We start from the raw sequence: 288,358 nt of genomic DNA, 5'->3' as shown, positions 1-288,358 counted from the left end.
CCCTACCACCCCCAACGTTAGGGCTTTGCAGGCTCTGGCTTCTGATTCTGCCTGTGCTGATGGCTCCAACAGTCAGCTCAAAGCTAGGGTGTGGTGTGTTAGAAAACGATTTCAAATTTAGTGACATTTCAGGGCTGGGCAAAGGCTGCATACACTGCAGAAACGGAAGGAAGGTGTTTGCTTTTGGACGATCTGCAGCATGCTTTCTTACACCACCGCCTGAGGAGAAAGAGAGGGTCCCTGCTCTGCCCCCAGTAGAACCCTATTTCTGATCTTGAAGTAAACATAAGTGGTACGTTATGTGCTGAAAATGAAGTTATCTATTTTTTGAAAACCAATTCTGATTCAAAACAGCAACTTGCTATAGTGATTATGATAGTGGTTTAGGGTCAAGTTCTCCAAAAGATAAATAAGATCATCCCAAATGTAATTATGTTGAAATATTAAACATTAAAAGCTCCATTTACCAACAGTTCATAGTCTGGGCGATTATGAAAGCAATTGAGTCAACTAGAGAGCAGCTTCCAGCAGGATCTAGAAAGATGCTTAGAAAATAAAGATTATTGATTTTTTTTTAGTTAAAGAGCAGGAATAAAACTTAGTGATTCAGCATCTTAAAGATGAGAGGGCAAAGGACGTTTGTAGATAAGTTTGAAGAAATTTATCAGGCCCAGAAGGGAGGCTTTTTAGCCCTGTGAAGTGTTCGCATCTGGCCTCCGAGCCGCCGGGGCTGTAAGCAGAGCCGCGGGTTATTTCTCGTGGCTGACCTGAACTGGACGCCACAATGAAACAGACAAGGGCCTCTTCGTCATTGGTAACACCTCCCTTGTGCTTAGCTCCTGTCTGGCTCACTTAAGGTGGGGGATATTTCACATCTTTTGCAAGTTATTGCTTTTTTTTTTTTTTTAAATATCAGGGCTGGCTGGTGGCATTAAGCATGGTGACCACACTCCAGCTCAGTCTGGCCAGGGGTGGGGAAAGTCTGGTGTTCATAGCAGCAGCTCTTGTCTGTGTGCTTTCTCTCTCTTTTTTGTTTTTGTTTATTTTATTGCTAATTACATTCCTCCTAACCTTCTGACTGGCTGTGTCTTGGCCTCTCCATGAAACTAAGACCCAGGAGGCCTGGATGGGAAGCTTAATCCTGCTATTACATAGTGTTCTGGACTTAGACATGTCCTTTAATATCCTCTGTACCTCACATCCTCATTTGTAACGTGGAATTGATGAACCAAAGAATCTTTAATTTGATGAGATCTTAGATGTCTTTTAGTAGAGCAAAACTATTTTCTCTCCCTTCTTTTCAGATGAAGAAATTGAAGATTAGGGGGCGCCTGGGTGGCTCAGTCGTTAAGCATCTGCCTTCGGCTCAGGGCGTGATCCCGGCGTTATGGGATCGAGCCCCACATCAGGCTCCTCCGCTATGAGCCTGCTTCTTCCTCTCCCACTCCCCCTGCTTGTGTTCCCTCTCTCGCTGGCTGTCTCTCTCTCTGTCAAATAAATAAATAAAATCTAAAAAAAAAAAAATGAAGATTAGGGAAGCTAAATGAATTGCCTAAAACTATCACCTCACAGGATTGAGAATAAATCTGGGGTCATAAGCAAATGATATTTTAATAACTTATTTAATACTCCCAATTCATAGTTGTCTTTGGCAAAATGTTGAGGTAGATAAAGCCCGTTTTCTTGCCTTTCAGCTCCCTACTTCTCTCGGAGTCCCAATATTTGGAGTCATTGCTCGCCAAGAGGGGCTGGTAATGCAATCATAGCCTGTCTGATGCGGCTTTTGATATTACACTTAAGGACAGCTGTGTTTGTGTACCTCAGAAAAGAGACTACAAAAAGCATTGGTAATTAAGTAAGTTTTAGAAATATGAAGGTAGCAGGCTTCTCGGTGTTAGCCTCTCGCTGCTACTACAGATCTCGAACGTAAGAAGATGAGGGCACGACGAGACGGCGCCTGGAGGAAAACGGGCCACATGTCGGCAGCTTAGAAGATGATACCACCTCTGGGTTGAGCATCATTCTCTGTTCTGCCTTCCTAAAAACCTGATTATGTGGAAGGCAACCCGATAGGAAACAAAGTGAGCTTAGAAAGTGAATAAAACGTGATTACTTTTCAGCTATCTTCATTTCAATATATTTTGATTATTTTAGTTAAAAAATGTTGACCTCGGGGCGCCTGGGTGGCACAGCGGTTAAGCGCCTGCCTTCAGCTCAGGGCGTGATCCCGGCGTTATGGGATCGAGCCCCACATCAGGCTCTTCCGCTATGAGCCTGCTTCTTCCTCTCCCACTCCCCCTGCTTGTGTTCCCTCTCTCGCTGGCTGTCTCTATCTCTGTCAAATAAATAAAATAAAATCTTTAAAAAAAAAAAATGTTGACCTCAATTCTTTTTTAAAAATTTTTCTTCTAATAGGTAATATCTTTACTTATTTATTTATTTTAAGTAAGCTCTGTGTCCAATGTGGGGCTCGAACTCCCGACCTAAAGATCAAGCATCGTGTGCTCTAATGACTGAGCCAGCCAGGCACCCCCCAAAAAGTTGGCCTAAATTCTTAAAGCAGATCTAGAACTATATCTCGGTTCATTGCTACAAACAAGAGCCCACGGCAAGGGGGTCGTGCGAGAGTTGGACCAACAGCATTAGAGTCATGGGGAGATTTTTTTCAGATGAAGATTTTCTAGGTCCCAGCACTAGATACTTTGAATCAATTGAAGTGGAATGGGGCCTGGGCATGTGTATTATTTTGTTTTGGGATGCATCGGCCATACGCCCAGGTTCTCTATGAGAGGTACCCTGTTGTTTCAGGCCTATAGAGGAGACAGTTTACAGCAAAAGTTCAGCGTGAGTCAGAATCCTGGCAGGGAACAGATGACACACTCAAATCAGGTCATTTGAAGAAAGATTAATAAAGAGGAGAATTAGAAAGGCATGGATAAGGTGTAGGGAAATCCACAAGGGATGGCATAGTACCCCAAGACTAGCAACGTAGGGAGTCACTACCACCCGAAGCCTAAAGAGCCAAGGAAAGGGAGTGGTTATTGGGACAAACAGACGCTCACCGTATGGAGAGGACCACCCGACAGAATTTGTGGTCTCGTAAAAGGACGCAGCCAATGTACGTCAATGTTCGTAGCAGCGTTATTTACAACAGCCAAAAAGTGGAAATAATCCAAATGTCCATCAACAGGCGAATGGATAACAAAATTGGTGTATGCAGTGAAATATTATTCAGCCTTAAGAAAAGAAAACTCTGACACGTGCTGCACCGTGGGGGAACCGTGAACACATTTTGCTAAGTGACACAAGCCAGACACAAAAGCTCCAATACTGTATGATTCCCCCTCTAAGAGGTGCCTGGAATAGGCAAATTCTTTGACACAGAAAGTAGAATAGAGGTTTCTAAGGGCTAAGGGGAAGGAGTAATAGTTATTGTTTAATGGGTATGGAATTTCTGTTTGGGATGATGAAATGGTTCTTGAAATGGATTAGTAGTGATGGTTGTATAACATAGTAAGTGTGCTTAACAAGACTAAATTGTACACTTAAAAATGGTTAAAATGGTAAATGTTATGTGTATTTTATCACAAATTTTTTAAGTGTAGATAGGAAAAAAGAAAAACAAAAAACAACCAGGATGCAGCCAACCCACATTAATTCCTTAGGGAGCAGGTCCAGCTCCTTTATTCTTCCACACCCTGCCCCCCAGTCCTTACTGGTTGGACCCAACTGGAATGCATGGAGCAGGGGAACCCATTGATGTAGTTCACGAAGGTCAGGCGTGCAAGGCACAAAGCAGGGTGGAGAAGAGGAGATCTGAAGAGAAAGAAGGCAGCTGGATAGCGTGGGTCCCGTCACTCAATCATCTGCTCTCTAGAGGAAGCATCAAACCTACCACCAGAGCAACATCAAAAAAGCGTTGGAATGAGAAAAGCTCGTGGCAGGTGTTTTCCCCTTCCCCAGAAACAGCCGTGCGCAACCAGGAAACACAGCGATAGGCTTTCAAATTAACCCAGAAAATCTTTATGTAAATGCCATGCCATTCATTCACATCTTCTGATCTAGAAATCCCACTTCCAGGAAACTACCCTAAGGAAACAATCAGACAGGTAGACGACAAAATGACAGACAGGGCGAATCACAGAAACAGTATTTATAATCACAAAAGAGAAGCAACGAAATGTCTGGCGTGCACAAGATAGTAAGTGGGAGAGCAGGGGCAGAGAGAATGTACGTGTAACGCCAATTGCATATGAGGCTGCAAACTATGTTAACACGTTAGAGAGCTTATCTTTGAATGATTGGATTAAGAATGATCTTTTTTTCTTTCAAGCTTTCTTATTTTTCAACATTTCTGTGTTGAACATGATTTACTTTGATAACCAAGAGAAAACAACACATGTTATTTTTCAAAGCCTCGTATCTGCCTCGCAGAGAAATATTCCCAAAGCGGTGACCTACAGGGTCTTCTCTGCCGTCGGTCTGTAAAAGGCATTGATTACCTGCTGGCCGCCTATTAATTTGAAGGGAAGCAGCCGGGGGAGGGCAGCCACCTCCTCCAAAATAGCGTGTGTGGCTGAGGGCGCAGCTTGCTTTGATGCAATATTGCTAAACGATGAAATTCTATCTCCTGCAAGAAATGATTTCTGCTGGCTGTGCAAACGTCAGGCTGGAGCGTGCCCTTGGAGAGGCGGTTGCATTACTATGTATTTGTAAAATCAGCAGAGCCTATGCACGAACGGTCACAGTGGTTGATTTTACAAGCTACTCACGACGGGCATCTGCACATAGAAAACCATAGCTCGGAGAAGATTTAACCTATTGTGATTCCTTCTTATTTCACGCTTTGCCGTTTTGAAAGGGTGTCGCTTTGCCCAAGAGAAAATGCTCTTTGGTAAAATGACGACAGAGATGTATGAAACTACAATATATTAACCTAAACTTGGTACAATCTGGCCTTTGATGCGTGGTTTAACCACTTCTCAGCCTTGCCCTGCTCACACAGGGGCAATGACCCGCTCGTCAGCAACGCCAGCTGTGTGCAAGCATGTGTGCTTCCAGAAGGAACTGAGTGCTGCTTAGGAATAACAGCCTTGGGAGGCCTGCTCCGTGGGTGTTCAGCACAGTTCTCCTTAAGACTTCAGGGGTCCTCCCCAGGAAAGGGGACGCGGACATAGGCCAGAGACCCTGCTGGGTCTGCTCAGTGCTGGGTCTCTATGCTTCAGACTACCTATTGCCGATAACGGCCAAGCCAGGGTTTGGTGGCACCGGGGCACTTGTCTGCTGCTGGCTTAACAGCAAAGTCACAGCATCCAGTCAGCAGATGGTAAGAGCTTTTAACCTACACAGACCGTGCTTCCTTCAGGCCGCGACTTGGTGAAGTCCCCGAACTTTTTATCCTGTCTGCCTTTGCCCAGGGATCATTTGCTGTGAACCTTACCTTTCAAATCACCTTCTGGCACTGTAGTGTTTTAACCAGGGAAATTAATTGTGCCATCAGGAAAGCCAATAATAAAACATTACAAAAACTTACAAGAGTGGTTCCAATTTTTAAAATTGGAATACAAACACAAACCATTGAGAGAAATCATTCTTAGTTAATTAGGGTAGACACAACAAAAAACTTGGAAAGCCTTTTTAACATGCTGTTTGGGTCACATCCCCAGGGACTTTAACCTTGAAAATGCTTCACTTAAGAGAGATTGCATTCGAAGAATTACTGGAAGACATGAGGCAATTCTAGTAGCATTTATTGTTAGACTATTTTCTGAAGGACGTTATATGATTTTCCTTTATACCTGTTTGCATCAGGACAAGAAGATGCTTATCCACTGCTTATTCTTGCCCCAGACTACTGACTTCAGAAGGGCATGAGACCCGAGGAGATAGCCATCCTAACCGAAAGCAGAAATATTCTCCTCCTCTGTAAATAACGTCTTTCCTAACTGGGCAGCTCATTTTCCCCACAATTGTCCAAGTTATGGCTAAGAGTTCGGATCTGAAGCCAGAGCAAGAGGGAATTCATATTTGTTAACGACTCTCGTGGCATTATTTCTAGAGAGAAATTAAGTGTGACTTGGCCAAGGGTACAACGGAGGAAGGCAGACAAATCTGAAGATGCCCAGAGCCGCAGAACATAATAACGTGGATGCATTTGGCTCTAAGTCTGCATCTGTTCACAGAGAGGAAGACGGAATGGTTTTTTCTTTTTAATCGGTATTAGATGAGAACACAATTCTTTCTTTTCCCCCCTTCTATCCTACATAAATGTAACAGTATTGAAGTTATCAAAACAGTCTCAGACAAGGCCAGAAAGGGAGGCAAGACTGCCTCAGGTTTTCATACATGTGACCAGAGTTCTGAAAAAGTTGTCAAACTACCATGTCAGGTAGTAAACGTTCAGTTAACACAAAGGAAAGTGTTGCAATCAAGAGATCATGTCTTTATTAGCTTAGACATACAGAGTGGTAATTGTATGTTACTATTACTTCATGGCCAATTATTCCATCTATCTGGGTTGAGCCCTCAGAGAAGGTCTTGATAGCACCTGCTGGAAAGGAAAGGACACGGATTCATTTTTAAGTGACAATGCTTTCAAAATGATGATGCTTTGTGGGCTCTCTGCAGATATAAAGTGATCCATACAGATGACATTGGTGACGTATACCCCCAGAACGATATATTACCAACTTCATTGAATGCTTTGAAATTTCTCAGGTGGTTTAGGATTTCTGTCCCCTATCTTATTAGGGATAGGTTAGAAGGACAGACTTCCAAACAATATCTGGGGTGAGATAATAGTAATAGCTGGACAAGAAACTCCCTTGAAGATAAGACTAATGGAGACGGATTCACAAATGGAGCTACCCTGAGGCTCTGATTCTCAGGACTTCCCTCTGAGCATGCCACTGTTATCTGGGAGTTTATGTTCAAAGCTTTGCAGCATCTGTCCTAGATCTTTCCAGAAAAAGGATCGCTAGCAGGAGCAGAATGATCACATCATTCACACTTGAACTCAATGCGATGAGCACATTTGTTTGTCCTCCTTAAGTGCCGCGTAGCAGGCACTAACCGACATGCAGAGGCAACGTGCTGGGGCAGCGCCAGGGAGCCGGGAGCTGGGCAGGAGAGCTGGGCTCTCTCTGCCTGCAGCCTGGGGGAGCTGACTGCTTCTCTGAGCTCACCAGTAACTTGTCAAGAAGAAGGGGCATTTAGGCAGAGGTTTTCCAGAAGCTCCTGGGGTCCCGGGAAATGCCCAGGACCATCTCACGGGTCTGGAGGAAAGCCAAACAGGGTCAATACCTATGGGCCCTTGCCCCCATTTCAAACTTGGAAGCTTTGTATAAATCAAGTTCTAAGGAAGATTGATTTTAAAGATGTAAAAACCACAAGATGAGCTACCCTTCACGTTCTTTACTTACGAAAAGGCAAAGTGAAGAGACCGATGATCTTTTTTTCATGGTCAAACACGATGGTGGCTGGAGCGCGGATTCTGGAGTCAGTTCAACCCTCCTCTCTTCTGTCTAGAGCTGTGTGACCTTGGGCAAGTTTGCTACCTTCTCTTTGACTCAGTTGCCTCATCTGTAGCATGAGTGTAATAGTACGTGCTGCGGAGGATTCTTGCGAGGATTAGACGAGGTCATCGATATGAAGCCCTCGGAACAGCGCCTGGCACCCAGCAAGTGTTTCCTATTATTATTGGCCCCAGCTAGCAGCGAGCTTCTGGCCAGCATGGTTAATAAAGCCACCAAAGGCAATGCAGAAGAGCTCCCTCATTCCACAAAAAGGTGCTTGGGAGCATAATTGGATTTTGAAAGTGCCTTTTTAAACGGTACCGTTGGTTTCTGATTCACATTTGGGAAGAAAAGCAGAACAGAAGGTGATAAATTCCTTTATGGGAGAGCTTGGCAGGAAAGGCAGATGCGACTGTAAAGTTAATTGGTGAATGGGAGGTGGGACCCCTGGGCAGAGGCAGACTGACGGCAGGAACACATTCTCCCTCTCCCGCTCCGGTTGGTGGCGATTAATTCATTAGGGATTCGGAAAGGCCATTCTTGGGTGGCTGCTGGTCCTGTCTTTGCCCAGACAGGGATGATGTCAGCATATAGTTTATGGAGTTCTGCAATCCTCCGGAGGATTCCGGGAGCTTATGGAGCGTGTCCAGGCTGCTGGCCAGCACTCTGAACACTGAATTCCACTTGAACCTTGTGTATTGTGTGTTACTTGTCTCCATCATGATTTCTGCTGTTGTCGTTCTCTGTACAAGCGCTGGGGCATGAGAAGTAACCTCAAAAGTTACTTACGTAAGACTCAGTGTTCTAGCCCTGCTGGCTTGAATCTTTCTGAGAATTCAGCTCCATTTGTCAGCCCCTCCTCTAATTCACGAGGAGCACAGAATGAGATAACACACCAGGGATACACCAAGTTTAAGAAGCAGAATTTAAGATTGTAAAATGTACCATTAAGAAAGAAATACCTGCTAATTCAACTCTAACACAAGCTTTTAAAAAAATGTTTGAAAATACTCTTTTGGACTTACTTAGACCGATTTTCTAAAGTCACACATCACTCGCACATAAATACATACATACAGAAAAAGGAAACTATCAGGTTAGGGTTTTCCTAACACTTTTCTTGCATGCAGAGTCTGAGTCTTCTGAATCACTTTTTAAAAACCCTCTGTCAAAAAATCTGTGATCCTTCATATAATGTCATTCTCTGTGCTGTCAGGGGCAATGGGTATATAGAATGTCAATGTCGAATCATAGTGTAAATTTCAGAAGACGTTGTAGATGGCCTGGGAGCTCGGCACAGGTGGTGACAACCATGCCACATCTCAATTGAAGTGCCCCATGACCAGCTATGACAGGTTTGTGGTTGTGCCAGAAATGACAACTCTTTCGTGACTGCCACCAGGCCAGCGACAACTATAAGATGCATCCCAAAAGAAGGAACATTTAAATGTGGGGAAGAAAATACCTGTATCTTAGAATCCATGAATTGGTAATAAAGGTTTCTACTTGTTTTTTCAGAGGATGGGTTTAATTCTCAGGCAACTTTTCAAAGATTGTCGAAAAACTGTACCTCCTCCCGTTAGAAGATACACAGCAAAGTTCTGGCCTTTTCCAAGAACTTGACAGTTCCTCCCATCAGGGTATGCCAGAGGATCGGAAGATTCCAGAGGCAAGAGCCAGCTCCGGGAGAGGACAGCTGCTCCTGCGACACGTTGCACATTCGCCCCAAGTGTCGTCCCCTTCAATGAGTCATTTATTTGTGTGGTGGCATTGTTATTCTCTGTTAAAATACAAATAACCTTGGAAAGGTCATTCAGTGTCTCTGTCTGATTAATGATTTCTCCCTTCCAGCGTGGATTTTGCCAGACGTATATTTAAAGGAGCCAAACTTTTAAACTACAACATTTTTTAAAAAGTAATCTCTACCCCAAAGTGGGGCTCAAACTCATGACCCCAAGATCAAGAGTCACGTGCTCTACCTACCGAACCAGCCAGGTGCCCCTCTAAAGGAGCCAACCTTTTAAAAAGAAAAATCTCTGAGCAGCACCTGGGTGGCTCAGTCGGTTAAGTGTCTGTCTTCGGCTCAGGTCATGATCTTGGGGTCCTGGGATTGAGCCCCAAATGGGGCTTCTTGCTCAGCGGGGAGTCTGCTTCTCTCTCTGCCTCCTGCTCTCCCTGCTTGTTCTCTCTCTCTGTCAAATAAATAAAGTCTTTTTTTTTAAAGAAAACTCTCTGAATGTTTCAATAGCGTAAAGCTTAGATCAGAAAAGACCACATATTGTATGATTCCATTTACATAAAATGTCCAGAATGGGTAAATATCTAGAGACAGAAAGCAGGTTAATAGTTGCCAGGGGCCGAGGGGAGGAGGATGGGGGTGACTGGTATTGGGGCCAGGGTTTCTTTTTAAAGAGGCAGAACTGTTCTAAAAGTAGATTGTGGTGATGGTCGCACAAGCCTGTGAACATACTAGAAACACTGAGCTGTACACTGTTAAGTGGGTGAATTATGGAATATGTGAATCACGTCTCCACAAGGGAGTTAAAAAAAAAAGTTTGTCAAATTGTGTTTTGTGTGTATGAAATCATCCAACCAGTTCTTTTACACTTATCCCTGGCGATATTTATTTAATAAAAACCTAGAAGTATTTTGTTCCAAGCAACCCAACAGACTCGACAAAGCAAATGCTCGGGGCTGGAGCCAAGAAGAGCTGATCTCTTCTTGGAGGAACCCACAGTCAGGAGGAGCAGAAAGGAGATAGACACACAAATAACTCTGGGAGGCAGGGGAAATATTCTGAGAGGACTTGAGGATAATTGTTGGTGAACTCAGGATCTGACCTGGCCGCGAAGGCATTGGACTTTGATAGATAGGTGTGTGGGGGGAGGGGGCACAGGTGGAGTAGAGAAATCTTAGATCCTCTGCAAGCAGAGAGAGGCTCTTGGCAAGAGGCCCCGGTCCAGGTGAGCTTACGGGTCCAGACCGCTGAGAGCTTCTCTGGGAAGAGTTGAGGAATCTCACAGAGTGTGAGAGTAAGTGGAGTCAAGCCAGAGAAGGTTCTGGGACTAGAGGGGAGAATGTTGTCCACAATGAGAAAGGAGCAGGAGCATTGAGCAGGGTCACTCAGCCAGCTGCTGGTATAGCCTCTGTTCTCGAATCTGGTTTTCCTAACTCTCAGCTCAGTCATCCCTCCCCTGGAATGATTGTCATAACCCATTCGCTGCCACCCGTGGCACCGGCCTCCAGTGGTCTTGGGAGACTGTGGTCTAGTGGACAAACACCAGCTTTGTTCAACCTCTCATCACAGGATCGGAAGCACTCATATTCCACTAGCATCCGTTCCGGCCCCTCGCACCCCGTTCTCTGAGGGGTCTGCCCACTCTGGAACCTTGACTGCAACTAGCAGGTGGATTTGTGAAGGACAGCTTGCTTTCTTTAACCAACCCCTAGACTGGTGTTTGTTTTTTTTTTTTAATTTGGGAATTTATAAAAATAAATAAATAAATAAGTTGAGGTTGATGGAATCCATACTTTGGCAACTCACAATATAGACTCAACCAAAGAGTTGACCCGATCAAAATTTATATATAAAAATACACGGAACAGTTCTGGTGTTACCTTTTACTCCTCCTCACTGAGCATTTCATGTGATTCTTAACAATTTCACTGGGGTCACTGTATCTGTGTTAGCCTGTCACAATCTTTTCCTTTTCTTTCCCTGGGTATTTTCATGAAGTAACGCCCTACGAGGCTTCGTGCTCTTCCTCATCCATGATTGCTGTCATCCAAATGGTTATTCCTCGCACGAAGGCTTTTCATTTTCCTTCCCCCTCTGCAGTGGCCCGAAGTGCCCCTTTGAGAAAGAGAATCGCCATCCACTGTGTTTCTGTCATAGGCCAGATAGGAACGCACGTGGAGCAGAAGGCAAGTGTTTCCTCCCTCAGCAAGCACGGGCCTGCAGGGGCCACCTGTTATCCGGGAAATTCTCCCTTCACCCCCGCCCCCCTTCTCAATTGATTCTTCGGTCTGTGTCTGAGCTGTGCCTGTAAGCTCTCAGAGAAGTAAAGAGGATGTTTATAACTTCTTGTTTGAGTATTAACTTAAAACAAATCTCTATCCGGCTCAGAAGTCATTGCTGATATAAACACCCTGGGTTTGCTGTTCCCCCTTCTCTGTGTACTCTCCGCTCGGCCTTCGTTCTTAGTGCGGGCCACTTAGCTCCCTGCGGCGGTCACCTTGCGTGCAGGCACACACACGGGCACACGTGCCAGCTCTGCTGTGGGGGGCACACCATTTAAAGGAAAGGTGGAGAGGTTCTGGGGAGCCTCACTTGGCCTCGCATTCCGGCTCTCCTTAGTCCTGGTTTTGCATCGGAGCTATTTCCTTCCTTGATCAATGGAGGCGGGCTCGTATAACACTAAAACCATAGATGCCTAATTAATTCAAGCAATAAATATTCCTATCCATCTGTACCATTATGGTGGATAATCAAAAATTTGCACACTTACTTTTATTAAATCATAGTATAAAATTAGCTCACTTTCTAATTCCATAATATCACTCACTGCAGATTCCTTTTCCTCAAAATATTTGAATAGATTGGCTAACTCACACTATGGGATAGTTTCAACTGTTTACCAAACTGGAAGAAGTCCAGCCCAGATGTTTCTAAAAAATGCACTCTTCATAAACCAGGAAAAGATCCTAAACTCTGAGAGAATCCCAGATGTTTGGCCGTTTTATCTGAACCAGGATGACAAAACCCTCTTGTCACTCATTTGTCAGATCAAATGATTCTTTATTGTGACTGATAATTGCACAACAGCAGCCTTGGCTAATGCCATTATTGACATTATCTCTTCCCATAAACACCCGTAGAAGAAAATTCTGAATCACTAAGAATGGTCCCGCTCTACGACTCTTCTGTGATAATTTCCATCAACTTCTTCAGTCTTGAGTGTCACATTCGCAAAAAATACACAAACATTGCCTTTCTTTGCTTGTGAGCCAGTTCACGGAGAGCATCGTTACTTAAAATTATTTTATTGGCTTATAGTTCAAATGATTATAAACCTGAAGACTTCAAAGCAAAGGAAACACAATTTTTTTTAAGTTTCAATAGTTTACCCCGCCCTTTTTAAAGACCAGTTATTTTGTGTCCACATGTCATAAATTATTCATTCAACAGATACTCATATACTATTAACTAGTGAAAAGATAAGTGGCAGAAGCAGGCAATGGTCAATAAACAAAGTAAAAACGCATGATTAAATGCGTGGTAAATGTTACAAATGGAAAGAAGCAGTGGGATATTAATATGTGTGCTGTGTGTATGTGTGTAGTTAGGTAGAGAGAGGCCTCTTGGAGGAGGTCACACTGAAGCCAAGGCCTGAAAATGGAGGTAGACAAACAAAAAGAAGGGGGAGCAAGGTCCCAACTAGAAGGAACAGTAAGTACAAGGCCTTGAAGGAGAAAGGATGATGGTATATTCAGTTGGAGAAAGGATTTCAGTGTGGCTGAGATGCGCGGAGCAAGGCAACAGGTGGGACAAGACAGAAAAAAGGGAAGAGGCCAAATCATGTGGGCCAGGAAAGACGTTTAGATTTTATTGGAAGCACAGTCCGTTTAAGGCTGTCAAACAATGCTGTATTGTGATTCAATTCATATTTTAAAAAGAAAACACCCTGGCTATCTTTTGGTGGGAACAGGGAAGTCAGGCCACTACTGCTGTGATCTGGGAAAGAGTGGAGAATGGCTTACAGCTGGAGGGAAACTGTTGGAGGATGAAAAATATTCAAGGAAGTAGAAAAGGCAAGATTTATTGGAAGTGAGAGAAAAGAGGGAGGAAGGAACCCACTATGACAGGGCCTTTTGGATTTAGCAACCAGACGAAAGATGGTACCACTCGGTAAGATGGAAGAAAACTAGGGGAGGGAATGTTCTGGGGTGGGGATTGGGTTGGATCAAGAGTTTTGTTTGGGGAATATTGACTTTGAGGTGCCTGTTAGGAAAGTTCTGTATTCTTAAAGATGGTCATGCTCTAAGATGCTTTTGTGATTATTTCCATCAGCATCTTCAAACATCAGTGAAACTGGGGAAATGGCAGAGGCCAGTTTGATAAGTAGATTGACGATATGGTGTATGTGAGCCTAGAGGGGAGGCTTGGTTGGGGAAGTATTTAAAACCATGGGTGTAGATGAACTGCCCTAGGGAGAGGATATTCGAGAGAAGAAATTAGGCCTCCCGATTGAACCCCCAAAACTCCAGCATTTAAAGATGGTGTCGAGGAAGACAAGTCAGCGAAGAAGCCTGAGGAGTGGAGGGATACCAGGAGAGTGTTTTCAAAAGGGGGAGGTGGTCCCTCATTTCAGGAGGAAAAATTTCAATAGCATGGCAGGAGCCGAAGCCATATGGAAACTTGGGAGTACCCAAAGGTCATGGTGGTTTTAAATGCCTGTTTAATCCAACTGTGTACAAAGTTTAGTTTACAAACTAAAATCCCACTGACAACGCAAGTCCAAAAGTCAAGCAAAATGTCAGATGTCCCGCAGGATCCTTCATTCCTGGAAAGAAGGAAAAATAACAAAACATATGCAGAACTTGTCACATAAAAGATTTGGCAATGCGTATAGTATATTGCAGTAAACAAATCAAAGGACAGGGTGTTTTTTTTGTTCAAGTGGGTGGATTTATTTACTGTTAAATATTCCTGCATAAAATGTATGTACACTATGAGTGCAACTATATTTGAACCATGCATGTGGGAGGTAATATGCAAAAATGAAGTTTTGTTAGAGTTATGATATTTACATGATTTAAGAAAATGATGTTTTTATTGCTACTATATTATCTTTTTTGAAAAGAAAGAAGACGATTTATTTCCCAGGAGGTGAAAAGTAAGGAACTGGGATTCCTATAGTTTCTGCTCAACAGGTGTATGTGTTTTGGCTGCTGAGAACTTTCCAGACCAGGCAGGTAAGAAACGACCCCAGACCCCACACTGAGCCAGTGTGGAGGAACTCTAATAGGTCTTCCTCATCGGTGTGCATATTTCTTTTTCCACTGCTCCTTTAGTATCACAAAATGCCCAACCCCTGAAAACTCTAAAATCTGCTTTTCATCTTATTCCCTAACTTCTTCTTTGGGACGAGATGAGAGATGGCTATCACAGCAGCATCGTTTATCTGCGTGATTTCCCTCTTCGATGTGTACGCAGAAACATGATTCCGCGGGGTTGTTTCTTGGATGTCGGAGGGGCTGGACCACCGTGGCTTCCCTGGCTGCTGTCCAGCCCCCAGCTGGACTGACCGCAGGCGGAAATCAAGGATGGAGGGGAGGGTGGGGAAGGGGGGAAGCAGTCGCCTTAATGTTATCAGCCGATACTTTAACTTAATTATTGGCACCTTCCCACCGTGAACCAGCAGAAAGAATCTCGATTTAGTTCCCGAGGTCAAAGGTGAGGTTGGGCAAGAGAAGCAAGGAGCAAAAGCAATGTGGATTGCTCCTCAACAACCTCTCAGCCTGGGGCTTGCTGAGGTCAATCTTAACATAAGTTTTTACTCACTAAGCATTTACTGAGTGCTTTGGGTGGTCGCCTTGTTTGCTGCCGACCAGATTCCTAAAGCACCTCACTGTCATGATCAATTATGAGAGACAAAACAATACCGGGATGTGTGTCCTTTTGAAATGCAAATAACTCTGAGAAAAGTAATAAAAATTGCCACCGCTTTTGTAAAAATCAGGAGACTCAGCCCCTGCCCCCTGAGCCCCATTTAACACCTTTTGCACACTCTAACCACTCAATTAGAGGGAACTGGCGAGATGAAAGGCATAGAGCTTGCAGATTAAAATATATCTCAAGAACCCTTTCATGCTCCAAGGTAGAAATTATTCATAGAATTATAGATGAACAAATCTCTCTCTTTTAAATTAAAAAAAAAAAAACTGTTTAGAATACTGCTTTTTAACTACAAATTATTATTTCTTCTTCTTCATTTTAAATGTTTTATTTTGGTACCAGCTATTTCTCCTCTCAGTTACTGTGACTTCCATTTATATATGAAAGAACATAACCCACGATCAGGCAGTAGTGATGCTATTTGAAAGATTGATCATTTACTTGCACTGAAAAAAGACACATTTTTTAAATGGCACATTCAAAACATGTGTAAACATCTTTAAGGAACCTCTCCATGAGGATATTACACATTCTCTTTCAGAATAACCTGATTTTGAAGCTCATTCCTTTTCCATGATTTTCTTTTTTTAATAGTAGGAGAAAGCGAGTGGGGAGGGAGGGGCAGAGGGACAGGGAGAGAGAGAATCTTAAGCAGGCTCCATGCCTAGTGGAGCCCAACATGGGGCTCGATCTCAAGACCCTGAGATCATGACCTGAGCCAAAATCAAAAGTCAGACTCTTAACCTATTAAGCCACCCTGGCGCTCCCTTTCGTGACATTTCTTAATGTTCTCTTTGCAGAAAAGATTTTCAGAAGGATGGAGAGAAAAAAAACCACCACTTTTTTAAAAAGATGACAAAATGCTTCATAAAAAGGTAGAATAAAGGCAAAATGGCATGGAATCCAGAGACCTAGATTAAGCCTTTCTGAGCCTCAATTTCCTCTTCTGTATAATGGGGGATAATAATAGCACCCACCTCGTGGAGTTACGGTGAACTATGCACGGACGGCAGCTGTTATTATGAGAAAGTACATTTGGGGTTGGATGCTCATGTGTTTATCTTGCAGGAGGAGTATAACCCAGTGGGACCCTAAAAATAACTCAAACCTATAGGGCTGTACATCTATTTTTTGATTCAGTGACAAGTTCACACTCAGTATTCTAGTTTATAAGACAAGAGAGAGAGTTCAAAGCCTTTGTGGAAAACGAGATCCTGCTGAAGCCTTCTTAAAGGCCACATTCATTTATTCACTCAGAAAGTAGTTACTGAAACCAACTGTATCCCGATCATTTGTGCTAGATGTTGGGGGGTGATCAAAGGAGTTTCTGATCTCACAGAACTTGGATCTAATGGAGAGGAGATCACGATTGACCAAATAACCACAGATAAATACTATAATCTGTAAGAAAAGATATGAAGAAAAATTCTGACTTTTTAAAAGTCTTGGAGAATAGAGCAGACATTGAAAAAAATACTTGAGAAATATAATTTTGCCATTTCTCAATCTCAGTGTCTTTGATAATCGATAGCTATGATGTTAGTACTTAGGTTACTTGTTTGTGGGTGGGGCTCTTCGTGAAGATAAACTGTATCAGATACATCTCGAATTTTCAAGATTGGATGAAAACATGGAACCACTAACGTGGCAAACTGATGAATCCCTGAAGCTAGAACTTCATATCATGGTCATGCACACATTTTGAAGGGGCAAGAAACTCTGGACAGGCAGCCTGGGGTGGACCTAGGGAGTGGAGGCCTAAGGAAGGCAAGGACAAGATTCCCAAAGCAGTTGTCGAGTCCCCTCGATGAGGAAACTCTGAGCCAGAGTGACAAAAGGATTGAAGCAGAACTGGAAGGACTAGTCATGGTACCCAGAAAGCAAGTCTCCGGGGTAGGAGACCCATTTGTTAGTTTTTACTTATATTCAAAGAATTTATTCAGAAGGCCTCTGAGAAATATTTTTCAAACAGTAGGTGATGACCCATTTGGGGGTCACAAAATAAATTTAGTGGGTACCCACTGGCATTTTTTAATGGAATAACAGAAAATGTCCATGTGCATTGTCCGTAGCAAGGATGAGGTAGTCTGCGTTTGGGGGTGTATGTGTGGTGCCTGGGGCCCAGAACCTGTTCAGTGATGGGAATTCCCTGAGGAATACCCTGTCCCCGACTTTTCTCAGGATATGGTCCTTTAAATTTAAAGCCTTCTCCCAAGCAAGTTGGGCAGGGACATTGGTCGCAGAGCAGAGCTCCTACCCAAGCTGGAGTCCAGGGATCGATCCATCTGCACTAAAGATGGTGTCTAGATGGGGGGCTGGCCTACAAAGTTTCAATCTAGAAGAGCTGTCCCTTGAAAATGAAAGAAACAGAGACCAAGTACAAGGCAGGAGCGTTACCTTCCTTTGATGGGAAGGAAATATATAGGTCGGAATCGGTGATGTTTGGCCATTATTTAACCAGCAAAATGGTGATCTCCTATATCGAAATTAAGAGGTGGGTTGGCCTGGCCATGGAGAGGTCCCCTGATGACACAGCCTCATCTAGGACTCGACCTGTGAGTGGGAAAGGTGCTAATAACAGAGAAAATTGGGAGCTGGATTAAACCAAGGGCTTACATCCATATTTTCTTCTCTGGGCTCTTTGCCCTTGAACAGTTGTTCTGGGCACCTGTCAGCTGTCTGTAACTGAGGCCATTGTGTCTTAAACTATACTTAGAGGGAGCTTCCTTCTCTCCTGAGCACCTTTATGACTAAGACTGCTTTCCAAATACTGCCAACGTTCTGAGTTTTATTTCCTCCACTTGATAAGATACTTCTTTTACTGTGGTTAAGAAAATTACTTTATATAAAAACTTATTTTTGGAAGGATCAAGAGGTTGGTCATTTTATGTGCAGATATAATTTCTAACTTCAGATCTTCCCGCATTGATTTTGAATGACAGAATTCTCAAGGAAAGGGGAATGAATAACTGGTCTTCCTTAGAGCATTCCAGAGAGAACTCCTTGACAATAAAGGGGGAGGAAAGGTTGGGTGGGGGGAGGGGGTTTGCACAGGTTTGGCAAACCATAGGGTCCCTTTTTGCTGAGTTAAAGTGGTGGAGAGGAAGTGAGAGAATAGGCTGGGGATCCGGACAGATAAGCTGCGGCAGAAGAAAGACTAGTAAAGCAGTAATGGAAGATGTCAACTTTCACCCTGGTGTGGGGTGGGGGTGGGGGGTTCTCTGCGGAGGAAGAGTCGCAATCCAGGGACCCCAGAATGAGGCATAAGCTGTCAAGGGAAATAGCAGATCTCCAGGATAACCACTGATTTCTCTCGAATGACCCACCCTGTCATTGCAACTTCAGAAGAGGGGTCCAATCTAGGGAATTTGAGTTCTTCCAAAAGCTTTTCTTAGTCAAGGCCAAAGGGCTCTTTATTTCACACGTAGAGAAAAAGAACTGTTTTTTTTAAAACTCACACTGGGTGTTATATGCAACTAATGAATCATCGAGCTTTACATCAAAAACCAGGGATGTACTGTACGGTGACTAACATAATATAATAAAAAACATACTAAAAAAATTAAATAAAACTCTTACCTAAAACTTCCATGTGGTGGAAAAGCATGTGCTTAGAAAGGGGACAGACCTGAATGGCATTTTTTTAAATGCTCACCACAGACTTGCTGTGACCCCTTGGGTAAGATAGTTAACAAATAAGGAATCTCAAAGAACTACAGTCTCTTACCCTGAAAACAGGGAAAATAATGCCTCTTTCGTAGGGTTGTTGTGAGGATTACATAAGACAAAGTTTATAAAGTGCAAGGCCATCACTGGGCACTCAATAAATGAAGTTAGTATGTATGTTATGATCTTTCTGGTGCAACAAGCAGTTAAAAGACAACCAAAACAGAATTTGCAACTGTTTAGAACACCAGTGTTGATCACAATATAAACATTTCGGGCGGATTTACAGAATTGATCATTCGAGATGGGGGTCTTTTTTTTTTTTTTAAAGATTTTATTTATTTATTTGACAGAGAGAGACAGCCAGCGAGAGAGGGAACACAAGCAGGAGGAGTGGGAGAGGAAGAAGCAGGCTCATAGCAGAGGAGCCTGATGTGGGGCTCGATCCCATAACGCCGGGATCACGCCCTGAGCCGAAGGCAGAAGCTTAACCGCTGTGCCACCCAGGCGCCCTGAGATGGGGGTCTTTTTAAAGGCTTTTATGAAAGTGTTGCTGAGGCAGCTCAGACAGATAAGTGCAAATTCTATGGCAAGATCAAAGGAAATGTATCCAGTTTTAATTCTTGAGTGAGGTTCAAGCCTAAGAATTATTCAGGCACTTCGGTTTTCTTCCTTTCCACTTTTGCTGTTTAACCTTCTCTGTTTTACTTAATGTTGGCTTCTCTATTATGGTTAATGTGAGTAAGATTTGGAATAAGGCTTAAAAATTATAGACAGTTTAGACTTAGAGTTAAACATACCTCAGGGATTATATCCAGTCTAGTATATTCTAGATGAGACCCATGCAAAAATAACATGTCACTATTTTTGTCATATTCCTATACCACTTACTTACTATTTTCCTTTAGGTCAACTGTCTTAAAAAAACACAATACTTACTTTACTTTCAAGAAGTAATATTCATAAACATCGCAGGTTTGATAGACTAGTAAAATAAGTACATAACTTAAAGCATTTGTCATCTGAAATCACCTCATTACTACGAGTGGCATGGGGGGGGGGTCGCACACTTAGGTAAACACTGATCACATACGCCCCTGTCTTTTATAGATGAAGACACTGAGACCCAAAGAACTGAAGTGATTTGCCCAGAGTCTGTGATTGCAACTCCAATAAAGGGCTTAATATAAGAATTTGGTAATTAAAAACCCTCTAGGGGAGGTGCCTGGGTGGCTCAGTCAGTTAAGCCGACTCTTGGTTTTGGCTCAGGTCATGATCTCAGGGTCATGAGATGGAGCCCTGTGTCGGGCTCCAAGCTCTCTCTCTCTCTCTCTCAAATGAATGAATAAATCTTTGGAGGGAAAAAACCCATCTAGGTATTTCAATAGTACCAATTCTTTCTTTTCACGTTTCCCATATACTCCCCAGAATCCAAGAGTAGGCAAAAGAAGGATTGACCTTAGTAAATGAGAGAACACTAAATATTATATATAACCCCTTCAAAAAAAAAAAAAAAAACGGAGATGAGTCAAAGGACAAAGAGCTAGATTTTGTAATTTGTTTCTCTCCTAATACAATTTTAATAATTATCTGAACACAGCCCAAAGTTGAATCATTCACCTCGGCTCATACCCATTTATGGAGTTTATTTTTACTGACCAGATTAAGGTCAGCAATATTGGCCTTCTCCTGACCCTGAATGCCTTATTCGTTGAAACTCAAGTGTTAGTTCCTGTTTGCACCATTGTACCTTGTTAGAGAAGGTATTTCTATTCTCCAGAGAGTGAACAATAAGCTACTGTATGTTTGGTCTCTAGAGTTCATTTCTCCATGTTTTCATTAGTTTTATTCATAAGATTCTATTAGAGTCAATTGTTAAATTGCTGGAAACGTCCCCAACAAAGGACAAAAAGGTTCTTCTATAAAACAAGAACAGCCCATCCCCTGCCCAGACTTGAAGGACCATAAATTGGTGTAATAAATTGCGGAATATAAGCAAGTAACTTTTCTTCCTACTCTCCTAAGGGGCCTGGGATTTGTGAGTCCACGTCTGAAAGTAGGTCAGCAGCATAGTAAAAAAAATCCTACTAAATACGAGTTGAAGTTCACTGCTTTGAAAAACTGGTCCAATCTAGTTAAATCAGAGTCCATAATGTTCATTTGGATGGATTCAGTTATCATACATAACCTGGAGTAGTTGAAATAATTGTTGTAATTAATAATATCTCATTTGAGATATTCCTTTTTTAAAAAAAATTCTCCTTTTACTTCCAGAATTAATAGTTAGAAAAACATTCCTCAGGTTATCCTAGCGGTTTCATTTGACTCAATTCCATTGTGGAGTCACATTTCCCTAGTGTCTTAAAGATCCTAGAATCCCTTTCTCTCTATTTTGAACTCTTGGAAGCATTTGAATACAAATCTGTTTTGATTCATTACTACAAAAGCACATTATCCAAAAAGGTGCACAATTTAAGAGTATGCACGGTCATGTAATTTCTAGCCAAGAACATAAAAGCAAATACATCACCTAATATTTATTAAGAATTAAGTACCCAAAAGGGGTTAGCTACTAACAAAGACAGAAGCACATGTAATTCTATGTCAAATGAGAAATTTGAGCATATTCATTGGAGCAAGCATTAATCTTTTATGAATTGTACAATTTTAAATAAGGCAACATAGGGGAAATTACAATAGAGTGAAGAAAAGAGGCAATTTGGGGGAATTATAATGTATTGAAAACACATGCCAAATATTTCCCTCAGTACTGATGAATGGGATCAAGCCATATTCTATCTGAGTTTCACATTGTTTTTCCATCCCACATTCTAGCAAAGTCTGAAAACAGCAGCGTAAGGAGGCAGAGATGGAAATGTTGCAAAAATATTTGTTTTACAGTACAATGGATGCTTATCTTATTTTAAATTAAATATTCCCTAACAGACAGCTGCTTAATGGTGCTCATGCATTCCCCCTCCCCCTCTCTTGTGTAATGTGCCCACAGCATTCCCTCAAACACTACTAGAGAGAAGCTTTTGCTATTCTTCAAAAAAAGAAAAAGAAAAAGAAAAAAACAATAGCCAACCATCTCTCTAACACACTGGTAGAATGTTCCCAGAACAGTTAAAAGCTCCTCTATTACACATTAGTGCCTTGTTCACTCCATGGACTCCAAGACAATTTCCCAACTATTTATTTGCTTTTAGCACTTTTCCCTGCAAACTCAGAAACCGGCTGCCGTTCCCTTTATACCCTTAAAATTAGGTGGGAGTGTGTCAAACAATGAATGATATAGGAAAGGGCTCCTAACCTTCCCCTTGTACCTACAGAAGAACTCCTTTAGGAACAGAGGGATCCCCCAGGGGACACTGCCCCCTACCTGGGCTGCAGTCCAGCCAGCGGCATCTGCTGAGTGCCGTCTTACTGTGGACCAGAACACACCTGCCAGGCTATGCTGACCTTTGTCACCTGCACTTAAAAATAAGACAGAAGATGAGACTTCTGACTTAGAACCGAGAGCCGTGTTCTGACAGTGCCATTGTGAATGGCACAATTTCAAATAAGCCACATGGGAACATTGCAATAGAATGAAGAAAAAAGGCAATTTGGGGGAATTAGAATGTATTGAAAACACATGGCAAATCCTTCTCTCAATGCTGATGTATGGAGCCAAAACTCTCTGGTTATCCTTCTGGCCCCTGGAGCTGGCCATATTTTTCATCCATGCCTTGGACCCTCCATTTGGACACTTGGGCTTCAAGTTTATCTTTCCATCTGGCAAACTCAGGACCCTTAGTTTCCATAGCTATCTTGCCCTGCTCAGAGGCCACACTTTGTCATTTTCTCTAGGTCAGGGAGCTGCCTCCCATCTTACTGGCTGATACCTCATTCTCTTCCCTCCTCCTGGGTGTGGCTTTTGCCGATCAGCCAGGATAGTGTTGACCTGGGACATCCTCTGTCCTGGTTCTCCCTGGCCTATCCACCTCCCTGCCCCCGACTTCCTGCTGTCTTGTACTGACTTCTATCCAGTTCCCAAATTCATGAATTAAGGAATCCACAGATACATTAAAATTCTGGCCTCAACCAAAAAAGAACAATGTGGTTTTGTTTAAAATGTGAGAAATGCAAAGTCCTCAGGTAGTCAATAGCCTTGAATGTGATAACTTACCCCGAGCAGTTAATAGCTTAATTTGTTGGGTATTTCTCAGTTCTGTATGTTGGAGGGACATGGCTCAGATCTTCAGTCTGAGGGGAGAAAGGAGACAGAGAGTGGGAAGGGCCAGAAAAATGAGAAAAGGATTGGAAGAGGGGACCAACAGGAAAGATGAAAGAATGTGGGGTATTTATTTGTGAGAAGAAATTAATTTGCAAGTTCATAACTCCCTTTAAGAATGCGATGCGACTCTAGGAGCATTGGATTTTATTGTCGTCTCATAGCTTCTGTTCAAAAAATACTACCGAAGGGACAAAAGATAAAAAGCAGAAGGAATGTGAAGAGAGTGTGCTCATTCTAGTGCTTTCTGAGGGTGGAACAGGCAATGACTTAAAAGGCATATCACAGAGATAAGGAAGAGCCTCTTGAGAGTTGCCAGACCAGTATTTCCTAACACCCTTATTTCCTCTCTTGTTGTCAGCGTGGCCCAGTTCACATTGTCTAAGGATAAGTCATGAACTGTTCCTACTCTGAGACCCACTAATTCCCCTTTGAAGAGCATATTCCAAGGACAAAGAACAAAAGTAACTCCCACAAACGTGTTCATAGCAGCGTTATTCAAATTGTAGTGACGTCTTTTAGGGGTCAGCCCAGCCTGCGAGCTAGCCCCTCTTCTGTAGGAACTCCTCCCCCCTCCACCTTTCCCAGAGATGGGGCCCTGGCATCCACGTTTGTAGTGGGCAATCCCCCTCATGATCTCCAACTCAACCAGGGTTGGATCTAATGCAAACCAGGATGTGAAACTGGGACTGAAAATTGCAGGTTAATCTCTGTATGTGGTCAGAGTGATACAATAAACTATGAGGTAACTCTATTCCCTGCAAGGACAGACAGTCAGGGTAAAGGAAAGAAGAATGAAACGGATTCACCAAGAAAAACAGAGATAAACAAAGAATGGACTGTCAACCTTCTGGCTCCTTCCAGACGCCCAAACTGCATTTCTACCCTTTGACTCCATGACACACCCTTCTATCTTTGTAATAAATTACTCTTTCAACTTAAAGTAACTTGAATCTCTTTTTGTTGCTCATAACCGAAGTCTTAACTGACAATAATAAAAAAATCAGAAGCAACGTACCCAAAATAAGAAAATAAGTCAATTAGTGTATGTTAGAATGATTAAATATCTTTTAAAGTGATTGTCTACATGGAAAGATGCAAGCCAGAAAACAGAATGAACATATTGCTTGCGACTTTTAACTTGTAGACTCAGCCAACAAGGACTGGAAGAGTATACAAAGTAATGTAAACAGTTACTAAGGGCATGAGAGTTTCGGAAACATTGTTTATACTATATCTTTGAAATTTAGACCTCTGGCTTTCTGAAGCAGTGATTTAATATCCCACTTCAAATCTTCGCAGAAGGTTCATTATTCTGATATTGATATCCCCCCAGCAGTCTTCTCCCAAAACTTGGAAGTTGTTCTTTGAGTCTGTCTTTTCCCTAAAGGGCTGTTTTTTTGGGAAATGGTATTTAGGAGTTACAATTCTGGGTGTGATTTTAAAACCATCCATACTTTTATGTGGAGAACAGAATAAAAGCAAGATAAACGTGATTTGAGAAATGGACTAGAAGATGCTGTGATGGTCCATCTGGACTACCAATAAGAGGAGTCAGGGCTCCGTGAAGAATAAATTGATTACAGGTGTGGGGCAAGAAATGTGAAAGATTAACCTGAAACGTCTTGCCATACCAGAAAGCAGTGAAGAAATCCAAGACTACTAAGGGCATGTCAGGAGGTTGATACAGGAATCAACCTGCAGAGACTTCCACTGGCCCCATATGAGATAGGTATGTATCGATAATAAATAATATATAATATATTATATATAATATAAAATGATAATCACAAGAGATTGACACAGATTAAGTCATTCAGATCAATGAATTCATAATAACATGAATTCATATCATTATACACACATATGTAAAACCTTTGAAGGATGCTAACTCATCACCTACGTTGAAAATCCCGAAGAATCATTTTAAAAATCCTAGAACTAATTAGTGATTATAGCAAGATTGCAGGACACAAGTTAATATACAAAAGCCAATTGCTTTCTTATAAATCAGCAGTGAATGTGAAATCAAAACACAATTCCATTTATATTAACACCAAAAGAAAGATTTAGGAATAGATCGAACAAAATATGTTCAGGTTCTATATACGTAAAACTATAAAACTCCGCTGAAAAAAAGTTAAGACCTAAATAAATGGAGAGATACCTCACATTCATGGACAGGTAGCCTTATATTGTCAAGATGCCAGTTCTCCCCAGCCTACCTATAGATTTCAACACAATCCCAATCAAAATCTCAGCCACTTATTTTATGAATATCAATGTCAATTGTAAAGTTTTTATCGTCTTGATACTGAGAAACTCACTCATTATTTTGAAAACTGATAAATAAATGGGAAGATTGAAGCAAGAATAAAAGTAAATTGGATATGTCGCTTCTCAGATTAAAACCTTTCAACTGTTTTAAATTGCATTTTAAATAAAAGCCCCCCAGTAAGGACGTGCTTGATCTGGCATCTTCTAAACACGCCCATCTTATTTCACGCCACTTAGTCCCTTGGCTATGATGCCCCAACCAACTTCACCTTTAAATAAACTTGCTTTTTTTCTGCCCCAGGGGGACTCCTCCTCACGCTCAGATCTCAACTTACCTTTCCAGGGGGCCTTTCCTGACCATCTTAGGAGTAAATCCTATTTATTTCCTCCCTAAAACCTAACCAATTTTGTATTTGTTTGTTTGTTTTGTTCACTTGTTTTTCCCAGTACACTGTAAACTTTAAGAGGGAAAGAATGCCTTGTTTCTGCCCAGGAGCTACCACAGAGAGGCACTCCGTAACTATTCGTGCGAACACTGGGTGAACTTATCCATCAGGTTGAGACCGGATGGTTGAAAAACAGGTGAGACTCTCAAATAAACCAGCGTGGGTGATTGTGGGATCTCTAGAAGGGCAGAAGCACTGCCCAAGAGCCAGAAGAGCGCTGAGAATAAGAAGAAATGTGATTTCAAGGAGAAGGTCATTGTGGAGATTGAGAAACAGTTGTGATCACCTTAGGCTTTGGGGATACTTTTGGGGAGGGCTACAGTTTTAAAAGCTGTAAACACCACTTTAAAAGTAAAAATCGTAGAGTTCCTAGGCCTTAGCCTATTTATTCTCAATTAGCTACTCCCTGTTACAGATAATAAATAAAGGACCCTTTTCATTATGTACTTGGCTATGGCATGGAGACGAGTAATTCTAACAACTCTTAGTATTATATCTGATCTTGGATATGTCTTGATGTGAGCTTACGTGTATGTATAGAAAACCCATCATGGTTCTATTTTGTGCTTTGGCAGCTTTCACAATGACTCAATGCAAATGTATCTATTATGATTAGGAGCACTGTCATGCCCAGTGCTCCTTTGAATTTCTTTCTCTTTTTAACCGAGAGATTTTCTGAGGCTAGCTGTTAGCAAAACCTGTCATTAGAGTTTCTGAAAATTAAGACTGGGGTAGCTGAAATTCTTCATAAAAATGCTAGGAAGCTGGTAGGTTCTGAAGAGCATATGGCTTTTTTCTACCTGTGTCTTAATTAATCAAACAATATAAATACATTTCAGAATATTTGGGAAATAAAAAAAAAAAAAATGAAAGAAGTCAGACATAATCAGTCCCCATGACCCTCATGTTACCAATCTGATCTATTTTCTCATATGCTTATTGTTTCCTAGTTGCAGTCTCAGTGTGCGCATAAGGTTTTATCCTAAATTTTTCTTTCATTCCTATTTTTCCAGAGGTTCAAAAAATATTTAATTCTCTTTTATTGGAGCTCATCTAAAGCTTGATTTTTTTCTTTTTCGTTTCTCTACATATTGCAAATTTTGTTTTTTATTTATAATGTGAGATGAAGATATGAGCTGGTTTTTCTCTCAATTGCTAGCTATTCAACCCATTACAATTTATGAACTGAACTTTCCTTCCCAGTTGGTCTGTCATACAACATTTAGTATGTATTTTATGCATGCTAGAACCCATTGACAGGCTATAATGTTCCATTGAGAGATTTGTCAATTCAATCCTTATACCAGCAGCACAAAGTTTTAATTCTTATTGCTTTATGTTTTAGTAGCTGGTAGGACTAGCTCTCCACTTCATTTCTCTTTAGAATATCCATATTATTTTCGTTTGGTCATTCTTTCAGATGAAGGTTAGGATAACTTCCAAAGGAAAAAAAAAAAGATCCTATTGAGCTGTTCATTGGAACTGCATAAAATTTAAGAGAGAAACTTCTGGAAAGTATCCAAATGCTAGGATCAGGGTTTTCTCTCATCAAATAGATCAAGATTCTGATACCTTGTTCTCCTCTGTCCAGTTTGCTCTTTCTTTTCGGGAGCAAAATTCATTTGGTCGAGGAAGAAATTTCCGATTCTTGTGGAGTTTTTATTTAAAATTTGTAATTTAGAAAATACTTCATTCTGGCTGACCTCAGAATTGAAGGTAGGACTTAAATACCACCGGTGGGTTTTGGACTAAAATTCCTATACTTTTTGTTGTCTCTTTTTAGTTTTAGTATTTGTATAAATCTTTTAGCACCTAAAAAGAACACCTAGAGTTTCAGGATGGGAATCCTGATGTGGGGCTGGATTCCATGACCCTGAGACCATGACCAGAGTGGAAACCAAGAGTTGACCACCCAACTGACTGAGCCATGCTGGCGCCCTGGTGGTCCAACCCTTTAAGATGCTTGTCCAGTGTCTGGAATCTTGGGGGATTTTGTGTGTGTGTGTGTGTGTGTGTGTGTGTGTGTATCTATGTTGAATAGGCTATAGTTCCCAAATGCTATGTTCAAGTTGGGGCTCCACTATGTGGGGTAGGATTTAGGGTAACCCATATTGCTTTCCTTTTATCACCCTTCTTTACCACTTGATGCATTGCAATTGGTGTACAGGTAAAGCCAGCTTAAAATCACCAGATTTGAAGAATGAAGAAAGTCACAAAGGGAGGATTGGGTATGGAAGCAGGAAGGAGCAGTACTACCTCTCTGTCTTTCTGGTGATGAGAAAGATGTCCTAATTGTAGAAGCCTGTGTTTTGCATTCCTTTGTGGAAGCATCAAACAAGATACTTCCTTCTCCCCTATCTCCCATAGCTGCGTTCGACTGTCTAGAGCTTGGAGATCCTTGGAGAGTACAGCTGGTGTGTGTCTTTGTGACTATAGCGTATCTCCAGTGACTTACAAACCCATACATAAGCTTTCTGATCATTTCAGGGGATCGCAATTCTTGCATCCATTTATTGGCAACATGGATTGTTTCACCTTCACTTTTACTGGGATGCTTTCCCTGTCTTCACACATTTCCCTAGGCTTTGAAACTTTGTTTTTGTCCCAGTCAACTTTATTTAAATTCCTACTTAACTGTCACACTCCCTAAAGTTTTAATTTTTTCTCCTTTGGCAGGCAGACATCTTCTCTCCTGAAGACTCTTGTGGTCAAGAGAATAAAAAGCTCTTCTTTGTAGTTCTCAGAATAAGGAGCGGTTTCTATTCTTTCTTTACTGTACCCTGCCTAGTGGTGCTTTGGTTGGCACTCAATAGGTATTTATTTACTCAAAATAGATTCTAAAGAATATCAAATTCATTCAATATCCAATACTACGTTCATTCAAATACCACATTCATTCATTCATCTAGTTTCTGGCAGCTTCTTTTATATTGTCCTGGAGTGGAAGCAAACGGCACAATAAAGCTTCAAAGATTTTTTTTTTAATTAATAGATTTTATCTTTTACAGCAGTTTTAGATTGACAGAAAATGAGCAGAAAGTACAAAAAGTTCCCATATACTCCCTTCCCTTTCCCCAGTTTCCCCTGTTATTAACATCTTACATTAGTGTGATGCATTTGATACAACTGATGAACCGATATGGATACACTATTATTAACGAAGGTCCGTTGCATTACCTTAGGGTTCGACTTTGTATTGTACATTCCATGGGTTTTGGCAAATATATAATGACATATACCCACTATTACAATGCCATGCAGAATAGTTTCACTGCCCTAAAAATTCTCCGTGTTCCACCTATTCATCTCTCCCTCCTTCCCGGAACCTCTGGCAACAATTGATCTTTCACTGTCTCTGTGGTTTTCCCTTTTCCAGAATGTTGTATAGTTGGAATGATGCAATATGTACCCTTTTCAAACTGGCCCGTTTCACTTAGAAATACACATTTAAGCGTCCCTTGTGTATTTTCAAGCCTATTGACTTTAAAAGATTCATCAACAATATGTATTAAACACCCCCTATGTGCTAGGCACAGTGATAGTTGCTGAGTATACTGCAGTAGACAAGACAAGCAAGATTGTTGCCCTTGACCTAAGCTTGAGAACTGTCAGATATTCAGTCCCCAACAACAGATTTTCCAAGGCAACAAGAACTCTACCTGTTGTGTTGAAGGTCTTCTTGTTCTCCCCTGAAGAAATCGCTTGCTTACGATTTGAGGAGACCAATGGTATGCACAAGTGATTTACCAGGTTCCTGACCCGCCAGTTCCCTCTCCTTACTGTGACGGGATGAGCTCTCCTGGCTCACAAGGTAGATCCTGATCTAATTTTAACTCTGAAGTTTGATGAAGCAAGAGAAAAGCAACTGCTCCAAAAGGTGATCTCTGCCTGTTTTCTTAGCTTGGAGCATATCTGGATCTTCCTTCCTACCTAATGACTAATGTACAGAAATGCATTTCTGCCTATCATCAGTAATAAAATCTAAAGTAATTGAAATTTCAAAAGATAATTTATGGATTACCAGTAATATAGTTGCAAATGAAAATATAAGGTATCATTCAACTCTTTCATTGGTTTCTTCCTCCCAATTGGCAAGATGCAGCTTGTATGTGCTAGATTTTGTTAGGTGAACAAGATGAGGAATCTAGTCCCAGCCTCGAATCAAGTCTATTTCATTTAAAAATACTTCACATTTTAAGGGGATTTTTTTTTAGCTTGTTTGTTTATTATTATTCACTCTAAAGATGGAACAAAATGATGAATCTCCATTATAATTAATAGTAGTTTTAAGTTTTCCATGAATGAAGGGTATTATTTACCCTAATTTAAGGTATTTATATTCTGATAAGACCAATGTTAGAAATAGGATATATTACCAAACAAAGCAGTATTACGTATATAATTAGAAACAATACTGTTAAGAACATGAAAATGTACAACAGAGCAGTAAGTTACATTAGGGTTCCCCCCCCCTTTAAGCCTTGAGGTTTTCTGTACTATACGGTGTATTTACAGTCATGAGAACCAAACTGGTTTTAACCAGATTAGAAAAGAGACTACATATGATGATATCATAATGCCTGAAGAAATGAATAATTAAATCTGTGATTAATACACGAACACAATAGGAATACTGAGATACCCTACTTGTCAGCAAATACTTTCACAGATTTTATTTTGAAGTCTTAGGCCCACAAAAGAGGACTGTCAAAATGGTTATTAAAGCACAAAGAATGTGGACACCCACAAACAGACAATTCTTTCCAACCCTACTGCAAGCAAGAAATCTACAACTGAAAGATAAAGAAAATCTGGAAAGAGGCTTTATTTATTATTTTTATATTAAGAATATGCATCTGTGTATGACAAAAAAATTCTATACGGAGGATAAGAAGGGGGCATGATGATTTCAATTATTCAGGTGATTGTTTATGGGCGTAAAAAAAGAGCCTTTGAAAATGAGAAATTTAAGGTAATAGCTTGTTTTTTCCCTTGCGGTCTGTCTTCACATGCAGGGTGCAGCTGAAGTTCTTTGCCTTGGAGACAATCTGTATTCTCTTAAATTACAAACCTGTTATCATCTCTTTTTCCTTCATTGGTTTTCTATCCTTAGACATCTAATCACAGCTGCTGTTTTCTTCCCTTCCTTTATGGGGGAAGTTTTATATGGAAGAAGCAGAAAACTGTAGGCAGGTGAATGGGTAGGCACAACCTGCCAGGCCTTAGGTTGGGGGCTGCAGGGGACACAGGATGAGTCAGGCCTTCCTTCAGGCCGTATGGGAAAGAGCCAGTGCCACTTGGAGCCATATTGGAGCCTGAGGCTGAGGGAAAATTAGTCATCCTGATCCTGTCTTCATTTAAAATCTCTGTATCATCAAATATATTATCATCTACATTTTGCATTAATTTAAAATTTTTTGAAGAAGTTTATATAAACTATAATTTAAATATGATAAAAATGTTATAATATCACATGAATATATAATACAAGTATTGTAAAATGTACCAGATATGGTACATTCTGTAAGATACATTTTTTAACAGGAGGTGAAAACTTTCTAGATTAAAAAAAGACTAAAGAAATGACAACCAAATGCAAAGAGTGAAACGTGATGAGGTGCTGATTTGAAGAATACTTGATTACTGAGTTTTTTTGCTGCTCCCTTAAAATTTGCATCTCCGGTGGGTGGCTCCCTGGCCTCACCCTGGTCCCAGGGCTGGAAAGGACAATGGGGCCAGGGTAAACAGCAGTGCTCCAAGGCCAAGGAAGACGCATCTGGTTAGGGTGAGAATCAGCAGTTTCCAGAAGAAGCCTTAAAGGATGAGGAGGATTTCTGCCTGTCAGACAGTTGAAGGAGGAGCAGAGCGCCCGGGAAATGCAGGCACCTCAAGCAGAAAGAACAATGCGGCCAAGGGCATCAGCAGGGCAGACATGAGGTCTGCGAGCAGCAGGCAAGCCCGTCAATCTGGGGATGGAATATGTATAGAGCGTAATGGGAGCAGAAGCTGAAAAGAGAGATTTAGATCCTTATGTGACCTGCCTCTGTTTGATTCAGGAGGAAATGCGGGGGCTACTGAAAATTTGTTCTTTTGTTCTTCTTTTTTTTTTTTTTTTTAAGATTTTATTTGTTTATTTGAGAGAAAGAGAGAGAGAGAGAGCATGATTGGGGTGAGGGGCAGAGGGAGAAGCAGACTCCCCACAGAGCAGGGATCCCAATGTGGGGCTCGATCCCGAGACTCCAGGATCATGACCTGAGCTGAAGGCAGATGCTTAACCAAATGAGCCACCCAGGCACCCCTTGTTTTTTTTTCAATTAAAATGTGTTTTCCATGTTTTCTTAATTTACTTTCAAGCACTTATATAGAAATAATTTAAAACTTAAGATGTATTTCTGCTATATACCTCTTCTAAATCCACTGGAAAGTGATAGGAGTAAAATTAGGATATTGGTGAGAAATCGAGGAGCAAGTAAGATGGAGACTTGGTGATTGATAATAAGCACAATTCCTGTACAGCAGATTTTCCAGGATAGTCTCAACTTAAAATTTTCTGTCCTATTATTTTCACTTATACATTTCTGCCCCTCCCCAACTTTTTACAGCTTTGTTAAGGTGTCATTGTTGCACAATAAATGGCACATTTAAAATGTACACTTTTTTTTTTAAAGATTTTATTTATTTATTCAACAGAGATAGAGACAGCCAGCGAGAGAGGGAACACAGCAGGGGAAGTGGGAGAGGAAGAAGCAGGCTCATAGCAGAGGAGCCCGATGTGGGGCTCGATCCCATAACGCCGGGATCACGCCCTGAGCCGAAGGCAGACGCTCTAACCGCTGTGCCACCCAGGCGCCCCTAAAATGTACACTTTTATCAGTTTTGACTTATGTTGTCAACTGTGAAACCATCACCACAATCAAATAATGCACATATCATCACCCCAAGGGTTTGCTCAGGTCCTTTGCAATTCATCCCTCCTTCTCAATTTGTGTCCCCATCCCCAGGTGACCATCAACTGCTTTCTGTCACCATAGATTAGTTTTTATTTTTCAGAATTTTATATAAATGGAATTACACAGCATGTAATGAATATAGTACATTCTACAAGACATGTTTTAAAACAAGGGAGGAAAGTTCTAGATTTAGAAAGACTAAAGAGACATAACAACCAAATGCAGTAGATGAAACTTGGTTGGATGCTGGTTTGAAAAAACCAGAGACCACACTAGGGAAAATTTGACTAGGACTGGATACTACATGACAATAGGGAATAATATTAATTCTCTTGGATGTGAAAATGGTAATATTTTATGTAAAAGAACATTCTAACATTGTGTGTTGAAGCATTAGGTGTAAAGTGTCTTGGTTTTAGCAATTTACATTCAAATGGTTCAGAAAGATAATTAAACCAATTAGGAAACACTTTAACAACTACTGAATCTACATTGTGGGCATAAGGGTGTTTGTAAAAGTTCTTCTCAACTTCTCTGTGTGTTTAAACTTTTTTTTACAGTAAAAGCTGGGGAGAGGCGAAAGGACAGAAAATGAAAAATCAAGACTCTCCTGAAAAATCTAGGATATAGTCAATTAACAAGTCTTTTTTCTACTTCTAAATCTCTCACTGCTATCCTCTCTATATTCCATCACCCCACTCCTGATTTAGAATAAGCACACATCTTAACTGAGAGCAACAATGAATTTCAACCTTCATCTCAGATTATACACAAAAGTTAACTTAAATTTGATCATAGACCTAAATGTAAGAGCTAAAACTATAAACTTTCTATTAAAAAACAGAGGAGAAAATTGTAGTGACCTTGGGTTTGGCACAGATCTCTTAAACACACGCAAAACACATGAACTATAAAAGAAAAAAGTCAATAAATTGGATTTCATAAAAATTTAAATTTAAAACCATGAGCTACCACTATACAGGTGAAAGAATGGATATGATTAAAAAGACTAGTGATCCCAAGTTGGGAGAATGCGGAGTGACTGGAATTCTCATGTACTACTAGTGGGAATGCAAAATGATATAACCACTTTTGGACAGCAGCTAACTAGTTCTTAAAAGTTCAATGTATACCAGTCAAATGACCTACCATTTAACTCTTAGATATTGACTTAAGAGAAATGGTAAATAAATAAACAGGTAATAAATGGAAAATGGTAAATAAATCAACATCAACAAATAAATGGTAAATAAATCAACAGGTAAATAAATAAATTGTGATATGCCCACACGATGGAACTCAACAATGAAAAAGAGCAAATGATTGATATAGGAGGCGGAAAAGTCCTCAGAATAATAATACTGGAGAAAATCTACATAACCTTGGCGATGGTGATGACTGTTGAGATACACCACCAAAGGCACAATCGATGAAAAAAATAATTCACAAGCTGGACTTCATCAAAATGAAAAACTGCTTTGTGAAAGACAATGTCAAAAGAATGAGAAGACAAGCCACAAATTGGGAGAAAATACTTGCAAAAGAGCTCATCCTTCATGGCCCTGCTCGATAAGCCCATCTTCTGAAACGCCACCTCCTTCTTCCTGACTTCCTAACCACAGAGGCTGAGTGTTTTCAAGCCATATTGCAAATAGTACCTTTTTTCATTCATTTATTCGAAAATATTTATTGTGTGCATGCCATGTTTTAGGCACTGTTCTAGGCATGGAGCATACAGCAGTGAATAAATCAGATGAAGTCTCTGACTTATATCCTAGTAGATGTGTATGTGGTGGAGGGAGACTCTAAATAAATATAATAGAAACAATGGAAGAGTAAAGGGTGATGATGTGGTGTGTGTTATTTTATTTTATTTTATTTTATTTATTCACTTATTTTGAAGGGTAGTTGATAATAATGTATTAGTTTCAGGTATCAAAATAGTGTTTTGACATTTATATATATTATGAAATCATTACCATGATAAACCTATCATCTGTCACCATACAAAGTCATTACAATATTATTAACTATATTCTCTATGCTGTACATTCTATCCCCATGACTTTACTTTAAAACGGGAAGTTTGCGCTTTTTAATCCCCGCCCCTGTATTGCTCATTCTCCCATCTCCCTCCCCTCTGGCAACCTCCAGATTGTTCTTTGGATCTATGACTCCATTTCTGTTTTGTTTTGTTTGCTCATTTGTTTTGTTTTTCGGATTCCACATATAAGTGAAATCACATTGTATTTGTCTTTCTCTGTCTGACTTATTTCACTCCAGATAATACCTTCTAAGTCCATCCATGTTGTCGCAAACGGCAAGATTTCATTCTTTTTTTTTTTTTTAAGATTTTATTTATTTATGTGACAGAGAGACAGCCAGAGAGAGAGGGAACACAGCAGGGGAGTGGAAGCAGGCTCCCAGCGGAGGAGCCCGATGTGGGACTCGATCCCGGAATGCCGGGATCATGCCCTGAGCTGAAGGCAGACGCTTAACGACTGAGCTACCCAGGCACCCCACATTCTTTTTTTATGGCTGAGTAATATTCCATTGTAGGGGTGTGTGTGTTATTTTAGAAAGGAAGTCAGAGAAAGTATAGCTGACAGCCATTGGTGCCCTACCCGCATCCCCTAGGTACTCTAGAATGATCCAGTACAAGCCAAGCTCACTGGATCATCCTACCCGCATCCCCTACCCGCATCCCCTAGGTACTCTAGAATGATCCAGTACAAGCCAAGCTCACTGGATCATCCTACCCGCATCCCCTACCCACATCCCCTAGGTACTCTAGAATGATCCAGTACAAGCCAAGCTCACTGGAAGCACTTGTGATTCTCTGTCTGTGGCTTCTCTGTATCTGAATGTGGGGCAGGCCCATGCTCAGGGAACAGACCTCAGCCAATGGCTATGGGAGGTGAAGGACAAACATCCTAGCTTCCTGCCTTCTTGGGTGGGACCCCTTTGATGTATATTCCACATGTTTCCTAGAGATCCCCTATGGGATTGAGCTCCAGTTGTCCTCAGCAGTACCTGCTCCATAAAGTGCTCTGTACTGTTTCATTCCCTTTCTGTCTTGCTTCTCCATCCCTCTGCCAGTACTTCCTACTGTCACATTTTACCTTTCAAACATGCCACCTGTACTCAGACCTTTTGGAGGAAACCAGCCTAGGTCGGTGGGTTCCTAGAGGTGATGCAAGGAAGGAGACGACCAGAATAAGGTTCTAGAATTGGACTACTTGCTGGTCAGTTGGCAATGAAGACCCAGTTGCTGTTGATAAACTCTGGCATGCGCTCGCATCATTATTACTAAGAGTCTTACTTGTGATGAATTGGGATAGTGTACAAGAGTAAGAAAATTCACTGGCCTATAGAATAGCTCTTGAACTGCAATATATGGGGGGGGCAATGTAATTATTAGAATTTTGAAGTTGGTATGTTGTTAGCTGTCGGAGGAACCATGAAGGAAGAAAATAACAGGCTCAGATCAGGTAACCATTAATTTAGAACATAGTTTGAAAGAAGGCCAGAAATCTTCCCTGGCATTTTTAAAAGCGACTCTCACCTCCTGTGGACAGACTAGACTAAGCTGAAAAACAAGACCTCACATTTGATCTTTGGTACAGCAAAAGGAGGTTGAATTCACTGCCCAGAATGTTTCTTATGCTCAAGTCAGGACCTCGAAAGGGAAGAAGAGGAGCCTTGCAACCTCTGATGGGAATGGTTGGGTGGCTGGGATTCAAGACTTAACTCCCTAGATTCCTTTGGATACTCTGGGCCAGAATTCTCTGGAGCCCTTCTTCTTGCTAGAGGAAACCAGTGTCTGATTGCCTGGAGATTGTGCAAAGGCTTTACCTAGGGCAGATGCCTTGCAAGATGATGCTTGTCTGCAAGATCTTTCCTTGTCTCTCTTTATTGCTTCTAGACCAATAATTAGAAGTCTCATTATGAGCCAAGCAGAGAAATACTGCTATGTGAAGAAAGGGATTATTCACCAAAAGTGCTGCAGCACCTGGCAAATATGTACCAGCAGGAAATGGGAGAATTTGCCTGGAAATGGGACTTAAAGGTGCTGGATCAGGGAGGACAGACTATAAGGTTGGATAGGGAGAGTTTATTAATAAGTGTGTCTTATGCAGTGACTCAAGACTTTATGTCCTGGTAGAATGCCTAGAAATGTAGCCAGTATGTTGCAAAAGTGGCTCTTTGAAACTTGAAAACAATGATGAGATGGAGATACTGGAATTTCTTAGAAGAAAGATGAGGAAGGGGTAAAAATATTCAGATAGGTTAGAATTAAGAATGCATTTATTATGTAATGCTAGAGAACCTACCAGCTAGCAACATTCCCTGGGAGGGCTCAGAGGACACTCCCTTCACTCAGATGATAAGTACTGTACGAGTACATTCTGAGAAGCTCACAATTGCTTATCCTCTAGACCAAGATTGGTGATAAGAGATGCCTCAGAGTCAATGGACATAACAGGATTCTAGAAGCCAGGTGGGCAACACTAGGCCATCAGAGGCGATGGGGATGTAATTATGGTCATATACATCAATATGAATTAATTTTGGGGACCTAATGTTGATAGGGTGGGGTAGGTGAATTCCAGAAGAACACATGAATTGTTTGGATTTTGAAAACATGCAAAATGAAAATGTAAACGTGTGTGTGTGTGTGTGTGTGTAACAGGTTAGAAAACACAAAACTAGAATATGGGCACTTGGGTGATTCATCAGTTAAGTGTCTGACTCTTGATTTTGGCTCGGGTCATGGTCTCAGGGACATGGGATTGACCCCGAGTTGGGCTCCTCATTCAGTGGGGAGTCTGCTCCAGATTCTCTCTCTCCTTCTACCTCTGTCCCTCCCCACCACCTAAAAATAATAGATTAAAAAAACTTTAAAAAGAAACCAGAATAGTGGTTCTGGAAGGAAGAGAGAAGAGAATAGGGATGGTGGGAGATGTATAACAGGACTTCTATGGTATTGGTAATATTTTCTATCTCAAGTCAGGTTGTAAGTACACAGGGGTTCATTCTATTGTTATACTCTATATACACATAAATTAATATTTTGAGTGTATTCAATATTTAACAGAAATAATTTAAGGGAATAAAGCCCAACCACAATTCCTTTCTGTTGTGACTTACAGTACAGAGCAGAGGCATCAGATAGATCCAAATTCAAGTCAGGTTGGCTGTACAACCTTAGGGAAGTTACTGAGTCCCTGAGTGATAGGTTTCTCACCAGGAAATGATTTTGATAATGTCTTTCAAGCAGGGTAGAGGTAAGGATTAAGTGGGATAATTTATATAAATCTTATAATCAGTGCCTGGCACATACCAGGTGCAATTTAATAAATTTGTCCACACTTCCCATTTTCTTCCATTTTAGAAATTTTCCATCTTCTTCATTTGATTTAATTCCAATCTAATTACTTCCTGTAAGCAAAGAATTATGTCAGATGGGCTGTGCCTTAATTTAAAAAAATATTTTCCTTTCAAAGGACCATTATCTCATTTGATCCTCTCATGCAGTCCTCATTGCCTAGCACAGGATGGAACACGTAGGAGCCCCAGTAAATCCCAGCAAATGAATCAATGTAGAAGGTAGGTATAATGGGCTGAATTGTGTTTCCCAAAAATTCACATGTAGAAATCCCAATCTCCAGAACCTCAGATGGAACTGTATTTGGAGATAAGGTCTTTAAGGAGGTGATCAAATTAAAATGAGGCCATTAGGGTAGGGCCCTAATCCACTATGACTAGTATCCTCATAGAGAGGAAGGGACCCTAGGGTTGAACTCCCACAGAGGAAAGGCCATTTGAGGATACAGCGAGGAGGTGGCTATCTGCAAGACAAGGAGAGAGGCTTCAAGAGAAACCAACCCTGCCAACCCTTTGATCATGGACTTTCAGCCTCCAGAGCTGTGAGAAAATAAAATTGTTGTTGAGGCCACTTGGTCTGTGGTATTTTGTTATGGCAGCCTTTATAAACTGACATAGGAGGGGCGCCTGGGTGGCACAGCAGTTAAGCGTCTGCCTTTGGCTCAGGGCGTGATCCCGGCGTTCTGGGATCGAGCCCCACATCAGGCTCCTCCGCTAGGAGCCTGCTTCTTCCTCTCCCACTCCCCCTGCTTGTGTTCCCTCTCTCGCTGGCTGTCTCTATCTCTGTCAAATAAATAAATAAAATCTTAAAAAAAAAACAACTGACATAGTAGAGCAAGTATTACTATCCCCAAGTTATTAATGTATAACTGAGTCTCAAGGCTTAAGACTTTCACAGATTTACATAAGCAATGAAAGGGCAGAATTGTCCTTGAATCTAGGCATCAGATTCTGGTTCTTTCCACTATAGCCTGCTCCTTTTCAAATTGGGCTATATTGAGATATTTCAATCTGTACAAACTTAATTTTTAAATTAAATTCTTATTTTTATCAAAGTAATATATGGGCTTGTAAAACACAATAACAAAAATAAACAATGGGGCGCCTGGGTGGCTCTGTTGGTTAAGCATCTGCCTTCGGCTCAGGTCATGATCCCAGGGTCCTGGAATTGAGCCCTGCGATGGGCCCCCTGCTCAGTGGGGAGCCTGTTTCTCCCCCTGCCTCTGCCCCTCTTCCTGTTGGTGCTCTCTCTCTCAAATAAATAAATAAAATTTTAAAAAATTAAACAAACAGAAATCAAGCGTCACCTGCCTTTTCCCTCATCTAATGTGGCTTCTTTAGAAGCAACTGCTGTCAACTCTTCAGGTGCTTTTTCCTCTTAATATTGGCATCCAAATAACATGCTGATACAGATAGGTCATGATTTTCGAAACCAAGATGTCATCTATTAAGTTCCTGTTATTAAAGATGAGCCTTTAATTATCTCAACGCACACAGACACACAGACACACAGCATTATCCCATGCCCTTCGTCTTTAAAAACTTTTACCACAGTCTTTGATACTTTTCTTCTTCTGTATTATCTCAGTTTCCTCCGGGTTAATTTTCTTTCTTTAATTTTCTTTACTTTCATATTAGACTTTCCTCAAATGTTTGGGTGATCCTTGGCTTTCTATTCATACTTAAGAAAAGGCCTGTTTTCTGCTTTGCCCTGCGTTTGTGCCATCAGAGACAACTAGTGACTTCAATTTTGCCATTTTCTAGGTTCCATATCAGGAATTGGCTGGTTATTGCAGGACACTCTGCTGTAGAAACTTAGGTTTTAGCTTCCTTTTCTCGAAGTGAGTTGCTCCTGCCTACCTACTATCTTCTAGAATTTCCTAACATCTCTTTTCTCCTATTATCGTATCTCCTGTTCTCTTTGTACTTTTTATACCTTTTTATTCCTTTACTATTATTTTAGAGAGTTTTGAGAGGAAATAGAGAACAAACATATGTTTTTAAACAATAGTCTACATTTCTTACGTTGACTTTTCTTGGATTTTTACTATTAGTCAATAACTAATGGTTGGTATCAGCTCAATGCAAGTGACTACAAATATCTGTAACTATTTTTCCAGGTGCGTCTGTCAGAACCTCTTTTATATTGAAAAGCTCAGCTTGTGTTATGAGTAGTAAGAGTAACATGGTACTTTAAGTATCACTTATTTTTGAAGATGTTCGTGCATAAAGCCAGGGAGAAGGACCAATGTGGAAGCAAATTCTGAGCAGGCTGAGGAGGCCTTCCACATGGTATGTGGTGGCAAAGCCTGGGCAGGGGTAGAGAAGATCCATGCAGAGGAGTGGCATGCCATGAGAAGGGGGGGGGGGTCAGATCCCAAGCACGTGAAGAGGGCATCCATACTGTGGGGTAGCCTGTGGTGAGGTGTCAGAGCCCAGGTTTGTTGAAGACGGTGTCTGACTGTGGGGATAGCCTGGCACAGAGGTCCTAGCACAAGCAGCTGAGAAGGGCATCCTCATAGGCAAGGGGGCAGTGGCAGTGGTGTGAGTTTGGTTATAAACCAAGGGATTGATCAAATAAGTAAGTATATTAAGGATAATGCAAGTCAGGTTTCTCACCCTAGGAGAATGAAGTCGTAAATATGGAAAAGGAAAAAACTAGAATAAATTCCCGGGTATTGGATTGGAATTAGATATTATCAGTGTAAACTCATGGATTACACTGTATCCATTTTTATATGGCATCAATATTAATATATAAATACAGATGTAAATGTGTGTACATGTGTATGTGTATACGTGTTCCCTAGCTCCGTCCATCCAGAGAGTCTGAGAGCCGTGAACTCAAATTGCAACCAGCAGACCCACCCAGACTGTGGCTTCTAAATACCATTCACCTCTTAAAGGAACAAAGGCTCCTTGGTAGGGTGCCAGATTTACCACATAAAAATATAGCAGGTATTTAGCAAATAAGAAATGATTGCGTGGGACATACTTTATGCCAAATATTTATTCATTATTTATCTGAAATTCAAATTTAACTGATTAATCTTTATTTTATTTGGTAGCCCCTATTCCTTGGAAAAAGGGCCACACCCAACACTGGGGAAGAAAAAGTACAGCATGAGTCTGGAACATTTTGTTGGGCTAGAAAAAAAATCCTACAAAAATGATGGGACAAATGACATAGAAGCCAACTTGGAGGGGTTCCCCCTGGCCAAATATAGGACAACTTAAGTAGCAAAATAAATAAAAATAGCAACAGATTATAACTCGTTAAATAAGAGCGAGAACCATGATATAATTAAAAAAAAGTAAAATGGAAGTTTGATGAGGAATAAGATACTTATTTAGAGCTGAAGTATCTCCACAAAAGTATCCACACAAAATTAAAAGTGATTAATTCCAAATGGAAAAAATAGTAACTTATTTTGGAGTTACCTAATTGTGGAGAAGCCTGGCAGACATCATTTTAATCAAGTGATTAAACTAATTGAGCAGTGCCTAATGAAATGCAGTAAGAACAGCACTACTTTGGCCATATTCCTGCTAAACACAAGCACACCCAGACTGAGGGGTAGTCTACGAAAGAACTGTCATCTTCACAAGTATCGAAGTCGTGAAAGCCAAAGGAAGATCGAGGAAACCTTTCATACTAAAGGGGATTAAAGAGATGTGACAATTGGGGCACCTGGGTGGCTCAGTCGTTATGCGTCTGCCTTCGGCTCAGGGCGTGATCCCCGCGTTCTGGGATCGAGCCCCACATCAGGCTTCTCTGCTGGGAGCCTGCTTCTCCCTCTCCCACCCCCCTGCTTGTGTTCTCTCTCTCACTGGCTGTCTCTCTCTCTGTCAAATAAATAAATAAAATCTTAAAAAAAAAAGAGAGAGAGAGATGTTGACAATTGAACACAACACATTCTGAAGTGTATTCTTTATTTTGCTATCTGGGACAACTGATGAAATGTAGTGGGGGGAGGGGTCACAGGAGTAGGTGGTAGGAATCATCAGTGTTAACATCCTGATTTTGATGGCTGCACTGTGATTATGTAGGAGAATGTCCTGTGTATCCCCGCTTAAGTATTTGGGGGTGATGGGACATCAAGTTGGCAATTTATTCCCAAATGGCTCAAGACAAAAATGTTCTCTAGACTGTACTTACCACTTTCCTATAAGTTTCAGGTTGTTTGAAAATAAATTAAAATGGTTATTTTTGGTTTTAATAGGGAAATGACAATTTAATCATTCTTAGACATAGGTCTAAAAAAAGAGCTTAAAATGCCACTAATATGATGTCTTTTGCAATGATGATGTAAGAGACTAAAAGCCAACCATCTGGAGATCACAAATTCACTTATTTAAAAATGCTCTTGAAATTAAATTGCTAGAATTTTTAAGCTACAAGAAGCAAAAAACAAGATTCTACATATTACTGATATTTGTATGTAAAACATTAAGGAAAATTGTTATTTCAAGTAAAAACAAATGGTAGCTATTTCTGGGGTTTAGAGAATGGCATTTCATCTCTGGAGTACATGGTCCTTCTAAGAAAAACATCACTAAGGGTGTTATGGACTGAATGTTCTCATGTTGATATCTTCACCCCCCACTGCCCTCACCCCCCATTCTTGTGCAGCCATGTGATGGTAATACGAGGTGAGGCCTTTGGGAGGTAATTAGGAGTAGACGAAGTCATGAGGGTGTAGGCCTCATGAATGACATTCGTACCCTTATGTAGGAGTTAGGAGAGTGGCTGATGTTCTCTGTTCTACCTATGTGAGGCTACAAAAAGTTGACTGTGACCCGTAAGAGGGCTCTCACCTGACCACACTGGCACCCTGGTCTCAGACTTCCAGCCTCCAGAATTGTAAATTCCGGTAGGTTATGAGCCACCCAGTCGATGGTGTCTTGTTATAGCCATCAGAACAGACTGAGACAAAGCCTGGCAGACACTGCTAATTTCCTACTCCTTATCTGTTCTTCCCTCTTTCCTTATTAATGGAATTCTGATCTCACTTTGGGCCACAATGCCCAGCAAAAAGACTTCTCAGCCTTCTTGAGATCTAGGCATGGACCCAAGATACCCTTCTATTAGTCGGACCCAAATCAGTTGGAGACATTGGGGAAAGAATCAGCGATTCCTCATATAGGCACCACCCTTTCCTCTTCCTTCCAGTCTGCATTTTAAATGCGACTCCTGAGGAACGGCCGCCTGCCCATTTGTGACTCATTAGGCCGCGGGCTTGATGATAACAGTGTGGCATGGGGGCGCCTGGGTGGCTCAGTCGTTAAGCGTCTGCCTTCGGCTCAGGGCGTGATCCCGGCGTTCTGGGATCAAGCCCCACATCAGGCTCTTCCGCTGGGAGCCTGCTTCTTCCTCTCCCACTCCCCCTGCTTGTGTTCCCTCTCTCACTGGCCGTTTCTCTGTCAAATAAATAAGTAAAATATTAAAAAAAAAAAAACAAAAACAGTGTGGCATGGATGGCAATCAGGATGGCAAAGACAGAAAAGCAGCTTGGGTACCTGATGGTATTATGAGCTGCTATGCCAATCTTGGACTCTCGACTAGAGGATTTTTCATGAAGGGAAACAATGAATCCTCTCAGTGTTTATGCCAGTTGGGTTTTCTGTTCTTTGCATCTGTGTACATCATTAACAATGAATTTGATGGGCTTTTTCGTGAGAGGTGGAGACCCAAGAGAGTTGAATGGCTTGCTCAATGAAATAAAAGGAATCTTGTATTTAAGGAGACTGTTCTGGAACGATGTGAGGAGATTGTGGGGGTTAGAGTAGCAAATATAAGGTGATGGGAAGAGACCTAAGTAAAGACATAATCAGCGAAAGAAGTCCTTCAGGTTGCAGTTGGCCAACAGTTTCAGGAAGAGTTACATTGACATGGATTTTAAAGTTGTCTCCTGTAGTATAAGTTGGTTCTAACACTATGATAACCACTTGTTACCCCTCAACTTAAAAGTCCACTACATAGAACAGTCTCAAGTTGATGAATTTAAATAGTAGCGTCCAGTGTGGGGCACAGCATTGAAATAATTTGAACAAGCCAGCTACAGTGGAGAGAGCTGGCTCTGAACTTTTCATAGCATATAAGATGGTAGGTCATGACATTTTATTTGGTTAGTAAAAGAAATGTCAACCCTGGAATAAAAGGCTGGAGAACCTGAGGATTTCTCCATCTTTGAAATGGCAGCCCATTTGTTGAAAAGGCAGCCTAAAACAAGCATCTGAAGGGTACTAGTGTTCTAATATGTGATACTTCTTTCATGGAAGAATCAATCCCTAGAGTTTTTGTTTTCTCTTCTTTAAAAGTTCTTTTGTAGTTTGGATTGGAACTCAGAACTTGCATTTCTATAAAAACAGCTTAACAAAGGGGGGTTGCGTTCTTATGTCAGGTCGCAAAAGCTTATATAACCCAACCTTGCTAGTCTAGAATATTAACCCAATGACTTGCTATTCTTTATGTTTCTAAATGCAAACTTGGTATTAGACTCAGAAACTTAATACAACTTTATATCCTGCTCAGTTTGCTGTCTGATTGAGGTCACATAGAACTCCTCTATGCAGCAACTAAAGAATCTGAACTCCTGTGATACATGTGATCCAGTGTCTTAACATCCTTCGCTTTTAAGCATTGTAGACAAGGGAGAAGTACAAGCTGATTGTTTCACAGGAGACTTTAGAATCAAGCCTGGGAATGACCCACTTTATTTTTGCCCACATCTCCTGGCCAGACCAATTACATGGTCCCAGCTTAATAGCAAGGGAAACTGGGAAGCAGAGTCTTCCTATGTGGTCAAGGAAAGGAATAAAGAATTTGGGCATCTTGTACCTACTTTGCAGGGTTTTGTGCAGATTGAAGAACTGCACATTCTAAGTTCTTGACAAATGTTATGCCCCTTCCTTCCTTTGGAATCAGCTGGGTACATACTCGTGGTGATGGGTTCTGATGTAAAGGATTCCTAGTGAAAGGGTTTTGGTAAAGGAAATCAGGTGCAGATTCTGGGAAAGCTGAGAAGAGGTTTTGGTAGTCTGAATGGGTAGAGAATAAAAGAAAGCAAGAACTGTGCAGCTAGATGCTCTGGAAAGGGTTTCTAGAAAGTTAAGACAAATTCAAGGAGAGGGAAAAGAGGTAATAACGGTTTTGGGTGGGAGAAAAATCAGAGCTCTCCAGGAAAAGCATGGTGGGGCAAAGGTGGAAGGAAGCAGTGTCTAAGAAAATGTATAGGTTATTTTCAAAAAATAGGGGACTGCTCAGTATCTCAGTGAGTGAGTTCCCCACTTATTAAAGCTGCATGTACTAAGTGATGTCAAAGGTGAGTGAAAAGCTATTGAGTAAAGGGAGACCATCCTCAACTAAAAATACATAATGCTCTTAGGCTTAAATATAACATTGTTTAAGAGAGAAATGACATAACGTAAAATAGTTATTTCCAAATATTACTGGAGAGTCCAGTTTCTAGTTTCTTTAAAAATATTTACATTTAAATATGACTGAAGAATGCAATGTGTGAAACTCGACTGGATCCAGGTTGGGGGAGGGCACAAGCTATGAAAAATATTACACTTGAAATTTGCTGAGAGATCTGAAATGTTTAAATGTCATCGTACACACAAAAAGGTAACTCTATGAGGTGATGGATGTGTTAACTAACCTTAATGTGGTAATCACTGCACTATAAGTATGTCCATTAAATCATCATGTTGTACACCTTAACCTTATACAGAGTTATTGTCAATTATGGCCCAATAAAACTGGAAAAACTATTTGGGACAATTAGGGAAATCTATGAATTGTATATTTAGGTACAGATTTTTGTTAATTTTCTTAGGTCAGATTAAAGATTGAGGTTTGGTATATCCTTTTGCTTAGGTGATCCCTGCTGAAGTACTTGGAGTAAAGTCACATGATGCCTGCAACGTAGTTTCAAATGGTTCAGGAAAAAGTGCTTAAAGCAAATATAGCAAAATGTTAACAATGACCGAATCTAGGTAAATAAACATGCATTATACTACTTTTCAGTGTTTCTGTATTTAAAAAAAATTGTCATAATGAAACTCTGAAAAATGACAATAAGATTGATTTCTAGCATATGGTCATTTATTTGCTTACCAAGAGAATAAAAGCAGTCACTCATTTACTTATAGATCATCAGATGGTAATACAGATCAAATAGTTTTAGATGGTAGTGACTGGAGTCAAGCATCAAACCCAGCACATATTAGGGAGTAGACTGTAAGCTCTGTGAAGCTAGGGATTAGGTCTGTTTCACCATTATATGTTCGGCACTTAGTTAAGTGCTAGGAAATAGTAGGTGATAAATAAATTTTCGTTCACTGAATTGTGAAGTAAATGTGAAAAGGCTATGCTTATGATAGATAATCTGATACGTTCTATATATCACTGCATTTTGGAAGTTATGGTAAAAATAGACAATATTCATGTATCTGGTACCTTTGGCAACTCCTTACTGTTAATTCAGGAACTCAACTTTGAATTTCAAGCCAGAGCATTTTAAAGCCTTTGCTCTCCTGGGTTAAGTTACAACCAATCCTACCTTGGTAGGACTTTATTAGATTAAAAAGACTTTGTGACTATTAATGACAAAACCAAAGGAAGGATTTTTCTGAAACTCTGAGGTTAAACTAGCAAAGATAACAAGTGATTTATTTTATTTATTTTCTATTAAAACTAGTCATCTGTAATTCATTTTTACAGTCAATCTTTTTCCAAGTCCAGTTGATGGTAAAGGCAAACACAGGGGCGATCTCATCAAGCAGTTAACAGGTTTTCTAGGTTGATTTGTTCTCGGATTTACAAATGTCATTATGTTCTGATATTCAACATTTTTAACAGCATTATGAAATTATTAGGGAGCTGATCACCAAATCCAAGGGCCTTTCCTGAATTATTTGACACTACTAACCATTGCTTTCCTTTGCGTAATACTTTTCTCAGATATTAAGGAAGCATGGTGGTTCTCTGAGGAGGTGATGCAGGTTTAGCGGAGGAAAGAGTGGAGAAACCTTATTTTTTTAAACCAGGTATCCAGGGGCCCCTGGGTGGCTCAGTCAGTTAAGCGTCTGCCTTGGCTCAGGTCGAGATCTCTGGGTCCTGGGATCAAGTCCCACATCAGGCTTTGTGATCTCTGGGTCCTGGGTTCAAGTCCACTATCAGGCTTTCTGCTCAGCAGGACGTCTGCTTCTCTCTCTCTCTCTCTCTCCCCCTCTGCCCTTCCCCACTCCTTGTTCTGTCTCTCAAATAAATAAATAAAATCTTAAAAAAAGGTATTAGAACAAGTATCCATGTAATCCCTGTTTAGAAGTCATTTATAATAATCTTTAAAGATTGTATTTATTTCTTTTTATTTATATCCTCCTTAATCTGATCTCAAAGCTGTTAGGCTTAAAATGAAACAACCTTACTTAATGATAAAATAAGAGGTTTGACATGTGGAAAAGAACAATATTCTATACACCACTGGAATTAATTTATTTATTGCTCCAGAAAATGAGTCAGTGTGATATAACGGCAAGCATACTTCTTGGAACACTTGGGGTGGAATCCAGGCATCCTATTTACTTGCTTTTTTGACCCTATTTAAAATAATTTCTCTGGGACTCATCTTAAGATGAGAAATCAGAAAATATCACTGATTCTACACAAAGAACTGACAGATATGAAAATGATAAAGACGACCAAAGAGAATATGTTGGGGAAATTTGCCAGGTAGAGACGTGTATGGTATGTATTTGATGTTACTGAGTGAAATTAAAAAACAAACAAATAAACCCCAACAAACCAATACTTTAGCAGGGACTTCAGAAACAAAGAAAAAGTCACTGTGGCTTTTAGAAAATGAATGAAACTGGGAAATGAAAAAAAAAAACCAAAAACCTGTGCTGGGGAAATTTGTTACATAGTTGCCTATACCATACAAAGTAACAAAGAACAGAAATCAGTTACATAGATTCAAGAGAATAAAAAAATCTCTTTTACAAACTCGAGGGAAACTGAATCACAACAAAACCCAAAACTACCATGAGAAATTCCAGCAATGAAAGTTGAAAGCATGGGAATATTTTGGAAGGTAAAATATAGTCTATTTTTTAAAAAGATTTTATTTATTTATTTGAGAGAGAGAGAGAGAGAGGACAAGCAGGGGGAGTGGCAGAAGGAGAGGGAGAAGCAGGCTCCCTGCCTGATGTGGGACTCAATCCCAGGACCCCGGGATCATGACCTGAGCAGAATGCAGATGCTTAATCAACTGAGCCACCCAGGTTCACCGAGTCTTGTCCTATTTTTAAGACATTTATAATCAAATTCATAGAAGACAATAAAGTAAGTTATATATTGGAAAGAATCTGTCCCAAATATAACTCATTTGGTAGCGTTACTTTACCTGAAATAAACTGTTCAAATGTGGACTATAAAAGGATATCGGGGGGGGGGGGCGCCTGGGTGGCACAGCGGTTAAGCGTCTGCCTTCGGCTCAGGGCGTGATCCCGGCGTTATGGGATCGAGCCCCATATCGGGCTCTTCTGCTATGAGCCTGCTTCTTTCTCTCCCACTCCCCCTGCTTGTGTTCCCTCTCTCACTGGTTGTCTCTATCTCTGTCGAATAAATAAATAAAATCTTTAAAAAAAAAAAAGGATATCGGGAAAACAGGCATCTCAGATACTGGGCATGAAAAGGGTAATAACCACTTCACAAGAGGAAATCTGAATGGCTAGTTGATGCGTGAAGAGGAACTCAATAACATCAGCAATCAGAGAAATGCAAGTTAAAACCATAATGACATACAACTATACATCCTCCAGACTGGCAAAAGGATTGACAGTACTGAGTGGGGTTGGGGGTGTGGAGCAATGGGACTCACATACATGGCTGGTGTGAGTGTAACACTCTAGAAACAGCTCCCAGGTATATACCATACAGAAACTGATATAAATGTGATGGAATATACATATGAAGAATATTCACAGCAGCATTTTTAACAGTCCCAAACTGGAAACAAGCCAGATGTCTATCAACAATAAAATGGCTAAATAAATTATGGCATATTGCTACAATGGACCACTGCAATTAAAAAGAACAAATTACAACTATATGAACAACCTGAACAACATATGGATTAAGAACAACGTTGTGCAAAAGCAGCAAGCAAATAGATTACACGTTATGTTGTTCCATTTAATAAAGTTCAACAGAAAGGGCAAAACTAAACAACATATTGTTTAGGGATGCATGCTTATGAAAAAATAGAGAAAAGCAAGGAAACGATTATCACAAAAGTTAGAATAATGGCTACCTCCAAAAAAGAGGCAAAGAATTGTGCTCAGGAAGGTCACTAGGGGAGCTTCTGGGATGCTGGCAATGTTCCATTTCTTGACGCGGTTGGTCACAGGCAGGTTTCTTTTACGACTACTTATTATACCGAATAACTGCTGTATGCATTTTAATGTAAGTTTCACAATAAAAATGCTAAAAGTAATTGAAGACTTTTTAGATGGCCTTTCTAGAAATTTTACCAGATAATTTAGCTTATGAAATCTTTGACAGTAAAAACCACTGATGTGGGATGATAAAACACTGATTAAATAGTTTCTCATAAGAGCTCACTTTCAAGAGCAGGAGAAAAGAACCCTCTACAAATATCCCTTTGTTATATTTTAACATAGTATGCAGATCTTTATCACAAACAAACTGATGAAGCAGGGAAAGAACTGTTACTTGAAATTTCAGATTTTTTGCAATTTTGAACAAACTAGCTGTTTTCCCCTCTGGATTAATAAGTAAAAGAACTAAAGAGATGCAGACCAAGTTGGAAATGTATGAACTTCCTCCTCTCTAGTTCCCAGTTCCAGCTGTTTCCTCGTTTTCGTACTGGGTGGTGAGGTGGGTGGATTTTGCCCAGTAAGTTTAGTGCCGCTATTACTTCATAAGTAGGTGGATGAGGGCTCTCCTGAGCGCTTTTCTGTCTCTTGGTAGTAAGGTTCTAAGGTGGAATCACTGACAATGAAAACAGATCAGGCTGCTGAAAAACCCCATGTGGTACAGTACACACTTTTCTGGAGGTGTCCTCTGCTGGGCTGCAGAGATCTGATGTTTACATTCCTTTTATCCAAAGCCCACAGAACTGAAAATCTGAGGTGCTCAGCTTCACAAAATCTCCTAAGTCCGGGCATTTTACTCATTCAATTTCCACCAGGAAATTAGGGAAGGGGCAAAACCAAATAGAGATTTATTTTGTAGCCATGTGGAGCTGGGAGCCAGATTCCCTGTGAGTCTTATTTGGAAGGCCATGGTAGGGCACTGATCATGACAAGGCAGTCAAATACACAGCAGCTTAAGCAGGATAGTTAACCTGGCTCTTAGAACTTCGCATCAAGGACACTTGGGCAAGTGCTGCTTTGTGAGTCTCTTCTTGCTTCTGCAACATCCACTTCCATCAATTTTTCTGCAGCATTTTAATAAAAATGAGCTCTTGGATTCAGCCACTTAGAAGTTTCCTTGGCCTACTGTTTGCATATGGTGGTGGTAGGAACCCTAAGCTTCCAAAGTCTGCCTATAAAACTTGCTCCTTATTCCCTGAATTGGAAAGACTTGTAATATCCATTAATGCCGTTTCAAGAGCAGGTAGGGTGTGCCAGGGTCCAGCAACAGAACTCTGGAATATGCTTCCTTTCATCATTGCTGCTGCTTTCATCTCAGTCTCACGCTATTCACCAGGACAGGCTCAAGACAGAGTCTGAGCATTCTGATCCTTTCATCTTAAAATTTCTTTTCCTAGAGAACTACACTTTCAACCTCATGAGTTTTTATTTGAATTTACTTTCCAGGATAATATCTGTAGGAAAAGCTGCATAATAGTAATAATATTTATTTTAGAAAGGAAAGAGCCTTTGAGTCAGACCTGAAACACAAGCCAACATTTCTTGATGATCGTTATGGACACTTACTACCAAGACCAGCTCTCCAAGGCTTCATACAAGCAAGAATGATTCCTAAAATTGAGACACTACTAACATCTTCTCCTGAAAAAGTCAAAAATCTTTCCACAATCTCCGGGAGGATGGCTCCCTTCCCTAGTCTCGGCAATTCGCCCCCACTTTACACTAAAGACTCAGGTTGTGACTCCGTACTCAAACCGCACTATTTCCTTTCGTGGGGGTGGGGGGGAGGGAAGAAGGGATGTAGTACCGCTCTCATCTTTACGATACTACGTAGCTTACGCTTCCATCAAGTCGTCTGAACTCCGCGAGTGCCTCAGAGGGAGGCATTCATTCATTCATCAAACGTTTGCTCGGCGCGACCACACGTTATCGGGTGCTAGGTCTCGCCCCACACCACGGGAAGGGTGGGGCGCTCACTCCCTGGAGCAGGTGCAGCGGATCAGGCTGTAGGACAAGTTCTCGCTCAGTCTGGCTTTTCGAAGGCCCATTTGGGGCTAAATGCCTCACCTTCGGGTGGTGCGCGCCCGAGCATGGCCGCGCGGCCTGGGCCTTCCTCCTTGCTCCCAAAGGAGCAGTCACCACCTGCCCTGAAGGAAACCGCTACAAAGCAAGCTCTCCCCGCCGCCGTCGGGTCAGGGGTAAGATCAGGCGGCAGCTTAGGCTCCACTCGGCTCCTCCCCTTCCTCTCTTCAATTCTGACGCGGCCGTAGAGGCGGCGGCAGCGGTGGCTAGTCCCGCGGCCCGAGGCGCACCCACCCGCTCGCGGAGCCCCGACTTCCTCTTCCCTTCTAGCGTCATCAGAGCGCGCCAGAGTCACCCAGGGCGGGGTGGTTAGAAAGGGGAAAAAAAGGCCAGCGGAGGAAACGTCCCGGCGGAAAGAAAAGGGAGGGGGTGAGGGGAGCGGTTGCTAGGTGACTTGCGTCATCCGGCTGCGCCGCTTTCCTCCCGCCCCTCTCTGGAGTGAGGCGAGAGCCCCGCACAGAGCGAGCGAGACAGCGAGCTGAGCTCCGGGCGCTACCGCCACCGCAGCGGAGAGCGTGAGAGCGAGGAAGCATCCGAGAGACCCAGCCCCCGTGCACTGGCCACCGCCGAGACCTTCGTCCTGACCTGGACCAGCGGGAGCCGCGGCCACCCCTCTTCTCCCCCCCTCACCTTCCCGGCCGGCAGCGGCGGCTGCACACGCCGGAGCCCGAGCCGGAGCCGGCGGCTGGGGGGCAGGGAGGCGGCTACCTCGGGCCGGGACTAGTCAGCTGCTCCGCGGTGAGAAGACGCTGAGGAGGGGCCGGAGCTTCAGTCTCGTCCCGGGGCGCGGGGCGAGGGACCCCCAACGTGTAGGGAGGGGGTCCCAGCCGCAGCGACACATGCGGGAGCCGGGAGCGGGGGCGGCGCCGAGCGGAGCCGGCCGGGTCCCCCACCACGCCGCTGCCTCGGTCACCCGCCCGGGGCCGTAGCATCTTGCCCCAGAGTGTATGAGCGGGGGACCCAAGCTCAGCAACCACCCCCCGGCCGGGGGGGCGGGGACCCCGATGTGAAGCGGCGGCCCGGGCGGCGGAGAGAGCAGGACCGGCGCCGCCGTCCTTTCCTTACCTTCCCCCTCTCCTCAGCCCCCTCGCGGGGAGGGGGGTCTTCTCCCTTGGCCAGTCGCCGGCCCCCCGGCTCCTCGGCAGGACTCCGGGAGGAGTTCTTAGAGCCCCCTCCCCCGCCCCAGCCCCGAGGGCGGCGGGGCCGGGGGGGACCCGGGGGGCCGGCTGCAGCCTCAGCCCAGAGGAAAACTTTGTAAGAGCAAAATCTGGAGCCTCCCAGACGTGACTGTCCCGGGAGAAGTGGCCCAGGGCGGGCAGAAGACACAGCCCGAAGAGACCCAGGAAGAGGAAAAGAGGAGGTAAGCGGGGCCGCTGCCGCCTCCTGTGCTCCGGCAGCGCGGAAGAGACCCGGGTGACCGCCTGGCTTAGAGACACAAGCACCGCTTCTTCCTCAGTAACGCGCCGGAGCCTTCCGCAGCTGCCGCCTCAGAGCGAACGAGGAAGGGAACCAACCCACTTTCTCAGCGCCACGGCTCTTCCCTAAAGTGTGAGTGGCCCGGGGAAAGGGAATCGAGGGGTAGAAAGTGGGAGGATACCGGTTCGTCCTCTTGGAGTTCTGCTGATGTTTTGCAGGAGTGTTGGGAGTGTATAGAGGAGAGGGTGCATCTTTATTTTTACAGCGGGGAAAAGGTATTGGGTAGTCCTGTGTTTTATAATATTTTAGCTCCTTGTACGTGTAATATGCAAACTTACAGGTTTCTTGTAGAGGACTTCTGTCTTTATCCAGAGTGGACACTTGCACCTTTCTGGCCAACAATTGGCAAAAGGAAATTGAGGAAGCCAAAGCATATGTGCACACAAAGGACATCTCTGTAATACACCTTTTCCTGGTACACCGGGTGTGAAACAGTGCTGTGGTTTTTGTTTTGGAGCAACTCTCATTAGGGTTCTCAAGAGGGAACCTTTTACCCCGTGACCCCCTGAAAGTAAAATTCCTTTCCTCTTTTGCAGTCTTCCTTGAGAGATTTTCATTTCAGTACCTATTGGTACAGGAGTTTTTTACCTTCTCATTTCCTGGGTCCAATTCCTATGTGTCAGGACGCTATAACAGATTTCAGCTACCCAGGAAAGAGTTCTTCTGAATCACGACTTACTTGGGAGAGAGCATCTAGTACTTTAACCAGTTTATAGAAGTTGTTATATTTTTTTTCCTACCCAAATGCTTTTTTTTTTTTTTTTAAGTTTTTGAGTAGCATATGTCCTAATTGCTAGCACCTTTTTTTTTGGCAGAATGACTTGAGACTTTGCTTCTTTGAGTTATCTTTACTTTGCTATCAAACGAGGAGAAACTTTTTGATATTTAATTCTTTGAAGAATGATTTTTTCCCTTCCCTTCCATTATTTTAAGGTGAAGTTTATAAAATCTTTGATACGCATTTTAGGCATCCTCTCAAGCGTACCAAGCTGAGGTGCAAGAAAGTAATTACCATTTCATATATTTATACAGACCTTAAGGTTAAGCATAGGGTGGGATTTTGTTTAACAGAACATAGGCAGTACTACAGTACTGAGAACTGTGGCTCCTCCAGGCAACAGTGTGGGCTCACTCCTTCTGAAGCCACTGCTGAGAGAAGCTTTGTGGTAATGAATGTAAGCCTGGGGTTGTCTGTGCTGACTTCTCCATTCAGGATCTTGATTAAATTTAAGTAAAACTTTCGGGGCGCCCGAGTGGCTCAGTCGTTAAGCGTCTGCGTTCGGCTCAGGGCGTGATCCCGGCGTTCTGGGATCGAGCCCCACGTCAGGCTCGAGCCCCACGTCAGGCTCTTCCGCTAGGAGCCTGCTTCTTCCTCTCCCACTCCCCCTGCTTGTGTTCCCTCTCTCGCTGGCTGTCTCTATCTCTGTCGAATAAATAAATAAAATCTTAAAAAAAAAAATTTAAGTAAAACTTTCTCAAATAGTGTTTTCATCTGTACTTTTTCTCTTTTGAGGTAGTGAGTTCTACAAGTTTATTAGCCCCTGAATTATTTAACATTTTATTAACTTGTCCCAAACCTGTCTGTTTAAAGTTCCAAGACACATCCAGGGTTTTTGTTTTGAGAAATGCTAGGACAAGCTGGAATTCATCTTTTTCTGGTTTTATGGATTTTGATTATTCCTCTTTACCGTCATCTTTCCTGACTCACTCTGTCGGTCTTAGAATGATTACTTTGATCTCTTGATCATTTTGCCTCCTCTGGAACTTCTTCAGCTATTTTGTTTCTCTTCATGTATTTGTGCTTGTTATGCTTTTGTAAGGAACCGTAAGTTCTATTTTAAATGGGTAATGACATGAAAATACTGATTAGTAGTAATGTTAGATGTCAGTCAAAAGCAAATGTCTCTGGATCTGTTGTCTTCTTTTGAGACCTTGAGGAAGTCATGTATCCCATGTTTTACATAGATGGGAGAGAGAAATCTAATCTTGGCATGGGCTGTTTTTCAGGGAGGAAGGGAAGACAAACCAGCAAACTATAATTTGAGTGTAGATTTGTACTCTATCAAAGTTGCTTACTAACTTTAAGACTTATTTTTATTGCTTTGACTATAGATTGGTTAAAAAGCATAGTAATGTTTTATTGCATGTTTGGGTAGCAAAGAAACAGCAAAGTGTTTGCTGCCGTGCCTTTGAGATGCTTTTACTTATGGCATAGGCAATGAAACATAAATTGCACAAAATTGTAGGAAAGGGGTATGTATGTTATACTGCTGTGTTTGGTACCTTGTAGATATAAATGTATTTGTATATTTGTCATTAGAGAAGTGTTGGTGTTGGATTAGACAAAACTAATTCGAGTGTCTGAACCAAATCTGGGAAATAAGGTCTCTTTTGGGAAGAAGGGTACAGGTGGAGGTAAAGTGTTTAAAACTTTTGGAATTGGAGGGTGTGAGGGACAAATGTAATTAGAAGTTAGCTTGATGGGAATATGGATGAAAGTTGTTGAGTAGGCTTGGAGTCAGTTTGTCTTTGTGCAGTTATATGTGTACAGCCCAAAGAAGCAATTGAGAACAATGTTACTACTGAGAGGGTAGTTTTAAATGACTGAGGAGAGATTGTATCCTAGGTCAGGAGGCATTATACCTGGACTAGGATTTTGTTTTTCTAGGGAACCAACGTTTTTACACCATGGTCTTCGAAGAGCGATACAACTGGAGTGAAAAAGATGCTCCCAATATTTTAGATTGGTGCTAGTGGTTTCTTATAGAAAACAGTTCAGAAATGGGGCAGTGGACTTTGTTTTTGACATTAAATTTTAGGGTAAAAAGTTGGTGCTGATGCAATCTAAAGATGGAAAACTAGTTTAATGAGTGATAATGCTGAAAATGTAGAGTTCAGAGTCATTTTCACAGTATTAAGGTTTCCCGAGAGAGCTGACAGAGCGTAAAGAGCTGAAAAATGTGTCTTAGTTTTACTTTGGGCGAAGGGAATCTGTTCAAGTTAGCAAAGATATGGTAAGAACAAAAAATGGATGAGATTCTCCCTAAAAAATGTTTTAAAAGTGGATAAGATTTGAAGTTCAAAAGGGAGGAACAGTCTTTAAACATGGCTACCAGTTCAGTCTTAGGACATGTGAGTCTATATTTTTGAAGGGGTAACAAGCTTTTTGTAGAGTATCTAGGTCCCTTGAGATTAAGGTCAGAAGAATATACAGGGTTTCACTGTTAAGGAACTTATACATAAAAGGACAGATTTGTTTTCATAAAAATTAATGTTTTTAAAGCTTGTCCAACATTATTATCCTAAGTTTGGTCTTTAACGTGACGAAGTCGGGCTAAAAATAGCTGGCAGAGAAGGCTGCTTCCCCTGCTTGCAGTTGATGTGTGTCTTTGTGTCCCATACAATGGAGGGGATATCCCTGTGTTGGCACAGCAGTGCTGAAAATGCTTTTTTTTTTTAAACCTTTTTATTAAAAAACAAACAAACAAAAAACAACTTGGCATTTAAAAAAATTCAGCTGTCTTTGAAGCATGAGGCACTGGAAGACCTTTTTTTTGTGGTGAAACCTGCAGCTAATGGGGCTTGCTTTTAGTGTTGACTTTAACAAGGATTAAGGATTGTAAGATAGGAAATATATATATATTCACTTGTTGTGTTCCTTATTTCATTCAGTTCACCACCTTCCTAGTATCTTCTTTGGTCTCTTCTTAAGAATTTAATTCAGATGGCAGAACTCTGGGGAAGAGATGTTTAGATCGGGAACTAGATCTCAGGTGATTCTAGGATGAGGGTATGGGACTGGAATATATGCCATATGGGTGCCTTCTCCACCCTCTACTTTCCACAACATATTTTTTTTTTTTTAAAGATTTTATTTATTTATTTGACAGAGAGAGAGAGAGACAGCCAGTGAGAGAGGGAACACAAGCAGGGGGAGTGGGAGAGGAAGAAGCAGGCTCATAGCAGAGGAGCCTGATATGGGGCTCGATCCCATAACGCCGGGATCACACCCTGAGCCGAAGGCAGACGCTTAACTGCTGTGCCACCCAGGCGCCCCTCCACAACATATTTTATGCAAGTGAAACCATGTTTAGATGAACTTAAAGGGCAGCCTTTTCGGGTAGACATGATTTACTAGTAAAGATAGTGGGAAAGGTGTGACTCTGGTAGGAGGGGGTGGTAACCTCATGTGCTTTGCCCTGGCAACTTTGGGATTGATAGGGATGATTAAAGGGCCTTGGGTGTGCATTTCTGTTTTAGCACCAGATGGCCCAAAAGCCTACACCTAGGCTGACAGCAGCTCGATTTGTGTACTTTAGAGATGGTTCTTGGACATGTCATGTGTTGCCTCTGACAGCTCATTGTGTGGAGGAGGGGTTGGTAAACTACATATATATATATATTTGTAAAGGGCCAGTTAGTAAATATTTTAGATTTTGTGGGCTGTATCTGGTGCAACAAACTGATGTTGTGTTGGTGTGAAATAGCCATAGACAGTATGTAAGCAAATGAATATGGCTGTGTTCCAGTAAAGCCTTATACAGTTGACCCTCAAACAATGCAGGGGTTACGGCTACCAACCCCCTGTGCAGTTGAAAATCCGTGTATGACTTTTGACTCATCCAAAACTGGACTGTTGATAGCCTACTGTTGACTGGAAGCTTTACCAATAACATAGGCTAATACATATTTTGTGAGTTATATGTATTCCATACCACATTCTTACCATAAAGTAAGTTAGAGAAAAGAAAATCTTATTAAGAAAATTGTAAGGAAGAGAAAATACATTGACAATACTGTATTGTATTTATTGAAAAAAATTCATGTGTAAGTGCAATTCAAACTCTTTGTTATTCAAGGGTCACTATACATCAACTATGTAGTTTATGGAATCTTAGTGTAGAAAACTGCCGAGTTGACCAAGATACAGTATGAGCTTCATTCCATTACAAAACTTGGACTGGCTATTTTAGGTGTTCTCTGTTTTCTAACTGAGATACGTTCCTTGGGTGCTGTCTTAATCTGTGTAAAGTCTGCGGTTCAAAATACTTTTGCCTCCAGAGTGATGAATACTATGGGAACTTGAGGAATAAGGGGCGTTGCTGTCTATAGCAGCTAAAAAGTAGGGACTACTTGCATTTTTTATTCAAAGATAAATAATTTGCATAAAGTGATACGCTGGCTACGTATCATACCTGAAAGTATCTTTGAAGAAACTTAGGGGTGTAATTTTGAATGTTTCTGAAAACAAATTGTAAATAATTGTAAAGCATTAACTTTAGATGTAAAATTATAAGTGTTTATGATTGATTTGAATCAGATGAAAATATTATCCAAATTATAAGAACATTAAGATTTGGTACTTCTGTTTCTTACAGTCTTACTCTGTTACAATGACCAATTCAGTGTGTGGAATTATTGGGTGCAAAATTTTTGTTTTGTTAAGTATTCTATCTTAACATCCTCTAGGTAACTTAAATGTGTGTTTTAAAAATTTTTTGGTGTATTCTTAAGGGTAAATGTAGCATGGATTAATTTATTTCTTAGGAGAATCTATCTTTAAATGTATTGTTTAGAAAGAATAATTCACTGTGCAATTTTACATTGTAGCTAATATCAAAACATTTGTTTCATATGTCAACAGGTACCTGCATTGGATGGTGGTGTATTTTTCTTTTTTCTTTTTTTTAAAGATTTTATTTATTTATTTGAGAAAAAGAGTGCGTGTGCACACCAACTGGGGGCAGGGGCAGCGGGACAAGCAGAGAGCCCAACACAGGGAGCAGTCCCAGGACCCCGAGATCATGACCTGAGCCAAAGTCAGACGCTTAACCAACTGTGCCACCCAGGTGGTTGCTGATGGTGTATTTTTACCCTGGCATCATAGATTTTTTTATTTCATGGTTTCCCTGTTTATGGCAAGGGAGGAGGTGACCCTTGCAATAATGCTAACTTTTTATTTAGTTTTAAACTTGTTTTTATTTTTCATAGTATTTGTATGCATGTAATTGGTACTTTATTTCCTTTCTCTTTAAAAAAGTCTATACAATCTGACAACTTTAGTGTACTTTTTAGAAGGTCATTATAAATTTGCTTTGGTGTTCATTAGGGGAGGATTCTGTTCTTCTAAAAATCTTGAAGTTTTTGTCTTTTCAAGTAATTTTACCATTGTCTTAAGCTTAAGGATAGGTGGTGATTTAAAAGACACAAGGTGTTCATCTCATATCTGAAACTATTCTGAATAGAAATATTCTATATTGGTGACATTTTCAGTGGATCAGGGAAAAGAGTGGTGTATTAGTCGCCCCCCCCCCCTTTTTTTAAAGCTTAGCTGAGGTGTCATTACAAACAGATGAGTAAAGTTGCTTTTAAATAATAAACTTTTTTTTTAAAGAATTTTTTTTATTGAAAAATAATTGACATACAATATTGTATTAGTTTCAGGTGTATCCCATAGTAATTAGATATTTATATATATTACAAAATCGTCACCATAGTAAGTGTTGTAGTTACCATCTTGTCACCATGTACAAAGTTGTTACAATATTATCGACTGTATTCCCTGTGCTGTACATTATACCCTATGTTGTATTTATTTTGTGATTTGAAGATTACACCTCCTTATTCCCATCACCACCTATTTTATCCATCTCCTCCACCTCCTGCCCCCTACCCCCTTTCTGGCAACCATCAGTTTATTTTTTGTATCTGTGAGTCTATTTTGGTTTTGTTTTGTTTGTTCATTTGTTTTGTTTTTCAGTTTCCACATATAAGTGAAATCATATGGTATTTGTCTTTCTCTGTCTGACTTATTTTACTCAGCATAATACCTTCTGGGTCCATCCATGTTGCAAATGGCAAGATTTCATTCATTTTTATGGCTAAGTAATATTCCATTGTGTATATACACCACATTTTCTTTATTCATCTATTGGTGGACATTTAGGTTGTTTCCATATCTTGGCTATTGTAAGTAAGGCTGTGGTGAACATAGGGGTGGTATATGTGTTTTTGAATTAGTATTTTCATTTTCTTCAGATATATACCTAGAAGTGGAATTGCTGCTGGTTCATATGATAGTTCTGTTTTTAATTTTTTGAGGAACCTCCATACTGTTTTCCACACTGGTTGCACCAGTTTACATTCCCGTTAACAGTGCATAGGTGTTCCCTTCATTCCTCGCCAGCACTTGTTATTTCTTATTTTTTTGATAATAGCTATACAATTATTTCTTTTACACAGAAGTGGTTTTTACACAGCTGTCTCTGAGATAAATTATATGATCTTTTTCTAAGGGCAAGTTTTTTTTTTTTTTTTTTTTTAAGATTTATTTATTTGAGAGAGAGGGAGAGAGTGTTAGCTCATGCTCAGGGGAAGGGGCAGAGGAAGAGAAGCAGACTCCCTCCTGAGTGCAGAGCCTGATGCTGGGCTCCATCTCACAACCCTAAGATCATGACCTGAGCCAAAATGAAGAGTTGGACAGTTAACTGACTGAGCCATCCAGGTGCCCCTCTAAGAGCAGGTTTTGATCAGGCAGTAGGTGGGCTGACTGCAGAGACTCTGAATTCCTGAAAGATGCCCTTGAGGAAGAAGTGAGTTAAGGAAGAAGTTAGAAGTGATAAACCAAATTTCTTCTACCGTACCATTTGGCTGAAAGCTGCCTTTGTCCAACTTGGTAGCATATTTTGGGTAAATAATGAACTTTTGGTGTTTTCAACCTTTCTACTTAGAGACTTTTTCCACCAAGTGTAAAACCAGTCTGTCTTATGTCTTAATGTACTTTTAAATTTTTGCTCCTTTCTCTTTAGACCTCATTGTCACTTTCTCATGATACCTTTCATAGTATGTTCAGAGTTTATTTTCTAAATGTATATGACATTTTCTGGACACTATGGTATATATATTTCCTAATAATTGTACTGCTACACAAAGTATATTTAAACTTTCCTCCTATTCCACCTTCGGAATTGTGAAATATTTGAGGGAACATCTGTACTTGATCTGGATTTTGAATGACTAATATGTAACAATTTCTCTAAAATAATCCTTTAAAAATTTTGAGTAACAATTGATTTCTCTAAAACAGTTAGCTAATACAAGAAAATTGGAGAGCCTGTATATGTGGTATTATCCTGCAATGCAGGTAGTTGAAAAATAACAAAAATGCACAAGAGACCTCATTGCTTGAGTATCTTTTGCTTTTTCTCTATCACCTAAGGGATAGCTAGTGGATCAGTCAGATATTATGCAGTTTCTGTTGCTATGCTATGTTGCCTCTGCCCTTCCTTTACAGCTGGGGGATAGCTACTAGAAATCTGGGTGGTTTTAGGAAGGAATTAGGTAGCATGTACTGTGTGTGTGTGTCTTTGTGTACATGTATCTAGTGTATTGTGTTAGGTGCTCTTTTCTGCATGACTGCTCTTGGATTTAGGAAATATTGAAAGATATAGTGTAAAATATTTTTAGTGGAGAGGATCACTATTGGATAAGATACTATGTTTTCTTCTGGCTTTTTCATCCTACAGCATCTTGAGTGAACCCATTAACATATGTTAGTACCAGTTGTGAAGTCTGAAGGCAAATTGCTGGTTTGTTTTTGGAAGAATGTATATATCTCCTCAGACTTTTTAGGGTGGCTGACATATAGTAACGTGACACATTCTGTTAGCTTATTAAGTTAAAGATCTTTTAAGGTGTGAGGCAGACAGAGGGCTAAAGTCAGGCCTTATATTGTCTAGCATTTAAATTCAGCCCTTGAGTTTGACGAACAATACTGAAGTAATTCTGCAGTGTTTTCAAAAGTATTTGAACTAGTGTATGATTCATTAACGTTTTATTAGAAAAATCTTAAAAACTAGAGAAATGACGGACTGCTGTGCTTATTGTTCATAGGAAAGAAGGACCGATTTGAACATAACTAGAATTTGAAATCATCTCTAAAGAACTCAGAAGTACTTAGGTCAGAAAGGACTCTTTTTTGAATAATTCATTGATTATCTCTGAAAGTGACGGTGGCTTAAATTGTTTATTTAGAAATACCAGGTTGTAATTCAGTTACCAAGTCTCTTAAGTATCCATCTCTTTAGTGCTTAGGAACAAAAAGCTTTAAACAATTACAAAGAACTTTAACAAGTTTTATCTGTAGCATTACGTCTCCTTTTTTATTTATTTTTTATTTTTAAAGATTTTATTTATTTATTTGTCAGAGAGAGAATGAGTGCAAGCAGGGGGAGCAACAGAAGGAGAGGGAGAATCAGGCTCCCCACTGAGCAGGGAGCCCAATGTGGAGTTCAATCCCAGAACCCTGTGATCATGACCTGAGCCACCCAGGTGTCCCTGTATCATTACATATCAGATTGATTGAAGGAATTTTATTTATGTGATTCAGTTTTAGCTCAATTTTAGTTTTCTCCCTTTCTTTTTTTTTTTTTTTTTTTTAAAGATTTTATTTATTTATTTATTCGACAGAGATAGAGACAGCCAGCGAGAGAGGGAACACAAGCAGGAGGAGTGGGAGAGGAAGAAGCAGGCCCATAGCGGAGGAGCCTGATGTGGGGCTCGATCCCAGAACGCCGGGATCACGCCCTGAGCCGAAGGCAGACGCTCAACCGCTGTGCCACCCAGGCGCCCCAGTTTTCTCCCTTTCTTAAAATGATTAGTATGTGTGCATTTGATACTCTCTTTTCATGCTTTATGTTTATTAAGTACAAATCAATTTTCAGAAATAACTTTCCCTCCAAGCTTGGCATAATCAGTGTTCTATTGGCCAGTATAAGAAACAAATGCTTCTTGATTGTTTTTATATTTGGAAAGTATTTCTATTTTGAGAGCAGTTTGGCTATGTCTTCATAGTCTGTTTATTTAATAGAATTGTATATTTAAGATAAGTATATGAAAAAAATCCAAAGGCAGAAAGAACATATGGAGATATATTTCTTAGTAATGATTATCTTTCCTCTTGTCCTCATTCTCTAAATTCTTTTAAGGCAAGTTTGCTTTAGATTTTGATGTAAATGCAGGAGTTAGATTGGTTCATATGTTAATAGATCTGTAAGTTATGTGGTTAATTTAATGACTATTCTCATTTAAAAAAATCAGTTATTTAAAATATTTTTCTTTGTTGGTAGCACTTGGAGTTATGCTTCTTTCCATTTCAGAGATCTTTCAAAGAAGGATTTTATGATAATGACTAGGCTACTGGGTAGATGGGAGAACAACATAGTCTGTCTATGACTTTAATTTATTCCTGTCCATTTATTTTGCTTGTAATACCGGAAGGTTATATTGATAAATGTGTGGATTATCAGTTTCCTTTTGCATGATTGGTGGTCCCTTAATTGACAACCGTGTGAATTTGAGTATATAAACTTTGGAATGCTGCTGTAATGAGTGGTGAGGAGCCTTTTTCTATTGAGTATTACATAGGCAGATTTCATTAGAGAAATATAAAAATTTTAATTTGTTAGATATTTAGAGCAGGGAACAAAACTTCAGATTTTTAGTAAAGGCCAGGCATTTAGTAGGAGAGGTGGGATGTACAGAGGGTGGGAGAGACAGCAAAGGAGGGAGGGAAGGGCAGATACCAGGGAGAATGGCACCGGAAATTTTGAGGTCAGTCTTAGTCAGAGGTCACACCCTGTTATTTCTTTGGGTTGTGGATGTGGGGTGTTACCACATGTTATCTACCATCCTTTGAAATGTTGATTAGATTAGTCCCTAGGTTTTCAACATCTGGATTCTTTAAACTATTGAAGTTTTAATCTGTCTTGGATAATCCAACGTATGCTAGGGTGGGAAAATTTCTCTAGTACCTGCTTGGAGAAGGGACAAACAAAGGGTTTTCAACTGCCCTGGGGTTTCTTTTTTGTTTCGTTTTTTTTTTCTTTCTCTTCTTTGGCCACATTTCCCTAGCTTTGCCTAAGAGGGATGCTTGTAATTCTGTATATGTGACATAGTAGTTGAGAGGCAAGCTTTGGAGATGATAGACCCAGGTTCCAACTGTATTGCTTTGTGACCTTGGGCAAGTAAGTTATCTGGTCCATGTGTGTTCCTTGTAAAACTGGGAATATTAATAGTACCTACCTCTCTCATAGAGTAGTCAAGAGGATTATGTAAATTAATGCATCACAAGGTCTGGGTCAGAGTTAGTGCCCAGTAATGTTAGTTGTTGCAATAATAAGTATCAATATTATGATATTAAGCTGTTGTTTCTGTGAGGTTGCTGGTTTTTAGAATGCCAGAGGCATTTTGTGATCTTCTGGATAGGTCACTATTTTGAATACTGCTTTTTTTTTAGCAGCAGGTATTTACTGAACACCTGCTATGTCAGGCATTGATCTGAGTGAACAAAACATGAAAACCTTACCCTCTTGAAACTTAGATTCTGTTTGAGGAAACAAAATATATAAAGCAAAATAGATGACCCGTCACTCACCTTACAAAATTTGGTGTTTGACTTCATATATCTAAGCCTGTGTTAACCATTAGATCTTTTTTTGTTTCTCCTCCTGTGCTTGAGAGTGTTTGGTGGCAGGAGCACCCTAAAAGCATGGAACTAGTCTCATTGTTTTCAGCTATGGCTCAGTCTTAATTGCAAGGCAGTCTTACACTCTTCATTTCCTTGATTTACTACTTAAATTGGCTATCACAAACTTTCCTTCCAGTCCCCAAATTTTGGTTTCACATTGTTTACAGAAGGGGTGCTTCTTCCCAGCTCATTACCTTTTGCTCATCCATGTCAATTCTTAAGAGAAGGGATATTAATAAGAACCTTTTGAAAGAAATAATCCCCGATTAATCTAACTGTATACTTTTCCTTCATCTGTTTTGTATTTCCCACCTTCTGTGTATTGCTTACTGAGATATTTAACTAGTTTATTCTCTGTCTTTAAAAAAAAAAAAGTGTTTTTCTTGTCTGTTCAGTTAGATTGTAAGCCTTTTTAGGTTAGGAACCACTTTTCCATTCTGAGCCTCAGCATCCTCACTTGAAAAAAAGATATTATTTACCTCACAGGGAAGTTGTGAGAAATTTAGATAGATAGTATGTGAAAAAGGTCCTGAGCTAAATCCTTAATAAATGATAGTTTCTTTTTCTTTGAACCAGTCTAGTTCCCAACGTTGATACTTGGCATATAGTCAGTGTTTAAAAAATACTTATGTTATTCTGAATTGAGGTTGGGAGTCTTTTAATTTAGCTTCTACTTGTGTGGATAATTTTAGTTTTTACTTCCAGATGAGATTCAAAATATTACTTTTCAAATATCAGGTGATAAAGGCTGAGACATTAATATGAGATGGCATAACAGTGATTAGGAGCAGGGATTCAAGCCACTATCATGTGGGTTCAAATACAGACTACTGCACTTACTGGTCATGTGACTTTTGGCAAGTTGTTTCATTCTGTTGGCTTCAGTTTCTTTATTTGCAAGATGGGAAAAATAATAGCCAGCTCATGGATACTATGTTGTTAGATTGAAGGAGATAAGAAATGGGAAGCACAGATCAGTGCCTGGTACATAACAATGGCCCCAGGAAACATTTGGCAATATCTGGAGGTGTTTTTGATGGTGGCAGGTAGGGAGAGGTCGGTAGGTATGTGTGCTACTAGTATCTAGTGGGTAGAGGCCAAGTATAAACAATGTACAGCACAGCACCCCACAACAAAGGATTATTTGGTCCAAAATATCAGTTGTGCCAACGTTGGGAAACCCTGCTTTATAAAAAGTCCTCTGTTTCTCATTTGGATATTTTCTTCATATAAGGTACTCACTCTGCCAGTTAGATTTTGTATAAATACTGATGATTGATAAAGATAAGTCACAGACATGGACCTCATTTAACATTCATTTTAAAACACAGGTATAGGGACACCTGGGTGGCTCAGTCAGTTAAGTGACTGTCTTCAGCTCAGGTCATGATCCTGGGGTCCTGGGATCAAGCCCCACATTAGGCTCTCTGCTCAGCAGGGAGTCTGTTTCTCCCTCTCCCTCCGCCTGCTGCTTCCCCTGCTTGTGCTCTCTCTGTCAAATAAATAAATAAAATCTCAAAAAAAACCACCAGGTAGATATAAAGGAAAATTAATAGATTTAATTTTTTTTAAGATTATAGGGCAATTACTCCAAAAGTAATCTAAAAGTGCTTCCATTTATTATTCAGACACTAGGACAGATTTCCAGATTTGTTTTTTTTTAAATCGGCAAACTACTCATGTAAAAATGTATCAAGATTAGGGGGCTTGTGGGCGTCTGCGTGGCTCAGTTGGTTAAGCATATGACTCTTGGTTTCAGTTCAGGTTGTGATCTCAGGGTCATGATCTCGGGGTTCTGAGATCAAGCCCCTTGTGGGGCTTTATGCTCAGTGAGGAGTCTGCTTGAGATTCTCTTTCTCTCTGTCCTCTCTCTCCCACACCCTGCTCAGGTGCGGGCTTATGAGATGTGAGTACCATATTGTGTAAATAGTCGTAGAATCAAATATACATTAATGTAAAAAGCAAGTATCAAGGTTAATGGAATGGTTTATTGGATCTATTGGGAGAAACCTTGGATCACATCTAATTTCCCTCTCTTGTTTTATTACTCACTAAGTTGAGGGCTGTTTAACTTAGGACTTCTCTCTCTCTCTCTCACTTTTTTCTGTCTAAAATTGCATGCTTACCATTACCTGTCTATTTCAGGAGCTTCTAAGTTGATTTCTTTGCTGCTGTCCTTTATATTCCTGCCTGAATTGACACTGCTCTAGGGGGAGCCTTTCTAGTCTGGATTCAGTCTACCAGTCAGACCTCCTAGCACCATCCCTTTATTTCTGGGGGAGAATTAAGTGCTAATGCCCTAAGGCTGAAATTGAAATGAACTAACTTTTCTCTTATATATGGTTTTAGTTATGTATTCTCTTTGGGAGTCACATCATTTCCTGTATTTTGTTGACTTCCCTCACTTGTATCTAAACACTGGTTGTGGGGCGCCTGGGTGGCTCAGTTGTTAAGTGTCTGCCTTCGGCTCAGGGTGTGATCCAGGTATTCTGGGATCGAGCCCGCATCAGGGCCCTCTGCTGGGAGCCTGCTTCTTCCTCTCCCACCCCCCTGCTTGTGTTCCCTCTCTCACTGGCTGTCTCTCTGTCAAATAAATAAATAAAATCTTTAAAAAAAAAATAAACACTGGTTGTATATCCATACATACACATAAAAAGTATGTATACACTTTAGTGCATATTTGTGTGTGTGTGTGTGTGTGTGTGTGTGTGTGTATGTATATGCTTTCACATATATTTGTCTCTGTGCCTTGCTATTTCCTCGGCCTTGAGTATTCTTTTCCTTTCATCTGCAAAACATTTCTCTCTTAAGACCCTACTTAAATACCATCTTCTCTAGGAAATCTGTTCTCATTAATGTAAGTGCAGTTAGTTGTTTTTTCTTCTAGTTATCCACAGTCTCCATGTGGCTTTTATAGCACTTAAAATAGTTGTTTGTATTTTTCTCTTCTACTGGTCTGTTGATCTTTGAGGGCAAGTGTTATGTCTTACTCATCTTTCGGTTAATATCTCCTCCCCCCAAGTGCCTACTATTTTCTGCTACTTATTAGGCATGTAGTTTGCTAACTAATGAAAGAGAAAAAATAATTGGAAATTTTTTTTAATAGGCTATGTAAGCGGAGGACATTATTGTGTCACCTTTGTTTCAAAGTGCTTAGTGTAGCACCTGTCCACAGGTGTTCAACAAATATTTATTGAATGACTTAGAAGCCAGTTCCAATAGTTGATGGAGATTTAGTGTGAACCTTTTTCTTCTCCATTTCTGGAAGCATATCCTAAAAGTAAAACAGCCTAGATGTTTGGTACATCTGATGCATTAAGTTGACCTTTCTTTTCCTGACTCAGTAATTAAACTTTTGATCCAACAAATACTTTCTGAAAGATGCTTTTAGTTGATTTCTTTTTCACTTGCTGTCCCATTCTAGTACTGAATTTGTTGAAAAGGTGAATGCGTGGTATTAGTGCTACCTCACGGATGAGCTATCTTCAAGTAAAAGACCTCTGTTCTCCTCTGTACATTTGGGCCCAAGCAGGGTGATTATGTATTTTCTGTCGAGTACGGATAACGACTGAGGCATGAGAGAGAAAAAAGATGATTGAAGGGGAGGAAGTTGCCTACTAGGTCTCTTTTTCTTTTGATGATGATTGATTTTTACCTCAGAGCTGCTAATTCTTTATAAAGAATTAGCTAGTAGAAGGGAGAGGGGTGTGAATCTAGGGGATAAGATACAGATTTGATAATTTGATGAATAAGTAATTTGATAATTATTGTATCGATTATGCTGATTACCACTTATTGAAGGTTTACTATATGTCGGGCACTATGCTAAGGATTTTTATGTGTAGTAGTTAATTTTTTCCTCTCAGGAGTCCCTATGAAATAGGTGTTAATAAGCCTGTCTTATGACAGAAGAAATAGATTCAGAGGGTTTTCCAAGAACATATAGCTGGGAATTTGAACTCAGAACTGGGATTCAAATCCAGATCCATCTGACTCTGTGGCCTGTTTTAATCACCATGCATGCATGCTGCCTCTTAAGTTTCATTGGGGAGTTTTGTATTGAAAATGGGAAGTCATCAGGTATACTGAGATAGGAGGGGAAAGTAATAGGATTTCATCCTGTGTATGTTTGTCAGAAGGAAGACAATTAACAGATTCATGGAGAAGCAATTTCCAGGTTTATGGCCTTATACAAAGTAATTGTGAAGTCTAAGCTTGTAATTTGAATTGACTTGCACTAACCTGCATTTTTCATTAAATTTAGCCTTACTCTTGCTACGACCATCAAGATCCAGATACATCCTCAGCAGAAGAAATCAATCTAGGCAAAATATGTCTAAAAGATCATGGAACAAAGTGATTTTTATAATTTTTTCTGTGTTTAAAATGTGTTTTGCAGTTACAGTGAACTGTTTTGAAAGACATTCTTGTTTAGAGGATGAACCACAGAAATCTCTTATTTAGGATTTGAAAATCTATAATATGGCATGCTTGGAAGGTATAGCAGAAAATTTGAGAATCAACACTTGTTGGTCTCTAAGGTATAAATTGTTTAAGTCAGTGAGTATCTGTTGTGTGTTTCCCTTATGTGATTTCTTAAACTATTTTTGTTTGTCATTTAAAAAAATTCTTTTTCCTGCTTTTTCATACTTTGTACAGGATTATTTCTTACCCAATTATTTATAGGTATTTTATATTTAATAAATATAGTGAGAACACATTATGTTTATTTATTCACAGATTTAGTTTTCATAATTTTATTTTGTTACCTAAATCTAAAATGTTTCCTAAAAGATTTCTCTTTCCTCTTGATTTTAAATACTATATTTGTAACTTTAGTTATATACATTTGAATTTTGCCCTTTCCAGAATTTTAATTCTGTTTTTGTAAAATTTTATCAGTACTTGCAAACACTAAGAGTAGTGGGTTGAATGGTATTCTATTAAAGACTGAAAATGCCCAAATAAAATTGAATTCTGATAGATAAGAATTTATGAGTTGGAGTGCAGGGAGTTAGATAATCTTGTCTAGTTTTTAGGGTTCTAATGCTGAGGCTCATTAGTGTTTTTTTATGTTATCTACTACAGGTTGCCTTTCTTAGAAATGAATGTTAACATGGCACTATTATAAAAGTAATACTGATACCAACATTTGAGTGCTTAACATGTGCCAGGCACTCTTCTTCATCCTTTGTATTAACTTACTCAATTTTCACCATTGCTGTCTAAGGTAAGTATTGTTAATGTCCCTGTTTTGTAGTGGAAAATTTGGTGTGGAGAAGTGATGCATGCTCAAGATCTCATCTTTAGTTAGTAGTGGAACTGGGATTGTATTTAGGCAGTATGGTTCTAGAGCCTGGGACATTGATCACTATTCCATACTATATTTATCATCTGTAAATTTATTTCTTACATAGTAGTTACAGAACAGTGCCTGGCGCATAATAAGGTCTATAGAAATATGGGTTCTTTTCAATGGCATTTAATTATATACTCTATAAAGCTGGCAAAGTATGCATTATTATCCATTTATGTATGTATAATCCATTATGTATGTATATATTTTTTCTTCTATTAATTAGACTACTTAGATTTTATTCAGATTTTTTATTCCCTTTTTAAAAAATAGCTGAGTTCCCTGAGGTTCTTAGAAACTAGATTATTGCTCAAAATTATATGGCTATGCTGGATCTCAGATTAGCTTTTCTCACCACACATTCAATTTTACTATCCATTAGAAATGGATAAGGACTGAGGTTGGTTTGTTTATTTTTGTATGTCATTGATTTTGAAAGGCAGAAACAAACAGACTAAGTATATCGTAGTGTGTTTGTGCCCAGTTGATAGAAGAAATAAATTCTTATGCGTTATAAAGATTTTTTTTTTTAACTGTAAAGTTTTGAGAGTAGTATTATCTTATCCTGCTGACATGTGAAATTGAATCTTATCACTCATAATAATGTGAAATATTAGAAATTGTTTTGATGAGAGAATAAAGATTAACAGGCTTTAAGAGAAATGATATAAGCCATATTTCCTCATATTAAAGGAATCATCTGTATTAGTTTTCCATTGCTGCATTGCAGATTACCACAAGTTTAGCAGCCAATCTCACAGTTTCCGTAGTCCAGGAATCTGGGCATGGTTTAGCTGGGTCCTGTCCTCAGGGTCTTACAGGATGAAATCAAAGTGTCAGCCAGGGCTGCAGTTTCATCCAAGGTTCAGAGTCCTCTTCCAGGTGCACTGGTGGTTGGCAGAATTCAATTCCTTGTGCTTGTAGGAATGGCGTTCCTTTTTCTTGCTGGCTGTCAGTCAGGGACCACTCTCCTCAAGTCTCCTACAGGCCACCCTTAGGTTTTTGCCATGTGATTCTCTCTGTGGGCAGTTCACAACATGGTTATTGAAAAGAGAGTGGGACCGTCTCTCTCCCTTGGCATCTCTCTGCCTTCTTTTAAGAACTGGTCTCTTTAGGTCAAGCCTCGCCAAGAATCACCCTAATTTAAGTCAACTGATTAGAGATTTTAATTAAGTATGTAATATCCTTTCATAGCAGCACCCAGATTAATATTTGGTTGAAGATGTGTACACCAAGGTGTTGGAATCATGGGGTCGTCTTAGAATTCTGCTTACCACATGATCAGTTCTAAGATAAGTCATTATTTTGTATATCACGAAGGAAGAAAAATGCTGTATTAAAGTATGATATAATGGTTATTGGTACTGGGATGTTGCCTTCTGAAAAAAAAATGGAATTGTGGTTATTCTTCCAAGCACAAATATTTGCTTCATGAGTATCAGATTTATTTCCCATTGCTGTGTTGCTGTAGTTTTTTGCAAGCATAATTTTTTGTTTCAGTGATGAATCATAGTGTAATCTTTTCTTTTCTTTTTTAAGTTTATTTATTTATTTAAGTAATCTCTACCCCCAATGTGAGGCTCAAACCCGCGACCCTGAGATCAAGAGTCATGTTATTCCGACTGAGCCAGCCAGGCACTCCCATAGTGTAATCTTTGAGAGGACACTTAAAATTGAGAAGTAAACTTGACATGTGTGTACCAGAAGTATACAGAATTCAGTAAAAGTTATGGTGATATAAACTGCCATGATTCAATTCACACACGCAAGCTATATTTTGACTGCCACAGCACAAATGGATTGCTTTTTTTTGTTTCCTATTTATTTTTAATTAGCTTTATTGAGATATAATATATACAGTAAACTACATCCATTTAAAGTATATGATTTGATGAGTTTTGATAAGTGTATATACCTATGAAACCACTACCACAATCAGTACATTTCCATCACCCTCAGAAGATTCCTTGTGATCTTGGTAGGCAGTCCTTTAGCCCTAGACAATCACTGATATGATTTTTGTTAGTATAGATTAGTTAGCATTTTCTGGTATTTTAAGCAGTGGGAAAACAAAAAGGATATGGAGACAGGATATTCTTAATTTTTGTGTTTTCTTCAGATCTTATTCTTGGAGAAGTACCCGTTTCTTTATTAGGTCTCAGGTTTATTCTTTCACTGTGGGGAATAAAATGATCCTCCTTGAGGTTTTCTGAACATAATTTTTGGATGTTATTAACCTCTTTGCCTACATATTTTTTCTCACCCTACTCAGGGTTGGCGCTCCTAAACCACATATGTGCTTACGTTGCTTCCCCATCCACTTTTCTACTTAGGCCAAAAACAGAAGTAATTTTCAACTAGAAATTCCAAGCTCCTAAAAAAATTTCACATTGTTTCTATCTGAGGCTTTTCACCTGTTAAGATAGTCATAACACCCCAGGAGAATCTCAAAGTGTACTCATTTCTATTCTTTTTTGTTAAGATTCATAGTACAGTTTGAATTTTAGGAAACATCAGAGATTTCTCTCATAGTCACTTCTTATGGTTATTGCTTGTTTCATGTTGCTTAGTGTGTGCAGTGTTTTCCAGTGCAGAAAGCACTCTGGGAAAAGTCTGACTTCCTGGAGCATAAGAAAAAGGGAACTGAGGGAGAACTCAAGTGAAGCTCTCGAAAGCTCATTTAGCTGTCATCTAACACAACATTGTCTAATGGAATTACAGTGCAAGCTAGATATCTAAATTTATTTTTTAAATATTTTCTAGCTTTAAATTATCTAATAGCTACATTAAAAAACTAAAAAGAAACAGGTGACATTAATTTTAATGTTTTATTTAGCATATATATCCATCATATTATTATTTCATATGTAATCAACATGAAAACTATGAAAACTTATTAATGAGGTATTTTAGATTCTTATTTTAGTACTAACCCTCTGAGATCTGGTGTATGTTTTATTTTATACCTACAGCACATTTTAATGTGGACTTAGCCATATTTCAAGTGCTCGCTAGCTAATGGCTACCATATGGGACAATGCAGATGTATATTATGAAGGTTTTTGTTCTGTTTTGTTTTTTCTATTTGAGGCAATAGCGTGGGGACTCCACAAGAAATTGGCTTTAGTAATGTTTAATAAGTTAGGGCTTTAATGTTTCAGGATGGTTTCTATGGTTGTGATACAAAAGTCTTTTTTTATAAAGATAAAAACATTTTTATACATTTTCCTCATTACACAGGTAATGTCATTGTTGACAATTTGGGAAAGTCTGGATAGAAGACTACAAATTGCCCTTTTTTCCTCAATCTAAAGGTTACAAATGTTAAACTTTAATTTCCCCTTTGTGAATGTTTCACTTTAAATCAAAGAGAAAATGTACTTTTTTGTCTTAATTCTTTCCTCTTCATATTCAGGCAATATTATTAAGTATTATTGACAGTCCTTTTGCCTGTTTGCTTAAATTTATTCATTCTATTTCCCAGGATATGTCCTATTACGGGGTCTCTGTGAGTAGTGCTCTCTGGAACGCAGTAATCTGAATGGTGTTCCTTGGTTTGGGGTTAACAATAGAAACCCTGATGGCTTTTATGTACTCATTTCTAAACCAGTATAATTGCTTTCATTTTTCCTGCCTGCAGTCTTCTATGCATACCCCCAACTTTTTTTTTTATTGAAATATAATTCATATACCAAAAAATTTACCCTTTTTAAGAAAGTATACAATTTAGTGGGTTTTAGTGTATTCACAAAGCTTTGCATCCATCTTTACTATCTAAATTCTGTAGCATTTTCATCACCCCAAAAAGAAACTCCATGCCCATTAGCAGTAACTTTCCTTTTCTCCTTCCCTCAGCTCCCTGGCAACCAGGAATCTACTTTCTGTCTCTATGGATTTGTCTATTTTGGACATATCATAAATAGAATCATACGATTTATGGCCTTCTTTCATTTAGCATAATGTTTTCAGGGTTCTTCCACATTGTAACATGTATCAGTACTTCATTCTTTTTTAATGGCTGAATAGTATTCCATTGTATAGAGCTATAATACATTTTGTTTATCCATTCATCTGTTGATGGACATTTGTGTTTCCAGTTTTTGGCTGTTATGACTAAATCGCCCAGCTTTTGAGATCTGGAAAACGAAAGAATATTACTTTCTTCACTTGATCCCTCATTCTGTTCAAACTTTCCGTGGCTCCCTATTGCTTGTATATCATAAAATGCTTGAAAGTCTTATAAAGTGTGGCCTCAAGCTACTTTCCTTTACATTCTTCTTTTCCATTGTAGTATTCTTTACTATTTCTAAATATGTATTACATATGAATGGTAGATTATGTAGACAGTATTGATAAATCTGTCAATTGAATTCATTTAAAAATTACTTAAATTTTTGGGCACCTGGTTGGCTCAGTTAAGCATCAGCTCAGGTCATGATCCTCAGGGTCCTGGGATCAAGTCCCATGTCAGGCTTCCTGCTCAGTGGGGAGTCTGCTTCTCTCTCTCCCTCTGCCCCTCCCCCTGCTCGTGCTCTTTCTCTCAAATAAATAAATAAAATCTTTAAAAAAAAATTACTTAAATTAAAAAAAAAAAGAATTATTTAAATCTAAATAAAATTACTTAAATCTAAATCTAAAAAATAAAAGTTACTTAAATTTTTAAGAATGAAAATTCATATTAACAAACCAAGGACTGTATTATATATAAATATATATATATGTGGATATACATAAAATATATAAATTTATAAATATATATCCAAATATAAGTATATAAATATAAATATAAAAATATATAAATATATGTTTAAATAAGTATTTATGTTTATATATATAGAGAGAGTATGGAGAATTTTAGAAAAGCAAGTGCTAAAATAGAAACATAACAGTAAAGGAATTTTTTTCCCTGGATTTGTCTATAATGTCAAACAGAGATATATATTCATTTTCTATAATATGAAAACACATCTCATTCGAATCAGCCCTTGATATATGGAACTCATTCAAATTAGCCATTTTCTGGTTAACACTATTAGCAGCTTGTTTTGTCTGGGACCTCAGGTTTTTTTTTTTTCCTTATCAAGATAGAGTCCCCTTTTTTTCTCCTTTTGACATTTCTGAAGTAGTAAAAATGAAATATTTTTGCATATACTTAAAAATATTTCCAGAATGTCTTTATGCATACACACACACACACACACACACAGATATACACAGTGGTATTCTTTCCCATTTTACTGAAAGAGAACATAGTGGGATGTCCTTCCATCTGGGAGGAAACATCAGGAGTGGAATGGAAGCAGCCTTCCTTCCTTCTCCCCTCCCCACCTTTCTTCCTTCTGGGAGTGGGGAGGGGTCCTTTCCTCTTTTTCTTTCTTTCTTTCTTTCTTTCTTTCTTTCTTTCTTTCTTTCTTTCTTTCTTTCTTTCTTTCTTTCTCTTTTCTTTCCTCTTTTCTTTTTCCTTCCTTCCTTCCTTCCTTCCTTCCTTCCTTCCTTCCTTCCTTCCTTCCCCCCCCCCCCCCAGGGTGGGGAGGTGTAGAGAGGAAAGGGGGAGAGAGACCCTTAAGCAGGCTCCACACCTAGCACTCAGTCCAACTCCATCTCACCACCCTGAGATCCTGACCTGAGCCAAAATTGAGAGTCGTATGCTTAACCGACTGAGCCACCCACGCGCCTCTCCCACTTTCTTTTTTTATTTTCCAGTATATCTTAGAGATCTTTCCGTAATAGTACATTGAGAACTTTATCATTTTTTTTCCCTGCAGAATAATTTCTCCAAAGTGAAATTACTGGGTCAAAAGGTATATTCACTTGAAATTTCGTTGCCTGTACTTTTAAGCATATAAAAAAGATAAGGGAATATAAATGGGAAAAAGGAAACTGGATTTCTTTTTTTTGTGAGATTTTATTTATTTATTTGACAGAGAGAGCACAAGCAGGGGAAGCAGCAGGCCGAGGGAGAGGGAAAAGCAGACTCCCTGCTGAGCAGAGAGCCTGATGTGGGGCTCCATCCCAGGACCCTGGGATCACGACCTGAGCTGAAGGCAGAGGCTTAGAGGCTTAATCGGCTGAGCCACGCAGGCGCCAGGAAACTGGATTTTTTTTGAACTTCGTTTATGCATGAAAAAATGTAGGATCAAAATTTTAAGTAATTGGTATGGTCATGCAACCACTGCAGGGATCAGGGTGCTGATCCAGTTGTTTCTGATTTTGAATAATCTCCTGTCCTTTCTGTTATATCTATATTGCATTTGATGAGCAAAAGAAGAAAGAAGTCATGCCAGCTTCTTTTTTGGAGAGAAATAATAGAATTCTAGACTTTTTATTTTCTGGATCAGTACTTTATGAAGCCTCTAAGTCTGCTTTGCAATCTTCAGGAGAGCCATTTCTGATATTAAGAAGTATCACAAAATAACAGTAAATAAAAACACTCCAGGATGCATTTGAATAAAGTACTTAAGAGATCCCAATATATGTAGGTATTTATCAAAGGCAGTATTTCACATTGGTGGGAAAAAGATGGATGATTTGCATTATGTTGCAACAACTTTCTAATCATTTGGAAAATAAATGAACTGTTCATTGCTTTATTTTTTTATGCAAAAGATAACTTAAGAATTAAAACAAAAGATGCTATGAAAGGACTCTGTAAGGTTAGCCTTTTTATTAAATGGACTGAACTCAGTGAGTACAGTCATGGAAGGTTTATTTGTATTTTTCCCAGTCATGGTGTTTTGATGTTTCCTTATCTGCCCCTTTACATAATCTTGGGTCCATCTCCTAGATTTTCCAATATTTCTTTAGTTTCAGAAAGCCTAGTTCTGCCCTTGGAAAGGGCTTGACCTGTGGCTGGAGGGATCTACAGTACTCTTTCACACTCCTTACCCCTCATTGGGGGTATAAATTTATGCGGCCTTTTTAAAAAATTTTTTTAATTTAAATTTAATTAATCAAGATATAATGTATTATTGGTTTCAGAGATAGAGGTCAGTGATTCATCAGTCTTATATAATACCCAGTGCTCATTGCATCATGTGCCCTCCTTAATGTCCAGCACCCAGTTACCCCATCCTCACATCCCCCTCCCCTCCAGCAACCCTCAGTTTGTTTCCTATATAGCCTCTTACGATTTGTCTCCCTCCCTGATTTCATCTTGTTTTATTTTTTCCTCTCTTCCCCTATGATCCTGTTTTGTTTCTTAAATTCCACGTACGGGTGAGATCATATGATAATTGTCTTTCTTTGATTGACTTACTTATTTTGCTTAGCGTAGTACCCTCTAGTTCCATCCACGTTGTTGCAAATGGCAAGATTTCTTTCTTTCTTTCTTTTTTTTTTTTGTTTTTGATGGTTCAGTAGTATTCCATTGTGTATATATATCACATCTTTTTTATCCATTCATCTGTTGATGGACATCTCGGCTTTTTCCATAGTTTGGCTATTGTGGACATTGCTGCTATAAACTTTGGGTGCCCCTTTGGATCACTACATTTGTATCTTAGGGGTAAATACCCTGTAGTGCAATTGCGGGATTGTAGGGTAGCTCTGTTTTCAACTTTTTTAGGAACCTCCATACTGTTTTCCAGAGTGGTTACACCAGCTTGCATTCCCACCAATAGTATAAGAGGGTTCCCCTTTCTCCACATCCTCGCCAACATCTGTGATTTCCTGACTTGTTAATTTTAGCATTCCGACGGGTGTGAGGTGGTATCTCATTGTGGTTTTGTTTTGTATTTCCTGATGCCTAGTGATGTTGAGCCTTTTTTTCATGTGTCTGTTGGCCATTTGTATGTCTTCTTTGGAGAAATGTCTCTTCATGTCTTCTGCCCATTTTTTGATTGGATTATTTGTTCTTTGGGTTTTGAGTTGGTAAGTTTAAGATTGGTAAGTTTATAGATTTTGGATACTAGCCCTTTACCTGATAAGACGTTTGCAAATGTCTTCTCCCATTCTGTTGGTTGGGTTTTGGTTTTGTTGACTGTTTCCTTTGCTGTGCAAAAGCTTTTTATCCTGACGATGTCCCAGTAGTTAATTTTTGCCTTTGTTTCCCTTGCCTTTGGAGATATGTCTAGCAAGAAGTTGCTGCGGCTGAGGTCACAGAGATTGCTCCCTGTATTCTCCTCTAGAATTTTGATGGATTCCTGTCTTCATATTTAGGTCTTTCATCTATTTTGAGTCTGTTTTTGTGTATAGTGTAAGGAAATGGACCAATTTCATTCTTCTGTGGCTGTCCAATTTTCCCAACATCATTTGTTGAAGAGACTGTCTTTTTTCTTTTGGATATTCTTTCCTGCTTTGTCGAAGATTAGTTGACCATAGAGTTGAGGGTTCATTTCTGGGTTCTCTATTCTGTTGCACTGATCTGTGTGTCTGTTTTTGTGCCAGTACCATACTGTCTTGATGATTACAGCTTTTTAATAGAGCTTGAAGTCTGGAATTGTGATGCCTCCAGCTTTGGTTTTCTTTTTCAACATTCCTTTGGCTGTTTGGGGTCTTTTCTGGTTCCATACAAATTTTAGGATTATTTGTTCCAGCTCTGTGAAAAAAGCTGATGGTATTTTGATAGGGATTGCATTGAATGTGTAGATTGCTCTAGGTAGCATAGACATTTTAACAATGTGTGTTCTTCCAGTCCATGAGCATGGAACGTTTTTCCATTTCTTTGGGTCTTCCTCAATTTCTTTCATGAGTGTTCTGTAATTTTCTGGGTACAGATTATTTGCCTCTTTGGTTAGGTTTATTCCTAGGTATCCTATGGTTTTGGGTGCAGTTGTACATGGGATCTACTCCTTAATTTCTCTTTCTTCTCCCTCATTGTTAATGTATAGAAATGCAACTGATTTCTGTGCATTGATTTTCTATCTTGCCACTTTGCTGAGTTCCTGTATGAGTTCCAGCAATTTTGGGGTGGAATCTTTTGGGTGTTCCACATAGAGTGAGAGTTTGACTTGTTTGCTGATTTGGATGCCTTTTATTTCTTTTACTTGTCTGATTGCTAAGGCTAGGACTTCTATATTGAACAGCAGTGGTGTTAGTGGACATCTCTGCCGTGTTCCTGACCTTAGGGGAAAAGCTCTCAGTTTTTGCCCATTGAGAATGATATTCTCTGTGTGCTTTTTGTCTATGGCTTTTATGATATTGGGGTATGTTACCTCTCTCTCTACACTGTGAAGAGTTTTAATCCAGAAAGGATGCTGTATTTTGTCAAAAGCTTTTTCTGCATCTATTGAGAGGATCATATGGTTCTTGTCCTTTCTTTTATTTATGTAGTGTACACATTGATTGATTTGCAGATGTTAAACCACCCTTTTAGCCCAGGAATAAATCCCACTTGGTCATGGTGAATAATCCTTTAAATGTATTGTTGGATCCTATTGGCTAGTATTTTGGTGAGAATTTTTGCATCCATGTTCATCAGGGATATTGGTCTGTAATTCTCCTTTTTGGTGGGGTCTTTTTGAGTAATGCTGGCTTCGTAGAAAGAGTTTGGAAGTTTTCCTTCCATTTCTATTTTTTGAAACAGCTTCAGAAGAATAAGTATTAATTCTTCTTTAAATGTTTGGTAGAATTCTCCTGGGAAGCCATCGGCCTTGGACTCTTGTTTGTTGGGAGATTTTTAATTACTGCTTTAATTTCCTTGCTTATCTGGTCTGTTCAAGTTTTCTATTTCTTCCTGTTTCAGTTTTGGTAGTTTATATGCTTCTAAGAATGCATCCATTTCTCCCAGATTGCCTAATTTGTTGGCATTTAGTTGCTCATAATATGTTCTTATAACTGTATTTCTTTGGTGTTGGTTGTGATCTCTCTTCTTTCATTATTTTATTTATTTGGGTCCTTTCTCTTTTGTTTTTGATAAGTCTGGCCAGGGGTTTCTCAATCTTATTAATTCTTTCAGAGAACCAGCTCCTAGTTTCGTTGATCTGTTCTGTTCTTTTGGTTTCTATTTCTTTGATTTCTATTCTAGTCTTTATTATTCTCTTCTCCTGCTGGGGTTAGGCTTTATTTACTGCTCTTTTTCCAGCTCCTTTAGGTGTAAGTTTAGGTTGTATATTTGAGACCGTTCTTGTTTCTTGAGAAAGGCTTGTATTGCTATATACTTCCCTCTTAGGACTGCCTTTGCTGCATCCCAAAGGTTTTGAGTGGTTGTCTTTTCATTTTCATTTCTTTCCATGAATTTTTAAAAATTCTTTAATTTTCTGATTGACCCATTCGTTCTTTAGTAGGATGCTCTTTAGCCTCCATGTATTTGAGTTCTTTCCAAATTTCGTCTTGTGATTGAGTTCAAGTCTCAAAGCATTGTGGTCTGAAAATATGCAGGGAATTATCCCAGCCTTTTGGTACCAGTTGAGACCTTATTTATGACCCAGTATGTGATTGTATTCTGGAGAATGTTCCATGTACACTTGAGAAGAATGTATATTCTGTTGCTTTAGGATGGAATGCTCTGAATATATGTGTGAAGTCCATCTTTCCAGTGTGTCATTCAGAGCCCTTGTTTCCTTGTTGATCTTCTGCTTAGATGATCTGTCCATAGCAGTGAGTGGGATGTTACAGTCCCCTATTATTATTGTATTATTATCAATGTGTTTCTTTAATTTCTCATTAACTGGCTTAAATAATTGGCTGCTTAGGGGCATAAATATTTACAATTGTTAGATCTTCTTGTTGGATAGACCCTTTAATTCTGATATAGTGTCTTTCCTCATCTCTTATTACAGTCTTTGGTTTAAAATCAAATTTGTCTGATATAAGGATTGCCACCCCAGCTTTCTTTTGCTGTCCATTAGCATGATAAATGGTTTTCCACCCCCCTCACTTTAAATCTGGTGGTGTCTTTGGATTTATTAATGCTGCCTTTTTGAAGAGCATTTTGAAAATATATATGAAAACAAAGTGCATATGCCCTTTGAATTGGCAGTTATACTTCCAGGAATTTAGTACTTGAAAGGTGAGTCCTTTAGTGATGAAAGTTCTTTGTTCTGATAGAAATTCAGCAAAGCTTATATTCATTTTATTTATTTATTTATTTTAAAAAGGGATTTATTTATTTATTTTAGAGAGTGAGAGTGTGTGCTGGGGGAGGGGCAAAGGGAGAGAATCTCAAGCAGACCTCTGCTGAGCTTGAAGCGCCATGTGTGCTTAATCCCACTACCCATGAGATTATGACCTGAGCTGAAACTGAGAGTCGACGTTCAACCGACTAAGCCACCCAAGTGCCCCAGTTTACGCTTTTTAAATAATTTAGTGTTTATTAACAAGAGAGCTGTAAAACTTACTACAACCCTTCCAGCAAAATGGTGAAATATGTTATAATTTAACTGCTGGACTTTTAAGTTGTTCCTGGTTGTTTTGTAAGTATTAGGAATAGTGCGGCCATGAACATCTTTGTGTATATGCTACCCATTTCATAAGTGTGAAATGAAGCTCTGTTTTTATAGCTCTGTTTTGGAAAGTCTTCTGCTTTACTTTTTTTTTTTCTCCTCTCATACTTCAAGGAGTGCAGGAGACCTCAGTTGAAGTTATAGCTAATTGCCTAAATGGATGTGTGGCTTAAAACAGTCCTTTTAACCTTCCTGAACAGGTTTTGTAGACCTGAGCCTCACAGGCTAACATTTTATAGCAGTAACAAAATGGAACTCTTTGTTGTTGACCACTGTCACATTCTTCACCCTCCGGTAGGGAGTATTTGTCAGTAAGGGTGCTGTTGGTATTTTGGATAAGACAACCCATTGGTGAGGATAGTCCTGTGCTTTCCTGGTTCCCTCCTCCATTGTGATGTCATCATGTAACAATTGTGTATAACTACTGACTCAAAAAGCAACTTCCAACACTTATTAGGGGTATAGTATACTCGCAGTTGAAAACTATTGTAAAAAATGTTGGCAGATTATTTGTGATTTTTCTTTTTTTTCTTTTTTTTTTTTTTTAAAGATTTTATTTATTTATTCGACAGAGATAGAGACAGCCAGTGAGAGAGGGAACACAAGCAGGGGGAGTGGGAGAGGAAGAAGCAGGCTCATAGCGGAGGAGCCTGATGTGGGGCTCGATCCCATAACGCCGGGATCACGCCCTGAGCCGAAGGCAGACGCTTAACCGCTGTGCCACCCAGGCGCCCCTATTTGTGATTTTTCTTGACTTCTCCTTCTCTCTTAATTCTTTATCAGCAGGGAACAATGGTAATTTAAGTTACTTAAGTTAAATATCTACTCTAGAACACATCATTTTGTTTATTATCCTTGTGAAAGTTTGGGTCAAAGCATTAGCTTCTTCACAGATACATTAATAATTTGATATGATACAAAAACAAGCCTGTATTTGGACTTACCCACTTTATTTTATTTAATTGGTAGTTCTGTTTTTTTTTTTCCAAAACTCAGAAAAAAGATGTAAAAATAATAAAAAAAATTCCCATATACTCTTCATACAGGTTCCCTAAATGTTAACCTCTTACACAGTGAGCATGCAGTTATTAAAATCAGGAAATTAACATTGGCATAATATTATCTCTTCTCCACATTTTATTCCAATTTTACCAATTGTCTCACTAATATTCTTTCTCTGGTCTAGGAGCCAGTGCAGGATCACATGTTGTATTTTAGTTATCATGGCCTCTTAGTTTTCTTTAATCTGAAGCAATTCTATAATCTTTGTCTTTCATGACTATCATGCTTTGAGGAGTACTAGTCACTAAGTTTGTAGAATGTCCCAAATTTGGATTTGTGTGGTTTCCTCATGATTCAATTAATGTTAGGAATTTTTAGTTAAGGATACTATAGAAGTGATACCATGAATCTTATTAAGGGGCATATAATACTGATTTGTATGTACTCTTACCAGTGATACTAACTTTCTTTACTTGGTTAGGGTGGTATTAGTTGGGTTTGTCTGCTATAGTTGTGCTTTTCCTTTGTAATTAGTAAGTATCCTAGAGGAAGATACTTTGTGACAAGGTGATTGTCTTATTTCTTATCATACTTTTGCTCTCTAACTTTACTTTCATTGATGATTGTTACTTGAAATTGTTATTATTAAGGTGTTTGCCAAAACGGTGATTCTCTGTCTTTGTCATTCCTTCTACATTTATTGCTTGGAATTCTCCTGTAGGGGAAAGCTTTCCCTTATTATGTGTATTCACTTTATTTATATTGGAATAGACTTGCAGATTCTTATTCTACTTACAATGGACTCATTGATTCTTATTCTATGGATTTAATCTGTCACCATCATTACTGATCTTGGTGTTCTAATTATCTCAGATTTGGTCCTTGGGAACCCTTTCAGGGAGGCTCCTGGTCCATCATTTTTGAGGACTGACTGATTTTCTAGCACCATAAGATATTTCAGGCTAATGTTGTACTTTTCTTGCCCTAGCTGTGGAATTAGTGATTTCACCAAGGAATATTTCTTTATTTGAGATTGGGATTCTTCCATGCTTTTCCCCCTAATACTTGTATCTCACCATCTTTTAAAAATCTTTCTGGCTTAAAATCATCACTTTGGATGATTTGGGCAGATAACCCTGCTGTACAGAAATTAGTTTATATTTAGTGATTCTCTTTGTAGCAGACTATTTAGTTCCTAGGAGACTCATTTTGTCTAATTAAAACCAGAGGATTTCTTCATACATTGTACCAGATTCATGGAAACAGGATTGAAAATGTTCTTTGATTTTGTTGGGTATTTGATAGTAACAAAAAACTTTTCTAAGAGCTTCCTTACAATGTTTATGGTACAGAAATGTTTATGTTATTTATTTATTTATTTATTTATTTATTTATTTATTTATTTGGTGGTTTCACAATTTTTTCTTTTTCTTTCTTTCTTCGTCGTCGTCGTCTTCTTTTTTTAAAGATTTTATTCATCCATTTGTTAGAGGGGGAGAGAGAGAGAGTGCTCGCGCGGGCACAAGCAGTGGGCGCCGCAGCCAGAGGGAGATGTAGGCTCCCCATTGATCAAGGAGCCCGATGTGGGACTCGTTCCCATGACCCTAGGATCATGGCCTCAGCTGAAGGCAGATGCTTAACCAACTGAGCCACCCAGGCACCTCTTCAGTATTTTTTTCTTAAGAAAAATCTTGACTTTGCCTTAAGTACTGTTTGCTTACTTCCATTTGGAAGGTGGGTTGGCCATCTATCCAGAGAACATTTTTGATTAGGCTTTACAGTGTGTACAAAAGATTTCAGTCTTCTCTACTCATTTAGTTTTTAAAACATGTGTTTGCTCTTAATGAATACAATATACATTAGATCCCTGTCACAGACTGTAACTTCAAATTTGCTGTCTCTAGAATGTTGGAAAAGGGAAAAATTGTGAATCATTATTTACAAGCCATAAGTTCCTACATATTTGAGCTTTTAACTGTGACATTGTAACCTCATGTTCCTAGACCATATTGTTTTAGCACCACAGAATTCATTCATATTGACCATTCCAAAGAATGACCAAATCCAAATCTTAAATTTGTCTGTAAATTATATTTACCAGTGGTTCTCAAAATGTGGTTCTCTACCAGCAGTAGTGTCAGTCTTACCTTGGAACTGGTTAGAAATATAAACTTCTCAAGACGGACCCAGAGGAAGCCGACTGCTTTAACAAGCCCTCCAGGTGATCCTGATGCACTTACTTGAGAAACATTGTTGTATACATTTCCTATAAATTGTTTCAGAGTGTTGGTGGAGGTAGGGAATAAGAGTGCCACTTTATCTATCTGCTGTGTTTTATTACCTCTTAACCTAGCTCTAGGGATATTGAGATATTTTGAAGAAATGTGTTTGTAAATTAAGCTCTGTAAAAAATCTACAAAAAAAAACCGTATATGTAAAAAAAAGTATCTTAATGGCCATATGCTTTAATTAATGTTAATTGATTTTGAATTTGAAAAAAGTTGACATATTAGGCCACTTGTCAAAACAACTTCTGTTAGCCATATATTAAGTATTTACAATTTGCTGCATTAATTATATTCACAATATTGTATGACCATCACCACTATTTATTTCTAAAACTTTTCCATTCCGAAGGAGAACTCTGTAAGCATTAAGCATAAACAGTCCATTCTTTCCTCCCCCCAGCTGCTTTCTGTCTCTATGAATTTGTTCATAATACATAATACATATTTCCTATAAGTGAAATCATATTATATTTGTCCTTTTTTTTTCTGACTTATTTCACTTAACATGTTTTCAGGGTCATGTTGTAGCATGTGTCAGAACTTCATTCCTGTTTAAGGCTGAATAATAGTCCATTGTATGTATATACCATAGTTTGTTTATCCATTCATTTGTTGATGGGTACCTGAGTTACTTTCACCTTTTAACTATTGTGGATAGGCTGCAGTGAACATTGGTGTATCAGCATCTGTTTAAACCTCTTTTTTTCAACTCTTTTGGTTTTATACCTAAGGATGGAATTGCAGGGTCATATGGTAATTTTCTGTTTAGCTTTTTGAGGATCTGTCAAAATGTTTTTCACAATTGCTGGACTATTATACATTCCCACCAACAATGTATGAGAGTTCCAGTTTCTACACATCCTTCCCAGTGCTTATTACTTTTATTTAAAGAATCTTTTATTTAAATATTAAAAAATTATAGCCATTCCAGTAAGTTGAAGTGGTATCTCATTGTGGTTTTGATTTGCGTTTCCCTAATGATTAATAATGTAGAATACTTTTTCATATGCTTATTGGCGTTTGTATATATTCTTTGGGGAAATGTCCATTCATGTCCTTCGCCCATTTTTTAAGTAGGTTGTTTTTCTTTTTGTCATCTTGCTGTGGATTGTAAACCCTTACCAGATATGTGGTTTACAGATATTTTCACTCATATGGTAGGTTGCCTTTTTTACTTTGTTGATAGTATATTTTGATGCACAAAATTTTTAAATTTTGATGTCCAATTTGTCTATTTTTTCTCTTGTTACTCATACCTTGGTGTCCTAAGACTCCATTTCCGTGACCATGGTAGTTCAAGATCATTAACATTTAACCCAGTATTTTTGTGTGTTTTGTAATTTTAACTCTTATATTTAGATCGTTGATCCATTTTGAGTTAACTTTCGTTATGAGGCAGGGGTCAACTTCATTCTTCTGCTTGTGGAGATCCAGTTGTCCCAGTACTGTTTGTTGAGGAGACCCAGCCATTCTTTTTCTACTGAATGGGCTTGGTATTCTTGTTGAAAATCAATTGGCCATAGATGTATGGTTTAATGTCTGGACTCTAAATTATGTTCTGTTGGTGTATATATACCACCATATATACCAACATTTATTCTTATGTATTATAGTGTTTTGAATATAAATTTCTCATGTTGATTTTTTACTTCGAAAATAAAAATTCTTTAGGCAGCTTAACTGCATTACTTTTTCTTCTTAAAAAACTAAAATTATGAGTAACTTTGAACATTTAAAATACTACACTTGGTAAATTCTAAAGAAATAAATTTAGTATCATGTGACGGATATTTTCCTGGGTCTCTGTAGAAAGCATGAAGGGGACACAAGACTTGTTCTTGTTCTTTACCAGCTTAAAATTCAATTCACTAACTTAAAAAGGACTATACTTTTGGCTTTGCCCTTCTATTTTTTGTATGAGCCCAACATTATGATGTCCTCAGGAATTATGTATAGGCATATCCTTACATACTTCCTGAGGATGCCTGTCCCTTTTGGCAGCAAAATTGGAATGTTTAGATATGATAGTATTCCCTTTTTTGCTTTTGTATAGTTTGTGTCTTTACTCTTGCTAAGCACCCAATTTTACAACTCCCCTTATCTTTATGTAACTTGCTGCTGTTGTATTCTGTAACTAGTTTCCTAGAGAATGGATCTCTCCTGTTTTAGTTTTTATAAAAGACTATTTAAGCTATTGTAGCTGTGAAGCTTACCTCCTGTATACTATCTCCTGTGTATTACCCATTCATCTGTAAATGCTGTAAAACATAGTGTATCACTAAATTTTTCTTGGGCAAATTTATATTCTGATGCTGAGACTTGTTCACAGTGTATTCTGCATATAGTGTGGGAGCTACTGTAATGTGAACTTCCAGGGTAATGTTTTAGGTAGTTGAGAGTGATGTTCTAAAGAATATTCTTTTCGGAGCGCCTGGGGTGGCTCGGTGGGTTAAGCGTTGGACTCTTGATTTCTGCTCAGGTTGTAATCTCTGGGGCTTCTGAGAGCTAGCCTCGTGTGAGCTCCTCGTGGGGTGGTGGGGTGGGCTGGAGCCTACTTAAGGTTCTCTCTCTCCCCCTGCCCCCCTACCCCAAAAAAGAAAAAAATAGCTTGCCATTATTTTTTTAAAAAGAATATTCTTTTCTTGCAAGAATGTTTATCTTTATTAATTTTATCTAGAATGACACTGTGTAATAGGAATATAATTTGAGTCACATACGTAATTTGAAAATTTCTGGTAGCCTCATTAAGAAAAGTAAAAAAAAAAAAGGCTAAATTAATTTTACTTGATCTGATATATCTAACATATCATCTTAACATATAACCAATTTAAAAATACTGAGATATTTTACATTTCTTTTTTTGTACAGTCTTCAAAACCTGGTAGATATTTTACATCTCAATGTGGCCACTAAATTTTCTTCAGAAATATTTGATCTTCATTTAATTTCGTAAAATTTATGGTTGAAGAAGTAGGTTCACACACTTAAATTGTTTCAAATATACTTAATGTTTTTCAATGTCTGAATTAAGTACCAAAAAATAATTTTCTTTTAATATTTGCATCCAAATTGATAAAATTGGTTCATACATTTTTTTTTTAGTAGAATCCATTACACTTTGAAGCAAAGCTTATCTGCTTCAAAACAGTACTACTCAAATTAAGGAAATTCACCTACTCTTGAGTTAAACTCAGTACTTTTTTTTTTTCTTGAAGATTTTATTTATTTGTCAGAGAGCAAGCAAAAGCTGTTTTCTCTCTTGGCTTCTGTGTCAAAACCGTTTTCCAGGGACACCTGGGTGGCTCAGTCAGGTAAGCTGCTGCCTTTGGCTCAGGTCAGGATCACACTCACGCTTCCCTAAACTCATTACTATTAACATAAAATTCCAAAAGGTATTGTATAAGTTGAAAAGCAGCTCTAAATTTAATCAGCATCAACAAAGTGTTCTTCAACTATTTCTTGTCACTTTTGCAACCAGTTGCATAACATTGTACATTGTAATTAAAATCTTCTGTATACTGATTTATATTTGGGAAAAGTATAAAGTATTTATTATTGATTTGTATTATGAAAACTTTCAATTTTAACATAAATTTTCACATCTGTGTAGCTAGGTCATAAACGTTTCTTTTCTTTGATTCTTCAGATTAAGCTTATTCATATGTAGTGAGATACTGGTGTGTTTTTGTAAAGAATATTGCCATTTTTGTCTTTGATTATTGAATATTGAAAACAATCCTTTTTTGAATGAGTTAACAGTACAGTAAATGTGAAATTCTTCCTTTACTCAACCAGTGAGCAAAGAACACAAGATTATTAAATGTATTGTCTTCTGTTTTTTTCCAGCCATTTCATAAACTGGTTAGTCCATATACCATTTGCATGTACATACTTAACACTTTTAACAACTTAATCCATGATGCTTTTCAAGTCTGCTTTAGAAAGCCAAGCACAGATATTTTCAGTGTGTATCATACAGTGGAACAAAACAAGAAAAACATCTGTTTCTTCTTTTAAAATTCCAGTTAAGTATGGATCTTTGACCTAACATAGCTAGAGCTGTCTATTGTGATAGAAACTAATTTTTAAATATATGGCTGAAATTCTTTGAAAGCTATAAAAGATTGAAAAGTATGCTGCAATTTTGATTTTTTTTAAAGCTATGTGTTGACATTTCTTCTTAAATTTGGAAGTTTTTTCAAACAAAATGTGCCTGAAGTCTTATTTTGGCAGTGTGTTTTGTATCACTTGGGTTGTCTAAAGCTAAAATAGTAATTTCTCAAATTTTGAATCTATTGATTTTGATATTGTTAGAAAAGCCTTCCATATGATGGGCAGTTGTTTGGTGGCTCTCTTTAAGAACTTTCACTCTTTGCTGGACGCCTGGGTAGCTCAGTCAGTTAAGCATCTTCCTTAGCTCAGGTTGATCCCAGGGTCCTGGGATTGAGTCCCATGTCCTGCTCCTTGCTCAGTGGGGAGCCTGCTTCTCCCTCTGCCTGCCACTCCCCATGCTTGTGCTTTCTTTCTCTCTCTCTGACAAATAAATAAAATCTTAAATAAAGAAAACAAACAACTTTTACTCTTTGCAAAGTGTTCTCCTTTTTAGTATTCCTCATAATTTTCTAACAGAATTTCTATAGTTGAAATAATTTCTTTACCATCTCTCCATCTAAATATAGTTCCCTCTTTTTGATGCAAGAATTCAAGCCTTTTTATAGCTGGGCAGAGTAATGGGCCGTTTTATACCTGGCCAGAGTAATCTATTAAAAATCATTTAAAAACCTTTGTTGGACATTTAATTCTGTTATCAGATGACTAATTTTGTTGCTTCTCTTTTGACTGTAGAGAGGAAACTTTTTATAAAATTCACTGTGTATCCTAATATTGTCTACTTTTTTATTTGAAAATTTTTTTTTTACATAAGAAACAGCTTTTTTATTTTGCTCTGCCACAGCTGATTGTAATTGTTATTCAAAGTAAACTTTGTGGAGTACCTTCTTCTAGTCTCACTTTACTGTTTTGGTGGTAGTACTAGCTTCTATGTCTTCACTTAATTCTGCATGCCATTGTTTTAACTTAAAAATTTTGTTCGTACCCTGCTCTTCCCTTTTTGTCCATTTCTTTTTAAAGGTAAAGAAAAATAACTATATTCAAAATACGTTAAAATTAAAAAAAAATTAAGGTAAAAGTGAAAATATATTTTCATTTAGTTACCAATTACGATTTACATAGGCAACAGTGCAACTTATGTTATTTGCAAAAAAAATTTAAATAAATGCATTCCAGTATTACATGATATGTGTAAAAAAAATCATTCCAGCTTTTTTTAATCATTCCAGTTTAATAGTTAATTGATACTGTGTAGATCAATTTTATTTTTACATGTAATACTAGAAATGACTCATTACAGTGCTCAGTATAATACATAGTGCAGTGGTTACAGTGGAATGTTGTACTATCAAAACAATAACATTTTCTGTAGTAAAAAGACATTACTCTGCTTTAGCTTTTAAATTTAGATAAAATTAATTATAATTAATAAAAACTTAATTCCCTGGTAACACTAGTCACATTTCAAGTGTTCATTAGTCACATGCAACTAATGGCCAATATATTGGAAATTAAACCTTTGATAGTTGGTTTTATATTTTAGTTTCAGGTCAGGAAACTAAAACTTTGAGAGTTGATCATATATTTAAATTGTTTTGGTGGTTTGAGATTAGGGGTTAAAGTTTTTTTTTGAAAGAGTTGCATTTTCTTTGTGGCATGCCTCATAGTTTGGGATGGATTAAAAAGAAAGCATTTCAAACACTGTTTAGGATAAAAGGATATTTAGTATTCAGAACAGTATTTGGAAGGTGGGTGGGGAAGTGGGTGAAATAGGTGAAGGGGATTACAGAGTACATTTACCTTGATGAGCACTCAATGAGTGGTGTATAGAATTGTCAAATCATTATATTGTACACCTGAAACTAAATATAACACTATGTTAACTCTACTGGACTTAAAGTTAAAAATGAAGTATTTGGATACACTATTTTCTTTGAAACCATGGCTCACTGTACTTGAAGAGTGGAAAAATGTCTGTATCCTAAAAACTATTTCATCATTTTGGTGAAAGACCAAAATTAAAAAAAGTAATTTTGTTTGAATGTTCTCTCATAGGTAAAAAGATAAGAATATTTCATCTATAGAGATTTATAGAGGTCTCATCATTTTTACGGCAGATCTTTAGATTAGAAAACTCAATTTCAGTTGACATGGATTGTGGGAAGATTATTAATGGAGCTCAAATATTTAATATTGAGTTTGGATAAATATGAAAATGTTTTATTAAGCATATTTCAACTCCTTTGTGATTTGAATTTTTAAATTATTTTTAAAGATTTTATTTATTCATTTATTTGAGAGAGAGGGCTAGGGAGCACAAGCAGGGGGAGCAGGAGAGGGAGAGGGAGAAGTGGATTCCCTGCTGGGCAGGGAGCCCGAAGTGGTGCTCCATCCAGGGGCCCTGAGATCATTACCTGAGCTGAAGGCAGATGCTTAACCCGTTGAGCCATCCAGGCACCCCTCTTTGTGGTTTTTAAAGCTAGAAGGGGCCATAGCTCAACTCGTTATAGCACCAGCTTTTAAAAAATAATTTTTTTTCTGTTGTCCTTTGAGCAAGCCAAGCAGTAAGCTAATGTTTTTGATTTCCACAAAAATGCTGTTTGCCAGTCTTTATTCATTCTCAGTCATGACCTATGAAAATAGGGAGACATCTAGAGACCTATTTTAAAAATCGGAAGTGTTAGTTTATGAATAAAGAAGGAAGTGAAACTTGTCTTGAGAAAATTGGTCCACAAGATTGTTTCCAAAGTGCTTTCTGTAGAAGTTGTAGCTAGAAATGGCCCTTGAATAAAGGGTTCTGTGATTAATAATTTTGGAGAAACACCATATACCATAATGGTGACCTATTGAGGATTTACAATACACTATAATAGAGACTCTGAGACATCTTACAAGAAAGAAACTTGCTAAATCTTGTTTATCTTGCATTTCTTAAACTTTTTGGACAATGAAATTACTTTTTTAAGTCAAACCTCTATCCTGTGAGAAATGCTGCCCTCTAGAGGCGTAAATTCAATTGCTCTTGAATTTGAGTATCATAATGCTGCCTCATCTTAGTATGCAGAAGTTGTAACAATTCAGAAGAGTCCATTAGAAAAATCTTATATTGTTAATTTTAAGAAAATTTTTGAGGTGGGATAGCAATTAGTAAATACCCTCTCCCCCCTTATTTGGATATTTGACATATTTATGGCTGCTAATAATCTTTCAAATAAATTTTCTTTATAAGGGGAATTATGGACATATAGTACTTTAAGTCTCCAGATTTCATGAAGTCTCTCTTGCTGGCAAAAGCCGTCTTTCCTTGTCTTCTTTGAGGACCTCTAACAATCTGACTTATGATGGTTCTCATTTAAGGGGAAGTCAGTTTCCTTATACCCCTTCCACAACCCTTATTGTTTTCAGATCTATAACTGAAGTCAGATTATAGCATGCTGTACTTTTGCATAGTCAAAATAGGAAAAAAAGGACTATATATTAACAATCTAAAAAAAGATTTTTGCTAACATATCAGGAAGAACTTCAGTTCTATGTGTAGAAATGGGATCTGATGGTGAGAGGGAAACATTTGCTTTTGGCTCAGTGTATTAGCTTTTGCATTTGGCTCAGTGTATTAGCATGGTGCTGCAATTACCAGAGATTCTGTATTCAGGATTCTAGCTCAAGCAACTAGAAGATGTTGTAATTGGTTGTAATCCTTTCATGGTCTCAGCATTGCCCTATACTTTAAATGAAGTTGAATGCCTACAAATTTATGGTGTAGTATAGAGGAAGAAGATTAAAGGACTTAATTTTAAAAGGACTGATGGAGTGGATTTTTCATTGTGACCACTTACCCATCTCCCTTATTTCCTCTTCACCATTATCCATGAAGAGATCCAGAAGATACTTCATTCCCTAGGGTAAGAGAAGTACTTTGAAGACAGTGCCAGCATCTATGAAAAGCAGTATAATTTGCTGTTGTCTGTAGGTAGGAGGAGATAGTACCATTGAAATGTCTTTCTGATTTCATTTGGTGGGATTCTTGTCTGGCTCTGACTTTCGTAGGTGGGCATCATTTCCATTAGCTAGCATGACAGGCATGATGATCAGAGATGCACTGACTTGATTGCTTCTTTTTGTCTGTAGCTAAATGATGATGGGATCCCTAGATCTAAAATAGGTGGGGGTCCCATTAAGGTCTTATTTGATCTATATAACCAAAAATTGTAGGACTCACAGGTGAAGGTTTGACTTGAACTATCATAAGAGTGAGTGGTATTTCTTCACACGTTTCCTAGACTTGAATTAGGTCTGTAGAACCTGTTAAGTTTTCCTTCTTTATTTATGCATTTAAAAAAAATGTTTTCACTTGTTTTTCCATTCCTACTCCTCTTTGCAGTTTAGTCCATAGGTTACAGAAGAAATTAGAAGGGAAGGAGACATCACCCAGGGATCCTGATATTGGAGCTGTGTGCAACAACTGATAAGACAGTGTTTTTTAATCTACCTTTGAGGAATAGAAAGAGTTTTTTTTTTTTAATATTTTATTTATTTATTTTTGTGAGCGAGAGTGAGCATGATTGGGGTGGGGAGGGGCAGATGGAGAAGCAGACTTCTCACTGAGCAGGGAGCCCAGTGTGGGACTCAATCCCAGGACCCTGGGATCATTACCTGAGCCGAAGGCAGACGCTTAACTGACTGAGCCACTCAGGCGCCGGAGGAACTGAAAGAGTTTTATTCCTACAAGGCTTAGTTATAATCTGTCAGGCTTGAGAACTTTGGAGCTTGAAGTTTGAAATAAGTGTATGTTGTTTGATAGCCAAGACTTGGTCTGTATTTGGTCTCATTTCAAATAACTTCTTAATGTTGGAGAAATTTTTATGTTAGGAGCCCGATAGAAGACACAACTCAATTCTCTAGCATCCTTTGCAGCTAGGAACGGCATGTGACCTAGCTTCTATTGATCAGAAGCAACTGTGTAAGACATGAATTCACAAGAGAATTGCAAGGTAACAGCTCTTACTTGGAATTGCTTCCTAATGTGGATGTTAGGTGGTGAGACATCAAACTTTTACAGGTAGCAGTAGCAGACATCCTAGTGAGCCTTATTGTCTGAGGCTCTGCTTTCAGGGTACCAGGGCTCAAAGGTTGGGAACGGTTTGGCGGGGAGACTTAGGTATTTTTCCTGGTTGTATACCACCCAGATTGTTATTGGACTTTTGGGAGGGAATTCTTTGAATCACATAATATATTTTAATAAATTCTTTTTCTGTTGAAACTTCCTGAAATAGTTTCTGTTGTTTGCAACTAAGAACCCTGATTGATCTAATTTAAAGACTGCTTATTGTCAGAATATTTTCTTTTCTTTTCTTTTTTTTTTTAAGATTTATTTATTTGAGAGAGAAAGAGAGAGAGTGTGCAAAAGTGGGGGAGGGACAGAGGGAGAGGTAGAGAAGTGGACTCCTCACTGAGCGTGGAGCCTCCACAGGGCTCCATCCAGTGACCCTGAGATCATGACCTAAGCCCAAATCATGATTCAGATGCTCAACCATTTGAGCCATCGAGGTGCCCCAGAGTATTTTATTTTTCTAATTAAGATCCAAATGTTGCCGAGCATTTATACTTTCTTTTTGTGTCCTCAGAGGTCTACATTTCTCTGCCACTTTTTTTTTCTAGAATGCTAATTTTTGTACCATTTGAATTGCTTCCTGTCCTTCAGTACTTAGCTTTAACCACTGCTGTGATAAAGCCTTTCTTGTACATCCCAGCAACCTGATGGATTCTTTTCTTCCTCTGAGTTCTAGTAGCACTTGTTTAGGTGTTAAGTGCTAGGTTTTTAAAAATTTTTCTTTCTGTACACATCTTAGCTCTCACACTAAATGATAAACATCCTGAGAACTGGTAATATATCTCTTTTATTTCCTTGCATTATGTAGCAGAATGCCTTGCAACTATTAGATTCAAAGTTCAGTAGAGTCACTTTCATAATGTATAGTGATCAGGGCTGATGAGAATCACAATGATGCCAAGCCAACTGAGCTGAAATAATAAACTAATTGGATTTACTTTATCTTGGTCCTACTGAGACAAAATAGTCTGGCCAGGAGGCACAATTTCTCTTTTTCTCAAGAAGTCTGAGACTTGCTTCTCATCCCTGTTTTCATCAGCAGGTGCACTATCTTCTGAATTACCATCTTCATAATATTTTACAACTTTTTACCTTGATGAAAGTCTTCTGCTTTCCCCTTACTTTCTAGTTACTTCTTTTGTACCCTCTAGAATTGCTATTCATCAACAAGCTTACTGTTTTCAATTTCTTTTAAAAATTTGTGTAAATTATGAAATTATTTCGAAAAACACAAAACTTAGAGAAAGTAATGCAATAAACACTTATGTACCCAGCCTGAAGGTTCAATAATGTTTCGCTTCCTTTGCTTTTTCTCTTCTTTTAAAATTCTACTCCCCGCAACCTTTCCTCCCTCCTTCAGAGGTACTCATTATCCTGTGCATCATGCGTCTGTTCTTTTGTACATATAAAACGTCTACATAAAAGATGACTTGAAAATTTTTCATACAACTCTGTTTTCTAGATGTATTCTTAACTGACATGTGTAGGTTTAGTTCATTCTTTTTAACTGCTGTTTGGTATTCTATGTTGAATAATACTCAGTTTTATACTAAGAGATAATGAGATTATTTGCAAATAATATTGTAATGAATAGCTTTGTAAATAAGTGCCTAGTCAACGTGTGACTTTATCTAGCATGGACACACAAGAGTAGAATTGCCAGATCACAAGATGTAGGTGCTAGTACATTTTGTCAAGTATGCCAAGTCCAGTCCAAAGTAGAGATACTATTTTGTGCCTACCAGCATGCTTCCCAATTTTTTTTTTAATGAAGATTTTGTTTAACCACTGATTTTTGCTTCTCTGAAAGATAAACTCTTTTCATTACTTTGATTTCTAGTAAAGTTGGACATCTTTGCATGGGTCTTGTTCATTTTGGTCTCCTATTTTGTGAATTTTTTCTCTGTGTCTTTGGCTAATTTATTTTTTCTGTCAGCGATTGGCTTTTATATTGATTTATGGCAATTCTTTTTATAATCTGGATATTAATGTTTTTGGTATTAGCATTGCAGATATCTTTGGTTTTTTTAAATTTAAATGTATTTTTAAAATTTTAATTCCAGTATAGTTAACATACAGTGTTATATTAGTTTCAGGTATACAATATAGCATTTCAGCAATTCCATACATCACCCAGTGCTCATCGTCAAGTACACTCTTTAATTTTCATCTCCCATTTCACCCATCCCCCCGCACATCTTCTCTAATAAGCATCAGTTTGTTCTCAATAGTTAAGAGTCTGTTTCTTGGCAATCACTTTTTTTCCCTTTGCTTATTTGTTTTGTTTCTTAAATTCCACTTATGAGTGAAATCATAGGATATTTGTCTTCTTTTGATTTATTTCACTTAGCATTGTACTCTAGCTCCGTCCATGTCATTGTAAATGGCAAGATTTTATTCTTTTTTATGGACCATTGAACTGCTTCCATAATTTGGTTGTTGTAAATAATGCTGCTATAAACATAGGGGTGTATGTATCCTTTCGAATTAGTGTTTTTGTATTTTTTTGGGTAAATACCCAATAGGACGATTACTGGGTCATAGGCAGTTCTGTTTTTAACTTTTTGAAATGCCATACTGTTTTCCACAGTGGCTGCGCTAGTTTGCATTCCCACCAACAGTGCATGACGTTTCCTTTTTCTCTACAGCTCCATCAACACTTGTTTTGTCTGTGGATTGTTTTTGATTTTGTTTAAAAAGTTTAAATTTACTACATGGGTTTATTTCTATAGTCTATTCTGTACCATAGTCTTACTTGATTTGCTTGCTTTCATGTCATTATCATACTGTGTTAATTATAATAGTTTCAATATGTCTTGAAGTCTGATAAGGTTAAATCTTCACTCTTACTGAATTTTAGGTCAGCTTGTCAAATTTTATCCCTACCTCAAAGAAAATCCAACAAAAACAAACACTAAACCATGTTGGGATTGTGATTGGAATTCCATTGAATTTACAGGCTATAGTGGGGATAATTGTCTTATTGGATGGCTATGGTACATATTTCTGTTTAAGTATTCTTTAATGTTTTTCATTGCAGTTATATTGTTTTCATGGATCTTTTATTAAATTTACTCTTAGGTTCTTTAATTTTTGTTATTGCGAATGATAAATTTTTATACATTCTGTCACCACCAGTAACCAATTGGTATGGAAAACAAATTGCTATTTGTATATTATATTTGTATATTGTTCAGCAACCTTGCTGAACTCTCATTCTGACGATGGATTGTCTTGGATGCCCTGTGTAGTTCATCATATAATCAGGGAATAATGATTGTTTTTGTTACTTTCCCAGCCTAAGCCTCTTTTCTTGTCTTATTGAGCTATCTGGGGGCTCTCTTACTAAAATATGGCCCTTCCTGGGTTTTGGCTTTATATGTGTATTACTATGTGGAGGAGGAAGAGGGATCTCAGTCTAAAGTTTCTCACCAAGCTCCAAAAGGCTCATATGATTTAAACGCAAATGTATAGCTTAAGACTAGTAACCCATCCTAGGGCAGAAGCAGTGTCAACTTGCAGTCTTAATTAGTTTTTTCCTCTGTTACTGGCATTTAAAGATTTTTCTTTCATGTTAGCTAAAAAGTTCATTTTAAAAATGATTGTGATTTATCCCTTCTGGATGAACTTTCTAGGGGTAGGCTTTTCAGGTGATCTGATCTGATCTATTGTTGGAACTGGAAGTATAGCCTGTATTTCCTTAATTGAAATTTCACTCCATTTGGGAATTCTTCATGTCTTGCACCCCACTCATGCTGGTTTTTGATGTCTTTCAACATCCTATAGCATAGTGGTTTAAGAACGTAAACTTGGGTAAGTCTCTTAAACTTCTCTGAGTTTGTTTCTACGTTAGTAGTAGTAGTAGCAGTATCATTTCTTACCTCAGATTATTTGTGAGCATTAAATTCATACACATAAAGTATTTACAACAGTGTCAGTTATTGTTCTAGTTTCCCTTTAGCTGTTATCTACTGCCTTTCTAGTAGATTCTGCTTATTCTTATAAGATAATGGCACATTGCTCATAATCTCCTTATATGTTTTAGGTCCTACAATGATCTTGGATGATTTCAGCATCCATATGGATGATGAACGAACATACTGAGTCTCATTTCCCTGACCTCTCCAAATCCAGTGACTTTGTCCTCCAGTCTACCCTATTACTCACTGCCAAGGGAATTATTAGTTTAATTGTTCCACCTAATAAATTATTAATAAGTACCTTGTGTCCTTCAGGGTTGTTTGATTAATTATAGAATTGTTAATTAGCCATTATAACTATACTACCAACTCATTTATACTTCCAGTCTTTTGGCTTCTCATTCTTCCAGTTATCAGCCTTCTCCATTTTTCACATTTCTTGTTAACTGAGAGTTTGTTGTCTACTTCTGGTCCATATCCTAGATTCCTCTTACTTGTATGTATTTGTCCCAACTGTCTGACAAAATTCCAGTTCTGAATTAATCCAATGATCTGCTTCCTCCATTTCTGTACCATATGAATGCTGCAGTAGAAAATCACCTGAAAGGACATACATTTTTTTCATTATAAATTCATGATCATCAAGTGGACCCTGCTACCACTTGGAAATCTGTTGCCTTCCTCTTATCAACTGGTTTCTTCATCTCCACCATAACTGTTTCAGTTAACCACTCTCCTCAAACCTCCAACATGACCCTTTTCTTTCTAGAGAAGGCTTTTCCTGTTTCAACAATGATATGGGAGTACCGGCTGGTTACCCTTAGTTGCCCACTATCTATACCATTTTTTTCTTCCTCCTTAATGTTAAAGTAGGGGCAATACTGGTTATAAAAAGCAGATAAACTAAGGCTCTCTCTCTTGCCTTCTCTCCGGCTGGGGTACCCTACACTATTGATTATCTCTTCTTTCTTTTGTATATTCAGTTTCTTTCTTTACACAGGGTTCTTCTCATCAGTATTTAAACATACCAATTGTCACTATTTAAAAAAACAAAACGAAACAATAAGGCTTTATGAGCACTACATTACTGATCTTTTGTTCTCTTTCCTAGCCAAGCGCTTGAAATCATTATTTATGTTTGTTTCCATTTCTCACCTTTGTCTCAGCTCTCAATTTATTCACTCCACCAAACAGTATTTGCTAATGATACCAGTGACCTCTGTTTCAATAAATTACGTGGGTATGTTTAGACTTGCTTTTATTTGACCTCTGTATTAGTTTGCCAGGGCTGTCGTAATGAAATATCACAGACTGGGTGGCTTAAGCAACGAGTGTTTTTTCTCACAGTTCTACAGGCTGGAAGTCATGGTGTCTGCAGGTTTGGTTTCTTCTGAGGCACCTCTCCGTGGCTTGCAGATAACCATCATCTTGCTGTGTCTACCATCTTTCCTCTGGATGTACATTCCTGGTGTCTGTGTTAACATCTCCTCTTATAAAGGACACCAGTTAGATTGGATTAGGGCTTAGATGATAACATAATCACCCCCACATGCCCTTTTCTCAAATACAGTCATGTTCTGGGGTGTGCTGGAGGTTAGAGCTTCAACAGTGGAACTTTAGGGGAACACAATTCAACCTAGAACAACCTCTTAGCAGCTTTTGGCATTGTTGAAGACTCCTTCAAACCCTTTGGTATGTTATTCTTCAGCCTCTTTTATAGGCTTCTCTTCTTTTTGGTCATTTAAATTGTAATTTCTTGAGTCTTGGTGCTGGGGTGCTTTCTCTTGCTTCTTTGTTTTTTCTCACCAGGGAGTCTTACCACTTTGATTTCCATTTATGGAGAGAATTACGGATCTGTTTCTCTAACCCTTACTTATCTGAGTTCCAGTCCTTTTTCATAACTCTACTTAGCTATCCCAGAGGAATCTAAATGAGTCTAAATCTGCATTGAGGATAATCTCCATCCATGTGATTTGACCCTAGTCTACCTATATAGCCTTATCTCACGCACTTTCCTTTTTCCTCCTTGCTATATAGCTACACTGGCCTCTTGGTCCAAATATGCCATATCATTTCCTTCAGAACCTTTGCTCTTGTTATTTCTTGTGTCAGTATCTCCTCACCTTTAAAAACCACCAATTTTTAATATGTATCAAAGTTATGAACATTAGTTATTAGGAAAATGCAAATTGAAACCATGAGTTAACTACTAAAACCAACTATAAGGGCTAAAATTAAAAAGAATGCAATAGGAAATTTTCCAGTAAGACTGCTAGAACTCCCATAAATTGGTGATGTGTGTATATACTGGTAGAACCACTTTGGAAAACCATTTGGCATTTTTATATAAATTTATGCATACATCTACCTTTGGATCCAACAGTTCTTCTGGGTATTTTCCTAAGAAATGAAAATGTACATCTACAAAAAGCTTTTTTCAAGAATATTTATAGTAGATTTATTTATAATAATTCTTATAATTATTTATAACTTATAACAACTGGGGACAACCCAAATGTCAGTCACTAGGATGGATAATGGATTGAAAAGTTTTGGTATATTCATACATTAGAATACTACTCAGCAATAAGAGGGAAAGAACATATGCAAAATGACATGGAGGAATCTCACAAAAACACTCAGAGAAAGATGCTGGACATACTACAGTATGATTCCATTTATATTAAGTTCTAGAACAGGCGAAGCTAATCTATGGTGAAAAAATTTAAGATATTGAACAATGGTTGCATTCTTTTGTTTTTATTTTTATTTTTTAAAATATTTATTTATTTGACAGAGAGAGACAGCAAGAGAGGGAACACAAGCAAGGGGAGTATGAGAGGGAGAAGCAGGCTTCCCGCCGAGCAGGGAGCCGGATGCGGGGCTCAATCCCAGTACCGAGGGATCATGACCTGAGCAGAAGGCAGACGCTTAATGGCTGCGCCACCCAGGTGCCCCTGGTTGCATTCTTTTGGTTGTGGGGAGTACTAGTGCTTAGTTGGGAGGGGGCTTAAGTGTTTCCTGAAGTGATGCAAATGTTTTAATAGAGGTGTGGGTTACACACGTCTGTTTATTTGTCAGAGTTGTATAGATAAGTATATATTTCAGTCTATATAAATTTTACCTACAAAGAATAAAAGTAACAATTAAGTTGGATGCCAGGGAGTGGAGGGTATAGATGAAACAAGAATGGCAGGATGTTGATGGTTGCTGAAGTTGGGTAATGGATACATAGGAGTTTATTACACTATTTTGTTTATTTTGTATATGTTTAAAATTTTCCACATGAAAATAATTTTTTGTTTTGTTTTGGAAATCCAAAAGTTATGAAGACATGCAAGCACCTATATTCTTACCACTGGCTTAATAAGTAAAACCATACCAATATAATTCTTTTCCCTTGTGAACCACACCCTGATTCCACATCCCCTTCCCCCACCAACCACTATGCTGAATTCCTCTTCACTTTTAAACATTCTCCAAATAGCAATCTAAAGGTCACTTCCTTGGGGGGGAAAGTCTTTCCTGACTCAAAACACTCACTAGGTTAAGTTCCCCTGCTATATGCTTTCATGGCTTTTATCATAATTGTGATTTGTTTGTTTGATTACATCATATCAATCTCTCCAGTAGACTTAAATTTTCAGAGGGCAGGGTATATCTGTTCTTGTTGTCTTAGTGCCTAGTGTAATAAATTTATTGAACGATTGCGTTGATGTAGTTTTTTAAAATTAAAGATAACATAAAAATTGAAGAGCTGTTCTATTATTCCATACTTTGATTGTTGGATCAGTATGTTAAAAAAAGTTAAAAATGTGAGTTAATTCTTGATAGGTGGTAATTCTTTCTCATTTTATTGGCATCTGATTAAAAAAGGAGGAATAATACTGTGTACTTAGATTTGGAACCATGTCCAAAAGGCCTGCCACTTTGTTCCCAAATACTCTTGAGCTTTATTATGTTGTATTTTCTGACTTGGAAGTATGTAAGACTCCTTTCCTATTTACAAAGATTATTCTAAATACCTCTTCTTTTCTCTAATCTACTTTCTCCTTTGCCTGTTAGTTTGGTATTTATCAGGAATGACGATCTTTAAGGGCTTGTTTTTAAAATTTTTTATACTGTAGGTGTATATTTTAGACTTCTGGCTTCACTGCCAAATGAAGGTATGAAATAATGAATAATAAAGATTGATAAAAATGTTTTGGGGAGTTTTGGGAATAGTTATACCATCTTTTAAAAAAAACATGTTATCTTTAATGCAAAAGTACATTAAAAATATTGAAAGAAAAGCATTGTATTTTAATTTTTGCTATTTTGTATTTCCATGGAATACTTTAGTAGTTGAACAAAATAGCTGAATTTCTGCTCTGATTTTTTTTTTTTTTTTTTTTTTTAACTCTTCCTGATGCTTGGGAGGCAACACATTGTATGGTTTGAGTGTGAACTCTGGAGTCAGATTATCAGGGTTTGAGTCCTGGTTTCGCTATTTCCTAGCTGCGTGACTTTGACTAAGTGACTTAACTGTTCTGTGCCTCAGTTTCCTCATCATTAAAGCAGAGATAATAATAGTATCTGACAGTGTTGTGGAGATTGTATGAGTAGTGTGTACAGTGCCTGATACATAGTAAATGTTAGGTATTAGTTACTATTTGGGTTCTCTGGAGCCTAATAAATAATGCCTTTTTCTCTAAGTTTTTTTCTTTTTAGTTGTCATAAAATGCACATATATGAAATTTACCATTTTCACCATTTTAAAGTGTAAAAAATTCAGTGGAATTAAGTACATTCATAGTGTTGTGCAGCTGTTACCACTATCCATTTCTAGAACTCTTTCAACATCCCAAACAGAAACTGTGCCCATTAAACAATACCTGTTCATCTCCCTCTCCCAACAGTACCTGGTATCCTCTCTCTTTCTGTGAATGTGACTATTCAGGGTACCATGTATTAAAGGAATCATATAGTATTTGTCCTTTTATGATTGGCTTATTTCAGATGGCATAATGGTTTCAAGGTTTATTCGTATTGTAGCATGCATTGTACAGCTATTGATTTTTATCTTCATTCTCTTGTGATTGGGGAAGATACTTTGTATGATATGAGTCTCCTTGAATTTTTTGAGAGTTGTTTTGTGGCCTAACATCTGGTCTTTCTGGGAGAATGTTTTAGCAGCACTTGAGAAGAATGTGTATTCTGTTGCTTTTGGATGGAGTGTTTTATAACTGTTACGTCACTTCAGGTTGACATGAAAAGACACGGGTGTCCCAGAGGTTCTCTGAGACCATTCATTTTCCTTTTTTTCTTTCTGTTTGTCAGACTGGTTAATCTTAGATGAGCTGTCTTCAGATTTGCTGATCATTTCTTTACCTACTCAGTTCTGCTGTGGAACCCTTCTAGTGAGTTTTTCATTTCAGCTACTGTGTTTTTCAATTTTAGAATTTCTTTTTTTTTTTTAATTCTTCCACTTTATTGATCTTCTCTATTTGGTGTGATACCATTATCATACCTTTAGTTCTTCATCATGGTTTCTTTTTGTTTTTTGAACATATTGAAAATAGCTGATGTAAATTCTGTCTAGTCCATTGTCTGGGCTTCCTCAGAGATGGTTTTTATTGATTGCTTTTTTCCCCCGTGTATGAGCTATACTTTCATCTTTCTTTTAAGTCTTGTAATTTTTTGTTGGAAACTGGACCTTTTAAATTACATAATATGGACAATTTAAGTTTCATGATACAGATTCTTTCCCTTCCAAGATTTGTTTTTGTTGTTATTGTTTGTTTTTTAAGTGATTTTTCTCAGCTAATTTTATCAAATCTGAGTTGTCATGTGAGGTCACTAAAGTCTCCGCTCAGTTTAGCTGTTATCTAATGATTGAACAGGGATTTCCTTGAATTCATGGAAGCTCTGAGTCTACTGGAGAGATTGATATGATGTAATCAAACAAATCCACAATTATGATAAAAACCATGAAACCACATAGCAGGGACACTTAACCTAGTGAGTATTTTGAGTCAGGAAAGACTTTTCCCCTAAGGAAGTGACCTTAGATTGATATTTGGAGAATGTTTAAAAGTGAAGAGGAATTCAGAATAGTGGTTGGTGGAAGAAGGGTGTGTGGAATTAGGGTGTGGTTCACAAGGGAAAAGAATTATTGGTACAGTTTTATTTATTAAGCCAATGGTGAGAACATTAGTGCTGTTTATGTGTTTTCATAACTTTCTGATTAAAAAAAACCTTTTCATGTCAAAAATTTTAAACATATATAAAATAAACAAAATCATATAATAAACTTTTTTTTCCCTTCATGTTTTTCAGTGCAGACTGGCTCTTTTCTTTTCTTTTTTTTTTTTAAAGATTTTATTTATTTATTCGACAGATATAGAGACAGCCAGCGAGAGAGGGAACACAAGCAGGGGGAGTGGGAGAGGAAGCAGCAGGCTCATAGCGGAAGAGCCTGATGTGGGGCTCGATCCCATAACGCCGGGATCACGCCCTGAGCCGAAGGCAGACGCTTAACCGCTGTGCCACCCAGGAGCCCCAAGACTGGCTCTTTTCATATGGTGTGAAACTTGTGTAAAGAGCCAGTCTGAATTTTTTTTTTTAAATTAGTTTTTATTGATTGATTGATGATTTTTTAGAGTAATCTTTCTGCCCAACGTACGGCTTAACTCACAACCTGAGATCAGGAGTCGCATGCTCTGCCGACTGAGCCAGCCAGGCGCCCTGAATTTCTTAGCTTAGAATATCAGCTCTTGGGGCGCCTGGGTGGCACAGCGGTTAAGCGTCTGCCTTCAGCTCAGGGCGTGATCCCGGCGTTATGGGATCGAGCCCTACATCAGGCTCCTCCGCTATGAGCCTGCTTCTTCCTCTCCCACTCCCCCTGCTTGTGTTCCCTCTCTTGCTGGCTGTTTCTATCTCTGTCGAATAAATAAATTAAAAAATCTTCAAAAAAAACCCCCCCAAAAAACAGAATATCAGCCCTTGAGAGGTTCTGGTTAAGTTTTGAGTCCTGAGTTAAAGCATTAATAAGATTCTCTAGTGTGGCTGGGTCCAGTTGGATTGATTGACTATAGCCCAGGTTCATTTAAGGACATTGAGTTCCCAAGGTAGCTCCTGACAGGAGGGTGGTAGACATAAGAGATAGTGCTTGGAAGAAAGCAAGGGTGTAAGGCAGAGAGTACTGTGGATGTAAGGATTCTAGTGAGATACGTTTTATGATTTATTCTACAAATTCTAAATGTAGTCTCTTGATTTTTTTCTGAAACTCTTTAAAATTGATCAACAATATGACTTTATGGTTCATGAAAACTGATGTTTTTCTAATATTTTAAAGCAGTTTAAAAATGCCTATTACTGGAACCAATATTTTACTTATTGATTGATACTTCTCTTTGATTAGCAATTACTTGGACAATGCTAGAAGTTAATTAGGAGCACATAATAGATATATAATTGTACTAAGCATGAATCACATTTGAAAATCTATTATTTATGTACTCCTGAGGCACCTAGCCCCAAAGCTTGTATTTTCAGTAACTTCATAATATATAAAGCTTTTGGGCATTCAGGGTACCTCAGGAATGACCTTTCTATTAAAAAAAAAAAAGATCTGAATACCATCTACCTTTTCTTATAACCCTTTAAAGTCTGTCCATTGCATGGAAAAAAGTCCAAATCCAAAAGTGCGTCAAGAACATTTCTGCTTGGAACTAGGGAGTATTATACTAAGTGAAGTAAGTCAGTCAAAGAAAGACAGTTATCATGATCTCATTGATATGTGGAATTTAAGAAACAAGACAGAGGATCATAGGGGAAGAGAGGAAAAAATAAAACAAGACTAAACCAGAGAGGGAGATAAACCATAAGAGACTCTTAATCATAGGAAACAAATAGGGTGGCTGGAGGGGAGGGGGTGGAGGGTTGGGGGTAACTGGGTGATAGACATTAAGGAAGGCATGTGATGTAATGAGCACTGGGTATTGTATAAGACTGATGAATCACAGACCTGTACCTCTGAAACCAAAAATACATTATATGTTTAATAAAAAAAGAACATTTCCTACTAATTCCTTAGACACATGGTACATTCTAGCCTTACTAAGTTAATTAAAAATTTCCACATTTACTGTGTGTTTTATGTACCTGTTTTTGTATATAAGCTATTCACTAAGCCTAAAATATATTTTCCTTTATTTTGCCTCAAAAATCTCACTGAAGGGGCGCCTGGGTGGCACAGCGGTTAAGCGTCTGCCTTCGGCTCAGGGCGTGATCCTGGCGTTATGGGATCGAGCCCCACATCAGGCTCCTCTGCTGTGAGCCTGCTTCTTCCTCTCCCACTCCCGCTGCTTGTGTTCCCTCTCTCGCTGGCTGTCTCTATCTCTGTCAAATAAATAAATAAATAAATCTTTAAAAAAAAAAAAAATCTCACTGAAGGGTTTTTATCTTGTCTAAGCTCAATTAATTATATCCTTCATGCTATTACATTTTGTAGTTAATGTTATTGTAAGCTACCTACAGTAATTTCTCTAGATGCTTGTTTTATTCCTTAAATTCAGTTGTTTGAGGGCAGGGATTGTATATTAATCTTTGTAGTATCTTTCATGTGTTTCTTAATGTAGTTGATCAATTAATGCTTATTGGGTAAATGAACATTTTTGTTTTTCATTTTGAGAATATTACAGGGGTTGTTCCTTAAGGTGTTAATATTAGAAGATGGCACAGATTTTTACAAGATTGGCTCTATAGGAAAATAGAAGAGAATAATTAAATATAAGTAGTTTCATCTAGGAACAGTTTTCTGAAGCTGGAACTAATATGTTAAGTTATTAAATTACCTATAGTGGAAAGTCAAATTTCTAGATAATTGTGTTTTAGTTGTTAAAGTAAATGGCATATACGAGAACTTTTAAGTTAATATGGCAAAAACAGGGAAAAATTGCAAAGTTAAGAGTCTCTGAGGTTTCTGATGTTTCATAGACTAACAAAAGGTTGCTTTATTAGCAGCATTAATGAACGAATCGCTTTATTGGCTTAGGCATACTGGTAGCTTTGTCGGTCCAAAGAGCTAAGAGTTCTTATTTCAATTCATGATTATGTTAGAGTAGTCAAGTGAAAGCCATTGACCTTCTCTTAAGCAGAAAATAGAAAGTTTTTACAAATAGATTGAAGCATTATAAGGAATGCGATGAAGAACTAACTTAGCAAGTGACTTAAAATTTTTTGAGTTTTAAAATTTTTTTCTCCACCAATTTTACAACAGTAGATTTTAAAAAATAGACTTAATTGATTGGTATTTAAAATAATAACTTTAATGGGATGTTTTTTTGTAGAGGTGGGGCAACTGATTGAAAAAACTATCAATTATTAGAATGGAAAAACTTTGCAGTTCTCCAAATGGTGATATATATTAAGAGCCATATGATATCCAGGTGGTATTAAACTTTATAGAAGGTGTAATACCACATAGATGGCATACCTTCCAAGTTATCTTTTATTTAAGTAAATGAAATGTATTTTGCTTATTAGGATCGTTTAGGAGTGCTGATTTGCTTCTACTAATTTACATCAGAGATTAAAGGAGAAAGAGTCACGGGGGGTTGGGGGGGTGCTGCTTCTAAATCAAAGTTCTTCAAAACAATAGCTTTAAACACTAGGAGTTACAGAGCTAAGTATTGTATAGTTGCATAGAAAACTCAGATTTGTATAACAGCAGTTCATTTATAATTTTAAATTTCTAAATTATGAGATACTTTATAAAAAATACCAGGAGGGGGGCGCCTGGGTGGCACAGCGGTTAAGCGTCAGCCTTCGGCTCAGGGCGTGATCCCGGCGTTATGGGATCGAGCCCCACATCAGGCTCCTATGCTATGGGCCTGCTTCTTCCTCTCCCACTCCCCCTGCTTGTGTTCCCTCTCTTGCTGGCTGTCTCTATCTCTGTTGAATAAATAAATAAAATCTTTAAAAAAAAAAAAAAAACCAGGAGGAATTTAAAATGCTCGTGTATTCAGACTGCCAGTATTGACAAATACTCACATTCTGCTATAATTGTTTCACAACTTTTTAAATAAAAATATAGTTGAAGATTACTAATCTCTTTCTTTCGTCTTTCTTGTAAGAGGTAATTACTACTCTGAAGTTATGCATTGTTTAGGCACGCATTTGCATAAAAATAGTAATAGTATTGATTTAGTTTTAAAATGTAAATATTGTTTAACACATTGCTTTTTTCACTGTGTTCATATCAAGATTATCCATATTGATGTATGTATGTACTTAAATTTTGCTTATTTTAACTTATGTGTTATTAGTTTGTACCATTATTTGTGGTGTTAAACTGGATTATTTGGTTTAGCTAGTGCTGTCAGATTTCTCCATTGTAAAGATATCTTTTTCTCTTTGATAATTAATCCCTGCCTGGAGGCTGAATAAATGTCATTTCTCTACAACCTTTCACCCAATGATGTTAACATTCGTTGTTGATTTTTGCTTGAATCATTGATTACATTGATGCTTGCAAAATCATGATTTTTTAGTTCTATTCTTCCCACATTTATTAGCTGGCATTCTTCTTTAAGGAAGATTTTCTACTCTCCTTTTTACATGATCTCTGTGGGCTCATAGATTCTTCTTTTATTCAGTGAATTAAAATCCATTATTGTTATATTTCTTTTGAAGGTTCAAATTGTTAAAATTTAGCCAGTGGGAACTCATTCAGTCTTGTTTTTGTGTCTCTGTGATATGTCCCATCATTTTTAGAACATTTACTTGCTTTCTATCACAACAAAATGTTCCATTCTTACCTTTATGCTTTTCCTACCACAGACCTAGAAATGGCTATATCTTCTCGGACCCTCATTCCTCTTTAGTGGCTATTTACAAGCTACGTCATGGGCATTGGATGTGTTCCGTATTACTGTGTATTGTTGATTTTAGGAACTGTTTTCATTCGACAGAGCAAGTGGAGTATTAAAAAACCACTAATATTTGTAATTCCAATTTAGTTCCATAGGGTTTTTCTCTTGTTTCATATTTGGATGTCTCTTCTCCCACTGTGAGGATTGTAATGATAACACCAATATACATTTATTCATTTGTTCTGTCCTACAGAATATACACAACATAATATTGAAATTGGTATACCAGTACCTCTGCCTACTGTAAACCCAGTAAGTAAAGCTTAAGATTTCTATGCAGTTTTTTGTTCAGTATATCCCAGTGAATGTGTATAGCTGGTACTATGCTCATAAGTTATTTTAATTAGTTTTTATGTCTTCTGGATAAACACTTGGTTCATTTTTTTGGTTTGTATGCAGTTTTAGCCCCCAATAGTGATTTAATTTTATTTATTGTTTTGAGTATAGTAAAATAGTGACATGGTTAAAAGTCCCAACTACATAAAAGGGCATTCTTAGAGGTCTTCCTTCTCAATCATTTGTTTCCCTTTTCACTTATTTTGTAGCTAATCAGTTTCATTAGTTTCTGGTTTATCCTTGTTGTGTTTCCTTTTATAAAAATAAGTCTGTTTTGTGTGTGCATGCATTTGTGTTTGTATATATTATTCATATTTTTATATAAACAGAAAATACTATATGTACATATTCTTTATGAATGAATTTGAGCATTAGCTTATTGAGTTCTAGGAAGACATTTGCTGGTATTTTTATTTGAATAATGTTATTACTCATTAACTTGGGGAAATCAACATCTTTATGATAAATCACCTTTGCAAGAGAATAGGGGATGTCTGTTTGTTCAAGTTTACTTTTGTATAGTTCAGGAATGTTTCAAAGTTTTCCTTATAGAGAGAGGTCTTATACATTTCAATTTGTTCCTAAATAATTTTATCTTTTTTGTTGCTTTTGTAAATACTGTCTTTTCTTCAAATAAGCAATTTGAGTTTTTTTCCATTTACAGGAGAGTTAAGCTTATTTACATATCTTGATATGATGTGTGTTTTTCTAATTGATGTGTTGTATTACTGCTGTTTTATTCCTCTCACACTTGGGCTATTTCTCTATTCTCTGAGAATTATTTTCTTATTTAAGGAAGGTTGGTATTTTTGTTTTAATGGCTAACTTTAAGCAGTGGACTTAGACTGCTGGTAGTGGGTTTGTCTACATTAAATGAATATCCTTTGACGTTCACTTATTACCTGTTTAACATCAATGAGCTGATTCTTCTCTGTGTTTTTTTTTTTAATCTCCCTTTACTTCACATTTAAAAAATTCCATTATAATTTGTGAGAGAATAAAATGTTTAAATATCATTCTTCTGTCCTTGTTCATACCTTTGTTTTAGTAATATATTTAATTTTTTTTTCTTCCAAGTTTTTATTTAAATTCTAGTTAGTTAACACATAGTGTAGTATGGGTTTTGGGAGTAGAATTTAGTGATTCATCACTTACTTATAGCACCCAGTGCTAATCACAGGTGCCCTCCTTAATACCCATCACCTATTTAGCCTATCCCCCCTACCCACCTCCCCTCCAGCAACCCCCAGTTTGTTCTCTGAATAGTTAAGAGTCTCTTACGGTTTGCCTCCTTCTCTGTTTTTATCATAATATATCTAAAATTAAATGTATTCAATATTTATTCCACTGTTTAGTAAAGTTTTTGCCTAAGTTTCCTTCCTGTCTTTTTTTGATGGGATGAAATTCATTCTTTTGTAGATTGCTTATAATGGGTTATGCATAATATATTCCCTGAGTTCTTGCATGTTTAAATCTGTTTCGTTAATAGCCTTGATTAAAAAAGGACACCTGACTGGATATGAAATGCTTGGTTTACACTTTGCTTCCTTGGATTTCTTTCTGTTCTTTTTTTGTTTTTTAGATTTATTTATTTGTTAGAGAGTGAGCAAGTGTGAGAGCACAGGTGGAGGGAGGAGCAGAGAAAGAGGGAGAGAATCCCAGGTAGACTCCCTGCTGAGCTTGGAGTTCAATGCTGGGCTGGATCTCACCACAGTGTGTTCAGGACCTGAGCCAAAATCAACAGTCGGACCCTCAACCAACTGAACCATTCAGGTGTCCCTGCTTCCTTGGCTTTCTTAACAAAGTGGCTATAATGTTGACTCAGTTTGCATGTTGTTACTTAGAAATCTGATGCCAGCCTTGCTTTCTGTCTTTTTAAGAGGCTTATTAGTATTTCTGTCCGAAGGCCCCAAAGATTTTTTTATCCTATTTACTAATCAAAGTTTTACTAGGCTATGTTTTAGAGTTTAATATTCTGGAACAGTTTTTCCGAGTATACAGTAGATTTTTTGGTCAAAATTCATGTATCTCATACTTCTTCCTACCCATGACAGCATAATAGGTACATTTGTTTTTGTTTTTGGAAATACATTTTAAATTATAGTTTTAAATATTAGTTCCTTTATTTTGCTTTTGTTCTTCAAAGTTATCAGTTCTACACGTTATAGCTTCTTTATAGATCTTGTTTTTTTTCTTTGATCATTTTTCCCTTTATTTTTATTGACTGCTTGCTCCTTATTTTCCCTTATGTTTTTATTTGAATCCAGTCTTTTTATTATTATTTATGTAAAAAATGATTTGGCCTTTCTTTCTTTTCTTTCTTTCTCTCCTGAATAGGGTCAATTCTTATTTCATATCTTGCTGTGTTTTGTCCATTTCTATTCTGGATTTCTGAGTTTTGTTTATACACACACACACTGCACACACACACATATACACACATATGCACATTATAGATAATTACTTTCTCTTGGAATATTAGTTTTTAGTTTTGTGAATTTTTTGTGGGAGAATTTTCATTAGATGTGTTTGGACTTGGAATTTCTGTGTTCAGAGTAGGTTTTTTATTAGTTTGTCTATTAGTTCTGTTCATTTCTTGGCTCAGCACTACCAGTCCTATGTAGACAGGGATGAGGGATTTGCTTGGCTTACAACGTTTCTTGTTCAGGAGTTCTCCCTTTTGTCGATACAATGAAGTGTAATTTCTTTAATTTGTAGGTTTGTTTGTTTTTGGTCTAAGAGGGGAAATGGGTTGGTAGACTGTATACTTTTTGAGATTCTTTTTTGTCGAATAGCCCTTCCTTTCTGTTCCTTAGTAGCGGGCAATCTGATCTACCCTGAGACACCTTTTCTCAGTGCTTTCCTGTGTACTGTCAGACTTTCACTTTCTGGAGATTATTTTAGGAGTTCCACCTACTGTAGGCTCCAGTTTCCATCTGTTTTCCATGCAGTCTGCTTAATTCTTCAGAATTTGCTCTGCTAAAATCTTACCCCCTTCCACAACTTATGTCTAACTTGGACTCTGTATTTGTTTGCTAGTTAAGCTGATGGTGTGGTTTATGGGTGGTTTTATTTGCTCTGTGCGTTGATGCCTTTTTAAAAATTTTTTTTCTGAAGGGTATTGGAAAGATTGCACTTACATGGGGCTGCTGTTGTCCTCTGGGAACCTGGGATATAGTCATTTGATTTTTGACTTTGTTGTACCCCCTTTAATACCGAAATTTAAAGTTTTGATGACAGATATATCAACTTTTTCTTTTATGGTTTTTGTGTCTTAGTTAAAAAAACATTTTCTGTCTTCATATTTTGTGAGGTTATTGTGTATTGTCTTTTGAAAGTTTTAGTTTTGATTTTCATGTATTGGTAAAACATAAAACCTAGAAAGTTTTTTTTTTTTTTCTGAAGATTTTATTTATTTATTTGACAGAGAGAGAGACAGCCAGCAAGAGAGGGAACACAAGCAGGGGGAGTGGGAGAGGAAGAAGCAGGCTCTCAGCGGAGGAGCCCAATGCGGGGCTCAATCCCAGAACACCGGGATCACGCCCTGAGCCAAAGGCAGACATTTAACGACTGAGCCACCCAGGTGCCCCAAAAACCTAGAAAGTTTTATCTGAACTAGGTTAATTTTACCTTACTTTTAAAGTGGATGATTAATTGTCCCTGAATCATTCATTAAATAATCTTTTTTCTCACTTATTGTAATACTACCTTTGTTATATATCAAATTTCTATATATACACAGATTTGAATTTGGGCTCCGTGTTCTGTTTCATTGGCCTCTTTGTCCTAATACTGAAGTTTTCACCAATATAGATGTATAGTAAATCTTCATATCTGGTTGGTAAGTTTCCTTTCTTTTTATCCTAAAATTTTGTGCTAATGTTAGTTCCATATAAACTTTGAAAGAATTATTTGGTCTTGTTTTTAGCTGTGAACTAAAGCAATAGCAACAGTTATTTATATTTCCCAAAACCAGGGATTAACCTAACATTTTATCACCTACTGTGTGCATATCTTATCTTATTTAATCTTAAGCAATTGTAACTTGGGTATCACTCTGTTTTACTTTGAAGAAACTGGAACTTAGAAAAGTTAAATAATTTTATTCAATAAATATTGAGTGCCTACTATATGTACTACTCCCATGTGCTAGAGCTGGAGTGATAAATAAAACTGGTACTATGGTGCCTGGGTGGCTCAGTTGGTTAAGCGACTGCCTTCAGCTCAGATCATAATCCCGGGGTGTTGGGATCGAGTCCTGCATCTGGCTCCCTCTCCCTCTGCCTGCCACTCCCCCTGCTTGTGCTCTCTCTCTCTGTCAAATAAATAAAATCTTTAAAAACAAAACACTGGTACTAATACAAAGATTTTTTTTCCCCAATATACAGATTTTTAAAAAGATGTAACAATCCTTGATAGTTATAAAATGTAGAAGTTTTTGGTTATTTTGTTTGCTATGTGTGTTTTAAATGGTTAAGAAACATTAACTAGAATTTGCAAGATAGACAAAAGGTTCAAGATCACCTGCATAATTGATTCTCCCTTCTACAAAAATGTTTTCATTCATATCTACTTTCTTCATAGTTTCTTGGCATATAATTTTTCTTACTGCACTACATATTTCAATCATGAATATGTGACAGAATAGTTCCTTTTTATATACATAATGAAGTCTTATGTAGTTGCGTGTGCCATATTGTAAAGTAGATCTTTTTAAGATACCACATGACTGAGTTTTAGTAAATAGTTTATTAAAAGTGAACCTTTTTGGGGGCACCTGGGTGGTCAGTCAGTTAGGTGTCTGCCTTCAGCTCAGGTTGTGGTCCCGGGGTCCTGGGATCGAGTTCCTCATCAGGCTCTCTGCTTAGAGGGGAGTCTGCTTCTCCCTCCTCTCCGTGCTCATGCTCTGTTGCTTTCTCTCACTCAAATAAATAAATAATATTTTTAAAAAAAAATGAACCTTTTTTTGGTGGATCTTAGTGATATTTCATGATGGATGACATCTATATTAAGGTAATGTTTATTTATGTAGCCTTGTTCAGAGAAAAATGATCTAACTTTGCTCTGAATTCATATGTGATGGCCTACTGTGGGGCTGGGGAGTTTCCATTGATAGCATAATATGACCTAGCTTAGGTCTCATCTACTCTAAGGAAAAGAGTTAAAGGAAGATGATGATAAGCTTGGAGCACATATACAAATTTCTCTTGTAAAATATTTCCTTTATACTTGGAAGCTTGATTATGTAATTTGGGTTATTTGCTGTAATAAATGCTTACTTGCAGTGCCTTTTTAAAAGAGATAGGCAAGACCTGAATGTTAATTGAATATTTTCCACGTGGAAGTAATTGAAGATAGGAGTGCGGGAGTGGAGACTCAGAACTCTTTCAGTACAGGGATGTCCAGCCAAGTTTTGTTTTTTCTGGCCATATTTTCAAGTATTTACATTTGGAAGACTTCCCATTCTCCTAATAGGGTTATTCAGTTGGAAAGTTTGGAATATGCTATATATTTTCTTAAATACATAAACTTATGCCAAGGTTATGTATATTAGTGTATATTATTTCTTCTCCGTGCTAGATAGTTTGTTAGAATCAGGTTTTGGAACCAGAGAAAATCTATGTTTCCGCATTTTACTCAGAGTGTTTGTAAAGATTATTCTTAAAATAGAAGACAGGGATCTGATATTCAAAACTTTTGTAAAATGGCCATTAAAGATGAATTAAATGGTAGGTTTAAAAGATCATTGCTACAATTCATTCAGTTATGAACAGAAGTTACATAATTGTTTAATAGTTATCATAAATGTCCATTGCGGTCATATTTAACATTTATATTTAAAGGAAGACCAAACACTGCTTTTGGTTCCTAGTTTAAAAGCTATTATTTTGACAAATTTTGTTAAAAGTATTAGAAATACATATATATAACACATCTATATATGTTTGTATATATTTACTTCATGTCATTATGAACGTAACATTTTCTGTCATTATGAACTTAACATTAAAGAAAAAATATATCATATGACCTAGTATCATTTGATTTTACTTCTCACCTTACTCATAATTGTTTCTTTAATTTCAAAAGGAATTTGTGTGGTCCTACTTTTATACCTGATTTAAATAGGAATTTTAGATATTTGGCTGTTCAAACAAAGTATTTGTCCATTGGGGTATATGTTACTGTCTATTTTGTTTATATTGCCTTGTTCTTGATTTTGTAAAGTCTTGCTTTTTATGTATATTTCTTTAGTGTTTGGTGGTGTGGTTTAGTCTGGTCTGGCCTCTGTGTAGGGAGAGCGGTGTACCCAGAGGATAAACACTTTGTCAGAGGATCAGTTTCACTTAAAGAGTTGAAGAAGTTGAGCTAGCCATACTTACCATGGTGAGCACTAATGTATAGAATTGTTGGATCACTATGTTGTACAATTGAAGCTAATATAACACTCTATGTCAGCTATACTTCAGTAATAAAAATAAAAAAGACTATTCTGAATCCCGAAAAAAGAAAGAAATGTTAAGCAATTTAACTGTTAGGTAAAAAGAAGATTATTTATATAATAGAATGAGTTCGCAAATAATACAAAGTTGAATGTAAAGTGCGTGTTAATTTTTTTTTTTAAAAGAATTTATTTGTCAGAGAGAGAGCAAGAACAAACGGGGAGCGGCAGAGAGAGAGGGAGAAGCAGGCTCCCCGCTGAGCAGGGAGCCTGACGTGGGGCTCGATCCCAGAACCCTGGGATCATGACCTGAGCCAAAGGCAGACGCTTAACCCACTGAGCCACCCAGGCGCCCTAAAATGTGTGTTAATTTTTAACGTAAGACAAGCATTCCAGATATTTTGGCTTTCATGTAGACTATATCAGTCTGTACTCTGTATTGTCATAGGTTAGATGGAACTGAGGATAGGGTGAAATGAGAGAGTTCTATGTTGATTACTTTTACCTTTGGTGGTATTTTGCTAGGGCCACTAAACTGGAATGTTGCAAGAAGTATTGTTTACACTTGACTCTTTAGGTGACTTTGGATACCTTCTTGGTGTCTAGGATACCTTCCTAGTAAATTAATTTGACAGAATCTGCTTATCACGTACAAGGCCTCTTTATGGGTTTGTAGTTTAATACCTAAAGCTTCCTGATGATATACCTCATGACAACTTTGTCTTCTTTTCTCAAGATCTTTAGAATTTTGATCTTAGGTCTTGGTTTCAGTCTTTTTGGTGTTTTGCTGTTATTATTGTTTAATTTTGTTAAACTATATTTGCATTTTCTTTTCTTTCTATTTAGTTGGGCTTTATATTTTTCTTTGCATAAATCTTGTGTCCTGAGGAAATTTGTATCAGAGCATTTAATAATTAAACAAATTAACTGTTGTGAGTGGACTTATTTTATGAGTAGTGTGCCACAAGTAAATTGTATTGCAGTCGACTTCCTTTTTGTGGTGCTTTTACAGTGTTGCCAGTATTTTTGTTTGCCCTCCCCCATGTGTATAGACAAGTAATTACAAAAAAAGGTGCTCTTTGTCATATTTATTCTGTAAATGGTACTTTGCATTTGAACTGCAAAAAGGAGGGCATCCTTCTTTTATTTCTCTTTTAAAGGCAAAGATTGATGGTTTTTATTTTTTCTTTAATGGGAATCTCTATTTTTTTGTTTCATGTATTTGATATTTATCATTTTAAGAAAAAAGTACTCCATATTTATTTCAGAAATTTATGTAGAATACATGTTAGAACCCATTCACAAAACTGTAACACTATAAAATATGTGGGAATAAATTTAATAAGAAAGGTATAGGATTTGTATGAAGGAAATAACATTTTATTCTAGGGTCAAATAAATGAAGAGACCGACTTTTTTTTCAGAAAGAAGAGCCCAAAATTGTAAAATGCAGACTTTTTCAAAGTTTTATCCATCAAGCTAACGCAGTTCCATCAAAATCACAACTTATTTTTTCTTTTTGAAGAGTGGGGGAAACTTGACAACTGGATTCTCAAATATGTAGAGAATAAGAATGAGAATATCCAATAGAAGTTAAAAAAGAAAATCTTACAGGCCTTTTGTGATATTGCTTGCTACACTATAAAACTGTAGTAATTAAAACATTGATAGTGATGCAGGAAGAGCCAGAAAGAGTCCAAATAAATGAAAAATAAGAAAATTGTACATACACACACACGCAGCACAAAGTTTTTTTTTTAAAAAACCATATCAAAATGTGATGAACCATATATTTGAAAAGGAAAACAGATTTGATTCCATTAAAATCGAACAGACTTCTCTAACAAAAGATATTATAACAAGATCGGGCCAGCATACGTAGAAAATATTTGCAACTTGTAGCAAAGTTTTAACAAACATAACAAAGAGCTTCTAAAATTAACAAAACTTAGAAAATGTGTTATAAATAAGGGGAAATAATTCAAAGAATATACATGAATAGTTTTATGAAAGTATGCATAAAAATACATATACAAATGTATTAATTATAGCATTATTTGTAGTAGCAAAATGTTGGAAACATTTTGAATGTCCACCAGTAGGGAAATGGCTACATAAATTGTGGTACATCCACATTTTGAATATTAACAGATTGACTAAAAAGATTAAAATCTGTCATGTTATAGCAAAATCTCCAAGACATATTATTAATATATAAAATGATTCATATAGTATGGTCTCATTTACTTAACTAGTAGAAGTATGTTGTTTATGGTAATCTTGAAACTGTTCCAGATATCTTATAGGCATGTCACTTAAGTTGACCTATTAATATTATTAGGAACCATAAATTTCATTAAGGGAATATAGACAGATATAGTTACTAAAAATCTCTCACTGTCAGTTAAATGGAAATATCAATATGAATCCATGATTAACAAATATATTGCCCCCTCCTTCTAATCAGAAGGGCTTAGAAGCATCAGCAATAGCAGTAGCAATAATTACACTTAGCATTGATAACATGGTCTCTAAATGTTGTTCCTACTGAAAAGGATCCAGGGCTTCTGTGAAATACTGCAGATTCTTTCTAGTTCTTGGGCAGAGAAAACACACAGTTAAACAGCCAGAAAATGAAAAAGTGCTCGAAAGCTGTTGGATCACATCAACAGAACCCCAACTCACAGGATTTCTTACTGGCCAAATCTGGAACTATCTGAGCATTAGTGAAAGAATGCTTGTAAATAATTATAAAACCTTCAATGGAAAAAAATAATCTATGAGTCTAGAGTGATAAGAAGAGGGATAAGGGAAAAGGGAAGCCTTATTTAGAGAAGAAAGAAGTTAACACATTTTGAAGCAGTGTTAGAACTAGGAAATTATCATAGTGAAAACTCCAGTGAAACAATTTAGGACAGACATATCAGTGAGTGCCAAAACCTTTGGGGAAGGACTGCTGGGAACAGGATATATACATAATATCAAGTTATTATCCCATATATCACTTACTATTACAAAGGGGATAATGTGCCTTTACAAATAGGAAGATCTGTAAGTCGCCACTTGAACCAAGTGGTTCAAGCAGAGGATATGTTTCTTTTTTTTTTTTTTTTTTAAAGATTTTATTTATTTATTCGACAGAGATAGAGACAGCCAGCGAGAGAGGGAACACAAGCAGGGGGAGTGGGAGAGGAAGAAGCAGGCTCATAGCGGAAGAGCCTGATGTGGGGCTCGATCCCGGATCGCCAGGATCACGCCCTGAGCCGAAGGCAGACGCTTAACCGCTGTGCCACCCAGGCGCCCCAGAGGATATGTTTCTTGCTGTGATGTGTAACACAGAATACTTACACCTTTGGAGTCTTCTTGCCCAGTATGTTTATTCTGTATCCATTCAGGTCCCCATATCCCATGAGTTGTCCAAATCTTTTATTAATTGTAGGAGCTTTTCTGTAGCCTTTGTCTACATTTTCTATGTAGATAGTCATATATACAAATAAAGACCGTTTTTCATTTCTTAATTTCCAGTTTGTATGCTTTTATTTTTACTTTTTCCTAACTGCACTTGTTAGGACTTCCCAGTAACGATGCTGAATAGAACAAATGTCTTTGCCTTGTTCCTGGTCTTTTATTTGTTGTTTACTGTTAAATATAGAATTAGCTGTAGGTTTATTTAGATGGCCTTTAGTAGTTGAAGGAAATTCCCTTTATTGCTACTTTGCTTTATTTATTTATTTTTTTAATGAGAAAAGGGTGCTGGATTTTGTCTAGTGCCTCTTCTTTAGCTATTGAAATGATCATGTGGTTTTTCTTGCTTACTTCATTAATGTAATCTGATTTCTTGTTAGATTTTCAAATATTGAACCAGCTGTGTAGTCTTGCCATAAACCCTACTTGCTTATGAGCTTTTACTCATTTTTATATTGCTGGGTTGAGTTTGCTTATTTTGTTGAGGATTTTTGTACCCTCATGAATTATGTTGTTTCTGCTATTTTGCTGAGGATTTTTGTATCCTTCATGAAGGATGTTGTTTCAGCTATTTTCTTACAGTATCTTTGTCTTGCTTTGGTATTTTGAGTTGAAAAGTGTTGCCTCCTCTTCTATTTTCTAGAGTAAATTGTGTTTAATTGACATTGTTTTTCCTACATGTTTTGTAGCATTTGTTATGAAACCATCAGAGCATATGTTTTATTTTTTGGTAGAATTTTAATTACAAATTTTTTTTCTTTAATATATACCAGAAAATTCAGGTTACTTTTTCTTCAATGAGTTTTGGCAGTTTTTCTCTTTCAGGATGAAATGATCCATTTCATCTTAATTGCTGAACTTGTAGACATTAATTTGTATTCTTTAGTTATTGTAAGTATTCTTAATTATTCTTTTTATGCCTGAAGTCTATAGTGAGATCCCTGCTTTCAGTCCTCATGTCGGTAATTTGTACTTTATTTCTCCTTTTTTCCCTTGATTAGTCTAGTTAGAGGTTTATTAATTTTATTGGACTTTTTAAAGAACCAGCTTTTGTATCCATTTATTTTTCTCTATTTTTCTGTTTCAATTCCACTGATATCCATTGATTTCTGTTCTTTATAATTACCTTCCTACTGCTTGCTTTGAGTTTATCTTGCTCTTCTTTGTCCATTTTCTTAAGGCGAAATCTTATCAATTTAAAACTTTCCTTCTTTTTCATTTCTAATATAGGCATTTAATTCTGTAAGTTTCCTTCTAAGCACTACACTGATTGCATCACACTAATTTTGATATGTTGTATTTTTATTTTATTTTGAAGCACAAGCTACATAAAAAGTACATTGTAAAAATTGGCAATTTACAGTAACTGTGAGGAATTTAGAAATACTTTCAAGGTTTGTGGGAATGTTGAAGAAAGTGGTTGGGGCTTAACTTTATAAAGGTGTATTTGTGTAGTGAAAAGGATTATAAAAATGCAGATAAATTGAAACTTATTTGGTAGTGTTGTAACAGGTGGGGCAAATCAGATATTTCAAAGGTACCATGAATTTACTTTTTAGATTTGTTGGTAGTGTCTATGGTAATGTCATCAGAATGTTGAGGGATTCCTTTCAAACTCTTTGAGGTACTGGATAAGCATTGCTTTGCAGTTTTGAAGCAATTAGGCAAGATGCTTGAGAGGATAAATACTGAGTGCTGTGCCTTTTTTGTTCAGGAAATAGAAATGCAACATGAGATTTTTAAAGTACAAATTTATATCTTTTGTAAATTATGTGATGGTGTGAAGTTTTTTGAAGACATTTAAAGGCTACTTAGGATTCACTTCTGTATAAGGTGGAGATAGACTATTGATTTGCACTGGGTTGACTTGTGAAATATTGTAATTAGGCTAAATTGAATGGGTGATGGGTAATTTGAGAAATGATTTCTAATGCTTTGTTCCAGGTAGTTCAAGATCTGATATCTAACTACTTACAACTCTTGACTAGCTGTGACCCTGCTTTTTTTTTTTTTTAAATATTTGTCACTAGTCTAGCTCCAGCTTTTCCACCTACAAAATTAAAATAGAAAACGACAAAAAATAACAGTATCCTAGGGAAATATATCATTAGCACTATTTAAAGATGCTAGATTTTCAAATACGAATGTTTACATGGTTATAGTTCATGAGCAGTCTTTATTAAATTTATTGCTGAGTGAACAGTGTGCAGTCCTGAATTCATCCTGCATCTTTTATTTTAGGCGAAGACTGTTCTGCTTACATCCTTATCATCCTCTTTGGGGTCTTTTGTATTACCAGAAATAGTGATGTTTGGTAACTTTTCTAATAAACTCATGTCTAGTTCTGCAGGTTCTTTAGATGTTGGATGGGATCTGTTGGTTCTCTATTTCAAGGTGAACCCTATCTGTGATCCTCGTCCTTCTCCTAGTATTTATCTTGTTTTTCTGAGATGTGTGACCTCTGGAGAGAGCTTCCTTATATTCACTAAGTTGGTCTTTCTTTTTTAGGAAGGTAAGACAAACTTCTCTTGAGGGAAGGTTTTTCCCCCTCTTTTAGTTCTAAGGTGCCTCTCAAATGAACATATTTGTTCATATCAAAAGTTCCCCAAAGTGGGAATGGTTAGTCTTACATTATTCTTGTGAGTAACCTGGTGAATACCATTTAGAAAGCTAAGTACCTGAATTAGAAGCAGCAGGTATCTGGCTTGGGGGCCAGGTGTATGGTTAGACTGATTTAAAAAATCAGTTTTGTGAAAGGGTTTCTTGTACCTCTGGGCATTGTTCAGGGAACTGAACTTTTGGAGCCTATACCATTCTGTTCCTCTGAACATTGTCTTAAAGACTCATACAGCAAAAAAATCCAGCAGCTCAAGACAAATAGATTGTTGTTGTGAGTGATAAGGTGGGTTTGCATCAAGATTAAAGTTTTCAAATTTGATCAAATAATATTTAAAGAGAGGAATAGAAGTGGTTAGATTAAATCATAGTTATTAGATAAATACAATGGAAAAATGGATGAGAGATAGGACTGTTTATATTTTGAATAAGGAAGGTACCATTGTAAATATCAACCTAAAATTTTTTAACTATGTCGGAATATTTATTTGTAAGGCTTTTCTTCAAAATGTTATTGGCTTTAACATTTTTTAAAGTTATGTATTTATTTAAAAAAAATTAAAAATAACTCCACATTTCATTTTTTATTTTAATTTATTTATTTTCTTTAAGTAAGCTCTATGTCCAACATGGGGCTTGAACTTGCAACCCCCAAGATCGAGAGTTGCATGCTCTACCAACTGAGCCAGCTGGTGCCCCCCCAATTTTTTATTTTTAATTGAAGTATAGCTGATATATCATGCTAGTTTCATATGTGCAAGATCACGATTTGACAATTATATGTTATGAAATGTTTGCCATTATAAGTATAGTTACCATCTTTTACCATACAAAGTAATTACAGTCTTATTGACTATGTTCCCCTCTGCTGTACTTTTCATCTCTTTGATTTAACTTATTTTATAACTGGAAGTCTGTACCTCTTAATCCACTTTATCTGTTTCACGTCCCTCTCCCCATCCCCTGGCAGCCGCCAGTTCTCTGTACTTATGAGTCCGTTTGTGTTTTGTTGGTTCATTTGTTTTGTTTTTTAGATTCCACATAAAAGTGGGATCATGTGGTATATGTCTTTCTCTGACTTATTTCAGAGAGCATAATAGCTTCTAGGTCCATTCATGTTGCAAATAGCAAGATTTTATTCTTTTTTTATGGCTGAGTAATATTCGTGTGTGTGTGTGTGTACACATGACATCTTCTTTATCCCTTCATCTTTCCATGGACACTTAGGTTGCTTCCATACCCTGACTGTTATAAATAATGCTGCAATAAACATGGGGGTGTACGTATCTTTTTGAATTAGTGTTTTTGTCTTTGTTGAGTATATACCCACAGGTAGAATTGCTGGATTACACGTTAGTTGTATTTTTAACTTTTTGAGGAACCTTCACAATGTTTTCATAGTGGTTGCATCAGTTTACATTTCCACCAACGTGCACCAGGGTTTCCTTTTCTCCACGTCCTTGTGAACACTTGTTTTTTCTTGTTTTTTTGGTACTTGCTTGCTGTTCTCACTGGTGTGAGGTTATATCTCCTTGTCATTTTGATTTGCATTTCCCTGAGGATGAATGATACTGAGCACCTTTTCATGTGTTTTTTGGCCATCTGTATGTCGTCTTTGGAAAAATGACTATTCGGGTCTTCTGCCCATTTATTATTATTATTTTTTTTAGGGGGAGGGGCAGAGGAAGAGGGAGGAAGGATTTTAAGCAGGCTCCACACCCAGTGCATGAGCCCGTCATGGGGCTCAATCTCAGAACCCTGAGATCACGAACTGAGCTGAAATCAAGTTAGATGCCCACTGAGCCACCCAGGTGCCCCCCTGACCATTTATAAAATTGAATTATTTCTTGTTTGGTGTTTATTTATATGAGTTCTTAATATGTTTTGGGTATTAGCCCTGTATCTCGTACGTCACCTGCAAATGTCTTTTCCCATTCAGTGGGTCGCCTTTTCATTTTTTTATGGTTTCTTTCACTGCAAAAGCTTTTTAGTTTGATATAGTTCTAATTGTTTATTTTTGCTTTTGTTTCCCTTGCCTGGGGAGACATATCCAAAAAGTATTGCTTAGGCCAGTGTCTAAGAGTTTACTGCCTATGTTTTCTTTTAGGAATTTTATGGTTTCAGATCTTACATTTAGGTCTCTAATCCATTTTGAATTTATTTTTGTGTATGGTGTAAGAAAGTGGTCCAGTTTTATTCTTTTGCATGTAGCTGTCCAGTTTTTTCAACACCATTTAATGAAGAGACTGTCTTTTCCCCACTGTATATTCTTGCCTCCTTTGTCAAAAGTCTTAAGGTTTTCTAAGCAACAGGGCCAAATAGTTTGCCTTCCAAGTTTTCATGAATGCTTGGCTTGCTCATCTGATTGCTTTTGAAATCAATTTCTGAGTTAGCTTATCAGTACTTCTAATATGTGTACAAAATTACACATTTGTAAATCTAACCTGAGCCTGTGTAGAACAGACATTAGCAAGATTTTATGTAAAATTTTGTCTAGTATTAATAGAGCATTATAAGGAATTCCTTGCTGGTAAAATTTATATTTACATTGAAACTATTCTTAAAACTTATTAATATGAAATTACCAGACATATTTATCTTTATATAGTCAGTAGAAATAAATTGAAATATACTGTTAGGAAATTCAGATTTTTAAATTAGTGAGTACACATCATTAGTATGATGACCTAAAGTTATTTTACTGTGAAGTAATTTTTCATCCATTTAAAAAAAATGAACTTTTAAGGGGCACCTGGGTGGCTCAGTTGGTTATGTGTCTCATTCTTGGTTTCGGCTCAGGTCATGATCTCAGGGTTGTGAGATTGAGCCCTGTGTTGGGCTGCACGCTGGGCATGGAACCTGCTTAAGATTCTCTCTCTCCCTCTGCTCCTCCCCCGGCTCATGTCGTGCCCTCTCTCTCTCTAAAATAAATAAATAAATCTTAAAAAAAATAAAAACAAACTTTTAAAATAATTGAACTATAATTTACATACAGAAAAGTGTAGATTAACTTTTCTATATTGATAAACTTGTACAAAGTGAACACGTTTGTAGTTGTAACATAGATCAAGATACTAACTTCTCTGAAGCCTCCCTGTGTCCTGTTCCAATCAAATAGCCCCTTCACCCCAAAGTTAACTACTCTTCTGACTTTGTGATCAGAGATTAGTTTGTCTTGTTTTTGAATTTATTAAATTAAAAAATATATATATATATACCCCCACACCTGGCTTATTTACCACAGCATAATATTTGTGAGGTGTATTTTGTTTTGTGTACGATGTTAGTTTTCTCATTTTCACTGAGGTTTAGGATTTCATGAATATGTATATACTATGTTTGTTTCCCCCCTTTGCCAGTGGATGGTTTGGGTTATATAGAGTTTTGGGCTCTTTAGATAAAGCTGCTGTGATAAACTTTGTATATAGTTTTTTGTGCACGTATGTACACATTCTATGGATTGTGTACCCAGGTATGGTATTACTTAGTCACTGGCTGTGGGTATTTTCACCTTTGGTAGATACTTCCAAATAGTTTTCCTAATTTACATTTTATGTAAATTGGTTATCCTAATTTACATTTCTCCTGGCGGTGTGTGAGAATGCCAGTGGCTGTACTTTCTCACGCACACTTGGTATTGTCTGGTTTTTAGATAAATGTTACTCATTTTGGTTGGTAATAGTTTCTTATTGTGTATTTTCACGATAGCAGTATTTGAGTACCTTTTCCATATGCTTATTGGGTTTTAAAAGTATTTTTTTGTGTGAAGTTTTGTTTGGTCTTTAGCCTATTTTAAAAATTGGTTGTCTTGTTCTTGGTGACTTGAAGTTATTTTTCTAAAATAATATTTTGTTCATGAGTCCTTTGTTGGATGTGTGCATTGCGAATATTTTCTCCTGCTCTGTAGCTTGCATTTTCACTTTTTAAAGAACGTAACTTTTAAATTTTAATGAAGTCCCATTGTTGTGTTGATCTTCATGTCTCGTTTAAGACGTCTTTGCCTATCTCAAAGTCGTGACGATATTTTTCTGTCGTCTCATAGAAGAAACTTTATTGTTTTAACCTTCATTTTTAGGTCTCTAATATACTTTTTCTTCTTCCTTTTTCCATGGCCTGTGGATGGATAAATTTGATGATTTTTAACACTAGTAGTGATAGAAAATCTATTAGTATGGCTTAGTCATATAAGAAAACATTTCTGTTTTATTTTTATACGTGGTATTGTAAATTCTGGTATGATACCATTTTCTATTAGTAAGGTATGTGATTTGTATTCTGGTAATTCTTTAAAAGGAATTTAAAAACACTTTTCCTGACTCTAAAAGAGGCGGTCTAAGTTTATACACACACACACACACACACACACACACACACACACACACACACATTTTAAATATTTTATTTAATATAGAGGGAGAGGGACAAGGAGACTCCCCATCAAGCACAGAGCTGATGCAAGCCTCGGTTTCAGGACCTTGGTGTCATGACCTGAGCTGAAAGCAGATGCTTAACCAAGTAAGCCGCCCAAGTGCTCCTAGTTTTATGTAATGTCTTGTTCTGTCTTTTTTTTTTTTCTTTTTTTTAAAGTAGGCTCCACACCCAATGTGGGGCTTGAACTTAACAACTCTGAGATCAAGAGTTGCGTGCTCTTCCAACTGAACCAGCCAGGTGCCCCAGTTTTGTTTTGTTTTTGAGGAGTCATAGTACTGTGCCTTAAAGATTGGATTGTGCAAAGGCAGCTGCTATATCTCTTAAGTAGGCAACTTAATTTCTGTAAGGCTTTTTTTTTAATCTGTAAAATGGGGAGTAAATGAAGTAATTAAAGAAAAGTGTGTTTAAGTTTTTTCAAGTCCTGAGCAATGTGCCTGGCAACAATAAAAGCTCTATAATATTTAGTGCTTTTTTTCTTGAATTTTTGACCTTGGTTTTGAAGACTGTTTTGACTTGACACTTAACTGAAAGGGTATATACTATATTTATTATAAAATTATTTACAATTAACTTTTGTAAACAGTAAAATTAGTTTATACACTTCCTTTTATTGTGGGTAAAATATTTTAATTTTTTTCTATTAACATTAGGTTGATTTTAAAATGCTCCATATGTTAATTTTAAAAAATAGAATGAAGGGACGCCTGGGTGGCTCAGTCGGTTAAGCATCTGCGTTTGGTTCAGGTCATGATCCCAGCGTCCTCAGATAGAGTCCCGCTCTGGGCTTCTTGCTCAGCGGGGAACCTGCTTCTCTCTCTGCTGGCCATTCACCCTGCTTGTGCTCTCTCTCTCGACAAATAAATACATAAAATCTTTAAAAAAAATAGAATGAATACTTTGTAAAGAATTTTTCTACCTCAGTGACTAGTACTTTAACTTTGTAGTTAGATTGTCTAGGAGCTACTTAAAAGGTGGTACCTACAAATACTAGAATGTAGTGTATGACATTGTTATGTTAATGGTCAGGAAGAATTTAACGTATAAGTGCTTCTCTGAGACATTATTAGTTTGCTGTTGTCTTGGTCTATAATTTTAAAAATCTGATTTGTTATAGAGCTCATCCTTTGTAGTCTAGTTAACTCTTTCAGTTTAATAAACTCTGCCAATATCTTGATAATTCATTAGCTTTTCTATATATTATGTATATAACATTAAGAAAAAAATTTTTTATATTTATCATGTGCCAAAGTTTCAGCATGTGATTTGTGTGTAAGTGTTGTAAAAAAACCAAATTATTCTCATATAAATTGGATTCTTGTGTATATTTTACAGAGTAGGGGTAACTTCTGAAGTGGAAAAACTATTCCTCCTCCTCTTCCTCCTCCTTCTTTTTTTCTTCTTCTTCTTCTTTTTTTTTTTTCCTTATTTAGGGAGTCTCCACCAGCAGGGGGATTTTTAAAAAGCTATCTAAGTATTAGGTAAGTACATACTCAGTGTTAAATATTTTACATGTTACTAAAGTTTACATGTATGTTCTGTTAATGTTTACAATAGCCAGTGGAAATTACAAATACAATTCATATTTCTTTTAATTTTTACCTGGTATTGGAATTTCTTTATACTTATTCTGATACCCCTCTGATTCTCTTTGTACACATTGTATTTAGAAAATTCTTTCAGTGTGCAATCTAAGTATTAAAAGACTTCAAAGAAAGTAGTAGTCTTAGGGGGCAGGAATGCTAATACTTTGGCGAATGAAACAGGATTATCCTCATGTAAGATTTTTGTAGCAGTTTTCTGTTAGCTGTTGATAGTAGTACAGATTTCTTCTTTAGCTATCCATTACTTGACTCCTCCTTACATTAGGTCCTATTTACCACAGTCAACACGAAGACCAGTACTCTGGTAAGGCCCTAAGCTGTTTCCTATTTGGGCTCCTCAAGTATCTTTGTAATAACATACTATGAAGAATTTCATAAACCTTTGCTTTCACTAGATAAAGCTTCAGCTCTTTTATTTTGACCGAAAGTAGATAGTTAATCCTAGAATGTGTTTTACTTTAACTACTTTAACTTTTTAGACTGTAGTGACTATACGTATAGATTAATAGTTAATAGTGATAGATTTAAAAATTATTAAATATACTTCAGCAATGTGAGGCATTGGTTTATCAAGTGTTATAGTTTTTTAATTGTTTTAATGTAGTTAGTGGAATATTAAGGATGAATACATTTATTTGATTAGCTAATGGAAGTTTCCTAGATACATGAAGAAATATTTAATAATAAATATTGATTTCTTTTATTATGCTTTTTGATGTGTTTGAAACAAAAATATTTAACCATATGCTGTTTCTAATATTCTGCAGTAATCACAGTTGATGTTTAAATATTGAACAATTATAACTATTCAGCTTACTGTATATTTATAATAAATGTAACATTTTAAGGAACAAATGATGTTAAAAAATCTCAAATTTTACTATGTTAAAATGTGGTAACTGACTTCTGGAGATAAAGTAAGTAGAAAAAATTAACATATTTTTTCCCCATTGATGCATGTATTTGAGTTAGTTTGAGAGAAGCAATCATCTTTGCATTGTATATTATGTTCTATATTTCATTTTTGCAAATTATTTTTAGTAACTGCTTTATTGGAATGCACTTTACATATCAGAAAATTCATCCCTAAGTGTATAACTTAATGGTTTTTAGTATATTCAGAGATGTCACTACCATCTAATTTTAGGATACTTCCACCCTTTTATCCATTAGCAGTCACTCCCTAATTCCCTTTAAACACCCTGCCCACTTTAAAAACCTTGCCCTGGCCCAGCCCTTGCCCCCCTCCAAGCAACTACCAATATATTTTCAGTTTCTATGGATTTGCCTATCCTGGGCATTTCATATAAATGGAAGCATATACTGTTTGTCTTTTTGTGTCTGGCTGCTTTCACTTAACATAATATTTTCAAAGTTCACCCATGTTGTAGCTTGTATCATTCATTTTTATGGAAAAAACATTCCATTATATACCACATTTTGTGTATCCGTTCATCAGTTGATGGGTTGTATCTACTTTTTGGCTATTAGGAATGCTTCTGCAGTGAACATTTTTGTATAAGTTTTTGTGTGGACGTATGTTTTTCTTTTAGATATATGTTTAAAGGGGTGGAATTGCAGGGTAATGTAATACCTCTCTGTTTAACTCTGAGGAACTGTCAAAATGGCTGCACTATTTTATAATCCCACCAACAGGATATAAGGGTTCTAACTTCTCTACATCTTCACAGACACTTGTTATTGTTAGGCTTTTTTGTGTTTTAGCTATCCTAATAATTGTGAAGTGGTATTTCATTGTGGTTTTAATTTTCATTTCTATAATGACTGATGATGAGCATTATTTCATGTGCTTATTGTCCATTTACATATGTTCTTTGGAGAAATGTCCAAATCTTTTGCTGACTTTATAACTGGCTTGTCTTTTTCTTGAGCTGTAATCATTCTTTATATATTCTGAAGACTATTCCCTTATGAGATACCTGATTTGTAACTACTCTCTCCCATTCTGTGGATTGTCTATTCATTTTATTTCTGGTGTCTTTGAAGTAAAAAAGTTCTTAATTTTGATGATGTTCAGTCATCTGGTTCTTTTTTTAGTGGTGGTGGTGGTGTTGCTTGTGCTTTTGGTGTCATATTGCAAATGTATTTTTTGTTTTTTAAGATTTTAGTTATTTGAGAGAGAGAGCAAAAGAGAGAGAGAGAGAGAGAGAGAGCATGAGCAGGGTAAAGGGCAGAGGGAGAAGCAGACTTTCCACTGAGCAGGGAGCTGGATGTGGGGCTTGATCCCAGGACTCCGGGATCATGACCTGAGCTGAAGGCAGATGCTTAACCTACTGAGCCACCAAGGCACCCCACAAATGTATTTTTAAATAAATATTTATTGGTAGTGTAAATCTGTGACAAAGTTTTAATTATCACAGGACTGTGAAGTATGGCATTTCTTGTGTTTGACAGCCAAAGCCCAAAGGAAGCAATTATCTTTGTATTTGTGCTTCCTTAGCTAATTGTTTAAAGCAAAATGTTATATTTTGATCCCATAGGTTACCACGAAAATGTTAGCTGCATGTGATATATTCATTGCTATTAGTTTTGTGAATTCATGTTTAGGTTTTTGGATTGGGTAATACTTTAGTTTATCACAGCGCTTAATGTGTATTTGATGTCATACCTTAAGAAACCATTGCCTTTTAGGCTAACATTATTATCAGAGTTCTTTTTATCTTCTCTGGGAAGAGAGAATAGATTTTGAGAAGCTTACGGATTTTAGTCTTGTGCAGGATATTTGTAGGTGGTAATATTTTGATGTATTTGTAAACTAACATGTGGAGTATGTATACTTTCCCTCTGCTTTAGTTAGGTATGTGTCTTCTTGATTTTTATGGGAAAGTTTTAGTTATTTTTTATCAGTGTGGCTTCTATCAATTGAAGGCATATTTCAGAATGAATTGTTCTGTAATGTTGTCTAATGTAGGTTTATAGAGAAATGGCATATAACAATGGAGTATCACCACTCTTAGTAACCTTGGTTTTCAGTGTTATGGCAAGGGATTGTAATATACTATAATATATTTTTATTAGGGACATTTACTTTTGTTTGTATCATTCATATTATTTAACACTATTCTTTTTTTTTTTTTTTTAAAGATTTTATTTATTTACTTATTTGACAGAGATAGAGACAGCCAGTGAGAGAGGGAACACAAGCAGGGGGAGTGGGAGAGGAAGAAGCAGGCCCTTAGCAGAGGAGCCTGATGTGGGGCTCGATCCCATAACGCCGGGATCACGCCCTGAGTCCGAAGGCAGACGCTTAACCGCTGTGCCACCCAGGCGCCCCTATTTAACACTATTCTGTATTAACTTCAAATAATCTGAAGTCTATCTTAATGAAATTTTATAGAGTTAAGATTATTGATATTCATCTTTTTAGTTGGTTTTAAATCATGGTATCCATTGGTTAACAATCAGTTGTCCATTGGATGGGTAATATTGTTCTTCACTTTGATATTTTTATAGTTTGTGTTATACCATCGATGGGCATTTTGTAATGGAAAAGGAAATAAAAACTGACATATCTCATTCATGATGGTATTACATTTTCTGTTGTAATAAAAAATGAAAAGATTTAGTTGAGAGTTGCTTCCTTCTATGGTATACGTTGAATGTGGTAATTAAGAGGATTTTGATAACCTATTTATGGCTGAACTAAGATAAAATGGTTTTTGTGCACTATATTTTCCTTCTCGTTCTATATGCTTACTAACATAAATGAATATATATTCTCTGAGTATTTGTATTTGAAATGGGGGTTTAATATTAATAAAGACCCCTTTTTCTTACAAGAGTAGGAAGGATTACACTTTAGTTAAACCACTAATTTGTCACTAAAGTTAGTAGGGGCTGCTTTATACTATAGGTAGCACATTCTCAGTCCATGTCTTAGAGTTTGCTATTCTACTGATGTGATTCATAATACGCCTTGGCCAGGGTTGTATGGATAGAGCAATTAAACTATTCTTTATCAGAAGGGTCTTTCAGTACTTACTAATCCTACCGAGGAAAGCTTAAATGGACTTGGATTATTCTAAATGTCACATTATTTTTGTACAAATGTCTGAAAACCATTATACAGTAGTATTTGACTCCCTTTTCTCCCAATATAATTTATGTAGTAACATTATACAAGGAAGTTTTCCTAAAAGCTTTTTCCTTCAGAACTTACCTCTTTTTTAATGAAAAACTTGACCCAGAGTAATCCACCTTTAATCTAATCGTGATCTCAGTTTTATTCTTATGAATACTCAAGGTTTCCATTCTCCTGATCTTTCTTCCCAAATTTCCCAGTCTGTTAATTGAAATAATTACAACTGTTCATTTCTTTTGTTTTGTTCCCTGTTCCTGGACTACCTACATTTCCTAGAGTTCTACCCTATTACTGTATTTAGAGCTTTCTAGTATAAATCAACACTTTTCCCCTAGCTTTAGCCTCAGTGCTTCCTGGTAATCCTTATCTCATTTTGATCTTCTATTTCATTTTGCATAGTAGTTATTTGGAACATTCCACTCAAAAGATCAGTCCTACTTCTATTTTCCGTATTCTTTTCTTATTTCATATTTTATACTTTCTTTCCTCAGTCTGTCTTTACTCAGAGAACACGATGTTTTCATTTATTTCAAAGGCTAACATCTATATTCTAAATCTTACCCTTTCTTCCTTTCACTTGCTGTTTTCTGTTATTCTCCTCATTATGCTCCATGCTGTGCTCTCTGTCTTATCATACTTACTTTTACTCTTTCCCTATCCTTCCCATTATTACTGAGCTCGTTTGATTTATGTTGACTCTAGGTGTCCAGTTTATCAATTCTTTTTCAACTACCTTCTGCAGTTTCACTATTGTTTCTAATAGCATTTTGTTTCCTTAAGTGAAAGTAAACTTCTTTTCTTACCTAACCAGGTAGATAGACATTAGTTAGGCTGATGTTAAAATGTTTTATATTGGGGCGCTTGGGTGGCTCAGTTGGTTAAGTGTCTGCCTTCAGCTCAGGTCATGATCCCATGGTTCTGGGATCGAGCCCCGCATCATCAGGTTCCCTACTCGGTGGGGAGCCTGCTTCTCCCTCTCCTCCCTCCTTATGCTCTCTGTTGCTGTCTCTGTCTCTCTCTCTCAAATAAATAAATAAAATCTTTAAAAAAAGGCTTTATATTATCCTCAAGGTAAGACAGTTCCAGTTGCTAAATCTGTGTGTTTTCTTTTCTCATCCTCTTCTACCCTTTTCCAGCATTATGTTATTTTGCTTCTTCTTAACGTTCACTTCTCCCTTGTCTTCTGTAGTACTGTACTTTATGGTTTTTCTGTGATGTCTCCAACTACATTTTGTTGTTGTTGTTGTTACTGCTTTTTTAAAAAAAATTTTATTTATTTATTTGGCAGAGTGAGACAACGAGAGAGGGAATACAAGCAGGGGGAGTGGGAGAGGGAGAAGCAGGCTTCCCACTGAGCAAGGGGCCCGATGTGGGGCTTGATCCCAGGACCCTGGGATCATGACCTGAGCCGAAGGCAGACCTTAACGACTGAGCCACCCAGGCACCCCTCTTTTATACACTTCTTAAGTATAAACTGGGTGGAAGCTTTGCTCCTTGCTCCTCCTCATTACATATCCTTTCCAGGAGATGGTCTCTGTTTTTATTATATAAATTATCACAGATTTGTGATGATTCACAAATGCCATGTATTTCTTCATTACCTGTTTTGCCTCAGTTATGTACTCAGCACCCAAAATGATTATTTCTCAAGCTGAAAAATTTGCCTTGAAAATGTTTGATATATGGTTGGAATGTAGTAAATGCTTTTTGAGTTAGTGAATGAACTCATTATCCGAGTGTCCCACTCTGTGCATTTGTTCTTCTTTTATATAATGATTTTACCCATTCACCTATTCTCATGTCACAAACCCTATAACATCTTTGACCAATTCTTGTCTACACTAGTTAACATTAATTATTATATTTTGGACCTAAGCTTAACTAATGAGACAGATGATACTCTCATTTGTAGATGGTAGAAATAAGGATCACAGAGATTGTGATTTGCTTATGGTTTCACAGATAGTGGTGGAGTTTGAAAATTAAAATTAGGTTTTGATTATATGTTTCCTGGTTTTCACAGAAAACATTGTTTCTAATGATAAAAGAAGTGTGATAGATAAGAAATTATTGTCAGTGTATTATGTGAGTTAAGGGAGAAAAGACTAGAAGAAGGTAGTAGTACTTTAAATTCTTATGTGATGAGATGAAGGTCCTAGTTCAGAGGGAGGAAAGAAAATCAAGGATGTGAGAAGTTTTTTGCTAAACATTGATAGAATTTTGAGATTCTGACATCTGGTAATGATGCAGTAATGCCAGTGAAGTAGTTGAGTGAATCATCCTTCAGATCACAGTTGTAAGATCTGGGTAGAATATTGAAACAAAAACTTCCAACTTTCTGAATGTAGCAGAAAATGACCAAAATGAGGCAGAAGGCAGATAAGCCTGCAACTGCGATGTGTAGCTTTCCTGGCTTTGGGTGCATCCCAGCCTCCTTGCAGTTCAGTGGCATAGCATAGAAATGAGGGCTAGCCAAGCTATATACTGGGAATATACTGAGGGAAATGCTAGATGCAAGAGGTAAACAAAAACTGATGGAATTTTTCACCAGTCCACTGGCATTGCAGACAATTCTAAAGGAAGTTCATTAGTCTGAAGGGAAATGGTACCAGATCACAAGTGCCATCGACAGTAAGGAGTCGACACAAAAAAAGGTGAATATGTGGGTAATTATAAAAACTATATACACTTTTATTAATTAAAAAATTACCTATGATTAAAGCAAAAGTGATGTATTACTCATTTTAAAATGTATATGAAAACAATAGCACAAAGTTGGGGTATTTCTGGCTTAATTTATATTTCTCTGATGTTAATATTGAGCATCCTTTTGTGTGTTGGCAATTTGAGAGTCTTCTTTGTTGAAGTATCTGATCTTACGATTTTGAGAATTGACCTATTATACAATATTTAGTATAACATGTCATAATAAGACATTATGACAAATTGACATTAATATTTAGTATTCTGGCTTATGAACATGGTTTATCTTTTATTTAGGTTATCTTTTAATTGCTCTCAGTAATGTATGGCAGTTTTTTTTTTTTTTTTAAGGTAATAAGAAATAGTGAACTCTGTACTAATTAAGCAATAATTCCTCATTTCCCCCTCTCCCAGGTCCTGGTAATATCTGGTTTACTTTCTGCCTATATGAAATTGCTTATTCTAGACATTTCATGTAAGTGGAATCATCCAATATTTGTCCTTTTGTGTTTGGCTTTTCACTTGGCATAAAGTTTTCAAAGTTTATCTCTGTTGTAGCATGCATCAGAGTTTCATTTTTTTTTTTTTTTATGGCTGGATAATGTTCCACATTTTGTTTATTTAGTCATCTGCTTGTGGATATTTGGGTTGTTTCCCCCTTTTGGCTATTGCAAATAAAGCTGCAGTGAACATTGGTGTACACGTATCCGAGTCCTCTTTTCTGTTCTCTTGGGTATGTACCTAGAAATGGAGTTGCTGGGTCATGTGGTAGAATTCTATGTTTAGCTTTGAGAAATTGCCAGACTCTTTCCCGCAGTGGCTTCACCATTGTGTATTACTACCACCAATTTACAGGGGTTTCAGTTTCTCCATATCCTCACCAATGCTTGTTATTTCCTGTTTATAGTACCTTTTTGGGTTAGATTTCTTAGGATTTTCTACATAAACAATCATATATGAACAGAGACAGTTTTACCTCTTTTTTGATCTTTTTTTCTTTCTCTTACCTTTTTATGTTAGATTTCTGCAGTATAATTATGAGTATAAATAATGAGAGTAGACATTCTTGCCATGTTCCCAAACTTAGGGAGAATATATTTATTTCACTCTTAAATCTGTTGTTAGCCATAGGACTTTCATAGATACCCTTTATCTGGTTGAAGAAGTTCTTTACTGAGTGATTTTGTTTGTCTGTTTTTAATCATTAACGGTATTTGATTTTGTCACTGGCTGCTCTACATTTATTGCCATGATCATTTAGTTTTTTTCTTTTAAGCTATTACTGTGAATTACGCTAAGTACTTTTCATGTTAACGCTACATTCTTAGGTAAACTCCACTTTGTTAGGATGTATTATTTTTATGTATCACTGGATTTGATTTGCTAAAATTTTGTCAAAGCTGAAAGTGTCCTCTTTTCCTCTGTTTTGTGTAATACTGGCCTATGTTTGTATGCCAGACATAAAGTTTATATAAAACTTGGCATGTTGTTTTCTTAAATATTTGATAGTATTCACTAGTGAAAATATTCTTGAAGGAAAGTTTTGGATATGCTAATTCAGTTTTTTCCTTTAGTAGTATTGTTATTTTGCATTTTTCACAATACTTTTCTGTTTCATTTATTTTGTTGAATTTCTTAGCACAAAGTTGTTCATAAGATGCTCTTACTATTTTTTAATGCCGAAAGAATCAGTGGTGATGTTAACTCTGATTCTTGATGCTAACAATTTATTTTCTTCTTTCTGCTAGGTGCTTATTCATTTTTTTTTTTTAATATTTGCAAAGAACCAACTTTTGGAGATAATTTTCTCATTTGTTTTCTGTTTAATTAATTCTCATTTTTTATTTACTTCTAATTTTTGATTTAATTATCTCTTCCTTTTAAGCTTCTTAAATTGGGAAGCTATGTCTTCTAGGATAAGTGGCTAAAGCCAAAGATTTCCCTTTTTGTACCTCTTTAGCTGCATGTCAGGAATTTTGAGATGTTACGTTTTCATATCATTCATTTTAAAAATAGATTCCTATATTCTTTTCTTTCTTTTTTTTTTTTTTAAAGATTTTATTTATTTATTTGACAGAGAGAGAGACAGCCAGCGAGAGAGGGAACACAAGCAGGGGGAGTGGGAGAGGAAGAAGCAGGCTTCCAGTGGAGGAGCCTGATGTGGGGCTCGATCCCAGAACGCCGGGATCACGCACTGAGCCGAAGGCAGACGCTTAACGACTGAGCCACCCAGGCACCCCATATTCTTACTTTTCTTAGATTTCTTCTTTGACCAGTGGGTTATTTAAAAGTGTGTTGGGGCACCTGGGAGGCTCAGTTGGTTAAGTGTCTGCCCTGGGCTCAGGTCATGATCCCAGGGTTCTGGAATCAAGCCCTGCGTCTGGCTCCCTGCTCAGCGGGGAGTCTGCTTCTCCCTTTCCCTCTGTTCCACTCCCCCCAGCTCATGTTCTCTCTCTCTCTCTCTCAAATAAATAAATAAAATCTTCTAAAAAATAAAAAATAAAAGTGTGTTGCTTAATGTCCGGATATTTTGGATTTTCTATACAACTTTTTATTAATGATTTCTAATTTAAACTTGTTGTAGTCATAGGATACACTATCATATAGTTCTTCAAAACTTACAAAGACATGTTTATGGACAGTGTTTATTCTCCGCAATTTTAGATTATGAGATTTTGTAAGTGTTGCCCATTAAGTCATGTTGGATAATAATGTTCAAATCTTTTTTATTCTTCCTGAAATTTTTGTTTGTTTGTTTGCATATAGTAATTGCTGCTTACACGGTTTAACCCATATTTCTCTTATGTAATCTGGTAATTAGATTGGACTTTTTTTTCTCTTTTAAAATAATAGTTTTATTCTCCATTTAGTTTTCTTGGGTTAGTTATATTAATGAAGAGAGATACATCCTATTTTACGGTGATAAAAAATATATATATATACATGTATATATATATGTATATATGTCACCTAGGTTTTGAACTTCTTTTTCTTCCCTTTTTTATTTGTTGCTAAAGAAAACTATAGCTTATTGTAGTTGTGTACTGTGGGATTCTTGTAATAACATGTGTGTATGTAGCCCTATGTTGTAGGATAGCATTGCCAGGGAAAACTTGCTTTTGTTTGATTTAAGGTCTGGTGGAAGCTGTCTTATCCTCATACAAATTCACTGCTACCTCAACACAACCTTATATATAATAAAAACAAATTCCTGTACTGTACTGTAGTATGAAATTTTGATCTATAATAGTTTTAACCTAAATCACAGCCTATACAGTAGACAAATTTGAAAGATATTCAGAACATTTAAAAAATGGTTATTTAATATGTGGTCTCAACAGTAAAATAAGTTAAAAAAAATCCTGTTATTGCCTGCTATGAAATTGGATACCCTGTTTTTTTAAAAGTTTAAATCTTTAAATATATCACTTATTTAAGTTTTCTCTGCATTGGATCATTCTTTTAAGACCTTTAGTAGTAGGAAAGCCAGTGTAGGTCACCATTCAGTTTTTGAGACAACTGGTATGATTAGAACTTAAATTTTGATGTGGGGCAGATTCAAATTCTACTTCTGTTACATATGCTTCTCATTGTGATTTTAGGAATATTCTGATTATATTCTCTGTACTTTCTTAGAGATCCATTTCTAAAAGTTCTTTTAAGCTTCCTGAAATTTGTTGGTAATGGTCGCCCCCCCCCCCCAACCTCCCACTTAATGTTATGTAAGATTTGAATTCCTGGAACACAGTTCTATTTGGTAATAGTGGGTAATTCTTTTAATTTTGCCACTTTTACTCTTATTCATTTATGTGATTATTGCCAGGCAAATGTCTGAAAAGACGTTTTGTAAGTATAATTAGCAGGTAATTTGTTTGGTTCTGGCTAAAATAAGATGAATTGGGAATATGTTTCACTTAATTTGGGTGTAGTGGTATATATTTAGATGGAGATCAATCATTACCATGTATAGTTAAATCATTGCTAGCTGTCCCACTGTTGGAACGTGTTCTAGTAATGTCTAGTGTCTCTAGGCATCATGACAAGAATGTGTAAGACTAGAGAGAGTATTACACTGTGAATGTGTCCTGTAATGGCCATTACTAGAAGTACGAGGCCACTGCTAGTAGAGGAGGAGAAACTAGGTTTGAAATGTAGAGTCAGAACCAAGTCTGTGGAAACATTTTCAGATATTTAAAACTGTAAGATTCAGTTTTCATCCCACTCATTTGAAAATGTCAGTGCTCCTGTATAGAAAATAATTGATAGTGTAATGTATATAATTGTACATGCACCAAATGTTTTTTTTTCTATTTTAATGGAAATACTGTATTTGATAAAATTAAAAAATGTAATTTCATCTGCTTATTGGAACACTTTAGTAAAACAGGAAAGAAATGATAGACTTCTGATTTGGATATATGTTAAGGACATATTGTATTACATTTATTAGTCAAGAGTAAATTCAGATAAAAACTGGTGGAATATGAAACAATGATTAAAGAAGTGCCATGAATAATTAGAAATCATTTGACATTGTGAAGTGAATTGTGATATAAAAGTGTTCTGATAACACAAAAGCAATAATTCATTTAAGGGGAAAATATAAACAGAAATAATGAATAGGCTCTTGGTTTTTTGATAATCCAATTAATGAAAAAGAATGAATTGTATAAAAATACTGGAAAGAGGGGCCCTGGGTGGCGCAGCGGTTAGGCGTCTGCCTTCGGCTCAGGGCGTGATCCTGGCGTTGTGGGATCAAGCCCCACGTCAGGCTCCTCCGCTATGAGCCTGCTTCTTCCTCTCCCACTCCCCCTGCTTGTGTTCCCTCTCTCTCTGGCTGTATCTTAAAAAAAAAAAAAAAAAAAATACTGGAAAGATTTCTGAATGACTCACTGATTTGAAACCAAATTCTCTGACCAGTGAAACATGACAAAATCTCATAACACACCAATAATAGCATTGATGATGGGTTAATAAATGTCTTAAATTTAGGATATATAAGGTTAGTTACTGCACAAGACAACTTGAACTCTCAAGTTTCAATATGCAAGAAGCTTGATAGAGATTCCTCACAGTTGTCAACTCTTAAGAAAATTTACATGACATTTCTGATAACAGGTTGTGAAGTTCACAGGTTCTATAAATTTTGAGCAACTATGCTAAAGACTAAATTATCCTCCTGCTCTCTGTATAGGGAATCTTATAAAATCTTGTCCTATGAAAAGCCAAGCAAGGAGTATTCAACCAAAAAATATAAGAAATATGGTATAATAGAAGTGTTTCGGACATTTAATTAAAATAAATGTTATTTTTCTGGATCGTGTGATACTTATGGTATTTGTTAGTCTTAGTATTCTGTTGATTTTTTTTCATTTCAAATATGTATTCACTTTCATTTCTAATTTGTATTCTTTCTTTTAAATCCTCCAATTTTCAGAAGCTTTAGGCCCCTCAAAACCTAGATTTGCCCCTATTAAGGGGATAGAGCATGGGGAAGCATGATGGGATTGGCGGGGGATGGTTTAGAGGCACTGTGTCTTTCTGAAGAGGTGGCACTTGAACAAAGATCTGATTAAAGGCATGGAGAGAACCTTAATGAGTGTTTGTGGGAAAGAGCAATTCAAGTAGGAGTCCTGTAAATGTAAAGGCCCTATTGCTGGGATAAGTCTGGAATGCTTATTAAAAGGAGGCAGTGAGGTTGGGAGCCCGGGGTTGGAGATGAGTTTGAAAAGGAAAGCAAGGACCAAATTATATATGACCTGGATAGGAATTTAAGGAATTTAGGTTTTGGTTCTAGTTGTGATGGGATTACCATTGGAGAATTTGTCACATTTTCAGACTGTCAGTGAAACTCTTTGATGTGCTCATTTGGAGACCCGGTTTTTTTTATCTTTTAGGTCCATCCTCTTGTTGTGCTTTATTCTCAAGTTCCAAATATATCAAGAAGGAGAAATAATCTGCATACCTGCCCTTTAAAATACCCAACACAAAAGGGCACACATTACTTATAAAATTCATTTTCCTTTGGTGAAAATTACTTATGTGTAATTGTAAGGAAGCCACAAGCCCGGTTACAGTGGTGTTAACTGTGGAGGGTGAGAATGAATTTTGGTTAGGAAATTTGGTATCATTGCCACATCAGTACTTATGCATTAGGGCCTAAGATCTGATTTATTCTAACTTATACTTAGTATTCTATTTTAAGGTTGTACTATGGTTTAATGTTTAACCATTCTCTTATTGCTAGATTAATTTTGAAGTCCTTGATGTCAAAAGCAAGGCTGTGACAAGCAACCTTGTTACACCTCCTTCCATGTTAGGGTAGCTAACAAAATGTATAATTGCTGCATAATAGGGTATAAGCATTAAAAAAAATTGACTAAATACTGTGAAATTGTCCTTCAAGTGTTACTGTCATCATCAGTGGATAAGTATATTATTCATTTGACGACCCCCTTATTAATACTACATGTTTCTGATTCACCTTTTAATTGAAAAATGTTTTCTTATTGTTTTGATTTGCATTTCCTTTATTATTGGTGAGGCTGAACATCTTTTTGTAAGTTTTTGGCAATTATTTCTAGGACTTGTTTATATATTACCATTTTTTTTCCTCTTGAAATTGTTTTTTAAAAGTATCTGGTTATTATTTTAATCCTTTGGGTCTTATGTCTGTTTCAAAAATATATTCCTAGTTTGTTGCCAGTTAAAAATTTTTTTAATGGTGTTTCTTATATTGTATATGTTTCTGTATTGTTTCAATATAGAAATGAAAAATTTTGATATCCTGAATTTTGTATTACTGGTTTCCAAACTATTCTGTGGAAGCAAATATTACACAAATTTTATAAACTAGTTTTTAAAAACATTGCATGTTTATTTTTATTTTCTTCTTTTTGTTTAAAAATTTCAAATCTACAGTACAGTGAACACCTGTATATTCTTCACTTAGACTCACCGGTTGTTGACATTTTGTTAATATTTTGCCACTTTTTTCATCTTATATATCTGTATTTCTATTTATATTCACATCTACATTTACATATACAACATAAACTTCTTTTGGTTACACTTTGAAAAACTAACATTTATACATCCTGACACTTAACTGCTAAATCCTAAGCATGAATGATGTAAGAATAAGATTTTTTCCATATATAAGCACAATACCATTATTAATACCTATGAAAATGTTGGGTTTCATTTCTCCCTTGATGCAGTATTCTCATTTTTGTGTTATGGAAATCTTAGCTCTCATAATGGTCTATGCAGGGGTACAGAGTTTTGAACCGACATTTCCCAAAGAACTTTGGAACATCTGTCAATGGAAATGTGGCATTGCTCCAAGAGCAAACAACATCAGAAGGCTTTCACAACCCAATACAAAGCTCAGTTACAAATATGCATCCTAGTGTTTGGAAACTGATACCTCTTTTAATGAAGGAGGAAATTTTAGTAGGAAAAAAAAGTGTGATGCTGAATGAGTAAATGAATCAACAAGCAGAAAAAAAAGTATAATGCTATGAATGAAAGACTTTGAAGATAAGTGACTGGGTATGGTCAATAAACTAAAACAAGTTATTTGTGCAGTATTTTCATGAATCAACACAGTGTTGGTTCTAGGTAGTTTTGCCATGCATCTTTGCTATATATGGTGGTAAAAACACTGACCACAGTGTAGTAATGTTAACAGTCATTTGTGTAATGAATCAGTAAATATGTCTCATCTTGAGCATATTGTATTACATATGCTATTAGTACTCAAATAAGTTTGGAAAAATTTGGAATGTTTTTAGTTTTATACATCTGTAATAAGTTAGTGGTTGTTGGAAACTGTTAGTGATTTGGCTTTGGATCAAAAGTTCCAATATATCTTTTAGAAATTTCTCATTCAACTACTTATCTTTATGCATCAGGATTTTCTTGATATAGTGTAACCAAAACAATATAGAAATAAGTTGCTGAAACTGATAAAAACTCAATGATTACATGTTTTTATATTTATTAGATAGCCTTATTTTGCTTTATTAATTTTCTTTATGTAAATAAATATAACTCATAAAGTCTATAACTCATAAAAAATTTACACTAATAACATTGTTCATATGTTTTAAATATTGGAGTTCCATGTAAGATTTCATTTGGAAAGGATCAGTTCATTTAGGGGAAAATTGTTGAAGATCTCTCTTAAACCGTTAATAGTATAAAGTAAACATTTTGTTTAGTATTGTTGCTTTTCGTGGATGACTGGCTATTTCTTTAACTTGGAGTAAGTGCAGTATTTCTTTATTTATATAGTAATATATATTTATATGTAGTACATCCTCAGAGATTGCTCCTGAGGGTTTCTGACTTCTCTGAACCCATTTATTATAGAAATTAGCAATTTCAGCTCCAAAGTGATTAAAAAACTTATGATAAAATATAAATTCCATAGAATATCCTGGAGAGTAAAACAATTTAAAATGTTTTTTGATATAACTATTTTAATAATATATACTTTCTTTTTAAAAGGTAGCATATTGTGACCATAGTTTTATTTTGGGATAATTTGGGGTTTCCAGTTTGAATCTCAGTTATTATAAAGTCATGCCATTAGGGAGAGTTTATAGTTTAACTCATCCCTGAGTTTTAGAAATAGGTCAGCATCCTAGGCCATTTTCCTCCAAGATTCCCTTCTTTCTCACACCCTGTAATACCTGTTAAAACCTTTATTGTCCTCCATTTTATAAATAGGGAGAAGGTTCCGCCTTTCCCCACCCATACCTATTATTATCCACAAACAGAAGGCGTTATTAGGGATGTATAAAGCATTACTTTCTATAGTTTGTAGTATAAAGGAAATTGGTGTATTTATTGTAGTATTGACTATACTTTTAAACTGTAGTTCCTGCCCTGCCCCTCCACCTAGTTTGGAAACATTGCTTTATGACTATAAGGACAGTCTGCTTTTGATATAACTCCCCATTGATCACCAGGGTTGACTGACTAAACTGCTATCTATAAAAAGAATCTTGGGAATGACTCTTGGGTTTGCTTTTTGCATGATTTGGCTACTCTTGTAGTTAATTTGCTAGGATACTGTAGTACTTTAATTGCTCTAAAGAGATGGAGTAATGATACCATCTTGCTTATTAGGCAGAAACTAGTGTAAAAATGGGCTCTTTGTTTTACAGCTTAATTGGAAAAAGTAGAAGTGCTAATGATTTTGAAAATATTATGATTCTGAAGTGTCCCTCTGGCTTGACTATTTTTCTTACAGCATTAGTGGTAGATTGAATGCTCTTTTACCTAGTAAAGTTATGTTGTAGTCTGAACTGGCTTTCCATTTTGGCTAGTAATTTAGGGAGAATACCACTTTTCTAGACAGAATTCCTTCTCTTTTGGGACCATTTCACTGCACCTTGGAGTCAGTATGCAGAGAGGAAGTAACTAGACCCTAATTTCTGTAAGTTAGATCTTAATTGTGGTTTTCTAGCTATGTTAAGGCTGTATTGGTTTTGCTTTCAGCTAAGCTACAAAATGGGCAAGATTGTACTGCTTATCTATCTCTCAACACATACTGAAACTTTTTTGTGATACATAGAAGTTGACATAAGAGACTGAACATAGCTAGGTGGTTCCCCAATTACATTCCTCCTCCTTCCTTCCTCTTTCCCTTCTTTCCCTCCCTCCTTTCCTTCCCTTCCTTTTTCTTTTTCTCTTTTCTTTTCTTTTGGTTTTTCTTCTCTTTTCTTTCTTCCCCTCTCCCTCTTTGATTTTTACGTGGTGAGTGGTTTTCCTCAGTTATAAGTAAGTTCATTCTTAATGGAAGTGGTTTGCAAAGAGAGGGGACTATGGATGCAAGTCAACATGAGATTATTATGCTGCCATTTTTAAATGAGCAAATGGATGTTTATGAGATGATGGCTTGCTTAAGATAGTATTGCCTACTGAGAATTGTCTGACCTGGAGCCCAGATGTGTTGATTTCCTAATAGTGTCTCTGTGCTATGTTGGATCATACACATCTGGATCGTTCTTTTTAGTTGACACATTTCTTTTAACTTTTGAGAGTTAAAAATGTCAAAAGATGAGTCAATAATTTATTAGATACTCTTTTAGAAGGTGAAAGTAAATGTGCCTTACCACTACTAAAGTTTATTTTTGACCGTTGTATCTCAATCTTCTTAGAAAGTTTATTTTAAACATCAAATTATAAAAGTTTCTTGAGCTTTCTCTCTCTCTCTCTCTCTCTCTCTCTCTTTAACGGGGTCAGGGGTGACTGAAGTGGTAGAGAAATCCACTGGAAACTGAGTACCACTACCCTTTTCCTTTACCTCCTGACCAGGAAACATCATAGACTATATATACTTATTCTTAAGATATGATTACTAAAGTCTTTTTGAAGTTTCCCTTTGAATAAATGGATATGTAAAAGTAATTTGCTGTAAAATCTTTATTTCTGAATTTTCCTTTAAAAAAACTTTTTGAAAACATATTTTGCACTTATTATTTTGAATTAAAATGGTTATTAAAAACACATACATTGGTTTTTTTTTAGATATAGTTTTTATTGAAGAAAATTATTTAGAAAGTGGCAGTCCATTGTTTGTTAGAATAACTGAATGGGTAGCTTTGGTTAATGGTTATTTATTAGTGACTACAACTTAAACATATCTGTGCATTCATTCTCTACCCTGTTTTTCCACATCTTTTTCTTAGGTTCTAGGACTTTTTGTTTGTTTCTTAGAAGGAGAATATAGACAGTGGTTATCATTACTATATTTTTAACCATTGTCAACTTGAAAATCAGGGCTTAAAGTTAAAACAAAATTTAGTGCTGTTTAAGTGTAGAATTCTTAATTGTATAGTTCCCTCTTCTGTCTTCTCAGAGTTATTGCAACATACTAAATTTTTCAAATTAATTTCAACAAATGTTCAAAAATTACCAGTAGACTTAAATTGCTGTTTCATTCTCTGGAGTTTGAAGGATTCTGGTGTCTGCTACCTGTATCTCTAGTATTTCTGTTGGGGTTAGAATTTGGAATGGGCATTATGAGAAGTTATTTGTGGGAGGCAGGAGAGATTGGGTTACAAAGTAAGTGACACAGTGAAGAAGCATACAGACAATTTCAGAATATAGGACAGCTAATGTGGTTTCTCCACATCAGTGGCATGAAAAAGGGACATGGGGAGTTACTATCAAGTAAAAGAGATGTAAGAAACATAAGAACCACATACAAAGAGTGGTTCTTGTTTGGATTCTTTTTATTTTACTTTATTTTATTTTATTTTTTCTTTTTTAAAGATATTTATTTACTTATTAGAGAGAGAGCTGGAGGAGGGGCAGAGGGAGAGGGAGAAGCAGACTCCCTGCTGAGTAGGGAGCCTGACCAGAGGCTGGATCCCAGGACCCTGGGATCATGACTTGAGCCAAAGGCAGATACTTAACTGACTGAGGCACCCAGGCGCCCCTGGATTCTTTTTAGATCAAATTACCTTGGAGAGACATTTTTGAGATGATGTTGGAAATTTAAATATTGACTGGTATTAGTTAATACCATGGAAACTGTTAATTTGATGAGTGTGATGTAGTGATTTTGTTATATAAAGCAATGGATAAATTATTTAAATATATATGATGTGGATGAGTGGGAGAGGGAGTGATATTATGTCTAGGATTTACTTTAAAATACCTCAAAAAAGAAAAAAAGACAAAGGCAGCAATATTTATTGGTCATATCTTGAATAATTGTTGAATATAGATGATGAGCAGATATATAGGAATTCATTTTGCTTTTCTCTCTACTTTTATATGTAATAGAAATTTTTCATTAAAACAGTTCACTTTTTGTGTCCACTGACCCCATATTTTTGTTGCCACTATTCCTCTCCCAACATTCAGAAAATATTCTTAAATCTTTAAAAAATTTGTATTTCTAATAAGAGAAGGAGTCTTTCCTTCAACATTTCATTCTTCCTTCTTCTTTCCCTTGCCCTCTTCTTTGCAGTTATTACCGTCTGCTGTGGTATTTGTTTTGCTTGTTGCATGTCTTCTCCCCCTGGACTATAAGTTCAAAAAAGGCAGGAAGGATTTTTATCTGTTTTATGCATTGCTTCCTTTTCATTAAACTGTACCTGTCTAACACATAGTAGGGGCTTAGTATATAGTTGAATGATTGAGTGAGTGGGAACCAGAGCTCTTGAAGGCTAATGAAGACATGGGTTTTGGCCAAGGACAGAACCAAGGAGAACCTTTTTCAAAATTAACCCTGTGTGATTTACAGGGGGAAATGTGGGCTAGCACACAAAAATTTGGGGGGGGATAAGAAGGCTTCTCTTCCCTGTTTGTCCGAAACCTTACTGTCTCAAACATTCAACTATTCTCAGCAATAGGAATTACTCTAAAGTAATGAAGTTATTGTACTGTAATTTCTCTAATTGTCTTTCGTATAGTCTTGAGAGGTTTTGCCCCATGATCATCTTTTTCTTACTGAGTGGCAGTCCCTTCTTGAGATGTATTTTATTTCAAGTTTAGATATTTCTTCTCAGGAAAAAAAAATATTTAAAATTAGTAGTTTTGTACAGGCATGATGAATTTTAGAAACTTCTTATAGTTTCTTTTTATATTAAAAAATACATAATCTTACATTTCCATTTTCCTAACAACTGATTTTGTCTCTTTTTCAATGTATATATGTTTACTAGCTAGATTTTAGTATCTTGTTTTGCATAGACATTATCATTATCAGTTTCCACTACTTAAAAAAATAGTTTTTAACAGTATTGTGAAACATAGCCAATAATAATTATACCTGATAATTAAGATGACTGAAAGTTAAGTGTTAAAAGTGACATCAATGAAAATTCAAAACATTTTATATTTGCTTTTCTAAAATGAATGTTTTTAGAATCACTGCTTTTAAAATTACTGAAGTAATATTTATAACCAAAAATTGTGTAAGCCTTGATTTAAGGGGAAAATGTAAGCAAAAATTCTAGTGAGTCTCATTTTTTTCTAGTCTTGGTACCCATTTACACTCTTAAAAATTATTGAAGCTCTCAAAGAGCTTTGATTTATTTGGGTTATATATCTCTCAGGATTTATCCTGTTAGAAAGTAAAACTGAGAAGTTTTGAAACCACTTATTAAATTCACTTAAAAAAACAGCTTAATTACATGTTCACACAATTAACCTATTTTTGGGGAAATAGTCATATTTTTTGAAACAAAAAAAATAATGAGAAAGCGGATATTGTTTTGCATTTCTTTAAATAAAGTCTAGCTTTATGGAAGACAGTTGGATTCTCATATCTGCTTCTGCATTCAGTCTGTTATGGTACTACATGCCATGTGGTCTGAAGAAAACTTCAGTATAAACTCATGAGAGATTGAGAGTGAAAAATACAAATACTGTCTTAGTATTATGAAAATAATTTTGATCCCACGTACTCCATGTAAAGGTCTCAGGGATCCCCAAGGTCCATATTTTGAGAACTGCTGGAATCACTTCTCATGGGGTGCTGTATGTAGTAGTACAGTGTATTAAATGAAAGACTAGTTTTAAATAATATAATAGTGTCAATTTGATAAGTTTCTGTTTGATACATTTTACTTAAAGGGCAATATTGAAGTTAGCTTGTGCTTATTTAAATATATAAATTTGAATATTAAGGAATGATGCCCTGACCTGCAGGGCTGTGTTTGTAGAGTTCATATGTTTTGGATTACCATGTAATTAGAATGGTCACCGAATTTCTTAGAGAAGTAGAAATTCAATAGAAAGGTTAAAATCTTTAAAGCTTTTGATATTTAGAGTTACTTGCAGTTAAGGGGGAAGCACACTTTAAAATTCAGTTTGTTAAAAACAGTCATGCTTAATTGTCATTAGTGAACAAATATTAATATTTCCACCCACTTTTATACATGTCTATAGCTAGACAATTAAAGATGTTATTTTTATCTAAATATTATTATGTTTCTCTTTCTGATAGTTTTTAAAGCTTTATTTATGTTTGTTGATTTGCTTTCTTCCTCCATCTGTATGCAACCCAGGAATCAATAGTACATTAAATCAGCTGACATGGAAAGAAAAATAATAGATAATGAAAACAGTCCTTATTGCTTACATTCTGTTTTAGTTATAACTAATATAAGATCCAGAGGGTATTGGTGGGGGGATGTAACATTACACCTCAAGTTATTTCATAAGTAAGCTTTACTTTCAGATCTTTTATTTCATGCTTTTTAAGAAAAATAACATTAATGCCGAATAACTAGTAAAATAACATACTCTCATTAATAGCAGTATGCATTTAATGGGGATTTTTCTTGATACTTGTCTGTAATCTTAGCCACAATGGTTTACTTATAGGCTTTTGTTAATTATAAAGCCAATAAAAATCTCAAGTTGTTTTGGGCATGTTATACATTTGTTGACAATGTAAATTGTATACAGTTTTAATGTTTGGTACATTGTTTTTATGTTAGGATGGTGTTCTAATTTTTTCATACCTCTCTGAGCTTCCCAGTCTCACACATTTGCTAGGAGGAGTACATCAAGCAGCAGTCAGACCCTTTTCCCCAACGTGTCTGACATGCATCTGAATATGTGACTGAGCAGAGCTTTAGCTAGATTTTAGTCTTTTGTTAAATCATATAAGAAACTTAAACCGATAGTACTTCACATTTTTCACATAATGTGTTCTTTTGATGAATAGCTGTATAGCAGCAGCACAGGAAAAGCAGAGTTCTTGGCAATACCAGCTCAATTGCATCTGCAGATGAGGATTTAAAATTCTATGCAGCAGACAGTACCTCCAGCAGGCGAGTAAAAGGTTACTGCATTATTTTGCTTGTTTGTTTCCATAGCCTTTATCTACAAAAGATTTTTAAAAAAATTCAGTGTGAAATGCATGCCTGTCTTTAGACATTTTGGAAATTGATTTAAGTACAACATGAATATCAAAAGGGCAGTGCAAGGTGAAGGAAGAGGCAATGCAATGCTGGTTCTTTTAGCTTTAAATCAAGAAAGAAATTGAGCATGAGGCATACACAAATAAGGAATCTTTCAATGCCACAGAAAACAGGAAGTTTTAAAAATATACATTTTCGTTCAAGGTGTTTCTTATTACATTTAGGTTTTAGACTATCGTCCTCAAAAAAGGTGCTAACAGAGATTGGTAATCATTGATCTCTGACTGTTCATTAAGTTACGTTATTTGAAGTATGACTATTGGGGAAGACTATATAGTATTTGTATTAATGTGCCCCTTTCTTGTCCTGGAAATTATAATGTGGATTATAATTACATGGTATAAATAAACACCTTTACACATTATTGGCAAAAGAGAATGCTTCAGTATAAAAGATACTATATGTAGTATGGCTGACATACCTAATACAGTTGCTAATGTTATCAGGGTGGTTTGTGGTTTTTGCATCTATTTAATGAGATGCAAATAACCCGGTGAGAGAAGATTGAGTATCAAAACAATCAGGTTTTTGATGGCTTCCCTTCCCCCCCATATTGTCCATACCTATCTAGCCACATGCCTTTTTCTTCTCATTAAAACTCTTCTAACATTTATGATAGCAGGGGTCTCCTTGGGTTATCATGCTTATATATCCCATCGTTAACTACACCCCTATTTTTGCTGTAGAATTTTTTCCCGCTCTGTATTTCTCAAGTTTAACTACAGTATTCAGAGGGAATTTTTTACTTTACATATCAACCACCATCGTGCCCTCTCCCAGCAATACTCAGAGATTTTTATCAGCTACTGTCTAAATTATGTTTTAAAAAATACACACGCCTATGTTTTTATATTTTAGATTGAATAATAAGGTAGAAAACAGTTCTGTAAATCTATAGCATAGAAGTAAAATCAGTAGATTATTCTTACTGTGTGTTTGGCAGGCTTCTTGAATCGAGGAGTCATAAAAGGTCAGCAGTTCTGATTGGTAAGTTAAAGAATCCGTCCAGTAATTTGCTCCCTGTTGTTTCTCAAAGCAATGCAGCAGCCGTTCTTTTCCAGATATTGAGCGGTTCTTGAACAGTGTGTGTGGGGACAGGGAGGGGTGGGGCTCATTCCAGTTGGTTGTTGAAATAGTGTGCATTTACAGAGGGAACAGGTTGGATAGGCTGAGCTGAAGGAGTAGGCAAACAGATCTAAACTGATGGAGGACAGAAAGAGTGGTTAGTATAATTTTGGGGTATAATATCTCGAGTTTGCTCCTTTGTTAAGTACTTGGGCTTTAATATAAAACAGTTTGAAATATTAAAGCACCTTACCTTATTTCTAAAGAGTAGCCGGGAGATTTCTGTTTTTAATTTCGACTTTTTCTTGGCGATGAGTTTGTGTCTGGTATCTTCTGTAAGGATGCTGATGTTTATTCTTTTTTAACAGTGTTTCTTTCAGCCAGAGAGCTGCAGAATGAGGCAGTTAGCCAATTTTGAGTATATATGGGACATTACCAGTTCTGATTTTTTAAGTTAAGTTCTCATCTAATGAACAAGTCAATGTGTGGCTGTGGCTGCAGCATTATTTCTTCTTTAATGAAGAGGTTGAGCCGTTCGACCTGCTGCTCCGATCTGTTCTCTTGTAGCCATACCTCAGACCAGTTGCAGAGATTATCCACCGAATGTCCCAGGCAACCAAAGGTAACTACATAGATTTATTTCAAATAAAAATATACAATTAAAATGAATGCCTTATAACTAGGACCAAATGATTAAAAATAAAAGACCAATTAAAGATGTTCTTAGCAGTTTTCTTGACCTTGCAGTAGCTATCCAATATCATTTTGTCATCATCAGATTGTGTAGCAATGGAAATGCACTGCAGTAATTGATTTTGTAATAGGATCAGGTGATTTACTAGCTGCACTGACAACCACTTGCTTGCTTGCTCTGAGCTGTGGAGCACTCTAATGGATGTTGTGATTGCAGCCTGGAGTTGATGTGAGGCTGCTGGCCACTTAAAGCAGCAGTGCTTATTTTTAAAATTAGAATAGTAAGTTTTTTAAAAATTTTCTTTGCTTTAAGTTTTGAGTAGCTGCAGTAATTTTATAGATAATTTGAGTGCCCCCCATGAAATTTTAGAGATTATATGTTATTTCATTCATCAATTCATAAGAAGTTCATTGGTACTAGTATTCTTGAGTATAAGGAAATGTAAACTCTCTGCTCCCTATGCCTGGCCAGCATCACCATATGTATCAACATACTCTGGGAGTGATCATGAGAGCATCTCTAAAATACAGGATTTATGTTAACCATCCTGTGTCATCTAAATGAAACAGTATTCTTAATGTGTGTAAATTTTCTCAGTTTCAAACTCGGGCTGTAATTACAATAATGGTATTATGGTAAATTCTTGTACCAGTGAGTTGTATTAGAGTTGTTCTGTATTCTTTTTGGTCTTCTGCTCTTTTAGTGGTTTCATAGGTGTAACAACACTTTAGGAAGTCTGAGTTGAACCAATTTTAAAGGATATTGATGAAAACATAGTTAGCTACTTTAAAGTAATGTTTAAGAATATAGCAAATGAAAAACTTAACATCCAAAATTATGAATTTTCAGTGATTGCATTTTAGTAATTGTTTTCATCTTTCTTCTATACCTTTTAAACAAATACTTCATTACAAATATAGAAATATTGGACTAAAGCTTAAAGCAGAATCGAACTGCTATTGCCGAAAGAACAGTGAGACTCAGGTACTCAAGAGTCTGCCTACTTCAAAGTTTGGCTTGGGGCTTTGCATAGGAAAGAAAAATGATCTCCCCTCTCTCCCTTTCTTACCAACTCCTCTACCTCTCTATCTGGTATGTAAATGTTTTGTACAGAACATGACATAAAAACACTGAGTTCTCTATTCTTCCCTAATTTATGTTCTTTAACCATGTTTATGTTCTTTCCATGATAGAGATACTTTTTCAGTCACACCCAAAAACATTTATGTTAATTAAATAATGTTAATAATTTGTTATAGGAGTTGAGCATAAAGTTGCCATTATATATGATATTCAAACACCATGTGAACAGAGCTTTTCCTTCTCATGTACTTAAATACTTGCCTTTAGTGTTTTTTGAAAGATGTAAATATTACCTATATCATTCTATACTTTATTCTAAATTCAGATACTTAAAGCATTAACTATGGAAGACTGTAATATAACTTAAAAACTAGTGTTTGTAATCTTTTATTCAATAGGTAATAAGTAAATAGTTTATTACACCAGCCCTCCCAACCTCCCCGCCCCCCCAGCAAAGAAAAGTGAAACAACCTTCTGTGAACACTGGGAACATGAACATAAGGATGTTCATATCATTTGAGATTTGATAAAGGATGTGTCTAAATTTCATATATATTGAAATGTTAAATTAACAATTATTGATATAAGTTTCATTGGAGCGGTGTACATGAAAGCTTTTTTCAGTGTGTTGAGTGAATAGGAGGAAAGGAAGTATCAAAAGTGTTGGCCACTTTTTAAAAAAAGATTGGTTATAAAAGGTAGAAGATACTGTGATTGTTCTGCATTAGACTTTGTGAAGTTCAAGCCCTAATGAACTTCCTTTTCTTAAGGGCCCTGGATCAAGCATTAAAAGATCTGGATTTAATTATGCTCTGCCACTAACCTACTTGATGACCTTGATCAATTTATGTACGAACATGTTTACTTAAGATCCTTAAACATACTCCTAAAATGTCCATTAAAAAGGAATCAGTTTACTCATACTATTGTGAGGTATTATAATACTTGACCTGGAAGCTATAGAAGCTGGAGTTAGGAAGAAGGATGAAATTTCTTAAAGAATCAGGTTCTAGGTGATAATGAAATGTTTCCATTCACTTTTCGCATCCTTTTTTTGAGGTGGGGGTGATGTATCTTTTTGCTAAGAAAATAGTTTTATCTTTTTCATATCCAGTATTCTCTAAATGGTTAAAAGAACAAATTTGGGATTAAATTCTAGCACTGCCTAATTTTTCCTGTGCTAACGATGTCGTTAAAGGGTTTATTTCAGTTCCTAGCATCTTTTTTTTATTAATTTTTTTTAAAGGTAGGCTTTATGTTAGTAGTGCTCTTTCTAGATATGACCTGTATCAGATAAGCTGTATACAGTCCTCTTTGTTGCCTAGGCAAAGTGGTTGGTGGATTGATTGAATTAGGTGCTTTCAAAGTGATGATCATATCATAATAATGATAACACATTTATTGAACTCTTAATTTGGACCATATGTACTTCTGTGTTAATTATGTCATTTATGAGATAGGTATTCTTATTGTCATTTTTTTTTTTTTTTAGAGATTTTATTTATTTGTTTGACAGAATGAGAGAGCCCAAGCAGGGATAGTGGCAGAGGGAGAGGGAGAGCTGAGTACGAAGCCTGACACAGGGCTCAATTCCAGGATTCCGGGATCATGACCTGAGCTGAAGGCAGACGCTTAACCAGCTGAGCCACCGAGGCGCCCCTCTTATTGTCATTTTTAAAAATGAGGAAACTGAGGCTCAGAGAGGTTATATAACTTACCTTAAATCACACAGCTATGAAATAACAGAACCAATGTTTAAACTTGTACTTAAAAATATATAGGGGTGCCTGGGTGGCTCAGTCATTTAAGTGTCTGACTCTTGATTTCAGCTCAGGTCATGATTTCAGGGTCCTGGGATCAAGCCCTGCTCAGCGGGGAGTCTGCTTGTCTCCCTCTCCCTCTGTTCACTCTCTCTGTCTCTCTCTCAAATAAATAAATAAATCTTTAAAAAAGTCTATCTATCTATCTATATATATTATGTATATGTTTTGCTATAGAAATTGAGCATAAGGTATATACTTTTAATTGTGGTGAAATACTGTACTTTAATACATTTTAAAAATATTTGCACTTTTAATTAAGCAGTGACTGCAGAGGTGAAGCCAAGTTTTGGTCTGAAGACATTATGTAATCATCTAATATTTGTATCTTGAATAAGAAGTAACTGATGTATTCACTTCTTACTTAGCTATTTGGAGTATACTCTTCAGTGTTGGGATAATTATTCATGTAAAGCATTTGTACTTTGTTTGCAGTGATGTTCCTCAAAGTATAGTTCAGAGATCTCTTTGCATGTGTGTCATTTGTGGTAGTTAAAAGTACAAATCTACATCAGAACCTCTTGACCGAATCACTGAATGGGATCCAGGGATTTTCATTTTTAAACAAGCCTCTTGGATGATTCTTATACATACCAGATTTTGAGAACCATTGATAACTGAAATGCGCTCCTGTTTTAACCTTTTCTGTATATGTTGCCTGTCAGCTTTCCTTTATCTAAGAATTAGTTTACAAACCATGGATGATTTGTAAAATCATCTCTCACACTGTTAAAAAAAAAATTTGAGAAGGAATTAGCAATCTCACATACTAACAGTGAAATGTAAATTGGTAATGCTAATTCTTTCATGGTAGCATTTTAAGAACATGTTTAAGTAGTATTTAAAATGTTTATAATTAGTAAACCTATCTCTAGGAATTTATCCTAAGGATATAAATCAGAGATCTATAAGAAGATTTAGGCACAAGAATGTTCATACCGGCATCATTTGTAAAGGTGAAACACAGGAAATAATTCAGTTTCAAATATCAGGGAAATGGGTAAATATATCCATTTGTTTGAGCCACCCTGCAGCCTTAAAATATCATATTTGGAAGAATATTGAAGATGTAGAAAAGTGCTTGTGATAATATAAAGTTTGAAAAGAATATAGAATTGTATTTATGTGTCCATACACATAGCGCATATGGTATGAGGTTGAACTTATGAAATTGCCATTTTTGTAGGTCAGTGAGTAGTTGAGTATCAACATTTTTATGTAGTTTAATCTATTATATTCATTTTGAAAATAGGTATTTGCTACACATTGTTGAGAGGGAGACCAGGAGGAAATACAACAAATTTATAAAGTGATTATCTCTGGATGATGAGATTATAGATAACTTAAAGTATTTCTACTTTACAGGAGTATATTTTTCAAATTTTCAACTAGGTCCTAGTTTTTGACCTTTAGAATAGAGCAAAATAAGTTGCTAACAAAACCAGTTATTGGAAACGATTGCTAAGCTTCTGTGGAAAGCACCAAGTAAAATCTCTTACGTCTTTTATTTGCTCTTGAGTATTTTTATGCACATGTGCAATACACCTGTATCTACCTAACAAATTTTGATTGGATTTAAATCTGCAATGGAAAAGTATACTTTAATAGGAAGAAAAACATCAATTTTATAAGCTTTTCTTTGTCAATGGGCTTAAAGACCACTATCTATATGCAGGAGTTGGTTGGGTAGACACTTTAAAACAAAAAACAGCTCTGTTTTGGTTTTTGGCTTAAAATTTTAAATTAATTAAAATCACCAAATTTTTATAATTAAGTTAATTATAAGTCAATGTGATTTTAATTAATTGATACAACTGAGTAGATTTTTTAAAGTTAGTAATCTATTATCTTTAGTTTTAAAAAGTTACTGTATTTATGGGACGCCTGGGTGGTGCAGTCGTTAAGCGTCTGCCTTCGGCTCAGGGCATGATCCCAGTGTTCTGGGATCGAGCCCCACTTCAGGCTTCTCTGCTAGGAGCCTGCTTCTTCCTCTCCCACTCCCCCTGCTTGTGTTCCCTCTCTCGCTGGCTGTCTCTCTCTGTCAAATAAATAAAAGTCTTCAAAAAAAAAAAAGTTACTGTATTTATCTGAAAGGGAGATATTCTTCTCCACCCTCATTTGCTTTCTTTTTTTTTTTTTTTTAAAGATTTATTTATTTTAGAGAGAGAGAGAGAGAGTTCCAGGCAGACTCCATGCTGAGCGTGGAGCCCAACACAGGGCTCAATTGCATGACCGTGAGATCATGACCTGAGCTGAAACCAAGAGTCAGATGCTTAACTGATTCTACCACCTAGGTGCCCCAATGGTTTGCTTTTAAGATTATGGCTTAATAAGAATAATATCTACCATGTTTTGATTATCACCAAATGACAAATATTGGATGGTTTATGTTTGTTATCTCTTTTAATTCTTACCTAAAACCTATTCATTAAGTATAAGCTTCATTTTAGAATAAAACTGTTATAAGCTTACCTGAGGTCATATTAAGTGGTTGCAGATCTGGGTTTTTACTTCTTATTATTCTTATTTCAGAACCCTTGTTCTTATCTCTGATATTATCCAGGTCCATCTGAAATGTATATATATGTGTTCATAAATGGGAAACAAGGAAAACTGTAATATAAGCCTTCCTAATTCAAACTCAAAGAGTGGAGCAAAATAGATAATGAATAATTATTTATTGTTTTTATTCAATCACTTTTTATCCTCTAATCTGGATAGTACATGTGTGATTTCTGGCATTTACTGATAGCCTGCTAATAGCTAGTTTCTTGTGCAAATCACTGGAAATCCTAAGAAGGAAAAGCCCAAAATTCTGGAGTTTACAGTCCTAATGGGAAAGGCAGACAACAAAAGAGTTCAATAAGGTATTTCACAACATAGGTATGGAATAGAAGCTGTTGGAGCATAAAGTTGTTAATTAATTCTGTTTGAGAGTAGTGGTAAGAGGTACTTGGGAACCCACCTCAGAAGAAGTGAATTTAGAAGGAGCCATAGATTTTATTCTTGTCATAGGTCCTGGGAATATGCATATTAATAGTAACAAACACTCTGCCCCTTAAATGTTCTTTAATCCCGTTGAAGTTTGAGAACCGTCGCTGTAGGTGGCAGTTGAAGCAATGAGAGTACATACAGTAGCTTGAGGAGAGTATACAGAATGAGAAAGGAGAAGTCAGAAACCTAAAAGCAGTAGCATTTTTGCAAAGAGATGGTAAAGCCTGAGAGAAGGAGAGTTTTGTAGTTACTAAATTGCATATATGAAGTAGGCAGTAAAAGATCCCAGAAAAGTAGGAATTGGAAAGGGATTGCATCAAAGGAGAAACAGGTCGTAAAAGTGAATTGGGTCAAAAAGGCCATAGATTTTATTCCTGGATTTCCTAGAAATTATCCCCATGTTCTTTGCCAGGTAAAATCATTACTCTGGCCTTTACAGTAAATTGTATCCTGTCTCTCTAAATCAGAACTACATGTGTATCATGTACAAATTGACATGAATTAGGGTCTGGCCCCTATAGGAGTTTATAGAAAGTAGTCTGTAATGCAGCATTGTCATTGGATCAAGATGCTTTTAGATTAGATTAATGTAACAGTTATAATTTATATATAACAAGTGATATCTTTTAGTGTCTAGGGATAGGATTGAACATGACTTAGATTTTGTGAGAATAATCAAGAAAATAACAGAAATTATTTCAAGCTGGAAGAAGAAAGTGATAGAAAAGTTATGAGTTACAAGTATATTCTTTCTGTTTCTTTCATGCTTCCCATTTATAAGGTTCTTAATTTTATAATTTTTTTTTTAACCAGTACATCTAAGTTGTAAACGTATACAATCACAAACTTTGGAGGAAAAGTCTCAGAATTCTGATTGAGATTACAAATGTAGGAAGAAAATGTTATTCTTTACCCTGAGGTTAATAGTAAACAAAAGTCACAGTGTTAACCTTTTGAAAATAATGTTTAAGAAATAGATTAGTTTAGGGGTGCCTGGGTGGCTCAGTTGGTTAAGCGTAAGACTCTCTATTTTGGCTCAGGTTATGATCTCAGGATCATGAAATGGAGCCCCGTCTTAGGCTCTGCGCCGTGAGGTGAGCCTGCTTAAGATTCTCTGTTCCTCTGCCCCCCTCCCTGCCATGTGTGGGCGCACTTTCCCTCTCTCTCAGTAAAAAAAGAGATTAGTTTAATTTCTAAATAAAAAACTAGACATAGGTAAGCAAATTGTTTGCAACATATTCTGTCTATGTCTCTATATAGGGAGGAAATTAATTCCTAAATTTTGGAGTTGACTGGTTGTTGAAAGTCATAGCAGTCCATCTTCTAAAGAGTGCCTTTTAAAAAACATATATTTATTTATTAGAGAGAGAGCATGTGTGCGTGTGCACACAGGGTGGGGCTGGAGGGGCGAAGGAAGAGAATCTCAAGCACACTCCTCACTGAGCGTTGGAGTCCTACACAGGGCTTGACCTCACGACCCTGAGACCATGACCTGAGCCGAAATCAAGAGTCTGACGCTCAACTGACTGAGCCACCCAGATGCCCCAAGAGTGCCTTTTAAAATTCATTTCTTAGAATAGTATTTGGGACAATTTGGCATATCCAAGAAATCTTTGGTTATTGAGAAATAAAGGATGAGAAATTATTGCCATTTACCTTTGCTCATTACATATTTTATGATATCGACTTTTGTTTCCTCCTTTATTTTCTTTCCATGACTGGAGCTATTGAAGAGTGAATTGAAAAGAAAACTGAGTTTTATTTTTTTTCAAATCTGTATCATTGAAATGACTCCCTTCCTATTTATAAGGCTTCACTTATGTACGTTGTTTTGTATCCAAAAACTAATGCATATATTTGTGATTGTTCGTGAAAGGGGAAGCAAGGATGAGATTAAAGAAATTGAACCTTTAAGCTGGAGGGGGATGAGCAAGTTTCTGGGGGAAGTGTAGGGGTAGACAAAATCAGAAGGACTGGTTGTATTAGTCTTGAAAATGATAGGGATCACTTTTTGTCTTCAGAGACTGAAGAGAAGAAAGGGACAAAGGAACAAAAAAAACCCCTTTGGGTGTGAGATGTTGAAAATTGACAAGACTACAGCTCTGAAAGCTTCAGTCCTCTCAATAAGGATAGTAAAATTTTTATTTAGCAGTATAAATTCTAGTTGTTTAGTAAACATTTTATTTTATGTAGGGCAGTTTAGTTTTGATACCTCTTTTCTTTTTGATCACAGTGGAAAATGTTCTTCATTGGTATTTTAATTTTATTTTTTTTGGTAGGAAAGATAATTTTGCTACTTATCTTAAAAATTTTGCATAGAGGGGTATGTTCCATAGTGAAAGTTTTTGAAAGCAAATCATCTAAACTCAGAGCAGTTACTGACCTTTTGATAATCCCTGAGCCAGAATTTGATTCAGAGTGTTATAGCAATAAATATGAAATGGCAGAAAGACTAGAAGGTGATATGAATGGTCAAGGTCCAACTGACATTTAATATTAAGTAGATAGGATATGATTTAGGGTGGTGGTGGGGATGCTTAGAATGCATTGGTTTACCAGATTGTTATACTTGTTCTGTTCAAGATACCATTTTCTTCTCCTTTCCACCAACTCTTACACCTTTTCCTCCCATTTTTAAAGTGGTAAGCGTGTTCTCCTATTTCTAACTTAAGTGATTTCATACTTCAGGATGCATCTGTTTCAGAGCATCATAAAAAGTACATTGAAATTCCTAATGTACCAAGTGTCTCCTGATAGATGAATGGATAAAGAAGATGTGGTATATTTATACAATGGAATATTACTCAGCTGTAAAAAAAAAAAGAATGCAATCTTGCCATTTGCAACATGGTTGGATCTAGAGGGTATAGCGCTAAGTGAAATAAGTCAGAGAAAGACAAATAGTATATGATTTCGTTCATATATAGAATTTAAGAAACAAACGAACAAAATAAAAGGGACAGACTAAAAAAACAGACTCTTAACTATAGAGAACAAACTGGTGGTTACCAGAGGGGAGGTAGGTGGGGGGATGGGTGAAATAGGTGAAGGGAATTAAGAGTACGCTTATCTTGCTGAGCACTGAGCAATGTATGGAATTGTTGAATCTCACTATATTGTAGACCTGAAACTAATGTAACACTGTATGTTAACTACACTGGAATTAAAATAAAATTTAAAAAATATTCTTAATGTAAAATAAAACTTAAGTTAAAAAAATTTAAGAGCTTTTAATTTTTAATATCTTTTAATAACTTTTATTACCAGAATTGAATTTTGGTTAGGATTTGACATTCTTAAATTGTTACGAATGTTTTAGACACATGTTGCAGACAGATATTTAAATGCTGAAGTCAGTTTTTGTTGTTGTTCAACTTAGTAAAGAAATGTATTCTCTTTGATTTACTGTTTTCTCCTTAATACTTTGACAATTTCATAAAGAAAATAATTCAAGTGTGTGTATTGTGCCGTAAACTAAAAAGATCACTCCTAAGGGAAAAACCTGTATTATTATTGTAATGAATGTCACCCTCCTTGTGACAGTATTATAAAATACAAAAAACTGACTCAAAATATTATTTTTAATACATAGTATGTACTAGAATTTTAACTTAATTTAGCCTAATTTTTGAGGTCTTGTACCTTTGTTACTATAATCCGTATTTTAAAATGTTTACTAATTTGTATTCATTTCAGATATTTAACTCCAGTCCTATATTAGTGTTATTTAAAGCAGAAATAAAAATGAGCAATATTTTGATCTGACAAAGTAATTCTTAAACTGTTTAGTAGCAATAAAGTGTAACCTATCAGTACAGATTGTTTTTATCCCATAACAACAAATACTGAAGAAGTTAAGCTTGGTCTAAATAAAGCAAGTGGTGAAACTGGGATTCTTTAAATACCATAATACAGGCAGTTCTGTTATAAAGCAATATATGTACCTCTGGAAAAAAAACTATAGACTTCTGCAAAATTAGACCCTAAAAATAGGGACAAGCCTCTCAGAAACCTATGCAACTTTGTAATCTGTGTACTAACAAAACTGGTAACAATTCTGATAAAAATAATAATACAGCTGAAGATTACCTGACATCAGTTACTTAATTCTGAGTCCTAGAATTTATGCCTTCTCCTTTAAGATATAGGTCCATGAGGACATTCAATTCCACTTAAGATAAATGGTCAAAATTAAAAATTCTGACGCAGGATATAGACTTTTTTATCAGTCCTCTTTACTGCCCCTCCCCGCTTTAGGAAAAAAAATGGGGGAAATACTGTCATGGCTTCTGTATCTGTACTTCTAGCTCGATCAGATAGGTGAGCATTGTGGAAAGCCTTGCAGTTCCTAAAGCCATTAACCAGCCTCTACTTGCCCTCTTCTACAGGAGTTTTAGGTCTTTTTCTTTTCTTTTCTTTTTTCTTAAGGTCATCATATATTGCTAAAGTTCTCTCTGTGAGAAAGCTTTGTCCCTAATGACTTTAAAACATCACTGTGTTGAAGAAAATTCTTTGTGGGCCAATGTGACTTTCATATTATACTGACCTCATCCCTTAATGATGAACAAATGAACGAATTTCCGCTACAGAAATGCGTTTTGTAGAAAAGTAGACTGTAGTCTCTAGTCCCATTGTTTTGTCATTAATGCTTCATGTATTGAATTTGTACTTGTGTAATTTCATGTTTATATTCTTTTCCCTGTGCTGTAAGTAAGTGCAAAGCATTTCTCCCACGTAGGGAGGGGAGTAATGTGATGGAATAGCTTTATCAATAGAGTATTATTTGTCCCTTACACCTGTATAGCTTTTTGTTTTAAAATAGGCCATGTAGATTATGTCATCTTTTTGTCAGAGTTATTCTATATTCTGAATAGTTTAGATATTAATTTAGGCATTATCATTACCATGTAGTAAAGGAGGGAACTTTGGAGTGAAGCCGACTTGTGGTTGAATCAAATTTAGGGGACCGAGTTTTGGTTATGTGAGACTAATACTAATTATCTGATAGGATTCTTTTGAAGATTAAGATAGATAGATAAAACATCTAGTGCAGTGATTGGCATATAGCTCATATTCAACAAATATTACTTCCTTTATTAGTAATGAAACTTGAGACTGCAAGATTAAGTGACTTGCCCAAGGTTACCTCTGTATGTAGCAAAAGTCAGGTACACTGAATACTGTAATTCCAGTCTTTAGTTTTAGGTGGAGAAAAGCAAAAGCAAAATAAAACTCATTTATAGGTTCAGAAATAGAGCTATAAAGATATATACACATACTCATGGGTGCACACACACACGAAGGTTTATTCTTCCCTTAATTGATTAATATGTTTCACTTGTTCATATTTTCTATTTAGATATTGATATAGTGATGATAAAACATCGGTAGGGACTTTACTTGATGTAAGTTTTTGCTCTGACTAGAGTCGTGCTGCTTTCGAGTGAAGGGTGCTGTGCTTAAAGTTGTGTTAGTTTAATTCGTGCCAATTTGCACTTTTCTGGCAGGTGATAAAGTGTTTCCCCAGCTAAGTGATGGTACTTAGGCATTGGCAAATTCATTGTTTATTTTATTAAAAAACACAATGTCTCCGCCAGTCAAAATAAAATATACCAGGTTGCTTGTTTTATACGACTGCATTATGTTGACCATATTAGTTTTTCTTTACCGTAGCTTATAAAGGAATATGAAATTAACTTGGTTAATATGAAATTAACCTCTATTTGTCTTTCAGTAAAATTTCTAATTTTTCAGTGGTTATTATATTATCCTTCTACTTATAGATAAAAATACAGCAACAGATTATTTTCTTTTTCCCAGCTTGCTACCTCTTTGTGTAAGAAAGGACTATCTTCAGTATTTCTGTAACTGAGATTTATTCATATTACCTGCTGTTTTTTACCTCACACTGAGTTTTGCAGTAATGTTAGAGACTGTGCATGGGATTTTATGGAAGATGTGTTGTATGAATTTGTAGTGGTTGTAATTATGTTCTTTTATGTTTTGAAATTTTAAGAATCAGAACTCAGGATTTGACATTGCAAGGTGTCTGCCCTCCATTAAGTTTTTGAACTCTTACTTACAAAAATTGAGATTAGATATCCAAATTTGCATGTATTAAGTGATTACTTTTGGAATCATTTTATATACTAAGACATATTTCTGTTAAGAATTAGTAGATAGGTTTAATCAGATCTGAGAAGCTTGGGGTACATAGTTATTTTAACTACTAGAAATGAAAAAAATACTGCTATTTAAATGATGGCATGCCATCAGTTTCTGAGAAGCTAAAATATGAAGAAAATGTGTGCCTTTTAGAATCTATGAAATATTGTAGGTGTATATTCAGATTTTAGGACTCTTCTTTTGGCAGGGAGCAAATTTTATGTTTCTAGTTGTTGAGGACCCTACTTAAATTCTGCACCAATTCTTTTTGTTCCGTCGTTTGTTCTTTCCATTAGTATTTATTGTCTGTCATGTGCAGAGCTATGTTCTGTTTCTGGTTATATAAGACTTCTTCCTTCTTGGAACTTTTATCATATATCTAGAGCATAACACAAAATTAATTTTTTGAAAATACAAAGTACTAACTTATATCCAACTAGATTTCAAGCTTTCTTAAGTGAATGGTTGTTTTTGTACATGTGTATCTGCTTCATTGCCTAGCATATAGTTGGTAATTCATTGTAATTTCTTGATTAAACTTTGTTTAGAATGGTAGGAAAAAGAAGTAGAGCGTATATCTCAAAAGAGTGTCTATATAACTATGTTTTAATATAATCAGGAATTTCAAATTTTGGAAAAATGTGATTGGACTTTGTAACTCTAAAATGAGACACCAAAAATTTCCTCAAATTGCTAATTGAAATTGAAGTGACTTTTTAAGAAATAAGGTGATTATGGCTTAGTATTTTTTCACACACACACACATACTTAATTTTTAAAGAGAAATTAAGTCTTATATTTATATAGTAAAAGTGATACCCTGGCACCTTATAGCTTGAATTTTTATGGCCTCTTTGACCTTAGAAGAAATCCAGAAAAGCCAAGTAATCTGGCAGCTGTGGCTTGTTCCTCAACTGCACAAGTGAAGTACTGTTTTGCACACTGCTTGTGGAGAGTGGAGTGAAGAGGTGTCTTAAAGTAAATTAATTGGCTTCAAACTATGTGCTGCAGTCCCAGATTTGTGGAATTTGTCCTGAATAGTTTGTTAGAATCCTCAAGACAGGCATCAGGCATTTTAAGATACTTTGTCAAATTCTGTATCTCCTTCTGCTTTATTTGAGATCATACTTAACTGTGACAGTTTGGAATGAAAGTGATTGTTGGAAATAATCCAGGTGACACTGGCCCATTCGTGATGATTCTGTAGGGGAGTTCTTTTTAGATTAACAGATTTTATCTATAATCTCAGCTTTTTTAGATTATAAAATATAGATATAGAAAACTCTATAAAGTAAACATAAACCTTAGTGTATTAAGATAATACATTCTTGTAACTACCACACAGCTCTGAATGCATAGAAGTTTGCCAGCTATGCCAGATGCTTCTCTCTGTGCCCTGAGGCAATCATATTCCCTTCTTTAAGGAACTCCCTTTCTCTAAATTACACTTAACAGTAATCATTTCCTTGTGTTTGTAATTCTCTAACCCAAGTGTGTCTCCCTAGATACTACTGTTTAGTCTTGACCGTTTTAAAAACAGTCGCTATTTCTTTCAAGTCCTTTTTAATCTACAGATTTATTTTCCATACTGTTCTTTCTCTTAAAATTTTTGTTTGACCTGTTTTTCATAGTCTAGATTTGACTGATTATATACATATAGTGCCGTTCAACACATTCATCTGTCCTTCTATTTCCTCAGGCTGGCAGCTGGATCTAGAGGCTTTATTAGATTGGGTTTGACCCCTCCGTCTAGTGGGTAGTATGTTATTTCATTAGAAGTCACCTAGTGTCTGGCATCCCTCCTTTTGTGATGTTAGCAGCTGCTGATATTGGGTGCCTCCATCCATTCATTTACTGACAGTTGCAAAATGATGGTGTTCTGATTCTCTTGTTTGTTTTTCATTTACTAACAGATAATTTTATAAAGAAATGCTTCTCCTTGTTTTTTGATTTCTTAGTGCTATAGTTCGTTCAGGAAAGGGAGTAATGCTGTATTACTCCAGCATACACTAATTGAACTTTTAGAACTGTATTTGAAAGCTGAAACCCTATAAGTTGTCAGTGGTAATTAAGCAACGGTAATTTTTAAAATTTTAGATTAGAAAAACAAAAACTTGCCACATATATCAGCAGTTAAGATCCTTCCTTCCTTCCTTCCTTCCTTCCTTCCTTCCTTCCTTCCTTCCTCCCTCCCTCCCTCCCTCCCTCCCTCCCTTCCTTCCTTCCTTCTTTCAGATTTTATTTATTTATTAGAGAGAGAGAGAGAGCCCAGGTGGGGAGGAGGGGCAGAGGAAGAGGGAGAAGCAGACTCCCTTCCAAGCAGGGAGCCTGACGTGGGGCTTGATCCCAGGAATCATGACCTGAACCGAAAGCAGATGCTTAACCAACTGAGCCACCCAGGTGCCCCGATTTTTCTAACTAATGTATAATAGCATTATGGTTTACATACAAATGTGGTGGTATACAAATGCCCATCAGAGGTAGAGCATATAAATGATATTTTTACTCTTGATATTTTTATACGATAGAAACTACAGGAATGAGAATGAAAATGAATCAATTACAGATAAACAGTGTAAACAAATTTTAAAGACACAGTGCTGAGCAAACAAACCTCCAAACAGACCCAGAGTATAAACTCATTGTTTCATTTATATAGAGTTCAAAAACAGGCAAAACTGAACCATGATGTTAAAAGTTACGGTGGTAACCTTTGTGGGTGAAGAGCTAGTTTCTAGAAGTAGTCACTAGAGGGGGTTCTCGGGTATCAGAATGTTTTTTTTAAGATGTCAGCTTTATTAAAGTATAATCGACATATAAAATTGTAGGATATTTAAAGTGTACATTGTGGTGATGTTATATATGTATACATTGTGAAAGATAATTAACACATCCGTACCCCCTGTACTTATCTTTTGTATGTGTCTGAGAGAGACCATACTCTTTCTACTCTTTTAGCAAATTTCAGTTATATAATAGCGTTATCAGCTATAGTCATCATGTTTTACATTGAGTCCTCAGACATTATTAATCTGATAGCTGAAAGCTTATACCAACATCTCCCTATTTCTCCCACCCCTAACCTCTGGCAACGACTTTTCTGCTCTGTTGCTATGAATTTGACTTTTTTTTTTCCTTTTTAAGTTTTCACATATAAGAGATACCATGAAGTATTTGTCTTTCTCTGGCTTATTTCACTTAGCATAATACCCTCAAGATCCATCCATGTTATTTGCAAAAGGCAGGATTTCCTTTTTTCTCATGGCCGAATAATATTCCATTGTGCGTGTGTGTGTGTGTGTGTGTGTGCTCGTATGTACGTGTACTTGCACATCAAGTGTGTGTTCATCCATTGATGGACAATAAGCTGTTTTTATATCTTGGCTATTGTGAATAATGCTGCAGTGAATATGGGGGTGCACATATTTTTTTGATATCCTGTTTTCATTTCCTTTGGTTATATACCCATAAGTGGGATTGCTAAGTCATATAGTAATTCTATTTTTAATATTTTGAGGAACCTCCATACTGTTTTCCATAGTGGCTGTGCCAGTTTGCATTTCTACCAACAGTGCACGATGGTTCTCTTTTTCCACATCCTCCCCAACACTTGTTGTCACTTGTCTTTTGATGATAGCCATTCTAATAGGTGTGAGGTGGTTGTGATTTGCATGCGTGATGATTATGATGTAGAGCACCTTTTCACGGATCTGTTGGTCATTTGTCTTCTTTTGAATTCTGTTCCTCTACCCGTATTCTAACCTTTTTTTTTTTTTTTTTTTTTTTTGCTGTTGGGTTGTATGACTTATTCATATATTTTAGATATTATAACTCCTTATCAGATATATATAATTTGCAGATATTTTCTCTCATTTCATAAGTTGTCTAAGTCCTTTGTTGATTATTTCCTTTGCTGTGCAGAAGCTTTTCAGTTTGATGGTGTCCCACTTGTTTATCTTTTATTTTGTTGCCTTTGCTTTTGGTGTCAAATCCAAAAAAAATCATTGTCAAGACCTGTGTCAGGGAGCTTACCCTGTATGTTTTCTTCTAGGAGTTTTATGGTTTCAGATTTATATTTAAGTCGTTAATCCATTTTGGATTGATTTTTGTGTGTGGTATAAGATAGGGTTCTAGTTTCATTCTTTTGCCTATGGCTGTTCACTTTTCCCATTTAAGTGAAGAGAGTGTCCTGTCCCCATTGTATATGCTAATTTCTAGAAGAGAGGGCTAGTTTCTAGAGTCACTAGAGGGGTTCTAGGGTTATGAGAATGTTCTGTTTTTTGACCTGGTGCTGGCACTTTTTAGTATAAGTCTTATATTCAAATAAAAAGGTCAATAAATGAGCAATTATGGTTTCCAAATTTGGGAATAAAACAACTTGTATGCTCACAGAATTACTTGGAAGCTGCTTATTAAAAATGCAGATTGGGATACGGTGGATCTAGACGAGGTCTCAAGTTTCTACACTTAAGCTCCCCCACCCAGTGATTTTGATGCAGCTTACTTGGAGAATCAGACTTTTTTTTTTTTTTAAATGCATTCTTCTAAAATTTGAGCTAGTATAATATTTATTACATTTAATAAAGTGGTTCAAATATATTATGCACTTCACATTAAATAGGACTGTGGCTAGAGACGTTAAATGAAACATCCAAAATGCAGAATAGCTTTATAGCTTATAACTCTCTCCGTTTTTTATGATAATTTTTAATTAAAAGCATCAGATTCTTAGACCTTTTTACTTCTGTCACTAAACAGAAGGTTCTCCCCACCCCCTCTACTTTTTTTTTTTTTAAATACCCTCTTAGAGAGTTACCGCATATGTAACAATGAGTGGAAAAATAAAAAGCTACTTTGATTCTGAAGTCTACTGCTGTTCACTTAACGTTTTGTTCTTCGACAGCAACATGTTAATGGGTTCAAATTTATGTCACAACTAAACTAATCACTGCATATCATAAGTCTAGTTTCAAAAACCTCAAACTTATTTTATTTTTTTAAAGAGTTTATTTATTTGACAGAGAAAGAGAGCACAAGCAGGGGGAGTGTCAGAGTGAGAGGGAGAAGCAGGTTCCCCCCTGAGCAGGGAGCCTGATGTGGGGCTCCATCCCAGGACCCCGGGATCATGACCTGAGCCAAAGGCAGACGCTTAACCAACTGAGCCACTCAGGTGCCCCAAAACCTCAATTTTAAACCTAACGAATATAAACCTATTAAGGATCTATGATATTAATAGCTTGTTATTAGGCAAATAAAGCAACATTGAACATCAAATGAATGTCATGTACTCCAGAATAATTAAGACTTTTTTTCCCCTGAAATTTAAAATAAAGCTAATGTTCATTGCCTTTGTAGATCATTGTTTTGACATCAGTTGACTTTACAGATGTATTGCTAGGGTTCTTGTTAAAAATGTAGATTCTGATTAGGTAGGTCTGGAGTGGGGCCTGAGATTCTACATTTCTAGCAAGCTCGCAGGTGATGACAGTACACTGCTGGTGGAAGACCAGATTTTGAATAGCAAGGCTCTACTTTGTCTCTTCCAATTGCTCTCTTTCATTTCTGTCAGAATAATCTTTTTGATGCATAGATATGACAGTGTCAGGTCTCTGCTTGTAGCCCTTTGGTGACTGCCGGTCTCAAGTTCACCTTCCTTATCATGGCATACAGAGATTCTCAACAGTTGGATCCTATGTGTCTTGAGCCTCATCTTCTGGTCCATCACTTTCATTTCTAGTAATTCTGTACCCTGCAATTCAGTTTTAAGCCCAGCAAAACCAAACATCTCACACATCTTTATGTCTTTAATTAGCTACTTTTGTAATATGTTTTTCCTTCTCCACCCCAGAGTGCCACCTAATAGTACTTTAGTACTCATTTTAAATATTATATTCTTTGTAAAATCATCCAAGGTCTACCTTCAAGGAATTGATAATGACTTCTGTTCCTGGCAGTAATGTGGAATACTAAATAGGTACTGTGAAAACTGTCTCAAATGAAGCAACCAAAATGCCAGATAAAGTATAGATAGTGATGGGTAGATAAATTTACTGATTCAACCATAGTGCTTACATGACAAGAAAGAAATCCACAGTGTCTAAAACAAGAGACCCTGGGAGCTAAGAGTGAGCTAAAGCAAGTTTTTGCCCTGGGAGTTTTTCAGAGACCTTGGGCTTCTAATTTAAGGGCTGCCTTAAGTGCTGGAGACACGGAGGCAAATTAGAAGGCCACATAAGATGGGTATCTAATATGAGACCCACATATAAAGTGGGAGCCCAAAAGGTTCTATAAGGATGAACAGAAAATAAACCTACCACACAAAAATATGCAGTGAAGGGCCTTTCAGTCTCAGTTTTAGTTTTGGGTAAAGGAGAAGCAGAATCCTCCCCCCACCTCCTGAATTTACAACCATATCTAGCTTCTCACACAGAGCCCTATGTAGCTGTGAAATCCTCAAGCAGTGAACTTAAAGTCGTAATCAGAGGTGGTAGTGTTTCTGAGCAACTTGCTGAAAAAACCTGAGTTTTCTCTGGAGCAATGTAAATTTAACCCGAGGCTCAGGGAATTCTACAGATAAAGTTCTAAGGAAGAATGCAGCTTGAGAGGCAAGTAGATGAATTTAAAGAAAGGTTGAGATGCGGAAAACAGAATGTAAAAGTCTAGCACATTTAATTGGAGTTTCAAAAAGAGATGATAAAAAGAATGGAGAATAAATATTTCAAGAGATAATGGCTATGAATTTTCTAGAACCATTGAAGCTCATCCAGGAAACTTAATGAATCTCAAACAGGATAAATAAAAAGGAATTCACATCTACATGCATCATAGTGTAGAACACATAGAACAGTCAGGGTAAAGAAAATATTTTAAAAACAACTACAGAGGAAAGACAGTTTCCTTAAAAAGGAATAGCATTTTGGCATTTGGCTGAATTTTGATAGCAACAGTGGAAGCCAGAAGAGGGTGGAATAATATCTTCAGTTTGCTGGAAGAAAACTGTCAGTCATATATCCATACCCAGTGAAGCAGTCTTTCAAGAAAGAAGGAAAAGCGAAAACCTTTTCGGGGGAAAAAAAATTGTGATAGTAATATATTATTCCCACGTTGATCTGTGTTTGCTTTTAACATAACATTCTGGACCACTGGCAGGCCCTTGAAGTAATTGCTGCCTTTCATACCAGAGGGAAGGATCTAACCTTCATGCTGGGTTACCAGGACCAAAGAATGATAATACCTGCATAATTAACAGAAATTTTCTCTTTGGAACTCACTTCCCTTTATATTGTTAAATTTGCTGTTAATAGTAGACTTAGATTTTCAACATTTGACATTCAAAAAGTTTAAAAAGTGTCTTTGTATACATAAAGAACTCTAGTTTACTTTAAAAATTATCTGTGTAGTAGTAACATTGTTATATTATTCAGAACTTTTAAATATTGCTTCCTGTTTTATGAGATAGCTGCTTAAAACATTAGCTTAAAACTTTAAGTTAACTTAAAACAGAAAAATCTGGGAAGAATACAGCAATCCAGTTTTTGTATCTTTCTGAATATACCTATAAGTAGATAAACAAGATACCAAAACAACTTGTGGGCAACATTTACCCATGACATTGTATTCCCTGGACCCTAAAATACAACTGGGTTAAGGGCAAAACACCAATAGCTACAAGACCTGAATATATCAATCAGTTTATTAGTAGGAAAAAGCAAAAGGGAAACAGTGGGGATCAAACTTCGCAACAGGAGACCCCCTCAAATAGTTAACTGGAAAAGCCAATTAACAGATGAAACTGGTAAGTGCCTACTCCAACAATGAATGAGTACAGTGGGCCCTCAGAGTTATAAGGGCAAGGGTAGTTTAACCGCTGTGAACTCTCTAAACTGACCTACCAGGACTGTCTTTCAAAGTAGGGCCTCCTTACCCTAAAGGAGAAGCTGTGGGAATGGAATCAAAATTGCGTGAAATTAGGGACGAAGGAAAGAGAAGTGCCAAATAAAAGTTGGGGAGAATAAAGCCAAGACATCTCAGAAAGCAAGCTGCACTTGCTGTATACACTGTATACAACAGAATAGGGAGTTCTGTTAAAATTAGGCCATTTACATGAATAGACCAACAGTATCCAGAGAAAGGAAAACCAGAGACCTAAAGTATGCTGAGACCACATGTGGAAGACTGTTCAGTTTTGAGTGTTACGCTTTGAGAGGAGTAGTCAGTTGGAGCTCTTAGGATGGTGAGGAAGTTCAAGTCATGCCATATCAGGAATGATTTAATGAAATCGGGGTGGTTATGCTTGAAAAATAAGCTAGATAGCATTAGGATTAGATTTCATTTGTGTAGCAACCAGAGAGGCCATACCGGGTAGAAATACCAGGAGGGAGAATTTCAACTTCAGTAAAGGAAGAAGTAAATATAAAATTGATCAAAAAGTGCAACATGTTGTCCAGGTGGTGGAGACTGCCGATCTCTAAAGGTGTTTAAGCAGAGGTTTGGTCCTTTGTCATCAGTGCTACTAGTATTTATTGAACACCTGCTGGGTGTCAGGTGCTAATATAAGCACTTGACCTCTGTTAATTAATATTTATAATACCTTTGAGGCACATTTTCCATATGCCATGCTTATGACCTATTAAAGAGAATCTGGGAGTCTTCAGACCTCGCTTCTAATTCAGCTCTTCCCTTCCTTAGCTGTTGTGATGTTGGGCAGGGTACCTAAATTTCTAGAATCAGGTTCTGAAGTTCTTTTTTTTTTTTTTTTTTAAAGATTTTATTTATTTCATTGACAGAGAGAGAGACAGCCAGCGAGAGAGGGAACACAAGCAGGGGGAGTGGGAGAGGAAGAAGCAGGCTCCCAGTAGAGGAACCTGATGCAGGGCTCGATCCCAGGACTCTGGTATCACGCCCTGAGCTGAAGGCAGACACTTAATGACTGAGCCACCCAGGTGTCCCAAGTTCTGAAGTTCTAAAATAAGGGGATTAGAAAAGAATACCTCTAAGGCTTTCTGGTTGAATCTATTCATCTTTGCATGGCTCATAACTTTTCTGATCACCTAGAGCAGCAGTTTTCAGATTTGGTCTTAGAAACCTTTTACACTCTTGAAAATTATCGAGGACCCCAAATAGCTTTTGCTATATAAATTCTATTTATTGATATTTATTGCATTAGAATTAAAACTGGGAGCGCCTGGGTGGCTCGGTCGATTAAGTGTCTGCCTTCGGCTTAGGTCATCATTTCAGAGTCCTGGGATCAAGCCTTGTGTTGGGCTCCCAGCTCAAAGAGGTGTCTGCTTTTCCCTCTCCCTCTGCCCCTTCCCCCTGCTTGTGCGCGTGCTCTCTCTCTCTCTCTCTAATAAATAAATAAAATCTTAAAAAAACCCCACCAACCCAGTATTTAAAAAAAAAGAAATTAAAACTGAGAAATTTTAAAAGCATAAACATAGCTGTATCAGCCATTAAAATAATGGCATCGGGGCGCCTGGGTGGCTCAGTCGTTAAGCGTCTGCCTTCGGCTCAGGGCATGATCCCGGCGTTCTGGGATCGAGCCCCACATCGGCCTCCTCCCCTGGGAGCCTGCTTCTTCCTTTCCCACTCCCCCTGCTTGTGTTACCTCTCTCGCCGCTGTCTCTATCTCTGTCAAATAAATAAATAAAATCTTAAAAAAAAAATAATGGCATCATCACAAGTTACATAGTCAGAGGTTATATACATTTGGAAGAGAATGAGTGCAAAAGCCCATAACCTCTTGGTATTATGAAAGTAGATTTGACCTCAAAGATCTGGAAAGTCTCAGCAACTCTCAGGGGTCCATCCGCCTGCCACACTTTAAATACTACTGACCTTGTTCTTGTCCTTTGAGAGGTTAGAGAATGGTTTTCTTGGCACCGAAAAAGAGGTGGAAATGCATCGTTCCCCATGTAACCAAGCTTTGGTATGTTTTGGTTTGGAAGATGGTTTAACCTGTGAGTGCTCTAACTCAAATTGAGTAAAGATTTGAATTTGAGTATCTTTAATGATTGCTGATCTCCTTTCTATTGTTATACTTAACTCATGATGAAGCTAGCCTATTTAAGCCTTCTTAAAAATAACTGAAAGTTGTTTAATAGCTAATAAAAATAACATATTAAGTACATATTAAGTAAAGATGTCAGACACATCTTTAAACATTTAACAGCATTATCTCTGTAATCCTTACATAATCCTGTAAAATAGAAGTACCATTTAAAATCCCCTTTTGCAGATGAGGTAACTGAGATTTAAAGATATTAAGTAAATTTGCTTCAGGTTACAAAGCTAGGTAGTGGTAGATTTAGAATTTGTATAGTCTAACTACTGAACCTGAGCTGTTACGTTACCCCACTGGATTTTATTCAAATTTATGCAGCTGTTTCACTATCAAGTTGGCTTTGACATTGTGCTGAAACAATCCATTTCTTAATGTTCTTCTTTGATACTAATATTATTCCTTCTTCTTACCTCAAGTGAAAAACTGTTGGAGCCAGGAATGGTTTATCTTTGATCACAGGACAGTGTGATTTCCACTGCCCTGGGAGTGTGATTCAGAAAAACAGAGGTTCAGAGAAATTACGTATCAGATGGAAAGTGCTTAGGAGGCAGTGTAGCATGGTTTCTGAGCCTCATTTCTTCATCTTTAAAATAGAATCTGTATCATAAATTTGTTTTGACAATGAAATCAGGTTTCATATGTAAAACATTTAGCAAGGCCTGGCACAAAGTAAGATTCAGTAATAGGTAATACTTATTTTGCAGTTGTGTTGAGAATTGATAAGGAAATGAGATTACAAAGTTGGATAGCTACTTTGGGTTATAGTCTAGAATTTGATTTCATTGTTTTGCTTAAAATCGTATCAGTTTAAGCTGTCAAAATACTTGTAATCATATGTAATTATGGAGCCACATTTACAGATATAAATATAGCTTTAAGAGCACTTTGTAACTAGTGGGCAAAAGCAATTAGAGTGTGTGCATGAGTTTTGGGGTGTGTGGTAGATAATGGGGTGCCCCCTTTTTCCTAAAGGGGGCCTAGCAAAAAAGTCTCATATGATTTCTTTTACTTTGCTGGGGCAGCCTAAAAGCCTTTTTTTTTTTTTTTTTTTTTTTTTTTTTTTTTTTTTTTTTTGACAGGGCCTAGACCCACAGTCCATGGCCCTGATTGGAAGAAAGGTGGTGTGTAGGTGTCTGGGGAAGAAGAGTGGTCTCTATCTTAAGAAGGTGCTTTTATATCAAAGAGATAGTTGTAATGGTGTCCTGTTACTGTCACTTGTGCCTTTTGTTTCCCTTGTGGCTGTAAGATCCTTAATTATACCTTGTTGGAAGACAAGTTGGCCTAGTGGAATGAACATAAGCCTTGGTTCAGGCATTGGTTCATAGTTTTAAACATGTTGCCAAATCTTACTAACTATAAATCTTTGGGCAAGTGACCTTAATCTGGGCCTGTTTCCTGTTTTGTAAAATGCGAATAATGATCTCAGGGTTCTCGATTAGATGAATAGGCTGTATCTAGCATAGTGTTAGTTTGTAGGGGGCTCTCTGTCAATGTTTGCTGATTACATGAATGCAGTGGAAGCATCTTTACTAATCTGAATATAAAACAGACTTCTTAACTTATAGGATTTCTTCCTAATATTTTTGTTTCTCTATCTGGAGTAGGTGAATTGCTGCAGTAGAAAAAAGGCATATTTTTATGGCTTTCAATTATTATTCTTCTGAGTTAGCGATCTAATTTTGTCTAGGTGGGAAGAATAACTTTGGAGTAAAGGAATCCTACTAGAAACTTGAAGTTCTGAGAAATATTCTTCCTAACAAATGTGAAAATCACTAGTTTTGGAGAGCAGTGACCACTGTTATTGTCTTCCTAGTTATTTGAATGGCTGAGTTTAGTGGTAAAATCCTTAGGCAGTCCTCATTGTGATAAGGAATTTGAGTTGTGACCAACCCACAATGGTTCTTCTTAGTTTTAGATTGAGTGTACAACACAGCATTGTACTGAGATTGAGGGTGTTTGGAAGTTTGAGAGTGTTTTACAACCACTGCCTTGTTAGGTTTGTCCAGAAATACTGTTCTATAACCTGAAAAATTTTAAAAATTTCTTGTCTGAAAATCACAGATCATTACGTAAGGGATCTAGTTTACTAATTTAATCATTATGACAGTATTGCTTTATTTCTACATAAATAGAGAAGATCTTTGTAAGAAAATCATGATACTTCTTACCATTTAGAAAATAATAGCTCTCAGTCTTTACTAAAAAGGAAGGGAAAAAGAATAGTTTTAAGTGGATTATAAATGTTTCTTGTTATTAGAGTTAATGTTTTAGATGTTTTAGATTTTTTGTTTTCTTGGTGGTGGTGATGGTTTTTACTTTTTTTCCTTTTTCAGTCACCATAGTATTGACAGATAAGGACGTTGGTGGGCAGTGATGGAGCCAGGCTAGAATGAAGTTTATTTGGTTTCACTATAATTACGTAACTTTTGGAAATTTTTCTTGTTTGTATGTTTTACAAAGGTCTACCTAGGATAGTTTTTTTTCCATAACTTTTTGAAAACAGTATTTTTATAGCTATTCTTCTTTTTTTTTAATAATTCAGAGCTTATGTCTTTGGTCAACATTTTATCACCAGTACCTAGCTCATGTTAGAGTTTTAATATTTCTGTTTTTCAATTCAAATACACATTTTCTGAAACCACACTTTGTGTAGTGTGATCAGGCAGTGTTTTCCCCCAATATGCCTACTCAACCTTCCTAACAAGAATTTGAAGAGGGAGATGGAGTGATGTTTCTTAGTCTGTCTGTGAATAGTGATTCTCTGCCATATTCATCTAAATGAAGTAATTGTTTTTCCTCAGCAAGAAAAGAAATCCAGGCAGCTGTTACCTGAGTTCTGACATACCTACTAAAACCCCCCAAAAACCCAGGCAAAGGGTCATCAAGTAGTAGCAAATGAAAATAGAATTCCTAAATGTAAAAAGCAGATAACAAGAAGACTTTTTTTTCCCTTTGTGGTCCACATTAGTTGCCATGCTAAACCTATGCTAAGATGGGAATTCTATTAAAAAAATATACTCATTAGTTTTCTGTAGATAATAAATTTTCTGTATTATAGTGGTGCGCTTTTTCTGAAGTTCAAAACCTTATTGTAAAATGATAGTGAGGCAGAATGGAGTCCAGAGCTAAAAGGAGTTGAGTCAGTGCTTGCTCATTATGGTAGTGTTGTTTTCCTTAAAGATGCTGAGTTATTTCTGAAATTTAGCAGATTCTTGTATCCTTTGGTCCTGTGGTCATCGGCTCCTTAGGGTAGTGGCTTCAAGATTGGTTTTCCTGCTAGTACAATTGCTATTTTAGCTCTTTCACATTCTTCATTCAAAGTTCTCCCTACCTGCTATAGAATGCTTCACAGTGAATGATGTGCTGATTCCTCAATGCCAGGAGTTGTGGCCTCTGGGAAAACTGCCACCTTGCCTGTTGTAGTGGAAAAATCGGTATTCTGGGCTTTTATCCTGGCTCTCTGATGTGGTCGTATCTGGTATTAGTGTAGAGAAGACCCAACTAATGGGCCCAGAGCAAAGAGCTCCAAAGCCTTTTTCAGCATTTAATAGGCTCGCAAGGGGAGAGTCAAGGCAGAGAAATTTTTGCCTTGTCCCCAATGTACATTTTTAATCAAAGTGCTTTTTTTATTAAGAGCAATCCATAGATAAGTTTTGACAATACATATACCTGTGTATCCAACACCTCAGTCAAGATGTAGAATACTTTTTGTCGCTCCCCAAATTTCCCTCGTGCTCCATTCCATTCAATCCAAACTTAGGCAACAACTGCTCTGATTACTATTACTGTAAATTAGTTTTTTGTATTCTTAAACATCATAGAAATGGAATCATATAATGTTGCTTTTTTTTTTCTGGCTTCTTAACACACTGTTTTCGATATTCATTTTGGTTCATGTATCAGAAGCATATTATCATTTTTGTGTACCTATTCCATTGTATGAATATATCTGAATTTATTTATCCATTCTTCTGTCGATGAATATTTGAGTTGGGTTCAGTTTTGGCTATTCTGAATAAAGCTGTTACAAGCATTCTTGTACCAGCCTATTTGTAGACATTTCTGTTGGGTAGGAGTACGAAGGAGCATATGTGCTAGCTCACAGGGTGTGCGTTTTTACAAGAAACTGCCAAATGGTTTTCTACAGTGGTAGTAACATTTTACAATCCCACTAGCCACATATGAGAGTTTTAGTTTCCTATTTTTACCGACGTTTGGTGGTGGTTGGTCTCTTTTAATTTAGCAATTCTTATGGATGGGAAGTTGTATTGCATTGTGGTTTTAATTTGCATTTCCTTGATGGCTAATTTTAGAGTACATTTTCATATGTTCATCAGTGCTTTTATATCTTTTTTTAGTCAACTGTGTCTCACACATTTTTTCATTTAATATTTGAATGTTGAATGACTAGTTAGTACATGAATGACTTCAGTGATTGTTGAGTTTTATCACACAGATTTCAGCATTTATATGCAAACTTGATACCCTTCCTGCTCCCAGTCTTGATGTCAACAACACCTCTCTACCTAAAAGACCTGTAGGAGGGATCTATTTGTTCAGTGACAGGGTGTGTTTTTCAGTAGAAGTGAAGTAGACTTCAATCTTGAGCTACCACAAATAGAAGTATCTGGTAACAGTGTAAGATGGACACTTATATTTTTCATATTTTAAAATCCATTCCCCATGCTATTTATTTTACAATGTATGAGAAGCTATTGAATATATTCTAGGAAATGGAAAAATTACCGTATAGATTTTGTTTGTATTTGTTGGTTATCATTGGTTAATTTCTGAACGTTGATTTTAGAAATTATAGGAAGTAATAGATTATATGGACTATAGTAAAGTTGTATATTCAGTTGAGTATCACTTCCTAAATGTGAAAAAAGTCTATATATATTGTCTATGTATGATCATTGGTGTATCCCTGCATTTTAAAGCTTAGCATTGTAATATATACTTGTTATGTGTTGTCAGTTAACATCAAAAGAGAAAAAAAAGCAAAAGTAGTTCTGTTTTCTTCTTGGAATTGGAAGGTGAGACACTTAAAATAGCAAACGTGTTCACTTTTCCAGCCTTCTACTTTCTATAATATATTAAAAAAGACAACTCACAACATGTCGGTCCTCTTTGCTCAAGCTTACCCGTTTATCAACCTGATAGTTACGGCATTTCTTTTATTATAAGTCTGTTCCCAACTTTTTCCTGAATGTTCTACCACTGTTTTCTTTTTACAAGTGGAAGGGGGAGGTCCTTGTATTCAAGACCTGTGCTTGCCAATTTCATCAAGTTCTGTGGCACAGAGGAATAGAAGAATGAAGGAAGGTGGCTTACATTGCCAGATAGGGTTAATAAAGGGTGCGCAAAAAAAGAATGTGTCAGAGAGAAGGAAAACATCTTTTACAAGGATACAGACATAGGAGAACATATAGTGTATAAGAAGAATACAAGTAGATCAATATTGTTGGGTAATGCACAGTTTAAGATAAACCAGTTTGTATTGAAGATTGATGGAGGCAAGACCAGATTAGGAACATTTTGTGTACCATGCTTAGGAGGTCAGATTTTATTCTATAGAATAATAGTTTCAGAAGTTTTGCAGAGTCACTCAGGGGTTGCTCATTCTTTCTGTGAACACTCTTCTCTCCCCTTCTCCCATTGTCCCTCACAAGGTCTTTCTTTACCTGTTTAATATCTGGCTTTCATTTGAACAAAGGCTTCAGCATGTAAAAAGTTTAGAAACTGCCACTGAGGTGATGACATTTCATGTTCTGGCAGCAGTATAGAGGGTAGGTGAGAGGCATGGCACACAAAAGATGGGAAGATTACTAAGGATGCTATTTAAATAGTTTGGACAGGGGCTCCTGGGTGGCTCAGTCTCTAAGTGTCTGCCTTCTGCTCAGGGCCTGATCCTGGAGTTCTGGGATCGAGCCCCATGTCATGCTCTTCCGCTGGGAGACTGCTTCTTCCTCTCCCACTCCCTCTGCTTGTGCTCCCTCTCTTGCTGGCTGTCTCTCTCTCTCTGTCAAATAAATAAATAAAATCTTTAAAAAAAATAAAAATAGTTTGGACAAGAGGCAGTTAGTATCTGCTTATTAAAGAGCACTAGAGAAGTGAAATCCATTGTAGATCTACTGAAGAGGTACACTTAGGACTTAGTGGTGATGTGAGTGGGTGACAAAAGTGTCAGGACAAGGGAAAGGTAGTTTGTAGCAGATAATGGGAACCAGATTGATGTCCAGATTCCCCCCCCCCCATCTGCCTTTTTTTAACTTTCAAAATAGTCCCAACTACAGTATTAAGAACTTACTTAGCCCCAGAACCATTTGATAAGTTGCCAACGGGAGGCACCATCACCCTTAAACTCTCTTATGAACAAGGACATTCTCCAACATAATCACAATATAATCATTAAAATCAGGATATTGGCATCAATATATTAGATTTTCTATTCCTCAGACTCCATTTGAGTTTTGCTAGTTGTTCAGATAATTATCTCATGTAATAAAAAGATTCCATTAAAAATCATGGACTACATTTAGTTATCCTGTATCTGGAACAATGCCTTGATCTTGAGTTCGTTCGTTCGTTCGTTCTTTTTTCTTTTCTTTCTTTCTTTCTTTCTTTCTTTCTTTCTTTCTTTCTTTCTTTCTTTCTTCCTTCCTTCCTTCCTTCCTTCCTTCCTTCCTTCCTTCCTTCCTTCCTTCCTTTCTTTCTTTCTTTCTTTCTTTCTTTCTTTCTTTCTTTCTTTCGATTTTATTTATTTAATTGACAGAGAGAGAGACAGCCAGCGAGAGAGGGACAAGCAGGGGGAGTGGGAGAGGAAGCAGCAGTCTCCCAGTGGAGGAGCCTGATGTGGGGCTTGATCCCAGAACCCCAGGATCACGCCCTGAGCCAAAGGCAGATGCTTAACAACTGATCCACCCAGGCAGCCCATGATCTTGAATACTTTCATTCCTTTAACACTTCTGAAGATTGTAGGATGGTCATTTTGAACAAGGACCCTTAATTTGGGTTTGTCTAGCGTTTCCTCATTAGCGGATTCAGGTTATGCATTGTTGGCAAGAATGTCAAAGAAGTGAGCTGTGTTACTCTCATTACTTCTTATTAGGTAAACACAATATCAGTTCGTACCATTACTGATGTTCACTTCAGCCTTTTGCAATCTTTTTACATTGGGGAAACACTTAATCTTATCTTGGGAATCACATAAAAATGATTAAATCTCCGGCTCACAGTACCTCAGCTTGATCAATAAGTTGTAGATGTAATAATTTATTGGTAACTGTCAGTGCTCTTTTGAGTAGAGATTTTTTCCTCTGGATCTGTTTATATTGGCAAATTCATTAGTCCCCTCTTTTTATATGGTTCCTTCTTTCCACAGAGTATTCTCAAAATTATTTTTACTTCTTTACTGTGAATTTGCCTCTTTAATGTAAAATTTATATTTACTTCATGTGTTTGTTTTACACTCCACAAATATCGGTTCGGGGTCAAACATGAGATAAGCAGGCATGTATTAATAATACAAGTTAGCAGAACAGGTAGAGGAGATTCTAGTTTTTGTTTTGTTTTGTTTTGACTTTACTACTTTATCTTTTTTACCTTATTCAAGTACCTTACCATAAACTTCTGTATAAGATCCAGATTGGATATGATATGTGTAGGGTTTATGTAGGAGTAGTTTTCCCTTCATATTTACAGCTAAAAATGACATTAGCCCACTTTTCTTGGGGGAAAATACAACCCCCTGGAAATTAAGCTTAGCTTACTTTCCTTGGGATAAATCTCTTTTACCTTGGCATAAATTTTGCAAACTCATTAAGAAATGTAATAAATTTCACATAACTAGCTTAAACCAAAATGGGGCTTAATTTTTCTTAATGTAGGCTCAGCAGATTTAATTTAAATAAAGGTTGTAAATTGATTTTAATATGATTTACAACATGAACATTTTTTGACAGTATTGAATAGTAAAGCTACTAAAACCATAAACCAAATCAATATGAAAAAAATATTGCCTAGACACTTTTTTATAGAAGACTTAGAGAAAACATTTCCTTACTCAGTGATATGATCATGCTCAAATATAGGCCTACCAGCTAGAAAAATATTTCCTTCACTAGGCTCATCTATGCATAAAAGTGTGGTTTTTGAATCTAAAAAATTATTTTGACTTCTTTACTGTGTATTTACCTCTTTAATGTAAAAATTATATTTCCTTCGTGTGCGTGTTTTATTCTCCACAAATATCAGTTCAGGGTCAAGCAAGAGATGAGCTGACACGTACAAATTTCCTTTTCAGCTGAAATGAGACTGTTTCTTAGCTTACTCTTGATGTTCATTGAGTCAGAAAAAGGTTGTTTGTGTGAGAAGTTGAAAACTGAAACATAGTGTTCATTGGTTTCTTATGAATAGCAGGATATTCTTTCCTCCACAGAAACCCAGAACTTGTCTGGGGCAGATCAGTAAAACTCATCTTGTGTAAGACTGCAGCTCTCCCTTTTTCTCAAGGCAAATTCTCATAATCAGAAGATTCAGAAAAAGAGTTCTGCCCAGTGATCATTTGTGTTGAAAGGGAAGAAAATCAGCTCACTTTTGTTCGTAGCTTCTCCAGGTGGTTTCTAGTAAGAGTTGAGACTTGATGATATCCTTCTTTAGTTAAGCCCAAGCAGCAGTGGAAACATTTCACAATCTCCTTTTTGTAATGTGATGTTTTCCAAAAGTGCATTTTCCTTTTAAATCCAAGAATCTTGTCCCTTGAAAGCAAAGCATTTTCTTCATGTCTTACAGAGACTGAGGAGTAAGCGCTACCCTGGCTGGTTTCTGCAGCTATTCTTCATCTTCAAAGTATTCAACAAAATCGAGCCTTCTGTTGTCTTAAAAGGACCCCTTTTAGCTCCAATACCCTGTTGAGAATTTTTCCTCTGCTGAGCCACTGGATTTCTTTCTGTAGTAGAAAATGTTCTTCAGCATTCTGGAGTGAAATGACCTTTGTTTAATGAAGTTGGCCATTTTGTAGTGTCTTCCACACTTCTTTATTTCGTCTCAAGAGTTTTTGACACCAGTGCGTAGATGCCCTCTGTGTTAATGCAGGTCCCCAGAGAAGCAGATACCAAGACAAGATATGATGGGCAGGTAGCCCCCCATCAGAATTGGCTGTTGGAGCATTTCTCCCATGCTCATTCATTTGCTGGGAGAAGCGTAGAGGCATTATGGGCAGGTGTAAATGTTGCAGCGGATTCCAAGATAAGGGAGCAGGTTCTGTTGAAGGGATATCTGAGCAGGGCACCACTGTGGCCACTGCACCCTCCTTAACCCATTTGGTCTTTGACACTATCCTGCCATGTGGACATCTTTCTTACCCTGCTCATGTTTGATACCCTCACCCAAACAGATGTTGTCGTTCTGCTCTACCTTTGACCTGCTGGGCTTTTCCACTCTTGGATCACTCCTCACCCTTGTTATTCAGGCTTTGACACCTGTGCTGGTCCACTTTCTTTTCTCCTACCGTCCCCCATATACAGAGGGGCCTTTCCCACTCTGCTTAAATCGATCCCCCTGCTGTACTGCTACCCTGCCTTCTGCACATATACCTTACCTGCTTGGCTCCACCAAATGACTTTAGGACTGAATTGTTGAGGGAAGGGATAGTAGAAGGAAGAGGAAGAGCCACCAGGTTTCTTAAATGTGCAATTGGCTAGAATATGGTTCCATTCACTGAGAGAGAGAAAATAGTAGGAGCATCTAAGAACTAATTTGGGCCTCAAGTCTGTGTGTGTGTGTGTGTGTGTGTGTGTGTGTGTGTGTGTGTGTAAACAGGAATTTGGATTTTAAGATAATGGATTTGGGGTGATTTTGAGACAATTTGGTAAAACTAGTAGGCTCAGTAGAGGAGTTTGGAGATAATAGAATTGGTTTTCATTAGCTTTTGTGTGATAGTTAAAACCCTAGGTTTCTTTTCTTTTCTTTTTTTAAAAGATTATTTATTTATTTATTTATTTATTTATTTATTTGACAGAGAGAGAGACAGCCAGCGAGAGAGGGAGCACAAGCAGGGGGAGTGGGAGAGGGAGAAGCAGGCTCCCAGCGGAGGAGCCTGATGCAGGGCTCGATCCCAGAACGCTGGGATCACGCCCTGAGCCGAAGGCAGAGGATTAATGACTGAGCTGCCCAGGCACCCCAAAACCCTAGGTTTCAAAAAAGCTGCAGAGAAGGAGCTAGCAACAGAGAACAACAGTGCTGCCTGAGGAGTGATACCAAGAAAAGGATGATACCAAGGGAAACTGTGGGACAAGAGAGTTGTGAAGAAGAGGGAGTGCTTGTTCAATAATGTAAGAAGCTACAGGAATGATAGAAGATCCAGTGGGATTTAGCAATCATTTTTTTTTTAAGATTTTTAAAATTTATTTGAGAGAGAGAGTGCACATGAGCTGGGGAGGGGGGAGGGCAGAGGGAGAGGGAGAAGCAGAAGCAGACTCCTTGTTGAGCAGGGAACCTGACGTGGGACACCATCCCAGAACCCTGGGATCATGACTTGAGTAGAAGGCAGATGCTTAACCAGCTGAGCCACCCGGGTGCCCCTAGCAGTCAGTTTAAAATTTAATTTTAATGGAGTAAACACAGATTGCAGAGGTAGTAGAGTTAAATGGGAATGAGGAATTAAATTTGGCCAAAACAAAAATAATCTGTTAAAAAACATTAAAAATCGGTATTGTCATGTGAACTGAGAACTAGTGTTCTATGTAATTTCTAGTAAAGATACATATGATCGATGAACCATGTGGATTTAAAATGTTGTTCAAAACCATAAACCTTAATGAATATTTGCTGCTTACATGAATACTTGCAGCATGCTGCCCATATTGTTCATTTTGTGTTGCTTTTGTTAAGCTACATTATTAAGGACCTATTCAGCCAATTTTGTAGTCCTTCGAAGATTTTCACCTGAAGTTACACCTATGGTTTCCCAGCTAACCACAGTATAAGCGACATGGAATTAGAATTACTCAACAAATTATGTGCTTTTGAAGTATCAGTCTTTTTAGTCACATATTTGTTTTTTTATAGCTCGTGTTAAATAACAAGAAATTTGATAAAAGGAAAAATATGATAAAATAAATATTAAGGCTATGTTTATACTCAGTTTAAAAAATACAACACAGAACGTGTTCAGTACAACTTTTAAAAATGTGTTTAAAAGTAATTGACTGTGTTTGTGACGTGGCTTGATGTTCTCTGGTGAAGAAAGTGCATAATTGACTTTAAAAAGATTTAATAAGTATTTACTCACTAAAAATGTTTTGAGGAATATGCTGACCATTTTTGGCTTTGGGTAGGTGCTGACGATAACCTTGGTGAAAAAGGAAGTCTTTTTCCTTAGGGAGCTTAACATCTAGTAGGAAGATAACACAGATAACAAGTGAATAGATGGGTGGATAGATAGATAGGCATTTATTGTACTGCAGACACTAGTCTAGTGCTTTTATACAGTGCTCTGGAGAAGGGTAAAACAGGGCAGAGGGGAAAGGGAATATGATGCAAGGGACTTATTATTTTAAATAAGATGATTAGGGAAAGTGTCATCGCTTAGGGAACATTTGACTGAGTCCTGAAGGAAGTAATGGGAAGAACCATGTGGATATATGAGGAGAGCATTCAGGCAGAGGGAATGGCCAGTGCAAAGGCTCTGAGATAGCGCATATTTTCTTCTTCAAGAAAGAACAGGGTTAGAAAGAGTGAAGCAAAATGAAAAAAAGAGAATAGAATATAAACTCAGAGTGGTGGGGATATGTATAGATTACTATACAGAGACCCGACAGGCAACCATAAAAATTGACGTTTATTCTGTGTGAAATGGGAAGCCCTTGGTGGATTTTGAGTCACTCACTGATATGATGTGACTTACTTTATCATGTATTCCAGATACTGTTAATCAGTGGCTATAATAATTAATAAATAAATAACTTGGACTATAGAAAGTTCATAATATGAACTTGGAGTGTTAGTAAGTGGTAGGGCCACAGGAGGGCTCCTGGTGATTAGGGAGCTTCCTTTAGGATTCAGGGAAAATCCTAAGCTGCTTGCAGAAGGTGATTCTAAGCTTTGAGTTATCCTTCCCAGTGATCAGTACAATTTGGTTTATTTTCCTTCCATCTACATCTTAGCTTCCTAAATGACTTTGTTGCTCATGTCCAATGGATCATACCCTGCCATGTAATTCTATGTCTAAAAATTCTAAAAATTGCACAGTCATTTGGAGGCTTTGGCTCTTTGCTTAAGTCACCCCTTGTTTTATTATTGTAACTAGTGTTCCCCCGTTACTTAGATTTCAAGGTAATTTCAAGGTTAGTGTTTGCCATGGAAACAGCCCTACTTCACTCGGAGACAGGTTTTCAGAGCTCAATTTGTTTAACATGTGTACTTGCCCACATTGATTCCTTTAAGCATCCTAAAATAAGTTCAAATGGTTTTGAGTAATCAAAGATCTTTTGAAAAGCAAGGTTCATGAGAAACTATTTAACAAGTTTCTGAGAAACTAGTTTTTAAAAAGCACTGAAATTAAGTCTGAAGTGTCACTAAATCAGCAAGGTATAATGACTAAACATTACCCAGTATTTTCTAGGATTTGGTAAAGTCCGGGAGTTAGTCTCTTCTATCACAGTAACCTTATTTCTGATTTTTTTTGAAGAGCAAAACTATTACAATACTTCATCCTAGGATGGAGGTGACTAGGCATCTCTTCTAGGCATCCTTAGGTTCAGAACTGTCACTATAATGAAAGATGCTGCCAGAAGAACCCTGTTCTGCCCACCTACAAAGGGAAAAGTGATGCCTTTCTCTCCCCTTTTATTTCTAGCAATTACTTTATACAAAGTTTAACTTTATTTAATATGGGCTATCTAAACTTCTGATTTATTTGAAAAATTTAGTGATGAATATCTATTAGAGCTTTCAGTTTCTTTGGTCATTTGTCCATTGTTATATTTCCAGAAGCAGCCAATAGGTAATGCTGTGGCTTCTTTGTTGATATCTCAAAATACTATGTGAATCTCGCATTGCAAGTAGTGCTCTCTCTGGAGGATTTAGATAAAGTAGGTACCATCCACCCTCATTATTTGTAGATTCTGTATTTGCGAATTTGCCTACTCCCCACAGTTTGTTTGTGACACCCAAAATCAATATTCATGATGCTTTCACAGTCATTTGTGGACATGAGCATGCACAGAGTGGCAAAAAATCACTTGGCATGCACATTCCCATCTGAGGTCAAACAAAGTGACACTCTGCCTTCTTGTTTCAGCTCTCATACTGTAAACAAGTATCCTTTTCATGGTCTATTTAGTGAAATATTTGGCTGTTGAAAATGGCCCCCAAGCATAGTAGTGAGGTACTGTCTAGTGTCGTAATATACCTTATGGAAGGCATATAGGTGTTAGATAAGCTTTGTTCAGGCATGGGCTTATAGTGCTGTTGGCTGTGAATTCAGTGTTAATCAACAAGATATATTAAATACATATCTTTAAATAGAAATATATACATGAAAAGATTATATATTGATCAGTTGGCCAAAATGTTGTAACCAAGGCTTGCAGGAAGTTAACCCTGTGTTTCCCATAGGGACAGTGGTTCAGTATTTGTGATAACTTTATATAGAACACAATTACTACAAATAATGAGAATGGACTGTGTTTGTTAAGGGTGGTGATTTAGAGAGACTTTAGGTATCTGAAATATTTCATAATTCCCTCTCTCTAAACCATTGTTATAGGGTTTATTTAAATACATACATCCACAGTTATTTATAATGTAAAATCCTATTTTACCATGGGCTCTGGTCAGGTTAAGAGTCATTGATTAACTTGTAAAGAAACATTTCTGAACATTATCCTCTAGAAAATTAAAATGTGCCTGAAACATTTTGAATGTTCAGTAAATAATTTGTTTTATGTAATAATCTTTGAGCATTATAGTGATTCTGGTTTCGGAAGAGAAGCCAGTATCTGCCCCTCACCCTGCTCACATGCACTTGCATGTGCTTTCTCTCTCTCAAATAAATAAAATAAAATTAAAAAATCAAAAAAGAAAGAAAGAAAGAGGGCATTTTGGGGGTTAATATTGTATTAACTTTTCCTGTATGACAGTTTCAAGTTTTAGATCAAATTTTTTTTTGATGTTGGGCTTTATAAACTATTTTTTAAAAGATTCCTCCCCTTATAAGAGTATTTTGTTGATTCTGACTTCTTATTACTTATTGGATAAATGTTTATTACTTTAATTAGGTCATTAGCTTACTTCATAGATCATTATTAGGAAAAACTAATTTCCTAAAAATATTGGGTTTTTTGGTTGAGATTTGAGTTTATGAATATCAACAGAAAATGAGATTTTCATTTCCATTTTCCATTCCCAAAATGGGTCAGAGAAATCCAGTCCCATATATGTACTACTTGGATAAATTTTTATGTAAGTCTGTCAGATATTTTCAGCCTCTTCAAATAGTCTGGAATTCCTAGAATCTGACTTTTAACTTTGTCGTTGTATATTTTGTATTGGCAATGATTTAAATCTGATCCTTCTCCTTGAATTTACTATTTTTGATCAGGTCTGTCTCAATTAACTTTATTGGCTTAAATTAAAGACACTTTCTTCTCTGTTCCTCCCAATATAACATTAAAGTTACATAATGATAATGATTTGAATTTTTATTATTCCTAATTACTAACAGAAGTGTTCACTGATGATCAGTACTAATACTATTTTAGTAATGCTGGTCATAAACTTTCTATTTGTCGATAGGCTAACTGCTTACCAACAGTCTCCTCCCTACTTTGCACATATTCTTTATGATTAGTTTTACGACCTTTGTTCTTTCATTTTTTTTCACCTTGTAAGTTGCTCTTAATATGTCATTTAACCCATTTCAATCTCTTAAAAATACGCTTGTTTGGTTGACACACAAAGGGCAATTTGCTTGGGGTCTGCATTGTTCTAGGCAATGACCCTGATTTCATGCTGTTCTATGCATAAACATCCAAGTGAAAAATGTTCTTGTTAGTGTCAGGAGAGCTAGACTTTAGATGCAATTACTAAAGCAAGATTTTAATTCTTTGAAGGAAACCTATGAATAGAAGATTTACCTTTCTACACATTGGGGTAGTATATATATTCATTTGTGTAGGTCATTGTTTTCAGCATGTTACTTTTAACCTGCTTTTCTGTGATGTTTTCATAGTTTGTTTTTTACATATATGAGCCAGTAAAATTTTGATAACCTTTATTTTCTGTAGTATATTATTTTATTTTTTGTAGAAAGCAACAAATATATTTAATGTGCTTTTTTGAAAACCCTACTTCACCTCAGATAGAAATTTTGTTATTGTGCTTATCTGAGTTGTAAAGAAGAATCACTTGACTTTTAAAAGCCACATTTAATATGTATTACATCTTGATTTATTGATTATATTTGATCATCAGAATCATCTCATGCACCTAGGCAAGTTTCCTTCCTCTCTCCCTAGAGGACTATTTCAAACCCCTTTCTTCAAATTTCTAACACCTCTTCTCCCAAGATCACTCTGATGATAATAGTGGTATTGCTTCCTACTTTAAAAAGAAAAGGAAAATAATTGAAGGAATGAGTAGGGAATTTCCAAAGACTCCCACGACTTACAAAAATCCACCTGTTTCCAACTGTTTCCACATTGAGAAATACAGTAAAAAGAAATAAGTGTGAAGTACCAATAATACCACTCTTCTTTCCCATCTTTTACAATAAATGAAGTATCCATTTTTAAACTAAAACTAGTCCTTCCAATTTTGAACTCGTTCTCATCATCCCCTTTTAATTATGAAATCACTTCACCATTTCTTCTCTTTCTCGATTACATTATCAGCTTTTTGTTTTGTACTGGATCATTCTTGTCAGTATACCGATAATACTGCTAGTTCTCCAATCTTGAAGAATAAAAAATCTTCCTTGACTCTGTTTTCCCTACCAATTACCACTCCCTTTCATTTGTTCTTTTTTTGCAGCAAACTCCTAACTTGTTAGTACCCATCATCTCTATTCTCTCTTTCTAGTCTCTTAATTAAATCTACTTTAATCAGATTTCAACTAATAAAAGTCCTGTTACTAGTGACTTCCACGTTACTGAATCCAATGGTCAGTTCTTTCTCTTCATCCTATTGATGTATCATCAACAGTTGTCATTTTTATACTTTCTCCTCCTGGGTATGCTTGCTCTACTTCAGGACTTCGAGGATGTCACTCATTCCCAGTTCTCCTTGTTAATCATCTTTGTTGGTTACTCTTTCTCTCAGAATGTTGGAGTGTCTCACAACTCAGTCATTGGAACTCTTCTCTTTCTATTTCCCCCCACACACTACAGCTTTTTTCTTAGAAATGGATTATAGAAAATAAAATGAAATACTGCTATTTTAAAATTATCTTTTAGACTTTCAGACCCCATTTCAAAACTTGCAATGAGAACTGTGGCCCTTTGGGGGATTCACTTCTAGTGGCAAGGGTTTGAAAAGTAAATAAGGCTATTTTATCTTAGAGACCATTGCGATAGAATATAATGTACTTATTCTTAGGACATGATATAAGATGGATATTGTATTTCTTTATCTCCTAAATCTTAAAGATATTTTTAAAAGGAATTTTATATGAACTTGGGCAGTGTGTTGGCATTATTTCATGTAACCTCAAACATGTCCCTATAGATATCTGCAAAGGATGAAATTTAAGAATGAGCATTATGAAAAGATTCTATATCAGATCAAATTTTAGAGTCTATAAAACATAAAAGCAAATGTGTTTGATATATAACATTTGAGACATATGACTAAAAAGTAAGCTTAAGGCACTTATAATACCACTGCCTAAATGTAGTTTATATTTTGAAATATTGTCTTCTAGTCTTTATGCAGTTTAAAAATCATGCTGTGATCATATAATTACCTGTATTTTGCCCTTAGCATAATTCAAACATCCGTGTTCTCACAATTTTTTAAAATGCACATTGTGTTTAGGGTTGCACTATATATATCCCATCTCATGGATTCCTTTGTCTTGAACATTTGAGTTTTGATTATTTTTATTTACACTTATTTTTATTTTTTGCTTTTATGGATAAAGCTGCAGTGAGCATCCTTTGCATAATTTTTTTTTCTGTTTTAGGATTACTTCCTTAGGATAGATTGCCAGAAGTGGAGTTACTGGGTCAGAGGGTATGAACTTATGAACTTTTTTCCTTTTTAAAAAAAATGAAAATAAAATTTTCTTGTTTATTTGCACTCTGGTTGATTTGTATTCATCGTGAAAAAGGAAAATCATAATGATTATATTTGGTACCTATCAGAAAACCATGTCTTAAGGCAAGGTTCTATGATCAGAGAAGTTTGGGAAATTCCTACAGTAAAAAAGCCTCTTTATCTTGGTTTATCTGAGTAGTTCCTGAACTTAACTGATCATTGAATAGTTTTTTTATGATATACTTCATAACATTTTCTGGAAGTTTTATAAAAGATATAGTTTATGGACTGATCTAAAATCGAAAATCATTTTATTGGTTAAATTATGTTTATTGGTTAAATTGGTGAAAGCAATTATAGTTTCATTTTAAATTATTTTTTAAAAGATTAAAATAAAGCTGTTTACTATGTGATTTTTGTGTATGTCTTTTTAAAGTCTCAATTTCTGCATTTTGAACTTTCTATTCCTAAAGAACATCTTAATGTCTCGATAGCATCAAATATTTTCTACAGTCTTTAGTGAAATTTGGAGTATAGACATAGAACATAAAAGTGGAGGATAATGTAGATTGTACAAACCTTTTTTTCCCCCCATTTTTCCCTACAGAATGTGAAATCCTTTGCATCTTCTGATAGTCTAGCCAAGGTCCAAGAAGTAGCAAGCTGGCTTTTGGAAATGAATCAGGAACTGCTCTCTGTGGGCAGCAAAAGACGACGAACTGGAGGTTCTCTGAGAGGTAACCCTTCCTCAAGCCAGGCAGATGAGGAACAGATGAATCGTGTGCTGGAGGAGGAGCAGCAGCAGCAGCTAAGACAAGAGGAGGAGCACACTGCAAGGAATGGCGAAGTCGTCGGAGCTGAACCTAGGCCTGGAGACCAAAATGATTCCCAGCAAGCACAGTTGGAAGAAAACAATAATCGATTCATTTCAGTAGATGAGGACTCCTCAGGAAACCAAGAAGAGCAAGAAGAAGATGAAGAACATGCTGGTGAACAAGATGAGGAGGATGAAGAGGAAGAGGAAATGGACCAGGAGAGTGATGATTTTGATCAGTCTGATGACAGTAGCAGGGAAGATGAACATACACATAGTAACAGTGTCACAAACTCCACTAGTATCGTGGACCTGCCTATTCACCAACTCTCCTCCCCGTTCTATACAAAGACAACAAAAGTGAGTATATTTAGTCTGCTGTTCCTGAGACACTTACCTGTTCATGTTAATTGTAATGAAACTTTCCTCACGGTCTTTGTTATTGCTGCAAAATTAATCTTCAGATGTGTAATAATGAAATGAACTAAGTTTTGTTTTACAGAAGGTATTAGAAATAGAAGTATTGATAATGGGACAATCCTATTACAAATAGAGGGAAGGTAATTGATCCTATTACTATGAAAAATCATTAATATCAAATTTTATTATAAATTTTATCCCTGTGACAGGGGTTAGTAGTTTGTGGGCAGTGAAGAGGGTTGAAGTGAAATACGATTTATGTGAATCAAATAGCAAAGAATCTTTTCTTATTTACAAAATGCAGGAGGTTGGGGTGGGCTGTGTATTCACAGGTAGTAGTCCAAGGCAAAAGTTACTGTCAAGTTTCTGCCACTGCTTCCCTTATTTGCAGTTTTCGTGTGCTTCCCATTCCTAGGAGACAGCTCTGTTGTATGCGCCACCTTATCTCATTCAGCTTGTGGTAGCCCAGGGAGTTAGCCATAGACATGTTTTTTGTTTTTGTTTTTGTTTTTGTTCTAAGAGAGAGAGAGGAAGTGGGTGTGTGCATGCACCCGGGTGTTGAGGGGAGGGGCAGAGGGAGAGGGAGGAAGAGAATCTTAAGCAGGTTCCATGCCCAGCGTGGAGCCTAACACTGGGGCTCATTCTCACGACTCTGAGATCATGACCTGAACTCAATCAAGAGTTGGAGGCTTAACTGACTGAGCTACCCAGGCGCCCCTTAGCCACAGACCTATTTTAAAAAGACTCCTGTCTAAACCAGAGACATCTTCTCAACTCTAGGACTTGATGATTAATCCAGTGCTGAGAAAAACAATTCTGTTGGATATAGTCCTTTGAGGCTATACCAGAGAATAAGGACTGGAATATATACTGTCACTGCTTCCCAGTATTATCTTTGCTACTAGAAGGCAGCGAGGTCCTGAAACATTGAAGTCTGAGATAGGAGGAGGAAGTGATTGGGTAACTGCGGTAAATTTGGACTTGCCCGTGCTTGTTCTTTGGGATGGCATGTGGGCTTCTTTCCTCAAAATATTCTTGGATGTTATATTACTTAAACTTATGGTTATGACAAGAGGCGGGGATTGTAGAGAAAAAGAAGCAGCGTTATTTCTCTCACTCCCCCAGTCTTTCTATTGTATTCTCACCCCCCGCCCCGCCCCATCAAATTATAGTCAAAATGAAATGATATAGTAGTGCCTGGGCTTTGCTTCAATATAATCCTGAAGGGGAGAAAAGGAAAGAGAGTATAGATTAGCCATGAGTTGCTGATTTTTGAAGCTGGGTTGCAGAGATGGGGGTGGTTCATGGGTATTTTTCTGTGTGGTTTTTAAAGTATGTTTAAAATATTCCATAATCAAAACATTTTTAAATTGTAAAGAATATGAATACACACATACACACAGACCCCAGAAAATGATAATCAGGGTTGGAAATAGGAGTTTTCTTTACATACTCTGGTCTTGTTGACTAGCTCCTAATTAAGTAAGTGCTGACTTCTCTACACTGAATTTTATTTTCTCTGTATTTTGGTCCTATTGAAATTATAGGAAATTCAATAAAACATCATGTACTTTTCGCTGCAGTTAGAATTTAGTTTAATCAATATTTTAGGCAGTGTTGCTATCTACTGGTCTATTTAAAGAGGAGAAAAAGTAAAAAGAATTATACTCAGAATGAATGAGGTATGTAGCGCAACTTCTATCCTTTCCTTCCCCCTTAGGCTTCTACATTCATAGATCTTTATGTTTGCATGCTTTTTGGTTCTTTATTTATCATTTGAAAATTAGATAAAAATCATGAGTATCCATGTAGAGTAGACTTGTAAGTTAAACAATTATTTGGGATGGAACATTTTAATTCAAATAATAGCTTATTTTATAGACATTAAAATAATGTCCATAGTAGTTTGTCCTCTTACTCTTATTTGCTTATTTTAAAATTTTACAGTGAATCATCGATTTAGCCCATAAACAATATACAAACAGAAGTAACATCATCTCCTTTAATGTAACCTGACCTGGAATAAAAAAATCTCAGACACTAGGTTTAATACTTGAATTGCTATATCATTTTTGCTTAAGGTTGTGAAACTTAAAACTCTTACTAAAACATGTTTATCCCTAATTTCCTTAGCCTGTCTGCAAGTTTAGATCTTATTTAGTTGGTTTGATCTAAGAAGAAGCTGGCTTCAATAGTGGTTTATATTCGTTTTACTATCTCTGTCTCAAGGTGTTGAAGCAGTGCTTTGAATCTCAGCCAGATGGCTCTACCACTAATAGCTACAGCCCTGCTTTGTTGGTAAACTGAGACCTTTTATAATGCAGTCCACCCAGCTTTTGTCCCCCAGATCTCTTGATCTTTCTCAGAGCCTCAAGGTAACTACCATCAACAGAGGGGGTTTATCTCTCTCTTCTTTCTGAGGGTTCAGGTTGGGGAACGGAGTTTAGTGTTTTATTGCATTATCTTATCTAAGAAAGAAGTTTAATCAAAACTAAGCCTTGTTGAACAATGCAGAGCTATCAGTAAGTTCTGCTATATTTTAAATTAAAAACAAGAAAGCCATCTAGACAAAACATATCTTTTTCCAAAAGGAAAAGTCATCAGATTGTTCTGTAGGAAAACTACGAGTACACACAGGTTTGACAGATGCTTTATCGTTTTTTTTCCCCCTTCAAGATGAAACTGTAAACAGAACTTTTAGATATGTATTATGCAGTTATATGGTTATCTCCTTAAAAACAAAGTAACAATTTTAAGTCAGTTTTTTTTTAGTGTCTCCTGAGTCATGAATGCAACTTATTGTGCTGTACATACAAGGCCACAGAAGTAGACTGAGTACTAGTGACAGCAGGGAGAGATGTATATATGTGCATAAGTGTTTATGTGTGTATGTATATGTATGTGTGCTTGTGCACACACTTGATATATTGTTTATCTTGAGGTCATTTTCCTGCACAAATATGTCAAGAAGAATATAAACTATTTGACTGCCAAGGCAACGTTGCCCTTCTACAAAGAAGTATTTCAGGTTGAAGTTGTCGCATTTTCCTTTTTCTCTATTCCTGGATCTCTTCTTTAGGATTATTCCCAGAGTACTTTATTTTCACCAACACTTTAAAGATGTCTCCTATTAGTTCATTGCTTATAAAAAAAATGTCAGTCACCGATGTATATAAATCTTTTTAATATAGTCAATAAGGAAGAGCTCTCAATTGTTTCAAAGACTTTATTTTGGAACAGCTTTAAATTCTCGATCATTATAAACATAAAACACTTCTACAGACATTACCCTAGGCCACAGTTTAAGTCTTCTTAAACTAACTTTTGAGAAGAGTAGAGGTATGAGAATCATTTAAAAATATCCCTTTTTTTCATGTTAATATGGGATTAGCCATAGTTTTACCCAACATAGCTTTCAAGTGTTATTATTATTGTTGTTATTATTACTATTATTATTTTGGCAGTTTCTTAAACATTCCCTGTGGACAGCTATACTTATTTATTGGTCATTCCTGAACATGCTATTTTTCAAATATGATATTAATGAGAAAAAACATTTTTGGTCCTTCCTTGCATTGGTCTTTTCTTTGAAAACATAATCAAAACTATCAAAACTCTTAGGACAATCTGTTTTTCCCTCTCGTCACCAAAGATTTGTTCATATGGGAGGCTATGCAATAATACGCATTAGAAATTTCAAACCATCATAATGTTAAAAGTCAAGGGTACTGGTAGTCAAGAATCGGTATTTATTAAGCCCATACTGTTTGAAAGTCCCTATGATAGATAAGTTAGTAGAAGTTACAGAGAGGCCAAATGAGTCACCCAAAAATCACACTGTAAGTGACTAGAGATTTTAATCCAGATCTGCCTAATTTCAAAAAACAAAACAAACAAAAAAAAAACCCTTTCTTTCCATGTGCTATGCTGCCCCCTATGGTAGAATTTGGCAAACAGTACTACAGAAGATTTTAAGCGGAGCTGCAAGTCTGTTTGGGTTCTAGACTCTGGAGTGTGATGGCTTTTCTAATACTATGTCACATTTTAAATAATCAGAGCTGCCTTTTAGAAAGGGTGCACAGGGCTCAGTTAAGTGCTTTTCTGTGTGGTATCTAACAAAGATTATTGGAGATACTAAGGCTCAAGGCTAAAACTGTAATGAAATGACAGTGAAATTTGAGATGGGAGAACAGATACTACTTTTTCGAGAGTACGCCAAACGTCCTTCTTAACCAGGGGTTGTGTGCTGGCTATTTCTGTAAATTTGACTAGTCTGCCTACAAATTATAAAATCCACTTGCTTCCTCAGATAGGAATGCCCATCTTTTCAGTCCTGATTCCCTCTCTACAGCCTTATCGTATTAAAAAAGATCTTGTTTTCTAAAGAGATGCCTAGCCCATACGTAACACTTCTTTTATGTTTAATATGGAGTGGCAACTCATTTTCTACTAAAATGAAAAGAAGATAAGATTATTATTAGGCCAAGCCTTCTATCCTTCTGATCTTTTCATGAAGAGAACTATGTTTGATCACCAATTTCTGCTTTTTCCATGTCTCTCTTGTTGCTTTCCATTTTTCTCATATAGTTTCATTCTTTACCTCAAATTAATTTTTTTCCCATTCCGATTCTTAGATTTCTCCTGGCAACGAAACAGCTTTTTTATCCTTTTTGAGTCAAATAAGAAATAAATGTCTATTAAAATAGACAAAAGTCTGAGGCTTTTTCTTGTATCTAGGATCTAAACAATAGAGAAATTAGGCACAAGGATCACTAGCGAATCAGGGTATCAGAATAACAGTTGTGTTTCTAGTCCACCACCCTCCAACCACTCCCTTGAACCAGAGCTCCTAGGAAACTTTGTAGGACAACGTGGCCAACGTCTGACATCTAACAGGCTCTAAATTCTACTCTGTGGTAGGTGGAGTTCTAGAGAGTGGTGGCTGCTTCAGCAGTCCCTCACCTTGTCTTGTTCTTAAGACAAAGAACTTAAGTTCGTATTCTATCAGGTGTAAACACATACAGAGACCAAAAGTGCCATGTAAGGCAGTTATCTTGAATAATATCCACTAGAAAATATAGCCCAATGAATAGAGCCATGCTTCCCACCTTTGTGAAGGAGGACACACTAGAAATATTCACTCAGCCCAGTTTAACCTAATTTTAAACATGTGGATTCACTCATATGTGGAATTTAAGAAACAGATGAATAAAGGGGAAAAGAGAGAGAGAGGGGCAAACCAAGAAACAGACTCTTAACTATAGAGAACAAACTGATGGTTACCAGAGGAGAGGTGGGTGGGTGGATGGGTGAAATAGGTGGTAGGGACAAAGAAGGACACTTGTGATGAGCACCAGATGTTGTATGGAAGTGCTGAATCACTATACTGTACACCTGAAACTAATATTACACTCTATGTTAACTAACTGAAATTTAAATTAAAACTTTAAAAAAATAAACGTGGGGAGGATAGTGGAGGTGGAGGGAGGGGAACATACTAGAGAAGATGGGTTTTCCCCAAACATGATAGAGTGTTAAGAGCTTTTCACATTTGATTCTGATTTTGCCACTTATTATATGACAATAAGTACGTAATCTCGTTGGACTGTTTCCTTATCTGTAAAATAAGACTATAATACTTCTCAGGGCTTTTGTAAGGATTAAGTAAAATAATATAAAGTAAAGCAAGTACTGTAGCGCCTGGGACCCTCAGGTAGTTTACAGATGTAGGCCTGTGACCTCATTTTGTTTATCTGTCTCCTATTCCCTTCCCTAATCTCACAGAATACACTTCATTCCCCACAGCAGATACCAATCTGTGTATTTTTTAATGACTGAACTTTAGAGTTCAGTCATCATATCACCCTCTAGTGGAAAAAAATATAAACAGAGAAATAGATAAATACTTTAAAGAGTACACTTGAGGATTGGGAACATACTATAGTAAGCTAAGCCCATCTCTAATAAAACTAAAACTGAAACCATGACCTAAATTTCCAAGGGGATGCTATTCACAGATCTTCCCAGTTGATAGGTATGTACCATTTCCTTTAATTTAGAATTTGCCAAGTTTCTCTAAACTTTGTTCTTTTAAAACATCCGTATATTTAAATGCTTTGTGAATCTTACAATTGGATACTAAGATGAATTTTTGTTTATTATCAATTTCTAATTAATTCCTGTTAGTGCAGTTTAAAAAATATTTGTTGACTTTATTTTAAACCATAAGTCTAAGTGTTAGTCATATTTAAATCTGTATCTGCCCTGCAAGTAATTAAAAATTGTTTTAATTATGGATTTTCACTCTACACCAAAAAAAGCAGTCTTCCTATAGAATGGAGAATTAAAAAAAATTTTAGTGGTGTTCCATTGGTTTTTGCCTTATGCAGATGATAAACTTCTCTGAAGTATCCACAAATAGTTATCCTCAAAATGTTCCTGATGTAAATTGTTTCATGTGTATATAATTACGATAACCTGATCTATGTTAATATTGTGTTTGTTGGTGTTGGGAAAGATGGTATGAAGAGGATAAAAGAGTATAATGGGTTCTGTTTTCACTTTGGTAGATAACTCCAAAACTGTAATTCACCCAAGCCTCAGTCCTGCATTTCCAGTGTCTCTTGGGCATTGTCATCTCAGTGATCCACTGAAAACTAAAATTACTATTTCTTTCTTCATACCAATTTTTTGTTTTCCTCCCTGGATTTTCCAGTCTCTGTTAGTATCCTGATCTTCTAGTCATTTGGTGGAAAAATGGTTTGACTTTTTCTCATCATCTAAGCCTGTGGATCTGCTGAAGAGTTTAACAGAGTTGAATACTTGGTCTTCCGTTTACTTACCCCCAGGTACTTGTAAGATCCAAATTGGAGAGTCAGTGTTTAAAAATGTTAATACCGTTTTTGCTTAGGTTTCTGTTTGTACCAGGCTATAATGCCATGTGTTTGACAATGAATAAAGCAGTATGAATGATTGGATAAATTTTTAAAAAATGGATTTTTTAGTTCCATAGAAATAAGAAACCTCAATATAAATATCTGGTGGCCTATTTCCCACTAATGAAGTCAAATCCATAAGTGGGCATTTGAAGTCTTTCGAGTCTTACCATGGTGTCTTTCTACCTGATATAATTTCCATGCCTCCACTTGCTTTTAATGATCCCTGTTTCTCTCCAGCTAGCCAGATCCTTCAAAACCCAGGTCAGATTCCATTTCTATTTTTATAGCTTCTTAAAATTAGAAAAGTCATTAAACCAGTTGTTGGTTCTTTACATTGCAGAGTTCAATTGGTATTGCCTTGTGACTTTCTGGGTAGGTTTTGTCTTAAATTGACATTTATTTCTTTTATTTTTTTGAACAATAGGAATTTGATGTATTTGCCTCCAGTGCTGATTTAGGTTGAGAGTTACAATTCACAAATTTTAATGTGAACAATTTTCATTTCACCTCTTAAGATGTACCCAGGCTAGACTATGACTTATAAATAGGCATGCCATTTAAGTTTAGATTAAAATTCAAATGTTTAATATAAAGATAGTTACACTGAGAAATGTTATAATACAAGTAGCCATTCTAGAGTAAGACTCTCCAGAGGAGAAGTTAAAATCCCAATTTAAGAACCATGTCGCTAAGATGCAGACATTAATCTATAACCATTAACAGTCATCTTTTTGAAGAAAATTTAACAGGAAAATGCTTAAAAATAAAATGTTTACTAAAAATGTAGAACTCAAAACTGTGTGTGCAATATGATCCTAATTATGAAAGAAAGATGCATTAACCTGTGTATGCATGGAAGATCAGAAGGAAACCAAATGTTAGGAATTCTCTCTGAATATGGTTGAGTTATTTCTATTATATACTTTTCAGAATTTCCCAAGCTTGCTACAGCAAGCATATATTACTATGATTTCTTAAGAAAAAATACTATCACCTGGAAACCGATTCTTATTTTCTTTAGTCTTTTTGGAAAACTTCCATAATGATGGTGCTCCAGTGGAGGATTGGACAGAGAGGATCCCTCATAAGGAAGGGCATTACATAATGATCTCTTCATGAAAATGCAACTGAATGTAGTGGAAAAGGCAATGAACTCTTTAAAAAGAGTTCTTTGTGTAACCAATTCTTCATATCTCTAGAACTCAGGTGTCACCGTGGCAATTTTCTAAGGTAACTTCCCACATTATTAGAAGAATAACAATTAGTATGATGGTATCTTTCCTTGTTTTTAGGACATTTATTTAATATGTGGTTTCTTTACAGAGTTATTTAGAGTCGCCTTGATAGCACTTTTGGCTGTCCATGAAACATGAAAATCATTCATTTCAAAATCTTTGTGTGAACAATTTCAGTCTTTTAGAATGTATTTCCACAGTGTTTTACCAGGAAGTCACCAGTGCTTTCCCTCCCCCTCCTCTATTCCCAACCCCTTATTTCTTCAAACTAAGTAATGTATATAAACTGCTTAGGTTTCCCATCCTAATTTTAAGTCTCCTGAAATAGAATCTGAATTGGAGGGAACCTTTGAGATCACCAAGTCCAAACCTGTGGCTTTATCAATAGTCTCGGGCTTAAAAATGAAGTCATCGTGAAGAAAAACTGCAGTGTGAGTTAACATATTTTTAGACAGTTCTTTGTGTTGACATCTATTACTTTTCTTTGGTCCTTGTTCTATCAAGAGCAGTGACAGCCCTTCTTATGAAAGAAGACTGCCGTCACATTCCATAATCTTTTCTCCAGTTTGAATCCCTTCAATGAGTTTTCTAGGGTCACCATCCTTGTTGCTCTTCTCTGGACAAGTTACTCTTGAAGTGCTTGTTCCGTAGTCAGTGTGGTGCTGCTGACATGCTGTAGAGCCAGACTATCAGCTGTTCTTATTCTGAACCTCATCAATACAGTTGAAAATAGCATTGATAATGATATTAATAATAATGAAAGTAAACCATTTATTGAACACTGTTTACTGTGTGTTAGGACACTGTGCTAAATTCTTTCCATATATAATCTCATTTAGTCTTAACAGTCCTGATGAGTAAGTTCTAATTTTTAACCCCATATCAGAGATGAGAAACAAGTGAATAGAGAGGTAAACTAATTCATCAATGGTCAGTCAGCTGATTTATAGTAGTGGAGCTAGAATTTGAACCCAGATCGCATTCTGGGTCCAGGTTGCACTTCTGTTAAAATTTGAAAATTCAGTGAAATAGTAATTTTGGGAGGAGGTGGGCCATTGAGTAACCCATAAAGCTACCACTCTAACATCTGTTTTCATGCTACCAGAAGTTAACCCAACTTAATTTCTGCTCCCATGGCATACTTATTATTATATCACATTATATTAAAATTGTTTGCTGCCTCCCTCCTATGTGAGTCCTTTGATTTCTTATTTATCTTGCCTAATAATATTTATCATGTGTAAGATGCCCCAATACCTAATAATTTGTCAGTAAATAATTAGTGAATAAATTTTTTACATGGATACATATTTTGTATAACAGTGGTCAGTGTATATACTGTTTTGTATTCCTATTCCTGCTTCTTGCAACATTTATTTGCAGGTTTTTGTGTAGGCAGTTTTCAACTCCTTTGGATAAATACCAACAAGAGTGATTGCTGGATCATATGGTAAGAGTATGTATAATTTTGTTAGAAACTGCCGACTGTCTTTCGAAGTGGCTGTACCATTTTGCGCTTACATCAGCAACAAGTGAGAGCTCCTGTTGTCAGCTTTTGTTGTCAGTGTTTTGATTGTGGCCATTCTAATAGGTGTGTAGTGATATCTCATTGTAGTTTTAATTTGAAATTTTGTAATGACATGATGTTCAATATCTTTTCGTATGTTTTTTGCCATCTTCTTTGAGGTGTCTGTTTAGATCTTTTTTTGCCCATCTTTTAATTGGATTGTCCATTTATTTATTGTTGAGTTTTAAGAGTTCTTCCTATATTTTGGTTAACAGGCCTCTATCATATTGTTTCTTGCAAATATTTTCTCCCAGTCAGTGGTTTGTATTCTCATTCTCTTGACATTTTCTTTCACAGAAGTTTTTAACTTTAATGAAGTCCAGGTTATCAATGATTTCTTTCATAGATTGTGCATTTATTTAGTGTTGTATCTAAAATGTCCTCACCATACCCACTGAGGCCCCATCTACATTTTCTTCTATGTTATCTTCTAGAAGTTTTCTAGTTTGTGTTTTACCTTTAGGTCTATGATCGATTTTCAGTTAATTTTTACATGTGTATGTCCAGTTGTTATGGCACCATTTGTTGAATAGTCTTTGCCCCATTGTATTGCCTTTGCTTCCGTGTCAAAGATCAGTTGAGTATACTTATGTAGGTCTGTTTCTGGGCTCTTTATTATGTTCCTTTCTTATTTGCTTGTTTCTTGGGTCCACAATGTTTTTTCCGGGTGACTTGTGGAATTCATCGTTGCATAGCTCTTTTCTGTTGAATCACAACCTTAGTGTATAGTTTGGGTAGGTAATACAAAGCAGAGTTGTGTGCTGAAAAGAACAGGAGAAAAGAAGAGCTGTCTATCTGCTCTCTCTCTCTCTCTCATTGAATAGGTGTAGTCCTTGGGCTCATCTACTAACCTCCTTGAGCCTCAGTTTCTTCACCATTAAACAGGAATGGAGTAGCTGTCCTTACTGCAAAATGTTGTATGAAAGTTTAAATGAGGTGATAAAAGTGAAATGCTTTGCAGATTATAAAAAGCTGTGCAAACATATATGATCATTTTCATTGTCTTTATTATCTTCATGTTAGGTGACATGATGGTAATCAAGGTGGGGATTTATCCAGTGTTGTTCTTTGTATATTTTTTCATATTCATTTACTGATAGGGTTCCTTTTTTTTCTAGTCAAGACATGCATCTTTGTCCTTGTGATCAGTGAGGGATTCCTTCCAACATGATAAGAGGTGAACCTAAGTGCGGATAAGTTCATTATTGCAAGTTTCAAGACCTACTTATCATGGAGCAATGCTTAAGAAAGCAAGTTTGGAAAGGAAAATGAAGATATTTTGTTCCTTTGATCTGTCTGTTCTCTTATCACTATCACACTGTCTTGATTACTGTAGCTTTTTAGTAATCTTTAAGTTGGGTGGTATCAATCTTGTTACTTTGTTCTTCTCCTTCAATATTGAGTTGGCCCTTCTGGGTCTTTGCCTTTCCATATAAATTTTAGAATCAGGGCACCTGGGTGGCTCAGTTGGTTAAGCAGCTGCCTCGGCTTGGGTCGTGATCTCAGGGTCCTGGGATCGAGCCCCACATGGGGCTCCCTACTGAGCAGGGAGCCTGCTTCTCCCTCTCCTCCCTGCTTGTGCTCTCTTTGGCTATCTCTCTCTCTTTCTCAAGTAAGTAAATAAAATCTTTAAAAAAAATTTAAGATCAGCTTGTCAATATCCACAAAATAACTTGTTGGGATTTTGATTGGGATTATATTGAATCTATAGATCAGGTTGGGAAGAACTGACATTTGGACAATATTAAGTCTTCCTATCCAAGAACATGGACCGTCTCTTTATGTAGTTGGCCCTTCTTTGGTATTTTTTATTAGAATTTTGTGGTTTCCCTCATACAGATCTTGTACATATTTTGTTTAAAAGTATTTCATTTTGGGGGGTTCTAATGTAAAAGGTAAAGTATTTTTATTTTCAAATTTGTTGATTCATTGCTGGTATATAGGAAAGTGATTGACTTTTGTATATTGCCTCGGTATCCTATATCCTTGCTGTAATTGCTTATTAGTTCCAAGAGCTTTTCTTGTTTCTGATTTTCAACATAGATTGTCATGTCATATATTAATAAAGGCAGTTTTATTTCTTCCTTCATAATCTGCATACCCTTTATTTCCTTTTCTTGTTTTACTGCAGTAACTAGGACTTCCAGTACGATGTTAAAAAATAGTAGTGTGAAAGAACAATCCTGCCTTGTTCCTGATCTCAGTAGAAAAGTTTTTTACCATTTAGTGTGGTATTAGCTGTCAGGTTTTTGTAGATGTTTGTCAAGTTGGGGAATTTTCCCTCAATTCCTAGTTTGGTGAGAGCACTTCTTTTATTCTTTTAAAGATAATTATTATATGTATAATATATACAAAATTCAAAAACTTTCTTATTTCCTTCATCTTGTTTCGACCCTGTTTTCTACCTCAGGAACAGAGGTTTACTTGATATTTCTGAGCATAGAGGAATTTAGGTTACTTTGATACCTTTGCTTAAGCTTTTTCCTCATTTTTATTTTTATGTATTTATTTTTATTTAAATTCATTTAATTAACATATAGTGTATTATTAGTTTCAAAGGTAGAGTTCAGTGATTCATCAGTCTTATGTAATACCCAGTGCTCATTACGTCACGCACCCTCCTTTATGTCCATCACCCATCTTTGTTTATATTCTGTTTCTTAATGGTTTACCGATAGCTGATTGGTACTTTAGAGGGTTATTTCCAGAGTTTCCATGCCATAGGCAACTTACCTTTCCTTGCCATTTAGAGGATTGATCTTGATGCCAAGAACAGGAACTTCACAATATCTTCCTATAGTTTGTAAAGTTTTAACTTGGAAATATTATTTGCTTAATGTTACATGAAGTGAATGATAGAGCAGGGAGTTTAATTTAGATTTTGCTTATATACCAGTTGTCCCCCCGCCATCATTTCCTCCCCCCAAACTCCAATATATAAGACAATATAAATTTAAAAAATATTTTAAAAATCTTTAATAAACTTGGGTCCATTTTGAAATTAGTGTTTCACCAGCTTTAATTTAGACAGTAATATCAATTTTAATGCCTTTTCATCAGTGATTACAATCTTAAGAATCTTATTAACAAGATTCTTTTCTGCTTATAAGTCTACTTTTTACTTTGACTCTTATCCTAAAATTTCAGTACCATCTTTGACCTCTCTTCTGGGCAACACAGTTTTCGCATTATTTCTTTGCTTTGGTTGCTATAATGAATCTCTTATCTATAAATTATGATAAAGAGAAAAGCCAGGTTGGATGAGTTATAGAAGTAGAACATAGGGAAAAGAAAATATGGTTAGAGAATATAAATTAGGTGTGTTTTAAATACCTAATTTGTAGTAATGACACTATTATTTTTGTTTCTTCTTTGAAAATTGCCTTGAATTCAATACTGTTTAGTTTTAATTGAGAAGTGCTAGGGCTTTTGTTTTTATTTTTTTTCTGCTTAGTGTTGGAATTTTTTTTTTTTAATGAGAAAACGTTCAAAAGCATTTCAGAATCCTTTAAGTGAATTCTTTAAATGTGGGTGGTAGTTCAAAAGAAGGCATAGAGAAGTAAAGCCACAAGAGATACAAGTTATTTAGGTTTTTGTAGAAGTCATACATGAGTATGTTTAGCATATTTAGTAAATCAGAGGAAGTATTTTTTACTATGAAATATCATGTAAGAATTAATTAAGAATTCATCTGTTTCTTCTTTGAACACTAGAGGGCCATATAGTACCTTATTGTTATTGATGGAACTGCTTTTAACATATTTAAATATATTTAGTAATTGCTTGCTTCTCTTCTATTTTGTGTTCTGGTACACTGTTTCTTGCTCAGAATTTGAAACTAATATTTAGAGTGGTTATGTGCATTGATACGTGAGATTATCTAGATCTGTCCTTTTTTTTTTAACCAGCAACTAGTATACTTATATACTTAATCTTCATTTTGCTATTGTAAAACAACAACAATAATAATAAAAAGTGAAGAAAGAGCAAGTGGTAGGATAAATGTATACATGTGCACACACTGTGCTTTGAGAATATAAGAATACTTTTAGGAAATTTCTCAAGTATCTGCATAGAAATACAGTAAAAACCGAAAGTCTTGTCATTGTTAACTGCTCTGGGCTTCCTCAGCATATATGTGAAAAAAGAATGATCTCTCCAAGCTGTCTTGTCCAAATTTCCTCTTGTGTGAGCATTGAAGGTAATTTTGCGTAGTGTAACCACCTCAGCATCCTGAACTAAAAGAATATTTGAACAGATGATTGTTCTTCTTCAATTTCTTTTGGTTGCTTGGAGTGAGGAAATGAAAAATGTAATCTACAGGGTCCAAATAGATAGGGTGAATCATGATTGAGCCAGTAAGATTGCTTAGGCTCTTATGTACTGCAGGGTGTGTGTGTGTGTGTGTGTGTGTGTGTGTGTGTGTGTGTGTGTGTGCATGTATGTGCATCCTCCCAAAAAAGTGTTAATATTCAGTTAAAAAAGGAAAAACATTGTGCAGGCTCCAAAAAACTGTCTTTGAGCTACATTTAACCAATAGACTACTACTGACCCTTTTTGTCTTTTTTTATTCAAGTATAATTGACATATTGATCTTTGATGCCTTATAAAGAAGTTCAATGTCTTAAGAAGAACCTTGGATAAATTTTTATTTCTCCCCTGGATACACTTTAGAGAGTACTTGTCATTATTAATTTTTATATTATGGGGGGAAAATGAGGACGTTTTCTCTCTACTATTTTTACTTTTTGTGAAGGAAGATTAGGTTGAACTGAGGGGAGACACATTGTTTATACCTAGAGGAGAGCCTGTAAGAGGATCATGTGACAGACAGGACTATACTACATTTAAAGACTTAAAAGAACCTTATTTTTTGAGTCTGTCTTCCTTAGATTTGCTGATTTTAATATCTTAAATCATTGCCTCAAATTAGTACTATAATGAAGTGATGGAACTGTGGTCTTTAGTTCTAACTTTTACTGAGGAAGTAGTCCTGTTGAATAGTGATGACCTTCTTTTCAGTTTAAAATCATTGCTATGTAAATGATTAACTGTGATAAAATTATATGTTTTTTTGTGTTTGCTGTTTTTTCTATCTATCTAGTTTTCTAAAAACGTTTATTGCTGTATTTTGACAGATTGACATGAGCTTAAGTGATTAAACACTGAGCTTGAATTCTGATCTTTTTGTTCAGGTAATGAAATTAGCTATTCATAGCATAATCCCCTTGGCAAATATTATGTGGTCAAGAGTGTAAAACAAGTAAAAAAAGAAATCAGTATCTGATTATGGTGAGAGACACCTGAACTGCTTCTTCCTTGAGAAGGAGAAATATTAGATACTATTAATGAAGACATTAAAGTATCGTCTTTTCACCATGCATCTGGACAAAACTTTGTCTTACTAGTTGAAATTTGGTTCGGGTTAGCAATTATCATTGCACTGAAAGAATTGTCATTTTCCTTCTAAGATGTATCACAATTTAAAACTAACTTTTATGGGAGTGGGAGGGAAGAAAGTGTTGCATTTACATTGCTATGCTAGATACCTACCTCCATCGTAAGGGCATTTCATTTCTAAAAGGTTAATGCAGGAGGGGCAAGTACAGAATTGAGTGTATGTGGTATTTTACAAAGGTAAAAGATTACTTTGATTCCCTCAAAAGTCAGAAGGTTTGGGAAAATCGGGTTAGTATGAATACTAGAAACATATCTAGAATATCATTCACCTGTATTAAAACTAGTTTCCATCAGTGACTCCTTGACCATACTGAAATGGTTTTCAACCAGAAACCTTTCTTAAACTCACTTCCCCATATCACAATTTATAGGCAACACAAATTTGAGAGATAATAAGAGTCAGAAAAGTAATTTAAATGCATGTAATTGACTAAACATAAGACCCAGGGATCCAGAGCATCTCTAAAGGGGGTTACTGTGGAAATTGCAATCCTGATATTGCCGTATTTTCCAATTTCTGGAAAGTCATTAGAATTCTGGAATTTTTCAGTTTTTTGTATGTTGGTGTTCAAGTTTTTCAGAAGCATTTCTGTAGGCTGGTTTGACCTATGAACCACCCATTTTCATTAGACATGATATAAGGAAGAAGAGTATGCTGTTCATCACTCATTGCATAATTAAAATAGTTTGCATCTAGTGCAGATCCATTAAGGGCATGGAGTTGTTTGGAGTAAAAGTGTAACATTTACATAGTACATTAATGCCTTAATCAGTGACCTAAGGACTTTTTTCTTAATGAATTTGATATACTGGTTTTAGGTGTTAAACTGACAAATGAATTGGCCTCATTTCAAAGAAATGTGTATCCTAACTTCCACAGGGAATTTGAGGTGGCCTATATGTAGGAGAAACACATAGAATAAAATGATCAAATGTACGTGAATTAGTACCAGGGAAAATACTGGAGTGGACTATGAAGACAAAGCCAGGAGAAAAGATACGGAATGAATTATGATTCATTCCTTCATCACACACACACACGTAACCCCTTTTCCTAATATCAAATAAAGGGAATTTCTCACATGGGCTTCATGAGTGATTGAGGAGACTGTGCCCTCAATAACACATCTGTAACAAATGCAAATACTTATGAATAGCAGTAAGTAGAGACTGTGATCTCTGTAGTCAGACTGTGTGAAGTTTTCAAATATTAACTGTTACTTCATGGCAAGTTAACCTTGGACAAACTGTTGACCTCTCTTGATCTTAAGGATGGTATTAGTATCACCAAAAATTTAGTGTTATTGAGAGGATTCAATGAGATAATATCTATAAAGTACTTAGAAAAGTGACTGACAGATAATAAGTCCTTAATAAGTATTCGTTGTTATTTTTAATAAGATTTATTTTTGTAATGTTTTAAGATCATACTAAAACTATCTTAACTAACTATTCCAGGCTACATAATGTGCTATGCAAAATACCTTTAGTTCCGAAGATACCTACTCTCTTAGATAAGTTGAAACTGTTCCACTGATTTTTCTTTAAAACACTGACTTTTAACCTAGCATCCAACTGTTTGATATTGTAAATTTTGCCACTGTCAACCATGAAGCACTTTCACATTCTGACAGGTTTTTTTCCCCCTTCTAATTAGTTGTTAATGCTTAATGCTAAACCTAGAAGGAATTTGAAAGAGAACCTAAAGTAACTTTTAGTAGTATTGGGGCTTTGAGTCCTCACGTGAAAATGTTCAGAAGAGATGGAAGTGCTAGTTCTGTAATAATACATGGGTGCTCTTGAACTGAATAGCTGGAACTAGAATAAATACAAGGGAAGATTCTCTTTAATGCTTCTATAGCAATCCTAGAATTACTGCTTACTACTACAGGAATACCTTAATTTCTCACAGTTAAGAGATGATTATAAACAAATGAAAGCAGTCATTATGAATGGCAGAAGAGCCAGGTTGAAATCACTTCTATTTAGGATGCATTTTAGATGGGGCACCTGGCTGGCTCAGTCGTTAAGCGTCTGCCTTTGGCTCAGGGCGTGATTCCAGAGTCCTGGGATTGAGCCCCACATCGGGCTCCTCCGCTGGGAGCCTGCTTCTTCCTCTCCCACTCCCCCTGCTTGTGTTCCCTCTCTCGCTGGCTGTCTCTCTCTCTGTCATATAAATAAATAAAATCTTAAAAAAAAAAAGGATGCATTTTAGAGAACACATTTTGTAAAATATTGGTGTCGCTACTAGCTGTATCTGATACAGAATGCCAACTTGATTCCTCCTAGTAGTAAGAATTGTTGTCAGAGTAGCATCTTGCATGTAAACTTTAACTTCTAATTATGTAAAATGTTAATAGAAGAATGATAATTGTTTTTATAGATTACCAGGGCCAAAAATAATGTATAAGATTTTTTTTTTGTATTTTTTTTCATAAAAGGATTTACTTAGTTCAAATGTACCATGTCCATCTGTTCATTTGGTCTTTGCTGTTGCTCTTATTAAAAGTAGCTTCCCTGCTTTAGAAATAACTATTGCTTTTAGAGGCTACTTTACTTCCAAAGTGAAAATGCTTTAATTTTCTGTTTTTGGTTAGTCTTAAGTGGAAATTTGTGGTTATTGAAATCAGATGCAAATGAGGAATGAAGTACGAAGAAAGTATTTAGGAATTTGGGAAGTAAGTGCCAAGAGTTATTCATTTGCTTAGCTACAGATGTTGGTTTTATATGTCTACATTATAAATTTAGTTTTCAAGAATGAATCGTTTGTACTTTACCAATATGCTGCCATCTGTCTTAGGGTCTAATGAGTGAAAATTTTAAATATGCGGAGTTACATCTGTAATGTTTATCACTTACAGTTTCAGTTTTCAGGTTTATTTCTTATTACTCTTTCACTCTGTTAACTGGTATAGAAAAGAAGATTAAAATTTTAAGAGAGAGACATTGTGTATCATTTAGATATCAGTAATCTTATATTTAATTTTTATGCTTTTTCTCTCCAAACAGAGATTGCAAACTGGTATCTTATATAGTATTTTTTAACACATTTAAATTTGTTGCCAATATTTAAAAATCTGGGGAATTCCCATAAAAATATTGACTTTTTTCTTTTGCAAATGTGAAGTATCTGGCTTTACTTGTCTTATGTGCTTACAAAATAACAATCATTTGCACCTTTTAAGTGGGTTTCCAGGTCTTAAACCTGACCTATTACCTTCATTATCCTTGCCTGCTTCTCTAGTCATTTGAGTTTGTTTGGAAAGACAAGCATGATTGTAGGAAATCCAAAAATAAGTCGAGTTTTCCTTTATTTGTCACTTATCAAACTAGTTTGGATATAAAACATCAGCATAATATGTAACAGTTTATCAGGTTTATTATTTAAACAACCAGAGACTTGTTAACACCTCATTTCAAATGGATATTATCAAGGTGAGAATTTGTCTCCAAAACTTTTGCCACCCCCAAATACCCAAATTTTCATCTGGATCTCCTGTTATCTTTTCCATTCTTATTAAGTTTTGAAGTTTACACTCTACTTAGGATGACCATTTATCATATCACAAAAGTAAACCAGTGTTCTTAGAGCTCCTTGTCTTGTAAGATGTTTCAATTATCTGTTGCCACCTAACCAGTCACTCCAATGCTTTATAGATTATAACAAATAAGTATTTTATTATTTCTCATTGTTATTGTAGGTTATGAATTCAGGAGGTGCTTACTCGGGCATTGCTAATTCAGGGTTTCAGTCAGATGGTGGCTATAGAGTTGAAGTAGCAGGGCTTTAGAACAGCTTGGGGCTGGCCGAGAATCTTATTCTCTTCATATAGTCTCAGGATTTCTACATATATGGTCTTTTTACCTGGGCTAGTTTGAGTTTCTTCACAGCATGGTGGCCTCAGGTTAAGTAGACTACTTAAAACAGGGCTACCATGTGAGTATTTCGGGAAGTAAGGTGAAAGCTGAATCTCCTTTTTATGACCTATCCTAGGAAGTCACATAATGTAATTTACACATTCTTTTTTGTTTGAAACAGATTCTACTTGTCAATGGAAGGAGTATCAGAATACATTGTAAGAAGAGCATATAAGATGGGGGATATTGCTATGACCATTTTTGAAAAACACAGGAGGTCATAATATCTTTGCTCTTATAACTCCTTATTTTTTCTTTTTATTTGGACTTTATAAAATTCAGGCTCATTAAAATCGATTCGATATATATTATATGTGTCTTACAGAATACCGTATTTCCGTTATCTGGCAAACTTATATACCGGAAACATATATAATAAAAAGTAAATCTCCAAGCAACTAGATTAGAAAGTAACACAACTAAGTTAGGCTTAATTTACAGAATAGAATTTATAGATTAGAGTATATGTTCTAATACAAAGCATGAGTTTAGAAATTGCATATCCTAGGGTAAAAATCTCAGCTTCACTGCCTCACAGCTTTGTTGCCTTGAGCAATTTTTTAAACCCTTTGGAACCTCAATTTCCTTGTCTGTAAAATGTAGGATAATGATACCTCCCATTCTTTTCATGATACCTCCCAGTCTTTTCATGATATTTAAGTAAAATAAAACATGACCTACTAGGAGCTCTGTCAGTTTTTAATCCTCCTCCCATATCACTGTACCAATCTGAAGTTAATGCATCATTTTTTCTAAGTCCTAGAGCTGCAGACTTCCTTTACATCTCCTATTGGTCTCTGATCATTAGTCTCCTAGCATCCCTGGACTTCCTGCTTCCATCCTGAGATCTTTCTGTTTCAGGCATAATCAAGAATTCAGGGATTGAATATTATTTTTAATCTTTCTAATAACCAGTTAGTTTCTTGTTTACTTGGAAGTATGAAAACTTGAACTATCATTTTAATTTAAACTTTAGCTATAAAATTAATGTTGATGTTTACTAGTGTATTTTGTTGAATGTGTAATTTTGACAATATAAAAAAAAGGCCAGGGGTATCAACTGTCAGCCCATGTAAGAATGAAACCTTATATGTGTCTTTTCTATAGTTTGATTCTAAAAGTATTTGCTATGCTTAATGAATAACTCTGTGCTTAAATTTGATGCTGAAGTAAATATTGATAAATGAATGTCAACAAATAATTTATCAATATTCACTGAACATTGAGGTTTATCAGTATTCAGTGAATACTGATAAATCTCACATGTTCTCGTAGGATGTTACTGAGAATTATGTAAGTGAAGTTGTGGAACTATGTTCTTTTCACTCCAAATAATTGTTTTTTGTTTATAATTATGTCAAAACTCAACAGTATAGTAAACATAATTATCTTCCCCCCCCCATTTTACTTTTTAAATTGTCAACATTGTCAGATATCTTATATTTCCATAGGTCCAGCTTTTTATTTTTTGTAGGATAGGTTCCTATAATGTGTTAAACCATCAGTTTGGTGAACTTCCTGCATTGTAGCTCAGTTTAATTTTTTTAAAGCTGTATTGAAAAACCACCTGCATTACATTATTATTATTATTATCATTATTTTTAATAAAAGACTTTTTAGTATTATATCTTTCTTTGTGACTCCCTAGCCCACATTTAGAATTTTAATAGAAGGAATAAATGATAAGTAATACTGACTTTAACTGAAAGGTTAACAAACCTTTAATGCTTAAGCTTTTCGTAAAAGAACTTAAATGATGGACCTTAAAAAACTAATATAAAGGAAGTTTTTGTCTCCTTTCTTACACCTAATTTTATTTTGAAGATTATGAAAAATCAAGTTGCTTTAAATCCTTACTTCGTCTTCACATGAGGCTTTTGCATGACTGAAATACCTGTAATTACTGGGTAATTTTTGTCATAGTTGACTTCAAGGTATAACTATAATAATCATCAAGTAAATTCTTGGTGAGCAGCTGTATAAGACCAGTTTAACAGCTGGGGTTAACTCAACACAGACTGTAAGAGTTAAACTTAATCATGAGGCAAGGTATGTTAAAGTCATTAAGGACTTCATACTGGGCATTTCTGAAATACTTAAAAAATTCAATCCAATAGTTGGATTTTTGTTTTATCTCAAATATTTCTTTAAATGTTTAAAGAAAGAATGAGGACAAGTATCGTTTTAATATAACAAAGACACAAATATGGGAGTAAAATCCAAAGTTTACTCGTTAAAAAAAAATCAAGTATATTCTGATGTCACTGTTTAGGCCACTATGGTAAGTAGGAAAGAAAAAATATATACAAATTATTATGGTATAATATGGACTCGGAAAAATCCCGAGGTTATTTTTCTTGAATTTCTTCTTGAATCATTTTTAAAAATAATTTATGCTTGAAACTTTTTTCCAATGAAAATATTTTCTTATTGTTATATAACACTAATATATATTTACAGCAAAGGGATGTCTATTTTTAGAGGTATACACAAATTAATTGAAGTAGTGAATTTTTTAAAGATATATTTTATAGAACTGTAAATATACTATTCACCAAACTATAATAAAGGAAGGCTCACCAAATTGACAGTCCAAAAATATTGCAAGAAGGCTCTATACTTGGTACTATCGGAACTGGAATATACTCTTAAAGCTGCAAGGAACTTCATTCTCCGTCATCTAGTCCAGTCTCCTCATTCTAGAAATCTGAAATCTGAGACAAGTTAAGAGACTTATTTAGAGACACTGGTTAGTGGTGGAGCTGAAACTAGAACTTAAAATTCACCCAGTATTTTTTCATATGCTGATAAATTTACCTGGAGTATGAACTCTGGGTAATTTGCCGACAGTTGATTGAGGCAACAGTTTAGTCAAAAATAATTTAGTTGTAAATAAATTTAGTTGTAAATAAGTTAATAAATGTTGGGTTTTGGATCATGAAATTTCTAGTGTACCATGGGGTGGTTTTGTCATCATTTTGAAGGACTTGTTTGGTTGGTTTTTCTGTATCTTAGTTTTTATAACTTTATTTTTAGCCAATTATTTAGAAATAACTGAAAAATTCCAGCAGAATTCAGAAATAACCAAAATGTCCAGCAGTTAGACCATGGCTGTATAAATGAAGCAGTTATAGTACTTTATGTAATCTGCGATTGTAGCATTTTTACTTTGACAATGTATAAGTATATACATTGACATTTATACATAAAGCTTTTATTTTGCAAATGTCCAGTCACCAGGTCACATTTTTATAACGCTTGCATAAACTGTATGTGCTATTTCAGAACCCAGGCTAATTTCTCTTAAGTACTAAGGGGCTGCCCTTGGTGCCCAGATGAAGAAAATTAGCAGTCTACCTTTATCCATGGAGAAGGTATGTTCCGTTCCAAGACTCCCTAGTGGATGCCTGAAACCCTGGATAGTATCGAATCCTATAAGTACTGTGTTTTTTCCTATACATACATCCTTATGATAAAGTTTATCTATAAATTAGGCGCAGTAAGAGATTACCAACAAGAATAATAAAATAGAACAATTATAACAGCATATTGTAATCAAGGTTATGTGAATATGGTCTTTCAAAATATCTTATTGTACTGTATTCACCCTTCTTGTGATGATATGTGAAGATCCAATGCCTACATGATGAGATGAAAGAGGTGAATGACATAGGCATTGTGGTGGAACATAAGGTACTATTGACCTTCTGGCGATATGGCAGGATCATCTGCTTCCTCAGTTGAACATGGTTAACTGAAATGGTGGATAAGGAAGGGACTACTTACTGTACTATAATATGTTATGACCTGTTAAATGTATATATGCTTATAATGCCTCATGTACATTATAGCTGGAAGTTGTAATCTTTCATAGTGAACACTGAGTATTTAAATGTCTTTTAGAGGAGTGTTTGGGTGGCTCAGTTGGTTAAGTGTCTGACTTGATTTTGGCTCAGGTGGTGATCTCAGGGTTGTGAGGTCAACCCAATGTGGAGCCTGCTTAAGATTCTCTCTCTCCCTGTGCTCCTACCTCGCTTCCTCTCTAAAAAAAACAATAAATGTCTTTTAGAACTTTTTAAGGAATCATTTTGAATTGTTTTGAATGTTTTTAATTTTAATAAAATGTTTCTATTTATTTGATCTATGCCTTTTATGAATAATCACATTTTAAAAGCACTGCCATTTATTTATATTTTTCTTTCTTACTAAATCTGGTGGTATTTTTGTTTCTACAGTTGAAGTAACACTCTTGTTTGGAATTATTATATTTTTTCGCAGTTTTAACTAATACAAGTTTGACCATTCATTTATCATTAAGCCAAGTAATTTCTTGATTTATCATTGTTTTCCTCTGTTTAAATTGCTCTATCTTTATACATGAATTGCTTAGACTAGGAAGATCTTTAACACTCTGGTATCTAAGGTATTAGGAAAGATAGAAAAGAATGACTGAGATACAGAGAATAATCTGTCTCACTCTGTATCCCTAAATAAATGAGTATACTTTATAATACCAAATTCTTGTCTCAAAAGGATATTGATTATTTCGCTTTAGTAGTGGTATAATTTTAAGCATCTGGAATTTTTTTTTTGTTTGTTTCTACTGAAGAGTAAGTCAAGTCACTTGTTTGCTTAAATTCATAGAAGTAGTGAATAATGCTGTGTTTAAAATGACATAGGCTGATAGTCTCCCTGTCAGAAGTGTTTGGTATGAGACTTTGAAAACTCTTGGTGTAAAATCATTCATACTTGTAGATAAACTTATCTTCCAAGTGAGTTTCAGCTGAATCAAGAGTAGTTTATGAAAATGGAAAATCTTTATGCTACATATATGCTCTGGCCTTTGGCCAGGGGCAGTTAAATCCTAGCCTTCTATATAATAATGAATGAAAGAAAAGGTAGAAATCCAGAAAATATAGCTGTAAATCTTTTTGTCATCATAAGAGAATTGGAATGTATGGGACTGTAATACATTTTAGAAATAACAAATTGGGGATATTTGGTGCATTAGCATTTATCTATAATCATCTTTGACTAGTACAAACTTTTAGAAGAAAGAAAATCAGAAAGTGGTTAGTAGGCAAAATACCTTATAGAGATCTTCTCTTTACCTCAAGTTCCCTAATGTTGAATTGTTGGATGGATAGTTAATGACATCTGGAATCTTAAAAGACATTACAGTTAAGATATTATAAATTAATTTTTAGGTAAAATTCTGACAGAATTATGGAAGCCTTTATAAGACTTATAGATGATTATATTTTAAAATATTTTAAAGTTATTACAGATGGATTTTAGAATCTCTGCTTGCTTTCCAACTGACTTTTAAAATTGATATATATTACAAAGTGGTATGTGATTTTTGATCCTAACGTAGTAGCAGTAGTAGTAGTAGTAGTAGTAGTAGTAGTAGTAGCAGCAGCAGCAGCAGCAGCAACAGCAGTAAGGGCAGCTAACACTATTGAATACTTACTAGATGTGAATCATTACGCTGTGGGCTGCACTTGCATTAACTAATTTAATACTCATAAAAACCCTGTGAGGAGGTTTTGTAGAGATGAAGTTGAGGCATAGAGGCATTAATTTAAGGTCATACTACAAATAAGTAGTAGAACCACGCTTTGGACTAAGGCAGTTTGGTTCTAGCATTGATGCTCCTACCTACGTACATTACACTTCATTAATATTTGTTGGTGTCATCCTAAAAGGAGTTTGTTTTGCAGAGTTGCAGCTTAGGAGAGGGGGTTAATAATTAAGAGTATCTTAAATGTTTTTAAAAATATGATTGAGACTAAGACTTTATTTTTTCTTGAGCACGTGGAACTAGGTGCAATTTAAAGTTAGCAATTAGGGTGCATTGTCTATGATTGCCCTCATTGACTGGGGTTTTCTCCTATATTTGAAATTTCATTATTTTGAATGTTTTCATGTTGATTAAGAACATTGCTTTAGAAGTACTGTTAACTTAAATCCTCCAAAATGATGAAACTTGGTAGTACATACTTTTGGAAATTAGTACCTATTTTGCTCAATCACTAGTAATGTCTCTTTTTTATAAAAATATAGTGTTGTAGACACATAATCAGATTTAGTGTTTGGTTTGCTAGAGTTGCAATGCTCTATACTATCCAGTTGAGGGCAGCTATTTACTGATTAAAAAAACGAGTTGAATTAGAATGTCATTATGTGTTTGCCAGAACTTGGTTATCTACAAATAGCCCTAGTTTTTATTCCTATTATCATCATAAATAATTTCTTGAAAATGAAAAACTAATTCTACTTCATATTTTATGCCCTCTTACAAGCAGGGGAAAGAACATTGTTCATTTTAGTTTTAATTTTCTCAGTCCAATTTTTTTTAGTCCCCAATTTTTTTTTTCTCTCTTTTTAGGATCAGACTCCAACTTGATTAGAGAGCTTCATATCTTCCTCATCTTTAAACTATCTGCATGTAAATACATGTAACTATAAAGTTCTTTGAGGGCTTTAAAACATAAAATTAGAATTTTCAGTATGTTATCTCTATTACTGGATTAAGTGAAAGTTAAGTTTGGAGTTGATCTGTTTCATTTATTTTTCTGTGCAGAATGAATACGTTAAACTCGTGGAATGTAGTATGTTCTTCTAATTTTTCTGCATTGAAATAACACATAGTTTAAATTATATCTTCTTTGTGGTTCAGAGAAAGGAATTTTGAAGGTTTAATTAACTGATTTCAAAGATAGCACTGAGAATTTTTTTGAGAATAAAGAATGTCCGTCTACATAAAACTATATGTAATATTAATGAAGTAGAGCTAATTATTACTTGGAGAGGGGGATTCCATGGGAGCTTCTGCCACAAAGGGATTTTTCTAATAAGGAGTAAAGATGCAATATGATTTGTGGGGCGCCTAGCCGTTAAGCGTCTGCCTTAGGCTCAGGTCATGATCCCAGGGTCCTGGGATCGAGCCCTGCATTGGGCTCCCTGCTCAGCGGGAAGCCTGCTTCTCCCTCTCACACTCCTCTTGCTTGTGTTCCCTCTCTCGCTGTCTCTCTCTGTCAAATAAATAAATAAAATCTTTAAAAAAAAAAAGATGCAATATGATTTGAGATTATGTTACACTAAAAAAAAGTGTTAAGAAATAGAGCATCAGAACAGGTGCTGAGACTAGAATGGGGCTGGAGATGTTAAGCGTGTCCCCCCACCCCCCTTAAGTGGGGCTGTACACATGGTGATCTTAGATAACAGACTCACCTTGGCTTTTTTTTTCTTTACCATATCAAATTAAAGATTTCCAGTATACTTTCTTCTATCCCTAGGTCTTTGATGTGTGTTTGTTTATTTGTTTTGTTTTTTTGGTGTTCATGGTTTGTAATTGTTTACTTTTTTATTAAAATAATTTTTTATTGTGATTAAATATCCATAGCATAAAATTTATCATTTTAACTGTATTTAAATGTACAGTTCACTGGCTTTAAATACATTCACAATGTTGTGCAACCATCACTATTCATCTCCAGAACACTTTCATCTTTTCCAACTCTTATAGCCATTAAACACTAACTTTCTCGTCCTTTCTCGCAGTTGCTGCTGGCAGCCACCATTCTAGTTTCTGTCTCCATGAAATTATGCTAGGTACCTCATGTAAGTGAGGTACATTTGTCCTTTTTTGACTGACTTACTTCGCTTAACCATTACGTCTTCAGGGTTCATCCATGTTGTAGCATGTGTCAGAATTTCCTTCCTTTATAAGGTTAAATAGTATTGTGTTTATGTATTTTGTTTGCCCATTCATCTGTCAGTGGTTACTTGGGTTGCTTCCATCTCTTGGCTGGTGTGAATATGTTGCTGTGAACATGGATGTATGAATATCTGTTTGGCCCTGCTTTCAGTTCTTTTTTGGGAAGTGTATACCCCAAAGTGGAATTGCTGGATCATGTAATTTTTTGAGGAACCGCCATACTATTTTCCACAGGAGCTACCTACATTTTATGTTCCCACCAACGATGCACAAGTGTTCCAATTTTTCCGTATCCTTGCTAACACTTGTTATTTGGTGTGTATTTGTGTGTGTGTATTTGTTTTATTTTTATTTTTTTGTTTTGTTTTTAAATAATAGCCATCCTAATGTTGGTTCATTCTGGTTTTGATTTGCAGTTCCCTAATGAGTAGTGATATTGAGCATCTTGACATGTGCTTATTGGTCATTTGTATATTTTCTTTGGAGAAATTTGGTTGTTTACTTTTTGTATAATTAAAAATGTCCTCTCTGATAATGATTTTGCTTTTTTTTTTTTTTTAAAGTGGCTTGAACTCATGGGGCTTGGCCTCATGACCTTGAGATCAAGACTTGATCTGAGATCAAGAGTCGGACGCTTAACCGACTGAGCCACCCAGGCACCCCAATGATTTTGCATTTTTGACTATGTTTTAAATTATGGTATAAAAGGAAAGTGTACTTTAATAAAGTGCACGTTGGTGGTATTGGGAGTATTTCTAGTATATGGATTGGCTTCCCAGTAGCCCACTTTATATTTGGTAAGACAGATCTTTCCAAAGTAAAAAAAGAAATAACTCATTTCTGACATTCTCCTTTCTCATTCTCTCCATAGCACATTCTAAGTTTCCCTTATAGAGATCAATAAAAGCTATTGGAAGGAGAGATAACTGAGTGACTGGCTTTTGGAAGAGGACAATACAATGGAAGGAGAGAACAAACTAGTTAACCAAGCATTGTGAAAACAGACGGTTCACATCCATTACTTACCATCTATCAAAACTACTTTCCATTAATTCTTACACTGAGCTTTTTTTCTTATCATCTTCATAACAGTCTAGTTCATCGGTTTCAATATGAAGTGTAGTATTAAGTAACATTGGCATAAGTGTTTAATTTAGGAAATTATTTGAGGTAATGCTGGAAAGGTTAGTTTGGAGCCACTCCGAGGAGAATCTTCATCTCCATATTGTATCTTAGGCATTGAGGAACCATCGAAAGTTTTTGAGGAGTGGATTGTACACCATAGTCTCTCTGTGCATTTTAGGAAGATATTTCTGACCATAGTATGTTAGAGAAATTAGGCACTAAGGATTTGCGATGAACTGGTTAGCAATTATTTTACTATAATTATTTCCCATCACAGGCTACATTTATAAATACCTGGGGTTTTAAAAAAATATATCTTTAATCACATGACTTATACTTTCAAGTGGAATCACTGAGTTTTTGAGAATTCTAGAGATTGAACTGACATTTGCAAACAACTAAAATGTCTACTGATAAGATTAATGTGAAGGCTATTAATAGCTTTAGAGAGATAGAGTCGATTTAGTGTCTTAGTAGGAGATAAAGAATGGTATGTATGGAAAAGGAAAAGAGAACATGCTTAAGACGATCAGTTGAAAATATGGTGCTCATTCTGAATATACCTAAGAACAAATGTGTATATATGTTTTTTGAGCATGCATAAATACTGTCCTTAACTTTGAAGCACATTTCAAAACATTCCTAAAAGATTAATGCTGATATTTGGGTAAGGAAGACTCAAGATATTTAAGAGAAAATACAATGTTTATTTTTGGGGATTTTTGTAAAGAAAACTTTACTTTCACTTTCTAGGGAGTTACCTGGGTTAGTAGTTGGAGAAGTTTAAAAGAGACCCTACAGCATTGCCCTGCGTTGGCTGCATTCACATTACTGACTTTGTATGGGAGGTTCACCAGCTGTTTGACTGGCAGGAGCAGGAGCTTTCACTTCAGTAGTTTATAATTCCTGGCTATTCTAGGATAGTTTGCACTTCACCAAGCCTCAGACAGGTCAGGACATTTGGTAGGAGAAGGTTGAAAGACAAAAGCAGCAGGCCTTGGGTTCTCAGCCTTTTTTGTTTTTTAATTAGAAAATTATATTTTAATTTGGTGGTTAGAATTTTTAGTAATGTGCCTGTATTACATGTAGAAAGTATTCATCAACCAAGAGGAGTTTTAAAATGTCAAAACCAGGAAAGGCTACTTTAAACCATGGCTTGGTTCCTGTTGATCTTAAAAGTGCAAAAGAGCCTCTGCCACATCAAACTGTGATGAAGATATTTAGCATTAGCATCATTGCCCAAGGCCTCCCCTTTTGTCGAAGACGGGTAAGTTTTGCATTTGAAAAATAGGAATATTTATTTAAATGAAGTACTTCTGTTTCCTTTAGTGAGGAAACGCTTCAGATTTCAATTAATATTTATAAATAAAATTATCAGTGCATTATGTAGCCAGATAAAACTTATATAAATGGTAGTTATACTAGTATAATAAGAAGCCTAGAGAGCAAGGTTACCCAATCCACCTTTTTTTCTCTCATTTATTTTTCATGATATTAGAATCCTTCAAATTTATTTAAAATTGGTAAATGTAAAAACTATGTTTTAAAATACGTAAGCAAATACTACAACCCCAAATTTGTAGTTTTTATTCTGTGGGAAAAGCAAGAAGCTGGTGGTATTCTTCTTATACATGGGAATTACAGTATTCAGCTCTCTGAGTATTCCAAGTTCCCTAGATTTATCTGGCCCTTAGAGCTGTATTATTTTAAATTGCTCTTTCCTTAATTCAAACGTAATGTAATAGGGACTTTACTTTTTGCTGTTATATAAAATAAAAATAGCATGCTATTGTGTGGCAGTTACGATAGAGTTTATATATAGACAATCCTGAACTAACAAACATTTTGTAGAACTTGTGCTAACGTATAATCAAATTATGGTCTGTTGGATGTTTTTCAGGATGACATTCTACTCTCTCTCACCAAGTTCTGACCCTGTTAATATTAGCAGTTTTATTGTATTTTTTGAGTTAACTTGGTATTGCTAGTTTGAATTATTAACTAGAGTGATATATTTTTAGATCTAAAATATGTTTATGATCCTAAACACATTAAACCAAAAATCCCCAGAAAAACCTGAGATTAAGTGGGTATTTGCATGTAATAGTGCAATTAATGTTTAGTTCCCTTAAAAAAAATAATAAAGGGGAAATATTCTACTAAACAAATAGATCAACACACAACACCTGAAAAGTATTTTTTGTCCTTAGTGAAAAGAATATTACTTAACCTTTGTAAAAATATGTTTACTAATTATCTTAGTTCCCTTTGAGTAGTTTCCACTTCCACTCCAAACAAGTGGTAGCCATGTTGAAAAACATTTTTAGTGAGGTTTAAATAATACAGTTTCAGCATTGAATATGGGATACAAATATCTCCATCACCCTCTAATTTTCTGCTTTACTATGTTGTCAGAAAGTGTTTTGTCTTCTTTCACTTTGTCACTTTTATAACTTCTAAATGAGGTCACTGTTCTGATTTAAGCATTTACACAGAGACCTCTAATAGCTTTGAAGTCATTAATAAACTAATCTATTATTTTAACGCTTCTATAAAAGAAAATACCAACACAAGTAAATTTTTAAAGAGAGAAAAAGAAGTGTGGGGTTTTTTAAATCAAAGGATTAAGATATTAACAATCAAGGTAATCTTGTTCTTTGTTGTTGAGTATTTCTAATAAATTCTTAGGTACAATATATGGTAGATCACTTCATTATATCACAATGTATGTTTTCTACCTTTATTTTCTAACATGTACATGAAATTTAAAAGGCTCAGGAGCAGATTCTATTTGAAAAATTAATAGAAAACTTCAAGGCTTTCCCTGAGGGCTTCCTAGGGTCACTATGCAGCTTGACTTTTCTAGGTTACTATGTTATGTTAATTTATAGCCTTGCATTTATAGTAACAGAAGAGAACTAAATTCGTAAAATAAAAATCATACGAGAAAGTTTTTTGGGAAGATAGCTAAAAACACCTTCAGTTTTAGACTGCCTGCCTGCAACTTACTATTGCATAACTCATTGACTCTGAGTACTAGAAATATTAGAGGGATCGTGTAATTATATCCCCTCGCCTTTCATGACTGGTTATTTAGATAGTTTTTGACTGGTTTGCACATTCTTTGTTATTTAATTTATTAACTTTCCTTTGGCAAATTGATAGTAAACATTTTTAAAATATTATTTTTCTTTATCAAAGATTTAAGGAAGACTTTTGGTATGGTATGTAATTAATCATATTTTATGTGTAACATCCAGTGTATCTCTTAAACTAGGTATATTTTGCTTTCAAGCAGATCGTTCTGCACTGACAACAAAGTACACAAAGCAGATCGATTTCTGTATTTCGTAGGCCATTTTTTTCTTCCAAGTAGTGAGCTAATGTGCACTACAGTGATCTCTTATAAGACCGTAGCAGTCTTGACCTATTAAAATTTGGAAAACATGATATTGTCCCTCCATCCCTCATAGATGTTGAGCCACTTGATGTTTGCACATAAAATAACTTCAAAAATTGTGAAAAATCCTTTAGTTGCTATAACTACTTCAAATTATATCTCTTGAAATGTTTTCAGAAAATTTATTTACCTACTATTAAGTGTAATATTGGTACTGGTAGTCGAATTTATTATTATATAAATTATTCTGGTCTCTCATCAGAGGTACTTTGGACTTAATACTAACATAGAGTAACTGTTAACCAGTTAGTGTAAATCAAAATGTTTTTAGTATTAAGGTACTCATTATTTATTTACATTGGCTTGGGCATTCTTGCCTAAGAACTTGTTAAACCTGGAACTTGTTGAAAATGTAGAATCATGGGGCGCCTGGGTTGGCTCAGTTGGTTAAGCGTCCAGCTCTTGATTTCGGCTCAGATCATGATCTCAGGATCGTGGAATAGAGCCCCTGTCAGGCTCCACAATCTAGGATTCTCTTTCTCCCTCACCCTCTGCCCCTCCGCCTGGTTGCTTACACTCTCTAAATCAATCAGTCAATCAATCAATCTTAAAAAATGTAGAATCCTGGGTTCCCTGTTTTGTATAGTCTTATGTAAGAGATCTGGTTTAAGGTTCAGGGATCCATATATATTTTTAAAAGTCCTATAGGTAATTGAATCAGGAAAATTTGAGAATACTAGTTGAGTACATAACTTTTTATTTTAGAAGAACTGACTGTCCTTTAGAGGAAAAGAAATTTTACAGGAAAAAAAAACTTATTTAATCTATAAAATCACTGGAAATTTTCAGTTTTCTTTGAAATTGGAATGCCTAATTATGGTAATACTGTGGTAATGTTGCCTAATTATGGTAATGCTATATTTCTTAAATCCTAAGGTACATTATTTTCTCACATTTTAAACATATTTAAGAAATAGTAAGAAATTTTCTTTAAATTATCTTTAAACATTTCTTAAATATGCTTAAAATGCGAGAAAATAATGTACCTTAGATACATTTTGATGGAATTTTATAGTTTATCTGGCAGCATTTTTTTCTTTTTAGAGATAAGAGAAATAACATCTTACAACTAATAATAGGAAGAAAATGTACTTCAGTGCTTAAATCTCATTTCTTAACTCATTTTGTTTGTGCAATTTTTAAGCATTTACAATATTCTCATAAAGTTACTCTTCAGTGTTACTATTTTGGTAGAAATTTCCAGATGACACGCAAAGGACAATGGTTTATGTGGGCTTTCAAAATATCTGACTCTGCTGGTTTATGGACAAAATATTGTTTTGAGAGTGCCGTATATATTCCTGGGCTTGAACCGTGTACCGATTGTGTAGCATAAGTATTGGCAGCACAGCTAAGAGAGTGGTGGAGAACTGCTGGTGGGATAGTGGGGTGGTGAGGTAGGGTCAGTATGGGACAAAGACTTGTTCTCCTGAGAAACAAGAGCTCCAGCAATAATGAAATTATGACTGGGATTTCTGATAGTTGAAAACAGTTGTGTAGGAATTATGTTCATATCAAGTTCTATTTAAAATACCACATTTAAAATAATTTTTCTTTAAAGTGAAAGTAGAAATAAAATTAAACTAGAATATTTGTGTCTATTGAGAAAATGTTAATGTCATTCCTGTGTATTGTTATCATTGCAGGTTAGCTTAAGTCAAACTTTCTGCAAAGGGCCAATAAATATTTTAGGCTTTGTGGACCCTATAGTTGCCGTTAGAACTACTCATCTCTGCCATTGGAGTATGAAAGCAGCTTATAGACAATACTTAAATGAATGGGTGAATGGACACGACGGTGTTTTAATAAATCTTAACCTACAAAAGAGTGAAATCTAGATTTGTGTGATTATAATGATACTACAGTAAATCTTGTGCATTTATCTTTTTGCTTGTATGTAAGTTTCAGCTCATGGGAAATTTTTAGAATGAGATTGTTAGTTAAAGCCTTAAATCTTACATTTCCTTTTAAACTGTCATCCTCTCTTCTAATTCTTCTGTAGTTATGTAGAAAAAGATCTTTGTGTGGCTAACTGCTAGAATTTTAGCATACTGCTTATTATTTCTCTTCTCAATATACAATATTAGTATAATAAAGCTATTAATAATTGCCATCTTTTTAAAAGAACCCACTATGTATTCTAGGCACTGGTTTAGTTGTTTTGTATATTTTAACCCACTTAATGCTTTAAATGACTTAAATGTTTGTTAAGTACTTTAAATTAGGTATTCTCTCCATTCAGTAGACTAGAAAACAGAGGCTCAAACCAGCTAATCTTCCCCAGTTTTCTTGGTGAATAGTAAAGCTGGGATTTAGCCACAGAGCTCACTAATGCTGCAGCTAATAGCAGTAGTCATTCTCTTTATACATTTTGTTTTCATGTGAACTTAACACTTTTCAACTACTATTAGTATTTTGGAGGGTAAGCCGGAGAGCTATCATTGTTGACATTGTTTCTGTGAGAAAATAGATTCAAAGATTAAAACAAGCAACTTACAAATAACTTTTGATAGCATAGAGCATTTATAAATACAGGGTTTTTGGTGTAATCTAAGATGTTTCACTTATAAAGTTATCCTACAGATTATGCAATAATTATAGTAAAAAAAACTGGAAGTATTTGAACAGTATGCATGTTTGTCTGTTGTCTTTGTAAGCTGAGGGATGATGCTTGTTAAAAAATTATTCGTGACACTTGTTAAAATGGCAAGATACACTGTTCAGGGGTACTGTGGTGATATAGGTATAGGGACTACTACAAAGGGGTTTTGTAGCAGGGGAGCGAGATCGGGCTCAACTCCAAATACAGCAAAGACAAGTGAGAACTTACAGCCAAGGAACAGTTTGGGGGGGTCAGTGGGTGGAAAATTACTAAGAGGGAACATTGGTAGGGGGGATTCTGGCTAAACCAGTTTAACCAAGGTGGTCAGATATCACGTGGAGGATGATTAAGGATGAGAAACCCAGCAGTTATGGAAGGTCGTCAGATACCAAAATTGGGAGGATTCTGGTTAAACTGAGTGGGATTCTTGCTCTTGACAACATGCCCAAGGACAGGGCCTAGTTGAAAAAGAGCTCAGCGGAGCCTATCTAGAGTTTGGGCAAGAAAAGAATCTTTGTCAGACCTCAGGGTCTGTGTTTGGCAGGCAGCAACTGAGAGCAGCTTGTCTGGACAGATTAGCCATCCTCACACTGCAGTGCAGTATCATTCTCATCAGTTTGCTCAACCAGCACTTTGGACAATGAGGACAGGCATTTACAACAGCAGTGTACATCTTTTAGCTTCAGTGCTGTTTTGAGTTTAAGTTTTTTCTTCATTGTTGAGTTATTGAAGATACTAGACAAACCTGTATTCAAACTTTTAACCTCATTCAGGCATAATCTAAGTAGCCAGGTTTTTGTATGTATAATATTCAGTTAGTTTAAGCAGTATATAATTTTAATCTATTATGCTGCTCCTTTCATAGACTATTGACCAGTCTTTTAGTACCTTTTCAGCAAAGGTCTGCCAGTTTTGTCAAATAGTTGTATTACCTCTGTTTAAAAAAAAAAAAAAAAACATGTCTAATTATTTACCCTACAATAAGTTGCATTTGTGGGAAGATTTTGTATGTACCACCAATGTGGGCCATCATAAACTCTTTTGCTAAAGCCAACTTGTGAATTATTACCCTTCTGAATTTAATAATCCCCCGAATTCTCCAAATTGGCGATATAGGGAATTTTAATTTTCTTCCAATAATTAATATCTTTTACTTCTTTTTATAGAAATAAGACATACTCAGTATGTAAAATTTTAAAAAGATATTTTCCTTTACAATTTCCTAAAGTATCAGTAATTCCAACTCTCAAAAATAACCACAATAATAACTTTAAGTAAATAATTTTTAGCAATATTGGTACTTTAATTCATTTTTAATATATTGTTGATTTCCCATAATTGTAATTACTCAAAAATTATATAATCTGCTAACTGAATGTTCCATAATTTTCCTACTGTTGTTAATTTAGAGAGTGAACTGCTTTGAACTTTTTTATACATGAATCTTTAACATCTCTACACACAGATTTCTGGAAGTATAATTATTGGGTCAAGGAGTATGAATGAACTTCTTTAGATTCTTGAAAAATACTGTAAAATTGTTTTCCAGAAAGCCTGTACCAATTAAAAACCAGCATGAGGGATTTCCATTGTTGTTTAAAGAGAAATAAATCATATTCTAAGAAAATTTATTCCTATGTGATAAAGTTTTGTGGATTTTATTTAGTTAATACTATGTCATTGCACTTGTAATTGTATTCTAGGTTTTTTATCATAGGGAATTTTTTTCCTTTTGAGAAAATGAGATAGGTTTATACTTATAGCTTCAGGAGGAAAATTTGTAAATCAAGAAATTATTTGTTGCTCGTGTGATTTTATTTTTTATTCTTTCTAGAAAATATTTGTCATAGACCTGTCACCCATACTGTTTTCAACTATAATTTTCTTCTACTCCTCCTATAGTTTTAAAATATAATCTGTGTTTTTATCTAAACAGATGATCCACATGTATAGTTTTGATTTATTATATTGTTTTTACTGCAAGTCTTAATGTTATTTCAGTTTTTGCATCACCTTGGTTTATCTTTTTATATTTCTGAATTTTAGTGTGATAGTTGCACAGTGTAAGTGACAGCCCCTCCCAGAGTATATTGCTGTTAATAATATCTACAAGAGTACTTCTCATACTAACAAGAGCAGCTGCCAGAAATACTTGCCTATTTCTTATAGCACTACTACTTAGTTTTACATTTCTGACATAGCTTTGCCTTTAGCCCCAGTCCAGGTTTACCTTTTTTTTTTTTAATCTAGTCCAGCCATGATTAATTCTTACTGAAAGTAGTTGTAGCAAGTCTGCTCTTTTAAAATGTCTTGATGCCTGAAAGGCATTTCATGAAACTCAATATCCGTTTTGTGGAACTCTTAGCCAATTAGAAACACGTGGATGTTTTCGCTAACATACAGAAATATGAAACCTTTAAAAAGCCAGCATCCTCCATTTCTCCCCCAGACTGGTCTGTTCAAGTGCCCACCAGTTACATTTGTGCCTCTTTCCTTTCCATAACCTCACAGTCTAGCTTCCCTCTCTGGTTGGAACCTTTCTTCTGGCACTGATTGCATCCACTGTTGTCCTCATCCATCAGTGGAACATATTGTAATTGTTGCCATTACCTTTGGCCTTTAGGCAAATATGTACCGCCCGGTGATGTTATCTTGTCTCCGTATAGTTAGTTATCTTGTCTCCTCAATTAGGCTATAAACTCTTAGAGTTCAGAAATTATCTTTAATGTTTTTTTATGCTCCTAGTGATATGCAGGAGAAAGTTAGTATAAATATTCTTATGACTAATTCGTTGAAGTATGTGTTAAACTTGGAAGATTCTGAAGGAGTTTTTGTACTGTTAAGAATATGGCATGTTTTTGTTTACTAAATGTTTTTAAATGACTGTGCAGCTGTGATTTTGAATATTTCATTTTCTAAATTTAAATAAACTCAGATACAGTTTGACACTTAATTTTAAAAGTAATTACTACTTACCAATTTTGAAAACGAAGCAGAAACAAACATAGGGTAAAGTCATTTAGATGGTACTTTTGAGGTTCTACAGTAACCCAAAAATGTCAGAAAATGCTGAAATAAAGAAAAAAATTATAATACTTTGGAGAGAAGAAATAACAGGGTGGTGATATGAGCAAGTTTGGAGAGAGATTTTAATAGGGTACCTGTTTTTTGTTTTGTTTTGTTTTTTAGAGTAAACTAAAATGTGACTTCCTTTGGTTATTTTCCTTACACACATATTCCATTGGAATTGGGGGAAAATTGGCATTTTCAACTGATCTGATATGCTTTATTGTCACTATTTTATCAATAAAGGAATTAGTTACCACATATCAGACCATTCTATTTTAAATCCTATCAGTCCTGTTCTTCTTAAGAATGTTTCATGTGTCATGCATAAACTTGAGTAAACGGAGTTTAAATTATAAATTTTCTTGTAGTCTTATTCTCTGTACTGTGCAGGATACTAGCTATAAATAAAAAGGTGATGATTCTTCATCCCCTGTACCTGTGGATATGCAAAAGTGAAAAATCACAATCCTTTATGCATCTTAGATAGTCTAGTGGTAAAAACCATAAACAAACCTTTATAGTGCAAAAGTATAGTTTTGCTCTAATGTGCCTATGTACAAAGTACTGTGGGAGCATGAGACGGTCACCCAAGTCTCAAAGCAAATGACTCAGGAAAGGCTTCACAGTAACTTTGAATTAAAACATGAAGGATGTTTGCTAAGCAGATGATCAGAGAAGTGATGGACAGAAGGAACTTGTATTATTGCTTGCGCTCACATCTGGGCTTTTCACATTATTTATACTGCTGCAGATTATTCATTTATATCTTGACATGACATTTATCGGTATTAATATCAGCCAAAAAATATGTATTGAGCACTTAGGACAGAGTTGAAAAATTTTCTAGAACCTGTGGCTCTAACAGTGAATTAGATAGAGGCCGTGCCCTCATGGAGCTTAGGTTCTACTTTAGGGAAACAGTAAAGTAGTTACTAATGCTAATGTTTTGATGACAATAAAATAGGGTAATAGTATAGAGTCTAACCTGGGATGCAGAAGAAGCACTATACTTTCCACATATGAACTCATACAGTCCTTAAGATAACCTTGTGAAGTAGGTGTTGTATTATATGATCCCTGTTGTACAGATGAGGAATCTGAGGCATACCAAGGTTAAATAACTTGCCCTAGAGCTAGTAAGTGCGGAGCTGAGATTCTACGTTAGGCATCTGGCTTGAGCGTCACAAACACTGTGATTAACTGACCTTGGTAAGGTTTGTTGAGTGAACAGATCCGTAGTTTCCAGATATTGTAAGGGTTAACTTTTGCTGTGTAATCCTGCGTTTTTAAATAGTAATTCTTACTTTGTTCTCACAGTTCATGATGGCCTCAGTGTCTAATTACTGATAACATTGCTTTCTAGATATTTTTGTCATCAAATGATGTCTTAGTATTAGGTTGTGCCTCAGTTGTCAGATATGAATGTAAAACAAATTATGTGATGTAAAAATCCACAACTACATTGTAGAAATAACTGCCGTGAATTGTTATTGTTGTTGATAGGTAATAATCTATTCAAATAGTTCAGTAACTTTAAAATCACAGGGCAAGGCTATTAAGATGTAGTATGGGAGACAGATGAAAAATATGCTAAAAAATAAACCCACTGTTCCTTGTCTGCAGACCAGATATGCAGCAAGTCCTGAGAGCTAAGAATTTTTTTCAGGTTAGCCAAACCTAACTCTGAGTAACTTAAGATAGTCAGTTTTATTATTTATCCGAATAGTCATGAATTTTGCTGCAAAAAATATTAATGTATAATATACTGGAAGTGTTCAGTAATATATATGCACCATATTACTTTTCTAAACTCCAAAAAGTTCTGAAGTCAGCAACACAGCTTTCTCCAAAATTGTGGAACTAACTCCACAGACCTTTGAGTTTTACAGCTATCACCCACATACAAAAAATGGAATACACTTTGAAATGTCAAAGTAGTCAAAGCCTGAAGTCTCTGAGTACATGCATATTTAAATGCTTTAAAACATACATTATATAAATGAATACCTAAATTTTACTGACCTAGTTATAGGCAGCTCCATATAATATGGTAGTTCAGAGCTAATAATATTATTTTTCTTCAGTGAGTAAATGTAACTCTTGTTAGCAGACATAAATGTTAAATGAGGAATGAGAACCTCTACCACTTTTTTACTAAACGGAAAATTAATACCACTAAATTAATTTTTATTCTGCTAATATGTATTAGGCATACTTCCTGTATGTGTTGCTAGTGTAAGAAAGATGAGTAAGGCAGAGACCTTCCTTCCCTTTTCTGTCTCTGGGAGAGTTAGTTACCTCATTGTCCCCATTTCATAGTCACAATGTTAAAATCAGAGGAACATGGATTAATTAACTTATTCAACAAATAAGCATCCATTAATTGCCAGGCACAGTTCTGGGCACTTTAGATACATTACTGAACAAAGCAGAAAAAGTCCAGCCTTTTATATAATTTAACATTTTAGAGACCCTGAGAAATCTGCCTGGGAATGGACAGCATGTTTGGTCTGTTCCAGTATACAGTGTGTCACCAGACTCCTTTATTCAGTGGCACACTTTTCTAAATCAGGTGGTGATAATTTGTCTTGTAGTTTTCCCACACGTATGGATGGGCACTTACATACATGCGCATGCGTATATAGACACACTCTTTCTGTGACTTGATAAGATTATGTTGGTGACTTTATTGATATGTATAATCTACTGGTTTTCAAATAATGTTAGATGTTATCTAGTATGGAGTAGTATTTTGAGGTTCCAAAAGATTAAATATGATTCTACTTTATTTAATTTTTTCATATTCTTGGAAGGAGACTAATATCCTATTGGGCTCACCTAGTGATTTCTGTCTGGATTGTTCCTGGGTCAGAATTAGAGTTCTTGGCCCTATCTCTGACTTTTGGAAAGTTGCATAAATTAACGTGTATCTCACATATAAACCAGTTAAATAATGGTAGATATAATTTATAGTCGATTTGTTTATGGTAGGTATAAGTAATGAAGATGTAATTTAAGATTTTTTTAATATGGTAGAAATTTCACCATAGAAGTAATGCAGAAAGGACTACCATCTGTGGTAAAGTCAACAACATTCTAAATGTTAGGAGTTACGATTCAGTTATTTCCATTTACAAATAACTGTGGATGGAGCACATCTCTTTATTTGCATATATAGTGTTTTTTTATTTTTATTTTTATTTATTTATTTGACAGAGATAGAGACAGCCAGCGAGAGAGGGAACACAAGCAGGGGGAGTGGGAGAGGAAGAAGCAGGCTCCCAGCAGAGGAGCCTGATGTGGGGCTTGATCTCATAACGCCGGGATCACGCCCTGAGCCGAAGGCAGACGCTTAACCACTGTGCCACCCAGGCGCCCCCATTTATAGTGTTTTATTACTAAATTGTAAAAAAATTGATTTTTAAAAAAAGTAAACCTGAGATTAATAAAGTTTTCTCTTGTGACTTTGGTAATCTATATAAATGTTTATGTATATATTTATAAACTTTCTTGACATTTATTTAGGTCTAGAGGAAAAGCAAGTAGGAGTAAGTATTTCTCAAACATTAATACATTAATACTGACTCTAAAATCACATGGCTAGTTACTTGTTTATCGTTATTTTATGATATTTTCATGTAATAATAGGGAAATCTATTTTGAGAGGAAAAATACAATGTTGGATGAAATTCTTAAATTTCTTCTCCTTGCTGGTATTGAAAATGAACATTGAAACTGTGGGTTAGTCCTGTATTTAATTACATTTTTATGTGTGAGTGATTTCATATAGTTCACTTGGGAACAATTTAAGCTTAAACAGCTTTTCAGTAATCCACAGAAATCTCTGCATTATCACTTTGGATTTTAAAATGTCATTGTTGCTACTAGTTTGAACATGTAGGGGCAGTATAGTACTGTTTTTGTAAATCTTGTCTGAATTTATGGGATTTTTGAATCTGTAAGTGATGTTAAAAGTTCATTCTTCTTTGCAAAAATGTAGCTGTATGTCTTTTTAAAGGATGAATGGGACTATTTAAGTTGGAACGATTCTTTCAATTCAGATTCTTATATATTATACAAAAGCTTTTTATATTATGGAAGCTCATGGCCTTGATTTATATTTGAAGTCAAGGAATATGTTAAGTTAGTAAACAAGAAAAAATGTACTTTTATCATTAGATAATAAAAATGAGGACAGGTAAGTGGATTTGCAAAAATAGGGAAAATATTAAAATCAGTGCAATTTTGCTCCTTTTTAAAAAAAATACGGAATGCTTCACAAATTTATGTCATCCTTGTGCAGGAGTCATGCTAATTTTCTCTATATCGTTCTAATTTTAGTATATGTGCTGCTGGAGCGAGCACAAAAATTAGTGCAGTTTTCTCTTATTCATTCTGTACCAACCTTTTAAAAAATGGACGTTTAACTATGAGAATTTTTTAAATAAAGTCTTAATTTTTCAGTCTGACAAGTGAACGAAACTTAGATTATTAAACAATCTTATTTTAAGATTCTCTAAGTGGTATTTTTTTCAGTATCAAACGATTAGGGTTATTACAAAATGGATAGTTTTTTTCCATTTAAATTGATTTACACTTAAAAACAACTGAGTAGTTTTCTTTTCCATTTATTCATTCAGTAACTTCTATGAGTCCAGGACTGCTTTAGGCCTTTGGAGTACACCAGTGAATGAAACAAATTTAAGTCCTCACCTTTATGAAGTTTATAGCAGAATAATAGAATGCTTAACAGCATAGATGATAGAGTCATTTAGACTTAGGATTACATTCTTAGCTTCACCACTTACTAAGCCTCATCTGTAAAATGGAGATGGAAGTACCTTCTTTATAGGGTTGTTGTAAGAATAAAATGAAATAACCTATAGAAAGTATGGTTCTATAATAAGAACTTAAAAACTGTTATGAGGTCCACAAAAGACTTTTTCTTTTAGATATGTTGGTAAAAATTATAATTAATTCGCCTGACATGATATTACTTATTTCTTTTACTTATGGTTAGTGTTTTGAATATTTTTTCATTTTTAGTTTCTTCAAATTGTGAAAGAAAATGCATAGCACCAATTTTGAATAGTCATTTTTCTTAAATCGTTTCCTGAGTGACTGTTAATCTGTAAATGGAAAGAAACTGCACATAAAAAGTTAATGTGATTTGGTTCTACTTACATTATGTAGATTCATTCAGTGTGACTATCATATGTGTAAAAATTAACCCCATTATGTCTTACTAAATTAAGGTAACATGTGCCATCTTAGCATTTTGTTTGGAGTTTCTCAGATGTTTAGAATAAATACGTTGGCTTCAAATACCATTAAATTAAAACCATTTAAATTGCTGTATAAGAATTAAAAACAGAGTTTATCGATTCACATGTTAGTTGCTAAAATGTCTAGTAAATAGTTTCCATTATGATTTTAAGCTCTGACTCCATTTCTTTCCCTAGAGGCCCCTAAATAAGTTAATTAGGAAATGGAACATACTTGTTAACATCTTTGAAAACTACCTTGTCAAAATGGCCCCTGGAATATCATTACTGTATAAGAATTGACACTAAAACATTTAAAGAATTGATTCACAAGTCTTAACAAAAGTGCTTAGAAATTTAGATCTTTCTTTGGTACCCTGTGCTGCTTTTAGTTCTCTTTATTTTTTTAATTATGTGGAAACTCCATATTTAACACACATGCATGTGCACGCGTATGTGCACGCATGCGCGCTCATACGCACTCCCCAGCCCCCCATACACACAAGCGAAATTTTCACCCACCCCTCCTCTGTATAGTAGCTTATCTGCTATGTTCATGCTGCAACTGCCGCATTGAGGGGAAGTGGTGTTCTGCTGTTTTCATATTAGCTTTGTTATCATGCAGTATTTTCAGCTGCTCATACTCATTACCATACAGCTGGTATGTAGAGAAGAGAAGGAAGCAAGCAGAAGTTGTACTGTCTACAAGAATAAGAAGCTCTCTTGCAGATGGGGTGCTGGCAGATGGGGCATGTGTTTGAACAGGTTTTACTAATAACAGAGTGCATTAAAAATCATTCTGAGAAAGTTCTAAGGTCAGTGCCATGAATTCAGAGCTCGAGAGGTGGTTCAGCTTTTTGTAGACCTTTTTAGAATATTAATTAACTCTAATACAAAAAAGTAATAAATGGCCAGCCACAACCTCTTCCAAAATATTTTTTTATCAGTTTTTCCTTTTTCATTTTAGGATATTTTCTCTTTAATGTAATTTAAAAAGCATCGATAACTGTTTGCTAGTGTCTGTCATCATCTTTCACTGTATTTTGTACTTTAATATATTTACTTAAAATTCCCAGATGTGGTTATATACAAAAGTATATATACTTTGAGCAATGTAATAACATTCTTCGGCTTTAACATATAAATGTTGAAATATTTCTTAGAAGATGAAAACCAAAAGAGGATTTAGAAATGCCTCTTTTTTTTATATTGTTGACTACATTGAAGTTTAAGATGAATTATGTTCTATCTCCATTCAAAGTTAGAAGTGAATGGTGTGCCCCAAAAACGAATCTTTGTTAAAATTATTACTTACATGCCTTCCATATTCACAAAATCAAATGAAGTAGTAATGAAATAACTATCAGTAACTTAAAAAAAAAACAAAGGCATTTTGGTGGGATCTTATTCCTTTTGACCTTTTTCATTAAGTGTACTGTTTCTTGGTAAATCCTGTCTCAATGGGAGATCGTGATAAAAAGCAGCTAAAGCAAAATAAAGATAGCCAATTATATGTAAAATATGCAGTATTCCATTTAATTTTAATGGAAATGGCACTTAGCCTGTTATTTTGTTCATAGAGATTAAAGTATATATTGCCAAAAGATTTTTTCTTTTTTTTCTTTTTTTAGCAAATATTACTTGCAATGCTTTGGGTAACTCTCAAAAACTTTCATGCTTTAGATTTCTTATCAGTAAAATGGAGATACAAAAATGCTATCTGTTTGGTTAATACCAATAATAAATTAAGTACTTTAACTGAGATTTGTGGGAAATGGTGTACACTAAGTGTTGTTAAAAGTGTGTATATCCCTTTTAATAGTAGAAGTTTATATTCTGTTGGACATTTTTAAAGGTACAGGAAGTCCTAAGCCAGGTTGGCTTTTAATAACAAAGATAATTGCATTTTTGTTGCGTATCAAACTGTATTTTCTTCTAATTTAGTTTGTGCTTTAATTGTTAACTGATAAATATCTAGAAAATTGTATTACTTTTCCCCGAAGGGGAAATACATGTATATAGACATATAAGGTATTATAAATAATATTATATATAACATAATATTAAATAAATAATAAATTTATAAAATGTGCTGTTCACCTTTATCACCTTACCTTATACTGAAAATTAATAATTTCCAGTTATTATTTCTTTAATTCTGTCATTGATTAAAGTGTGTGTTACATTGTTCATTATCTCATGTAAATATTATTTCCTGATACCCTGATAAGTGTAAGGGCTATGTGAGGAGCTGAGGTAAAAGAATCAAAATAGAAGTGGTCACTGCTTTCATGGAGCTTCAGGTTTAATGGGGAAGATGGACAAATAATTAATGTGTCTACCCTGTGACAAGGCATTGGTTCAAGCACTGTGATTAACAGCTTTAAAATGAGGAGAAGGTAGCTCTGAGAAGGAAATTCGAGATGGCCTATACACAGATGATTCCCATGTTTTTATCTCCAATCTAGATCTGTGTTCTGAGCTCCAGAGCTAACTGGAGCGTGATATCCTCACCTGGATGTCTCAAAGACACCTCAAACCAAATATGACCAAACATGGACTTTGTGATCCTCCCTACCCCAGGAAACAAAAGCAAGCGAACGCTGACTCTTGTGTAGTATCCTCTCTCCTGTCCCATCCAGTTGCAAAAGAAACCTAGGTGTCATCCTTGATAACTCCTCCTCCTATACTCTTCATGACTAATCAATCTGTCACCAAATCCTATTAGTTTTATGTCCTAAATATCTCTTAAATGTTCACTTCAATCCATCTTTTGTTGCACCTAGCTAGTCTAAGCCACTATTATCTCTTGCCTGGCCTCGTGGAATAATTTCCTCACTTAGTCTCTCCACATCCACTCTCACTTCCATTCTGCTTTTAATATTACATTTAGAATGATTTTTCAAGAGGCATATCTGATTATTTCCTTCCCCTGACCAACATCCAGCATAAGCTTTCATTACTCCTACAGTAAAGACCAAAATCCTTTATGAGGTCTTGTATAATCTAACCCTTGTCTACTCTTCTAGCCTCTATTTTACACTTGCCATAGAACTTCTGTTCTGTGCACTGCAGCCATAGGGGTGCCCTTCCCCCACCACAACAGACTTTCGTCGTTCCTTCAGAGAAGAAAAGTCTCTGAAACCCCAGACTAGGTTAAAACCTTAACATTATGCATTTTCCTAGCACTCTGAAGCATTTACCACAATTTTACTTTTGCTTTGTTTTGTTTCATTGTCTTTCACTCCTACCACACTATAAAAGCTGCTACTGCATCCATGAAGCTGAGACCATCCATAATTTAACTTAGGTATAATAGACACCCAAATAAGTACTGTTCAATGAGTGTCTGCAGGAAATTAAAATAACCATTTAAATCTACATTTTTTTTAAATTATGTATCCCAGGTAGAATACAAATAATTAGTTGAAACAGTATAGGATAGAATCACAGAGATATGCATGTGTCAACACTGATGTTTACAGCTAGGAAGTGATAACCACACATGGATCAAATTGACATTTTTTAAAGATGGATTGGCCCTTACAAAAAGATCTTGTGATGAAATTAAGAAACAGGACCAAAGTGATAACCACATATTGAAGCATATGTTGTATGTATGCTCCAAAAAGTCCCCCCCAACACTACTACTTAGTTAATAAGTATTTTTAGGCTGTCTATTAAACTAAAAAATTCAAAATCAACTGGAAGTCATAATTCCCTGTTAAGTATTTTGGGGTTGTAATAACCAATAAAGAGCACTTAAAACAGATTCTTTAGTATTGGGATACTTAACTTTTGCCAGTTTTCTATAGTGTTCAGATCATTTGGGTAAGGGAAAAAGACCTAGCAGCCCATTCAAAAGGACTTTCCAATGAGATACATTGGTGTATTCTGTCCTCAGCTTTTTTTCATTATTTCATGTTTTAGAGATAAAAAATATAGGGCATGAGGGAGTGAGGGTAGATATAGTTCTTGTTGAGGGGGGAGGGGTTAGAAAAGGAAGCAAAACCCATGTATTATTGTAAGCACCTTTCATCAGATAGATTTTCTTTCACTCTGCCTACTGATGGCTGCCTACCCTCAACATCATGTCAAAGATAATGGGAGCAACCTTCACCAAGGAGGCATTGGCAGTAGCGTATTAATTCTTTGTCAAGCTGCTCTTGGTAAATTCCCAGCAGTATAGTGTATCAGAAGAGTACACAATTAGCTATCTAGTTTGTCTCTTCTTTCTCTGTGTCTGCTGTGACTCTAACATAGATTGCATCCACACATCACACATTTGCATACTGAAATTGCTCAGGAAACGTCCTAGAGATTTCTTAACTACCAATACTTCTTGCTGTGTAGGTAGAAAACCCTATTTTCATTTCTATAAGCTGGAAACCAAGATTTTCCTGTGCTCAAATTCCAGCCACCCTACTTAATAGTTGTGTGCCCTTGGAGAAATTACTTAAACTCTCCATGCCTGTTTCCTCATCTGTAAAATGGGATAATAATAGTACGTACTTTATAGGGTCTTTAGACAGCTTCAGTGAATTTATATAAATACCTAGAAGAGTGCCTGTAAGTTCTCTTCTCTGTATACTTCATTTTCTTAAGAGACTTTTTTTTTAAACAGTTGCTTATTCAAGCTTGAATAGTTTATGATATTTTTGATGGTGGGCTGTAAAGGAGCGCTCACATCAGATTAAGTGTAGTGTTTATTTTCCCTTTTTTCTTTAGGTTTAAAATATTGCCTTGTGTTTCTTGGAAATCTCTCTTCCTCTTTCTAGCTCTATGCATTGTCGTATAAATTGAGCAATTTCATTTATCAATTATATTGATTTGTCATTTTTTTATTGACTTATCTGTCCTTCTCCCTAAATTGGGAGTTCTTCCAGGATAGAGATTACATCTTGCTCAGTTTTGCCTACTTTGTGCTTAGTGTCTTGGCTTTCAAGAGCCCTGGCTACATATTTCTTGAATGGAGCAGATGTGGATCTATCAAAATAAAATGTTTGAATTTCTGTTTAGTTTCTTTCTCCCATCTTGTTTCATTGTTTAGAAAACAGGAAAGCATTTTATGAGGCAGGATTCATTTGGATGAGACTAATAATATTACAGTGGAATTTGGGGTTAGAGGCTCACCATAAGTTTTTCTCACCGTAATTTCCTTTTTCTACACTATCTATATGGAAAAACAAGTATAGTACATTTCACAAAGTTAAATAAATGAATTGGTGGGGAGTAAATTACATCCTGGTCTAACAAAATCTGTTTTTTTGCAATTGTTTAATAAGAGCTAGTTGAATAAAATCTTTAAAATACCATTTAATTTTAATCTGCCCTTTACATTGTGATCATGATGATTAACATGTTTTCATTCAACATCTCTTGAAAAATATGTTTTTAATATGCTATTTTGTCTCTTGATAGAGTAACTTTAAAGGAAAGCCTGAAAGTGAAGAGAGGGTTGTGTGTATGTATGTATCTTTATCCCAAGGGCTAACAAAATATTACAACTTTAAGAATATTCCATAGTTCAACATCTTTTTGCTAGCTTTGACTTTCTATGCTTTAGTAGATTTAAGCTATTCCTCATAGGATTTTTTTTATGTTGTTAAAGTTTGAACATGTATTGACTCAATTAAAAAGAATTTAAGATTCAGTTTTTCAAGAGTGTTCTCAAATCACCATGTAACAGTTCTCAGCGGGCCAGCTGTATGCACAGAACAGTTCTTAAATTGTAATGCACATTTGTTTAGTAGTCATTGTGCCATCATTACATACCACGAGTTCACACAGCTGGAAGGAAACTCATGATAGCCATCCTGCAGAAAGAACTTTTTAGAATCATGTATCAAGTGTGGTAAACTTTCAAAGTTAATTTTTAAACATTCGGAGGCCCTGAGTATTTATAGATAAATACGTTCTTAAATATGAAAGAACTTTTTAATAAAGAAAATGAACTTATAAATAAAATATTTCTATTATAGTAGTTTTGCCAAGATGTCAAAGTCCTCCTGACCATTGATCTTACAGTTCACTGCGAATAAAAAACTACTATAGATCGTATACCTTTTCAGATGAATAGTTCTTTTGAAAAGATTTCCATGACAGGCAAAATTATGTCAAACCCTACTCATGACCCATCTATTTCTAGCAATCCTTTTTTTGTACTCTGCTTTTATGTACTAAATCTTTACAATCTGTTGAAATTTCCTAAAAAGGTGGGGGATCATGTAGGCATTCTGCTACTCAGATAATTCTTGATTCTTTCAAAGCAAAGAATGCAGTTTGTTAAATTATATATACAGTAATGGCTTTAAAATGTAAATTGATGTTTCTAAAATGAATCTTTAGAATTCTCCTATTTAAATGTAGTGGGGGCATGATTACTAGGTTCTTCCCTACTTGACAGCTGCATCAAACACAGATACTTAAAGAGTAGGCAAGCTACTCTAAAGTAAGTAAAGAATGGGTTAAAGATCACCATGACCTCCATGATGCACACTTTCTAGAGCAAGAACCTGGGGTGATTTATGTTTCTTACTGGCCTAGCACCAATATGGAATTGGTTAGTGTTTTTGAGTAAGTGAAGTAAGTTCTAGTCTACAGACTTTGATTCATAACTTGAGTTTTAAAAGATTGGTTAAAGTTATCCCTTCTCATTTTAAAATCTTCTGGAAAATTTGTGACTGAGATGAGAAGAGATGCTATATTTTAAAAAGTATAATAAGTTTGAATCTGGACTTTATGTATCTGCAAATTTTATAATTGGATGTAATTATAAGAATTGGGAAGTGAACCAATAGAAGATTACTGAGTTGAGAATAACATGGATCTTAGATTAAGCAGATCTTGGATGACTATATGCTAACGAGGTGTACCTAAGTGGGGTTGTACGTGAGGCTGTACTAAGCTTTAGTTGAAGGCTTTTTCCAACTTTGAGATTCAATGATTATGTTCTGGAATTTTTTATGATTATAGAGAAGTAAAAAGTATACCTTGGGTAAAATCCTTTTGTCTCTAATAACTGAAGGTAACCATGTCTTTCACCATCGTAGACACTTGCTCGAATGAGGCTGGCAGATCCATCTACAGGTATCTGAGCCCAACATCTCTGTCTTTCTCAAAAAGAGTAAATAATCAAGTGTAAAGGTAAAATCAAAACATAGAAAGTAGAAGAGCAATGAAATAGAGATATGATACAGTAGATATTCCTCCTTTCTTACAGAATTGAGTTACTAGATACAAAGATTTAGAATTGTGCTTGGCACATGGTGTAGACTAAGAATTACCTGCTATTCCAATTCTCTTTCCCAGGTTTTGGAATCTTTTGAGATAGGTGCTGAGTTTGAGAGTAAGTATGAGGGAAATTGAAGAGTAATTGCTGCATGAAAGAGTTGAAAGGAGTTCAAATACAGTTATATATTCTTTTCTCTGTATTTCTGATTTCAGCAAGTGAGAATTACTTTGGGAGCAGTCTTTAATTTTATATACATTTTTGAAAATATAAAAAGTAATATAGGCAAAAATATATACAGAAGTTCTGTTGTGTTTATTCTCATTCTAGAAATCCTCTAATGACTTCACATTGCACTTAGAATTAAATCTGAACGCTTTACCATGACCTACAAAATCTTTATGATCTAGCCCGTGGTTACCTGTCTGACATCATCTGTACCAGTCCCATCATCCTAGCCAGACTGGTCTTATTCTTGCTGATCCTGGGCTCTACTCTATCATTTTGACTTAAAAGTTGTTTCCTGGGTGATGCCATTCAAAATTAGCCACACTTCTCTACTACCCTTAGTACCTACTTCTTTCATAGCACCCTGTTTTATTTCTCTCTTAAAACTAAGCATTGTATGAAATTATCTTACTCGTGTATTGTTTACTTATTATGTGTCTTCCCCCTCTCCCAGAAAGTAAAATATATGAGAGTAGAAAGTTTATCTGCATTTTTTGCCATCTTTTACCTAGAGCCTAGAACAGTTGTTAGCACATAGTCGTGTTCAAAATGTTATGCAAGCAAATTTGTTTATTGACAGGTAAAAAAAAAAAAAAGAGGGAAAATCTCTCATTAAGCCAGTTAGATGACCATTGTGAATATTTTTGTGTATTTACATAGGCTTTTCTCTATGCACACACACACACACACACACACACACACATACACACTGTTAGATATTTGCATACATAGTCTATAAAGGACCATACTTTATATCATGTGTTTGAATCTTACATACCTTCTACTTTACAGTAGCCATTCCCCTAGCTCTGGACATGATGAACAGTTTCTATAACTTTAAAATTTTGTACAATGAAGTTATTTTTCTTAAAAGGAGGCTTTGAATCTGGGGGCCGGAGGGGCAGGGCATGGGGAAAAAGGACTGAATGTAGAACAAGACAAACTGTTTAGTTTTCCAAGCAAGTCATGCGTTTTTTTTTTTAAATATCAGAGGTCCTTTTCCCACATATTGGTGAAAGTCAATGAATCATACACCCTACTGCCCTGAATTACATTTTTTTTATTGTCTTTTCATCAAGTTTGGAAGAGATTATAAGGTTTGAATGAATATTTATTTAAGAAATCTCTTCTTTCTGCACCATTCTCCCCTTGAGTACAAGCTGCTTGTATGTATGATTTGGTATAAGTGCCTATTGAAACAGAAGGAACCCTTATTAGTCAGTGTTTATAACTAAATAAAAAGTCAACAGTCTTTACACCCACATAGTAAAGTTCTCCTTGTACAGAAAGACACATATTATCCCTAAAATGGGAGAGTGAGTCATGGCAGAAAGTACTTTAGAAGAAACCATTAGTAAGTTAAAGAATATTTTAACTGTAATATTACATGTTTGGATTAGGAGATATATTGCTAAATAGGTTGCACCCTCTGAACCTTACAAGACCAGTGACTACTTACAGATGATGTTAATTCTTCAAGCTAATGACAGTGGTAGTTCCACATACATCTTTGGCCCACAGATGATGATTTCCTTTTTTCTCCTCAACATCTACCAAACTTCTGTCTTTTAAGCTTAGAATCAAGACCATTTTATATGAAATCTTCTCAGACTATTTGAATGATTTCTTCATTTTCTGACCTCCTACACTACCCAATTTGGCCCTTGATAGATATTGTTCTCTCTTAGTTTCTTGTCTTGCCAGCTGGATTTTAAGGATTTTGGGGGGAGAAAGGTTATTATTGTAATGTTTTTATTTGTCCTCAGTAGCATTTTGCAGATATTGGGATATAGGGGATTATTTCTTAATTGATTTCTTTAACCTAAATCTTCCAGTTTCTGTCACCTTTTCCCCAGTCACTACCATGTCTTTGCCTCAGATTTCCCACATGTAGCAGACGCATAGTCATATGGACCCAGATAATTATTCCAAGAACTGAATAATCAAGATTTAGTTATAGTTTGCATCTATAATTGCCATTTGCAAAATATAACACTATTTTCCCCTTCTTTAGCAATATCTGATTTTTTTAGCTTAACTTAAGCCATCACATATCTGATAGAAATCAGTTAAAAGTAGTGAACTTGGGACCAGAGTCTGAGGTTCTAATATAGCTGTATAACCCTGAGCAAGACACTTAATTCCCTACCTCACTTTTCTCTCCTGTTAATAACAGTTACTATTTTATAGGATATCTGTTATACCCTGGGCATCTACTAGGTCCTCACAATGACTCTGGGTTAGGTTGGTAAAGTAGATGGTAATTACCGTTACAAAAAACAGAACTCATAAAGGTCAAATAACTCCTACCAAGGTTGCACTCTAATAATGGCAAAGCCAGTGTTTAAATTCAGGTTTCTCCAATTCCAAAGTTCATGTTCACTTCACAAATGAAGGGGGATTAGATTAGATGACTTCCAAGTTCCCTTCTAGTTCTAAACATATGGCTTCACCTTCCTGCTATTAATGTTTTTGTTGTTGTTGATTCAGTATATATGACTTTTTTATTTCTTAGCCTTTAGTCCCTTTTTAAAAACTTTTTGGTCATGACTAAATTTAAGTCATGACTAATGTAAGAAATTAATCCCAGAATTTTAAACAAATCTTAAAAATGAAAGGTTATTTTAGTACTAAAATATAAGATCGATATACCACACCTATAGAAAGTTTTTCTCAAATCAAGTAAGTATATTTGAACATCACAACCAGCAGGAGTAAAAATGGAACTGGATAAAGAAAGTAGAAGAGTGAATAGGGTTGTAGGTCTTATTTTGATGGAAATCTTCATGTTAAATTCTTTCCTGGGTCATGTTTGCTGCTTCATTTTTCTTAAAGTCAACCTTATTTTTATATTTTCCTTACTTTATTGAAGGAATAACTATAAAAAAATTTATAACAAAATTTTGAGAGGAAATTTTTGCATATGAATTTAAGATGCCTACAGATGTTTTATTTTGGATTTGAAGCATAAGATGTAAAGGTTAATTGATTTCTAAATAAATCTGCATGAACTCCGGAGTGACTTGCTAACTTTGTCAAATTATTGCAGGTATTGCTTGTCTGCATATGGAGGTATTGTAAGGAATGTTGTGGTACATGCATTAAGTCTGATAGCTCTACGACAATATGAACTTCAGAAGAGCATACACGCAAAATTCCCATCTTCGTTGTTTTCTTCTGTGGCTGGGTTAAATAAAACTCAACTTGCATTATTGTGTCAAACTCTGCATGTTTGTATATTTATATATGGGTAGATATATACATATGCACATATGTTTATCCAATAACTAATTGGCGCAATTAGAAGGGATGAAAAAAACTTTTATGGCTTGAATTAATGTTGCAGTTTATTTGTGTCAAATCTTTATGGGCTACATTTTTGTAAATACAGTTATAAATACCTTAAACTTCAAGAAAAAGAAAAATTTATGAAAGTACTAGTCCTATAATTATAGTTAACTTAAAAATTCTTTAAACCAGTCTGAGCTATGTTGTAATTTGCATTTTGATTTACTGAGATTAGGATTGTATCTGTTATTATTATAAACACTACCCCCCCAAACAAGTTTATTTTAAAGTTACGTATATTATAGTGTTTGTGATTTTTTTTTTCTAATACGGTAATATTTCAGTATTTGTTTACTTGGATGGTAATTTCAAACTAAATCTGGGTCACCTTGTTTTGTTTTACATATTCTCAAAAAACTAATTTAGCACTAATTTCAGTGTGAGTTCTAAAGTCAGGTGTGTATATATTACCTTATTCTGTGTCATAAATTCAATGGAGGAAGAAAAAGTCTTCTTAATTGTATACTGTTCTGTGCCTGACAAATAGTAGATGCTAAATAAATGCTTAATTAATGAATAAGAGTGGGAAATACCTTATTGATCAATACTTGCACTAGGAAAATGCTTGCACTAGGAAAAATGTAGATGCTGGGCATGCATACTATTTTAATTCATAGTACCTGTGATAGGACAAGCTATTAACTTGCCAATTTCAGTTGTAAACCTTTTAATAAGAACTCATATCCCAAGGGTGCCTGGGTGGCTCAGTTGTTTAAGCGTCTGCCCCCAGCTCAAGTCATGATCCCAGAGTCCTGGGATTAAGCCCCACATCAGGCTCCTTGCACAGCGGGGAGTCTGCTTCTCCCTCTCCCACTCCCCCTGCTTGTGCTCTCTGTCTCTCTCAAATAAATAAAATCTTTAAAAAAAAAAAAAAAAAAGAATTCACATCCCAGAAAGTTAATGACAGTGGGTTAGTGAGATTTCAAGGTTTGTTTCAGCCTCAGCATGCTTGACATTCCTTTCTTTGATGTTGAAGTTCTGAGCTGTCTCTAATCTAAATTCTGTGCTAGGGCAAGACAGCTAATTGTGGTAGGTAGTTTTTCTAGTGTAATATCAGAGTAAAGAATGTTGTGATAATAGTAAAGAAAATCACTGATGTAAGAATATAAGCATGCTCTTCTATTATAAAATGGAAGTAAATCTTTAAATGTTAACAAGATAGGGGTGCCTGGGTGGCTCAGTCAGTTAAGTGTCCAACTCTTGATCTCAGCTCAGGACTTGATCTCAGGGTTGTGAGTTCAAGCCCCACATTGGGCTCCATGCTGGCTGTGGAGCTTACTTAAAAGAAATGTTAACAAGATAATGAAAAGAGCCAATAATATTATAATATCAATTCTAATACAATAGATAGACTTTTTAGTACTAAGTATAACATATTTATGGTTTAGAAAAATGATGCCATGGTTGCTACTATTTGCTTATATGGCCAGTTATTCAAAAACAGTATTTCTTATGTATCACTTTTCTACTGTGTCTTAGAGTAAGATGGGAACCTTCAAGGAGTAGATAGTAGTGGAGAAAGATGTATTAAAACAATGACAGTGAGGTATGGTAAATGCAATAATAAAATAATATATTTAAAATGTAACTAATGAATTCTGAGAGTCAAGATGGGGAAAAGTTACTCTATTATTCCTTCCCCTGTTGACAACTATGTATAAAGATACATACTTCTCTAAAGATACATGATTCAGTGAAGACTGCTTTACCGTTTATATTATTCTCACTATTTACATGTAGATTAGTTTTGGTTTATGCCCATAACTACAACTTGCCCTTGTAAAAACTTAGTCATTCGAACTAATTTTTCAGGAGCCATTTCTCTTTTGCTAGTTCACAGGTTAATCATTCTACTGCCTTATTTCCCAGAGGCTTAGACTCTGGGAATAGTACATCTTTCTTTTTCTTTCTTTTCTTTTCTTTTCTTTTCTTTTCTTTTCTTTTCTTTTCTTTTCTTTTTTTCTTGTTGCGCCTCTCACCCATTCTTCTCATACATCTAGCTGAATGGAATTGTGATGAGATAAGATTGTGTTGGGTCTGAATTAGCAGTCACTCCCCTTGCTAATAGATTTCTAATAAGGCTTATAGGTTGTCAATCAGCACAGGAAATAATTTTTTTTAGAATGGGAAATTATTGCTTAGCTGAAATTACATGAAGATGTACTTTATTGTATTGAAAATATACTTAATACATTGAGATAGTGATTCTAAAAATTTGGTGACAAGTATTGTCTAGCTGTAATAGTTGACTATCTAGTCTTTTTTTCAGTGAACTTACTAGTTAACGTTCTAGCATGGAGCATAAAATACTTTTTTTCCTAAACTTATTTAACATAGATTATGGATTGATCTCAGTTTTGAAATGTTTCTGTATAGCACAAGGATAAAAAAAAGATATAGATAACACACATAAAGGCCTTTTCAGTCGTACTACTCAAAAACTTAAATTTTTGAATAAAGTTTTAAACATCTGTATTTTAGCCAAGACTCTCAGAAATAGGAGTAGAGAATGATTTCATTTGCTTTGTTCATCTATAGATCATGATGAAATTAATAGATCACATGAAACGTGAAATGATGAAATTAATAGATGAAATTAATAACTTTCATTAATAGTACTTCAGAGAATATTGAAAGTTATTTTTATTCAATTTTTTGAAATCTGGTTAGAGGTTTGGTTGACTAGTTTTGCTTGCCAACTTCTTTCTTCATAATTCAAATTAACATTGTAAACAAGATAGTAGGGAGAATTGTTGAAATATTTGGGAAAATAAAGTCTTCATGAGTGCTTATAAATACACACATTCTCACTTAAAGGACAAACTAATAAAAATAATTATCAAATGGGACCCATGAAAGATGGGGATATCGGGTGGTGGAAAGTCTTTTTAATATATACTTTTTGATTATCATTTTGAGTTTTGAATCATGTAAATATTTTGCCTATTCAAAAATAAAACATGAATGTACATACCTACATATAAATACACATTTGTGAGCATCAGGTGTTCCCATAACTTCATACCATACGAAGGAGCTATGTAAACATAAGACCATTACTTCGAATATACGAAATTATTTTCTTCTTTAGATATCCTAGATTTTGAGAGTGTCCCTGGTTTATTAAAGTTGGTTTGTGTCCTCAGCTGAGTAGATTTAATTTGAAAAAGTTACTTCGTTTAGAGAGAGGACATGATTTCAATTGAAATCAAGGTATATACTGTTATATGACTGATGGGTAGTCCATTTGTCCTCTAATAAGCTAGTTACCACTGACAAATTTTAGAGAAAATTTCAGGTGTTATTTTATAATTAGTTTCTTCACATAGCCCAGAATTGAGGCAGGTGGTGGTGGGGAAATTACTTTTTTTTTTTTTTTTTTTTACTATGTATTTTTTTAAAAATCTTGAGTGCTCTGAATCTTCTAACAAAAGTGTTTATGGGTCCATTCCTAACAGTTGGATTTTTTTTTTTTTTTTTTTTTTTTTTTTGATGAGAGAGATTTCTTTTTAAAAAGACCTTTCCTTTGAAGTAAGCTAATTGTTTATTTAGAGAACTAACTTTTTGCTGGGTACATGTACATACTGTTTCTGAGGGTAAGAATTAATTTAAGAGTCAGATTTTTTAAAAAGATAATATAATATAAAGAATGTAACTTCAGAAGACCCAAGATGTATATCTTCATAAAATTTTAGACTATCTTATTTATGTTTTCAAGTAAAAGACATTACACTGACTTAATGTCTTAGTTATAAAGGTAAACATTTATTTTTTAAATTATGATAACTACTTTATGCAGCATTTAGAATCATTTACCTAATGAAAGTCATTTGTTAACCATAGCAGAGAGTGTTAAAATGTAGTAAGTCCAAATCGTATTTCTTTTTTTCTGAGGAAACTTTTTAAGTACTTAAATGACTATAGACACACAGTTTACTTGTAATAAAGAATGTTAATGGGGAGGGTAGGAGTTAATTAACTAGACCCTTAATAATGGGCCTTTCTAGTCCAGGGAATCTTATAATTGCCTCTGAAGCTGCTCATGTAACAAGTTGCGAGATAAAATATCTAGATTTGTGAAGTAGTTGTTCTGAGAAAAAGGTTGCCTTCAGGAAAACTTTGGTATTTTTATTATTATGTAAAATGCCTTTTTAAAGATAAGCAATACATACTGTCAAAATAATTTTGGAGGTAGAAGTCCAGTGCTTCCTGTTTACTCAAGATTAAATTCACAAATAAGATTAAGACTCTCCAACGAGCCCAGTTTTTGCTTTCTTTGGAGAAATAGAACCTTTTGGCCAAACTTTATACACTTAATACCAATCTGATAGTCTTAAAAATAAATTGTCATGATTACCAAGAATTGATGAAGTGTGTGGTAATTTTTTTGATATGTTTTAAATGAGTGAAATGGAAAAACATAGGGAATATTTTCACTAAATGTTAATATAAGAAATATGCAGGTTGAAATGTAACTTATTACGTAATTTCTGGAAATGTTATATTCTCCAAACTGGTTTACTTTATTGTTAATCCCCCCAAAGAATATTTAATTTCTCCCTTTGGGATTGCTCATTTTGTATCATCTGAGCTACTTGAAAAATGTGATCAGTCTGTGCCAGGACTGCAATAGGATAACAGTTAGTGGAAATAGCCTGCTTTGCTTCTGTTGGGAGGACTGTATGGAAAATATATTCCATTTTCAAAATGTTTTTGAAAGCACTTATTTGTGGAAAGGATGCTTGCCATTTAAAACTCTTCAGAAATGCAGGTTTGACAAAATACAAAATAATCTCCTGAAAGTTTGAAAGGGGAAGGGGGCTGTCGTGTGGGGGCGGTCTCATTTGCTGCCCACCTCCTCCCTCTGTTCGGTGCGTTGTGTGCTTACGGGTTCCCTGGAGCGGATCACCATATAATTGATGTGCAGTCTGCATTGCTGAATCCTGGACTGCACCATTCTGTGTTCAAGGGAAGATGTAATCTGATCCCTCTGCTGCTGAGGGAGGAATCTGTTCAGTCAAGGCTTTGACAGGGCATAGTCTCCTCCAATAATCTTCTCGGTTCTCTCTCATTATTCCCTCGAGTTCTCCTCAGTCAAGCTGCATGTATGTATGTGTGTCCCGAGAAGCGGTTTGATACTGAGCTGCATTTGCCTTTGCTGTGGAGTTTTGTTGCCGGTTCTGCTCCCTAATCTTCCCTTTCTGACGTGCCTGAGCATGTCCACATTAGAATCTGTGACATACCTACCTGAAAAAGGTTTATATTGTCAGAGACTGCCAAGCAGCCGGACACACGGGGGCACAGAATCACTGAAGGGGAAAAATACAGAAAATATGGGTTTCTACGGCACACTAAAAATGATTTTTTACAAAGTAAGTATTCTGTTTTCTTCCTGTGTTGTATGATTGTGTGTGTGTGTGCCTGCCTGGGAAGGAAAATCTGTATCATCAGAGATGGCTGCAGTATCCTCTAATTTTGGTGGGTGGCTAGATGGCTGGTGTTCTGTTTTATAACGTGAATGTAAGCAAATAATGCAAAGACAGCGTCAGCTGTCAACAGCTTTAAATTTGAAATAAAATGTGTATTGTAATCTGGGAATTTTTCACTAAAAATATATTTAGACTTCGGAAATGTGGCTCCGTTAAATGCTGACCTGGAAATACTCTACCCTTAGTTGGCTTTTAGTGAATCTTTTGCCTTTAATTTTTCTATACCTTATATATATTTCTTTTCTTTTTTCTCTAGTTGACTCTTTCGAAGTCTAGAATCACTAGAATATTTAGGACTTGTATTTTAAAAGATCGTATTTACTTTCTGTGCCCCTTAAAAAATTGCAGAATTAATTTTTGGTTCTAAAGTCAGGATTTTCGGTAAACAATATAATATTTAAAAGACTTCTATAGTCCTACAGAAAGTGCTTTATTTGGTAAAATATTCTGAAGATAAAAAAAATCCTTTCCAAATGGTTCTCTCGATATGTCTTTTGGGCATTTTTATCCATTGAAGGATTTCTAAGATGGAAATAAAGTTTGCTTTTGGTGGCAAATGGCATTTGCACCAATGTGTATTTACAAGATACCCAGGGAAGTTCTGAAAGCCAGTATTACAACTTAATTAGAATGAATATCAAAGTTTCTCATGTTAATTTTGAAAATAAGAATCTGTGGAAGTTATGAAAAAAACTAGATTTTTAAGGTAATCTGTACTGACTGACCTTCCTGATATATACATTTGCGTATATGTGTACCTGTCTATAATTTATATACATGGAAGCACGTGGCTATCTATATATTAAAGCTTATATATTTATTTTTGCTTTTTATTAAAATTATTTGGAGAAAGAAAATAATGGTTTTTGAGAGGAATCACTTTAAAACGATGTAATGAGTACAGAAACTTCTGAAGGGTTGAAATAAGACCAATTCCATTTCTTTCCAGTAGTTATTTCTTGAACTAAGATATAAATTGTGGATGAGCTTGTTGTACCGCCACTCTAGCCCCTGATATAAAAAGATCATCCCTGTATTTTGGAAGACTTTTTCATGATAATAAAAACATAGTCTTTATTATGCACAGTGTGGTTCAAAATGTTTAGAGTCTTGTTGGTTCTTTTTAGTATTTATAATGTAGCATGCTGTGTTATGATGTTCCCATGTGAGGCAGTAGGTAAGAAAAGAAGTCTGCTGCAAAGCGAGGGTTTTCACCTTATTAAAAAAAAAACGAGGGTAGCTCTCTATCACTCTGGGTCTCCCCCTCCCCCATAATTTTCAGTAGTACGGTAATTAATTAGAAGACACAAATCTTGAGGGGGTTGTTGAAATAGAAAAAGTTGAATCTTAACAGATCGTTTTTTCTAGTTTTATAACAGATCTATAGTTAGATTACCTCAGTTAAGGGATGGTAAAATGTAAAATATAAATATTTCAATTTTGATGTTGACAAAATGCCATTCTGAATGTATTTACAGTAGTACACATACATAGCATAAGGAAATACTTGAAAACTATAGATGTTGGATATACCTTACAAAGATACTTAACTCATTCTTGTAAAATCTTTTTGTTGATGTTGCTTTTCAAGTTAGAAGATTTTGTCCTGCGTGAGCATCTGTCAGTGAAGTTATATTCTGTGTAAATATCAATTGAGGACTTTTTTTCCACCTTTGGTATACCATCTCCAGACTTCTCTCCTGTTATAGATTTACTTTTTTACTCCCCTCATTGCCCATATTCATTGCTTTATGTCCTATTATAATTACTTTTCCAGATCATTTTATTTACATTGTTCTCTTTACACTTTTGTAATAATCTGTGTGTTTTAAATTCAGTTACTGTTACTTCCATTCAGGTTTTGAAATTTTGAATTTTGTTTATCTTGAAATATGTTTTTAAAGGAAAATGATGATCACTAAGAGAGACATGTTAAATATGGTTCTGTAATATGTGTATTAACATGACATTTTCCCCTATGTTGGTTCTTAAACTGGAAAATGTGAAAGGTATATCACTCTCAAGGAATATGTATGATGAATATCAATTTTTAAATCACCATATGCTGTTCTTCTGGACAAAATATTGGAGAGAGAGAAATTCACCTTTCTAGTCTTTAGAGTAAAACAAAGTAGAACTAATAGAAGAAACCATGAAGCATTTATTTTCTACATACATTGACTATGCCTAATTAATGAAAATTTAGGCATATGAAAATCTAAGAATTTTTTTCACTATTGCCAGTGCTAATGTTAAGATTTGATAGTGGGGACAAGTGATTTTTTTCTTAAATCTATCTTATTTGCTTTACCTTATAGATGAAAAGAAAATTAGACCATGGTTCTGAGGTCCGCTCTTTTTCTTTGGGAAAGAAACCATGCAAAGTCTCAGAATATACAAGGTAATATTAAGTATAATAATGGATTCTCTCATGATTTTTATGTTTCTTCAAAGAGGTGATGATTCCAAAAGCATTTCTTCCAGTTTATTCTCATAGAATTATAATGTCACTAGTACTGTTGACTCTGTAACACATTTTGAGATACTAAAAAATTGAGAAATACATAATTTTAAAGAAGAATGACTACCACTATAGCCTGTATTTTCTTACTAATACTTTGAAATAAGACAAAAGCAGAATTTCTCTTATGAACAAAATTTTTAAATGACAAATTTTAAGGAATTCTAAAAAGTAAATTCTAAAATATGAATATGAGCAAATATATCTTGTTACTATAGCAACAGCTATTCTAGGGTAGATATTTATATATGCAAAACTGAAGATACATTTATTAGCAGTGAAATAAACCTCACAGTTACTAAATAAATCTTACTGTTTTAGAAATCCCCTTTTATTTGCTTGGTAGATCTCATGTTTTTAACACATACATTTCCACACCAGTAAAATAGTTTCCATAACAACTAAATACAATTGTAGTCTTGTTTTGTGCACGATTCCATCGTTTTTGGATTTTGCATCAATATAAAACTTTCCCATTCTCACGCTAATTAGGCTAACTTAAGCACAATATCTATTACCCAGTCAATTAAAAATAGCTTTGGATGTCATTTGGAATTTGGTATTTTAAAATTTAAATGACAAAAGTATCTTCAGAGCTTCTTTTGGTCTTCTTTGCATAATTGTCACCTCTTCAAATTACTGATTAAAAATTAGCTCCGGAAGCCGTCAGAACTTCATGATGGTGACATTTCTTTTTTCCCTAAATATTGTGATTTGAAGTTATGCTTATTATATAAGATGCAATAAAATTAACATTGTTCAGACTTAAGTTTCTGTGATTGAGCACTGTTAGAGATTGCATCTCTTTTTTTCCCAAAGAGTTTATATTTTTATTTCATTCAGTTGTAGAAAAAAAATTTTTCAAATGTTCTTCCATGAAATTTAGAAATCATACTAATTAGTTTTATATGCAAAAATGCAGAGATCATACAGAAGAGAAAAATAAAACTATCTCCTATTTATTCAAGAAATGGTTTCTGTGAGATTTCCACATGTTAATTGTCCGTCCGTCCCCCTCTCTTACTTCCCCTTTGCCTTTTCACAATTTCAGTGTGTTTGGGCACCTCCACCAGAGGGTGTGGAGTGATAGACAGTGAAACTCTTCACTTCATTTTTGCTTTTTTCTTCTAGTCTCGATAAAGTATTTCTTAGATGAGAAAGTTGAGTTTAATGTTAAAAATGTACTATTTTTAATGTGTAGATTCCAGTGAGCCATATCATTTTGGTCTTCTATTAATATGGCTGATACCAGGACAAAGGTATTGAATTGTTCAGTTGTTTTTAAGGCCGCCTGTAAACAAATGCTGAATTTTTACTACAGAACACATTTTAATAAAATTTGGTCTTTAGTTGCTCACTTTTTATATTGAGAAAACACCTAAAAAGGTACAAGTTCTATTTTCAGCCTTTTAACATAACCTTACCAAAGCAAACCAAGCAACATATTGATTTCCATGTCTTTTCGGAGACTTTGTCAGTATATATTTGGTGTTTTTTAAATTTTTTTGACAGATTTTGTAATAATAAGAATGAAACTGATTTTCCATCTTCTGTATTAGAAAATTTAAGTTATGATCACATTCTGTTTCATTTTGGAGAAGAAAATAGAGCTTACCTTTGAAATTTGATAGATAGGAAGGTGGATTTGATTATTGTAGTTAGAGATTATCATTGATGTATAATGTTAAAAGATTTGAAGGTGGTAGATATGTAGATTTTCTGTAAAATCGGGTGACTAAGATACATTTTTTTTTAACAAAATAATGAGATACGTTGGATAGTGAAGAATTGGGGAGTTGTTTCATTAGTAATTTATCAGAGCTAGATATTGAGCTCTTAGGACACAGTTTGTATGTTCTTTGGATTTAAAAACTTTATTATCATAGCCCAATAAATTGAAGTTATTTTACAAATGTAATTATGAGTCTTCCTGCACTTTTCCCCCAAATGTCTCTAAAATAGAGATATTCAGTATTTACCTCAAGATTAAATAAATTATTATTGAAATTAGAAAGTAAAGCTTAAAATATTAATAACATGGTTATAACTATCCTTTTCCTGCTATTAGTCATTTTTAAGAAAGTTGGACGGTTTTAGAGATAGATCATCTAGTCTTAACTCTTTCCTTTTACTAGTGGCAGAATTGAATTTCAGGTTTGTTTGTTCAATGTCTCCGAGTTTAAATTATTGGATAAAGGTGATTGTCTCATTTTATTTAATTTTACATATAATATAGTAAGTTTTCAATATTTAACTATTTTGAGTAAATATATGTCTAATCAAGGCTTGTTCCTGTCAAATGTCATCTAGGCTAAGCTTTGTAAACAATAGTGGAAAGTTGGACAGAAATAAGTATTATGAATAGTTTAGAATGTGTCTAGTGAAATGTCCAAAATATTTGAGCATACTGCTTCTACATATGAATTTTTCAAAGCATTAGTAAGTTTTACAACTCCTTTTATTAAGGATATTTAAACCTTTACTTAATTAAGTCACTGAGGAGTGGCCATAATAGATTGGGACCTATATCTTCTAAGGATATATTTTAACATTACTTATATGTATCAACAAGTTGCAATTTTGCCATAGAGATTCTGTCATTTGGTTGCAATTAGCATTGCCGGGATAATAACAGGTGGCTATGTAGGAGGCAGGAAACCTACTCTAAGAATAGCTAACTAGATTTTGTGTATCCTTGCTCTCTGGGAATAAGCAAATAAAAGTAATAATTCTCTTGATGTTTGAAATACGCCAAATCATATTCCTATTAAAGTCCATTATTCTTAATAAATGCCTATCTTTGTTTCCACTCTTGTGGTTTTTTTGTTTTGTTTTGTTTTGTAGTACCACTGGGCTTGTACCATGTTCAGCAACACCAACAACTTTTGGAGACCTGAGAGCAGCCAATGGCCAAGGGCAACAACGACGCCGAATTACATCTGTCCAACCACCTTCAGGCCTCCAGGAATGGCTGAAAATGTTTCAGGTGACCTGTCTAAACATAGTACTTGAAATGCTTCACTTAATTGCTGCAAAAAATAAGGGATTATTCAGCCATGAGAAGGAACTGTTACATGCTACACCATGGATGAATCTTGAAAACATCATGTTAAGTGAAAGAAGCCAGATACAAAAGGCCACATATTGCATGATTATAGTTACATGAAATATCCAGAACAGGCAAATCCATAGAGACGGAATGTAGATGAGTGATTGCAATATGATTGGTGAGGAGATATTGGGACTAACTGCTAATAGGTACAGGATCTCTTTTTGGGGTGATGGAAGTGTTCTAGAGTTGTTAGTGCTGATGGTTGCACAGCAAGATAGGTGTGCTGGGAACCATTTAAATGTGCATTTTAAATGGTGAGTTTTATGTTATGTGAAGCATGTGACAACAAAAAATGCTATTGAAAATAAGGGAGCTCATTTTAATTTTTAAGTGTATCAATGGAGAGAATCCAGTGCTTATTTTGTATTAGCATGCATTTGCATTTTTTATTGCCTTTTAGATAATAAGACTTTTCTTCCTTTTCCCCTTTATGTTTGGGTTTCTGGGGTTGCAGAATGTACTTGCTTTCTAAAATTTATTGGTTGGGAGTTGCCTAGGTGGCTCAGTTGGATAAGCAGCCGATCCTTGGTTTCGGCTCAGCTCATGATCTCAGAGGCCTGGGATTGAGCCGCTTGTTGGGCTCCATGCTCAGCAGGGAGCCTGCTTGAGGATTCTGTCTCGCTCTTCCTCTGCCTCTCCCCTCACTCATGTGCACACGCATGCATTCTCTCAAATAAATAAATCTTTTGAAAAATAAATATAGTGCTTGGAAGTTAAGCATTTAAGAGTAATGTAGGGACTCTGCTAATTAGTCACTGGTGGTGACCTACCCATCACTGTTACCCTAGTAGTCTCCAAGAGTTGATACAGCTTCTTTTCTTTCTTTTTTTTTTTTTTTAAAGATTTTATTTATTTATTCGACAGAGATAGAGACAGCCAGCGAGAGAGGGAACACAAGCAGGGGGAGTGGGAGAGGAAGAAGCAGGCTCATAGCAGAAGAGCCTGATGTGGGGCTCGATCCCACAACGCCGGGATCACGCCCTGAGCCGAAGGCAGACGCTTAACCGCTGTGCCACCCAGGTGCCCCGATACAGCTTCTTTTCATCTGTGCCATGCTTGTGTATGGCTTATTGTGTTCCAATACTGATTACTGTATTTTACTGGCATTTAAATTCTTTGAAAGTTTACCGGGAAGGTTGGCTACAACCAAATCTCTGTTATGAATTTTATAATTCCTGATAGTAAATTGATTTATTTCTTCTTCCAATGAGATAATGCATATAAATCAAGTATTTAGCAAAATAGTTGACCTAGATTAAACACTTGCTTAATTATTCTTTGTAAATACTAAATAATACAAATTATGTAAAGTGAAGCTATCTCTTATATTAACCATGGCACTAATGTAAAATGAATATATTTCCAACTCCGGCTTCTTCCAACTCCGGTATTTTATGAATGCATAAGGGAATAAAAATGCATAAGGGAAAAAGAAGATACTTTATTTGACTATTTGATATTTCAGATTTTTAAGATGTCCATTATGTAAATCCTTAAATTCCTGGGCAAAAACTAAGTAAATGTCCTAATCTTTTTTTTCTGTAGCTAGAAAATTCACTTGAATCAATGTTGCTTTTAAATGGATTTTTAAAATTGTTTTCTGTCCTTCAGGTGATTTCAGAGAAACTAGGGTAACCTTTTTTTTCAGTTGGTAACGGAAAGGTTAGAGCAGTGGTTCTCAACAGGAGGCAGATTTTTCCCTCTGTTGAAACATTTTTGGTTGTTTCAGGGCAGGACACTGCTGGCATCTAGTGGGTAGGGACAATGTAAAGGACAGCCTCCTATAGCAAACTGTTCTCAGGCCCAAAATGTCACCAGTGTGAGACTGGCAATCTGTGGGTTAGAGGAATTAAAGTTGTGTATTATTCTTACTGTAATGTTATGAACAACTAAAATTACAAAAAAAAATTTTTTTTCTGTTTTCATAGTCACAAATTGATTAAACTTACCTTTCCCCAAGGATATTACCTCTTTTCCTCCCAGTTCTTTTACCTTAGGTTCCTGATTTTTAAAAAATTTTAATTTTTTCCAATGCATGCTCTCAGAATTTTCTTTTTTTCTTTTTTACCATATCCTTTTGATACGAAATCTATCCATCAGTAAGAGGTGAAAATAGGACTCAGACATTCACACTTTTAAAGAAATACCTTAAAGATTTTTATCATCTTTGATTAAGCCTAGGAGATGGGAGTATAGGTACATGTTGTCATGCTTGTAGTCACATACAGCGCGAGCAGCACAGCCCGGGAGAGTAATGCAGAAGCTGATTTCGTAGCATTTTTTAAAGACTTTATTTATTTTTATTTTTTTATTTAGAGAGCATGAGCAGGGGAAGGGCAGAGGGAGAGGCAGGCCCCCTGCTGAGCAGGGAGGATGTTTTGGGGAGTTCTTTGTATAATGCTTGCCTATTTAGCTAGCTTATGCTTTTTTCTTTTTTAAGATTTTATTTATTTATTTATTTATTTATTTATTTATTTATTTGAGAGCGTGAGAGCACAAGCAGGGGCAGTGGCAGAAGAAAAAGCAGGCTCCCCATCAAGCAGGGAGCCCGATGTGGGGCTTAATCTCGGGACAGGATCATGACCTGAGTTGAAGGCAGATGCTTAACCTACTGAGTCACCCAGGGACCCCTCGCTCATGCTTTTCTTAATGAAATGTCCACATGTTACCACATATTGTATGTCATCAAATCTGAGATACCATAGGTTATTAGAAGCAGTCCATCTTCAGAAGTGTTATTTGTTAAAAAAAAAAAAAATCATTTCTTAGAATTAATGAGATTCAATAAACTAAAGAATATTAGGTTAGCTTTTTTTCTTTTTGATTGCTTTTCATGTGACAAGTAGATGCAGGGAAGAAAACTTGTTCTTAGCTAATAGGAATAATAGGTAGAATTATCCCTGCAGTTATAGTACTTTATGTATTTTTTCAGATAAATATTCTGCAGTAAAGAAATCTACTAGCAACAAAAGGCCAACTAGACAGGTATATCAGGACCTTAATCCTTTGAGTACTGTATCCATCTCTGACACACCCAGGGCCCCATTGTTGGGCATTGCCCTTTATTTTCAGGGCTGGCACCAAAGGAACTAGAGATGAATCACTTGCCTAAAAGCTTACAATGCTTTCATGCCTAACATGTAGAGAGATATAATTTCATAGTAAAGTGGGGGAGTCATGAGTTGACCTTACTATAGTTGAGGGATAATTAAGCTGGCATGATTTCTGCAGATGTGCTGTGGGGGTATTTAATGAGGACTTTTCCGTTGCATAACAAGCAAAATGGGAGCGCTTGTCCCCTTACTGTTCTGCTATTGCTCCTAAGGCAGTGATACAGCATTGTTTTGGTCCAGCTCCATCTATTCTGACAAAGTACTTTGTACTCAATTTATAAATTGAATGAGAACAAATGATACACCATTTTGGATAAAGGGAAATTGAAACAAAATGCCACTGCAACATAGAAGTGGAGATTCAAAACAAAACAAAAAACCAGAAATTTTGTACTGTTTAAATTTTTAGTAACCATTGATTCTGCTTTTTTTTGGCAACTGGATTGATGTTTCAGGTTGTTAATTTCGGGGCAGAGGATTGGTCATTTTGTTTGTGCATTTGGGTGTTAATATATGGGTTTGTCACTTGAAAATTTTTGAGTAAGTAAAGGCACCAATTACATTAACATTATCTTATATTGAAATTTATATTTAGAGGTATGCTGATATAATGAGAACACATATGACTTAGAAGAAAAAGATCTTAGAACAAATTTTGGCTTTGCCTCCTAATACTGGGGAATTTTGTTGGTATTGTGTAACCACTCTTGCCTTATTTTCATTCTCTGTAAAACAGATGTAACACTAAAAAGTTGTCAAACAGGAGACAACATTTAAATGTGCTTAAAGCTATATTTGGAAATATAGTGGAGACTCAATAAATGTTAGTTTCCTCTCTTGGTCAAGAAATAGCCTTTGTGAGCCTTAGTTTTCTCAGGTCTAAAAAGGGGCTATTAAAAACCGCTTTATACAAATGTTATTAGCTTAACATTATTAGCATTATTTTAATCAAAACAAATTTGCATTGCATTAAAACTGTGAATGTACTTTGAAAATACTTATACTCAAAATATTTTTTAAATGATAAAGCAGAAAATACGTGTTTTGAAATTAAAAGTGGAATAAAAATACTCTCTTGAAGGATTTAATTAAGTTCCATGTTAATACTTAGAAATTGTACATGTTCTCTAACTTACTTTATTTAGGTCTTTTTTATTTGCTAGTCAACAAAATATTAAACCAGGATAATGCCAAAAGAAAATGAATTTAGTATTACTTTGCAATTGTATTTGAGGCAGTATGAGGAAGAAATCTTGTGTGAGGAGGAGTTTAAGAAAGTCATGAGAAGTGAGTTATTGACCACATGAAATTCAGGCACAGTACTGCCCAAAGTCATAAAATGTTTGTCTGAATGGGCTACAGGGATCATCCAAACTATTAACCACTACTGGTTTATGAATCACTTGCATCAATACTGGAATGAGTTGTTTATTTAAAACATAAAATGTCCTCAGCGCCACCTTGACCACTGAATCAGACTCTTTGATGGTGAGTCATAGGACTCTGATCTTACACTCCTCAACCAGCATTTGGGTAACACTGATCTGAACCAAGCCCCTTATTATACAGGTGGGGTCTCTGAGACTCAGATTAATTAAGGGACTTTCATATGGTTCCGTGGTGAATTTACTGGTGAAATCCAAGCTCCTGATTACAGTTCAGTGCTCCTTATATTCTTTTCTCCTACCTGCATGCTCTAATTATCTGAAATAAAATACCACTTCCATGGGGAATTTTCAAGTTTGCATTTGCAATTTTGTCCACAAAGTAAGTTTTGTTTCTCTTGATCCTCTCTGAATTTGGAATGTTTTTCCTATCCCCTTAAATATGTTCTCACGTAACTTTACCATGAAAGACCAAAGGAAGATGCTTTTATCCAGGACAACTGTTTTTCAGAACAGAAATAAACAGAAATAAAAGAATTATCAGAATTACAGAATTACACAGCACTTTGCAGGTAAAGGAACTATGACCCACAGAGGTTAAACTGTAATCTAATTAGTGGCAGTATCTTCTCCAAAAGTTGGGTTTTCTGATCCCCAATTCAGTACTCTTTCCACTGTTCCTCATTAAAGGTTGGTGTGGGTTGTTATTTTGTTTTAATATGGTCATTAACTGCTAGGTTTTCAAGTTAATACATACTTCCCTTTCTGGTCAATCATGTATGTATACAAAATTTGGAACCTGTCTTGGAACCAGACTAAACAAGTAAGTCCTAGTAATACCGTCAAGTATAAATACTAGAAATACTCTCTGGAGAGAATTTTGAGATCATGGTGGTGCAGTATTTCCTGACTCTTTGGGGATTCATTTATTTATTCAACAAATAGTTACTGAGCACCTGTCAGGTGCTAGGTTCTACTTTGGATTTGGGATACAGTAGTGAACAAAACAGACCAAAACCCCTTTTTTCACAGAATTTACATTATAGTCAAGGGGGATGGAATGCAGGGGGTTGGAACTGGTTTGCAGTTTTAGAAAGGTTGCCTAGAGTAGGTCTCAGAAGGAAGTAGGGAAGCAAGCCATGTGGATATTAAGGGCAAGAATGTTCCAGGAACAGCAAGTGAAAAGTCTCTGAAGCAGAGCATGGTTGATGTGTTTCTGGCTAAAGCGAATAAACAAGAGGGGTGGGAGTAGGAAATTAGAACCTCGTAGGCCAACCTAAAGACTTTGGTTTTTGCTTTGAAGTGGGAAGCCACTAGAGGGTTTTAAGCAGAAGAGTGAGTATCACTTTTTGGTGGAGAATAGAACAAGGAGGGCCAAGGTGGGAAGCTGAGAGACTGGGTAAGAGGTTGTAGGAATAATCCAGGTGAGAGATGATAGTAGCTAGAGCAATGTAGTTAATGGTCAGATTCTGGATATATTTTGAAGTTTAAGACTTTTACATTTGTTGATGGACCAGAACCTTCTGACAGCGGTGAGAATGGGAGAGTCAGGGATGACTCCAGAGTTTTTGGCCTGAGCAACTAATAGGATGGAGTTACATTTTACAGAAATAGGGAGGATTGTGGACATGCATATTTGAAGAGAAAGATCATGGAAATGTTAAGTTTCTATTACATATCTAAGAATACATATTGAGTAAGCAATTTTATATATGGTCTGGAGTTCAGGGAAGAAATCCAGGCTGGAGAGAGGAAAATGTCTATATGGCTCATACCTTTGTTGGAACCATCTAAGAGATGTGATTTTAATGAGTAATGAGACTGTTGAATATGTGTGCTTGTGGAAACAGTCTCATTTACTATCTGGTTTATAGCCTATGTTGCTAATCCTTGTCAGTCGTGTACTTTTCAATAAAATGTCACAAAGTACCATCTGCTGAATGTATGTATAATTTAAATCAAGGTATGCTTTTTATTTGACTTGTTAAATCAAATAGTGTTTAAAACAAAAACATTGTTGGGGCGACTGGGTGGCTCAGTTGGTTAAGCATCTGCCTTTGGGTCAGGTCATGATTTCAGGGTTCCGAGATCAAGCCCCACATCGGGCTCCCTGCTCAGCGGGGAGCCTGTTTCTCCTTCTCCCCCTGGTACTCCCCCTGCTTGTGTTCTCTCACTCTCTTTCTCTGTCAAATAAATAAATAAAATCTTAAAACAAAAACAAAACATTGTTTAAAGTCCTAGAAACATTGTGCTATACAGGCATAATTTTTGTCATGGACTTTTCCTGAAATATATAGAAATTTCGGACACAGTTTTTAATGTTTAAGATCTGAATTAGTATTTATCTTCTGTTTTGGCTTTTTCCATTCTACACCCCATCCTCTAAAATCCTTGATAAAAGACGCGGTTATATATCATGTATTGATAATGGTTTTCCTATTCCTTTCTTTCTTAAGAAACCAGTAACAATACATTAACTGAAAAAAAAAAGAAGTAAAAGAAAACATCAAACATGTATATTACCTTAAAGTAGAAATATTCATCATAGCTATTAATGTCATTAATCTATGTAAAGTATATAGAGTAGTAATATGTTAGAAGGTTTTTCACTCTTTAGTGATGTTTACATATGATATCCTTATTTTTATATCAAAATTTAACCATAAAAACTTCCAAAAACTATTTCTAGGGCAGGCATTCATATATGCAAAGGGGTTTAAAAAGTTTGCATTAAGGGGCACCTGGGAGGCTCATTTGGTTAAGCGTTTGCCTTTGGCTCAGGTCATGATCCCAGAGACCTGGCACAAGTCCCGCATCAGGCTCCCTCGCTCAGCTAGGAGTCTGCTTCTCCCTCTGACCCTCCCCCCTCTCCTGCTTTCTCTCTCTCTCTCTTGCTCTCTCTCAAATAAATAAAGTCTTAAAAAATTATTACGCTATCAAATGACTTAATTAAAGCTGCATTTTAATTTAGTCAGCATAAGTTGTCCATCACCCAAATTGGCATATCCTTATACTAGTGTCCATGAATCCTTATAATATAGATGCAGAGGAACAACATGTTATGAAACCCACCTTCAGTCCTATGAGGAATGTAAATCAATAAATCAGAGTTTATAGTATTGATACTAAATGATCAGAGATGAGTGGAGATTGATCAGTGTAAGTTTTGTCAAAGAGCTAAGTTTTGAACCAGGATTTGAAGTTGTTGTGAGGAAAACTGAACAAAACAATCTAACTTCAAATTAACTGCTTTTAATTGATCATGTGTATGCACATACACGTATATGAGTATTTTTTATTTCTATGTATCAGTCCTCACCCTAACTGAAAAGGATACAAGATGAGTACTCCAGGAGAATGTTCTAGGGGCATGTATATGTAGAAATGAAAGTATATGATGTATTAGAGCCTGTGTTTCCTCATATTTAGGGGTAAAATGGAAATGTTCCCTAGGGTTTTTATGATTAAATAAGATAATGTTTGTGGTAAGTACTGTGGGAGGAATACTACTGAAATGTTTGATAGTATTAACATAATCTACACTTTATGATAGAAAAGAAGAAATGAAATTCATTGTAGATTCTAAAGGGGTAAAAATTTTTTCAGTACTTTAAAAAGTATTCTAATTAAGGCTTCCTGTATCCTCAGTATGTATATCTCAGTTTTCAGTTATTATCTATTTCACATGTTACAAAATTCAGGTTCCTGGTTTGAGCAAGAAATGGAATGTCAAAATCCAGATCTTTCTAGCTCCAAACCCTACCTATTGTTCTCTTTTCACCTGCTTCCAAAATGGACATAATAATTCACAAATATACTTAAATCGTCCTGCTCAAGGATGTCCTTTCACTTAAATATCACAAGGTTATTTAAATGTTTTACATGATTATTGTGAGGGGAATTTCTAACATTCTAAATTATTCACATGGCTTTTTAATTTTTCCTTTTAGGAATCATGACTCTTTTGTGCAGATGTTCCTCACTGGCAAAAAAGAAAAAAAGATGTTTTAAATAATTCTCTAGTCTAGTTTAAAATAGCTCATATTTTTTTAAGTATTATGATGTGTTTTTGTTTTTCCATAATGTAGTACTTTGTTCTGACCCTAATTTTATTACTAAGTTAGTTACTGTTTTATATTTTTGCTGTTTTTTATCTGAAATTATTTTCACCTAATAAGTCAAAGCTCTTTTATTTTGTGGAAGGCACTTATCAGACGCGCAGTATATCCAGTTCTTAATTTTTCTCTACGTGATGCTGCCAGTTTCTTAACTCTCAGATGAGTGCCTTATTAACACAATGAAATTTTATGGTGCCCACTAGAAAGAATATAGAGAAAGGAGAAATCATCTTTCAAAATATCCTGTTTATTCAGTAGCCAAGTTGATGTTTCCAAGTAAAACTTCGGTTTCTCAGCCAGTATCTTGATGGTAGATAAACATGCAACACTTATAATAAATAACATGGTGCAAAAATATTTGTCTGTCAAAACCATGGCTTTTTTTTATTTTACAAAATAAAGGTTGCTAGTAAATTTGATGAGACAATTGATTTCACGTCAGTGACTTCTGGAGAAAATTGCACAATAAGCAGCCACCTTTTATGTTCCGTATAAATGTGGATTTTCGTTTATGAGCTTATAATTTGATACATCTATTAAAATAATACAAATTTCTACTTCCTTTTTGATAGAGCTGGAGTGGACCAGAGAAATTGCTTGCTTTAGATGAGCTTATTGATAGTTGTGAACCAACCCAAGTAAAACATATGATGCAAGTGATAGAACCCCAGTTTCAACGAGACTTCATTTCCTTGCTCCCTAAAGAGGTAAGGGCTGTCAATTATATTCTTCATTGGGTGCTGTTTGAAAATATAACTCAACAGCAACCACCTTTAAATATGGTCATGCTAATTACGGTATTCAGTATTGTCAGCTTAACACTCTTAATTAGTGTTAAAGAGAGCTGTAAATGATAAGCTGCCATGACTTAATAATATCATTTTCAGATTAAAGTATATTTCTGGACTGATTAAGTGACTTCTTTCCACCATTGCAATAAGTCATATATGAGAGTAATCTATTGAGTTCCATTAATTTGATTATTTCTTTATCACGATTTTTTCCCCAGGTTATTTGAAGTCCAACCTTTAGCTGTCATGATACATTTATTATATATAGTAGTAGATTTGTTAGAAATTCTGATTTTATTGAAACAGCAATTTTTTTCTTATTTTGCTGTTTGTTTATCCAAAGTCCCTATTAGTCCCTAATAGTTTTGTGATTCTATGAATTGTAGTTCTCTGTTAACTTACATTGTGTAATTGTTTTGAAATATATGGAATTTCACATGTATATCTTTTTCTACTAATCATCCCTCTTCTTGCTGCCATGTCTCTCCCTCTCTCTCTCTCTCTCTCTCTCTCTCTCACATACACACACACCCACTCACAATCACAGATTTCCTGCATTGATTACATCCTTAATAGCATTTCTTTTGGAATTACGCACGTTTGTTTTTATATCTTTATGTGAACTGACATTATTTTTTATCATAGATTGATTATGATCATATGGGCATTCTTGGCAGTATAAATGAGGCATAACTTAGATGTAGTTCTCTTATTGATGTTAGAGGCTTCACAGTTTCATTTCTGTCAGCAAACAAATAATGTAAGATTAAATAATCAATGTCACCATGGTTTATATTTTCACAAATTATATATGTGCCACTAATTATGTATCAGCTAAGAAGACAATATATAAAACGATAATATACCACTGAAATGATCTTGAAATTTCAAATATGAAAAGGAGTCAGTTTTTTTAGATAACCATTCTAAATATCCTATGGGCATTAAACATAGTCTCAGTAATAATTTCACATTGGATATGAATAAAATAGTTTTATCATATTTAATGTATGAAACTAAGCATTACTCCAGGAAAAAGCAAACTGAAATGTCTCTACTTTGGAATGATTTTTTTAAATGGTAAAAAAAAAAAAAAAAAAAAAAAAAAATTGCATTGTCCCAGAACAATTTTTTTAAATTCTTGCTGGCTCATTCTAAAACTGAATGCTTTGAATAGAATTGGCTTAGGAAATGACATAAGCTCTCTTTGCTTCCAGAAGGACATTCATAATAGGTAGCACTTTTATAAGTATTTGAAAGTAAAGTTAGTCACCTCTAATATATTCTTCATGGTTTCCTTAGATATCCTCCTTATTTTAGAAGGTAGTATTTTTATTAAAATATAGACTTGTCCCCTTATCTCTAAGAATGGTGAGTATTTTGTTTTGTTTTACTTTATTTGTATTTCCATAGTAACTTTTGAACACACAAAAATGTGATTTTAAGTCAGGAGAATATGAAAGACTTCTAAGAGTCTAAGAAGTAAGCACAAATTATCGATAACTGGTGTAAATGCAATAAAGATTTCTTGGATTAACTGTTCTTTTAAAGGTTGCCTGAGGAAAAAGAAGGGAGGCTAGATAGAATGAGACAGGGCCCTGACTTAGCAGATCATCTGCCCTTTCCTTTTTTTTTCTACTAGGAAACGAAATGCTTTATTTTATATGTGGAAAAATAATGGTTTAGATCTAAATCCTTAAGGAAACTATTATCAGAGACTATGTACTATTATTATTTAAAAATTTCTTACAATTCCTTTCAACAGATCTCAAAGCTCTTTACCAACATGTATTAATCTCAAAACTTTGATAAAAATCTCACTAGTCTCACATGGGAGGCTTGTGATAAACAGCATTATCCTTATTTTGTAAGTAAATACCGAGAAAAGCATCATGATACAGTAGATGACCTGGAGTAAAACCTAAATTCTTAACATAGGATCACCCAACATTTTCTTTATTCTTCCCCCTCCCCCCACCCTGCCCTTCACTAGTTCAGTCCATGGAAATATAGCGATTCTGGGAAAGTATTAGCTACCTCTCGAATATAACATGGTGGGTCTCATATAGGTTATATAAGAGAAAAACAAAAACTAGCAACTCTCACTGAAATTTCAAGTTTGGCCAAGGAAAAGTTAATTATATGAAATAGATTTTCAATTTAAGAGCTTCTGTCCAGTGGAAGTCCTTAGGAGGAATTACTAATCTAGATTGTACCTTTAAGACAAATGGATAGAAAACTGTATTAGCCAGACCATTTTACTTGGCTGCTAGAAACCTGTAAGCCCCTGCTTTGGTGTTCTAGAGATGTAGTTCAGGACAGTGCCCACTCTCTGTGCCCTTTAAGGAACCCCACGTGACAAGACCTTGCTTCCTTTGAGGAACTGGTGGTATACTTCCCCCATAGTAAACACTAAGAATTGTGTAACTAATTGTCGTTCCTTTTTTGCTTGGCAGTTTAATTAAAAAACCCTGTAAGATACTGTTGCCAGTATATTTGTGTTCTACTTTCCCTTGGTTTAAACCTTCTTTTCTGATTTATATTTTTACTGGTTCTGATTTTCTTATTCATATTTTTTATTTTGCTGTGTATATTTTCTGAAATACTTAGATGTTTTGAATAGAACTGATTAGATTTCCGAAAGAATAAGTTGAAGTTCATGGTTGAGTTAGGGTCTTTGCTATTTTAAAGGAAGGTGTGCCAGTTACCTGTGGAGTTAGCACTTCAACATTCTTCAGCACCTAAGTGTTTCTTTACTCTTTAATGCATGCAGACACTGGACTAGGTGATCTCACAATCACCAGTAATGAAGGGTATTATGATTTGGGATGTACCTTTGAAATCTAAGGTGCTCTGGATTTGTTTTCTAGCCTTTAAGATCCATTGACTGTTTCTGTGAATTACCTGATTTCTACTTCAGTTGGATAACTAAAGCAAAGCATAGACTTTTTCATATGACCATATTAAATATCTTGGGCACTAAATAACATCTCTTTTCCACCAGTATAACTTTGTGCCTGATAATTTCTATGTTAAATATCAATTTCACATAGAAGAAGAATATGGTGTTATCCCAGTACTGTTATACTGACACTGAGCAAACTTGCCCAGGCTTTGATTGGTTGATAATTTCAAAATTAAGTGCCTTATGGAGTATCCATTAAAAAAGTACAATGTTGAGATATATATGTGTTTGTGTACTTGTATATGTGTATGTATATACATACATACGTAGGTTGTTGAATATAGCTATGCCTTTTTATTTAAAATGACTCAGACTGAATGGTCTTCTCTGATCAAATAATTATTCCGCAAAAAGCCTTTCACTGTCAATTATTAGTAGTAGTATTAAATTGAGTACTGGCTGGTTGGAGTACTTTCTGTATGAAATGTACTCAATAAATATATGATTAATGATGAACTCTCTATATACAAAGTTCTTGGCTAAGCATAATTTATGTCATGTAATTACTGTTCAGCATCAGAAAATAATTCAAATTGTGCTTTTACTCCCCATATGGCCTTTGGCCCTTTGAATGATAGTTTGTTTTAATTCTTGCAATTTAATTTCTGTAAAAACTAAACTTTATTGCTTTATTTAGCTCATTTTGATTCTAATATCATAACTTAAATTTTTATGTGATTGGTGAGGCTACTTGGGTAAGCATACTTGAAGCTACCACTCCCCTCTTTCTTCTTTCCTCTTCCCTTATTTACTTGAATTGACTATACATGCTGAAAAAAAATTGATGGTTTGCAAGTATTGGAAACAAAATTTTAAAATCAGTGATATACTAAAGAGCTAGTTCAAACATACAAAAATCTATCTGGCCCATCAAGAAAATCCCTGTAAGCAATATAAAGTAATTAGAACCTAATTACTTTTATGTGTCTATGGAGCAGTTTAGTAATTGTCCCCTATTATCATTTATAGTAAAGGGTATAAATGTTTGAAAAGTTCATCATTGTGATAATAAACACTTCGATGTGATAAAGAACTATTAATTATACCTATCAGAAGTGATCTGAAATCATACCACACAGAATATCTAGAAATCTCATTTCTTAATATAAACCCTGTCTTCAGTGAATTTACATGGTCATGGGGAGAGAAAAGTACAGACTCTAAACAACTAATAAAGTATACCGATACACAGAAATGGTAGAATTCTCAAGTTGAGGCTCACAGAGCAAAGGCAAGAGCAGAGGCAGAGAGTCTTAATAAGTATTCCTTGAAGAGGTGAGGTTGGTGGAGTGAAGTTCATAAAAACTAATAAAGTAAGTTTTTGAAGTCTGGTACATATTTAAGATTGACTATTAGAAAGTACTGCTTTTTATAATTTTAAAAATTAGAATGTAGAATTATATTATGTTGATCTTGTACTTCATTCTATAGAAAATAGTTATATAGAAGTTAATTATTTATGTGTTAAATATATATACACACGCACACACACACACACACACACGTATATATATTTAAAAGATGGGTATACTATGCTTTTTCCTTTCCACAGCTGGCACTCTATGTGCTTTCATTCCTGGAACCCAAAGACCTGCTCCAAGCGGCTCAGACGTGTCGCTACTGGAGAATTCTGGCTGAAGACAACCTTCTCTGGAGAGAGAAATGCAAAGAAGAGGGTAAGGTTCAAAATCACAAAGAGAAAATCTATACACTTTGAAAAAGCAAAGTGATTCTGAAAACAAATAGAAAAAGTAAAAATTAGAAGTTTTATGTGCATGTAGAATAAAGTAGTGGATAATTGAAAAAAGAGAACTTCGGCAGCCTATCAAAGAATCAAAAATGAGTGTTCAGTTACATTCACCTACTTATATAAAAATCCACTGGTTATTCCGCACATTCAAATGAGCCAGGTTTTGGAGCTAACCCCTTTAATGAGCACTAATACCTTAATAGCAAATATATCTGATTTACTTCCCAGTCTCTACTACAATTAATAAACAATGAAAAGGTCAAGATGAGGATGATTTAACGGAAACCTAAAAAACAAAACTAGCGAAACAAAACACAGACCCATAGATACAGAGAGCAGATTGGTGGTTGCCAGAGGGAAGGAGGTTTGGGGGGGCAAATGGTGTAAAGGGGATTAAGAACTACAAACTTCCAGTTATGAAATAAGTAAGTCATGGAGATGTAATGAAAGCATGGGGAATATAGTCAATAATATTGTAGTAACTTGGTAAGTTGACAGAGGATAACTAGATTTATTGTGGTGACCATTTTGCAATGTATATAAGCATCATATCACTATGCTGGACACCCGTTATTCATATTGTATGTCAGTTACACTTCAATTTAAAAAAAGACGAACAAAAGACCTAAACCTTTGCTTAAAATTATACATGAATTTCTACCAGTGATTTTATGGATGAGAAAGGTGTCCTGCCTCTCCAATACTTACAATTAGAGATAAGTTATAATTGCAAACTGTCTTGGGAGAGAAACTCACTGACTGGAATTCACACTAATAAATGACTACTTATTCATTCATTAAGTAAATAAAATAGAATAAGGGAAACCCCAAAATTATATTAACAGTACTCAAATATTCCATATTCTGTTCTTTCCTTCCACAAATATTTATTGAACACCTCCAACGGGCTAGACATTCTTAAATGCTGGGGATATTGTAGTGAACTCCCATTTTCTTTCCATCAAGGAACTTACGTCCTTGAAAACTGTAAAAAAAATTTAAAAAATAAAAAAATCTCCTTTCTTAGTAGAGGAGAAGGTATCATCCATATTAATTAAAGAAATGACTTTTTTTCCCAGCAGGCATATAGAAAAATTATATTTTTGAAAAAAATATAAAAATGTGATTTGTCTAATAAGCAAAAATTTTTAGAAACAATCGTAGAGCATGAGACAGATACTCTATAGGTTATCCTCCCTTTCAAGGAGGTTACAGTTGTCTATAATAGAATAGTCTATTCTATATACAGTCTATATAGATACACATATACACAATATTTTGCTTATTCATTCATCCATTGATGGACACAGGTGCCTTCCACCTTTCAGCTATTATGAATGATTGTAGCTCTGAACATGGGTGTACAGATACCTGTTCAAGTTTCTGCTTTTAATTCTTTCGGGTGTACGTCCAGAATTGAAATTTCTGGATCATATGGTAATTCTATGTTTAATTTTTTTGATGAACCACCGTACTGTTTCCAATGGCTGCTATACCATTTTATATTCCCACAAGCATTGCATAAGGGCTCAAATTTCTGCACATCCTCACCAACATTTTATAGAATTATTTAGAGAAAGAAATGAAAAGTCAACATGAAAACATGCCATAGAGAATGCAAACTTTACATTATTGTTTCATAATAACAGTGTTAGAAATTGGACAGCGTCCTGCATTTCAGTGGTTTTGAGCATAGGGGGAAATGAAAGATATATTATAAAATGTGTAATTTTTATTACTGGTGACAGCAGTTATACTCTCACTCTTTAAAACTTTAGGTATTGATGAACCATTGCACATCAAGAGAAGAAAAGTGATAAAACCAGGTTTCATACACAGTCCATGGAAAAGTGCATATATCAGGCAGCACAGAATTGATACTAACTGGAGGCGAGGAGAACTCAAATCTCCTAAGGTAACTGAACTCTTGCACGACGTAACAGAAACCACTGATCAGTGTTGGTACCTAGTATGCTCTTCTTGGCCAGCAGTATAACTTGACACCTATCGCCTGTAGAAAGAAAACAGTATATTTTTAAATAACTGAAAATGTAATGGTCAATAGTTCCCTATTACTAATTTCTCCAGTCTGACAACTGATGGTACTTGAATAAAAGATGAGTTGACTTGTATGTTGCCCCACCTTAGGTAAATGAAAATTTCTGAATATCCTATTGAATTTTATGTCATACACGTTTTACCTAAGAACTTGCTTGCTCTCTAACCATGTAGTTAGAACATGATTTTTTGAGGCGTGCCCATTTGTGTTTTGGCTGTCTCTTGTAAATAGTTTGTGTTTTGGGTGTTTCTTGTGAGTTTTATTTTTATGAATTTAAGCATAATACTGATTTTCTGTCTTACTGCAAGTATGTAAATAGTGGCAAAATGCTTGAAATTCTTAGATGTTTTATACAACTGGAAAAAAGCATTTAGGGGAGATACTGTGATATTAATATGTATAGATTTTAACAGGCTTTTTTTTTTTTTGAGAGTGAGCGGGTACGAGTGGGCTGGGTGGGGAGAGGGGCAGAAGGAGAAGGAGAGAGAGCAAATCTCAAGCAGATTCCACACCTAGCCTGGAGCCCTGTTTGGGGCTCGATCTCATGACCCTGAAATCATGACCTGAGCCGAAATCAAGAAAGAGTCAGACGCTTAACCAACTGAGCCATCTGGGCACCCTGAGGCCTTTTTTGTTTTAGGTTGAAAAAGTTGATAATTATTGTTACTCTTGTCTTTCTAGTTTGTAGGTGCTTTTGTTTTTGTGTGTGAAAATTGCAAAAACATAGATGCATATTTTTTTGGTTTGAACAGGTAGATTATTATAAAATACATTTGTATTTGAACCATCTTTATGAGGTCTTGACTCATAAAAGTCCTGACTCAGTCAATTTTAATAGTTGATATCTCATGTATAAGTCATAGAATATGGAAAAAATAAAATGTTTAATACTTGATTCATCATTCGGGAAGGATGATACTTTGTGTCTTTTATAAATTATAATTTTAGAAATAGACTGTAGATTGCTGCTATTTATGGCGTAATTTTTCTTTTCAACAGAATTTTGAAAACATTATTTAATAACATATTTCTAATCTGTACATTTATCTTGTAGGTTCTGAAAGGACATGATGATCATGTGATCACATGCCTGCAGTTTTGTGGTAACCGAATAGTTAGTGGTTCTGATGACAACACTTTAAAAGTTTGGTCAGCAGTCACAGGCAAAGTAAGCTTACTTCTTTCTACACTTCACTTTTTGTATATGTCTTTGCCAGGATCAACCAGGGAAAACATGGGTTCATTTTTGACCGCAGCTTATTTCGATAACAAATATCAGAGCTTCTAATTTAGTTTTTCTCCTGGCACAAAGATAATGTTTCTCAGGATAGGGATGTCATTAGTTTCTTCCTGTAAACAGTTCGTCTATCTTTGTGACTTAGCTGTTGTATGATTTTTACAGATGTGCTTTGTCTTTTTCTTGGCTTAATTTTTCCCACTTTTATTAACCATCTCGGTTATATTGTCCTTTTTAATCTTTTTCGAAACTATGATTGAGGGGTATTTGTTTTTCTTTGTAAACTGCTTTGTTGATAACTTACCTATAGTTTAGCAGTTAAATAAATCATGTTAATTTAGACTTATGTCAAGCCCTGTGAGATGAAAATAAAGCAGAGACAGTATTTAGATAGGAGTTTGAAGAAAAAAGCAGTCCAAGCAATCAGTTTCACTGCATGCAATATTATACTTTAATGGTTCTGTGGTGAGTACTTATTTTTATCTGTCCACTGGAGAATGTTTTCATAAATTAAGTAATTGACCAGCTAAAAAACACAGAGGAAAATATGAGGGAAAAAAAAACTGTCTTTTAAAATGTCTTACAGCACGCTGATTCTTGGGCAAGAATCTTCTAAATATTCCAAGTCATCTGTTAAAATTTTTTAAAGCAGCTTCATATTTCCATAGTGTAATAGTAGTTTTGGATTTATTTCAGCGTTTTAATATCTGTCTTTACTTGTCTAGAAGTACCTTGCCTGGCTCCTAACTAGTGCCTTGGGGCAGATTCAGATGAAATGTGGTATGTAGCCACACCTAACACGGTTGGCATTCTTTCACTGAATCCATTCATATGGAAGGGACCAAGTTGCAATTTTAGTGTCATTTCATCAAAGAGACCAGGCTGGAGCTATCATACTTGAATGAGAAGTGTTTTACTTTCCACATCCTTGTTCCTCAGTTGCATCTGTGTGTTTAATATGTAACGCTACTGCATAAGCAAAGCAATAAATAGGGATGGTATCGTGTTATATTGATGTGAAAAATTGTTTTCTGATGTGCCAAATTTTGTAAATAAGTTTACCCCAAATTTTAATGAGCTACTGCAATGTTGTGTAAATCGGTTTTCTTTCTACCCAAAAGTAATCATCTTAAGTGTTTTTCCAGTGTCTGAGAACATTAGTGGGACACACAGGTGGAGTATGGTCATCACAGATGAGAGACAATATCATCATTAGCGGATCTACAGATCGGACTCTAAAGGTGTGGAATGCAGAGACTGGAGAATGTATACATACCTTATACGGGCACACTTCCACTGTCCGCTGTATGCATCTCCATGAAAAAAGGTAAGGGAAAATCCTGCAGTGGTTGGGAATTCTTCCTCTGTTATTTGTGAATTCGAGGCTTTTGTGCAGAATTCATTTGTATAATACAGTGTTTATTAGAGAGATAGTGTGCTCTTAAATTAGACTTTAATTATTAGACTTCAGATGTTTCTGTACTAGCAAAACAGTAGTGTATTGGCTTAAAATTGGGGGAGTATCTTTAAATTTCCTTCTTCATTTAATGGCGTTGTTGGCTTCCTCCTTGAAACTCTGTTCTCTAATCTTGGGTGGCATTTTATTTATTGTTCTGTATCTTTGATGACTCATCATCTCCAAAAACATCTTTTTCTTTCTCTTTCTCTTTCTCTCTCTCTCTCTCTTTTTTTTTTTTTTACATTTATATATCTGCTAGCGGGACAAATTCAGTTAATCAGACTTCAAGCTTCTGAGTCTTTTTAATTACCCACCCACCCTACCCCCCACTCCATCATATCCCTTTATATCAGACAAAAGCTGAGGTCTCTGGGTTTTTGTTGAGTCTCTCATTACTGATCACCTGAACTAGTGATCTAGCTTTCACACTCGGTTTTCTCACCGGTGACACAGCTGACAGAGAGTCCTTTTCTCATTATGATAGTATCACTGCCATTTGAGAGCCTTCTGTTGTCTATCGAATCAAGGAAGAAATCCTCAATCCAGTTTTCAAAATAGTTTCAGCCAAACCAGACTGCTTGCCTTTTTTTCTTCTCAGTGCCTTTGCTGTTGCTTTGATCTCCTCCTACAAAGCCCTTCTATTAAAGTCCTTCCGATCTTCTATTGGCATGTCTTCACAGTACCTCGTTCAACAAATGTGATTCTGATTTCATTTGTCAAAAAAGGTCTCTCTGGCGGTCCTTACCACGAATCCGCTCAGGTCCTTACCTTTAATTCTGTCCACAACATCTTCTTTGTGAGAACCATTACATTAAGCAGATTTCACACTAGATTTGTAATATGTGAAGAAAAGTACCTTTTCATCTGTAATTTGAATCTACTTTGAACAGTGTGCTTTATTATTAAAATTTGGGGGGGGTGATATTAAGAGATCTTGTATTTCAGTTTCCATTATATTCTGACTTAAATCTCTCAATGCTCCTTTCTACTCTTCCAATGTAGAAACTGTGGCCTATCTTTCTCTCTTAAGGATGACATGAAGAGGGGCGCCTGGGTGGCACAGCCGGTTAAGCGTCTGCCTTCGGCTCAGGGCATGATCCCGGCGTTATGGGATCAAGCCCCACATCAGGCTCCTCCATGAGCCTGCTTCTTCCTCTCCCACTCCCCCTGCTTGTGTTCCCTCTCTCGCTGGCTATCTCTGTCAAATAAATAAATAAAATCTTTAAAATAAAAAAAAAGAATGACATGAAGATACCTGAGTTTTCAGCTCTCCTTTGTAATCCAAAGGTGATTGAGATATTTGTATCACTCCGGTCTTCAGAAGAGCACAGCTTTAATAATGTTGGGCCAAATTTTTACGGGAATTCTGTTGCCTGCCCGTGTGTTATCTTCTAAAATCTGCATATCTTCATTCCTCCATAGCCTATTAACTATCATTATAAGCATAAGCAGCCTGTGTTTGAAGATATTCTAAAACTGGTTAATTTTACCAGAATTATAATTATATAAGGCACATATCTTTGTTTAAACTCCAAATTCACATTTGTTTTGTTGAGTAACATTTATTAAATTTTTTCTCTAGTCACAAAGAGAAGGTATGTTCATAATTAAAATTTTGGGAAATGGAGAAAGAATAAAGAAAAAATATAAAATTCTTCAAAATACTACCACCAGAGTTCTCCCATTAACATTTTATACATGTTGCCCACATTGATCATTTTATTTCTAAAATCAAGATCTTATTGTATATATTTGGAGCTGGCAGCTGCTGCCTCAAATACAATACAGCAGTTTTCAAACCGCCCCCCAGAACCCTGGGTGCTACACAGCCGCTTATAAATGTGGGAACCAAGCAGGTGGATTTCTAGGCTTCCCAACTTCCCATCCCAACCAGAGTAACTTGACTTTTGTATGTTTATATATCAAGGTTTTACATAGGATTTCTTTGAAAACAGGTGTTCCTGCTCAAGAAAAAAAGTTCAATAATCACTGACTTTATATATCATGTTTTCTCATGCTATTAAAAATTCTAATACTTTTTTTTTTTCTGTTTTCCTCCCCCTACAGAGTTGTTAGCGGTTCTCGAGATGCCACGCTTAGGGTTTGGGATATTGAAACAGGCCAGTGTTTACATGTTCTGATGGGTCATGTAGCAGCAGTCCGCTGTGTTCAATATGATGGCAGGAGGGTTGTTAGTGGAGCATATGATTTTATGGTGAAGGTGTGGGATCCAGAGACGGAGACCTGTCTACACACGTTGCAGGGGCATACTAATAGAGTCTATTCATTACAGGTAAGAGATGGTATCTCTCCTATCCCTTAGATGCTTTACTGATGAATCATGAGATTGTTTTACTCGGATGATCACTGTCAACTTGCTGATTCAATACAATCCAAAAAAGACAAATCAAATTATCCTGTTGTTTACACATGCTTTAAAATTGGCATGAAGAAAGCATAAATTTTTAACTTACTTAAATAATTTGTTTCAATTTTTCTGTGATTTGTTTTTCCTCTAAAACACAAATATTTCTCTTGGAACCTGAAACTTTGGAACCCTGAGTTTTACTATATTGATTAACGGGTAGATAGTCTCATAGGAAAATAACCTGGATTTTAAGAAACTCCTTAGCAGAGGATTAATTTGGCCAAAAGCTGCCCCTTTGCCTTGATAGCTGACAGTTGTTGGGCCCTGTGATTGTGGTCCATTCCCATTCGAAGTGGGAGTGGAGCCTTTCTGCATCAGGCTGCTCTCCCGTCAGAGGGTTACTAATTGGTAGTCATAGGACGTAAATTTGACCAACCTTATTTTTGTTTGTTTACATTTGAACATGATATTCTTGAGTGGGTTGTCGTATTTTGAAATAGATAGCTGGATTAATAGCAAATTTAGAAAATAGGTCTTGTTTTATTTCCTGCAAGACTGCATTTTCAGCTTGAAAATTTTTCCATTCTTCATAGTTTGTTTACCAGTTACTGCCCATTAATGATCAGCAGATTAGTACATAGTCCCAGTGCTGACAGTTCTCTGTTCTTGAAATATTTGTTTCTTAATTCGTGGAATACTACCTTTGTCACAAAATACTGATATATAATAAAGATATATTAACTTAGAAAAGGTTATGAATTTGGAGGAGAGGGAATTGGCTGAAGTTGTTTTTCTGTTTTGTGATATGTTCACAATATAATAACGATATAATATTCTCATTTAAGTAAACCATTAGACTGAGAAAAGAGGTAGCAATATTATTCTAGATCTTCTGGGAATTGATATTTATTGACTTTTGGTATAGCTGGGAAGCTGGAGAAGAGGTGCTATATAGCTTGCTTTTGTTATCAGAATGCCACTTCTTATAATTCCAGGTGGAATTATCTGTTGGTGCATTTCCTAATTAGCATTTGGTTCTTGTAAATGAAATTTTTGTTTTACATACAGTTTTTAATGGAACTTACTTTTAAACATTATGAGAGTTATCTCTAGTCTTTTTGTGCCGGAGGTGTGTTAATAAACATACCCTTTATCATGAGCTATGTCAGTAGTTTCAACTTTCTGTTGGGAAGTAAGACTCAAATGGCAATCCTTCTTGAATGATCCATGATATTTAACTGATCATCTGTGGCCAGATGATCTGAAAGTAATGTGTTCATTTTAGGTGTTTTGTTTCTTTTTAATTGTTTCTGCATCTAGTTTGAAGCCACTGGCCATAAAAAATTAGCAATTCTGGGGGCACCTGGGTGGCGCAGTTGCTTGATCATCCAGCTCCTGGTTTCTGCTTGGGTCATGATCTCAGGGTCATGGAATCAAGCCCTGTGTTGGGCTCTCTGCTCTGCAGGCAGTCAGCTTGGGATTCTCTCTCTCCTTTCCCTCCACCCCCCTGCAAAAATAAATTAATAAATCTTTAAAAAAATTAGCAATTCTGATAGAAGCTTCTGAGAACATAACACTGTAGATTTGCTTGATTACCTGCACTTTATCCTGTTAACCTCGTTTTGTTCCTGGCATTACCTGTTTTCCATGCTTTATTTTTCTCCCCTGTAGGATTAAGGTCAATAAATAATATCAAGAATATCTACACTTCTAGTCTAATAAGCTGTGTCTGTTGTAGTTTGATGGCATCCATGTGGTGAGTGGATCTCTTGATACATCAATCCGAGTGTGGGATGTGGAGACGGGGAATTGCATTCACACGTTAACGGGACACCAGTCGTTAACAAGTGGAATGGAACTCAAAGACAATATTCTTGTCTCTGGGAATGCAGATTCTACAGTCAAAATCTGGGATATCAAAACAGGACAGTGTTTACAAACATTGCAAGGTAAGTCTTGGCTACTCAGCTTTAGTTGTGTTCGTTAAGAATGGGATTGTTCGTCCAAAGAGAAATATGGAGCTTTTATGTCACAGAAAGAATTAACCTCATACAAAATGAAAATGCTTATTTTGGATAAGTTTCTGAGCATTTTCATTCTAACTTGACAGAACTAGGCTACCCTTGAGAAATTGTTTTAAATTGTGTTTTTAAATATAATTGTGTTTTTAAATATAAAATTGTTTAATCACTTCCTACATGTACAGTTAACTCAACCTAACCTTAAAGAACAATGTGAAGAAAGATCTAGGCTATATCATAGAAGCAACAGACTCTTTTTTTGTGTGTGTGTGATTTTTTTTTTTTTTTTAATTTGTAGTCCAATTCTAAATTAAAGACCTACCTTACTGGGGAAAAAAAAAGAAGCATCTCTAATCTGATAGAAAATTGCTTTGGCCTCAACTTAGACCCTTTAACCATCTTCTTAACTAGGTTGGAAGGAATAATAGCACCCAGTAAAGTGAAGAAAGAAACATGTGAAAGTCACTAATATTAAATGAGGCACACCAGTGTTAACATTTTATGTCATGATTAACTTCTTTTTTTCAGTCATAGCCCTGAAAAGTGTTTTTTTAAGTGAGGCCATCTGGTGGGCTCTACTGCAACTCTTTACTCATTGGTTGTGTCTGTTCTTCAGAGTTTTGGAATTGTGGTCATTCAGCCTTCGCCTTGAGCGGTCAGTTCCAAGTGGTAAGGGTAGTAGATTTCGTGCCCATTCATCCATCAGCAGAATACATGAAGCAGAGCTATCTCCATCACCACAAAGAAAGCTCTTATTTACACAGCCGGAAAGCAAAACGTGTGCCTGGTAGCTAACCAAGCTTCCTGGAAGACAGAACTCTTGAAAGTTAATGTTTCAGTTACAAATAGCTACCAGATTTTCTTGCAACCCTGCCGATCCTAAAATACTCACAGTTTCTAAATATGCAGCATTTTAAATATTTCATTTATTGTATGTTCTAATGTAGAAGGCTACAATTACAATGTAACTTGCCCATACCCATGATTTCTAACCAGTAATTTAATTCCTTTGGTTTTGCCTAGGTCCTAACAAGCATCAGAGTGCTGTGACCTGTTTACAGTTCAACAAGAACTTTGTAATTACCAGCTCAGATGATGGAACTGTAAAACTATGGGACTTGAAAACGGGTGAATTTATTCGAAACCTAGTCACATTGGAGAGTGGGGGGAGTGGGGGAGTTGTGTGGCGGATCAGAGCCTCAAACACAAAGCTGGTGTGTGCAGTTGGGAGTCGGAATGGGACTGAGGAAACCAAGCTGCTGGTGCTGGACTTTGATGTGGACATGAAGTGAAGAGAAGAAAAGACAAATTTGTCCAAATGTGTAGACGATATACTCCCTGCCCTTCCCCCTGAAAAACAAACAAACAAAAAAAAACAAAACAAAAAAACAACAGAAGAAAAAAGCAAAAAAAGAAAAAAAGAAAAAAAAAAGAAAGAAAAAAGAAAAGAAAAAGAAAAAAAAAATCCCTTGTTCTCAGTGGTGCAGGATGTTGGCTTGGGGCAACAGAGTGAAAAGATCTACAGACTAAGAAGGAAAAGAGGAAGACATGACAAACCATAACTGACAAGAGAGGCGTCTGCCGTCTCATCACATAAAAGGCTTCACTTTTGACTGAGGGCAGCTTTGCAAAATGAGACTTTCTAAATCAAACCAGGTGCAATTATTTCTTTATTTTCTTCTCCAGTGGTCACTGGGCAGCGTTAACGCTGAAGCTTCGTTACAGATTCTGTTAGCCTGTCCTTTCACCACTGAGACCTAGGAAGGGGCTGCAATAACACCCAAACAAGGACTGGCTGACTTTCTCAGTAGAGAGCATCTGCAACAAAAAGTCATTTTTCTGGAGTGGAAAAGCTAAAAAAAAAAAAAAAAAAAAAAAAAAAAAAAATTACTGTGAATTGTTTTTGTACAGTTATCATGAAAAGCTTTTTTTTTTTTTTTTTTTTTGCCAACCATTGCCAATGTCAATCAATCACAGTATTAGCCTCTGTTAATCTATTTACTGTCGCTTCCACATACACTCTTCAATGCATATGTTGCTCAAAGGTGGAAAGTTGTCCTGGGTTCCGTGAGTCCTGAGATAGATTTAATTCTTGATGCTGGTGCTAGAAGTAGGTCTTCAAATATGGGATTGTTGTCCCACCCCTGTACTGTACTCCCAGTGGCCAAACTTATTTATGCTGCTAAATGAAAGAAAGAAAAAAGCAAATTATTTTTTTTTATTTTTTTTCTGCTGTGACGTTTTAGTCCCAGACTGAATTCCAAATTTGCTCTAGTTTGGTTACAGAAAAAAGACTTTTTGCCACTGAAACTTGAACCATCTGTGCCTCTAAGAGGCTGAGAATGGGAGAGTTTCAGATAATAAAGAGTGAAGTTTGCCTGCAAGTAAAGAATTGAGAGTGTGTGCAAAGCTTATTTTCTTTTATCTGGGCAAAAATTAAAACACATTCCTTGGAACAGAGCTATTGCCGCCTGTTCTGTGGAGAAACTTTTCTTTTTGAGGGCTGTGGTGAATGGATGAACGTACATAATAAAACTGACAAAATATTTTAAAAATATATAAAACAAAATAAAGTTGCTGGTCAGTCTTAGTGTTTTACAGTATTTGGGAAAACAACTGTTACAGTTTTATTGCTCTGAGAAACTGACAAAGCAGAAACTATTCAGTTTTTGTAGTAAAGGCGTCACATGCAAACAAGCGAAATGAATGAAAAAGTCAAATGGTTTGCCTCATTCTCCAAGAGCCACAACTCAAGCTGAACTGTGAAAGTGGTTTAACACTGTATCCTAGGTGATCTTTTTTTCCTCCTCCTGTTTATTTTTTTTTTGTTTATTTATAGTCTGATTTAAAACAATCAGATTCAAGTTCGTTAATTTTAGTTATGTAACAACCTGACATGATGGAGGAAAACAGCCTTTAAAGGGATTGTGTCTATGGTTTGATTCACTTAGAAATTTTATTTTCTTATAACTTAAGTGCAATAAAATGTGTTTTTTCATGTTAGTATGCCTGTTTCTTCCACTGAAGTAAATAATACTTCATTATAAATATTTAGGGTTTGCCTCTAATATATAAGATATCAAAGTCTCGGTTGGTTTCTTTGCATTCCCTGTAGTGTGACATAGAGATCACTACTTCCAGGCCCGTTTCATACAGCTTAAGTAAGAATAATGTGCCTAGAATGTAAATTTGGTTTATCGCCTTCGACTATAAAGGAGGACACTCCACTTGCCTATCTCTGTATAACACTGGATGTGTAAATATGAAATCTGGGTCCCTCAAAGAGTCACAAAACTTTTGTGATCATTACAACTGGAATTCCTATTAAAAAAAAAAAAGTTCATTTTTAAAATTTGACCACATATTGAGTACTCACCGGGAACGTTCTGTGTGTCATCTCGAAAGTGCCCACCCTCCCTGAGAAGTAGGTACTGTTCTCTCCATTTTTAAGGTGAGGGCGGAACTGGCTCTGACTGGTTAGGGGATTTGTCGGAAGTCGGGTAACTAGCAGAGAGCCAGCTTTCAGGAAAACCCATGCTCTCGAAGAAGAAAGAGACCTAGAATGTTGACAGACTTTCCAAAAGCAGACTTTTGGAAAAAGGAAGTCATTCTGGTGGTACTTTCAGGCTCTTCTGTTGCTGTTTTAGTCAGTAAATCTAACATTTTATAATATGAGTGAAAAAATGAAGTTCAGTTATTCTCATTATGTAGCCTCTCAAATAGCAGGTTCTGTCTCCCACTCACCTCGTCTGTATATTTAACATTTTATTTAATCCCTACATTTAATCCCCAGGCCACAGATGAAAATCTAAAACTTAATAAAAACAGATGCTGCTTAGAGACTACATTTCTCACAGTCCTAACGTATGTGTTCTTTACTCCTCGAGCAGCAGTGCTTGGGCCTCAAACTCCCCGAGCTACTAAAGCGGAACGTCAGGGAGTGGGGCCCAAGAATCTGCATGTAAACCAGCTCGCCCGGCCAGTCATGTTCACCGCTTAAGAACCACTCCCTTAGATCCCTGCCGTTGGCCATTTGGTTTATCAGTCGCCGGCACAATACAGGCCAGGACCATCAGGGAGAAGTGACAGGTTAAAGGAAAAGACAGAAAAACCACACGGCTAAATAGGCAAAAATCACATTAGGTCTGGAGTGCAGGGGCGAGCAGCTCTGCCTGCTTTGGGATAAACCAGGGCATAGCCCAGAGCCATTACTACTGTTCACACCGACAGTCCTGAAGGATCAAGAAGTTGTAATTCTGTTTGGTAGTCTTGAACTTGCTAGATTTTTCATAATACAAATGTGGCTTACCTGTAATATAATTAAAGAAAAACATCATCTTTAAAAATAAGCGTACGTTATAGAATTGAGCTCACAGGATTTGCAGACAAATAGGTGGGAATTCAAATCCCAGTTTTGTAATACTGTCTAGTTATAGGAATTTCATCAGATTTCTTGACCTCATCTTTTAGTATGTAGAGAATACCCACCTGCTAAGGTTATTGGAGGGATGAAGTGAAATGTTATGAAGCATGTAAGACCCCAGTGACACTTCACACTCAATAAATGGTAGCTCCTATTAAAACTTCAGGAAAAGAGACCCAGATAATTGTAACTTTCTATATTTGGGAACAATCGAATGTGTTCGTGACTCATTCAGGTACGTAATAAAAAATAGCATTTCTCTATACATATAGCAATTTACATTTTTTAAGTGGCGTCACATAGATTTCTCCTTTGAGTCCTACAGAAACAGTGTGAGGTAGACTGGTATGGGGCAACTACCAGTGATTTTATACACACTTCGGTGTTCATTAAATACTATTTTATGAGTAAATGAATAATCTTTCTTGCAGTGGATCTGTTCCTGAAAGGGAATATGTTAACCTCATGCTATAGGAATTAAATTATTGTCAGTGTGGTAAGAAAGGTCACGAAGGGAACCCTGCTTTGTGGCCTCCTCAGTGAAGAAGTTCAGCACCTTACATAACTGAATTTTTAAATCTTCACACCAGAATAACAGGCAGTTCCCACATTTAGGTGTTACAATTCCTAAAGATCAAACACAGCCTGAAACTAAAGCTAAAATTCGGACACAGAAATAACCCATAAAGGCCATAAAGCACCATAACAGGTGCTCAGTAAGTACTTGTTGAATTGAGCAAAGGAAGCTTACTGTCTTTTTAAATTATTATTGGATTGTTTATAATTTTGATGCTTTGAAACTCCTTTACTGAGAGTCAGTAACCACATCTATTTCATTAATCGGCAACAGCCAATGCATACCAAATGGTTAAGTAAATGTTCCAGCCTACCTATTTGTTGAATTTCAAAAAGTAATTGACATTCAATTATATGTACTATTTTTGAGCCACTTTTTCTGTGCCTTTTGAGCTAGTTATTATAAAGTCTCCTTTCTATTTGTCCGAATTGACCAGAAGCTACAATCAAACAACAAAAATGACTGCTTTTCTCTTCCCCAAGTGAAACAGGAAATCAAGGGCAGCCTCCCCAGACCCAGGCTGTGCCTTGCTTTCGGCACACTTCTCCCTGACACGCTCACTGCACTTGGCGAAACAAAGGCGCAGAGGTCGAGGAGAGCGGACACCTGGAAGGAGCCTGCCTGACTCCATCCCGGCTTCTGTAACGCCTCCCACTCCAGACTGCAACCAGGGACCAGCAGGTCTGCGTGGCAGGAGTGGTTCACGGTACATTTTTTTCCTGAATCCTTCTCTCACACACAGCTTTATTCATTTTCCTTCTTTAGCCATCTTCCACCCCCGATAAAAATCAGTCGGGATTATAACCTATACTCCACCAGGTTCATCAGCCAGTAAAGGATTCAGCCTTGTGCCTTATGGCAGCTCTAGAAGAGCCTCCTGTGTGTGGGGCCGTTCTACTGATAGTCAAGGGATTTAGTGTTGCTGATGAATTAATTTGAATAAATGCTTTTGGCGCAGGTGGTTTTATGTTCCCTGCCTTACTGCATTTTGAAGATTACACATACACACACACACACACACACACACACATACACATATATTGGAACCTCTGAATAAGCCTCATGTTCGCGGTCATAATAACATCATTTCCCATGAGCCTTTTCCCTCTTCATCCATGAAAAAAAGAATGGGCCATATAAAGGGAAGGTGTTGGTAGCCAAGAGTAGATTTCCTAAGTCTTTTCCGGGATAGATCAGTGGCTAAAGAGGATGTGTGTGTGTTCACACAATGTTCCTGGAGTCCTGCAGTAAGCAATCGTATGGTTATTTGAAAAGTTGATGCCTGATTTTTGATGTTGGCATTTTCTCCTGCCCCAGGAGATGGATTTTGAGTTAGATCCAAAGTGGCTGCACCCAGTTCTCTTTTATTGGGAGTGCCTAGTCATTGACTGAAATTACAAACAAAAATAACATGGCATCATTCACTAGCCAACGTGTTTCATTATCCATTCGGTTAATACTAGGGGTGCCCAAATGAGTGAGGGTCTCGCCAGCTTTCTCCTTCTGCCACCTTCTCTATTTAGGTAGAGGAGACCAAAAAATATAAAAGGTAATTTCAAAGGTTCTTCAGGGAAAGGGAACACCAAAAACTGAAAGGACTCAGAATGTACCTTTCCCCAAAGTGTAAAGTATAAATAAATTCTAGATCCAGTTCCTAGGAAGACTCGTTGCTGAAATGAAAGCCTGGCAACGTCCCGATTTGCAATTGGGTATAAAAATAGCAGAGTTTCTATTTCAGATGATCTGATTCTCCCCAGGATTTTTAAGGACAAAGAATCACTGAGTGGACGTTTTGACGTTTCATTCCTTGCTTTGAAAAATCTATCGTGGCAAAAACCTATGAAAGCTGTTTATCTTTGGGGTTTGTTTTGCTTTAGTAGTTATGGTCTGCAAAAGAAAAATTATGTTGAAATCACACTTGCAAATCAAAGGTTCAAATATAATAGACCACAAAAATATATTGCCAATTTACCGTTTTTCTAGCAGGTTCAGGGATGACAAAAGAGACGTCAAACCACTACTCACCATAAAAGGAAGGTTACTTGCAAGACTTCTTAAACTTATATCGATGAAGTCTGTTAAGACTTTACTGAACTCTTATGCCTTGCTAAATGCAATCAGCAAGACAGTATAATCCCCTGCTACCACGGGCCTTTCAATTTGAGGATGCTTTCTATCTCTTTAAAGTGAGTTTGACCAGCTTAAATAAATCCAGCAAGGACACAGTAAAGTATAGAGGTTAAAAGTAAAACCATATGCACTTCTGGGAAGAGGCAGATGTGGGTTTTGGGGCACATAAAGCTTATAAACTTAAGGACCCTCATAAAGAAAAGACCTCACATAATCAGATCCAAAAGTGAGCATTTAGAACAATAAAGAATATAACAAATTACCAGAGCCTTGATACTGCAGATTCCTCTTTTCTGAGATCTCTCTAGAAAATTGCCAGAATTACTTAAGAGAAGTGCTTCTAATTGCAGCCTGCCTCCTCTTTCCCACCTGGAACACTCTAGGACTCCCAGCCTCCCCTAGCTCTCACAGGGATCTGTTAAATGAGGGACCCTGAAGCTTAGCTTCATCAGTTTCAAGGAAAATCCATCTCTGCCTCTCTCAATTTCAATTCCCTCATCTGTAAATGGGGTAACATGTCATGGGGATTATGTGAGATGTTGTATGTCAAACACTTATCAGAGTGCCTGGTGTGTAGTAAGTATTCATTAAAGGTTTGTAGTTATTACCAGTAATGAAGTGTGGTAGCTAGCTGCCACTGCACACTTATATACACTTTCTAGAACTCAGTATGGTTATAAGCATTTTATTTTTATTTATTAGGTAGGGTCCAATGCAGGGCTTGAACTCACGACACTAAGATCAAGACCCAAGCCAAGAACAAGAATGGAGGCACAACTGACTGAGCCACCGAGGCATCCCTATGGTTATAAGGATTTTAAAATCATTTACTATTCATTTAATCTCAACTGTCTCATGATGTATTATTATTAACCCCATTTTACAGATGAGGAAATAGATACAGAGATGTCAAGTAACTTGCTCAAAGCCACACAGTTAAGGGGAAGAAAAAACTTGGAGAAACGGGGATTCAGGCCTAGGCATTATGACTCCACAGCCCAGGCTCTCAACTACTATATGACATTATTGACTCACAACTGCCCTGCAAGTATGGGAACATGTCGTGTGTCTTGGATCATAGCCTGTCAACCTGGGAGCTGACATGAAGCCATAAAGGAGGCCAGGTCCTGGATTTCAGCTGTGGATGCTTGCAGAACATGTGTGTAGCAATTCCTGGCATGGCTGGGCTGCATTGAATCCCCTCTGACTTTTCCAATTGCAGAGTCAAAAGAGAGTGAGTTACCTGTACAGACAGGATTTATTGTAAGAGGTTCACATAGCAATGAGACTGTAGGCAAGGTGGGTAAAATAATGTATTATTAAAAGAGAGGTTGTTTCCAGATCATTCAGGGGTAAAAATATGCTATTTCTACCGAAGAAGAAGAAGAAGAAGAAGAAGAAGAAGAAGGAGGAGGAGGAAGGGGAGGGGGAGGGGGAGGGGGAGGGGGAGGGGGAGGGGGAGGGGGAGGAGGAGGAGAGTTATTTTAGTTATATAAGAAAATTTTTTTCTGTTTTGTTTTTTTTTAAAGATTTTATTTATCCATTTAGAGAGAGTGTGCATGTGAGCAGGGCAAGGAGCAGAGGGAGAGAGAATCTCAAGCAGACTCTGCGCTGAGTGGGAGCCCAACCTGAGCTCATGATCCTCAGATCATGACCTGAGCCGAAATCAAGAGTCAGATGCTTAGCCAACTGAGCCACCCATTTAAATCACCCATTTAAACCACCATTGATGTACCTGTGCTCAGACAACTAGGCTAATAAGGAGCGAGACCTGCAGTCTATTACAGTCATGAGGAGAAGCAGGCCTTGCAGAACTTAGACTGATACACAGTAAATCCTCAGTAAGTGTTAGCAGCCCGTAGTAGTAGCAGCA

At 36.0% G+C, this 288,358-nt stretch overlaps 1 protein-coding gene and 1 non-coding gene across 7 annotated transcripts; one reads left to right on the top strand and one right to left on the bottom strand.

Annotated features, from left to right (window-relative positions):
* Window positions 1–52,061: 52,061 nt before the first annotated feature.
* FBXW7 (F-box and WD repeat domain containing 7) lies at window positions 52,062–282,358 on the top strand. 6 transcript variants are annotated; one of them, XM_026499476.4, is made up of 13 exons: window positions 52,062–53,231; window positions 190,492–190,541; window positions 191,173–191,739; window positions 252,775–252,857; window positions 255,822–255,963; window positions 265,278–265,412; window positions 270,014–270,137; window positions 271,990–272,126; window positions 273,325–273,438; window positions 274,653–274,834; window positions 277,034–277,259; window positions 279,073–279,283; window positions 280,379–282,358. In XM_026499476.4, exons 3-13 carry the CDS (start codon window positions 191,242–191,244, stop codon window positions 280,645–280,647), a joined length of 2,121 nt encoding a protein of 706 aa, XP_026355261.1. In that variant the 5' UTR covers window positions 52,062–53,231; window positions 190,492–190,541; window positions 191,173–191,241; the 3' UTR covers window positions 280,648–282,358. The 6 variants fall into 6 exon arrangements, with proteins under 6 accessions (XP_026355261.1, XP_026355262.1, XP_057166104.1 ...); XM_057310121.1 differs by lacking the exon at window positions 52,062–53,231 and adding an exon at window positions 98,987–99,545; XM_057310122.1 differs by lacking the exon at window positions 52,062–53,231 and adding an exon at window positions 127,519–127,537.
* Window positions 233,157–233,261, bottom strand: LOC113255831 (U6 spliceosomal RNA). The gene has a single exon (XR_003316454.1). It is a non-coding gene; the product is annotated as a U6 spliceosomal RNA (small nuclear RNA).
* Window positions 282,359–288,358: the final 6,000 nt, after the last annotated feature.

The sequence above is a fragment of the Ursus arctos genome, unplaced genomic scaffold (genome assembly GCF_023065955.2).
Source record: "Ursus arctos isolate Adak ecotype North America unplaced genomic scaffold, UrsArc2.0 scaffold_11, whole genome shotgun sequence".
Lineage (NCBI taxonomy): Eukaryota > Metazoa > Chordata > Mammalia > Carnivora > Ursidae > Ursus > Ursus arctos.
Note: the sequence above shows the minus strand (reverse complement) of the source record. Positions and strands in the feature narration are given on the sequence as shown.

Coding starts and splice junctions, on each gene's coding strand:
- FBXW7 (XM_026499477.4), top strand. CDS start 191,242: ATGAATCAGGAACTGCTCTCTGTGGGCAGCAAAAGACGACGAACTGGA. Junction 270,138..271,989: donor AGAGAAATGCAAAGAAGAGG/GTAAGGTTCAAA, acceptor TTAAAACTTTAG/GTATTGATGAACCATTGCAC. Junction 273,439..274,652: donor GGTCAGCAGTCACAGGCAAA/GTAAGCTTACTT, acceptor GTGTTTTTCCAG/TGTCTGAGAACATTAGTGGG.